Source organism: Capricornis sumatraensis, chromosome 18 (assembly GCF_032405125.1).
Source record: "Capricornis sumatraensis isolate serow.1 chromosome 18, serow.2, whole genome shotgun sequence".
NCBI classification, from domain to species: domain Eukaryota; kingdom Metazoa; phylum Chordata; class Mammalia; order Artiodactyla; family Bovidae; genus Capricornis; species Capricornis sumatraensis.
Window position 1 is genome coordinate 15,400,824 of NC_091086.1, and position 288,358 is coordinate 15,689,181.

General features: G+C 37.7%; 2 protein-coding genes across 2 annotated transcripts; both read right to left on the reverse strand.

Moving 5' to 3' along the window:
* Window positions 1-5,971: 5,971 nt before the first annotated feature.
* Window positions 5,972-125,423, reverse strand: FCHO2 (FCH and mu domain containing endocytic adaptor 2). The gene is made up of 26 exons (XM_068990613.1): window positions 125,311-125,423; window positions 105,510-105,601; window positions 92,993-93,067; window positions 87,590-87,731; window positions 87,347-87,499; window positions 82,030-82,134; window positions 74,737-74,835; window positions 74,057-74,153; window positions 59,691-59,735; window positions 57,364-57,436; window positions 54,206-54,230; window positions 46,381-46,438; window positions 45,935-46,110; window positions 43,925-43,936; window positions 43,549-43,573; window positions 41,682-41,724; window positions 39,167-39,261; window positions 34,442-34,545; window positions 32,545-32,674; window positions 28,153-28,264; window positions 24,620-24,775; window positions 24,131-24,263; window positions 12,534-12,733; window positions 11,741-11,805; window positions 8,631-8,795; window positions 5,972-8,313 (listed from the first exon to the last, which is right to left on the reverse strand). The coding sequence occupies exons 1-26, from the start codon at window positions 125,341-125,343 to the stop codon at window positions 8,291-8,293; spliced, it is 2,436 nt and encodes an 811-aa protein (XP_068846714.1). The 5' UTR covers window positions 125,344-125,423; the 3' UTR covers window positions 5,972-8,290.
* Window positions 125,424-177,462: 52,039 nt separating this feature from the next.
* TNPO1 (transportin 1) lies at window positions 177,463-260,295 on the reverse strand. Its single transcript, XM_068990376.1, has 25 exons — window positions 260,213-260,295; window positions 221,854-221,967; window positions 219,050-219,125; window positions 215,376-215,525; window positions 212,223-212,329; window positions 210,420-210,553; window positions 209,702-209,783; window positions 206,519-206,641; window positions 204,440-204,558; window positions 199,783-199,843; window positions 198,774-198,942; window positions 194,777-194,929; window positions 193,774-193,999; window positions 191,440-191,611; window positions 190,492-190,578; window positions 189,010-189,117; window positions 188,718-188,876; window positions 188,551-188,638; window positions 185,962-186,060; window positions 185,664-185,759; window positions 182,781-182,856; window positions 181,803-181,902; window positions 179,700-179,774; window positions 178,566-178,708; window positions 177,463-177,552 (listed from the first exon to the last, which is right to left on the reverse strand). The coding sequence occupies exons 1-24, from the start codon at window positions 260,225-260,227 to the stop codon at window positions 178,601-178,603; spliced, it is 2,697 nt and encodes an 898-aa protein (XP_068846477.1). The 5' UTR covers window positions 260,228-260,295; the 3' UTR covers window positions 177,463-177,552; window positions 178,566-178,600.
* Window positions 260,296-288,358: the final 28,063 nt, after the last annotated feature.

A 288,358-nucleotide genomic window follows, 5' to 3' on the forward strand; every position in this document is an offset into this window, starting at 1 on the left:
TTGGAGCCCCCCAAAATAAAGTATGACACTGTTTCCACATCTATTTCCCATGAAGTGATGGGACTGGATGCCATGATCTTAGTTTTCTGAATGTTGAGCTTTAAGCCAACTTTTTCACTCTCCTCTTTCACCCTCATCAAGAGGCTTTTTAGTTCCTCTTCACTTTCTGCCATAAGGGTGGTGTCATCCGCCTATCTGAGGTTATTGATATTTCTCCCGGCAATCTTGACTCCAGCTTGTGCTTCTTCAACCCCAGCGTTTCTCATGATGTACTCTGCATAGAAGTTAAATAAGCAGAGTGACAATATACAGCCTTGATGTACTCCTTTTCCTATTTGGAACCAGTCTGTTATTCCATGTCCAGTTCTAACTGTTGCTTCCTGACCTGCATACAGCTTTCTCAAGAGGCAGGTCAGGTGGTCTGGTATTCCCATCTCTTTCAGAATTTTCCAGTTTATTGTGATCCACACAGTCAAAGGCTTTGGCATAGTCAATAAAGCAGAAATAGATGTTTTTCTGGAACTCTCTTGCTTTTTCCATGATCCAGAGGATGTTGGCAATTTGATCTCTGGTTCCTCTGGCTTTTCTAAAACCAGCTTGAACATCTGGAAGTTCACAGTTTACATATTGCTGAAGCCTGGCTTGTAGAATTTTGAGCATTACTTTACGTAGCATGTGAGATGAGTGCAATTGTGTGGTAGTTTGAGCATCCTTTGGCATTGCCTTTCTTTGGGATTGGAATGAAAACTGACCTTTTCCAGTCCTGTGCTTCCCTGGTGGCTCAGAGGTTAAAGCATCTGCCTGCAATGTGGGAGACCTGGGTTCAATCCCTGGGTCAGGAAGATCCCCCGGAGAAGGAAATGGCAACCCACTCCAGTATTCTTGCCTGGAGAATCCCATGGACAGAGGAGCCTGGTGGGCTATACAGTCCACTGGGTCACAGAGTCGGACACGACTGAGCAACTTCACTGTCACTGTCACTGTGGCCACTGCTGAGTTTTCCAAATTTGCTGGCATATTGAGTGCAGCACTTTCTAGCATCATCCTTCAGGATTTGAAATAGCTCAACTGGAATTCCATCACCTCCACTAGCTTTGTTCGTAGTGATGCTTTCTAAGGCCCACTTGACTTCACATTCCAGGATGTCTGGCTCTAGGTGAATGATCACACCATCGTGATTATCTTGGTCGTGAAGATCTTTTTTGTACAGTTCTTCTGTGTATTCTTGCCACCTCTTCTTAATATCTTCTGCTTCTGTTAGGTCCATACCATTTCTGTCCTTTATCGAGCCCATCTTTGCATGACATATTCGCTTGGTATCTCCAATTTTCTTGAAGAGATCTCTAGTCTTTCCCATTCTGTCATTTTCCTCTATTTCTTTGCATTGATCTCTGAGGAAGGCTTTCTTACCTCTCCTTGCTATTCTCTGGAACTCTGCATTCAGATGCTTATATCTTTCCTTTTCTCCTTTGCTTTTTGCTTCTCTTCTTTTCACAGCTATTTGTAAGGCCTCCTCAGACAGCCATTTTGCTTTTGTGCATTTCTTTTCCATGGGGATGGTCTTGATCCCTGTCTCCTGTACAATGTCATGAACCTCATTCCATACTTCATCAGGCTATCAAATCTCTTATGATTATACAGTGCTTGGTCAGTCTATGTATTTTGGTTGGTGCATTTAATCCATTTAAGTTAATTAATGATATTTATGATCCTATCAATAATGTGCTGAAGTCAATCCAGGGGGGCATGCTGCAGTCCATGGGGTTGCAAAGAGTTGGACACTACTAAGCAGCTGAACTGATCAATAATGTATGATCCTGTTATCATTTTCTTAATTACTTTGGGTTTATTTTTTGTAGGTAGTCTTTTCCTTCTGTTTCCTGCCTAGAGATGTTCCTTTAGCATTTGTTGTAAAGCTGCTTTGGTAGTGCTGAGTTCAACTTTTGCTTGTCTGGAAAGCTTTTGATTTCTCCATTAAGTCTGAAGGAGTCATGCTGGAGAGAGTCTTCTTGGTTGTAGGTTCTTCCCTTTCATCACTTTAAATATACCATGCCATTCCCTTCTGGCTTGTAGAGTTTTTGTCAAGAAATCAGCTGATAGCCTGATGGAAGTTCCCTTGTGTATTATTTGTCGTTTTTCCCTTGTTGCTTTTAATGTCTTATCTTGGTCTTTAATTTTTACAGTTTGATTATTATGTGTCTCCTTGTGTTCCTCCTTAGGTTTATCCTGCCTGGGACTCTGTGCTTCCTGGACTTGGTTAACTGTTTCCTTTCCCATGTTAGGGAAATTCTGAGCTATTCTCTCTTCAAATATTTTCTCAGGTCCTCTCTCTCTCTCTTCTCCTTCTGGGACCCCTATATGCGAATGTTGATGCACTTAGTGTCATCCCAGAGGTCTCTTAGGCTGTCTTCATGCTTTCCATTCTTTTTCCTATGTTGTTTTGCAGCAGCGATTTCCACCATTCGGTCCTCCAGGTCATTTATCCGTTCTTCTGCCTCACTTATTCTGCTACTGATTCCTTCTAATGCATTACTCATCTGTTTGTTCTTTAACTCTTCGGTAAACATTTTTTGCATCTTCTCAATCTTTGCCTCCATTCTTTCTCTGAGATCCTGAATCATCTTCACTATCATTACCCCTTTTCCTGAAAGGTGGCCTATCTCCACTTCATTTAGTTGTTTCTCTGCTGTTTTTACCTTGTCCTTTCCTCTGGCACATAACTGTCTGCTTTTTCATGATTAACTTTCTATAATGTGCCTTTTTTAGTCACTGTGGGACTGTGGTTCTTCTTGCTTCTTGCATCTGCCCTCTGATAGAGGAAGTTAAGAGGCTTTTGTAAGCTTCCTGATGGGAAAGGCTGGTGGTGGGGAAACTGGGTCTTGCTCTGTTAGGCAGGGCCTTGCTCAGTAAAGCTTCAGTTATCTGCTGATGGGTGGGGCTACACTCCCTCCCTGGTAGTTTCTTGGCCTGAGGTGACCCAGCCCTCAGGTCTACAGGTTCTATTTTGGGCTCTATGGTCAGGTTAATGGCGACCTCCAAGAGGGTTTATGCCAAGGGGGACCTTCCCAGACTGCTGCTGCCAGTGTTCCCATTCCTGTGATGAGCTCCTGCCAACCCACGCCTCAAGGAGACCCTCCTACACTAGCAGGTAGTTTTGGTTGTCTCCTATGGGTTCACTGCTCTTTCCTGAGTCTTGGTGCAGGCAAGGTTTTGTTTGTGGCCTCCAAGACTGGAGTCTCTGTTTTCTCCAGTCCTGTGGAAGTCTTGTATCAAATTTCGCTGGCTTTCAAGGTCAGATTCTCTGCGGATTCCTAGTTTCTTTGTTGGATCCTCAGGCTAGGAATGGAGAAGGCAATGGCACCCCACTCCAGTACTCTTGCCTGGAAACCCCATGGACGGAGGAGCCTGGTGGGCTGCAGTCCATGGGGTCGCAGAGTCAGACACAACTGAAGTGACTTAGCAGCAGCAGGCTAGGAAGCCTGAAATGGGGTTCAGAACCTTCACAACAGTGGGGGAACTTCTTTGGATTTTGAGTATTACCTTGCTATCATGTGAAATGAGTGCAATTGTGCGGTAGTTTGAACATTCCTTGGCATCACCCTTTGGGATTGGAATAAAAACTGACCTTTTCATTATCAATGACTATAGACCTTCGTGATTGTTTTAATTTATTGAAGTAGATTTATAATGTGTTTCTGGTGTATGGCAAAGAGACTGTTATACATATATACACATGCTTTGTCATATTTTTTTCCATTATGGTTTATTATAGGTATTTGCTGTGCTATTCAGTAGAACCTTGTTCATGATTATTTTAAATACCTATATAGTATTTCACTAAATGGCTGTTATCAACTCACTTAACCAATCCTTCCAAGCTTTTCATAGTATAAACTTATCTTTGCTTACTTGTCTCATTTTCTTAGGACAAATTCCCAACAGTGATGAAATACTAGTCTAAATGATAAATAAGGTTTTTAAAGGTTTTGGAAAACTACTCTTAAAGGAAATTTTACTGATTCACTCTTCTGAAGATAAAAAAAGATTTAGAGCACTTTCAAGTTCACCCTGCTCCTTGAGTTAAAATTTAAAATTGTCAAGTAAGTTGGGCTAAGTGCAGAGATTTAACTGGAAGTAGGCTGTAAAGAAACACCCTCACGTGCACTGGTGTGCTAAGTCACTTCAGTCATGTCCAACCCTTTGAACCTATGGACTGTAGCCCTCCAGGCTGCTCTGTCCATGGGATTCCCCAGGCAAGAATTCTGGAGTGGGTTGCCGTGTCCTCCTCCAGGGGGTCTTCCCGACCCAGGGACTGAACGTGTGTCTCTTCTGTCTCCTGCGTTGGCAGGCGGGTTCTTTATTACTAGTGCCACCAGTCAGAAACTCTGTGCTTGATCTGCTGGCCAGCTCATGTTCAAGCCATTCCCAGCCCCTTCTCCTTTATCATTAAAAAAAAAAAGGCTACTTTAAACAATTCTGCCCCTTACACAATTCTGGCCAGTAGGAAGCAGAAATGTGCTGGAAAAGCTTTAATTCTCCTGACAAAAAAGGACAGACATACCTGAAACTGCCCCTCTCCTAGCTTTGGATGAAAACATATAATCTGAAGCTGTGGCAGCCACATTGCAACCATAGAAAAATGCCAAGAGAATCACTTGTTCTGTCCAATAACAGCAACAGACAAACTCGCAGACTCTGTGATGTGAAAAACACTTTGTTTAAAACATTTTTAGTTTTATTTTGTGTTATTTGCAGTTAAAAAATAATTGACAGATGAAATGCTGCATACTAAAGCACTGGTTTCTGAGTTACAAATAATCATAAATATCATATATAATTAGAAGAAATATGGAAATAATCAGATATAATTTAAAATAGGGGTAAAATATGTATATATAGCAAGAGATGATGGAACAGACCCTTTGTAGTGAAAGCCACAGACACCATTAAATACACATTTAGGAGAAAGGAATAAAGTTAAGTTAACGAAATAGAGAAAGGGTAGGATACATGCCAGAGGATTACTGGGTTATCAAAACATGTTCTTTTCCTCCTAGGCACACAGCCACACTATATTTCCCATCTTTCCTTGTAGTTAGTTGGGAGCACAGGTCAAGTTGTTGCTAAAGGAATGTGAACGGAAATAATGCCAATTCTGGGCCTGGCCCATAAATGCCCATTTTCTCTCTTTCCCCGTCCACTGGCCAAATGGAGAAGACTTTGAGCAGAGTCACAATAACAGAGGGAGCCTGCCCTGAATTACCGTGACGAGCAGAGCTCTTCCTCCAACCTCCTAGAACTGTGATGTGAGCAATACTATTTTGCAGTGTTAAGTTGCTGAGACCTCACTTACTATAGCAGCTGCATCATTCACTATAACAGGTGGGAGCAGGGGAAGGGGAAAAAAGGAGACTAATGAAGAAATAAGATGAGTGAAGTGTATGACATGAATGGTAAGACTGCTACCTGTTTGTTACACAGGTTCCCCAACACAACCTGTCCTTTTTATGACATAGAGTCAGCAAAATTTTTAATATTTATGAGGAAATCTTTTTTAGTTTTATTTTTTTAACTCCTTTCTAAATCCACTGGTTTCTGAAAGCCTTGGTTTTCCTTGGAAGAATATAATTTTGAAACTGTAACACTGTGTTCCTAAAAAACTGGTCAGGGGGAAAGTATTTGCTAAAGCTTAACATCAATTTAAGTATATTTAGAAACAAAAATAATCCCTTGTTAAACAATTTCTACATTTTTGGGTTATACGCTAAATGAAGTTTTCCTATATAACCAATTAAAACTTAGTAACAGACCAATCTATATGCCTGTCTAAATGGTGATACAAAGTTCAAAACCAATTATTCATTACTTACCAAGCCTGCCTTGTCATAATGTCTATGACACAGCTATTATTACTATCAACAAAAGTACAGCACAGAAGCCAACTGATAAATTATATATTACATGTTTATTAAGGGTACAACTTTTATGTAAAATTTACATTTTTATGAAAAATCAAAAATATTTACAAAATATTGTAAGATTTGCATTGTTCTAATTACAACTCAGAGTAGTAAATAACAAATCTTAAAAACTCACATTTGTTAAGAGTTCTGTGTTTATAAATTCTTGGTTAAAGAGGCAGCTACAAAGTTTATCACTATACATAAGCAAGAACCAGCTTGCTAAAATACATTTCCCATTGAAAATCTATTGGTCTTTTTTACACCATTAGTGGATTTTTAAATGAAAAAATCAATATAAACTCATATGGCTTCAAAATTGTAACCTGCACCCGATACAAATTTATGTACCAACACTTGGTATGAAGACTGGTAATTAAGAAAGTGCAGAAGTATAACCATTTCACTAGTTTGTATATTTTAAGGTAATACTTCATCAAAAACAAACATGGTGAGTATAATGGTGTCTATCCAATAATAAAATATTAACTGCCCAATAAAAGCAGTTTGACTGCAAAGCAATTACAGTTAAGATTTCAGTAAGGGACTGTAATTGGCATTTAAAAGGGTACAATATGTTAGAAATTCTATTTCTGTCCACTATCTAGTAAGGATGAAAATTTTAGCAAATTGTCTTATGTATTGTTTTAGTCAAATCTAAATTTAGAATGGGGCTAACACTGAATATATTAAAAAAGCACATAGTGTGTTATATATATATTGCTAATGAATAGATTTTCTGCTGTATTTAATATAGCAAGGTGTTACATAAATGTATAGAGGGAGGGATTTTACTTTCTGTAGAGCTTAGGAGAACAATTAGTGATTTTATATATTTACTATATATAACACAATTTATTACTTCTATGCAAAATGCAGGACACTGGTACTTATCCTTATAAATAAAATTCCCATTTGTAAATTATGAAACTGTGTCCAAAATATTTACTTCCTTCAGTTAATCAGGATTTGTTATAAAGTTAGGTTTTTTACTATTTAATATTAGTAGTTTATTTTAAGAAACGCTTAACCCAATCCATCATTTCAAACAGTTTCCTCATTTTTAGCAGGACGTGCTAAGAACATAAAAACTGCCAATTTTTCCAAGTGTTGAAAATGCCCAAACTGATCTTTTCTAAAGTGTGTTCCTCACAAACTACTACAAACTCATGCTCACATCACATTCAGTAAATAAATATATAAATTTCCAATAATAAGAGTGAGAGGAAATGCTAACTTGAGTGAAAATGCCAGTTACCGATTTACCATTACGGTTTTGCAGAATTTTTTGATAAGGTTAAGATGGAACATCTGAAGGTAATCTTTTTCCCTGTAAACATACGCCGTTAGCTGTATTTCCCTAGTGGCTACAGTGTAACACTAAAGAAGGGAGCCAGGGTTCTTACATATAAGTTGTCCTCTAGTTATTCTGAATTCCCATTGCAATTGCAACCAAAGATTTTTATAAAAAATCTCAATTATCTTATAAAAATTCTTGACTAAGATTCTGAATACAAAATCTGGACTGTGAGGAAAAAAGTGAGGCACATTAATGAACACAAACTGGATAGGCACATTTCTGGGTTTTGTTATTGTTTTAAAGGCACACATTATGCAATCCATATAAAAATAAATTAAATCTACAGCATTAATTCATCAAAACAATCACAACTTCTATAAAGTTAACTGCAGAAGCAAATTTCTCTGCTGTCTTTTGCAAGCTTATTTTAAAACACATTGCACTTGAGGATTAAAAAAAATCATATAAAACACCATTTACACTTTATTAATATGTTTATATGAGAATCAAATTATAGATTTTGCATACACCTTGGACTCTGGTCTGATTACTTTATGGCACATAACTCAATTTGATTGAGTGTTATCAACATTATCCCAAACTTAGAATTCACGTTCTGTTTGTATCCATTCAGTATCAAACTTAAACGTTTTTAAAAGCTATCTCTGACTCTAAAAACTTATAGAAAGCTAAATTATTTTGTGCTTCCTCTCCTGAAATTTCAGGCCTCATATACACTATAAGCCCCTTTTTCAACATAGACACTGAAGATAAAATTTCCAGCCTATAAAAACTTCATTTTACTGAGAATCTGAATACATGTGCTTCCTGAATATTGCAGTTGATCATTTACAGCGTTGAAAATCATTTCAGTGCTATTTTCTTCGGTGACTCACTTCAAAAGTGCAATTTAATGTTTGTAGTCAGCTCTTAAAGATATAATACAAGTCAGAATAGTGTTTGGAAAGAAAAATAATGCAGAACGGCAGGTCTGTACTACTCCCTTGAGCCAACCACTTTCCCAGGTCCATCAACAATCCGCCAGGTATCGTCCTGGAAAACACCAAGGAGACCTTTGCCATTATAATTTCACATGAACTCAAAGGAAGACATTTCCACTGTGGTTACAGATACAAACCCCAGTTCCCATCTGCTGTTTACAGTACATTAGAATCAGATCACAGGTGTTCAGCTATACTGACCATGAGTACTCTCTCTCCCAGGTGTGTCTCTATCTGGCACTTTGTACCAAAGGTCAAAGGAAACATTTCCATGCCTTCAGACTATAAACTACTTGAGAGTCATTTAGTAACTGTTAGAATATAAATGTTTCTCATGTACATGAAAAAGCTTGAAATCTCCCAACTTACCAGTGGCAAACCGCTTCTTTACTAAGGAAAGCCTGTAGCCAGTGCCTACGAGTTCAGTATCTACTCCTGAGAGGGTACTTCCCTCGCTGAGGAATTGCACTGCAAGTGTTGTGGGTTTACTGGGTCCTTCTGAAAGATCAAATTTTGCTCTGAGGGACCCAGAACCTACAAGGAAAAGAACAAAGAACTTACACAGGATACTATATTTCACACCAAAAAAGGCAAGTGAGCAAGTAAAAGCTAAAAAAAAAAAAGTCAACCCTATCCCAAATTCTTTAAACGTATACGTGAATCATCGTCCTGTTTTCAAATCAGATTTTAGTCAGTGAATCTGGATTTTCATTAAGTAATCTTAATCCATGCTTCTCTTTGACTTAATAACAGTCTTCAGAGGGATTTACTATTGATATTCCTACACTGTGTGTTGTGTTGAAGTGAGTTAAAAGACAAGTAAGGCTGAGGACAGGAAGGAAGGAAGGAAGCCCTGGAAGCGATGAATGGGCATTAAAGCCAAAGGGAAATGACTGCTGAGTGCCATGGGGCGGGAGAGGTAAAGAAGCTAAGATAGCTAAGGTTGGGAAGAGCTGTATCAGTATTACCTCTGTATTCATCTTTCTTTCTAAAATCATGCCAAATATGTCTGAGGGGCTTTCTTTTCAATATAACCATTTATTCCACATTCCTCAGTCTAACAGTCTGGCAGAAATAGTATAAATTATGACTATTATAAATTTATATTATTATAAATTTATTATACAAAACAAAAACTATCAAAAGCTATGGACACAAAGCACGTAAAATGTTGTGGGGATGATGGGGCCTATTTCAGGAAAAGGTAACTACAGGTGCAGAGACGGGAGAGCTGACAGCATGTTGCATTTAAGGTAACTTCATCTATACCAGAAGATCTGGAGGACAGATGTAAGTGGAGCAACGTGGCAGAAGATGATGGACTGGTAGCTGAGAAAAGCTCTAAGTATCTTTACAGACCATGATAAGAAATACACATAGGGAGCCAGCAAAGACAAGGAAGACAGAACATTCCAGGTAGGAATCTTAGAAGGGCAGCAAGGTACAAGATGCAAGGTAGGGACACCACCTGAAAGTCAATAAAATGGTCTAGGACTCTAGGTGACAGGAAAAGTGTATTTGAACTGCACCGAGGGAAAGGAAAGAGGAGAATGAATTTGGAAAACATTCAGGAGTTGAAATCAAAGGGTGAACAGGAGGAGAGGCCTAGGAGGGAGGGTTCCCAGGTTTCTGGTTTGAGGAAAATAGACAGAATTGCTGGGTAGAAACAGTGACATTCTGTGATTCCCTGTACAGAAACTGAACACCACAGAGAAACCTGAACGAAAATGTAACAAAGACCCTACCCTATACTATTGTACCTGGTGGCACACAGATCAGTTGGGAAAATGAATTGCTGTCTAACTCTTAGCCCGTGCCCAAGTCCTCCTTAAACTTTTAGTTTGTGATATGCAACTCAATTCTGTGAAAGTGCGACCACGGGCCAAGAGCAGTCACCAGGGCAACCCTAAAACTTTAGAATATTTCCTGCTCCTCTCTAAGCATAAAGCCAAAATAGAAACAGTCTTCTACTTTATTGTATTCTAATTTGGAGATCTCTTTTTAAAAGTTGACTAACCAAATCAGAACCACATTTGTAAGATGTTTCCATTTCCTCAGTCACTCTGATACCTGAACAGCAGAGGGAAACTATAATTACAATACCCAGTTAGAAAATTTGTATCCTGTTTTTCAGAGAACAAATTCAGTTCTTGGCAAATATCTACAATAATATTGTTTCATTAAATATGGGGAAAATATACCCTTTCTTCCTTGCTAACTGGCTGTACTTCCAGTTTCAACTAGGAATTTCAGGTTTATCTCCTAGTCACACAGCTAGAGTAAAAATCAGTACACTTGCCACTTGAACATAGGCAAACTTTAAGTACCAAATACGAACAAAGGAACCAGAGATTAGCTGGGTCAGGAGTGTGGTTCTCTAGTAGTAAAAGCCTAGCTCAGCATAGGAGGTATACAATACAAGCATGTACCTGGTCTTTTATGCAAAAATACCTTTAAGAAAAACTGACGATATAGTTTACATTTTAATCACATGATGCTTAAAATGTTCAAAAGGAAAAAAGTGAGTAAAACTTGAAAAGCCAAAAAACCTACTTAATAGGAAAAGTTATTGGAGATTAATTAGGTATTCAAAGGAAGTAAGAGAAGTCTCCTTCGATTAAGAGAAACTGCCATTAAAATGTTAAAGACTGTCCTGGGAATTATATTCTAAACTGAGTTAGAGGATATACTAGGAGCGATCAACTAACTAGTAGAGACTTCTCCTTTGCACTGTGAACACAAACAAATGCAGACATGGAGGGAGGAGGCAATTAACTTGCTTCTTCTTGAAATAATGATCACAGAATTAAAGGCTGTTAATAATTTTAATAAGGGTAAATGACCAAGGAAAGGTTCTCTTGAGAAAGAGTAGGCAAGATAGGCAAGGGGAGTTTTTAAAGCCTGCAAGTTTCTGTACTATTTCCGGGAGGCCAGGCAGACCTCATTAACAGAATGAACTAAACAGCATGTTAATTACTTTAATTAGTTATCAGTTTCAATTATCAAGTTTCCCAGATGTCTATAGGCAGAGGTCTGCCTGAAATGTGGGAGACCTGGGTTCGATCCCTGGGTCGGGAAGATTCCCTGGAGAAGGAAATGGCAACCCACTCCAGTATTCTTGCCTGGAGAATCCCATGGACGGAGGAGCTTGGTGGGCTACAGTCCACGGGTCGCAAAGAGTCGGACACGACTGAGCGACTTCACTTCTCTTAATGTTAGCACATGAACATAAGGAACATTTACATAATATTTATAAAGTTATAGCAAAACATTTTCTTACAGAGAAAGCACATTCAATCTAGAAGAAAAAAATGTGTTCTGAATCTCAATTGGTCCACTCTTCTTTGTATTAACTTCCACCTAGTGGTCAGTTCTAGAACTGAAGGCATGAAATTCCAGAAAATTTTCCATAAACATGCCTAAAAGATCCATTTTCAGTGCCATTACATTATAAACAAAAAAAACATGCACACACTTACCTCCATTGTCTGATTTTTCTGAAATACCAGACAGTTTCCAAAAGGCTTTCATCTGTTCTGCATTCCTGTAAGAACAAATATCTTCACAGCTAATGTGTCTAGCATAATGCCTGTACATGGATGAGCACTCCAATAAATACATTTTAAATATTTCGCAAGAACTAGTGCTAAATTTTCTTTAGAATAGTATCACTGGTGAAAATTTGTTTATGAATAATATAAACTAAGTACTATTATTTTTCTTAATAGATAGATATCTACCAAATTATATAATTCTATTTCTGTTGATAAGAAAAAGGAAAACAATGTATAGGTGATCGAGTACCTTCATTACTCAAGGAAAATAGTTTCATTATTAAATCGTGAAGCAGATATAAACAAACAGTATATACTAACATTAATGGAGGAAGCAAGAGAGGCAGTTAAGAGATGGGACTAAATACTAAACACTAACTAGGTAGGTTCTCCTATAGATATGCTAGATGCTATATTTAACTATGTAAAATAATTATCTTTATTTTTAAATGAAAAAAATAGTTTAGAGAAGTAACGTACTTTGAGGGTAACGTTGTACTGAATCATTCAAGTCTGGGTGGGAACAGCATACTAGTTTGTTTATTCTGGGTTTGTTTATACTGTAGCTTGAGTAGTGAAATGTACATTTTATAACATGATTTCCATGTGAAAATACACTAAAAATTTTCAAACTTGTAAGACAACTTTCAGAAATGAGGTCCTATACTGGAGGACTGCAGACAGAATTTAGCAGGAATTCAGAAATCTACTTCTTTACCATATTGCAGGGGGAAGGGACTGCATGTTTGTGACTCCTCCGTCCACGGGCACCACCACCTGTATGTTGGAAAGCACACTGGGTGCCACCATAGCTTCCGGGTTGTACTTATAATCCACTCTAAGATCTGTGGTGCCAGCACTACATTTCCAATATGTTGCAAGATTCAGAGGAGTGGACTGGATACCATTTGATGATACCTTTAAAGAGAAAAAAACAAACAACTGCCTTTGACCTACAAAGTAAACAAGTCATACTGACATAGACATGAACACAAGAGATCACACATTCAAAAACAATAATGAGGGAGTTGTCTGTTGCTAGGTAGAGTGAAGCAGGCTCATCTCAAAGGTATAAGCATGACTCTCAAAGTGTAGACCTGGGACTGTTTACATCAACATTTCTGTGGTGCTTGTGGACAATGCATAGTCCGCTGGCTCCAAATGCAGAAAATGTAGAGGCACTGGTGGGTGATATTAGTGGTTACCATTGCTGCTGCTGCGTCGCTTCAGTCGTGTCCGACTCTGTGCGACCCCACAGACGGCAGCCCACCAGGCTCCCCCGTCCCTGGGATTCTCCAGACAAGAACACTAAAGTGGGTTGCCATTTCCTTCTCCAGTGCATGAAAGTGAAAAGTGAAAGTGAAGTTGCTCAGTTGTGTCTGACCCTTAGTGACCCCCATGGACTGCAGCCGACCAGGCTCCTCTGTCCATGGGAGTTTCCAGGCAAGAGTACTGGAGTGGGTTGCCATTTCCTTCTCCGACCATTGCTGCCTTCCAAATGCAGAAAATTTGATTCAACAGGTACAGAGCACAGAAATCAGGGTGTTACCACGTGATTCTTATTTATGCAGGTTAACATTTGAGAATGTCAACATTCAACAGAAAATTCTAAGATTCTTCATAAGAATTTAGATTTAAAACAGAAAAACTGGGTCATCATGCAGTTCTGCCAGCCTGGAGTTAGAATACTCTAAACTTCAAATGAAATTTTAATCACAATGACTTACTCCTTTTCAATGAGACCTACTCTGATCATCCTGTTTAAATTTACAATGAAAACTCCATCTTCACTCTTCCATATCTTATTCTATAGACTCTTCTTTCTCCATAGCACAATATACATTATTTACTTATTATGTTTACTATATCCCTATGCTAGTCACAGCAATTAGCAAGCACTGAATAATACATACTTGCTGAATGAATGATAAAATGAATACTTGGAATAAACTTTAAGCCAACTTAAGTGGCAGTACTTTTTTATTGTTTTATTTCCTAGAAACGTAAGTCATTTTTAAAACAGTTACCCTATTAAAAATTCAAACAAGACATAAGAATATGAAAATAGGAAACTTATCCCTTGGCACTTACTCCCCACTGTTAACCTCATGGTACATACACTTCCAGACTTTCTAGGGATGCAAACAAGATCTGTCTCATTCTTTGAAATGGCCATAATAATTAATTTAATCAATCTCTTCCTCTGTGGACATGTACTTGAGTGGGTTCCAAACAATGCTGAAATGAATATCCTTTGTACCTTCCAACCCCATCTGTGTGATTTCCAAAGAACTGATTTCTGGAACTACTGAATTAAAGGTTACACCTATTCAACAATCTAACAGAGTTACCTTCTAAGAGCTTTTCTTAATTTGTACTTCTATTAACAAGTGGTAATTTCATGGATAGAGGAGCCTGGTGGGCTATAGTTCATAGGGTCGCAGAGTCAGACCTGAATGAGCATGCACGCACCCACACACCTTTCCTAACAGAGCAATCTTTCTCATTTTGGTCAATCTAATGAGAACTAAAACTAGTATCTCATTGTTGTCTTAACAGTAATTGCTCTGATTGATTACTACTGACATGAAGCATGTTTCTAAACGTTATCTATTGAGTTATTCATCTTTTACTTCTAATTTATAAGGATTCTTTGAAGTAAACCTTTTGATATGTTTTACATAATACTTTTCCCTCATTAAATACTGATTCTGTTTAAACAAATATAAAAACACAGATTCACTTCTTTCTGTCTCAAGTATCTGATTCGCTTATTGCACGTCTTCTGGGCTTGTAGTATACTTAGGTCTTCCACACTTTAAGATTAAAATATGTAACAAACGCACAGCACACATGCATATATACCCATGGATACACAGATATTCACCCATGCTTTATTTTGGTATTTTTTAATGTCTTTATTTGGGCTTCCCTGGTAGCCCAGCTGGTAAAGAATCTGCCTGCAATGTGGAGACCTGGGTTTGATCCCTGGGTTGGGATGATCCCCTGGAGAAGGGAACGGCTAACCACTCCAGTATTCTGGCCTGGAGAATTCCATGGACTGTATAATCCATGGGGTCACAAAGAGTCAGGCATAACTGAGCAACTTTCACTTTACTTCACTTCATGGCTTGATTTATTATTATTAAACATTTGATACACGCAGATTTTATTTTGGTTTAAGGTATGAACTGGGGATTTAGCCAAATTTCCCCCTCAAATCTCTAGTCTGTTGCCCCAATTTCACTTATTGAAAAATTCATCATTTCCACATTGTCTTGAAATGCTACTATGTCATATAAGCAGTTTTCCGTTTATTCTTAGATCTATTTCTGGATACTCTAATCTGTTCCATTCATCTGGCCATCTATTGTTCTGCCAGTTCCAAACTATTTTAAATACTGTTGGCTTATAATGTTTTCCCATTAAAACTAAACAGTACTTTAGGTTACTTTTTAAAAAATTTCTCAATTTTCCAAGCTTTATGCTTCTGAGAACTTAAAAATGATTGTCAGGTCTCCAGAATTCACTAAGTTTCTGATCAGGATCACATTAAATTTATAAGCTAATTTAGAAACAGCTTTTTACAACATAAGTCTTCCTTTTTAAAGTATACCTTTCTAACAATATTCAAGGCAGAAGAGATGATATTATGTTTCTTCTTAATTAGTCTGAAAAAAAATTTTGTGTTCACTGTAGCCACAGGAAAGGGATGCTATAATCTTTTTAAAAACAATTTTTAAGTATAACTGATTTATTAGCTTCAGGTGTACAATGCGGTGATTTGATATTTATATACATTGTGCAGTGACCACAATGATCATCACAGTAAGTCTAGTTACTGGGTGTCACCATACATACTACAATTTTTTTTCCTGTCCTGAGAACTTTTAAAATATACTCTTAGCAACTTGGAAACATGTAACCCAGAATTAACTTTGGTCACCACGCTGTGCATTACATCCCCATGACTTATTTATACGTCTGTAACTTTTGACTCCTCCCACTTCACGCATTTCACCCATGCCCAGCCCTCTGTGCCCCAGCAGTCACCAATCTGTTCCCTGTGCCTATGAGCTTGGTCTGGTTGTTTGGCTTGACAGAATCCACATATAAGAACAGATCCTGCAACTTCTGTCTTCCTTTGCTTGGTTCATTTCACTATTTTTTGCCAATACCGTTTCAATTACTATACCTACGCCATATGGTTGAAATCATGGAGCATAATGCCTGTAGCATTTTGTCCTTTCTCAAGACTGCTTTGGCTACTTGGCTAAACCCACACAAATTTTGTGAATCCATGCAAATTTCAGGATAGTTTATTCTATTTGTGGGGCTTTCCTGGTGGCTCAGTAGGTAAAGAATCTGCCTGCGATGCGGGAGATCTGGGTTGGGAAGATCCCCTGGAGGAGGGGATGGAAACCCACTCTAGTATTCTTGCCTGAAGAACCCCCAAGGACAGGTGGGCTACAGTCCATGGGGTCGCAAAGAGGAGGACATGACTGAGCGACTAAGCACATTCTATTTCTGTGAAAAAATGCCATTGAAATTTTAATAGGTATTACATTACATCTGTTTGGGTAGTGTAGGTATTTTTAACAACTTTAATTCTTCCATCAATGAGCATGGATTAGCTTTTCATTTTGTCTTTTATCACTGTCTTCCAGTTCTCAGTGTACAGGTATTTCATCTCCTTGGTTAAATTTATCTCTAAGTATTTTATTCTTTTGATTATTTTCTTAAATTCCTCTTCTAGTTTATTATTAGTGTACAGAAACACAACAGATATATTTTGGATTCTGCAACATCACTGAATCCATTTATTATTCAGTATTTATTCTAAGTTTTGTTTTGAAGAAGTCTAAAGGCTTTCTACATATACTATGTGATTAGCGAAGAGTGATAAAACTGGATGCCTTTTCTTTTCTTCCCTAATTGATGTGGCTGGAACTTTTATTACTGAATAAAAGAATTAAGAGTGGGCCTCCTTGTCTTAAACCCGCTCTTAGAGGAAAAGCTTTCAGATTTCCACCACTGAGCCTGATGCTAGCTGTAGGCTTGTCATATATAGCATTTATTATGTTGAGGCACGCTGTCTCTATACCCACTGCATTGGGAGTTTTTAATCATAAATAGATGTTAAATCTTGTCAAGTTCTTTTTCTGTAATCCACTGAGATGATCATATGATTTTCATCTTCCTTTTCTTAATGTTGTATATTATGCTGATTGATTTCTGCATGTGAAACCATCCTCGCATCCCTAGAATATATCCCACTTGATCATGGTGTATGACCTTTTTAATGTATTACTGAGTTGGTATGCTATTATTTTGTTGAGGATTTTTGCATCTATATTCATCAGGGATATCAGCCTGTAATTTTTTTCTTGTTCTGTCCTTATCTCGTTTTGGTATCAGGGTAATGCTGGTCTCATAAAATGAGTTTGGAAGTCTTTCCTCTTTTTCTGTTTTTTTTTTTTTTCGAAGTTTGAGAAGTTCACTTCATCACTCAGTCGTGTCCATGGACTGCAGGACACTAGGCCTCCCTGTCTATCACCAACTCCCGGAGCTTGCTCAAACTCACGTCCATCAAGTCAGTGATGCCATCCAACCATCTCATACTCTGTTGTCCCCTTCTCCTCCTGCCTTCAATCTTTTCCAGCATCAGGGTTTTTTTCCCAATGAGTCAGTTCTTCACATCAGGTGGCCAAAGTACTGGAGCTTCAGCATCAGTCCTTCCAATGAATATTCAGTACTGATCTCCTTTAGGATTGATTGGTTTGATCTCCTTGCAGTCCGAGGAACTCTCAAGAGTCTTCTCCAGCACCACAGTTCAAAAGCATCAATTCTTCGGCGCTCAGCTTTCTTTATGGTCCATCTCTCACATCCACGTATGACTACTGGAAAAACCACAGCTTTGACCAGAGGAACCTTTGTTGGCAAAGTAATAGCTCTGCTTTTTAATATGCTGTCTAGGTTGGTCACAACTTTTCTTCCAAGGAGCAAGTGTCTTTTAATTTCATGGCTGCAGTCACCATCTGCAGTGGTTTTGGAGCCCCCAAAAATAGTCTGTTTCCATTGTTTCCCACCTATTTGCCAGGAAGTGATGCGACCGGATGCCATGATCTTAGTTTTCTGAATGTTGAGTTTTAAGCCAACTTTTTCACTCTCCTTTCACTTTCATCAAGAAGCTCTTTAGTTCTTCTTCGCTTTCTGCCATAACGGTGGTGTCATCTGCATATCTGAGGTTTTCGGTATTTCTCCCAGCAATCTTGATTCCAGCTTGTGCTTCATCCAGCCCAGCATTTTGCATATGTGCTCTGCATATAAATTAAATAAGCAGGGTGACAATATACAGCCTTGACGTACTCCTTTTCCTATTTGGAACCAGTCTGTTGTTCCATGTCCAGTTCTAATTATTGCTTCTTGACCCACACACAGATTTCTCAGGAGGCAGGTCAGGTGGCCTGATATTCCCATCTCTTGAAGAATTTTCCACAGTTTATTGTGATCAACACAGTCAAAGCTTTGGTGTTGTCAATAAAGCAGAAGTACATGTTTTTTTTGGAACTCTCTTGCTTTTTTGATGATCCAATGGATGGTGGCAATTTGATCTGGTTCCTCTACTTTTTCTAAATCCAGCTTGAACATCTGAAAGTTCACAGTTTATGAACTTTGAAGCCTGGCTTGGAGAATTTTGAGCATTACTTTACTAGCGTGTGAGATGAGTGCAATTGTGTGGTAGTTTGAGCATTCTTTGGCATTGCCTTTCTTTGGGATTGGAATGAAAACTGACCTTTTCCAGTCCTGTGGCCACTGCTGAGTTTTCCAAATTTGTTGGCATACTGAGTGCAGTATTTTCACAGCATCATCTTTCAGGATTTGAAATAACTCATCTGGAATTCTATCATCTCCACTACCTTTGTAGTCATGCTTCCTAAGGCCCACCTGACTTTGCACTCCAGGATGTCTGGCTCTAGGTTGGTGATCACACCATCGTGATTATCTGGGTCATGAAGATATTTTTTGTATAGTTCTTCTGTGTATTCTTGCCACCTCTTAACATCTTCTGCTTCTGTTAGGTCCATACCATTTCTGTCCTTTATGGTGCCCATCTTTGCATGAAATGTTCCCTTGGTATCTCTAATTTTCTTGAAGAGACCTCTAGTCTTTCCCATTCTATTGTTCTTGGCATTGATCACTGAAGAAGGCTTTCTTATCTCTCCTTGCTATTCTTTGGAACTCTGCATTCAGATGGGTATATCTTTCCTTTTCTCCTTTGTCTTCAGCTTCTCTTCTTTTCTCAGCTGTCTGTCTCCTCAGACAACCATTTTGCCATTTTGTATTTCTTTTTCTTGGGGATGGTCTTGATCATGCCTCCTGTACAATGTCATGCCTGCGTCTATAGTTCTTCAGGCACTCCTGTCTATCAGATCTGATCCCTGGCATCTATTTGGAATCAGTTTGAGAAGAATTGGTATTAATTCTCTTAATGCTTGGCAGAATCTGGCAATGAACTATATGGTCCTGGACTTCTGTTTGTTGGGAGGGTTCCAATTATGGATTCATATCTCCTTACTAGGAACTGATCTATTCATATTTCTACTTTATGATTCAGTATTGGAAAGCTGGTTGGATGTTCCTATCAATTTATCTTTGTCTTTTAGGTTGTCCAATTTGTGCATATAATTGTTCATAGTAGTCTCTTGTGATTCTCTGTATTTTAGTGGTATTGGTGGTAACAACTCCTCCTTTGTTTCTAATTTTATTTGAGCCCTCCTTTTTTCTTGGTGAGTTTAGATAAAAGTTTGTCAATTTTGTCTATCTTTTCAAAGAACCAACTCTTAGTTTCACTGACCGTTTTTCTTAGTATCTACTTCTGCTCTGAACTTTGTTATTACCTTCCTTCTACCAACTTTGGGCTCTGTTTGCTTTTCTTTTTCTATTTGCTTCAGGTGTAAAGTTAAGCTGTCTGAGATTATTCTTTCTTCTTAAGGTAGGCCTGTATCACTCTGAACTTCACTCTAAGAGATGCTTCTGCTGCATCCCATTAATTTTGGTATACTGTATTTTGTTTCAAGGTATTTTTTTACTTCTCCTATGATTTCTTTGTTGACCTACTGGTTACTCAGTAGCATACTGTTTAATCCATACATATATGTGAATTTTTCAGTCTTCTTGTAACCAACTTCTAGTTTCATACTGCTGTGATCCAAAAACAGATGCCTGACATGACTCCAATATTAAATTTACTATGACTTTGTAACCTAATGGATGATCCTGGAGAAAGTTCCATATGCAGTTGAGAAGAATATGTATTCTGCTGCTTTTGGATGGAATGTTTCTAATTATCTATTAAGTTTATCTAGTCTAATGTGCCAGAGGGGCCTGCCAGGCTACAGGCCATGCGGCTGCAGGGTCAGACACGACTAAGTGACCAACATTAACATTTGACATATAACAACCTACCTAACAGTCCGTTTTTAAGTTGCAAACACCTTAAGTTTGAATACTTTCCAAAGCTCTACATTTTTACTTCTCCAAATTTTTTCACATCGCATTTTACATCTTTTTATCTTGTGTATCCCTTCACTAATTATTGTAGTTATTATTTTTACTATTTTTGTCTATCTTTCATATTACCTATATAGGATTAATCCACCTCTACTTTATATTTACCTTTACCAGTGAGGTTTATACTTTCATACTTTTGTTACCAATTAGTACCCTTTGCAGCTTAAGAAGTCCCTTTAACATTTCTTGTAAGGCCGGTTGATTAGTGATGAACTCCTTTAAATTTTGCTTGTCTAGGAAACTCTTATCTTTCCTTCAATTCTGAGCAATAACTTTCCCAGGTAGAGAATTCTTGGTTAATAACTTCCTTTGAATATATCCCTCTGGCCTGCAAAGTTTCTGCTGATGGTCTTAAAAGAGTTCCCTTGTTTTTTTCCATTGCTGCTTTTAAAATTCTTTTTTTTTTTAACTTTCAACGTTTTAATTACGTGTCTTAGTGAGTCTCTCTGGGCTTCCTGGATCTAATGTCCGTTTCCTTCCCCAGGCTCTGAGGGAAGGTCTCAGCTATTATTTCTTCAGTAAGTTTTCAGCCCCTTTATTCTCCTTCTGGAATTCCCAAAATGTGAATGTTAGTTTGCTTGATGTTGTCCAATAAGCTGTGTCCACTTTTTAAAGTTCTTTTTTTGTTTCTGCTGTTCTGATTAAGGTGAGTTTCACTCTTTGCATTCACTTGTCTTTTCTTTGCTTCATGTAGTGTGTGGCTGAACCCCTCCAGTACGTATTTCAAATCAGTTACTGTATTCTTCAGTTCAGTGACTTCTATTTGTTACTTTCTTTTGTTTTCTTTTTTTTTTGTTGTTGAAATTCTCACTGTGCTTACCCATTCTTCTCCCAAGTGAGGTGAGCATTTTATTACCACTACTTAGAACTCTTTATCAGGTAAATTACTTACCTCTGTCTCATCAAGGTTTTTTCACTAAGGTTTTATCTTATTCTTTTGTTTCAAATATATTCCTGTTTCCTCATTTTACTTGATTTTCTGTGCTGCTTTGTATTAGGTGAAATAGCCATCCCTTCCAGTCTTGAATGACTAATCTCTTGTAGGAGATGAACCTTATTGTTCAACCCTGCCTTAGCTCTTGGTTGCCTCTCAAACCTTGGTGATTGTCCAAGCAGCATATTTTATATTAACTAGCTCCTGGTGATCAAGGGTGTGCCAAGACCTGTTGTGGTGTTCCAAAACAGGAAATCTGCCAGCATGTAGATTCAGACTGATTAGGAAGCTAGACCCCCAGGCAGCAGCTTTGAAAGCAGGCAAATAGATATAGTCCTGTGGGACTGAAGACAAATGTAAGCCCTGCTGGCCACCCAATCAGGTGATCTAGAGATGTCCCTGGGTTGACAGTCATAAAAATCAGGGCTCTGACGAGTATATAAGTTCCCTTCTGGGAGAAATGGTGAGCTGGGGCGAGGCTGAGGGAATGAACTGACTGCACCCTCAAGCCTATGTTCTCTGAGAACATACCTGCAGACTCCTAGATGTGTGCCAAATCTGAAGCCCATCCCTTGGGCTACTGTTCCAGGCCAAGCAAACGAAGTCTTTTAGAGAAAGACTACTGGAGTTTTTCAGTCTGCTTTCTGTGCATTACCCTGGTGGCAGTATCCTGCCAAGAACTGTCTCACTAACTGTTATAGTCCTGTGGGACTCAGAATTATAAGCTACCCTGGCCTCCAGAGGCAGGAGAACAAGTAGTGTCCCCTGGTCTACAGCTGCAAAACCTGGGGCACTAGACATCTATAAAAATTCCTCTAGTAGATACCAGTGTTGCAGAAGACAGCACAAAAATGACACCCACCAAGGAAAGTGGGGGGAAAGTCTTAAATAAAAAAGAGAGCACCTGCCAGCCTTAGCACGAGAGAGAGTGTCCACTGGTTGGAGGATAAAGCAGTACCCACCAAGAGAAAAAGTCTATGGTAAAAATAATCATAAAGTGGTACCTGTTTGCTTTAGCAAAGTAGAGGGGGAGCGCAAAAGAGGTGCCCTTCAGCACCTCATTCCCTGGAGAGTGTTCACCTCACGCCCTGGCCCCTCAAGCTGACACTTTAAGATCAGCAAATGAATCTCCTTCACATGGCCACTTGTATACCTAGAGTGCTTGAGTCTGCATGCAAGCCCTTTAAAGCTGTTTCTCAGATCCCTGCAGCCCTTGGTTCCTGTGGATGTGAGCTCCACTGGTTTTCAAAGCCAGATGTTTCAGGGACTTGTCTATCAAGTGCAGGTCTCAGAAGCTGGAGTGTCTGTGCTGGTTACAACTGTTTTTCCTCAGAAAGAAGCTCCAGGAACAGGCTGCCTTGCTGGGGTTGAGGCCTGTGGTGAAGCTGGATCTCAGCCTCTCCTACTTGCCTCAAGATGGTTCTTTTCTTATGTGCTGATGTGAAGGAGCTATTTAGCTATCTTTCAGTCTCTTTAAGAGGGAACATTCCATATGCAGCTACAGATGTGGTGTGTCCCTGGGAGAAAGTGAATTCAGGATCTTCCTGTGTTACCACCTTGGACAACGTCTCCAGCTCTAATTAGGTTTCTTTTTTTTTTGATGTGAATGTTTTTCTCCATTAGTTTTTCTAAATGGTTGTTTTGAAAGCTATTAATTTTTAAATGACCACTTTGCTAAATTCTCCTACATCAGTTTTTAAGTCGATTCTCTTGAGATATATTGATATCAATATATCTCTTGATATATTGGTTCTTTCCCAATTTACCACCAATTACTTAATTCTCTAGTTTAACTATCACTTCATGGGAAATAGATGGGGAAACAGTGGAAACAGTGTCAGACTTTATTTTTTGGGGCTCCAAAATCACTGCAGATGGTGACTGCAGCCATGAAATTAAAAGACGCTTACTCCTTGAAAGGAAAGTTACGACCAACCTAGACAGCATAATCAAAAGCAGAGACATTACTTTGCCCACAAAGGTCCGTCTAGTCAAGGCTATGGTTTTTCCTGTGGTCATGTATGGATGTGAGAGTTGGACTGTGAAGAAAGTTGAGCACCGAAGAATTGATGCTTTTGAACTGTGGTATTGGAGAAGACTCTTGAGAGTTCCTTGGACTGCAAGGAGATCCAACCAGTCCATTCTAAAGGAGATCAGTCCTGGGTGTTCTTTGGAAGGACTGACGCTAAAGTTGAAACTCCAATACTCTGGCCACCTGATGTGAAGAGTTGACTCATTGGAAAAGACTCTGATGCTGGGAGGGACTGGGGACAAAGAGAAGGGGACGACAGAGGATGAGATGGCTGGATGGCATCACCGACTCGATGGACGTGAGTTTGGGTGAACTCCGGAAGTTGGTGATGGACAGGGAGGCCTGGCGTGCTGTGATTCATGGGGTCGCAAAGAGTTGGACACGACTGAGTGACTGAACTGAACTGAACTATACTAACACATCCAGAAAAATCTTACATACTAAAAGGAATAATAGGTATCTTTGCCACTTCTTTCAATGCTTTAGGTATTTCATTATTAAGATTGATATGCTAGTATTTTAAGGTGAAGGACATATTCATATATTTATATTTACTCAGTATTTTAATTGGTAATAGGTGGTGAATTTGATCAAATTGGTCAAAATCTCCATAAGCTTATTAAAAGATTTTTAAATTTTGAAATATCTTTGCATTGCTCAAATGAACTTCATTTTGGCCATGACATGTTATTTGATGATATGCAATATTCTATTTGCTAATATTTTAATTGAATATTAAAATATTTTAATATTTTATTAATGATATGATACTTACCTGATACTTTAATACATCTACATTATAGTAAGAAGCAGCCGGATTTTGCTCTGATAGCTTCTTGAGGTAGACAGTAACAGCTTGCATGTTCATCCAAAAATCTTTTGTGTTAGAATCACACTGTGATGGATCACTGTACATATAAGAAATTTCTCATTATTTATCTTTATGATCTGCCTCTCTGTAGTAATTTGGTGACTTGGGAAAGACTAGTAGAAATGAACCAAAAGACAGGATAGAAACAGTTAAAGTTAGGGGATAAAGAATGGTACACAGCAGAAGGCTGCCTAAAAGATGAGAAGATGTACAGCAGAGAAGGATTTAACAATAACTATTACCACCACCAGCAGGCATAAAACAAAGATAGCAGAAGCCTAATTAATCATAGTAATTTTGGTACTGTCTTCAAATTGAACTATTATTGCTTCAAAGAAGAAATAAAAAATTTCTTAAAAAGGAATGTCACCTTCAAAACAGAAGTACACAAACCTGAACACAAGTTGTGCATTTGGAAGAATCTGTTCTAGTCTGCTGATATTTTTCACCCTGAAGCAGAGCACAGGTGGAGATGGATTACTGGTAAAGACTTTAATAACTCCACTTGGAAATGATATTGTCATGTCACCAGTGATCTTCACAATACACCTGAAAGTGGAGATTGTGAAAAATTTAAACAGTTTATAAATAAGGCATTTAAATCTCCATTTGAAGCATATTTAGTTTAAAAAGGGCTTTATTTATATATATAGCATTTTATAAGTATGGATGAATTATTTCTTAATAAAAAATGATTAATTGTGAAATCACTTATTCATCTAACACCAGTCTTTCCTAGAATTAAATGCCAAACACAAATGGAAGCACATGGATAATGTTTGCTCAAACCATCCCCTGGCGGTCTCATAAGGCCACTGCTTCCCTGGTAAGACTATCTCCAGCTGTAGCTATTTTCCCCTCCAAACCCTACAAAGTGCTGGGCCTGATGGTGGCAGTGGTAGGTGCCTTCTCACTGCTTCTTACCAACTATATATTCTTTCTTCCTTCTGAAAAACATTCTTTTGAAAGAAGAACCACCTTCTTTTGAAAAAACATTATTCTATTCTCTATCACAACCCTTCAAATCACTTTCAACATTTCATTTCCTGAAAATTTCAGCTCCTGACTCATTGTCAATCGATTTCTGTACCACTACTCCTATCATAAATTTTTAATGATTTCAATATCCACACAGATAAATCCTCTCAATACTTTGGTCACCTAGTTCTTCAGCCCCTTACCTTCTAGATCCTGCCTTCCAGGCTACCTCAGCCACACTTCAGACCCTCTATCATCTCAGTCTGACTCCCCACTGATCAGACTGTCACTTCCTACGTTTCTAAATCATTCCATCTAGTACTGCATCCCCAGCTTCATCAAAACCCTCCATGGTCCATGTTCCTCCTAGCTTTTCCACGAATCTTCACTCTTCCTTCCCTTCATGTCCTCAGTTCCCCAGCCTGAGACGTCACGGTCCGTCATGATGCACACTCCTTTGCATAACCCACCCGTTGGTTCTCTCTCACTTGACTACGCTTGCTTGGCTAAAGTCTTAACCAAATCCAGCTCCTCACCCCCTTCTATATGGCTGAATGTGACTAGAAAAATCATATAACTATACAGCCAGAACTCTCAATTGGACCTCCTTAGTATTGGTATAGGATATTCGACTACATTCCCTAGCTCTTTTCATCCTTTCTTTCTTCTTTAACCTGTAAAATATCACCCCCTCCACCTGCAGTCAATGACTTTCCTTTAAATTTTATGAAGGAAATAAAATGAGAAGAGAACTTCCTCACAGTCTCACTGCTAAAATCCTAAATGTCCCTTAGGCTGAAGGCATCTATACCTTCTGCCTTCCCTCCAATTTCAACAGATAATAAGTCTATGCACCTAAGGTTAATCCTGTCACTTCTGTCCTGAAGCACATCTCATACTGAAGAATTTCACTCATGCAATTGTCCCCTTTCCTGCAGATTCAGTTTTTTTCCATAAATATTAGATTTTTCCCACATGCATACTGAAATGCCTATTATCTTTAAAAAACACAAAAACTAAAGTTAATAAAAGCCTCCTCTGATTCTTCTCCTGCTACCGCCCACTTCCTCTCCTCCTACTTAGAGCAAACTATCCTAAAAGAACTGCCTAACATTCGCTCTCTCTGAATACAGCTGTCTGTATTTGCATCATCTCCTGCTCCTGAGCTCCCCTGAAGCAGGCTTTCATCTCCACCAGTCTACTACAGCTGCTCTTGTGAAGGTCATTAATGACCTCTATAATGTCAATGGATCGATTTTTCTTGGCCTGACGCCTGCTTTCGTGAGAGAGTTCATTCACAGTTTCTGGGACACTGCTCTACTGGTTCTCTCCTCGCCTCTCATATTGCTTGCTGTCCCAAACTCCACTGCTGATCATTCTCAGCTTAGTGATCATTCTTAGTGTTTTTAAACACTGGAGGGGGCCAGGACTTAGTTCTCATCAGATCTCTTCTTTACACCCTAATGCCCTCAGTTTAAAGTGTCATGTACAAACTAATAACTTCCAAATATTTTCTCTCTAATCTGAACCTATCTCCCTAACTCCAGAATCACGTATTCAACTATCATCAACATCTCCACTAAGGTGTCTTAATAAGTACTTCAAATTTAGCAATCTACACCCTCAACAAACTTGACAGCTCTCTTTTCAAAATATATTCAAAACTCCCATTAGCACTCACCATCTCCTCTGCTAATACCCTTATACAAATAACCATCATTTCCCACCTGGACTTCAGTGGTTAACCCTTTCTCACTGCATCTACTCTGGCTCCTTCTAGTTTATTCTCCATATAGCAGGCAGAGTGCTACTTCAAAAACATAGGGTAGCAGCCTCATCACTTCTCTGCTCAAAAGTCTCGACTTGCTTCCCACCTCACGGAGAATGAATTCCAACCTCGTTACCATGGTCTACAATATCCAACTTGATCTGTTCCGTCTGTGGACTTAGCATGACTACCTTCCTCCTTGTTTACTTCTACTCAGTGACATGGTTCTTTCCGCTGTTTCTTGAGTATCTCAAGTGTGCTTCTACCTCAGTCCCTTCTATCTCCTGGAATGCTCTTCACCCAAGTTTTGTGCATGGCCTGCTCTTCCCTCAACGTCTCTCACACATCTACTTAAATCAGCCAAAAAAAGTTTCCTCTGATCATTTTACCTAAAATAGTAGCAGACTGTTGTTAACTGTTTATCCCCTTAACCTGGTTTATTTTTCTTCATAGCATATTATCAATACCTCTACTTTTCATAAGTAACATTATTCATTCAACACACATTAATTCATAAAATATTTGCACGCTTACCATATGTAAGATTCTAAGTGCTGAGGATACTTTACTAAACAAAAATTCTTCTCTACAGAGCTTACATTATCTCAAGAGAAAACTAATAAACTTTCTTTCACAACAATGCAAACTTATAATAGTCTTAGACATATTATGCACTAGAATATTTAATGAATGAATGTTATACATGAAAAATAAATAAGAGTGATCATTTACCCAAAGATCATTTTCTTAAAAGTAAGAGGTTAAACTAATCCTTCAAGAGTCTGCTATAAACAGATATACACTGTAAGTCGTTCTTGCAAAAATCACACTTTCACCAAAGATGTACATTAGGCAAAGATTCAGAGTTCTATCCCCATCTAGGTCAGCCGCCATAATCCTGTTCTACAGATGTGTTAAACAACAGATATATCACACTGGTCATAAAGCCTGGCCAAAAAGGTACATAAACTAGAAAATAGCCAACACTACTGATTATAATGGTTTCTTACATCTGAAGGACAATCTCTAAATGACTATATTTGGTAGCAAAAAGCAAGTAAACAAGTAATAGAAAACCCTAGCCTATAGAGAATCAGAAGATAACTCTCAAAATTTACCACCACGTCCCCTGTTCCCTGCAACACACACACATGTACACAAACATCTTTGAAAAACTAACTTGGTGGGATCTGCCCCTTTAAAGTAGGCATTAACAGATTCTGTGAGGGCAATTGCCACAGGCAGGGTGTCTTGATTTCCAAGGCTGACAGGACTGGGACCTCGTGACACACCTAGAATAAACACAAGTCTTTTGTTAATCCTATAGAAAGGTATTTATTGAATACCAAGACAGAGTAGAGTCAAAATGTTAGCTTGTCACAATTAACTCTATTACTGGTTTCAAAGATGCCCCAAGTATAAATCTGGTTAAAAGACAGAGCATAAAACAAATTGGACAAATAAAAAGTCAGGAAAACATGTCACACTGACTTTTAATGGAATGACACAGAAGGGTTGGGTTAAGGAATGTCAGAGGGGAGAAAGCTCTTCACATGAAGAGCTGAAGTTACTAAAATATGGCTTCAAAACCATTCAGATATTAAATTCTCTCAGGTTCTACCCTGAGATTTTTCTACTTAAGGTATCTCTATCCATTGGGTACTTCTAAATGAGCAATGTAATGTGATCATGTACTCCTTACCATTGTGTATGTATGTGTGTGTATGTGTGTGTGCGCACACGCACAGATGGTCAGTCACGTCTGATTCTTTGTGAGCCTACGGATTATAGCCCGCCAGGGTTCTCTGTCCATGGGATTTTCCAGGCAGGAACACGAGTGGGTTGCTGTAATTCTCTTTTACCTCTTCTTTGTCTAATGCTTGTACTGTATTCCCATATTATCTTTCCTTGAAATATGACTAATAACGTCATTTGGGTGTAACATTCCTGACATAAAGTTCACTTAGTAAGATACCTTTAGAGACAAATCATACATGTTTTAAAAGCATAACAAAATGTAAACAAATTCAATGCATGTGTATTTTAAAAACCTAAACAACATATCTGGTTTATTTCATGCCAGAAAAATCCCTTCAAATAGTGCACTGCCTTTTTTTTTTGTCTTTACAAATGTACTCTTCTCATTTATGCCTTACCATTATTGTTACTGATTGGAAAGTGGAACATTTCTTTTAACATATGATTTATGATGCAATTTTGTAAAAATAAGTCAATAGAGTAATTATTCATTCTTAAAGTAAAAAATAACCTAGATCAATACATATCTCTGAAATTTGAATGTATGTTTTTGTTATGTAAACATTATACAATGTTCACAGCCACCAGATAGCTTTATTTCAATGTGAGTTACTTCATGATACCTAGAATATTAATTCTGACAAAAAATCAGTTTTGTTTGCCTTGCAACTAAACTTAGTATGCTACAAACAATGAGATAGAGCTTTTGTTACCTTTAGAGGACAGGAAGATTTTGTAATGTTAAAGATTTTGATGAATTCTGATTTAGAAGGTTCTTCATAATTTAAAAAAAGGGCTCAGTGATTAAAAATACACAGAAACAGGAACCGCTATTTCTAGGTCACTGGGAAAGCAAATCCTCCCTAACAAGACAACTTAAAATTTCATATGAAAATAAACACAGTATTAAAAGGTATTCACGAAATCACAACAGCTACTATTTACTAAGCACTAATATATGCCAGACACTTTGCCAAAGAGGCATGGAAGAAATGGTGCCTTTTTGAACCACAAGTAGGTTTTTTTTGCAAATCAGAAACATACTTTGTGGGTGATAGGCTGAGTGATGAAAGGACATGAAAATGTGTCTGAAGAAGTGTTTATGACCCAGACAGGACATGGAGGACCTTTAATTTTATTCTTCTGGCACTAAAAGCCACTGAAAATGTTTTAAAAAAACATGATTATGTTTTTCATTCTGCAAGATCACTGATCACAGTGAATCCTGGATTGAAGATACAAATGACTTGACAGGAATTCAAGATGAGGCAAGAGATAATTAAATAAAGGGCTTGATCAAGAGGCAGTAGTTTCTAGGATATGTGATTACAACTATGCAAACACATGTTCATGCAGTGGCAAAATTACACTGTAAATTTAAATTAGTTCAATTTTTAAATAAATATATTGTTCTAAACTAGAGAGTCACTAGAAATTCAGGAAAGCATATTTTCAGAGAAAGAGGAAGGCTATAGTAATCTTTTATTAGAGAAAATTATATTTTCCTAAATATGAAATTAATCTTTTCCCTTAAATAATCTACACAAGTGAGTATTTACACACAGTCAGGGGTAACATTAATGTCTGCTACTGGTCTGACACTAAAAATCAAAAGAACCTCCAAAGTTATTCTTTTCAATTACCCAATCTGGGCATATAAAATGAGAGTTCTTGAAATAGTTTCCCCATTAATTGTAAAGCCTGTTATTGAAATACTGGTGAGGAGGAAAAAGTATTGGAGAGTTAGGGGAAAAACTCAAAATCTACTTAACATTTTTGCATATCCTCTTTTGTATTTTCCATTTTTGTTCCCAAGACCATATTGTATACTTAAAATGTTTGACATAGGAAATATGTACTTAAGTCCCTAAAAAGTCTAAATGTGTACTGTATTATTCAGAATAACTCCCTGTACAGAAATAATTCCTTGGATATTCTTTTTAAGGATAATACGCATTCTAATTCTGACTTAACTGTTGCATATTTAAACACTGTATGTGTTTTGAAAGTGCAGACAGAGAAAGCTGAAATAAAGAGTATCTACCTTTGTAACATTCAATGAATCGATTTTTGTGGAATTCCTTTCAGCTCAGAAGTGAAAAACAGGTGCTTAATCCCAACTACTTCCTGCCTCTGTGCCGCTGACTTCAGCTCACTGTATGAGTGGTTTATGTATGTTAGCGTTTGCTTTGGATGTCTTTATATTATAGTTTTCTTTATACTGATATAATCTTTCTGGTTCTTTCCTAATCAGTTTTTCTCTGCTTCTGATAGCCCCAGAGTAATGTTTATTGTTAAATCTTAATAGAGAGGAAAGAAGAGTGAGGGGATGGAAGATAATGCAAAAATACTGTTTATTTCTATAATTTATCCAGTATCAATAGATCCTGTATAGAAACTGGACATAATTAGTACAAAATTGAGACACTTAAACCTTAGAGTTATTCTTGATTTCTTAAACACTATACATTGGTGGAAAAGGAAAAATTGGGTAACAGTATTTTAGATATACTTTAGGATCATTAGTTAACACATACATCTGCTTTCGATACGATACCTTGTGAAGTTTCACAGTGCTTTTCAATTTCACAGAGTGTCCCAATCAAATTATCATCTTCTATCATATTTAAATAAAACAAAATATTGCAGGAAAAGAAAATACTTTCAAGAACAAGAAGAATCAAAAACTTAAATCTGAACAGAGAGCTGAATAAATATCATAATAGAGAGAGAAAACAATTTATAGACAGATTTAAAGAAACTCTTGCACAAAGTCCACATTACATCCTGCATGCCTGTACCATCAATGCCACCTACTTTGATTCTCCTATTGCCAGCACTGGCTAAAACTATAAACAAATATTTTCCAACTTAATCAAAATTAAAGTTTCCTTTACAAACAGAAAACCTTATGAATTATCTAGGTAATGGGAAACAACTAAAGCAATTTTGGTAATTCAGACCTGCTTGATTTCTAACAGGACCCATCTATGTTCTTTATGACTAAAACACAGATTCTATGGAAATAAAAAGTAAGAAAACCACATATGCAAACAAAATATAAAAAGAAAGTGCCCGTTACAGCAAACAGAAATACTTATTGAATATATTATTTACATAAAGTTAGAACATGGGAAAAACAGTATGCTCACAAAGGTATATAAAATAAAAATAGTAACACCATGTTCAGAAATTCAGAAATCAAATCATTTCTCTCAGCCTGTACCACTCATGCAATTTTTATACTGGAAATACACAGAAGCTGCATTTCTCCTGAGTTTTGACAAATCAAATTGGGTATAATTAAATCAGCTTAATTACAGTTGGGATTCTGAAGCTTAACATGCATCAGAGTTGCCTGGAAGGCCTATTTAAGGACTGCTAGCCCCACTCCACAGTTTCTAACTTAAAAGGACTGCATTTCTATTAAGTTTCCAGGTGATACAGACAGATGCTGTAGGTCCAAGGATCACACTGCAAGCACAAAGCCCCTTTCTTTCAGAGTCAACTGCTTTTTAAAACAAATTTTTTTAGGAATGCAAGTAGAAAGTACTGCATCATATTCTGCCTTCAATTATATTTATATTGGTCAAAAATTTGTAAGTTTGATGCATTCTTAACAGTGCTAATCATAATTAAAATTCTCTATTCAGATAATATAAAATGTGAAAAAGGAACTATCATTATTAGTTTGATAATGCCAGGTGTGTTTCCCAAAAACCAAAATGTCCAATGTTAAAACTTTACTACCATCAGTCAACCTGATCATATTTTGGACGTTAACTCTTGCATGCAATCTGTGATACTTACTTACCTACAGTTGGAGTATTGGCAGCACTTAGGGAAGCAGAAGATGAGATAGAGGAAGAACTTTCTGCCCGCGCTAATGGAGCAGCAGGAGGTAGGCTGGTATTAGAAGTTACAGGTGGGCTGAATGGCCTGGGCTTAAAAACAAAATGTCATTTACCAAAATGCTCAAGCAATCCCCCAGTTACCAGAAAATATTTTTAGGTATCAAGTAAGATTAGTTTTAACATACTATTAATAAACCAAATTTATTGTGTCTCTTAAAACTCACAATTAGATACCATAGAGCTGAAAAGACTATTTTAAAATAATCCTGTAAAGAGAATCTTTGTATATAAAACTTTTTCTGTAATGTATATAAAACTTTTTCTGTATTTTAAAAAGCGTACTTAAGATAGATTCTCAGAAGCTAAATTATTAAACAGTATGAAAGTTTTTCATACATAATGCCAAACTGCTTACTATTTGTGTAACTCAATTTACCCTATTGCCTATAATAATATAAGAGAATATTTTTTGCACTCTTGCCAGCAATGAATAGATGAACCTTAGAAGAAGGAAAAATAATAAATTTTAAAAAATTTTAGCTAATTCTATAGATAAAAACAAAACTGGCATTTCTGTCTTACGAGCTGTCTATATTAGCTCTGCCTGATTTAGTTTGAGGAAATCTTAGTATTATCTGAGCTTTCACTGACTCTTTTTTTCATTTGAAGCAAGTATTTTCTTCCTAAATATTGCTTCACTTTTGGCATTTATAAACCTGTCTCCATTTTCCTTATAATTCATTGTAATTAATGCCTCCTTACTGAGAAAAGTTTACCCCATTCAGAGGAGAAAATCTGAATTCTATTGTCTTTCCAGTTTTCTAGTTAAAAACAAATACAAAAAATATGATTCTAATTCATTTATCTTTTACTTGGTGAATGGATTTTTTCCTTCCAAATTCCTAACTGTTCCAATAATACATTACCAACACTTCCTCAGGTGTTTTATCTTTAAAATATGGAATACTGAGCTTAATTAAAAAGAACCCTTTCCTGTTTATAAAGTTATGTGAATTAAGTATTTACTTAGTGTCTGCTGCTGCTGCTAAGTTGCTTCAGTCATGTCCAACTCTGTGCAACCCCAGGGATGGCAGCCCACCAGGCTCCTCTGTCCCTGGGATTCTCCAGGCAAGAACACTGGAGTGGGTTGCCATTTCTTCCTCCAATGCATGAAAATGAAAAGAGAAAGTGAAATCGCTCAGTCGTGTCTGACTCCTAGCTACCCCATGGACTACAGCCCACCAGGCTCCTCTGCCCATGGGATTCTCCAGGCCAGAGTGCTGGAGTGGGTTGCTATTTTCTCTTCCAATGCATGAAAGTGAAAAGAGAAAGTGAAGTCATTCAGTCGTGCCTGACTCCTAGCAACCCCATGGACTGCACCCACCAGGCTTCTCCGTCCATGGAAGTTTCCAGGCAAGAGCACTGGAGTGGGGTGCCATCGCCTTCTCCCTACCTAGTGCCTAATACATGTCAAGTCATGGGTACTAGATACAAAGCAGAGAAAGACACTCTTCTGTCCCCAGTTATTTGGGTTCTATTCAGAGTCAGATTCTCCCAAACTAGTCTTCTTTCCTTCAATCTGTTCTGTTTTACTTCAGCTAAAACATTCAATAAATGGATTATGGGGTAACACTGCAGATGTGTATCAGGGGAAAAGATCAAGCTTGACACTCAGAAATTTAATTCTGGCAATTAAACTGGCAAGTAAAAGATGAAGTAAAGCACGGAAAATTTTTCTGTACTGTGAAGACTTGAGTAGAAAATGCCAAGGATTTAGCAGTAAAGGAACATATAGAAAAATATCATTTGCATATTAAATCAAAACAGTTATAATGAAACAGAAAAGTGAGTACATACTATTTCATTAATCCCACAGAGTTTGCCTGAAGTAAGCTTTGGTCTGGAAGCAGGCCTTGGTGGCGGGACAATAGTGCCCACAGAAAGAGGAGTTGTGGGCCTGGCTGGTGGGCAGAAAAAGAGGATTTGAAGAAAATCATGAATACATAGCAATCCTTAGATGAAAACATTCCATTACAGAGGAATTGTGAGGGTTCAAAGCTCACTTTTCAGAAGTTCTTTCTCTTTAAAATGTAATTATGGCTATTTGTGAAATGCTGGGAATCTATCAAATATAATTTTCTCAGAGTTACCAATAATATTCCTGAAAAAATTAAGTTTCCAATAAAACTGACAATTATAAATTATATTAGCTTCAATTATTTATACATATAAAAATTAAATCTAATAAGAAGGTAAAAGTAAACTAATTCAAGGCCTAAGGTCTTTAGTTTCTTGCCAATACTTGTACTTTACACTTATGTAAGAACAAGCTTTTGAAGCAACATCTTCAAAGTAATAACATAAACTCTAAATAAAATATCTACCTTAATTAAACTTGTAATCTCACTTTTAAGTTGAACCACACTGTAACAGTTTTTGGTGACAATCAAAATATCTTATTAGTTTACAAAAACCCTCCCCAAATCACTATAACTAATTTTTAGCAAACATAGAAAATTATACATTAACTTCCTAAATCCTATATAAATTTAGTGTTCAATGTTTTTCAACACTATTTGCAAATGTTAGTTTTAAAAATCAGAAATACAGATCTCAGTAGTCCTAATTAAAAATAACTCTCAGCATGACAGAAGTTAATGAATAAAGTTCAAGTGTATATTATCAAAAGTTACACATGTATTAGCATAATCAAAGCAAGAATGTAGAATGGAAGCAAATACATCTAAATAATTCTTAATTAAAAGGACCTTCGAATTCCTTTGGTCTACTCTAAGAAGTGGGTCTGTAATTCAGATTGAAGAATATATCTCAGTAACTTCTGTATGTTTACAACGTGCCAAGCTAAAAACATAACAAAGTGCCTGAGTACACACAGAACAACAAACAGCAGAGCTGAGAACTCTTAGTCAGCAATGGGGGAGTAAAAGGGAGCGTGGAGGTGGTGGGAAGAGACCCAAAGAAAAAGGCAGTCACACAGGAGTGAAAGCAAACACATGGGATACAGAATTATCCAGAAAGCAGGTCACATGAAGAGATAAAAGATGCAAGCACAGTTCAGGCTGCTTGAAGAAAACAGTAGAACCCTGATAAGAAATCAACTCTAGAAGCTGCCATCTTTCCGTCAGCACCAGTTCTTTCATGCTGCCCCCTGACTGTAAGCTGAACCCTGGAAGAAATGTGAACTAACGTGAGGGGTGGAATGATGACACCTTTACTTTAAAGATGTGTTCATTATCAACGAAACCAGCAGTGACCAACACTCAAGCTACTTCATGCTTGTCAGAGGGCTTAACATAGCAGAGGTATTAACACTTGAAACTTCACTAGGGAACAAGTGGCATTTAGACTGATTCAATCCAAGCCTGTTAGGGGTGTCAAGTTCCACTTCTTCAAATAATCAGAATTTGCTTTTTGAGAAAAACTAACAGCAATATTCATTGACTTCACTGTTATAAATTAATCTATTAGTTGTAAGTTATAATTAATAAATTATAAACAAATCTATCCAAAGCACCAGAGAACCTGAAAGTATTTTCATTCAGCTTTACAATGCAATCTCTGGAGTACCTTCTGGGCTCCACTAGTAATTTTAACAAGTTCCTCAGTAAAGGAAATCCACCAACTTTGCAACCATGAAGCAAAAGAAAATTTTTATGCTTCCTGGTGGTGTCATCACAGCAGGAGAGCAGAGAGGGTTGGTGGAATAGTCGGTGATGGGTTTTCTAGATCCAAAATCTGACCTGGTTTCAAGTTAACATTTAATTATCACATGCCCAGACAAATCAATCTGGGAGAGAAAAGCGGAGTTCCTATTTTGTTCATTAAGAACAACGGCAACAGAAGAAAGCAACTGAAAAACCAGAAACAACAGGAAAATTCTAAAATTAAAATATAAATCTATATAAGCAAATAGTTCTTATTTCAGGTAGTATTATTTTTATTCCTCAAAACCAGAAAATTTTAATAATACATGGAACAAGACAAGGAGCTCAAACTTTATATTAATTGGGGAAAATAATTACGAGAATAAGAAACTAAATTTATGGCCCCAAAATATATAAAGCCAGAATTACTTTTTTTCCCAGAGGAGCAAAAGGTAATGCTGAGAGTCAGTAAAAGTCTAATAAAAGATTTGACAAGGTGTCAAAGTGACGGTGCTGGGTACATGTGTTCCTCAGCAAGTGGTAAAACTTAAAACGGTCACAGGAAGTAAGACAGGCGAAACCAGTGTTAGAGTTGAGATGGTCTATACTGCTATCACTTCAGTCATGTCTGACTCTGTGCCACCCCATAGACGGCAGCCCACCAGGTTCCCCCGTCCCTGGGATTCTCCAGGCAAGAGTACTGGAGTGGGTTGCCATTTCCTTCTCCAATGCATGAAAGTAAAAAGGGAAAGTGAAGTTGCTCAGTCGTGTCCGACCCTCAGCGACCCCATGAACTGCAGCCTACCAGGCTCCTCTGTCCATGGGATTTTCCAGGCAAGAGTACTGGAGTGGGGTGCCACTGCCTTCTCCATGGTCTATAACAGCACTTATCAAAGGGGAGGCAGGTATGAGATGTTTATATTAAATTTTATATACATGTTTTTATTATATATAAATTTGTATGTAAGTTATACATCTATAACAACTATATGGTAGAAAAAGCAACTGAAAACACTTCTGTACCAAGCTCTAAGCATGTTTTTTAAATACAAAACACTGAAAGGTTTAATGTATCAGTTACTAACTGACAGGAATTATTTTCTTAGACTAGTTTAGTTGAGATGGAGTCATTAATGAATTAACGTTCTGCAGGGGACAAGAGAGGAGGGAATAATCTGACAACCTGGCCCATTCTAACGTGAAAATGGGTTACTGGTGTAGACAATGTTAAAATAAGGGAGACATGTACTGCAAAAAGAGGTGGAAGGAAATTTAAGACAAAATGCCTATTTAATAATTTCACTTACAGCCAGTCTTACGAAATAGAATCATCATAATGTATTCATCAGTTTTATTAATAATTATATCCTGTCCAGGTAAAGACCTAATAATAATTATTGCACAGCAGAGTAACTCTTTCCAACATCACTAAGAGTCTTTGAAGGGAAAATAATATAGTATTTTTTAGACTTAATAGGAAGGTTTTAAAAGGCATATCGAAGTAAATTTTAAAATAAGCAAAAAAAAAGTTTTATCACTCCCAAGTAAACATCAAATGACAGCTAAAGTATCATTTTTTTGTTTTACCCAAAGTTGAAAGTAATACGGGCAAAACATTCTTCAGATGGTAGCAAGAGGAAAAGAGCAATTTTTTGAAAAGAAAGAGATTGTGCTAAAGAAAATAGAAACAATGGTGGAGTTAGGAAGAAATTTCTGTATGATGGAAACCTCTGTGAGAATAGACAATGTGAAAATTTTGATTAAAACCTTAATACAACTTCAGTTTTTCCTATACAATTATTTCACTTATAAGATCCATTAGTAAGGTTTCCTAAAACTGAACAGTAAACAAAAGCCAAATGAGAAAGGCTATAATGCCACTTCAGAATATGTTCAATTATCTAATGACTGGTTCTTGCTCTTCAAAATTCTCAATTGTTTCAGCTAAGGTTGCCTAAAATCCACTTAATTTCTAAAACAAAAAAGCATTAGTTTCTAAACAATCCAACTGTAAATACTAGTGTTTATTTTAGTATTTATAGCAAAGTGTTTCAATGTAGCTTACTGTTTTGTTAATCTGCCAGAGTATGATGAATTGGACGGATTTTGGAATTAGTAAAAATCCAGGTTTGAATCTGTGCCTCATTTCCTAGTTATACGGTGTTAGAGAAGTTCCTGATCATCTCTGAACTTTAATTTTTTCATATATAAAATACTGATAAAAAGGGCTTCCTTAACTCTAAATACTATACGGCATTTCTGAAATCCCAAAGAAGTTTGAAGATCAACTTAAAGTGATTTTATTTTCTGTTTTTGAACAAGCAGTTTTATTAAACATGCTTTGATTGTTGACTAATGGGATTTTATATTTTGAAGAAAAGAGGAATTTAACATATTTTTTCCAGAAGAATAACTAAAATGCATTCATTAAGTTCTTTCATGAACTTCTTGGGAAGTGCCAAAGCCTTTCTGGAAAGCAGTTTGGCAGTAAACATCAATGGGCATATCTTGTGACTCCTAAATCTTGTATTGATAAATTATTATAAGGATATGAGATATGTGGACAAAATCTGTTATATCTATTAATGCCCATAACACTAAAAATTAGATGCAGTTTGAATGTACAGCAAGAATGGACTAGTTATATTAACACACATCTATGCAGTTGAATACTAAAAATTATTATTTGTGCAGTGATATACAAAGGGAAAAAAGTTGGTTTTTGATTAATTTTTACTTTAAAGACATATGGTCTTTAACATAAATTAACAAATCAATATAAAATTACTTTTATATGGTGACATGATCAGAGGACAAGTTAAATTTTTGATAGTTAAGTACAACACAGAAGTAATGGACAAATGAGAAAAAATAACTGCTGCATTCCCTTACAGTTAAAAAATATATATCTATTTACCTGATGATGATGATGAAGTTAATGAAGCTGAGGAAGATGAATCAAGAGATGGTCCAAACAGGGGGTCCCAAGCAAGTAAATCACTGGTCCCTTTCCTATCAGAACATTTTAAAAAGAAGCACTTTAGCAAATGAGCAATTTATTAGTATAAAATCTAGGAATACATTTCATAGAAAGAACTACAACAGCAATATATGTGATCAAAGAACTGGATATTCTACCAGTTGAATATATGAAGAACTTAATTAGCAAGTAAATAAGTTTAATAAATTGTATTTATTAACTGCTATAAACAGAACCCTACAATAACATTATATAAAGTTCTTAAGTGAGAATAGTTTAATCCCTACTAATTAAATCTTGTTATATTCTAATAATCATAGGAGCTGCCAGAATGGAAATTAATTTCAGTTTTACCAATGAAAAGCAGCATGGGGAGTCTAAAAGAGCTGCCTAAACTCACGTAGCTAACTCTATGGCCGTGTCAGATCTGTGAATTCACATCTAGAACCCAGTCCTAGGCAGAAATATCTTAAGTGACATGAAATCAGATGGAAGTTTTATAAGGCCATATTTATTATCGAAGATGAAGAAAGAGGGGAAAGGACTTTTTAAGAAGTATCTTTTAAGTACAGGGTGGTGGCTTAAGCCCTATGCATATAAATGTCGCCACAAACCTCAATGGTCTGGCCACTGCAGTAGCTCACGCGCAGGCAGGATTTCTCCCTAGGTAATCCCTGCCTGGGCCACTAGATGTATGGGTCACACATGCCTTTTCATGAGAGGTTACCACGACTGACTACAAAATCAAGAGCACGAACATTCTCGTTTCAGAAACCTCAATGTGCTATGTAACCAAAGATTTTCCTCCACTAACCTTTCGGAATCCTCCAAACTAGTTACCCTCAGGATTTCAATCTTGGCTCTTCACTTTAATACAAACTTTTATATAAATGTTTCTCTTTTTCATTTTAGTCATAGCCCTTTTAAGATGCTTAATCTCTATTCTGAACACCTGACCTTTGTACCCATTCTTTTTAAACTAATTTTCCCAACTTTACTGAGGTATTCTTGACAAATAAAAATTGTATATATTTATGCATAAAAATAAAATTAATCCCCACTTTAAAATAATTTAATGTATCAAACTACCATTATTTAAAATATTTTTTAGAAATCTGAGAAAACAGGCCCACGATAATAAAATATTACAATCACTTATAAGTAGAGATCTAATATCTCAACATGTACCCATATGGAAACACACTTATGATAAAGTACAGAATCATAATTGCATAAATGATTCCTGAAAACAGTCTTAAAACACTTAACAACTTTTCTTTAAAAATGAAAAATCAAATGAATACCACTGGTGTGCTCAGTTAGTGCTTAGCTTTGAAAGTTTCCATTTCAAACTATCCATTTAATTAAGTCTACTTTTACTCAAGCAATAAATTTAAAGTATTCTTACTAATATAGAAGTGAGGGAAAAAAGCCATGCAACACTGGCTTAAAATATTTTTTCTTCTTAAGAACTGGCAACACGTCTTCTCTCCTTTATCAACTTAATTGAAACACTTCATTTTGAGGTTCATAAAGTACACAGTCTACTTTACAAAGTCACAGACAAAATTGAAGGAAAAGTGAGAGAATTTCCATGAGAATAACTAGTTGAAATATAGACATGTACGCTGCTGTATTTAAAGTGATTAACCAATGTCCTACTGTGCAGCACAGGGAACTCTGCTCAGGGTTATGTGGCAGCTGGATAGGAGGGGAGTCTGGGGGAGAAAGGATACATGTATATGTATAGCTGAGTCCCGTGCTTTCCACCTGAAACTGTCACAACACTGTTAATCAGCTATACTCCAATGTAAACTTGAGTTAAAAAAAAAACAGACATGTATGACTTTGGGATACTATCATTTACTTAGCAGCAGCAGTGAGGACCCCAAAGCCAAATACAGTCGAATGAATGTTTTTTTAATTATCATAGAAATAAATACTGTCAAATGAGAAATAATTTAAAACATCTAAAAACTGACATTTCACAGCTTAGGAAATGGGATGACTATAAACAGTCTTCTAGAATTAAAACTACAGAGAAAGCAAAACTCTCTAGAAAGAACAAAAGGATACTTAAAATTTAAATGTAGTGGGGAGGAAAGGGTTAATAGGTACAGGACACAGGGCAGTGAAATTATTCTGTATGATACTATAATGGTGGACACGTGTCATTATCCATTTGTCAAAACTCCCAGGATACATACAACACCAAGAGTGAATCCTAATGTAAACCATGGAGTTTGGGTGGTAACAATTTGTCAATAGAGGCTCATCAATTGTAACTATACTCCTCTGGCGGTGGAATCTGATGGTGCGGGAGGTTTGGCATATGTGGAGGGCAAAGCGTATATGCAAAAACCTCTGTACTTTCCACTCAATTTTGCTGTGAACCTAAAATTTCTCTAAAAAATACAGTCTATTTACAAAAGATTTTGAACGTAAAACTTACTCATTGGATGCAGCAGATGGCTTTGATTTTGTTAACTCTTCACCTAGTTAAAAAAGTCGAAATATTATGAAAAAATTAATCCCTTAAAATATTTTAATATAGAGAACTACTACACATAGATCAACTTTTAAATTCTGATATTAATAACATATACACACACACGAAGAAAAGGAAAACAAGCCTTTAACAAATTTTCTACCATGCTTAAGAATATTAAAATAAGAGCTGAATTTCTGCTAAACCTTTATCTCTAATACTTTTGATAAGAAATAACTTGAGTCAACTAAACCATCATATTCATTAAACTGCTGTTCACAAAAAACTATGGGATGCAACTCTAAAAATCGGAACACATGTTTAAAAGCTTATGTACTACTCAACAACTTTAACTGATGAATCATGAAAGCATTTTTCAAGCTCTAAGATATTATTAGTGATTATTTTATTGACCAAAAGTAGATACTAACTCTTGAAGAACACCTTTATTTTGAAAAATAAAATTTTTGTACCAACTTAGAGCAACAGTCTTTTTATGAGATAGTCTATTTTTCTACCTTCTGCATTTGCAACATGAATCATTTCATAAGCAACTGGTACGTGGGGGAACAGCATCAGTAAAGCAAAAGCTCTGCTGGTTCATAAGCAGTTTTCACTGCACCTTAATGTTTTGCATCACCAAGAATAGCTGATGAATGCAAATACATCAGCATGGGTAATTACAGCGGCCTATGAGGAATAACAGGCTTCCCTGGTGACTCAATGGTAAAGAATCCACTTGCCAATGCAGGAGACACAGGTTCAATCCCTGGGTTGGGAAGATCCCCTGGAGAAGGAAATGGCAAACCCCTCTAGTATTCTTGCCTGGACAAGAATTCCATGGACAAAGGAATCTGGTGGGCCCATGGGGTTACAAAAAGAGTTGGATACTACTTAGCGACTAAACAATAACAAACGTGAAATAATACCATATTGTACATAATGCCCATTCATATCACATTCTCCCATTTGGCTTTTCTTAGCCATATGTTTTGCCTCAATGTGTTCACTGTGGTGTTCTTTATCTTTCTGCACTTTGCCCTCATCTTCAGTAACTCAGTTGCTGAAACTGAGTTTATACTCTTTCCTCATATCCCCTATCAACAAGCTACTTACCATTTATTTTTTAAAAGTATTAATGAAATCTTACTTTTAGTTTGGTATTTACCATGAATTTAATAGGTCTTTTCAACTGCGCTAGAATTTTTAATTACGACTGATGCCATGGTTTTTATTAGGCACTGTTCACAGAACTGCATAACTTTGGTGTGGGCTGCTCAACTCTGTTTTCCCCACAATGTGTGCTATGTTTGGGCTTCCCTGATAGCTCAGCTGGTAAAGAATCCGCCTGCAATGCAGGAGACCCTGGTTCGACTCTTGTTATGTTTAACACATGATTCTGCAAATGATGTTACCATCCCCAAATGATTATCAGTATAATTTAAGTTACTATACTAACAACTTTATAATAGAAACTACAAATGTGATATGACTTAAAGATCAAGCTAAAACTCAGAAGCGCCTTCTGCTTCATAAAGAGTTATGATAGTTTAACTGTTTTATAAGCTTAATCAGAAGCTGCTCTTTGGTTTTGCTGATTTATGAAAAATGTGGTAGCCACGTATTAACGCTTAAAGCACATCTTAAAACTAAAAGAAATAATACACATAAATTGTCTTCTGTTGCAAAACAGGTATACTTCTAGTCTGTTGTTATGGTAAATGATGAGCAAAGACCATTTCTACAACTACATATGTTAGACTACAAGCTTGGCAAATTCTCTGATAAATTTTAATAGACTTAAAATAACTAATTTAAATGTCAAACTTACTAGATGAATTCCGATTCATCTGCACCTAAAATAGAAATACAAAAACTAAGTGCCATCAAACAAATAATTTAATGTGGTAATAGAATTACTTGATAAAATGTTAACACTGGGAACATAATTTTAAGTTTTCTGTGTATCTGCTGAATTATAAACTGTATTTAGCTAAAATGATTACAGAAAAAACCTTTTATTTTATAGTCAAAATATAACATGTGTACCTTTAAATAATTCAATAAAATGAAATGTTTTAAAATACTAGTACCTACAGCAAGATACTATGACTTGATAATCTAAAAGCAAATATTCTGAAAATCAATGTTTACACATACAATGATTTTTTAAGTCAATAAATAAAAATATAAAATTTTGCACTTACTGGGCTGTGTCTCTAGTAGTACATGGAAAGAAAAAGAAAAACATAGTGTTAAAAAAAGGAAAAAGAAAACTACAGTATTCATTTCAGAGTTTGAAATATATTTCTCTGTTCTAACAATTTGTCTATTCCCTTCTTGACCGTATCTAAAATATATATATATATATATATATATATGTATACACACACACACACACACACACACACACATATATACATACCTTAAAAGACATACACTGTTGGAGGAAAAAACAACGTAAACTGGATAAGCAAACCAGGCAACAAAATATACTCTCAAGATCCTTTTTTCAAACCTGGTATTAACAATTAACTTTTCTGATTATTACTTATTTTCTGAGTATGAAATCAATACATTCCTTTTAAAAAAAAAAGAAAAGAGCACAAAGCAATCAATTATCTCCCTACCCAAAAGTGCTTAATATTTTATTTCCTCTAGGTTTTTTATTTATTTACATATATTTTAAATTAGTTGTGCTCTTACACAATAAAACTTTTTAATGGCTTTACAACTTCCTACTTCGTATATATATGCACCATGATTTAACCATGGCATTAATAACAATGGTAGAATAAAACCTCACTTCGGAAATATCTTTTTGGTGGAAAAAACAGTTCTGAAATTCTAAAAGTGTAAAGGAAATCAGTCCTGAATATTCATTGGAAGAACTGATTGCTGAAGCTGAAACTCCAATATTTTGAACACCTGATGCGAAGAAATGAATCACTGGAAAAGACCCTGATGCTGGGAATGACTGAAGGTGGGAGAAGGAGACGACAGAGGATGAGATGGTTGGATGGCATCACTGACTCAATGGACATGAGTTAGAGCAAGCTCCAAGAGCTGGTGATGGACAGGGAAGCCTGGCGTACTGCAGTCCATGGGGTCGCAAAGAGTCGGACATGACTGAATGACTAAACTGAGCTGAATTGATGACACTGGGAGAAAAACACTTTTTCCAGTAAATACATATAAACTACTTAAAATCTGCAATTAAATAATACAAAATGATGAGAATTTTTATTATCCACTATCAAGAACAATAGGTTTAATATCAACTACAATATAAGTATGTACAGATAAACTAACTTGACATTCTAAGACATGCTTTTATTCCCCACAGTTAAACATTTCTGAATTTGAAAGTATGACATCATTAGAAAAATCCATTATGTTGATTGGTTTTCTGCCTCAAAAGCTATCAAGTTTAGTATCTCAGAATTGAGGAATTAATCACTATCAACTAAGAATTCTTATCTGTGCCTTTTCCAGTATGAAAATTATGGAAAACAACCATTAATTACAGGAAAAAAAGTAACAGGGAAAAAAAGAAGATACAATTTAATCATAATTTCATTTTAATAGAATTCCCTTTTACAATAAAGCTTACAAAAATAAATGGATGAAAGACTTTAACATCAGATGAGGAAAAGGTTAAAACTGTAGTTTACAAAATTCTGCCTGAGACATATAGCAGTATTTATAAAATACATCAATGGCAAAAACAGTAGGTTTTCCATGCTTTCACTTAAAACACATTCAAAAGGAAGCAAAGCTAAGCCAAACTCACAAACTCATTTGCCTGTATAAAGATTATAAACTGTATACTCAATAAAGCTGAAAAAATCATAAATTATTTCCTCATCCAACATGCTTAAATTAACTATTACTAAGTGATTTTGAGGGTAAAGCGGCTGCCTGCAATGCAGAAGACCCGGGTTCGATCCCTGCGTTGGGAAGATCCCCTGGAGAAGGAAATGGCAACCCACTCTGATACTCTTGCCTGGAAAATCCCATGGAAGGAGAAGCCTGGTAGGCTACAGTCCATGAGGTCGCAAAGAGTTGGACACGACTGAGCGACTTCACTTTCTTTCACTAAGTGATTTTTAATTTTTGTTAGTCCTAAAACTATCCAGATGCAGGTAGATGAGCTACTAAACAAAAACCAAAGGCTTCTATATAGTGAGTGGAAACTTGCTTATTTTCTTACTTACAGATACTGCTGGGGAGAGTGTTATATTTCCTATAGATACTTTTAATTCATCCAAGGAAGCCATTGTGTGATGTGAGTTGTTTGGATGCACAGGTTTGATTTCTATCCGATACTTCTTTGGTTCTTCATCTTCAGAATCAGAATCACTAGATGAGTAGAAATGGTTCTCTTTGGTATGTGAGTACTGGTTAAAGAATCGAGTTTTTACATTATCTTAGTGCACAACCAGTTTTTCACACATTGATAAAAAAACTTTAAAAGATGGATTTTACCAGAACTTTAACTACTAACTTATTCATAACATATCAAATAAAGAACACAGAGACACATTTTATTACAATTAATTAAAAATTAAAGTCTCTATTAAACAATAGGTTATTTTGTTATAACTGTCTACTTATATATGCCAACACAATCCACAAGAATACCCAGATGGTAAAAGGATATCATTCTGATTTGCTTCTGGTTTTATACTATAGCCTTCTTCATCCACATCAGGAATGTTCTATGCGGAAAAGAAAAAAGCTTTAACAATGGCTCTAACTGCAAAAACATTAAAAGTTATCAAAACAGCCTTAAGCTAACTATTACTGAGGGATTTTACTATAATTTATCAAATATCAATAGATTAACAAAATTATTAACACTATGGGACATTATGTCTTTTTAGCTAGCTTCAAATGATACTCCATACTGAAGATGTCTCAAAGAGAAAAGCACTGCAAAACAAACAGGATAAACACTGAAAGGAGGAGAACAGGTGTTCCACTAGGCAGGCCAGCAGTTTTCACCCAACCAAATTTTCACCCAAATCTTCAAAATGAAGAAAGAAAAGCATGGGGCTGTGTGTATCACGGAAGGGAGGAGGTAAAATCAGAGGACTGACAGGTTGAGTACATGGAAATACATATCAAAATTACAAAACAAACAAATAAAAGACTACCAAGAAAATTTAAACTATACTAAAATACCATCTTTTACCCATGAGACTGGATAAAAATTCAAGTTTGAAAATATATTCTGTTGGCAAAGCTGTGAAGAAATGTACACTTATACTGTGCTGGTATAAATACAAAATAGTACAATTCATACAGAGAGAGAAACAGCAGTATCCAACAAAAATATTTACATGCTTATTCTTCTACCCAAGAGTTCCTTTTCTAGGAATTTATTTGAAGATATGCCCCCCAAGAATTTAAAAATACATATGCAATAAGGTTATTTGTAACTCAAAATTTTGGAAAGCACAACATGTCCAAGTATAGGTAAATAAATTACAGGTGTATACACAAAATGAAGTACTATGCAGGTATTTAAAAACAAAAAAGATTTGAAAAGTTTTTATGAACTGATATGTAGAGACCTCCAGGAAATACTGCTAACTGAAAAAAAACAAGTACAAGAGAACATATATAGTATACTACCTTTTAAGTAAGAAAGATGGGGAAATTTAATATTTAACATATAGATAACTGTTTATCTTTATTAAAAAAAAATACTGAAAAGACAAATAAAGCTGGTTCCTAAGAAGGAAGGGCAATGAAGCAGAAGGGATACAGAAGGGTCATTTCTCTAAAAATGCTTTTGCAGTTAGGCAAAAGAATATAAAATGTATGCTCAAATGGATCTGAAAAAATATTATAAACACATGCACGTATGTAAATGTAGTAAAAAGTTAAAGGTATACAAGTGTTCTTTGTACTAGTTTATTCTTGTTTTTTTTTTTTTTTTTGAGGTTAGACTGTATTTCCAAATAAAAAGTTTTTTAAAATAGCGAGGAAAAAAGGACTGCCAAGAAAACCTAGGGTTTACTAGTTGTATGTAACTAGACAGCCAATGGGCTTCCCAGGTGGTGTAGTGATAAAGAATCTGCCTGCTAATGCAGGAGATGAAAGTCCAATCCCTGGGTCGGGAAGATCCCCTGGAGTAGGAAATGGCAACCCACATGAGTATTCTTGCTTGGAAAATTCCATGGACAGAGGAGCCTGATGGGCTACAGTCCATGGGGTCACACAGTCAGATACGACTGAGCACGCACGCAGAGGACAGCCTGTATCATTTTTACTGGTAAAGTTTCTCATTCTTCCTCCAATCACTTGTTGAAGCTCAGCAAGAGAAACATGAAGGACTGCTAATCTAAGAGGCACAGCACAAGGTTTACCCAGTTACAACTTCCAAGTTATAACTGTATAAACCCTGTGCTGTGCCTGTTAGATTCTAATGTAGCTAGCAGTGAGTTAACAGACTGGATTAAAGTTTAGAAGTGAAATATCTAACATAAGGTAAAGAGCAGATTCCATAGACAAAAAGATGACAAGTGATGTAGTTATGACCCCAGAAGTAGAGCACTTTATTTGAGTTCTGTATGTTGCTTGCTAATGTGCAAATAATATTTAAAATGCAAATAATACTTTAAATACTTTAAAGAAACCTTGCCAAATGTGGATTCATTAAAATTCAGAATAAAAAAGTTTTTCTCAAAATACTTTATTTGTATTCTTTATACCCTAGAAATATAGCAGATATTTAATCTCCTAGAGGTTCTATGAGGGATCTGCTACTATTTTAAAATTTGTTTATAATACACTGTACTATACAATGTACTAACTTAAAATAATACAGAGCTGTGTTCTGTAAGACCAAATAAACTGCTTTGAATCAACCTCCTGCAGATTACATCAATAAACTCTGGTCAAAATAAACAAAAACCACCATCTGAAGGCACTGGAGAGTGGCCCACAGTAACCATCTAAAATGATATACAAAGTGATATGCTTAAAAAAAAAACACCAAACTATAAATCCAAGTGAAATTCTAAAAACAAAAGGTTCAAATAACCCACAGAAAAGTAGGAAAAAGAAAAAAAAATTCAGACAGAGAAGAACAAAAACAAAAAATTAAATGGCAGACAAATCCCAACATGTCAACAATTACATTAAATATTTAACATAATATACACATATATATCAAAAGACAGACTGACAGAATGAATTAAAAAAACATGACCTATATGCTACCCATAAGAAACTCACTTCAAACAAACAAAAATAGGTAGGCTGAAAGGAAAATGAAAATATATATATACCAGGAAATATTAGTTTAAAAAATAAAAATGACAGTGACTATTTCACTTATAGACTAATAAAACAGACTTCAGAAAGAAAATTACCAGTGTCAAAAGAGAACATTATGTACACAAAGACCTGTATACAATTGTTCAAAGTAGCATATCTAATAGTCAAAAATTGGAAACAACTAAATATCCCACAGTAAGTGAACAGACTTTGGTACACCTACATCATGGAATACTATTCAGCAATGAAAAGGAATGAACTATTTATACATGCAGCAATCTGAAATAATCTCCAGAAAAGGGTACTGAGTGAAAAAAAAGTCAATCTGAAAAGGTTACATACAATACAATTCCACTTAAATAACATTACTGAAATGACAAGTTTATAGAAATAGAGAAAAGATTAGTAGTTGCCAGAGGTGGTTGGGGGAGAGGGTAGCATCAGAACAAAAGTGACAGAAAAAGGGCAATTAAAATGAAAGATCCTCCCAGAAATCCAGCAATCACACTCCTGGGTATTTACCCACTTGATATTAAAACTATTTTCCCACAAAAACTTGCACACAAATGTGATTAAGCTGCTTTATTCATAAACACCTAAAAGAAGCAGCAAGCAAAATATCCTTCAATAGGTAAATAAGTAAACTGTGGGACATCTACACAATGATACACTCTTCAGTGCCAAAAAAAGGAATGAAATATGGAGTCATGAAACACTATGAATAAATCTTAAATGCATATCTAATATTCCTGGGGCAAAAGAATCCAGTCTGAAAAAGTTATATCTTATAGGATCCCATTTATATGACATTCTGGAAAAGGTAAAAATAGAGAGGTGATAAACACATCAGTAAATTCCAGGGATCTGGGCATTGGGACAGGGTTAAATAGGTGAGGGGGAAAAAAAAGATCCTTGTTTAATGGTAATGTTCTGTTTTGACTGTATTAGTATCAATATTCTAGTTATATATGTTACTGTACCAAAGTTTTGCAAGATGTTACCATCAGGGGAGGCAAGATGAAAGGCACATGAGACTGCTCTGTATTATCTTTGTAATGATCTGTAAACTGACAATTATTCCAAAACAAAATGTTTTCTTGGTATGTGTTTTTTTAAAAAATAGCAGTAATTTTTACTCTATCAGGTTTTCAATGCTAGAACTATACATGATATTGATAAAAACTTACACATTACCTTTTTACACCTTTGTCCATTCAATCCATGGTTTCTATATTAGGGCCCCATACTGCTAGAGGAAAGTATTAAGTCAAAAGCAGCACAAGAAAAAAAAATGAGCAGGTAACTCTAGTCAACAACCTTAAAGGAAGTGGGCGGATAGTGGTGGTAGTAATTTTTTTTTAAATATTACAAGTCAATGGTATATTTCTCAATCTCTCTGGAGAGGGGAAATTGGCTAAAACTAAAAGACGACAGCAATTTACATTTCAATTTGTCAACTTTCAAAAGATCTGTATCTCAAAATAATTTTTTTTAATTATATACATAGATCTTTTAAAAAAGGAACAGAAAATGATGGATATTTCCCTACCAAGGTAGCCTACTGACATTTAAGTTATGGTAAGATTAGCTATAAACAAAAAGGTGACAAATAGACCATAATTGCCTCTTGAGAAATCTGTATGCAGGTCAGGAAGCAACAGTTGGAACTAGACATGGGACAACAGACTGGTTCCAAATAGGAAAAGGAGTATGTCAAGGCTGTATACTGTCAACCTGCTTATTTAACTTATATGCAGAGTACATCATAAGAAACACTGGGCTGGATGAAGCACAAGCTGGAATCAAGACTGCTGGGAAAAATATCATAACTTCAGATATGCAGATGACACCACCCTTATGGCAGAAAGTGAAGAAGAACTAAGGAGCCTCTTGATGAAAGTGAAAGAGGAGAGTGAAAAAGTTGGCTTAAAGCTCAACATTCAGAAAACGAAGATCATGGCATCTGGTCCCATCACTTCATGGCAAATAGATGGAGAAACGGTGGAAACAGTGGCAGACTATATTTGGGGGGGCTCCAAAACCACTGCAGATGGTGACTGCAGCCATGAAATTAAAAGATGCTTACTCCTTGGAAGGAAAGTTATGACCAACCTAGACAGCATATTCAAAAGCAGAAACATTACTTTGCCAATAAAGGTCTGTCTAGTCAAGGCTCTGGAAATTCCAGTAGTCACATATGGATGTGAGAGTTGGACTATAAAGAAACCTGAGTGCTGAAGAATTGATACTTCAGAACTGTGGTGTTGGAGAAGACTCTTGAGAATCCCCTGGACTGCAAGGAGATCCAACCTGTCAATCCTAAAAGGAAATCAGTCCTGAATATTCCCTGGAAGGACTGATGTTAAAGCTGAAACTCCAATACTTTGGCCATCTGATCCGAAGAACTGACTCATTGGAAAAGACCCTGATGTGGGGAAAGACTGAAGGCAGGAGGAGAAAGGGACAAGAGAGGATGAGATGGTTGGATGGCATCACTGACTCAATGGACATGAGTTTGGGTAAACTATGGGAGTTGGTGATGGACAGGGAGGCCTGGTATGCTGTAGCCCATGGGGTCACAAAGAATCGGACATGACTGAGTGATTGAACTGAACTGAGGCCATAAATAAATCATGGTGGTTTAGTCACTAAGTCGTATTCGACTCTTGCAACTTCATGGACTGTAGCCCGCCAGGCTCCTCTGTCCATGGAATTTTCCAAGCAAGAATAGTGGAGTGGGTTGTCATTTCCTTCTCCAGGGGATCTTCCTGACCCATGGATTAAACCCGGGTCTCCTGCACTGCAGGCAGACTCTTCACTGACTGAGCCACCAGGGAAGCCCTAAATTAATCACAGGCCATAAATAAAAGGAAACAACAGAAAATGAAAGCCTCCTCTCTCTGCTCATCACCACTGCAATCCTGCTCTTCAAAGGTAACCAAAACTCGACGTCTTGTAACTCATTCTTTTTAAAAAAGAGAATACATATCATGTACACATGTATATATTTTAAAAAGCAATTATTTTAAAGACCACATAGTTCTTCCCATATAAACAGACATAGAGCCACCTAGCTCTGTAACTATTTCTTCAAGTGAATGTTTAATAATTTATTTAACCAATCCCCATTTTAATTGATGCTTTCTTTAGTGCTTCCAATTTTTTGCTAATATCAACAATGTTGAAATAAACACGTCTCTATCTACCTTTTCTCCCTCTCTATCTATATAAGCATATGTCTTGATGAAGAATGTATACACACATGTGCATATATCAGCACACACATGCACACACACACAGTGCCTGGGACTATAGCAATAACAGTGAAGCCCTAGCAGCAGGACTGCACAGTCAAAAGGAACACACATTTTCTATTTGGAGAGATACTGCCAAACTATGCACAAGCCAGATGACACCAGTTTACAGTCCTAACAACAGTGCACGTGTATCAAAACTTTTGCCAGTATGACTGGTGAATACAGAAATTTCATTTTAATTTGTATCAGAAGAAGACTACTATTTTGAATAACATTACTTATGGGAGAAGGAAATGGCAACCCACTCCAGTATTCTTGCCTAGAGAAAGATGGGGGATGGGGGAGCCTGGTGTGCTGCCGTCTATGGGGTCGCACAGTCGGACACGACTGAAGCGACTTAGCAGCAGTAGCAGCAGCAGGATTATTCACCACAACCTTTTATTTATTCTTATGAAAATTGCCTGTTTTTATCCTAATGCCCTTTTCCTACTGGGATACTTGCTTATCTTTTATTAAACTTACTTGTATAAAAATTTTGCAAAGGAAAATAATTAGCCCCTTGTTAAACATCTTGCAAATATACTCTGCCCAACTATATCTTTAGTGATTCAAATCCTTCTATGGCGTATTTTTTCTAATTTTATGATTTTCATTTCTGTATCATCAAATTGATCAATCATTTCTTACATAGCGTAGAATTTCGTGTCTTCTTTTAAAGCCCCTTTCTAATTCCAGATAAGTACTGGCTAAAGTTCAAAGCTATTAAATATTGATCATTACAGAAAAGTATCAATGAACTAAGAAAATTTTAAATATTTATAGGAGTATGTATATAAAATAAAACAAAGTATTAAAAATTTTATTCAATGTTGCAGTCATCAAATAAATGCTATAAATCATTCAGAAATAAAATGCATGATGAGCACTACAGTAAATGCCAAACACATCTGTTGACTTTTTCATTAATTAGTAAACTAAGGGTATCAAAACAGGCAAGTGGAAACTAAATGTTGCAACTCCACACACATCAATAATTTTGGGCCTAGAGCTCATCAGAAGTCAATTTATTTTCACTATAATTGTATTAACAAACAATAGTTTTCTTATCTTAAACCTGAAACATGCAACAAAAATACTAGTTTTACCTTAATTAAAATAAACCACAATGTTTTACAAAATATATAGTTCTTTATGTTGGTACACCAGTATGCTGAAAAAGACCATAATGTTTTGGAGTCAAAAGAAACAAGTTATGCAAGCAAGAACAATAAAGGAGAAAGCTTAACTCTACTACACTTAGCAACATGACCAGTGTCTAACGACCAATCCTAATGACAGACCTGACCACATCTGTCTACCCATTACTTAACATCATTTGGTAAATCTATTCTCTCACTGTAACCACAGGGAGCTCCATTTGATGTCTTCTTTAATTATACATGAAGAAATATACTTAAATAAGAAATACATACAAATTTTCTTTAAAACACAAAATCAAGAGCACACGAAAGTACTAACCATGGTTGTTGCTACTTTTTCTAAAGTGACAGTCTCCTAAACAAACCTCAAATACATGAACAGATATAGCAGTATTTTAACAGATGTAAGAATCAATTAGTAACAGCACATTTTAAAATAAAACAGGCAGATTTGATATCTGACATATTTCCCAAGAAAAAGCAATATATTATGGCTCTACTCCAATTTTAAAAGTAAATGTCCACTTTTCAAAAGTGGTTAGAAATACCTTCTATTTATTAAAGGAAAGCATCTGGCAATGTAAAACCAAAAATACATCTGTAAAATAATTTCAATGGTGAATCTCTAATAATATGGCTAGTATTTTTCTTGGAAAGATCTGCAAACAAACTCAACCCAAATATGCTCGGTATTCCTAATTAAAATAGCTAAATTGTTTGTATGAAAGTAAAATCTACTTACAAGTGAATCTGCATCAGGGCATTCCCTATTAAAACAAACAAAACATTATAAATATGCAACAATTAGATGTGGTAAATATACTGTTTGAAAGTGTTTGCTTTGGTATTTAAACATAACTTTCATTTAAACCCCATTAAAGTATTTAGAGAAATCAAACCATGAATATTAAAATATACCAAATGATTTTAAAATTCAGACATTCTCCTTTACTTATACAAGACAAAATAAAACAAACAGCTTACAAATATTTTTAAAACTTTTAAAATGACTTCTTTTCCATGAATTGGCACATGAATCATATTAACGAAGCGGTCAAGGATTTCTAGTGGCTTTTAATTCTTCAGGTAGAAAAACATAAAAAAACCAAAAGCAAACAAACAAAATCTCCCTTAAAGAAGAAAGTCTGGCTTTTAAAAAGCCTGTATTTACATTTATTGGTAAATAACAGTAACATTTTTAAATAAAAAAATTTTTAACTTACTCCCTTTGAAGTACTTCCATAAGGCAGATTATATAGAAGTGAAACCACTTTTCTCCAAATATGTTAAATGAGCAGCTAGACTTCCAGTTGGAATAGTTTCTAGTCTAATGTAATATGCAATTGAGCATTGATATTTTATCATTTAAATGATAAGCAAATATAAATCTGGATATAACCTAGTGAAAACTATTATTTTAAATCTAAAACAAAAGACACCAACCTTCTCAACTAAACAAATAAAGCCTTAAATATATAAAATTAAAGGCACTGAAGTCATTAGAATAAGGTTAGAAGAATTTATACATATACATTCTAAAATTCACAAACAGAAGTTAGAGTGTCTACTTAAAAGGCAGTGGATTAGGTATAGTCTTTGGCTTGATAGACTTAATTGAATATCATATCAGATTCTGCCACTTTAATAACAGTCTGAAAATGCAGACATTAGGTACACCTTAAGAGCTAAATGAACAAAATTAAAAAAAATTTAAAATATAAGATAAACAGGTAATCTGTATCAATTCGAAGACCAAGCACAAACCAGAAAAATCCATAAGAACTTTCTTAAATAAAGATGGAGTAGACTAAAAGAATGATAAAAAGAGGGAGATGACTATCCTGCTCTGAATTCAAAAGGGAGCACCGAGGGCAAATGCAAATCCCACAGGCCTTTATATTTACTTAAAATCGTAAATGCTGAAAAAGGGCTTCCTTATTACTGGTAGATTATAAGGAATATTGTTATCAAACAAACCTATGTATACTCTGAGGAAATGACCAGAAAAGCTACTATAACGATCAATTCAATCCCGGTACAGAATCAAATCACTTAAGATGTTAAAACATTTCTACTTCTTTTTTTAAAAGATAAAGTTGAAATATAAATGTAAGTGTAAAAGTTCCAAACCATTTATTCTCTGGCTTTAGGCCAGAATTCTCTCGTCTTTGTGGTAAAGCACTTATCTGTCTGCCTTCACAGCACGCGTGTGAGACCTGAAGATGAAGCCCCAGGAAGACCAAGCTCTGAGCACGAGCCCTCGTACACAATTGCTGGCATTTCAAAAGCCTTCAGGCTATCAGAAGAAGCACGCCAAGAGCCTCGGGCATTTCAAGCAAAGTGAACTCTTAACATTTTTCCTGCCAAGCAGTGTTGACAGATGGCGATAGTGACGCAATGATTTAAGTGTTAGTTTTCTGACTTAGTATTATGATTGATTAAAATATTCCAATATCCAAGTGGCCTAATGATCATATTGGAAAATTACTGATTATGAAAAACTATTTTAAAAACATGAAATACACAAAAATATTAGAAGCTCCCTAAATGAACAGCTGTGAAAACTGTCAATTATATAAACATATTAACTATTTATAATACAGTCACTAACAGATAAACTGGCTACATTTTAAAAATTTACTTACAAATCAACTGTTAAGACTTCAATTCCAATGTTATAAAAGAGATTAGGTTCCATCCCTTAGCAAAATACCCCCTTCACAAAGTTCAAAAGACATCTGCAGAAGAGACAGTAACTATGGGCATAAATCACTTTGCAAATAGTCTTAATTTGTTAAACCAAAATACCACTAGGGAGGAGGACACAGACATTTGGAATGTTAGAAACTCAGATAAGCATATAACCAGGGAGGAGACAAGAATACCCAAAGCACAAACTGTTCTCTTATATAGAAAGTATGACTGTCCATCAAAATATTAACTCTTGGGAGAGTTTTGCTGATTATGCTAGAATAGTAGTAGGGATTTTAAACAAATTTTCATTCAGTGTTACTGGATCAACAAATCACTTGAGATTTTACATTAGTCTCTCTGCAGTCTAAATCAGTTGAATAATCAAGCAAAGAAAAGTTCCTTTAATTCCAATTTGTCTCTGGTTAATCATAGTTTAATGACTCTCAACCCCCACTGTATATTAAGACAACACAAAAACTTTTGGGGCCTCACACCCAAAGAATCTCATTTAGTTGGTCTGAAGCAGAGGCTGGCATAGATACATTTAATTTCTCAGGTAGTTCTACTGTGTAGCCAAGGTACAAAATTTGAGTTAGTTAATAATAGTTTTATTTCTCATAATAACTGTATTTCTCTGTATACCAATTTATTTTTTAAAAAAGGTAAAAGAAGTTTATACTCCATCTTCTATCTAAAACATATGATTTAATATAAATGTTTAAAATGTGTTATGGCTTTTTTCTCCTTCATTTAACATTTTCCATTTATGTATACGTATATCACTAAGTTCCTATATGCTTAGAGTTGTCTTGAAAGATTTTCATCAAATTGTTGACCATGGAGCTGCTTTTAGGTTATTAAGACTTAGAACAATTTTTAGTTTTCACTGTACTTTTCACTTTTTTAATATGCATGTATCATTTTATAAAATAAAGGCATCTTTGAAGTTTCAATTTGAAAATACTAAAGCTTTCATCTTGAAATTTTAAAATAATATAAAAGGTTAGCATTTTTAATTAAAACTAGAGGGGTTGGCAAATGTTCTTAGAAAAGTCTGTATTTTTCACACCTTAGCCATATATACTTTTGAGTTATTTCCAAAATAATTTTTTCTTTTCAAATTCATAATAGTTCTATTGTTATAAGACTATTTATAAAATATTATTTCTAAAAATGGAAAGAATTTTGACAATACAATATACTTACACAGACTCTGCATCCTTTTCCTTTTTAATTATTCCTGGTAAACCAAAAGTCTTTCTTTTCCTTGGTTTTATACCTTAAAATAAACATATATTGTTATAGAACATGACTCTTCCTGATAAACATATTAAATTTATGAATGCATCTTGTATCCTGACACATGATTTGCTCATAAATGTTGATATTAAATTTGGATGAAAGAAATACAAGCATCAATTACTAAGCCCTAAAATTTAAATCAGGGTCATAATCTGTTTAAATTTTTCTTATGTTAATATAGCCTGTTATTCACCAAAAGGTTATACATAGAACAATCACTTGAGCGATGACATTCTCTCCTCCTCTAAATTCTCAGGCAAATAAGCATCTGCAGATATCTTAAGACTTCAAAGAAAGTACATCATTCATTATAAGAGATTTGGTTATAAATGCAGGTCAGATCACGTTCTCTGTATAAAAGGTCACAAAATATAAATGTGTTTTAAATAAATAGATGACAACAGGTCCATTAACAGTATGACAGATATTTATAATATGGCATCTTTTGTACATGTGTTATCTCTAATAAAAACAAGGTTGTAAGTGGATCCAACAATAAATGAGGAAAAATATCATTTGTTTTGCCAAATAAGGCAGTTCCTCGTCTTCCTGCATGACAGATTATTTTTTAAAAAGGTCAGTAATGCTATCAATTGTTAACAGAATTTAGCACTTAAAGCTTAGCTGCTGTTGTTCAGTTCCTAAGTCATATTCGACTCTTTGCGACCCCATGGACTGCAGCACACCAGGCTTCCTTCCCTGTCCTCCACTATTTCCTGGAGTTTGCTCAAATTCATGTCTACTGAGTCAGTCATGCTATCTAACCATCTCATCCTCTGCTGTCCTTTCACCTTCAATCTTTCTCGGCATCAGGCTCTTTTCCAATGAGTTAACTCTTTGGATCAGATGGCCAAAGTATTGAGCTTCAATTTCTTCATCAGTTCTTCCGATGAATATTCATGGTTGATTTCCTTTAGGACTGACTGGTTTGAGTACACCCAAGCTAACTTCCAGTTCTCTGGTAGCTTGGACGGTAAAGCGTCTGCCTACAATGCAGGAGACCCGGGTTCGATCCCTGGGTTGGAAAGATCCCCTGGAGAAGGAAATGGCAACCCACTCCAGTATTTATGCCTAGAAAATCCCATGGACCTAGGAGCCTGGTGGGCTACAGTCCATGGGGTCACAAAGAGTCGGACACGACTGAGCGACTTCTCTTCACTTCAAGCTAACTTCACACCTTGTAGATGAGGAAACTCAAAAGCATTAGGTAACTAAGTTTTTGTAACTGTTATACAGCTAGTTATCACTACAATCAGGATAATAATCCAAATGTCTTAGAATAATGTACTTGCTTTCATGTAAAACTAATTCCCTGAACCATATATTTGTATAGCATATTACAATATTCTTAAAATAATTTTTTTCCTCAGAGTAGGTATTATTTATTATAAACATTTTAAACAACTCTTTAAATTCTTTTCAGCTTTTGAGGAATCTTTAAAGATTACAGAGAACTTAAAATAATTACTGCTCTTAATCAAATAGCTGCTGCTGCTGCTGCTGCTAAGTCGTGTCAGTCGCGTCCGACTCTCTGCGACCCCATAGATAGCAGCTATAAAAAGTCTAGTCCCTGGAGCTCCTTGACTGCTGAAGTAATAACCTTACACACAATAGCAAACCGTTTCTCTAAACTCTTACACAGGTCTTGGAAAAAAATCAAAGACTGCTTTCAAGTTATTTCTAGCAGCTCACAAAGTGAGATATATAAAACACAACACACACACACACAAACCCACAACAAAAACTGCAGGTATCTCTTGGGCTTCATACTATAAAAAACATAAATTTAAATAGGAAGTGTTGTGGACCCTTTCTCCAATTCAAATCATCACCTATTTTGAATGACAGTCACATTAGCATTAATGCACAACCTTATTAATTACTGAAATGCTGCCCATTGTAGAATAAGCAGTATACATCAATATGCAGTGATGTTTCTTATTTTAATTTTAGAGTGTTTAAAGAAGGAATCAATGGAGAAAACATTCTCAATGTACATCTAAAAACAAATACATGTTATATTTATCTTTTAAAAAATACACATTCTAACACATTAGTATCCTTTGGGCAAACTTATTTGTAAAGCAAACATTAATACAGCAAGCCTTTAAACCACATTCAGATTTTTTACATCACTCCCTAGACATGCTAACACCAATGGGCAGCAGCCTCTCTCTTCAGTAAACAGAAGCTACCAGCTAGCTGCCACACATTACAACTAGTCAACTTACCTTCAACCGCACTAGCAGGGTCACATTCTTCAAACTCAATAAGGCCTAAAAAGAAAAATGCTATTACATGGACAAGTACTGGTTAAAAAAAAAAAAAGTGACAGAAAACAATCAGATGGGATCCCATGACATCTTTTTAATGATTCTGAAATGTTTCAGAGTGACCTGATGTTAATTAAAATATCAGCAATAATTTAAAAAGCAAATAGCAAGCATGTTCAATGTTACTGTGACTGGCCCATTATTATGACCACAGTTTACTGCAAACCCTTTATATATGATGCCACACAACTTGGAGCACAGAGATCTAACATGTAGTTGGGAGCCTCTTGTATGTATAGTTGAGAGAAAACAACAGTAAGAGGCAGTTGCTGAATCCTTGGTTGCACTGGTGGTAAGACCAAGGGGCCAAGACAGCAAACACTCCTAGAATGGAAGCCTGGGACCTTGCTTGTTCAGTTCACCACTGCACCCTAGCAAATAATGTTTTCCATGAATATCTGCTAAATAAGTAAGCGAATTAATTACATACTAACTAAGAGGTGATGCTGAAGTGAAAACCCAGATCTATCCATACAGCAGGTCAAAGAATTTAAACTCTAGTTTGCAGGCAATGGGAAGAGCTTTCATGTGAGAAAGTGATACACATACACCTTCCTGAAAGTGGTCTTATATACAAATTAATTCAGCACTGGTACGAGAGACAGACTGCAGAGAAGGGGACAAAAATAAAATGGAAACCAGCTGAAAAACAATTAAAATAGCCCTGAAATGACAGGTGTGCTGAGACTAACCTTAAGTGCTATAAAATGTGGTATCTTTCATATATGTAAAATACAAAATTATTTAGACAGTAAATAAAGCAGTGAACAGCAGGAATTATTTTTCTATTGAAATATACATAAAATGAATTATCAAACTAAAATTTCACGTTCCACTAAATTGTCTCTTTAGCCCTCTTCTGTAATATACAATTTTATGCAAGTCCAGTTTTTTTGTGAAACCATTTTTAATTTAATAATGGTAATTGGTACAATCTGCTACATCAAGAGATTTTTAAATAGAGCTTGAAGTAAAGAGTACATAAGAGATTTCACTACTCATCCTTCTGATATGTTAAGCTTAACTGTAACTATGTCCAAATTCATGATCAGAGTTCTTATAGGTCATTCCATTATAAAAGAAAACCACTAACCAACAAGGAAAATTTCTCTACAAGTAGGAGCATCTAAAACTATTGGCTAAAATGTCCTTCTTTTTACCTCTAAGTCAAAGATTTACTTCCTCAGTTCCAGCTTCTATTCAAATAAAGTAGATTAACATTTAGTGATAAGCAGAATAAAAGTTGCAAATGTGCCGATAAACAAGGTCTTAACTAATTAATTAGCAATACCTTCCCTACTGGGGCATTCTTATGGTAAACATCATTTGGCTAAAATGAAAAAAATACATTCACTACTTCCATCCAAAAAGTTCTTAAGAGTCAGAAAATGGCCCAATTAAAATTTCAAGGACTTCAGGTCCACTCTGTAAATCTGGAAGCTTATAAATTCATTAAATGAAAGGGTAATGAGCTTGGCCTTAGAATCCCTTAAAGGCCTACACTAATAGTTTACAAAGAGATGAGAACTGAAAGACTAATAAAGGTAAGGAATTTCAGTAGTATGTGCATCTGATAAACAGCCATCTTTTGCTGTTTAAGAATTATGAAGAATGAAAAACCTCTGCCTAAATCACCAGCAGTTTATTACATATTATTAATTTTATCACTTCATAATAAAGCTTGGGAGACTATAACCACCCATAAAAAAAAAAAAAAGACAACCAGAAACATAGTTAATCCAAAATTTTCCGATTATAAGCACATCATTTGTGCCCAGTAACTATTTACGGAATCTCTAACACTCAAGCTATAGGCTTTTTCTAGGGAACAAAACAAAACAGCAATACCAAATTGCATTATTTACAATTTTAAAAAGCAGTATCTAGAAAATCTTTTAAAACATCACCTGAGCAAATACAGGATATATTCTTTTAAGATCTTTGGATGTCTTCAAATATGTGAAAATAGTAAAGACATCCCTTATCCCTATTAACATCAATCCTTTCAAACAAAACTCTGCATTTTTTCTCACATTTTTACCCAGACATATCTTGATTATTTTTCCCTTTATCTTTTTTAAACATCTTCTTAAAATCCATCTGGAACAGAAAAAATATTCAATAAAAATAAGCTATTCAAATGACATTTCTGCAATGTCAGATGTGAAATCCTTTCAAATTATAAACTATATATTAAAAAAATTAATTGACTTCCATCCACACATAATCTTTTTTATTAAAACAGAAATACTAACAGTTTCTGGAACAATAAAACTAAATATATGCCCTTAAAAAAACCATTAAATCATGCATGAAGAAGATTTTCCCTTTCAAATGGCATACGCTCCACATGCTGCTTCACATGGCAAAGCTTTGCGTGCCTGGCTCAGTGCCAGTTGACAGCTCAGCTGGATATCAATGCACATTCTGACCCCCCTTGTAGCATGTCACTTCTGAACTGTTTCACAAGCAGAAAGTTTATTCAGCATCTCTCCCAAATGCAGTCCACTGCCCATCATTCTGCTATTTAATCATAAGACAAGTTACTTTTTTTGACAGTACCAAAGCCAGAGTGAGAGTCAAAGAATAGTTTGCTACAACTGGAATTTCAATTGTTTTAGGCTCAATTAATTCTGTTGTCAAAATAAATAACTGCTCTTAGTACTTAGATTTTATGCTGGGCCACAAGGGCAATTTAGTTTATATAAAAGCAAATAAGACCATTTTGGTTCTGCCTCTTGATGCTCTTTTACACATTATCTAAAAATGCCATCAAGAGTTCAATTAAATGCAGAAGAAATTAAAGGCAGACCTCAAAGAGGGCCAGTGATTCTTATATATGATGCTTTAATCATCAGGTAGGAATAAATTGTTGCTAGCAAGAGAAAAAGTCAATAACCCAAACAATTCATCCAAATCTAATCTGGAGCAAAACTTTAGGAAATGTTACAGGAGGAAAGAATTTATTTAACACTAATCTTTAATCACTACATGTATTTTGTGGAATGAGGTAGCGTATTAAAAAAATGTGAAACATTTAATAGTTTCCATTGTTTTGGAATCAATTCTAAATCTCAAGCCATCAACAAAATTAGCAACTTTGTCTAGTTATAAACTGGCCCCAAAACTCAAATAGGTTTGGGCTACCTAAATCAAGTAATTTACTACATATACTCAACTAAAACCACAGATCACTGGTTTTATTTAGAAGCCAAATTAAAACATAGAAATATGCCCAGACCTCCAAGTTTAACAAAAAGTGATGATAAAGAGGGAGGGATGAGGAAGAGAGGAGGGAGAGGTGGGGAGAGAGGAGGAAGAGAGAGAGACAAAGGGAAAGAGGGGGCGGCTCGTAAACAATGGGAATCAGTGACGTTTTCAAGCTTGCTTCTGGGCTTGTGGACCGCAACAGAGCCACATTCCTACGTGTCTCAGATGCTGAACCAGGAAAGCTAACAGGAAAAAGAGCACCAAACTCTAGCTTGCGGTGGTATGCAAAGGACATGGAGGTTCAGGTCCTGGTTTTGCTACTTGCTTGTTGGCTGGCTACCCTGGACTAGTTACTTATCTTTCTAAACCTAGGTCTTCTCACTTTTATGAATGATATGGAGGGGTGATAGTATCTTTTGCCATATTTCCTTCCTCTTTCTCTATCTACACATATGGCAGACTAGAAGGACATGCACTCATTTTCTCCTACGAGAACTCCAAAATTGCAACTCACTGCTGACCATCGACAGGAGAAATGCTGGATCCCACCCAAAAAAGATACCCCACGTCCCAGGGCAAAGGAGAAACCACAGCAAGATGTGAGGAGGAGCGAAATTCCGTTTAAAATCAAAAGCCATACCCACTAGAGATGCTTGGAGGGCTCAAATAAAACCTTGTGTGCACCAGGACCCAGAAACCCCACAGAGAGTGAGACAGACCTGCCTTTGAATGTCCGGGTGTCTCCTGAGGAGACACTGAACCAGAGTCACCAGGGAAGCACCACAAACTGCCCACCGATCTTACTAAAATATAGTTTCTAATTCAGTAAGCCTGGGGTAGGGGTTGAGCATCTGCGTTTATGACAAGCATCCACTGATGTAATGCTGCAATTTCTCAACAATGGCTGCATGTTGGAATTGGACAAGTTTTAAAATATAGTGATACCAAGGACCCACCCTTCACCAATGACATCAAATTCTGGGATAGTACAATGTCTGTACATTTTTTTAAAAGAGAGAGAAAGAAATAAAAAGGAAAAAGGAAAATATTTTCAACAAATGATTCTCACAGGTAGCCAAGGCTTGAGAAGCAGTGATGAAGCTAATTTAGGAACCTTGGTCTCAAATAAAAAGAACAGGTTTTTAACCACAGAATTTCAGCCACTTGTAAAATCTAAATTTTCACCGAGTTCTCCAACACAGCATCTTGGCACTGAAATATAATCTCCGCCTATATCCAAAATCTGACACTGCTTCCATTCCCTCGACTGAGTCATGTTTTCACTTTCTGGGATAATAATAAAACCTTTAGGAATTAACACTCTGCTTGCTGTAATCTCTCTTCTCTGGGAATTTCCCCTTGTTCACAAGTGGAACAGCAGCCACTAGTGAGACCTAGTGAGAACTGACTGAACTAGAAAGAAGATCACCCCAACCCAAGATTACCTAGACCAGGTTGTTTCTGGTCAAGAAAAAGGACAAAAACCTGGGTTAATTCTGAGCGACGGATACAATTAAGGGACAAGCGAAAATATCTAGAATTTACTAAGAGATCACTTTACATAAGGTACCTGGAGAAGCAAAGAAAGCCATTCTGCAAAGAAAAAAAAAAAGCAGTAGAAATGCAGAGACTTAGTAAAGGAAAAATAATACCTAGTATTTCTACTGGTTTGGGTTTCCTTCTGTAGCCTGGCTATATTCCTGATTTTGAATCCTTGGAGTACCTCAGTCTCTTTTCCATAAACTTCCTTTTAAGGTCAAGTTGATTAACTTCTTTTACACACTGCAAAAGGAACTAAAACCCTGTCTTTATTCGGATGCACATGTAAAAACTGTAATGAGCTTCCTTTAGTTTTGTTTTTACTTCTTTTTTTTTTTTTTCTTTGATCAGTGTTTATACATTGAATAGGCTTCCCTGGTAGCTCAGACAGTAAAGAACCTCCCTGCAATGCAGGAGACCTGGGTTCAGTCCCTGTGTTGGGAAGACCCCCTGGAAAAGGGAATGGCTACCCACTCCAGTGTTCTTGCCTGAAGAATTCCATGGACAGAAGAGCCTGTCAGGCTACATACAGTCCATGGGGTCGTGAAGAGCTGGACACAACTGAGCAACTGAACATGCACATACATTGAATACTTTTAATGGTTACTTCAAATTAATGAACTAAGTTTTCCTTAAAGTCTGCTCAAAACAGTTTAATCTTTACTTTACAATTTAGGATTATTATGATGATGATCAGTTACTGTGCTGTGATATGACCACAGATGTAGTTGGTGCAGGGTATCAGATTAACTGATTTCTGAATCCAAGAACAGCAGAACCAACTTTTGGGAAAAAAAAATAGTATTGTTATAAGTTACACAGTTCTAATGTATTATCAAGCTTGCTACCATCTACATTAAAAAGTACATTCTCCAAAGTTAGGCGAAGATTTTCTATAAAAAGTCAAGCTATTAAGTATTTTAGACATTGTGGGTCATAAAGTCTGTCCCAACTAGTGACCTTGGCTACCACAGTGTGAGAGCAGACAAGACATGGGTCACAGCAGACAAGTGTGACTGGTTTCAAAGAACTTTCATGGACACCAACACCTGAATTTTATAATTTTACGTATCACAAAATACATGTTCTCCCCACCCCACATTCATTCTTTGAAGGCCTCAAAGTAAGAGGCAAAGCTAAATCTAGCTCAGGAGACAATCGTTATCAGGAGGCACACGCATCCCACAGGGCAGACTTCTATGCCTCTGTCCTGGGTAGTTAGGACACCTAGGGAGAGGTGTACTCCTGCACAAAGCAAAGCTTTTCTGTATTATCTGCTCTGGAAGTTTTCTTCTTTCAGTCTCCGATTTGTGCAAATCTTATTATCCTCTTCACTAATCATTATCCATTTTTTTCTCTTTCTCGGATCATTCCCATTTACTATCAATTAGAAAAATGAAGTAATCACAGCAAATCTGGTGTGGTTTGTGGGTCTTTGGTTTTATCAGCTAATTTTAATTTTGCTCTCTACAAAAGGGTTTCAATGCTTCTCAAAAAAAAAAAAAAAAACTTTGTGGAAGAAGGTTCAATTTATAGGTTTGGCATTACTCCAAATCACTGAAGAGCCTGGAAAGATGATCACTAGATTTTTTTTCAACTATATTTAAAATAGTACTCTATTATCTGTACCCTATATATAAAATAATATACCTAAAATTGGAAGCTGAAAAATTCTAAAAATCTAAACTAATCAATTTCACATTTAGGTGGTCTGACTACAAGAATCTCATTACAAGAATCTCATTTTTCCTTTTTTCTTGGTGGCTGATTTTATGTCTACCTTTCTGAAGCTTTTTCTATTTGTAACTGTAAACACAATATATAGTCTCTGCTGCTAAGTCACTTCAGTCGTGTCCAACTCTGTGTGACCCCACAGAGGGCAGCCCACCAGGCTCCTCTGTCCCTGGGATTCTCCAGGCAAGAATACTGGAGTGGGTTGCCATTTCCTTCTCCCTGGAAGTCCTCAGATGGAAGCCATAAATCTATATTATCATATAATGAAAATATAGATAAGCTTTGCAATAAAATCTTTTATTTAAACATATTAGACACTGGTTTACCAACTTTTTATTTATCTATCCTTTTGTTTCTTATAAATGGAAACTTGCTTAGATTTTATGAATTATAAACAGCACAGAGTGAAATTAGCAGAATGACTGTAAAATAGGAAATTAAAAAAAAAACAGGTTTTAATCTTAATTTTAGCTGCAACTAAAATATATGAGAATGAGGATAATGTCATTAGAACATAATAAGCCATTCACAATTAGAAAACACCTGTTTATTCATGATTCTTTCAGACCACAGTGCTTTGATATCCAAAGCATCCACTTAGAGTAACTCAAATTCCAGAAAAGCCAAGCAGTACAACATTTAAAAAGTAATGACAAAAACAGTACGGAAGTTCCTCAAAAAATTAAAAATAGAACTACCATATGATCTAGCAATTCCACTTCTCCATATTTATCAGAAGAAAATTAAATCACTACTGAGAAAAAAAAATCTTCACTCTCATGTTCAGTGTATGTATGTGCTTAGTTGCTCAATCGTGTCCGAGTCTTTGCGACCCCATGGATTGCAGCCCACCAGGCTCCTCTGTTCATGGGGATTCTCCAGGCAAGAGTACTGGAGTGGGTTGCCATGCCCTTTTCTGGGGGATCTTTCCAACCCAGGGATCGAACCCAGGTCTTCCGCATTACAGGCGGTTTCTTTGCCATCTGAGCTACCAGCGAAGCCCCATGGCTCAGTGTGGCACTATTTATAAGAGCAAAGACATGAAAACAAACCTAAGTCTCTACTGACAGATAAAGGATCAATAAAATATATATATATATATATCTACACACACACATATATATATCTCTCTACACACACAAAATAGCCACACAAAAAAAAAAAAAAAAAGAAAATCCTGTCTTTGTGACAACATAGATGGAACCTGAGGGCATTATGCTAAGTTAAATAAGTCAGAGAAAGACAAATACTCTATGATCTCACTTACACGTGGAATCTAAAAAAATAAAACTGAACTGACAGATACAGAGTGGGTGAGGGGGAAAGCCACTGGGTAAAATGGGTAAAGGTGGTCAAAACATACAAACTTCCAGTTATAGGACAAAATAAGCCCACAGACATGGTGACTTTACTTAACAATATCCTATTATGTATTTGAAAGCCGCTAAGAGAGTACAGTCATCCCGCAGTATCTGAAGGCGGCTGGTTCTAGGATCCCTGCAGATACCAAATTCTGAAGATGCTCAAGTCCCTTATATGGCCTAACGCAGTCAGCCCTCCGTGTCCATGGTTGTGGAATCCTCAGATAGAGAGGGCCAACTGTAGTCCTTAAAAGTTCTTATCACAAGAAAAACAATCTAACTATGTGTGGGAATAGACATTAACTAAACTTACTCTGGCAATCATTTGCAATATATACATTTATCATTATGTTGCATACCTTAAAGCTAATACAATGGTATTTGTCAATTATAATTCAAAAAAAAAGTAATGACAAAAATGACACTACATATTATAAAATATATTTTTTATATGTGTATATTTATATTTAATCTTAATATACATGTTTGTTGTGATCCACAGTCAAAGGCTTTGGCATAGTCAATAAACAGAAATAGATGTTTTTCTGAAACTCTCTTGCTTTTTCAATAATCCAACCAGTGTTGGCAATTTGATCTCTGGTTCCTCTGCCTTTTCTAAATCCACTTTGAACATCTGGAAGCTCACGGTTCATGTACTGTTGAAGCTTGGCTTGGAGAATTTTGAGCATTACTTTACTAGCGTGTAAGATGAGTGCAATTGAGCAGTAGTTTCAGTATTTTGGCATTGCCTTTCTTTGGGATTGGAATGAAAACTGACCTTTTCCAGTCCTGTGGCCACTGCTGAGTTCTCCAAATTTGCTGGCATATTGAGTGCAGCACTTTCAAAGCATCATCTTTTAGAATTTGAAATAGCTCAACTGGAATTCCATCACCTCCACTAGCTTTGTTCGTAGTGATGCTTTCTAAGGCCCCCTTGACTTCACATTCCAGGATGTCAAGCTCTAGGTGAGTGATCACACCATCGTGATTATCTGGGTTGTGAAGATCTTTTTTGAATGGTTCTTTTGTGTATTCTTGCCACCTCTTCTTAATATCTTCTGCTTCTGTTAGGTCCATACCGTTTCTATCCTTTATTGAGCCCATCTTTGCATGAAATGTTCCCTTAGTATCTCCAGTTTTCTTGAAGAGATCTCTAGTCTTTCCCATTCTGTTGTTTTCCTTTATTTCTTTGCAATGATCCCTGAGGAAGGCTTTCTTATCTCTCCTTGCTATTTTTGGAATTCTCCATTTAAATGGGTATATCTTTCCTTTTCTCCTTTCCTTTCATCCTAAAGGAGATCAGTCCTGAACATTCATTAGAAGGACTGATGTTGAAGCTGAAACTCCAATACTTTAGCCACCTGATGTGAAGAACTGACTCACTGGAAAAGACCGTGATGCTGAGAAAGATTGAAGGTGGGAGGAGAAGGGGATGACAGAGGATGAGATGGTTGGATGACATCACCGACTCAATGGACATGAGTCTGAGTAAACTCCAGGAGTTGGTAATGGACAGGGAGGCCTGGGGTGCTGCAGTCCATGGGGTAGCAAAGAGTTGGACACAACTGAGTGACTGAACTGAACTGAATATATATTTATTAAATGTACATTATTATATATATATTTATGTTTTTAAAATAGTCTCAATAATAGTGAGAAAATTTAATACTTTCTCAAAGTGTGATTTACACAGGAAAATTGGAGACACAGAGCTAGAGGTTACATCTTTCAACAGATAACTGGCTACAGAAAAAAAATACTCATTTTTCAGTGTAAGACAAATGGGTTAACTTTCAGTTTATGCAGAGTTTCTAAAGAAGTGGGCCTCTTGTTTTCTTTTAAAATTGTGCCCTATAGGACTAAAACCAGTTTACAGAAGAACTCATCCACCAGAGGGAGCCCTTACAAAAGAGAAAAAGTGTTACCAGCAGCGTGCGTCTGTGAGTGTGTGTGTGTGTGAGAGAGAGACGTGTGTGAAAGAGAGAACGTGTGTGAGAGAGAAAGAGAGAGAACGTGTGTGAGAGAGAAAGAGAGAGAACGTGTGTGAGAGAGAGAGAAAGAGCGAGAACGTGTGTGAGAGAGAGAGAACGTGTGTGAGAGAGAGAGAAAGAGAGAGAGAGAACGTGTGTGAGAGAGAGAGAAAGAGAGAGACAGAGAGTGGCTGTGTGTGTGTGTTTTGACTCTGCAACCCCCTGGACTACAGTTAGCCAGGCTCCTCTGTCCATGGGATTTCCCAAGCAAGAATACTAGAGTGGGCTGCCATTTTCTACCTGAGGGGATCTTCCCGACCCAGCAATCAAACCCTCCTCTCCTGCACTGGAGGCAGATTCCTTACTGCTGAGCTACCAGGGAAGCCCTAGTACACACAATTGAAGCAAGTGTATTTCTTACAAAACAAAATTCTTTAAATCCAGCGATTTCTTACAATCACATGTATTATTTTCTGAGAAATACAAAGTTTCCATCACTGATATGAGCTCCCTCTAGTGCCCACAGATAGAACAAATCTGTATGAATGAGCCTGTCGCCCACAGCAAGTCAACTAGAGAAGTAGCATTTACCTTTTCCATTCCACCCCCGCTCACGCCTTTTCTTTCCCCTAAGTTCTAGGGCCATTTATCTTGAAAATCAGTCACCTATATACATGATGTCAGCAGTCATCTAAAACTGTCACCTAATTCTGGGCTAAGTAATTCTAGGAAAGCCCATGTCATCACCAATCTTGGCCTCCCTCTTACCAGTTAGTCACAGAAATTTTCTACATGTCTGTCTATCTTGAGGCAAATATATTTAAATTTATAAATAAACACTACCCCATAGTACCTATCTATTAATCGAGTATGTATTAATTTGGGGAAAATAACACTAAGTACTCAATAAATATTACATTATCTCAGGTAAACCTCCCAAATCCCCATGAGGTAGGAACTATTATTATCCTCACTTTATAGATGAAGACTTTGAGGCTTACATCTCACTAGTATAGTAAAGTATAGATCACAAACTATAGGGTAAGTACTGTGCTATACCACAGATAAGAAAGTAACTGGACTTAATGAGGTAACTGTAGATTTACAGTTTTTTAAAAAAGGAAAAAGGAAAGAAATACAACAAGGTTCCTTGTACACTTGGTCCAGTTTCCTGAAATAACATTCTGCAAAACTACAAAATAATGTCACAAAAAGGATACTGACAATGATACAATCTACCAACCTCACTCAGTTCTAAGGCATTTTCAGTTAGCCAATACACACTTGCTTTTATTCTATCAATATTTCTAAATGCTCCATATAAAAATTCTTTGCTTTTACCTCTCATAACTTGTCTTCAGTTCAGTTCAGTTACTCAGTCGTGTCTAACTCTTTGTGACCCCATGGACTGCAGCAGGCCAGGCTTCCCTGTCCATCACCAACTCCTGGAGCTTACTCAAACTCCTGTCCATCCAGTCGGTGATGCCATCCAATCTTTACCATAAATTTTAGGGTTTCACACTACTCTATAGTTATGTATCTCAGCATTCTCGTTCTTTCTACATTTGTAAACTTATGCAGTTCAATTTTCATTCCTTCAAAGCATGGGCCTTGAGGTCAAGGATTCTGAAATTTAATCCCAGTATTCTGCCATGTACTTAGTTTGGGCAAACAATTTAACCTCTCAATATTTCCATCATCTGTAAAATGGGAATAAAAGTACCTACATCAAAGAGTTCCTGAAGATCAAGCTTTGCCTGCAAAGCAGTTGACACAGTACATGCTACAGATAAGTACTTACTAAACTTTAGCCATAATTATTTACTATTTCTTTACCAAGACTTTTCTAACAGCATTCCATCCATTCCAGTATCTTCAACCATTCCAACCTCTTTAACATCCTAACCTTACCATATATGTCCATCTGTTCATTCACTGAGCAAAAATGTACTGTTTATACATAATGAAGATAAACAGATGAATCAAATACAGAACCTTTCTTCACAAAAGCACAATTCCTAAAATCTGAGTTAGACAACAACGATGGTGCAAGTTAACACATGACCTGGCTTCTTTAAGAGCTTAATTTGGCAAATGAGTGGGATACAGCATTTTCTAGAGGAGACATTAGCATAACTAAGGTACCAAGGGCACAAAGAGAGTATGAATAGGAAACAGCAAGCAGTTCAGGTTGGCTGCAATGAAGGATGACAGAAAAGAAATAATGGAAAGTAACACTAAAGACTGGGCAAGGGCAGATCCTGAAAGGCTTTGAATCTAAGTCCAGAATCTAAATTTCATTCTGTCTATAAAGAAGAAATCCAGAGTGCATCATGAGAAAAGCTAGGCTGGAATCAAGACTGCCAGGAAAAATATCAATAACTCCATATGCAGATGACACCACCCTTATGGCAGAAAGTGAAGAACTAAAGAGCCTCTTGATGAAAGTGAAAGAGGAGAGTGAAAGAGTTGGCTTAAAACTCAACATTCAGAAAACGAAGATCATGGCATCCAGTCCCATCACTTCATGGCAAATAGACGGGCAAACAGTGGAAACAGTGGCAGACTTTATTTTGGGGGGCTCCAAAATCACTGCAGATGGTGACTGCAGCCATGAAATTAAAAGACGCTTACTCCTTGGAAGGAAATATGACCAACCTAAATAGCATATTAAAAAGCAGAGACATTACTTTGCCAACAAAGATCCGTCTAGCCAAGGCTATGGTTTTTCCAGTAGTCATGTATGGATGTGAGAGTTGGACAGTAAAGAAAGCTAAGCGCTGAAGAATTGATGCTTTAGAACTGCGGTGTTGGAGAAGACTCTTGAGAGTCCCTTGGACTGCAAGGAGATCCAACCAGTCCATCCTAAAGATCAGTCCTGAGTGTTCACTGGAAGGACTGATGCTGAAGCTGAAACTCCAATACTATGGCCACCTGATGCAAAGAACTGACTCATTGGAAAAGACCCTGATGCTGGGAAAGATTGAAGGCGGGAGGAAAAGGGGATGACAGAGGATGAGATGGTTGGAAGGTATCACCAACTCAATGGACATGAGTTTGGGTAAACTCCAGGAGTTGGTGATGGACAGGGAGGCCTGGCGTGCTGCAGTCCATGGGGTCGTAAAGAGACGGACACGACTGAGCGACTGAACTGATAATGTAAAGTCAGCAATTTATGAGTAATTCAGTTATTAAGTTCATAATTATATAGCCAAAGCATTAATATGCTATACAATGTAAGATAGACTAGAGAAATTGTTACTGCGCCTGTATTTAGAAACCTCCTGCTGCATTCAATGATGGAGGTAAGGAGGAAAGCCTAAAGGGAAAAATACTGAAGAAACTGAATCAATACAGTTTAAAACTTAACAAAATGTGGGAAAAAGGAAGTGAAGATGATTTAGGCTTTAAACTTAGTATTGTGAACTATACTAAAGAAAAATGGCTCACAGACTAATCAAATCACTTATTCATTTTCCTGAATTCTAAACTAGATTTTAGCTTCAGTCCACTGAGAACTGAATACTTTTTACCTGTAGAGTGAAAACAAGTATCTTGAAAGAATATGGAATAAATGATTTTAAAAATCTAGAAGACTATAATAAACAGATTCAAGGAATCTATTAAATAGAAGACTGTAAGCATGCTGAGTAGGTAAGAGAATGCTGCTTATGATATCTGATATAAAATGTATATTAAAAGTGAGATTAAGGAAACCTATAATCATCTCTTCATAAAATAGGAAAGGGGATTTCTATACTCACTGGTATGTCCCCAGGGTCTAGAACAGTACCTAGAATCCTGTGAGCACTCGATAAAAACATTGAATACATATATGAATGAGGAAAGAAAATTTAAATTCTTACTAAATTTTAAGAAAGGTTCTCCACTGTCTTCAATGCTCTGAGGGCTCAATATTCTCTCCCACTCTTTGTCTTATTATAAGATGGCCTTCTGTTGCTAACTATACTTATGAAAATATAAACTTTAATATACTCATTTAGTAAAGTATGATAACCACTTTAGTAAGTAAGTGTTAGTTGCTCAATTGTGTCCGACTCTTTGCGACCCCATGGATTATAGCCTGCCAGACTCCTCTGTCCATGGAATTCTCCAGGCAAGAATAATGCAGTGGGTTGCCATTCCCTTCTCCAGGGCATCTTCCTGACCCAGGGATCAAACCCATGTCTGTTGCATTGCAGACAGATTCTTTACTGTGTGAGCCACCATTTAGGTACTACCATTTTAGGTAGTACTAAATTATTAATACGGAAGGTCAAAACAAAAACCTAACGTACCATCTGACACAAAGTAAACGATATGTGAGGTTTCGCACAGATTTTTAGGTATCTCCCAAGCTCCATTTTGCAATTTTGGAATTTAAAGGCAAACACACTTGTTACTGAATGGGAAATATGAATATGTCTCCTTGTAGAGTCTGTCATCTTACCAGGTCTTTCCTTCCCAGTGCCTTTTGACTCAGCAAATTTTTGTATCAAGCTTTCAACTGTAGTATTGGCCATGTTATTTATAAATTCTTCATGGACCTGTTAAAATGAAATAAAGATAAGTTTTTTGCATTTTCCATAAATATTGTATTTCAGACAGAATTTCCACAAAACAATTAAAATAGAAGTCAGTGCAGTGACACGTTCATATCTGAGTGTTTTAGAGACATCAGTCTTACAAGAAATAAAACTCATGAAGCAATGAAAATAGTATTAGAATTTTAGTAAAAAGATAACAGACTTCATCTTTCTCTGCTATATTTCAATGCACCCTAAATATCATCATTAAACCACTTTCATATTTTTGGAAAATTTCTAAGTATAAATTCTATAATTTACTAAACTTGCTATTCTAAATTTTAAAATAACAAAACTTTAAAAAAGAAATATTCAAAAATTGTTAACAGCAGACTTTTAATATAAAGAGTGAGCAAAATTAATTTTAAAAATTAAATTATCATCCTTGATAGGATGACAAACTCCAGGTTATTTCATATTTAATACATGTAAATATATAGTCTTTATCTGAAATAATTCAGTACCATGTAATGAGTTTGGATTTTTAAAGTCATAAGAGAACATAAAATTCTCATGAATCGGTTTACTAAAAGCAAAAACTTACCTGGCCTATTTGCAAATGAATTTCCTTAATAGCATTTGACAAGGATCCTATAATTTCTTTTATGTGAATGAGATGAGTTTGTTCAATATCCTGAAATTTCTGGGTAGCAAATATAAAAAAAAAATATTACACACACACAGATATATTCTGAAATTAAAACAAATTTTTTGAAGTCATCTTAATACAGCTAACCAAACTTAACAAGTTACCATTATTATACAAAATTTAACAGTGCTTTAAAAAGCAGAGGCGTTGCTTTGCCAATGAAGTCCATCTAGTCCAAGCTTTGGTTTTTCCAGTAGTCATAAATGGATGTGAGAGTTGGACAGTAAAGAAAGCTGAGCGCCAAAGAACTGATGCTTCTGAACTATGGTGTTGGAGAAGATTCTTGAGAGTCCTTTGGACTGCAAGGATCCAACCAGTCCATCCTAAAGGGTATCAGTCCTGAATATTCGTCGGAAGGACCGATGCTGAAGCTGAAACTCCAATACTTTGGCCACCTGATGCGAAGAACTGACTCATTTGAAAAGACCCTGATACTGGGAATGACTGAAGGCAGGAGAAGGGGACGACAGAGGATGAGATGGCTGGATGGGATCACTGACTCAATGGACGTGAGCTTGAGTGAGCTCCAGGAGTTTGTGTTGGACAGGGAGGCCTGGCGTGTGGCAGTCTATGGGGTCGCAAAGAGCTGGACATGACTCAGTGACTGAACTGAACTATGCTTCTAGACAAATGAGTCTAGTTAACATAATGAAATATAACATCAGAAAAAGTTAACTTTTTATGCCATTTCACAGGCAAATATGAATTTTTTAAGTATTAGAAGATACCACAAATTAAAATCTATAATCAGGGTCAGAAAATTAGGAGGAGACCCAGATGAGAATAGTGTCAAAAAACCAAAGGATAAGTATTTATTTTTTTTTTAGGAGAAGTATTTTAAAAAACTGGAAAACAACCAGCTGGCAGAGCTAAAACTACAGTTTACTTCTTAAGACTTTACAATCTAGCCCAGAGGCTTCCAAAATGTCTAATTCTTAAAATGTTAATATACACTCTCCAAAAGAGGTAGTCTATGGTTTAAGAAATCTGTGAAAACGTGTGTGTATACTCTATCTCAGCAGTTCTCAACTGAAGGCAGGGCTGATTCAGATGACTTGGGGAATGTTTTCAAATTACAAAACACACAGATCCTCCAGGACTATTCAGGAAATGGGCTAGAAAGAAGTAAGAATATTGCTGGGAAAAAAATTCCATGTTATTGTGGTCTTTACTTCCCGGGAAGAAAACCAGTGCTATACTTCGCTTCACAAGAAATATATTAAAAACTGAAGTAACTAAGAAATACTAAAGTAACAAAGCCTGTTTTACTCTGCTTAACCCTGTGTCTTCCAAATTTTTTTAACCATACAACCCTTCTTTTCCTCTCTGAGTATCTATTAATATCTCACAAAACAATTATATTCTTCAAAACAGGATTTGGGAAATGCTGAACTAGTCATTTTCAAATAAAAAGAGAAAAAATACATCTGTCATTTCCACTGCCAAACCTGATTACCCTCTTTCTTGGCAAATTATAACAGGTCTAAGGAGCAGCCTAGATGTTTGCTATTTTTCCCTAGTTTATCAAATTAAATTCCCTCACCCCATATTAAATGTTCAATTTCCTTCAGCATGCATCAGAAATCTCTAAGGCAAATAATCATATCCATATTTGTGTAAAGGGTATGAACTTCAAAAAAAATCAATAATGGTGAAATTATAGTTTTGGCAGTAATGCAACAACAGTCCAAAAACTTAGCAGTTTTATTCGTGAGGAATGATAAAGTTAAAATACAGAACTTGTTTGGCTAATTCTGACCAAGTCCAATGAGAATACTGCAAGATCCTAAATTATTCTCAAGAACTGAGGAACAGTCAGCCAGAACATGATTCTACTTTATGTTTCTCTTGTAAGAATTCACCCTTAGCTTAAAATTAGGCACTTCGATGAACAAGATATTTTTTCACAGAAAGGTAGTCTCAAATCCAGGAAAGACTGGCCAAATGGCCACTAATTTCATATGGATGATTCCTAATACCAAGAAAACTGTGTGCCTTCTTTCTCTTTTGAAACACCAAATCTAAGTCAGATCCTTAATAATTGAGCAATATCTTGAAGCGTGAAGCCAAGCAGAACCTAAAAGCATGATTTAGCTGCAATTTTGAAATTATGCTTTATTTCCGGTGGGAAGATATTGCTAAATATCACAATTCCTCAAAATTAGTGACTACTAAATAAATTCAGTTATTTAGCAAAGGAATATAGTATCAAGTGTTTGAATATAAATGAATAAACTTTTTCTTGAACAAAAGACTTTTCTTCCTTGCATTCAAATTCACTGGGTTCATATTATTGTTACATTAGCTTTTTTTAAAAGTACAATTTTGTCAGCCACTACAGACGAACAAAAATTGGGTTCAAAATTGGGAAAGGAGTATGACAAGGCTATATATTGTCACCCTGCCTGTGTACATCATGTAAAATGGATGGATCACAAGCTGGAATCAAGACTGCCAGGAGAAACATCAAAAACCTCAGATATGCAGATGGATGATATCACTCTAATGGCAGAAAGTGAAGAACTAAAGAGCCCTTGATGAGGGAGAAAGAGGAGAGTTAAAAAGCTGGCTTTGAACTCAACATTCAAAAACCTAGGATCATGGCATCCAGTCCCATCACTTCATGGCAAACACATGAGGAGAAAGTGGAAACAGTGACAGATTTTCTTTTCTTGGGCTCCAAAATCACTGTAGATGGTGACTGCAGCCATGACATTTAAAGACGCTTGCTCCTTGGAAGAAAAGCTGTAACAAATCTAGAGAGCATATTAAAAAGCAGAGATATTACTTTCCCAACAAAGGTCTGTATAGTCAAAGCTATGGTTTCTCCAGTAGTCATGCATGCATGTGAGAGTTGGATCATAAAGAAGGCTGAGCACCAAAGAATTGGTGCTTTTGAACTGTGGTGCTGGAGAAGACTAGAGAGTCCCTTGGATAGCAAGGAGATCCAACCAGTCAATCCTAAAGGAAATCAACCCTGACCATTCACTGGAAGGACTGATGCTGAAGCTGAAGCTCCAATATTTTGGCTGATGCTGATCTGAAGAGCCAACTCACAGGAAAAGACCCTGATGCTGAGAATATTGAAGGCAGCAGGAGAAGAGGACAATAAATGATGAGATGGTTGGATGGCATCACCGACTCAATGGACATGAGTTTGAGCAAACCCCAGGAGATAGTGAAGGACAGGGAAGCCTGGCATGCTGCAGTCCATGGGGTCACAAAGGGTCAGATATGACTTAGCGACTGAACACCACCACCACAGATATATATATATATATAAAAGCACTCTAATACTAAACTTAATCTGAGGGTGTTACTTAAACAATTCTCAAATTTCTTTGTACTAGCCAAGTTACTGTTCAAAGTAAACAAAATCTCCATATTGTTTCAAGTTAAACTGATAGTGGTGAAAAGCATAAGCATAGAGTCACAATTTTAGTCATGCTTATTCTTAACTCAGGGTTTCCCAGGTGGCTCAGTGGTAAAAAAAAAAAAAAAAAAAAAAAATCCACCTGCTAGTGCAGGAGCCACAGAAGATGCAGTTTCAATCCCTGGATGGGGAAGATCCCCTGGAGGAGGAAATGGCAACCCATCCCAGTATTCCTGCCTGGAAAATCTCACGAACAGAGAAACCTGGCTGACGACAGTCCAAGGGGTTGCAAGAGGCAGACATGACTGAGTGACTGAGCACACAGTCTCAAGAGTCTCAAGTGACAGAATTCACATCACAAGTGCTCCAAGTAAAGTCTAAGTTCCTTCACCCAAGGACTCAATTTCTTCTCACTCTGGTGTGGTCCTACCACCAAAATCTCATTACTGCTAGACTGACAGACCCCCCTCCCATTAGGGTTAGGTCAACCTGCTTGGCCTGGAACAAAAACCAAAGAAGCAAAAGAATTCTTTTCCCTTCTAAGTAACCCAAAATAAAGCCTACTACCTATTAAGAAACAAAAGTTAACCTGTTCTACAGTTGTGTGTACACGCTAGAGAGGGGGAGAGACAAAGAGTGAGCACAAGAGAGAAAACATACACGTGTTAGCACCGTATACCACCACCTTTATTTAAAAGCAGTGTGGCTAAACTTCTGCTCCAACAAATTAATTATTCCATCTTGGGACTGGCAAGATAAACAATTAAAATGCCAATCTGAAAAAAAATGTAATGAGGAAGCAGAAAGAGGGAAGGGAAAAATAAGTGCTGAAATTCTATAAAAGGTAGTACATACAAACGAAAACACTGACTTGAACAAATTCTAACTTCTCTTTTTTCAAATTAAATAACTGAAGGCAAGATTTTCAATGATAGAAACTAATCATTCTGATAGAAAATAAATCAATAACTGCCTTATAATTTAAAAGATAAAAGAGAACTTGCTGGAGTCCACAAGGACCACAGTTGCTACAGAAACTGAAACTTTCTACCTCACTGGAGTCGGAGCCTCATTTAAACTAAACCCTTCCTGAAACATTATCACTTCTGAGCTGCCACGACATTACACTTTCCAGTTTTTTTCCTTCTCTGGCTTCTCCTACTTGAGTTTCAGCATCTCTTCCTCTTCCAAACTAACAACGATGAACCTCAGAGTTTGGCTTTAATTCCCCACTCTCTATCCATAGATGATGTCATTATGGTTTTGTGTACTGCCAAGCCCCTATATTATAAAGGCCCAATTCTTTATTCAAAATTTTTGGGACCAAGTGTTTGGGAATTTAAATATTTTGGATTTTTTTGAAATAAAGGTAACGTGTTTTCATATATGTCATTATACTACCAGTAGGATCTGCAGTGGCATCTGTTTATCAAACACTAAAGGAAAACATTTATATTCAGCCTAAGTAGGATAAAGAGACTATATATAGCCTTACATCAGATCAAATCAAGTTCTGCTGCCAAATGAATTCTAGAAAAAAAAAGGGGGGGGGGAGGTTCAGAGAATTCAGAATTGTCAATAAGGGATTGTGAACATTATGTCCAGTCCAGATTACTTAGAGCCTCCAAAACTGCCATTTGCTTTCTCCACTTAAGTATAAAAGGATTAATCCCCGATGGTTCAGTGGGTAAAGAATCTGCCTACAATGCAGGAGACCCCCTTCCAACCCCTCAAACTAACAGGCCTTCATCTAGACTTTGCTATTCATCTCTGTCAAATCTGAAGAGACCTGGAACTCCTTTAGAATTCTCCCATCCACTCTAACCCTGCCATCTCCAAATGTATTCACTTCTCTCCTTCTCCAAGGCAACCACACTGACTCTTATCCTTCTCAATGGACTACAATACTACCTTCCAAATTGGACTCATGATTTTCCTTTGGCCTCACTATAATCCATTCTTCATGAAACTGTCAAAATTAGCTTTAAAAATGCAGATCATATCATGTCTTATCCCTGCATACAGCTCTTCAGTGTCTTCCAATTGCTCTTAGAAGAAAACCTAAGCCCTCACTAGAGCCTGGTCCTTTTAACCTCATTTCTAACCACCATCTCTCCTGTTTTAGTAAGCATTTTTACCTTCTAGAATCTGGAGCTCTTTCATACACCTAGGTCTTCACAGCCATGGTCCCCAATGCCTGGAACACGCATACCCTAGACTGTCTGTACTGATTCTTCAAAGCTCAATTTTAAATGTTAGTTCTCCAAAAAGGCCTTTCCTAACTCCTTAATCCAAATTAAGTGAAAGCCACTCAGTCATGTCCGACTCTTTCGACCTCATGGGCTATACAGTCCATGAAATTCTCCAGGCCAGAATACTGGAACGGGAAGCCTATCCCTTCTCCAGCGGATCTTCCTGACCCAGGAATCAAACCAGGGTCTCCTGCATTGCAGGTATTTTCTTTACCAACTGAGCTACCCGGGAAGTCTCTAGTCCAAATTAGGCCATCTCTATAATTCTATCTCATGATCTCACGGAAGCCTGTTCTTTTCCTTTGTAACAATTATAATAATCTGTAACTTTCTAATTAAGCATATATTTAATGTCTGTCTCCCTCCTCTATACTGTATATACTCCACGTAAAGCACAGAGAATTTATTTACGTATATACTGTACACATCTAGCAGTGCCTACAACATGGTAAGACGAGTGCATTATGCCTACACACAAGCATGCAAACCCTTTGTTTCTGGGACGTGACTCATTCAGCACTCCAAGCAAGATGACGCCCTAGAATCCAAAGAGGCAGATTCATAAAGTCCTTCTTCACATCTACAGAGTGTCTACCATGAGCTAGGAACTGTTTCAAATGCAGAGGAGACAGCAGCAAACAAATCACTCTCTGCTCTCACAGAACTTACTCAATGGTGGGAGACAGACAATAAAACACACAGGCAGCAAAGCTAGTGTGCTTCACCACGTTTCTAGTCCTCTCAGACACGATGACTAAGAATGCTCTAAAAAGAGGTTTCTCTACCAGTCTCGGTGCCAGAGTGAAGAGCTGACTCATCACAGACAAGCAGCGTGCACTTGCTATTGTAATCCATTGAGATCTGCGGGGATTCTCTGTCACCCCAGCATCCCCATCCTATCCTGTCTGAAATAGTAAATAGAATTCATGGTGTTAGGTGATGACAGCTGTTAAGGAGAAAAACAAAACAAGAGGACAAGACATCAGGGTAGAAGTTTTGGGTACGATTCATAAAAGGCACCCATCTTAAATCTAGCCCTGTAATTAAGGCCTTAAGAATATCAAATTGAATATAATTTATCCCAAGTCAATGGGAGACAGACTTTTTTAAACTGTCTATTTTCCTTTACTAACACGGAAGTTCTATGAGAGCACGGATTCCTGATTGCTTTATTTATTAACCACTACATCCTCAGCACTGAGTGATTTCCAGTTTTCTACTTATAGTCAATTTTAAAACCCATACATAATCTTCATCATCTACCAATGTCCTCATTTTCTCCAATACTCTTTAAACATTCTCTTCTAGTTGATCTGAATAATCCCTTATGATATTATAACTACTGACTGACCATAATTTTTAATCTCCAAAACAAGAGGTGTATTTTTAAAACAGCATTATTAAAATATTGAGACTGTGCATTTTAAGAGTTTCTAATATAAAAAAATCTTATGACAGAAAAAAATTATTTGTATCAGAAATATATTTAATATAACTTACTGTAATTTATAAACAATAAATACAAATATCCTATTTTAGATTTAAAGCCTTAAAAATACCAACCTGAGTTGTTTCTGTCATTTTCTGTTCAAAATCTGCTTTTGCTAATGCATATTTTTCCACATAGAGTTTGTAAGTATCTGTAGCTTTCTTAGATTTAACAGCTGCCTGTAACAAAACAAAAACATTTAGAATTACACAAAATCACTTTACTTTCCTTAAAAAAAAAAAAAGTGCATTTTAAGAGGTGAGGCCTATGCTGAGTTCAAGATGACATAAACTAACTTTAATACCTTTTTTCAAGTCTTTCTTATTAGTGTTTTTTGTTATGGTCACCCAATGATGTAGAAATTAAATCCTAATTCTCTTGTCCAATGGAATGTGCTTTTAAAAGTTAAAATACTTTCATTTATAACCCAGAGGAAGATCACACAACCACATTTAACAGTACAATGTTACTAAAAATTCAGCAATCAAGAATGTGACAATATCAGCAGAATATGAGTCTTCTTCCTTCCTCCTACAACAAACAGATACTCCATTTAAGGTCTGATCAGTGACTATAAAGCTAGCATGAAAACTGAAAAAATAAAATCAATTTTCCTTGATGTTGTTCAATTTTTTTTACACTTCAGAAAGTCAATAATTTGTTTTAATCATTGTCTATTTTTCAAGATTTCTATTTTTTAATTGCTACTGTATTATAATAGTTTTTATTTTATCAAAGTTACTTATTCAACACAAATTTAACAATATATTAAATATTAGGTACTAAGGAACAGGAAGACAAAAGACAACTCTTTTCCTCAGGGAGTTAATAAAAGAAGCACAACTCATACAAAAAAGGCTAGAAATAGGTGGAAAGTAACCAGTAGATTGGGGCAGACATGTGGCTATCAAGAAATTTGATTATTCTCAAAAGACTGCTCAATTTGAATACAGGAAATTTGAAGGAAAGGGGTGTTGAAGTAAATAAGAGTTTAAAGAAGATCAAAAAACAAAAGAGAGAAGCTATAGCATTTCAAGATAAAAGATCTCCACTTTCTTGGTGTGATAAAAGGTGGTCTGCTGTGAGTGAAGAGAAGGCTGTGGTTGGAAACTTCAGAATAAAGTTTCAAACCATGGTGATGGAGGATGCAACTGGTAATAATTACAGCAGTAAAAGTATTACAAAGAGCCACTGAGGGCTAAGCTGCAAAACCTGGAATTTGTACAGAGACAATCAGAACCATAGGTAATTATTTCCAGCTATGTTCAGGAGTCTAACAGTAAGTATTAGAAACCAATCTAATAAGCATTAGAAACACAAAGTTGGGTTTACCTGGAGGATGGGAATGCCAAGAGATGTATACACTTCTAGACCCTAAAAAAGTAACTTTGCACTGTCTTTGAAAATTTTACTGCATATATTATATTAAACATATATGCTTTATCCTTGCTGGCCTTTATAAACAAAGAATATAGGACATCACTTTATCTTACAGTGTATCAAAACTATATCTTGTATCAAAACTGAATGCGGTTTCCATTCATGGTCTGGCAACAAAGATCCCACGTGCCAGGGAACAACCAAGTCCGATGCTCTAGGGCCCGTGCACAACTACTGAGCCTGCGGGCTGCAACTACAGAGCCCACGCGCTAAAATGAAAGTCCCCGCGTGACGCAATGAAGAGCCTGCGTGCCACAACTAAGACTCGATGCAGCCAAATACATTAAAATAAAAAACAAACGGGAAACTGGGGCAGAAGAAACTAGCTTTTAAAGCAACAGCTACATTTCCTCTCATAATTAAAGACTGGTTCTAATAGAGTACCAAGTGATAATGAAAGAAATCCAGTATTTTATCATTTCCTTAGCATTATAAATAAATTTATCGATATACTACTGGAAATAGCTCTGTTTAAGGGTCTATATAATTTTTCCAGTAACATCTTATGAATCAAATGTATACATAAAAAATAAGTACTTTGTCATAGTCCACAAATACGAGTAACTTCTAAATGGCGCTTTATAAAAGGGTTTGTAAATGAAGATGAGAAGCATACTATGTCATAATATCCAATAAGTATGCTTTCAAGTTCACACACACACAAAATAGTTCAAAGATCTGTTTTTAAAAAAATCTACATTCATGGTAATAAAGAGCTTATTAATAAAGAGCTTATTACAGGCCAAAATATTTACTTAAGCTTGGATTTAACTATATATAAAGCAGAGACACACTAACACCTCTAGTATCACAAGCAATGATAATTGCTTCTTGAGCAGAACAATTAGAAAAAAGCACTGTTTTCTCTTATTTTTGCTGATTCAGAAGATTTAAATTATACTTTTTTCAGTAGTTATGCTTAATGTTATACTTGACTACTACTAATTCTAATATACCATTAATTGTAAAACACACCATTATTTTGTGTACCACTCAAACAGAGAAACACTGTCAATTAAACCATGAAATAATGCTTTCTTATCACTTAAAAACATTTTTATTTTAGACTTATTATAAGAGCTCTTTTAGACTTACTTGGAGGTAGATTTTTATTCTTGTGTGATAAAAATAAAAACGAAAGCAAAATGAACTGTTTGAGATACTCCTCAATCTTTCTTCACATTCAGATTCTGACTCTTCTCAATTACTTCCAAGTCAGGGGCTGCTGCTAAGGTCTGTTTTTCCCCCACATATTATCATCTTCAAAGTCACCAAGAATATTATTGACAGAGAATATCTTAAAAGTGCCCCACCACCATCTTCAGATTTTCTTCCAAGCAGTGGTGTTCACATTTTCTTGATTTTACCAGGTCTCAACAAAAGGTTTTCAAACAATAATCAGAACCATTCCTTCCTCAATGGTCTGTTACCTGAAACAACAGTGTTGCGGCTGTCCATCTAGCCACCAGATATACCAAGCTCACAGAGGCAGTGACGCCACACGACAGAGGCCACCTGCCCACAGTGATGATGATACCACCATTTGAAGATGCATTCTAACTTCAGAGATGTGAGGAAAAAGATATACCCGGCAGCTTTTCATATTCTCTTTTTTTCTGGTGTCTCAGTCTGAATTATCTTTATTTAACCTGCTTAATACCGAGAACATATTTGTGATCTAATTCTTGAATTTCTTTAATTCTGAAAAAATTCTGATCTGTTAACTCTTCAAATATTACCTATCTACCATCCTCTCCAATTTTTTTCTTCTAAAATCCACAGCAGACCACAGTGACCTTTACTCTCTGCATATGTCACTGGTAAGTTCCCAAATTCAGTCTTTCACTATATCAACTCTAAAGTTTATCTTCTCTAATGCTTTTTAAAAATTTCAATAACTATATATTTCATTGCCAAGTTTTCTAGTTAGCTGTTTTCCCATCTACCAGTTCTTGTTTCATCTGTCTCTCTTAACTTCTTTAATGTAAGTGTATGTTCATTTGCAACTCTGAACATCCTTAATGTATATGTTTCTGATCGTGTTTAATAAACCTAAATTTTATTTGAATTGAATTCCTCTTCTAGTTGTTAAATTTGCTGCCATCTGTCTTAACAAAGATCCCTTGCTTTTCCAAAGTTTGTCTTATGCCACTTTGCTTTTACTAATGAATTACATTAGTACCTGTCTGCACAAACTGGAAAAAAATCCAGAGAGGATTTTCACTTTTACAAAAACAAAGGTGAAAAGAAAAATAGTTCTCACTGTTTGCTTTGCAGGAGCCAGTATGAAGGGAGCACAGAGCCTGAGACCAGTGAGAGCGATCCAAGCTCCTCTCCACGACCTACACTTAGCGTCTCAGCATTGGTCTCCACAGATCTGAACTGCTTCTGTGAGCATCTGCGCTTTAACTCAGCTTCCTTCATACGTTCATTAGCAAGATGTGTTCTAAGGCAACTGCTTCTCTGCCATTTTGGTTCACGTAAGTTTTCATGTGAAAAACACACTGTTGTATAGCAGGGGAAAGCTATATGAAATTTCTTAAGATGTACTCTAAAAGTGTGGTTGTTTGCTCATTTCAAGCGTGAGGTTTCTTTTTTCCCCTCTCTTCTCCCTGTCCCTCCATCAGTGATACTGGACAACTCTATAGAATACAAGGTAAACATCACCTCCTAGAATTGTGCTGTACTTAATCATTTACGCTCACCCGTCCCCATCTAGCAGTTTCACGTTATCTCCTGCCAGCCCTCCAAGGTTCCAATTTACCATCAGTCACACAAAGGCAGCTTTTAATTACTTCCCTGGAAGAATACTGAGGATATGACCAAAATAGTCATAATCAGGGCAAATCCATGGCCTGATTGCCACTTAGAACTGTGTCCATTAAGCCCCAGCTTCCAATAATGCTTTAGCCCTTCAGCAGCACAAACCTCTTTTTTTTTTTTTGCTATTTATAGCCCCACCTCAAGTGGGGAGTATTTAGTCCCCCATACCATACAAGAGCTAAACTCCACTGCCTAACTTAGGACTTCGGGTCCAATCTTGACACATGCCTTTGAGTTTCTGTTCCATTTCTAGTTCATTAATAATAATAATAATATTCTTCTTCTGGGACCATGTTATTTTGCTTTACTTTCTCTTTTTATATTTTATTCTTAACTGCTGTGTCTGAAATGCTGTTTGAAAATCATGAATTTGCTGTGCCTCATTTTTTACTCCTTTCCAATTTTTATTTATTGTACAACACTAAAGGAAACATAATATCCCAAATTCCACTGACTGTTCTGATTTTTCCAGATTTCTAATTCTTGCCCATGTATACACAATTTTATAATTATTATAATTGCAAGATACTTTTTTTTTTTACTGGATATTTCAAATATTCTACAAAGCTTTCAAAATTATCACTCCCTATGACTGATTCCTAAATGATAATATACCACATCAAACAAGTGGATGGTTAAACTGTTTTGAAAGGCGAAAAAAAATCTACTTTCAATCAAGATGAGAGTAAGGGAAAGCGTTGTGGTTTACCACAATGCTAGATACATGGGCTCAAAGTCAGCAATAAATCACCCACAACATATATTTATAGCTTACCCTCAAGTATCTACTGCCTTGCTAAATATACCAAAGTCTAGCTTTAAATTCTTTTTTACCTTAATATTAAATCTTATACCAAGAACTATCTCATCAATTATCTTATACAAATATCCTGCAAATGTGTCACTGATATAAAGCAATCATCCCTTTTCATGTATTTGCTAAACTACTTACCATACACAACATATTTTGCAAACCTACTTTTGTTTCACTTGGGAAAATCATCAACACTCATGCACAGTGACTTTCATCTTTAACATGAGCTCATTCTTGAGTGTTTAAAGATTAAGTGCACTCTTGTATTTGAAAACACCTTGAAAACACAGAGGTATTGTTTTTATTATGATCACCTTTTCCATTTCTCTCTGTGTAGCTCCTTCCTTTTTCAAGCGTTCCTGTTCTACACACTTGGCGTTGTAATTCTCCTTGGACTTCTGGAGGGCCTGAGTTATGCTCTGAATGGCTTGAACAGCTTCCAGAGTTCCTGCAACTTCTTCTTTAGTCTGTTAGGTATGAAATGATTCATCAAAATAATGGAACTACAAAGTATTCAATATCTGACCAACCAATCCAATGAGTAACATAACTGATACCTTTTTATGCGATTTCACTTGTTCTTCTCCATACTTCTGAACTTCCTTTATTAATTCTTGTAATTTTCTAACAAGATCCAAGTGACAATTTGCTAATTTCTCTGTAGATGTTTTGAATACATCCCACACTGGTGCAAATGTTCTAAAGTGAAGAAAACATGGGAATACTTTACTAAAAGGAAAAAAAAGTTTAAAGCTCCAAAATAGCACCACTGGAACTAATGGACAGAAGATGAGATTAAATTAAATCACAAATGAAATGAAAGACGGATCTTGATTTTTTTAGGCCTTGGTTAATTATTTAAAATATTTTTATTTTAATTGGAGGTTAATTACAATATTGTATTGGTTTTGCCATACAGCAACATGAATCCGCCACAGGTATACACGTGTTCCCCATCCTGAACCTCCCTCCCTCTTCCCTCCCCGTACCATCCCTCTGGGTCGTCTCATTGCACCAGCCCCAAGCATCCAGTATCATGCATCGACCTGGACTGGCGATTCGTTCCATATATGATATTATACATGTTTCAATGCCATTCTCCCAAATCATCCCACCCTCTCCCTCTCCGACGGAGTCCAAAAGGCTGTTCTATACATCTGTGTCTCTTTTGCTGTCTCGCATACAGGGTTATCATTACCCATCTTTCTAAATTCCATATATATGCGTTATTATAAAGTAATTAACCTCCAATTAAAATAAATAACTTTATATTTTAAAAATAAATAAATAAAATATTTTTATAACCTCAGATACACAGAAATGACTTAATTCATATCACAGGTCTGGCCATGACCCTCTCTTAATTATGTCATTTTCTGAGTTGATTTGGTTACTTAAGATTTTTATCAGAAGACTTTCTAATCAGTCTGTTTAAAATTAATCTATTATCAAATCTCAATTTTAGACCCTGTAGTGCTCCATTTAAAAAGCTTCATTGAAAATAAAAGCTCCTGGAAATTCCCTGGAAATCCAGTGGTTAGGACTCCACACTTCCAATGCAGAGGGCACAGGTTGAACCCCTGGTCAAGGAACTAAGATCCCATAAGCCATACCATGCAATGTGGCCAATTAAACAAATACAATTAAAAAATAAAAACTCTTCTGAATTTAAACATGCAAAAGTTAAATCTGCACATGACTTAGCTGGTTTTAGAAAAGGCAGAGGAACCAAAGATCAAATTGCCAACATTCGTTGGATCATCAAAAAAGCAAGAGAGTTCCAGAAAAACATCAATTTCTGGTTTATTGACTATGCCAAAGCCTTTGACTGTGTGGATCACAATAAACTGTGGAAAATTCTGAAAGAGATGGGAATACCAGACCACCTGACCTGCCTCTTGAGAAGCCTATACGCAAGTTAGGAAGCAACAGTTAGAACTGGACATGGAACAATAGACTGGTTCCAAACAGGAAAAGGAGTACGTCAAGGCTGGATATTGTCACCCTGCTTATTTAACTACGTCATGAGAAACGCTGGACTGGAAGAAACACAAGCTGGAATCGAGATTGCTGGGAGAAATATCAATAACATCAGATATGCAGATGACACCACCCTTATGGCAGAAAGTGAAGAGGAACTAAAAAGCCTCTTGATGACAGTGAAAGAGGAGAGTGAAAAAGTTGGCTTAAAGCTCAACATTCAGAAAACGAAGATCATGGCATCCGGTCCCATCACTTCATGGGAAATAGATGGGGAAACAGTGGAAACAGTGTCAGACTTTATTTTGGGGGGCTCCAAAATCACTGCAGATGTTGACTGCAGCCATGAAATTAAAAGACGCTTACTCCTTGGAAGAAAAGTTGTGGCCAACCTAGACAGCATATTCAAAAGCAGAGACATTACTTTGCCGACTAAGATCTGTCTAGTCAAGGCTATGGTTTTTCCAGTGGTCATGTATGGATGTGAGAGTTGGACTGTGAAGAAGGCTGAGCACCGAAGAATTGATGCTTTAGAACTGTGGTGTTGGAGAAGACTCTTGAGAGTCCCTTGGACTGCAAGGAGATCCAACCAGTCCATTCTGAAGGAGATCAGCCCTGGGATTTCTGTAGCAGGACTGATGCTAAAGCTGAAACTCCAGTACTTTGGCCACCTCAAGTGAAGAGTTGACTCATTGGAAAAGACTCTGATGCTGGGAGGGATTAGGGGCAGGAGGAGAAGGGGACAACAGAGGATGAGATGGCTAGATGGCATCACTGACTCGATGGACACAAGTCTGAGTGAACTCCGGGAGTTGGTGATGGACAGGGAGGCCTGGCGTGCTGCGGTTCATGGGGTCGCAAAGAGTCGGACACTACTGAGCGACTGAATTGAACTGAAGAATTATTTTAGAATTGTTCTCTGAAACTTTGTTTCAGATTTTACCCACCAGACAGTCCCCTTTCTACTACACTTGGTACAGAATGTATCACATTTTCCTATCACTTTTTCTCAACATTGAGAATTTAATATTTTTAGCAGGTTCAAGTACTTTCAAGAATTACTACACTGTAATATCGTAGATAATACTTAGGATGCCAAAGGTCAGTTTAAACTAATTTGGTCAGTAGAGAATGATATAAGAATAATTTTATCCTATGCTTTCCTCAGGTACTTCATCAGATATTTTCAACAGCATTTGCCTTGCTCTATGATAAAACAAAGAGTAGCAATGATCACTAAGGCAAGAAGGTAGAGAAAGAAATTACTCATCCTAATATGTACTCTTTACCAGTTGCTGTGTTTCTTAGCCAGCAAGAAAGCTAACTGACACAATCATTTTAAGCAGTAACAATAATGTTCAAGGAGGATAAATACTTAAATAGGACTGTTCTGATTAGAGCTTACCTCCCACTTTAGAATCTAATCAGCACTAAAACTGGCAAGTAATTAGATGGAAAATTTCAAGAGAAAAAAGGACACCTGAAAAGTATCCACTCACAACAGCACCAAAATACATGTGTATCACTTCAAGTAAACCTGATACCTCATAGTCTAGATTTCACGAAACAGATCAGAGTGTCCCTTTACTTTAACAAAGGAGGTTCAGCATAAGATTTCTTTAAATAAGGTTTCTTTAAGGAATTACAACTATTGCATTTTATAAAGGTTGATACACACAACTTTTTTCTGGCCAGGTAATACACAATAACATACAATAAGCACTAAGAAATGAAACTAATGTATCCAAAATATGTTTAAATGCAATTAAATTCAAAAGATAAAATTCAATTTCAGTAATATTTAAAATCTTTATAATCTTAAGTAACAACACTAACAGAAAAAATGAAATAACATCTATTATTCATGAAAGGCATACATTTCAAAGACAGAAATGTTGTCAGTAACTTTATTAGGAAACATCTTTTTTTCTACCTCTCACCTGGTAACTAAAAATAAGGTAGAATTTCCTAGATTAAAACTATGGCCTCATGTTCAGTGAACATGTTCAGTAAGACAAATATCATACAATATTACCCATGTGTGGACGGCATAAATGAACTTATTTACAAAACAGAAGTAGTCGCAGATGTGGAAAACAAACATGGTGACCAGGAAAACGGGGAGGAGGGATAAACTGTGAGACAGGAACTGACAGATACACACCACTGTATATAAAATATAACTAACAATAACCTATTGTATATCACAGGGAACTCTACTCAATACTCTGTTAATGGCCTACGTGGGCAAAGAATCTTAAAAAAAAAAAACAAAAAACAAAAAACAGAAGTAGAGTCACAGATGTAGAAAACAAACAAACTTACGGTTACCGAGGGGTGGGGAAGGATAAACTGGGAGACTGGGATGGGCATATACATACCACTATATATAAAACAGATAACTGATAAGCACCTCCGCTATATGCAGAGCACAGGAACTCTACTCAATACACTATCATGGCCTATATGGGAAAAGAAATTCTAAAAAGACTGGGCATATATATACATACATATACATATACACACACATACACACATATAAATATATGGATAACTGATTCACTTTGCTGTACAACTGAAACTAACACAACACTGTAAATCAACTATACTCCAATAAAAATTGTTCTAAAATATTATTTCTAAAATATCAATCATACTGGAAACCTAAAAGAGTGAGTGTATGAAAGAAAATAATTTGCTACATATATGTAAAAAAAAAAACTATTGGTTAAAGCTAGTTTCTGTTATTCCAGTTATTCTGTGGCCCTTCTACTCTGGTCAATGAAGAAGAAATTACGTTTAGAAGAGGCAAAGTCTACATGGAGGAGTTAAAAAGAGGAGGATGTGAAAAAAGTGAGGAGAGAGTGGGAAAAAGAAGGAAGAATGAAGTTGCATGGAAGAAAGCAATAGCTGCAGGACAACTGGGAGGAAAGCAAACAGCCCTCAGCTACCAGTCTCCACTCTCCTCCAGGTGAAAACAGAGCTGCAGAAGGTCCTCTTGGCTGTGGCTGTTAGCACTTACATAATGGACAGTGTCACCACCCTGAGGATGAACCAAGAGGCCTACTCCCCTTTATCTGGGCTACAAACTAGCAAGACTTCTGCTAAACTCGTCCAATTACACTAGAGAATACTTTCATAAAACAGTCATTCTTAACCAGCTTTTCAGATCATAAGAACCATATGTGAATCTGATAACCGGTATACACCCCTTCAGAGGTATGGATTAACACCTACACAAAATCTTATATAAAATTTCAGGGGAATCATAGATTCATCAGAATCCCAGATGAAGAGGAATCTTTTACTGAGTATCACTGTAAAAATCTTTATACTAAGTAAATATAAGACTATTTTAACATCTTAGTTAAAATATAATCTCTCTCCCAATTTTAGATAAGTCAGTCAGATTAAGTATTCCTTCCAGACTTGTTATTATTCAAATTACACAATTACTCTTTCCAGAGTTGTTATGGCTATAAGTATACCTCATTGAAAACATATTCTTATTAATAATATTCATTTTTCAAAGAAAACATTTCCTGAGCACATATTTTTAAAGGGAAAATTTAAAGGTAGTCTATAAAATCCTAACTGACATTTCTAATGCATTTTAATCATTTCAATAAAATTTATATTAAGTGAGTTTTTAAAGACCACTGTTCAAGAGAATGTAAATGAACTTACAGAAAACCAGAATAATGTGCATAACACATAACATTTATAATCCCAAAATTATACTACTGAAAGACTATGTAGTTTTAAAGGGGGAAAAGTAAGTTTCATTTTGCATTAACTGATTCAACAAATTCGGCTGTATTTTCTATGAAGTCAAGAATATATATTCATATAGGCATATTTCAAACAAATAATTATATGTTTTATATTTATGAACTATTACATCTTTAATGGAAACCTATTATTCTCAAAAACTTTGGCTAAATCAACACTGAAAGAGCTGTTCAAAGAAATTAACTCACCCAAGTTGTGAATAATTGCTTGCAGATTTTGCTAGTTTTGTCATTGACCTGGAGTACGCCTCTTCTATTGTAGCTCTGTTAAATCAAATATCAATATTGTAAGGGCTCTTGTTTAATGACCAAACACAGAAAATACAAAATAATCACAACTGCAGAAATAAACAGATAACTCTAAGTATATGTTAAAAATAAGTAGGTATGTGGTCATGAATTTCTGATCTATCTTTAAATGCCCTTCGCGCACATCTATTTAAAGAACTTGTCTGGTATAGAACTAGAATAATGTTTGTCACCAAGAAACTTCGGTATAAAGTCACCCTTTTTTTTTTGGTAACAATGGTTATTCGAACAGGAAGAACAAAAGTACCACTTCCTATATTCTCTCTATACATACAAACTGATTCAGTATGAAAATCTTTTGTGTTTAACATAGTTTTATTATTAACACTGTGATTTCATGATTATGCACACTTAATAGAATATGAGATTGATGACAGTCATCTGCACAAGACTATTAGCAAGTATGAGATCCTGAACTTCAAGTTCTTAATCTAGTCTGTGATTAGATCTAAAACACTAACAAATAAATATTTCACACTATAATATTGTGTTTTACTTACTATTATTCAGCATACAGAATTTTATGCTAAAAAAACTGAACTAAAGCCATTAAATATAGAATAGAAAAAAATGTTCCCATAGGCACATAACTTACAAATAAAAAATATGATACTGTCTTGGCCTGTCCAACTCTACAAAAGTTAAGTTCTATCTTACCTCTCCCATAATTACCCTATCCCTTCTCAATCTGTGCTACCCTTCACAGAGGAAGTCTACAACCACCACTGCCTTCCATTTATTTACTTTGATAGGTTCAACTGACATTGTCTTTAATGTGCAAATTCAGATCGACACCCTGTTCTTGAATCAAATCATCTGTTTAATATTTAAATGCCTCAAGCATAACTCTACCTAGATATTTTAATCACCTCAAACTCAGAATATCCAAAATAAGCTTACCTCCAAACTCTTCCCCAAACCCAACCCCACAAAAACTTTTTTAAAAAAAGGAACTATTAATAGCAACTGACTCTCACTGACAGCCCTGTGATTTTTTCCCTGCTTCTTTAAACTTATATGTGTCTTTTTAATATACTATATTACAAGAGTAGTACTTTGATAATTTTTTAAAAGTTAATACAGAAATAATATATCAGTGAATAAGTTAAACAACAAGGAAAAAATAGTTCAATTTCCTGTAATAACAAATTGATCTAAAGACCTTCCAATGAGAAAGGAGAAAAGTAGGAGAGGTGGGGGGTATGCCTAAAGGGCATCAGAGAACTAAAGACCAGTTAAGAATCAGTAAGCCAAGATCCAAGAGGAGGCTATCCAGAGAGAGACAGATAAGTAGGGCAGCTTTTCCCTGGGGGCATCTAGAAGAGGCAGCTGAGACTGAGAAATGGAGCAAAGCCTCATAAGGTAAGGGATATAAAACTAGCTTCAGACTTGCCACAGGTGGGAAGCATGAGAAAATCCATATCCTTTAAGTTGAGACCCAAAGAGTAAGCATAAGGAGTTAAGGATGAACCATAAGTAGGCAAGCTCTCAAAGTGACTACAAACTTATCTTTTCAAACTCTGATACTGGACCCTGCATGGTTGTCTTAAACACATTCCACCACCAGGCACACAAAGAAAGAAGATAAGATGAACAATCAGCAGAAACAAATTTAACAATGTTCCAAATGTTAATATGATAAAGCTCAGACTTTTTGAGTTTATGCATTATAAAAATATAAATTCTATATCTGAAAAATACAATAACCAAAATTAATACCTCAACAGATGCAGTTAGACTGTAGATTTAATACACTGTAGTGTGTGTTAGTCACTCAGTCGTGTCTGACTCTTTGTGACCCCATGGACTAAAGTCCATCAGGCTCCTTTGTCCATGGGATTCTCCAGGCAAGAATATTGGAGTGGGTTCCTGTTTCCAATCTCCAATAGTCTGTAGTGAGAACTGGTAAACTAGAGAGAGGTGAGAAGAATCTATTCTGTTTTAAAGCTCAGTGAAACATAAACTAAAATATAATATTGTAAAATCAACTACAATCCAACAAAAATTAATTTTAATAAAAAAGCTCAATGAAACAAAAGACTGGGAAACAGGAAAGAAAAATAAAAGACAAAGGACAATGCAAAAATGTCTGACATGTAAAGAAAGTAAGAACAGGTCAGAAGAAATATCTACAAGAGATAATGCTGAAGAATTTTCCAAAACTGATAAAAGCTATCAAACCACAGGTTCAAGTTAGCCCAACAAATCCTAAGAGGACAAATAAAAAGATACGTACACATTAATAAAAATAAAAAAAAGGTAAGTCACATCATAGTAAAACTGGGGAAGGTCAAAGACAAAAAGAAAATCTAAAAGCAGCTAAACCCTTCCCACCATCAAATGTTACCTTCAAAGGAACAATTAATTAGACTGACAGCTAACATCTAAACAGTACAATGCAATAATCTTTGAAGAATTTTTTTTAATCTAGTAAAATGCAAAACCATAAAACTCATGGAAAATAACATAGGAGAAAACTAAGATGACGTTGGCTATGGTGATGTCTTTTTAGATAAATCACTAAAGACACAATCTAGGAAAGAATTCACTGGTAAGTTGGACTTCATTAAAATAAAAACCAGCTCTGTGAAAGATGTCAAGAAAATAAGAGGACAAGCCACAGACTGGGATAAATTATTTCCAAAAGAATGAGAAAAAAAAGAAAAAAACGTTATCGCAAATATATTGTTGACTCCTAAAGCTCAACAGTAAGAAAACAACCTGATTAAAAAATGTGCCCAAAACTTTAAGAGACTCTTCACCAAAGATAACATACAGACGACAGACAAGCATATGAAAAGATGCTCTACATCACATGTCATCAGGGAAACGTAAATTAAAACAAGATACCACTATGCATCTATTAGAATGGCCAGTCTAGAACACTGACAACAGCCAGGATGTGGAGCAACAGAAATTCTCTTTTATTGCTGGTGAGAACGCAAAATAGTACAGCCACTTCACAAGACTCTTACCTTACAATCTAGCAATTGCATTCTTTGCTATGTACTCAGAGGAGTTGAAAACTTATGTTCACGCACAAGAATGGTTACAGTAGGTTTATTCATAACTGAAAAGCAACCAAGATGTCTGTCCTTTAGTAGAACAGATAGAATTGATAAATAATGGATAAATAATTCACATCCAGACAGTGGAACATTATTCAGCATATTACTAAGTGAAAAAAGGCCAACCTAAGAATGCTATTATCACATACCGTCTGATTCCGACTACAGCTGACCTTTGAGGACCATAGGTGTGAACTATGTGGGACCACTTACACACAGATTACTAAATGATCCACAGCTGTTTGAATCCATGGATACAAAATTGCAGATATGAAGTGTCCACTGTAAAAATATACATGATATTCAACTACACAGAGGGTTGGCACCCCTAAACCCTGTGTTAAAGAGTCAACTACACATATGACATTCTCGAAAAGGCAAAACCATGGAAACATTAAAACAGAACACAAAGGGTTCTAGACAAGTGAAAATATTCCGCAGAACTTTATAATGATGGGTATATGTCATCATACGTTGACCAACCCATAGAATGTGTAACACCAAGACTGAACCCCAAGGTAAACTACGGATTTTGGATGATTGTGATGTATCAATGTGGATTCATTCGTGGTTAAAAAAAAGTCTCATTCTGATGAATAATGTTGATGATGGAAAGGCTACGTGTCTGGGGACGGGGACACACACAAAACCTCCTTTCAATTTCAGCTTCCCTGGTGGCTCAGTCAGTAAAAAATCTGCCTGCAGTGCAGGGGACCCAAGTTCGATTCCTGAGTCAGGAAGATCCCCTGGAGAAGGAATTGGAAACACACTCCAGTATTCTTGCCTGGAGAATTCCATGGACAGAGGAGCCTGGCTATCAATTTTGTTGCAAATCTAAAACTGTTCCTAAAAAATAACCAAAAAAATCTTCCAACTAGAATACTATACCCAGCAAAAATACAAATGAAAGTAAACCCTTAATAAAACAATGGATCTAGGTGATGACCATCAATGGCTACTAACATCATGAAAGAGATAAAACCAAACAAAATATTATATGTCTCTGATGGAAGTATACATATTGCCGATGAAGTAGTCTCATCAAAATATTGAACTGAATTTTATCTAGTTGCTACATTTTATTCTATTACATTTTTTTCTTCTCTCACCTTAGAAGTGATAGCCTCATTTTTTAAGTGGTTATCCTAGAGATTTTAACATACTTCCTTGATGTATTAATTTTTAGTAATAATTGGTACTTTTATCATCTTCCTAAAAACGCAGGAACCTGAGAATACTACCACCTCCTGACTTAGATGCTTTGTATTCCATTATGAGAATGTGTGTTTAATTTTTTACTCTGGAAATTAGAAGTTTTCTATTTTTAAAACACTTTTTATTGTGGAAATGTACACTTATCTGCCATTTTTGTGTGTGTTTCTTTAGCTTTTTATTATAAACCACTAAGTAATGAATTGTAATATAGTTTCAACAGTTTTTAGTATTTTCACAGTCTTGTTTAAAACCGTTCTCTGACATCAAATTATTACCTGTCCATAGACACTTAGTATGTATCTCTAACAGCTAATGATTTAGAGGACAATAATACTGCCTAGCTAACAAAATTAATGATAATTAAATATTTTTAATGTCTAGTTTATTTGTTCAAGCCAGGTGGTTATTTTTTTTATGTTTTGTATAGTCATTTTTTAGACTTATTAAAATTATTTTACTTTTCCTCTGGTGCTTTTGTCCTGGATCGCTTTTCTTCTTTTTAAAAAACATCTTTTAATACCTCTTAATGTGGATTTTCTGGTGATAAATTCTCAGTTTTTGTTAGTTGGTCTTATCTTTAATTTACCTTCATTTAAGAAACTTTTTATTATGAACACTTTCAAACATGTATGAAGCTTACTCAGAAGCTAGGATCTTAATATAGTGAACTTCCATGTGCAATCTCTGTGCTTCAGCATGGTTAAACCATAGCCAGGTTTGTTCTATCTATTCCATACCGCTACTACTGAACTGTTATAAAGCAGATCTCAGACTCAAAGACGCTGCATTTCATCCATTAGCATTTCAGATGTGTCTGTGAAAGATAAGGGCAATTTCAAAAACAGAACCACAGTATGTTACTTATCTAAAAGCATAGTATTAGTCCTCCAATGTCACCGGATCGCCAGTCAGTGCTCAGTTTTCCTCAACTGCCATATACACACACAGTACATGTAACTGAACTTCTCCAGTCAGGACCACAGCAAGATTCATACATTATGTTTAACTGATGTGATTTCTGAGTCTCTTTATCTGTAGCTTTCCTCACCCTTTCCTTACTGTTTTTTTGATGTTGAAGGAACCAAATTATTTGTTCTGTAGAGGGTCCCACATCCTAGAACATGCTAATTGCATATTCATAGTTTTAACGTTTTCCTTTGCCCTAATATTTCATGTTTGAAAGTGTCCATAACAAAAAGTTTCTTAAATGAAGATAAATTAAAGATATGACCAACAAAAACTGAGAATTTATCACCAGAAAATCCACATTAAGGGGTATTAAAAGATGTTTTTTGAAAAGAAGAAAAGCGATCCAGGACAAAAGCACCAGAGGAAAAGTAAAATAACAAATCTAAAAAACGACTATACAAAACATATAAAAAAACATAACCACCTGACTTGAACAAGTGAACTAGATATTTAAAATATTTAATTATCATTAATTTTGTTACCTGGGTAATATTATTGTCCTCTAAATCATTAGCTGTTAGAGATACATACATAAGTATCTATGGACACTTACACATAAGTGTCTATGGACAGGTAGTAATTTGAGGTCAGAGAACTGTTTTAAACAGGACTGTAAAAATACTAAAAACTGTTGAAACTAGTTCATTACTTAGTGGTTTATAATAAAAAGCTAAAGAAATACACACAAAAATGGCATATAAGTATACATTTCCATAATAAAAAGTGTTTTAACAATAGAAAACTTTTAATTTCCAGAGTAAAAAATTAAACACACGTACTCACTAATGGAATATGAAGCATCTAAGTCAGGAGGTGGTCGTGTTCTTCAGGTTCCTGCATTTCAGGAAGATCATAAAAGTAGCAATTATTACTAGAAATTAATACATCAAGGAAGTATGTTACTATCTCTAGGTTAACTACTAAAAAACGAGGCTATTAATTCTAAGGTGAGAGAAGAAAAAAATGTAATAGAATAAAAAATATTTAAGGCCAAAAGATAAGAAAGAGAAGGACAAAATATGAAACAAGTAAGATAAACAGAAAAAAATATTAAAATAGTAAAGATGTTGGCAAACTGCAGCACCATCAGCAAATCTGGCCAATTGTTTGTTTTCATAACTAAAGTTTATTAGAACACATCCGTACTCATTTATTTACATGTTGGTCATAGCTGCTTTTGTATTAAAGAACAGAGGGACTTCCCAGGTGGTCCAGTGGCTAAGACTCTTGAGCTCCCAATGCAGGGGGCCTGGACTGGATCCCTGGTGACCAAACTAGATCCCACATGCCACAACTAAAACCCAGTGCAGCCAAACAAATACATACATTACAACAACAACAACAACAACAAACACTACAGCTGAATAGCTGCAACAGACACCAAATCAAACAAAAAGCCTTTACACAGAAAGTCTGACAGCCTCTGACACAACAAATTTGAGCCTAAATATATCTGGAAATACACTGATGAAAAGGACTAAATGATCCAATTAAAGAATAAAGATTGTGAAAATGGCTTTAAAAACAAACGAGAAACACATCTACACCACAACAATACAGGTAAGGAAAAAAATACAAATATCATGCAAATACTAACTAAATGCAAAAACATGAAACTCTAAATAAAGAAGACTTCAACACAAAAAAACACTGCTAGAGATATAATAGGACACTTTAGAATGAAATTTTTTTTTAAGTTCAATTTACCTGAAGATGTACTAGTTCTAAATTTCTATCCATACGGCCCCAAATATACAAAGTAAAAAGTGGCAGAACTACATAGATGAACATTCATAATCTACATATAAGATTTTCAAAACAGCTCTTTCAGAAACTGATAAAATGAGCAGGATTAAAAAAACAAAAAACAATGAGAATATATTAGAATTGGAAGAGCAGAATTCACAAATTTACCATAATATATAGAGAACTTGATATCCAGCAAATGCAAAATACTTTCAGGTAGGTAAAAATATTTACTAAAATTGACTCTATCCTGGTCCATAAATCAAGTGTCAACAAATTTCAAAACACTGAAATCATAGAGTATGTTCTCTAACCACAATGCAATTAAGCTTGAAAAAGAAAAAATTTACCTTTAAAAATGAATACATATTTGGAAATTAAGAAATACACTTCTGAATAACCCACAGAGGTAAGAAAGAAAACAATGAAACTTTAAATATATATTTAAACAAAGTACAACGAAAATCCTATTTCTCAAAAATAATAGAGTACAACAAAAGCAAGGCTTGAGGGAAATACACAGAGTTAAATGAATATATCAGGAAAGAAAAAAGTTGAAAATTATTAAGTTAAGCATCCATTCCCCAAAATTTAGCAATAGAACAGCAAATTGAACACAAAGTTTAAGGAAATAAAGAATAGAAGTTAACAAAACAGAAAATATATAAAAAGAGATCAGCAAAGTTAATAACTGGTTCTTCATAAAAACTATTAAAACCAACAAACATCCAATGAGACTGATCATGAAAAAAGGGAGAAGATAAATATAACCAGTATTGGGAATAAAAAGTAAGACATCAGTATGGATCCTGTAGACAATTTTAAAAGTTCTCTAAAGAACATAAGAAAAACTTTTTGCCAATATATTTGAAAATTTACACAAGGGAAAACTCCTTAAAGTACAACTTACCAAACTCAATATCTGAATAGTCCTGTAACTATTTTAAAAATTATATACATGATTTAAAACTTTCCTACAAAGACAATTTCAAGCCCAGGTGGTTTTACCAGCAAATTCTATAAAACACATAAGGAAGAAACTATAATCTTCCACAAATTTTTTCCAGAGAATACAAAAACAAGGAATATACCCCAACTCATTTTATGATGCCAACACATCTTGATTAGCAAAACCTAAGAAGGACATTTAGAGAAAGGAAATTTCCAGGTCAATCTCACTCATAAATATAGATGCAAAAATACAAAATAAAATAGCAGCAAACAGCTCTACTAATGTATAAAAATGATTAATACATCTCCACTAAATCTGGCTTACATCAGGACTAGAAAGTTCAAAATTCAATGTAATTCAGATTAACAAAAGAAATAAAAACAAAGAAAACATCCATTCACGATTTTCTTGAAAAGGAAAACAAAAGCCTTACAAAACAATAAGTAGAATTTCCACAATCTGACGGACAGTAGGGAGCAGCACTGGAATAAGAATCTGAGTGTGATGCAGGACTGGAGACAAGGCTAGGGCGCCTCTCATCCCCATCTCTGCTCAGCACTGCACTGGAGGTGTACGCCAGCGCAATAAGAGACCGAAGAAAACGTGCACAGATTGAAAAGGGAGAGGCAGACTGTCATTTTCACAAGGCGACGGAACACACAGAAAATCCCAAAGAATCTACAGATAAATAAAACTGCCAGAATAAGAAAGAACTCCCAGGCTGCTGGACATAAAAATCAAAATAAAAAACTCAAGCATGTTTATGCAAACCTGCAACAAATAACTGACAAATTGCTTTTATCTAGAATATATAAGAATTTTTTTCAATGTATTTTTTAAAAGGAAAGAAAAACCAGAAAAACAGGCAAAAGATGAACAGGTACTTCATTAAAGAAAACATGCCAATTATATATGAAAGGATGTTCAATTTCATTATTCATCAGGGACATACAAGTTAAAACCACAATGAGTACTACTTATCAGTATGGCTCAAATAAAAGGATAGATAAAACCAAGTGTTGCTGAGGACACAGAGCAGCTGGAACTCTCCAACAAGGCTGCTGCTGCTGTAAATGGGTTCAACCACCTTGGAAAATTATTTGGCATTATCCACTAGAGTTGAACATACATATACTCTGAGACTTGGCAATTCTACTCCAGGGTAAATGAAAGTAAAACTGAAAGCATTAGTCGCTCGGGCATGTCCCACTCTTTGTGACCCCATGGGGTGTAGCCCACCAGGCTCCTCTGCCCATGGAATCCTGTTAAATTCTACACCAGGGTTAATTAACTAATATAAATATATGTACACTGAGACACATGTTCAAGAATATTCAAAGCAGTATTACTTGTAAAAGCAAAAACCTGGAAACATCCCAAATGTCTGTCAAGAGTAATGATAAATACATTCAGTATATTTACATAATTTGAAATTAAACAGCATTATAAGTAAACTCAACACAAATGAATCTCACAACAGTGCTGAATAACAGAAGTCAGAAAAAATACCTTCTACAGAATTAATTGAAAGTTCAAAAAATAGGCATAACTTACTTCCTTTGACAGATAAAATTACCATATATCCATAAATGGAACACTACTCAATAGCAAAGAATAAATTAGTGATGCATGCAACAACATGGACCAATCTCAAAATAATTATACTGAGTGAAAGCACTGGACAACTAAGTATATCCTGCATGATTTCATTCAGATAAAATACTAGAAAATGCAAACTAACCTAAGTATCAAAAGCAAACTAGTATTAGCTTATGTATGGCAGGGTGGGGAGAGAAGGAAGGAATTACCAAGGAAAGATAAATATGTTTACTCTCTTGTTTGTGGTGATGGTCATGAGTATATGCATGTGTCAAAATGTATTGAACTCTACGCTTTAAATATATGCAATATATTGTGCGTCAATTATACCTCAATAAAGCTGTAGGGAGGGAGGGAGGGAGAGAAGGAAAAGAAAGAAGGAGCAAAGGAGAAGGGAAAGAGAAAGGAAGGAAGCATGGAAGAGGGGAGGAAAGAATTACAAGGGCATGAGAGAAAGAAAGTCTGAATGATTAGCTTAAGAAGTTATTCAACCTTTCTGGGCCCCCAGTTGTCTTATCTATAAAATGAGATTTAGAGTTTCGACAGTTAAATGAGATAGTGTATGCAAACCCTTGGGCTTCCCAGGTGGCACTAGTGGTAAAGAACTCGCCTGCCAGTGCAGGAGATGTAAAAAAGGCAGGTTCAATCCCTGGGTTGGGAAGATCTCTGGAGGAGGGCAGTTACACACTCTAGTATTCTTGCTGGGAGAACCCCATGGACAGAGGAACCGGGCAGGCTGACAAAGACCCTATTAAGTACATAGGGTTGCAAAGAGTTGGACCCGACTGAAGTGACTTAGGACACACACACACAAATTCTTAGTGGATAGCATATGTCTGTGTGCACATCGTTTCTTCTTTTCCTTCTCATTCACTCCTTCAAGAAATATGAGTATCCAGTTGTTTCAGGCTCTCTGCTAGGCACTGGGATACAACAGAACATTGTATACTGTTTCCCTTATAGGAGAACATAGAAACAAGTAAGAAAAGTAAGAAATTACAAAATTTTTTGAATACTATAAAGAGATATGTGATCTTGAGAGAGATTATAAAAGGTGATTTTGACCTAGTCAAAGAGATTAGGAAAGGCAATCCTGGAAAGGTGAGTATTAATACACTGCTGACCTCTAAGGTCAGTACGTATAAATAAGGACTAAGCATATATAAAACTTCGATTGATAAAAGCCTGTCAATAAAATAGCCAATGTTTCCAGAGAGGAAAAAGGAGTCTAAATAAACATAAGTCTGGTGTGAGCTAAGTTTGAAAGGCAATTTGGGGTCATACCATGTAGGCCTCCTAAGAGCAATGGGAAGCCTCTGAAGTGGTTTCCACAGAAGTAACAAACTGAACTTTGAAAGACTTCACTTTGAACTTTCAAACTGTAGTCTGAAAAAGAAACCTCCAATTGCAGTACAGAGAATAAATTGCAGGAGAATAATAATGAATGTAGATAGGACAGTTAGGCACTATTGCTACAGTCCAGGCAACAATAATGATAGCTTGGATCAGGACAGTGCTGTTAGAAACTCATTCTATCAAAAAATGTTTCCTGAGGGCCTACCAAGGCCAAGCTCTATCCTAAGTGCAGGACAATGAATAAGCAAAAAAGAAAAAAAACAAAACCCTGTTCTTGTGGGATTTATATTCTAGTAGGGAGAGACAGGCTAAATAAGTAAAATATCACTCATATCAGGTGGCTATTAAGTGCTATGGAGAAAAATAAAGCAGCAGCGGTCAGGTGGAAGGAGGTGTTTTCTCAATACCCACAGAAACATTCATGGGTCAGATTCTGAACAAAGAAGGATGACCCAGGAGTCCTGGACTTCTTATAGTAACTGACACAAACAGGACTAAAAGGCATAATTACAACTGCCCTGTTGGTAGCAAGGTAGATAATTATAGTAGCGATGTAAGTGCTGGCCGAGATGGAGGCTAGAGGATGGGCCAGGAGATGCAGACTTCCACTGTCTCTCCTTTCACTCTCTCTAGTGATGGAAAGTGTGTCAGTAAGGGACAGCTTTATCCACAGCACTTAGGGCTTATGGTTCCCCTTTCAACTGCAGCAGAAAGGTGGAAGTCAAAGAGGATTTGCCTAATGTTACCTAGTTCCTCAATTGCTACAAGTTGATAAACTCCAAGAAGGCAGAAGCTGAATCCTTATCGCCACATTCCCTGACACACAGCAGATGTGGGATATATATGGAAAGAATAAATGAATGGCATATTGTATCTAAAGGCAACATATCCCTATATTAGCAAGGAAAACATTTTAAATGTGTTCACATAAAAATTACCAAGTAGGACCAGCCACAAAATAGCCTTAATCAAATTAAATTATGCTGATACTAACAGTTTTTAATTGACTATTATATTCTAAGAGTATTAAAGAAAACTATATTTTATAAATTTGCACAGTCTAAAAACACATAATTAAGGATTTTTAAAAATAAAAGTCATAAAACTATATATAGCTAAATGACAAATTCAGAAAACTTAAGTCTTCTCAAGTTATTTTAGTATGTTTAATGACATACTTGTTTAAAGAAACAGTAATTCTCACCCTACAAAATTCCTGTTTTATCACCTTGCTAGCATATTTAATAAGAAATATATAGATAATATTCTCAAGCAGTGATCTGCAAACCAGATCAATGCCACTGAGAGCCACTACTTAGTCCGCAGTGTATAGATGACAGAGAACCACTACTTTAAAGTGTAAAGAGTATACTTTTTTAAAAGAGTAGTTGATTACTTTTGTTCAAATCCAACTAAAAATTTTCTCCATTATTCATATTCTGAAATGTTTCTCAATGATCAATTACTAAATAACTTATTAAAAAATACATACCTTTCTCTTACAAAATCTGCTAGTTCTTTTGTCGATATCTGTCCATGTTTCATATTATGGTAAAGGACGTCAAAGCCACTATTCTTTTCCCCCTACAATTTAAAGAGATTTTTAGTTTAACAAAAGAGATCAAAATTACTTAAGCAAAACTACTATGCAATTCCAATGTTCAAATGAACTGTTTTCCTTAAGTTAAGCATTGCTCCTCGCTGTATAATTTTAAACTGTATCAAAGGAATACTATAGGCTTTGATAAACTGTACATTACATACACATATATACACAACATACATATACACACTCTATAATCACTATTAAGCACATATTAATGAAACACATTTGAAAGTAAAAAAAATGCAGTGTGATTTAGGACTTTATTTTCTTGGGGTCCAAAATCACTGCAGATGGTGACTGCAGCCATGAAATTAAAAGAGGCTTGCTCCTTGGAAGAAAAGCTATGACCAACCTAGATAGCATATTAAAAAGTAGAGACATTACTTTGCCGACAGAGGTCCGCATAGTCAAAACAACAGTTTTTCCAGTAGTCATGTATGGATGTGAGAGTTGGACCATAAAAAAACCTGAGCACCAAAGAACTGATGCTTTTGAACTGTGGTGTTGAAGAAGACTCTTGAGAGTCCCTTGGACTCAAACCAGTCAATCCTAAAGGAAATCAATACTGAATATTCATTGGAAGGACAGATGATAAAGCTGAAACTCCAATACTTTTGCCACCTGATGCTGACTCATTAGAAAAGACCCAGATGCTGGGAAAGATTGAAGTCAGGATGAGAAGGGGATGATAGAGGATGAGATGGTTGGATGGCATCACCGACTCAATGGGCATGAGTTTGAGCAAGCTCCGGGAGTTGGTGATGGACAGGGAAGCCTGGCGTGCTTTAGTGCATGGGGTCGCAAAGAGGCGGACACAACTGAGCAACTGAACTGACTTTAGGAAAGATAAACATGGACCATTACTAAATCCCATGTCAATCCCTTTACCTATATTGAGGGATTCCTGATTATTTAACTCAGAGTCTACACTATAAAATAACTAAATCTTGATTTTTGAGTCAAAACAGCATTTACTAATCACATAAGCACTAAACACCACAAAGCATTTTATAATCGCTAATATAAGTCTTTCAGTAAACTTAACTTGAGATATGAGAAAGGAGGTAAAATTCTAATAAAAGAGCAGTAACAGACTACTGGCTGTGTTAGTCGCTCAGCTGTGTCTCTTTGCAACCCCATGACCTCAACTAATGGAAAATTAACAGAACCAGACTATTATAGAACCCTAGAAAATCTTAGAGCCATTTAATCCAATACAAACTTAAATTAGCAAGCAATAACAAAGAAAACATTAGAAATAGAAATTTTATGGGTGAAATGAAAGCGTATAAACTAAGTTCAACAACTCTTTTTACAATCAGCAGTTTTAGTTTTTCTTTAGTGATCAAGTCCCTGGGTCGGGAAGATCTCCTGGAGAAGGAAATGGCAACCCACTCCAGTACTCTTGCCTGGAAAATCCCATGGACGGAGGAGCCTGGTAGGCTACAGTCCATGTGCTTGCAAAGAATCGGACACGAATGAGCGACTTCACTTCACTTCACTTAGTGATAATAAGAAGTGAACATATTTGTTGGAAATAGAAAGCAATGCCAAAAGCAAGTATTATGCAATCTGAGACTTAGTTTTCCACAGTTCAACAAAAACAGGAAACACATTATGGAAACTTCCGGCTATTTTGAAGTGATTCCTAATAAACCTGTCAGCTAGCATAGCAAGTAATCAGACTGTTACATATACAAAAAATTAAAATATATGTAATGAGGTAATACAAACAATATCCCGAGCATTCTGAACATCCATTTCCATTTTATCAAGGATATACAACTACAGTCTCCTATAAATTTGCTGCTGCTGCTGCTAAGTCGCTTCAGTCGTGTCCAACTCTGTGACCCCACGGACTGCAGCCTACCAGGCTCCTCCATCCATGGGATTTTCCAGGCAAGAGTACTGGAGTGGGGTGCCATTTCCTTCTCCAGTTCTCCTATAAATCTAAACACATCCATTTTTGCTTCTATAATTTTTCACATTTAAAATAAATTATGATCTAACTTTAGTTCTTTACTTTCTCTGGGTTTTTCATGCAAATTTATTCCAACCAAAATAACATTCTCTGAGGTAACCATTATCTCTAGTCTATAGCAAGCAAGAAAAACAACATGAAGATTAGTAAATAAAATTACAGACAAAATAATCAAGGGCCTGAAATCTCCAAGATTGGAGATTTACTTGAATATACTACAGAAACTACAAATAATTAAACTATCCACCAACTCCCATAATATAGTCATGAACCCTGAAAGAAAAACAAATCTGAAATCTAAAATCATGAAATCCAGTCTGGAGCTCTCAGTCCCCAAAAATCTTCCCTGACAACTGCCAGTTCTCACTGGCACATAATTCTAAGTTAGGTTCCCAATGTGTGTCATGCATATTCATTGCTGCTGCTAAGTCACGTCAGTCGTGTCCGACTCTGTGTGACCCCAGAGATGGCAGCCCACCAGGCTCCCCCATCCCTGGGATTCTCCAGGCAAGAACACTGGAGTGGGTTGCCATTTCCTTCTCCAATGCAGGAAAGTGAAAAGTGAAAGTGAAGTCGCTCAGTGGTTATGCATATTCAAATTAGAAATAAGCTGGTGCTATGCTGTGTTCAGTCATGTCTAACTCTTTGCAACCTATGGACTACAGACTGCCAGGCTCCTCTGTCCACAGGACTCTCCAAGCAAGAATACTGGAGTGGGTTGCCTTGCTCTCCTTCAGGGGATCTTCCCCACCCAGGAATCAAACCCGTATCTCTGGTGTCTCTTGCACTGCAGGCAGGTTCTTTACCCACTGAGCCACCTGGGAAGCCCACTCACTCATTTGATGCTCTAAAAAGTGTAAAAACGCCCAATTCTAGGCACTGTTTTCTTAATTTCACAAACCTGTTACACAAATATTTAATGGATCATTAACTTTTCTTTGGTAAAACTAAGCAAAAATTTTAATACTTCAAGTGGCTCTATCTCCACACACACACACAAATATACATGTATCTTAAAGTGAAGTGTTCAAAGGTAAGTACCAAAAAAGAACCCAAGCCTACTATTACCTTATCAAAACTTGCTTTATAGCTTTTGATAAGAGATGACAGTGTATTACATACACACACATCTATACACAGGTGAAATACAGCAGGAGACGGAGCACTAGAGCTCAGGGCTAGACACGTGTGGCTGCAGTATCTTCCCCTGAAAAAAACTGGAAATTCTGGGGAGATGGGGAAGACCACTCTTGAAACTAGCAATCCTAACTCATAATTCTGTCACCATTTGAGATTAACCAGTTTTCTTAAAACTACAAGTACTTCCATGCAAGTTCTAATTAATCTTTTAATAGCTGCCAACAGTCCATTCTGAAGGAGATCAGCCCTGGGTGTTCTTTGGAAGGAATGATGCTCAAGCTGAAACTCCAGTACTCTGGCCACCTCATGCGAAGACTTGACTCATTAGAAATGACTCTGATGCTGGGAGGGATTGGGGGCAGGAGGAGGAGGGGATGACAGAGGATGAGATGGCTAGATGGCATCACCGACTCGATGGACACGAGTCTGAGTGGACTCCGAGAGCTGGTGATGGACAGGGAGGCCTGGCGTGCTGCGATTCATGGGGTCACAAAGAGTCGGACACGACTGAGCGACTGAACTGAACTGAATGTTTTTATTCTAATTCAAAGACAAGTAAAATAACAAGAAATATTTCTGAATTACATATCCATTTTATCATCTTAGACCTTGAAGTGGATATGTTCCTATAATTTCCTTTAAATTTTCTTTTATATTGGGATATAATTGATTTACAATGCTGTGTTAGTTTCAGGTGTATAGCAAAGTGATTCAGTTATACATACACATATACACATTCTGTTTCAGATTACTTTCCCATATAGGTTATTACAGAATACTGAATAAAGTTCCCAGTGCTATACAGTAGGTCCCTGCTGATTATTTTATATGCAGTAGTATGTACATGCTAATCCCAAATCCAATTTATCCCCATCGAGGACCATTTCCCTTTGGTAGTATGTTTTTTTTCCAACACACAAAAAAATTTATCTTAACATATTCTGTTAACTCAAGCAAGCAGAGCTTGCTTTTTCTTAGCTAACTACAAATACACAAATGTACAAGCAAATAGACAACAGTTTTATCATCAAGTAGAAGTATAACTAAAGGTGTTTTCTGGTCTTCAGTATTTCACTAAAACTGTAAATTTTCATGCCCTTTGCCCAGCAATTCCACAGTTATAAATCTATACCACAAAAACACACATACAAAGATAAACGTGGAAAAATATTCACTGCAGTACTGTTTATAATTGTGAAAAAACAGAACTCAAAAACATCCATTAACATTACTGCTTAAACAAATGATAGCATATCCGACAATGAAATATAGTGTTTTTTAATTGCATTAAAAACTTGCACTCGAATATTAAGTATTAATCTCTTAAATCTGCCCAGATATACATAACGTAAGTGAGAAAAAAAAAAGCATGATGCAATTATTCATAAAAGCCAAAAATAATCTAATGTTGGGAACAACCTAAATGTCTCAAATTGATGAATGGAGAGACAAAATGAGGTAGAGTCACACAATGGAATACATATCAGCAATAAGAATTAACAAACACTGACACATAGGACCTTATGGATTAACCTCATAAGCACTTTACTAAGTGAAAGCCAGACACAAGAGACTATATATTGTATGATTCCATTTATACAAAATGTAAGACCAGGCAAATCTACAGAGTTGAGGGTAGAAAAGAGTATTAACTGTTAAGCGGGCATAATCTAATCACTGGGAGGATAAACATGTTCTAAAATTGATAATGGCTGCACCATTCAGTAAAGTTACTAAAAATCAATGAATTGCACGCTTATATTGGGTAGATTTTATGATATATAAAATATGCTCCAATAAAACCTTTTTTAAAAAAGCAAGCTGTAAAACAGTACATGCAGAATTTGATTTTGATTTTCATTGAGAAAATTAACAGGTTGCACACATGCACGGTCACTCTCTAAATCATGTGTGACTCTGCAACCCTCTGGACTGTAGCCTGCCAGACTCCTCTGTGCTTGGATTTCCCAGGCATGCATACTGCAGCAAATTGCCATTTACTCCTCCAGGGAATCTTCCTGACCCATGGATTGAACCCAGATCTCCTGCACTGGCAGGCGACTCTTTACTACTGAGCCATCCAGGAAGCCCAACAGGTTGCATATATGCATACAAAAAGAATCTAAACTATTAACAGCAAATTATTTCTGGAAACTGGAATAATGAGCATAGATTAACTTTGTAATAAACAAGTCAAGTCTTTAATACAGAAGCAGTAGGGTTAAAAGCTATGGTGATACGCAGTTTTAAATGCAATTTTCTGCCAAGTATGTTACAATTGTTGATATAAAATCTTGATTATCAACAGCCAGTTTTTTCCTTCTTCTCCTCAAAGTTTTATTCTTTTTTAGTAACAATTTTATTGTGATATAATTCACACATGACAGAAAATTTTTAAAGTATACAATGCAAACAATGTTAGTATATTTACAGAGTTATAACACCACTACTGCACCACTACTGCAATCAATTTTAGAACCCCAGAATTCAAATCCAAACAGCCAAGTTTTTAAGAGAAGGTATTCACTCATCAGTGATGAGCTTTATTTTCAATTTTTTTAAAATTTATTTATAATTGGAGGATATTTGCTTTACAGTATTTTGTCGGTTTCCACCATATCATCAACATGAATCAGCCATAGATATACATATGTCCCCTCCCTCTTGACCCTCCCGCCCCCTCCCACCCCATCCCACTCCTCTAGGCTGTCACAGAGCAGGTCTGAGCTCCATCACACAGCAAATTCCCTCTGGCTGCCTGTTTTACATATGGTGAAGTGAAGTCGCTCAGTCATGTCCGACTCTTTGCAACCCCATGGACTGTAACTTATCAGGCTCATCTGTCCATGGGATTTTCCAGGCAATAGTACTGGAGTGGATTGCCGTTTCCATCTCCAGCAGATCTTCCCGACCCACGGATCGAACCCGGGTCTCCCGCATTGTAGACAGATGCTTTACCATCTGAGCCACCAGGGAAGTTGGTAATGGATATGTTTCCATACTACCTGTCAATCCATCCCACCTTCTCCTTCCCTCACTGTATCTTTGTCGTTAGTTCAATCAACACATAAGAAAATACCTATGTCCACAAAAACAAATCAGTACACTAATGTATATAAAATGCTTATAATGTTTGTAATGTTTAGAGTAGCATTATTCATAATAATCAAAAGATGGAAACAACCCAAACGTCCATCAACTAACAAATGGATAAGCAATGTGATATTCCCATGCACTGGAATATGATTCAGCCACAAAAGAAATGAAATACTGATACGTGCTATAGCATTGATGAACCTTGAAAACATTATGCTAAGAGAAAGAAGCTAGTCACAAAAGACTATATGATTCCACTCTTATTTAAGGCCAGAAGAGAGAAACAGAAAGTAGATTAGTGCGTTTCTTGAGGCAGGGTGAGGATGAGACGGAGTTGATAGAAGGTACAGGATTTCTTTTTGAGGTAATTTAAATTTGACTGTGATGATGGTTTACAAATATCTGTGAACACTACCAAAACAATGAAACTGTATATTTCAAATGAAAAACTGTATGGTACACAAAATATACTTCAATAAAGTTGTCTAAAAAACTAAGCAACGAAGGGAAGTGAAAGCAGCTCAGTCGTGTCAGACTCTTTGTGACCCCATCGACTGCAGCCAGCCAGGCTCCTCTGTCCATGCAGTTCTCCAGGCAAGAATACTAGAGTGGGTAGCCATTCCTTTCTCCAGATCTTCCCAATCCAGGAATCAAACCCCAGTCTCCCACATTGCAGGCGGATTATTTACGACCTGAACCACCAGTGAAGCCCAACTAAATAATAGTTTATCAATATTATTGATAATCCATTCTAGCAGAGAAATTTTCAGTATTAACTGGCAAGAACAGCTACTAACACCATTGCTGATCCAAGGACAACTACAATGAAGGCTCAGACTGAGAGAGGATCTTTTCTCTGCCAATCTCAATGCATGCTGCAAAGAGGTAACATTTTCATAGAAAGTCCCCCTGAATGTGCCCAGGGTAAATAAAATTTTGTCATAATCCAATAAAAACAGGTGTAAAAATCTTTTTAATAATTCCTAATATGAAGTGGGAAAAAGTTTCCTCATCCTTTAAAGATGGAAGTCTAGAATCATACAGATCCTTTCAGTTCAGTTCAGTCACTCAGTCATGTCCAACTCTTTGCAATCCCATGGACTGCAGCATCCCAGGAGGCCTCCCTGTCCATTACCAACTCCCAGAGTTTACCCAAACTCATGTCCATTGAGTCGGTGATGCCATCCAACCATCTCATCCTCTATCGTCCCCTTCTCCTCCTGCCTTCAATCTTTCCCAGCATCAGGGTTTTTTCAAATGAGTCAGCTCTTCACATCAGGTGGTCAAAGTATTGGAGTTTCAGCTTCAGCATCTGTCCTTCCAGTGAATATTCAGGACTGGTTGGATCTCCTTGCAGTCCAAGGGACTCTCAAGAGTCTTCTCTAACACCACAGTTCAAAAGCATCAATTCTTCAGCACTCAGCTTTCTTTACTGTCCAACTCTCACATCTATACATGACCACCAGAAAAACCATAGCTTTGACTAGATGGACCTTTGTTAGCAAAGTAATATCTCTGCTTTTTTTATGCTGTCTAGGTTGGTCATAACTTTCCTTCCAAGAAGTAAGAGTCTTTCCATTTCATGGCTGCAGTCACCATCTGCAGTGATTCTGGAGCCCCCCTAAATAAAATCTGCCACTGTTTCCACTGTTTCCCCATCTATTTTCCATGAAATGATGGGAGCAGATGCCATGATCTTAGTTTTCTGAATGTTGAGCTTTAAGCCAACTTTTTCACTCTCCTCTTTCACTTTCATCAAGAGGCTCTTTAGTTCTTCACTTTCTGCCATGAGGGTGGTGTCATCTGCATATCTGAGGTTATTGATATTTCTCCTGGCAATCTTGATCCCCGCTTGTGCTTCTTCCAGCCCAGCATTTTGCATGATGTACTCTGCATATGTAAGTTAAATAAGCATGGTGACAATACACAGCCTTGACGTACTCCTTTTCATATTTGGAACCAGTCTGTTGTTCCATGTCCAGTTCTAACTGTTGCTTCTTGACCTGCATACAGATTTCTCAAGAGGCAGATCAGGTGGTTTGATATTCCCATCTCTTTCAGAATTTTCCACAGTTTATCGTGATCCACACAGTCAAAGGCTTTGGCATAGTCAATAAAGCAGAAACAGATGTTTTTCTGGAACTTGCTTTTTTTTTTTTTTAACAGATCCATTAAGAGAAAACCAACTTAGTACCTATCATTTCTTCTAAAGACGCTAATTGAAGTAAGATTCTTGAAATTAACAGTTTGATTTGTATCAGTGCAGATTCCTCCTTTGCATACATATAAAAGCATGCTTATTTTTAATATAAAAATGAGATCATTTATCCATATTGTTTTATATCTAAATCATCAATTTAAGTGAAATTTAGCCGAAAAGATAACTAAGTTATAAAAAGGCCACCAAGTCACTAAAAATGTTCAGATTTTTTTCTGGTCTAATATAGAGTCTTACGGCTTCCCAGGTGGCTCAGATGGTAAAGAATACGCCTGGAATGCAGGAGACCTGGGTTTGATCCCTGGGTCAACAAGACCGCCTGGAGAAGGGAATGTTAACCCACTCCAGTATTCTTGACTGGAAAACCCATGGACAGAGGAGCCTGGTGGGCTATAGTCCACAGGGTTGCAAAGCGTCGGACACGACTGAGTGACTAAGCATATAACATACAGTATACAAGTGAGGCAGCCTTGAAATTCCAAGTTAAAATGTTAAAGTCATCAAAGCTAGTTTGGCAACTCAAAACATTAACTTTTCTGGCTGATCTCATAACTATAACGCTTTTATTTTTTAATAGTTATAAAATACAATCAAAATACAAAGTATTTCCACCTGAAGAAAACTATGCACTGTATTAATAATGCTATGAAACTCCTATCTGAATGAAAATGGAACTGTCAACATATCTGGGTTTTAGAGGGCCATGGAAAGTAATAATGAAAAAGCACAAAACTGTAAATCCTATAGATTTTAATTGGGCTCTGATACTTCTCCTTCAAAGAACTTTTAAGGGCAACCGTATATTAAACACTAAAATTAAAAACCTAGGTATTCTTCACTTTTGGTAAGTCAAAGAACTAGAAAATAGGCAAAAGATTAAGAGTGCATGCTACATAATCAGGCTATTCATTAAAAAGTTGATTTTTACCTAGTTTCCTTTTTAATCAAAAATTTTTTCTGGAAGGAGAAAAGGATCAGGAGGCACTGTCATGTGAACAGCAATTTCATGCCTAAGTTTCCTCTCCACTAAACTGCTTCAAAAACGAATGAACATCACCATTTCCAACCTTCCTACCCTCTCCCTTTACTCCAGCTCTTACTGACATCTAACAGGTACCCTAGGACAAGTCACTGCAAAACGTCACATTAACTTGTGTTTGATAGCATCTCATTTTATTCTGCCTTCTCTGAAAAACATGATGAAACATTAAACTAATTCTGAAGTTTTTTTTTTTTTTTTCTCTGAAGAATGGCCCCTCTAGTGAGGAATTTTCTAGATATTTTTTATAGGAATTCAACAAATATGCCCAACAAATGGCCCTCCAGGGCCATTTCTTTTTTGCCTTGAAAACCACTATGGAAAAAAGAATACATGCACACAGTTTTTCTACAGGTAAACAGGACTTCAACCACAAGTTATAACCTCTACGTATTAAAATTTTCACACAAGATCACTAAAACTATTATGTAGAGCTCTTGGCAAGATATTGTTAAAGCAGAAAACAGTGATTAAAATGTAGAGTACTGCTTAGCATTCAGAATAGTAGTCACTCAAACACATCTGTTGATTGGTTGAAAGAAACAAATCTTATTACTTAAAAAAAAAATCATTTTCTCACCCCTCAAATACTCCTCCCATATCTTTTAAATTACAACTCAGCTCTTCCAGTTAGTTAAATCCTTAGGCCATATAAAAAAATATTTTACAGATACAACAAAAACAGCAGAAGCAAATAGTTTTGAGCTAATTCTCTACTGTTTTATATTTCAAATTTTCTGTAGTATTCTGTATATGTTTTCATTACTTTCAAAATGAAAAATAAAATAATTTCAGCTTTTTCAAAAACTTCTCAATCTATGACTGGAAAGACACACGAGGCTACCTTCTTAATCTTACATTTCATTCACATTAATTGGTGGTTTAAATCACCAATCCTCATAATTCATGAACAGAGAAAAACAAAAACTGAAAATAACCTAAATGTCCAAAAGGAGAATGCTAAAAATGATATCTTATCTATTCCATGAAACCTATCCTGAAAATATTTTCAAAGAATACTTAATCACGAGAAAAATGCTTTGATGTTAGTATCATTTGAAGCTATCAAGATACAGAAGTATATAGTAAAACTCACTAAGAATTTTGTATTTCCAAAGAAAATCTTGGAACAAAAGGCTATAGGTAATTTTTACTTTGTTATGTCTTTTAACTATCACATAATAAGCTATAAATAAAAAGGAACACACACACACCACCCAAAAAAAGGAAAAGCATCTTCACTATCTGTTGTTATTCAGTCACTCATCGTGTCCTGCTCTTTGCAACCCCATAGACTGCAGCACACCAGGCTTCCCTGTCCTTCACTCTCTCCCAGAGCTTGCTCAAACTCATGTCCATTGAGTTGGTGATGCCATCCAACCATCTCATCCTCTGTTGTCCCCTTTTCCTCCTGCTTTCAATCCTTCCCAGCATCAGGGTCTTTTTCCAATGAGTCAGCTCTTTGCATCAGGGGGCCCAAGTATTAGAGCTTTAGCTTCAGTATCAGTCCTTCCAGCGAATATTTAGGGTTGATTACCTTTAGGACTGGTTTGATCTCCTTGCAGTCCAAGGGACTCTCAAGAGTCTTTTCCAACACCACAGTTCGAAGGCATCAATTTTCCGGCGCTCAGACTTTTTTATTGCCCAGCTTTCATATCTGTACATGACTACCAGAAAAAACATAGCTTTGACTATATGGACATATGTAGGCAACGTAATGTGTCTGCTTTTTAATATGCTGTCTAGGTTTGTCATAGCTTTCCTTCCAAGGAGCAAGTGTCTTTTAATTTCATGGCTGCAGTCACCATGCACAGTGATTTTGAAGCCCAGGAAAATAAATGTCTGTCACTGTTTCCATTGTTTCCCTATCTATTTGCCATAAAGTGATGGGACCAGATGCCACAATTTTAGTTTTTTGAATGTTGAGTTTTAAGCCAGCTTTTTCACTCTCCTCTTTCACCTTCATCAAGAGGCTCTTTATTCCTCTTCACTTTTTGCCATGAGGGTGGTGTCATTTGCATACCTGAGGCTACTGATATTTCTCCCAGTAATCCTGACTCCTACTTGTGCTTCATCTAGCCCAGCATTTTGCATGATGTACTCTGCATATAAGTTAAATAAGCAAGGTGACAATATACAGCCTTGATGTAATCCTTTCTCAATTTGGAACCAGTCTGTTGTTCCATGTCTGGTTCTAACTACTGCTTCTTGACCTGCATACAAGTTTCACAGGAGGTATTGGTGGTCTGGTATTCTCTTCAGGAATTTTCCACAGTTTGGTGTGATCCACACAAGCAAAGGCTTTAAGAGCAATCAATGAAGCAGATGTTTTTCTGGAATTCTCTTGCTTTTCTATGATCCAAAGGATGTTGGCAACTTGATCTCTAGTTCCTCTGGCTTTTCTAAATCCAGCTTGAACATCTGGAATTTCTTGGTTAACATACTGCTGAAGCCTAGCTTAAAGGATTTTGAGCATTACTTAGCTAGTATGTGAAATGAGTGCAATTGTGCATTAATCTGAACATTCTTTGGCATTGTCCCTCTTTGGGACTGGCATGAAAACTGACCTTTTCCAGTCCTGTGGCCACTGCTGAGTTTTCCAAATTTGCTGGCGTATTGAGTGCAGCACTTTCACAGCATCATTTTTTAAGATCTGAAATAGCTTAGCTGGAATTTCATCACCTCCACTAGCTTTGTTTTATAGCAACGTTTCCCAAGGCCCACTTGACTTCACACTCCAGGATGTCTGGCTCTAGGCAAGTGATCACACCATTGTGGTTATCTGCGTGGATCATTAAGATTCAGTGTATTCTTGCCACCTCTTCTAAATGTCTTCTGCTTTTGTTAGGTTCATAACCTTTCTGTACTTTACTGCGCCTATCTTTGCATGAAATGTTCCCTTGGTATCTCTAATTTTCTTGAAGAGATCTTTAGTCTTTCCCATTCTACTGTTTTCCTCTATTTCTTTGCACAGTCCACTTAAAAGGGCTTTTTTCTCTCTCTTTGCTATTTTCTGGAACTCTGCATTCACATGGACGTATCTTTCCCTTTTCATCTTTGCCTTTCGCTTCTCTTCTTTTCTCAGCTATTTTTAAGACCTCCTCAGACAACCATTTTGCCTTTTGGCATTTCTTTTTCTTGGGATGATTTTGATCACTGCCTCCTGTACGACGTCACAAACCTCTGTCCACAGTTCTTCAGGCACTCTGTCTATCAGATCTAATATCGTGAATCTATTTGTTACCTCTCCTGTATACTCATAAGGGATCTGACTTAGGTCATACCTGAATGGCCTAGTAGTTTTTTCCCTACATTCGTCAATTTAAGTCTGAATTTTGCAATACGGAGTTCATGATATGAGCCAGTCACTGGCTATTAAGCCACTAGTAACTAACCCTTCTTATCTAAGGTCCCAGCAGCCACTAATTTGCATTACTTGTATTGTACCTTCCTATCCTTTCCCTCAAGTCAAGCAAACATGCTTGTCATATCTTCCATACATTTTACTCCTGCTATTCCATCACGGAGCATGTGTGATGGAAATGATGGAATCCTGTGCCTCAACTTCATCACACCGTTCACTAATCACTTCCCAATGTAATCCTCTCTGCCTCTGGCCACTGCAGCAATGTTCTCTAGCCTCCTTCCCAGCAGATGCACAGAGGAACCCTGAACAACTTTGAACTGTGCAGGACCACTTACATGTTTCAATAGCAACTCCTTCAGTACTACTACATGATCAGGGGCTTGGTAAATCCAAGGATGCAGAGTCCCACTACAGACAACTATGGATAGGAAGCATCAGCTACGCAGAGGTCAGCACTCCTAAACCTCATAGTGCTCAAGCTGCTGCTGCTAAGTCACTTCAGTCGTGTCCAACTCTGTGTGACCCCAAAGACGGCAGCTCACCAGGCTCCACCGTCCCTGAGATTCTCCAGGCAAGAACACTGGAGTGGGTTGCCATTTCCTTCTCCAAGGCGTGAAAGTGAAAAGTGAAAGGGAAGTCGCTCAGTCGTGTCTGACTCTTCGCGACCCCATGGAGCCTGCAGCCGACCAGGCTCCTCTGTCCATGGGATTTTCCAGGCAAGAGTACTGGAATGGGATGCCATCGCCTTCTCCGATAGTGCTCACGGGTCAGCCATAATTATAGCTCTCCATTACTGCCTGGCTTTTGTTCTTCCTCACATCTAACCAATTTCTGCTTATCCCTATGGGCCAGATTTCTACTAAAATTCTCCCAATTCAATATCTTAATTTTTCCACACTAGATAAATTTAAAGACAAGCCCTATTCTCCTTTCTGCACAACTTTCCTTGCACTGTATTTCTAGAAAGACTTCCCAGTGCGCTTCTGTTAAATTGTTCCACAATTATAAAATCAGGATGGATAATCTGAGAAGACACCCTATGACTCAAAAAATTACTTGCTCTCCTCCCAAAACATACGTGTATTTCCCGGGGAGCTCAGTGGTAAAGAATCCGCCTGCCAATGCAGGAGATGAGGAGATGGGGGTTCCATCCCCAGGTTGGGACGATCCCCTGGGGAAGGAGATGGCAACCCACTCCAGTATTCTTGCCTGGGACATCCCATGGACAGAGGACCCTGGTGGGCTACAAGCCCATGGGGCCACAAAAGAATTGGACAAACGACTTAGGGACTAAACAACAATGTATTTCCAAAGGGCTTATGCTAATCAAACCTGCAGGACGACACAAAGCATACTGTTCTCCCATGCCTTTGTCTAAATGATTTAAGTAGTTCTGAAAGGATTCGAACAATTAAGATTCAGTCTGTAGGGCAGGAAAAGAACCGCGGCAAATTTTTATCACTCTGTATCAATTCTCTAAAATCCTTCCCCTAAACTGAACTAAATCAGTAACAATTTGTTAGTAAATGCAGACTATATTTCTTGGCAAATGTAGTAAAAGGAGACTAAATCAGTAACAATTTCTCAATTTCAACAATAAAGGCAAAAACAAAAAATAAACCAGCCTTCCACTCCACCTCCCCCCCAGAAAAAAACCTAAGGGACTGACAAATTCAGTTTCATCTGAAATAATGTAATTATATAATATCTACCTGACAGGTCTACTTGAACCAAGATAGATGAACCTGTAGTTTGAGTTTTCATAGCATGTTGCAGTTGAAAAAAGTTTGGGCATAGATAACTGGCTAACATATAATAACACATTTTAACATACATGCTATTTGCTTGTACATACATAGGTTACCTCTGGAAAGCTACATAAGAAATTGGTAACAGTGAATTGCCTTTTGGGAGATTTTGGTGGGTGGATAAAAGGAGGGAGATCTTATACTACATTCCTTTTTGCACCTGTTAAATACTAAAACATGTAACTATGTTAATTAACATACATATGCAAATATACAAACGTACATCCTTTAAAAATTTTTGTATATCATCTGATGGGATCAGCTCTAACTACAGTATTTGTAAATTTCAAGTAACACTATATTCTGGGTTTCTATGGTCACCTCAACTAATTTTCTAAAAATGTATATTTTAAATTTTTCATATGGATAAATAACCCCAAAGAATGTGTATATATGTATGTGGGGGGCGGGGTGCCATTAGTCTCTCATGTAGGATACTAAATTTAGATTAAATAACCAAGCAAAAACACAATAATGGTTTGCATTCCATAGTCCTTATTAATAGCAACTCCAGATTTTTTTTTAATTTTAACCCTCCCAGTTTATCCACGTAATGACAGGTCAAATTTTGGCTATACAGCATCATATGCCTTTCACACAGGGGACTGGGCATCCTGTAGATATTGGTATTGGTCCCGGAAACAATGCCCCAAGGATACAGAGAGAGCAGTATAACCAGGTGCTCTCAATTCATTTAAAAGCAAAGCACTGCAATACCAGTGAAACCAACAGATAAATGACATCAGACTTCTTAACTAGTTAAGCACTAAAAGAAAAGAAAACAAAAGGAAGAAAAACTTCAGAACAGAGACTTCCCTGGTGGTCTAGTGGCTAAGACTTCGAGTTCCCAGTGCAGCAACCTGGGGTTCGATCCCTGGTCAAGGAACCAGAGCCCACATGCCACAAGTAAAGACCCTACGTGCCACAAGTAAAGACCCCACGTGCCACAAGTCAAGACCCCACATCCCACAAGACCCCACGTGCCACAACTAACACCTGTTGCAGCCAAAAAAAAAAAAAAAGATTCAGAACAAAAATATCTAAGATAATTGTTATTCATTCATTCTTGATATGCTGAATGGAGATCTTTGAAAAAAGTTACCTAAGTAAAAATGTCATTTTATTACAATGTAATGCATGCTAAAAAATACTTGGTGTCTTTGGGAGAATGCTTTATATCTTATATAGATTGGGATCACTATGTAAAATGAGGCCTATTTAAATCATGTTATGTTGTACTTGTTTTTTCCCCTTATTACTATGAAATCTACTTCTTAAAAATAAAAAAATCTTTTAACTCCTGAATTAAAATAATTTGGGCTTTGTAAAAAACATAAATCACCATTTGAATCATTATAATTTAAAGTGGACATCTATAATCTCAAGAGTACTGAAAACTAGTACTGGACTCTGAGCAAGAAGCAGCATTTGGAGACACTTCTTCACTGTAATATTTGTCAGTAACTTTTTAAAAAAAGTTAAATAATCTTTTGAAGGGCTAACAACTGTTTTTATATACTAAAGGTAACTGTGGATATGTTATCAAAATTATTCTTGCCATCTAATTTTAATAGAAAGAAAAACATTTTCTACTTGATTATCTTTGCAGCACTATACTCTGTGGCAAAAACTGACTTATCAGCAACAAAACACCTGTTGTGTAGGAAGTTTTGTATATATTTTCCTCTTCAAAGGTTAGTATTAAATAAAGGAATTTGTAACATAGCATATAGTTTTAGTTAAGAAAAAACTATAAAGAAAAAGGCAGGATGTGTTGCTTTCAAATGAACTCGAAGAGAGTTTGAATGATTCAAATTTTCCTCTAACAAAACGCCACAACAAAAAGATCTGTCTTTTTATATGAAAGGAAAAAAACAATTAATAGCCTGTTTGGTTAGAAACCTAAGGCTTTAAAGGTTCCCATTACCCCACTTTGACAAGTTTTATTTTGTTTTGACAGTGCCACTTTAAACATTAGGGGAGAAACGTGAAATTGAATAGAGAAATAAACTCTCTGTAATAAGAAATTATTTTATAATGATTCAGAAATATGCAAATTTTTAAGTTGTCTAAATAGACAGCTAAGAATTTTCAGAAGTTATTTAGTTCTCAGGGTTTTCCAGTTCATTTATCATTCTTTGGAGCTTTTTAAGAGCCAATTTAGCACGTTCAGCCACAACCAGGCTTGGAGATAAAATGCAGTCTATTTTAAGAATACACAATATTGGAAGTGAAAGCAAACACTATACACTAAAACATAAACGAGACTGGGGATTCCCTCTACATTTCAGATATCCAAATTTATTCCCATGCCTCTACTAAGAAGGAAAACAAGGGGCACACAAAAATGTTCATAAAATATTATTCATAAAATAGCCAAACACATCCCCAAAAGGCTATGTTCAAAATCATGGACAGAAAACAAAACGTAACTTTTAAATGTTAACGTGCAGTTATCAAACTTCAAAAACACAATCATGCATCAAAAAAAAAAAATACAGAAAACTCTAAGAATGCCAAATTATAAACAATCCTTATAGAAGTTTCAGAAAATGCCTATGTAAAAACTAAAGTCTAAAATCAATAGGCTATATAGAAAATCAAGGGACCCAGAAGAGCCAAACTAATGTTGAAAAAGAAAAATGAAGTTGGAGCACTCGCACTTCCACATTTCAAAGTTACTAGAAAGCTACAGTAATCAAAACAGTGTGGTACTAACATGAGGATAGAGATACCAATGAAAATCCAGAAATAAAACTCATATATCTATTGTTAACTGATTTTCGACAAGAGTGCCAAAACTATCCAATGGAAAAAGAATAGCCTTTTAAATAATGCTGGGACAACTAAACCCACATGCAAAGAATAAAAGTGTACCTCTTCCCAGGGCTGTACACAAAAACTAACTTCAAATGGATCATAGGCCTATATGTAAGAACTAAAATGTCATATAAAACCCACAGAAATAACACAGTAAACCTCTGTGATCCTGGGTTAGGAAAGACTTCTCAGATATCACAACCAAAGCGTAACAGGTAACAGAAAAATTAGACAAATTCGACTTCATCAAAATTAAAAACTTACATCCTTCAAAGGGCACTATCGAGAGAGTGAAAAAGACAACCCAAACAATGGGAGATAACACTTACAAAATTATGTTATGTGCAAACCAAAACTACAATGAGATATTACTTCACACCCATCCACTACAATAAAAGACAAACAACAACAAGCGTAGTCCATCCAGCATGTGAAAAAACCGGAACCCTCAGACATTGTTAGTGGGATTGTAAAATGGTGCAACTATTTTGGAAAATGTTTGGCTGTTCCTCAAAATGTTCAACACAGAGTTACTGTATGACCCAGGAATTCGACTCCCAAATGAAATGAAGACATGTGCCCACATAAAAGCTTGTGCAAAAACGTTCACAGCAGCATTACTGGTAACAGCCCCAAAGCACAACCAAACAAATCTCTACCACTGATGAATGGCTAAATAAAATATGATACACATACACACCCACAAACATTACTTGACCATAAAACAGAATTAACTACTGTTGCATGCCACAGCCTGGGTGAACCCTGGAAACATGTTAATGAAAGAAGTTAGTCATAAAGGACCACGTGTATGAACCCACTTATATGATTATGCCCAGCGTAGACAAATCTACATGGTAAGGAAAGATGACTACAGATCTACATGGTTAAGTTAAGATGACTGCTAATAAACACCGGGATCCTTCCTTAGATGAAGAAATTATTCTAAAAGCATGGTTGACGTCTGCACAACTCTATGAACATACGAAAAACCTTGAACTGTTCATTTAAATGGGTTGTATGGCAGGTGAATTATACCTCAGTAAAGCGTCCTTGGCGTCTGCACAGCTCTATGAATATACGAAAATTCCTTCAATTGTTAAATGAGTTGTATGGCGAGTGAACTGTACCTCAATAAAGCTCTTTAAAAAAAACAAAGCTGACGTCTAGTATTTGTGTCCCTTGTGGAAAACAAGGAACATTCAAGACAAATAACTATGAACTGATTTGATTACTAAGCAAACCTGTGGGTGAATTAGAAACTAAGAATTTAAGACATTCCTTATTCACTTTATGCGTACCACTTTAAATATTTCTACATCTTAACTAAAATGGAATTGTACCTCTTGCAAGTGTCAAGCCATAAAATGGGATTCCTGAGACACTCCTGTACACGGCTGAACTCTACTCCCCAACACAACAAACAGCAACTGCAGAAAAACACTCCACTGGGAAACTGGGAAGTCATTCTCAGAGAACCACCTAAAACCAATACTGAATTTAGAGGAGAGGTGTGGAAAGAATGAGGAAGGCGAAGGAGCCCAACAAGGGGAAGTATGGGTGCATTCAAGCCCAAGGAATCCAGTTACACTAAATTCAACTTTTGTACGCTTTGTGAACAGGCCCAGAGGCAAAGTCCTGGGCGCAGACCAACGAGTCGAGCTGCGAGGCCGAGAGGAAATGCTGATCCAGCCCAAGTCCGCCCGGGAATTCGTGGGGAAATGGTGGGGGGCCGAAGGGCTAAGATGGGGGCCTGCGGGGCGGGAAGGAGGCGAGCCTGCCCGCCCGGCTCCGGGCCGCACTCGCCGGCAGCGCGCAGCTAGGGTGGCCGCGCCGCGGGCCCGTCGTCCGCGTCCGAACCGCGGAGCGCGCCCGGCGCCGGGAGTCTCCCGCGGGGCCGGCTCCCGTCTCCCGCCCCATCCGGCGCTTTGTCCCCGCGCGGGCGGCGGGCGGCCCCTCGGCGTCCCCGCCGCGGGCTGAGGGGCTGCGCTGACAGCCCCCGCCCCCCGCCGGGGCGGCGAGCCCGCGAGTCGGCGCGGCCGGCGACCCGTCGTCACTCGACGGGCTTCGTCCAGGCGGGACGCAGCAGGCGGAGGTCCGAGGACGCCGGCCCTGCCCGCGGAGCCGCCGCCACCGCCCGAAGCGCACGCAGGCCGAGGTCAGGCGGAGAAACTCTCGGCCTCCGAAACCCACACCATGTCCAACATCCTTCTCTTACCCAAAAATTCTCAACGAAATGCGCCATGACCATCGTGCCGCTGCCGACGCCGCGCCGGGTTCCGCGTCCGCGCCCTCCCGCCGCTCCGTAAACACGGGCCCGGCCCCCACGGCGCCCCCGCCTTTCGCTGCAGCCGCCGCCTTCTTCCCGGAGACCTGCCCGCACCCTCCAGGGCGCATGCGCCACCTAGCGGCTGCCGCCGCGGGGCGAACCTTCAAACGCCCAGGCTGGGTTGCGCATGCGTCCTAGGCCCCATTCCCGGGCTTTTCGTCTTCTTCGTCTCTGCCTATCGCTGGCGCGTCGGAGAATGAGTATTCTTTTCGGAATGGTGGAGAACCCGGCCCCGGAGGATCACCCGGTAGACTGCCCGCACCCTTCGCTGTGCGTTGGGTACCGGCATAGGGACGGAGCGAAGAGAAGGGCCGGCCAGAAACAGTGGCCAGGCTGCCTTCTCTCTCCCTCCTCAGAAGACTCGCTTCCTGAGCTTTCGAGGATCTCGGAGAGGGACCCAAGTTGGGGCCAACTGGGATGGGGGAAACTTGGCCTCTAGCCAACCGGAGGAGACTCTGAGAAATGGTCAACAGGGTGCCTTTCCTTGATAGGGAATTAAGGACCAAAACAAAACTTTCCGAGGCCGGAAAAGGAGGAAACGCCCTGGAGCCAGAGAGCTGCCCGAGACCCAGGCACCAAGTCCGAGCGAGGCCGGTGACCTCCAGCACGCCCGGAGCAAACCGGCCGGGACTGCCAACTGCAAGAACGTGACCCGAAGCCGACGATTTTTCCTAACTCAGCCAGTTTTGTCTCTCTCTATTTTTTTCTTGCAGCACTTGTTCACGTAAGTCCATGGTTCGCTCAGCCACTTGTACATTTTGGAAAAAGAAACAAGTTCAAACACGCCTCCGCATTTTAACACAGACACCAAATCTCCTTCCCACGCCTTGCTTTCCAGAGGTTAAGGGGAAAAAAAAATTAAACCAGGTCAGTTAGGTCCAAAATATGCAGTTCTTGAAGCCAAGCCAGACAAACAGATTTAGTGTAGCTTTAACTGTACATGGATGGCACACCTCTTCAGATCTTGTGACTTCAAACACGCGGAACACTACACCACTATTTCTTCATGGCAAACAATTTACATCCTCAAAGGAAAGAACCACACAGTGCTTTTCACAAGGATGAAGCTGTGAAGGGCAGTTAAGTAGGAATCATTGGATAATGGTATTGTGATTATATCTTTTAGAAATAAATAGGATGTTAGAAAACATCTACGCTTCCCTGGTAGCTCAGCTGGTAAAGAATCCGCCTGCAATGTGGGAGACCTGGGTTCATTCCCTGGGTTGGGAAGATCCCCTGGAGAAGGGAACGGTTACCCATCCAGTATTCTGGCCTGGAAAATTTCATGGACTGTATAGTCGGTGGGGTCGCACAAAGTCAGACATGGCCGAGCGATTTTCACTTATAAAACACCTAGGATTTGCTTTAAAATGAGTCTTTGAGGGAGGAGGAATGGGTTAGGGGTATAGATGAAGACTGACCATCAGTGGATAATTCTTGGGAAATGGGGTTCACTTTACTATCCTCTTTTTGGTATATGCCTTTTCCTTTCTTTAAAAAGTCTTCATAGCACTATCAGTTATACCTAGTTTTGGGGAAAGTCAAACTTAGAGGTTTGCTATAATTTTCTAAGCCAGTATTCTAGCACTGTCTTTCTTGATGCTGAAGAAATTCTAAGAAAAATACAGCCACCTAGCGCGCACATACTAAGTCACTTAAGTCTAACTGGACTCTGCAACCCCAGAGGGCCTCCTCTGTCCATGGGATTCTCTGGGCAAGAATACTGGAATGTGTTGCCATGCCCTTCTCCAGGGGATCTTCCCCAACCCTGGGACTGAACCCTGGGTCGCTTATGTCTCCTGAGTTGGCAGGTGGGTTCTTTACCACTAGCACCACCTGGAAAGCCCACAGCCATCTAGATCACCCTGCAGATGAACGTGGCATTAAATTCCCAGTTTCACTAACCACTACGGCACTTAGACCTAGACAGGAGTGGCCCTTATCCTGGACCCCATGCTTTAAAGGACCTTACCTATCACAAATGTATTAAAAAACATGAGTGCCTCTCCTACAGATGCTGAACTCTGGCCCATAACTATCAGTACCCTCTCCCTTGACCAGTACTATTCAGGCTCCTAGGAAACATTTTGGATCTCTTGCCCTTTATCTTCAAAACAAAAGGTAGAACTCCAAATGCAGTGAAAATTTGTGGGTGCTATAGCTGCCCGTATCAGAGATAGAACTGCTTTAGAGTTAGGCAGAATCTGAGCAGCAGAAGCAGTTAGGTAAATCAGAAGACAAATTAACTTGTGAAGGCTTCCTCTCAGCTGAATGCATTAAATACTTGCATTACAAAGTTGTTTTTTCTGGTGGGTTTTTTTTTTGCATAACAAAGTGGTGTCTAGTACAGATTTTCCTTGTTTTAGTGTTCCAATTTATGATTCTAACACCAACAATTTTGCACAGTATTCAAAGAGTTGCACAAGGTACACTGACTTCCATTTCATACTCTTCACACTGTTCCCATGTATATCAGAGGCCATGAAGAGAAATCTTCTGTATATTTTGGGTATTTATTGATACAAGATTCATCAGGCTCAAAAACCCATATGCTATAATCGCCTGGTATTTAAATTGTGGGACTTTACAGGAAATACTGATTAAGTTCACTAATCTTCAGACAAGATGGTGTAGTAGAAGAATGTGGATAGCATTAACCCCATTCTGACATCAAGTGAAGTTTCCAAGGATGCAGAGTGTAGATAAGACCCTGAGCCAGTAGCCTCACTCATGCCTTAAAGTATTTGTGCCCCACACACTTAAGCCTCACTTATCCAAACACATTCTGAAATTATTAAATATGCAGATAACAACAGTGTTTCACTCACTCCTGCCTATAATACCCAGCACTTAATAGTCACTCAGTAACTGTTCAGTGCAAGAATAGATGAATGATAGAACATATTAGAATGTCAGGGTGGATGGGCTTTGGCTTTTCAGTAATTCCATTCTGATTTTAATAACTCATACTTTTAATTGTGCTAGATCTTAGAGCTTATAAAAATGTCGTTATTTAAGTTCCACTTGACTTAATTTCCTCGCATTACTTTAACTGTTTTGAAAAGAATTTGGAGGGGCTTGAGTATACTTATTAAAGTATAATCTACTTTTGTAATAAAGATAAAACTGAAATGATAATATTCAAGATTGGCTCTGGCAATCTTGGGAAGGGGCTGCTAAACAATTTAGCCTTCAGTTTTGAGGTGTCCCTCACCTCCAGAATCTTCTCCCTCTTAGGAGCTCGCTCTCATTATACCTGCTCTCCATATGTTGGCTTCCAGGGGATGCTCCTGTTCACCATTAAATCTCTGGCTCAAGCAATTATGTTATAGCCCTGCTAAAAAACCCAAAATGGAGTCATGGTGCATTTCATAGAGAATTTTGGGGTGACAGAAGGATTTTGGAAATTATGTGAGTTTTGGAATCCAAGGATTTCTGCCCTTGACCTCAGCCTGTGGGGGCCTTGGGCAGTAGTAACCGCAGTACTTGCAGGCTCACAGCCCTTGTAGAGGGCTGGAGGATCTCAGTGTGGGACTCCTTTACTAGTTTAATCCATTTCCCCAGCCCAAAGAGCCATGAGAATTGGTGGTGGTTTCCAACTGGGATCATACTGGGTTGATTTAAAAACTGGACTAGGTCCAGTAAAAGCTACTGCTAATGGGGATTTTGGAAGCCAGAAAACCTAAAAAATTGGTGGCTATGGATTGAACATTTAAACATTTTACAGTGCTGGCCACCTCAAGAAAACTTCGATGATAAGTTGATTATGGAAAAGGTTGGTTGGATGCTAAGTTTCCCACCAGACTCAAGAAAATTTCTGTGCAACAAGTTACGCTGTAAAACACCCCACAGTTTCCAGCACCACATGTATCTCTCTTAGGTGTTAGTTCAGCTCCACAAAACCCAAAGTCCTAGTTAAAGAAATGGCAGCCTTTATATCCAGACTTTGTTACCAAACCAGGCTTACTTGCCTGACTTGTAGCAAGCCATATGCTGAGATGCCAAGGTTTGTAGCAGAGAAAGAGTTTATTCACAAGACAGCCAAGAGAGGAGACAGAACAAGTCTCAGTCTACCTCCCTGAAGGAAGGGCCTTGAGATATCAATGGCATAAAGAAGCAAGGTGGTCTTAGGTGTAGGGAAAAGTGATTGGAGGTAGGGAAAAGGTGAGGTAGTAAGCCTCCTAGGCAGGTATATTTGGGTTACATGCTTCTTTGTGGGATGCATATTCAAAATTGGAGGTGATTACCTTGATTCAAGGGTGGACTTTTCAGCCCTCTGACGTCAAAAGGTCATTTCATCCAATACCTGCACAGGCCCAGTTTTAGGGTCAGTGATCCCAAACAACTTTAGCCAACCTAAGCTGGACAGGCTGACTCTTGAGTTCCTAGGAAACAACTTAAGCCCCATTGTAGTGACCTCATGGGTTAGAGGTGTTAGCTAAGTGGTTAAAAAGTCTTGTAATATATTATCTAACCTATGTGAAGCTTGGAGTGTATACAATTAAAGAAAGAAGAATAAGAAAAAGGAATACATAAAGCAAGCTTCATCACTAAAGCCATGTTAGAAGAAGAGTTTTTAAAGAAACCGTTCGTTTATCTGCTGTTCTGTAAGACATACTTGGGGATTTCTGTTACAACATCAGCTTCTGTTAACCCTATGGGGCATGGTTTCAAGTTGAATGTGCTATCTTCTGGCAATCTACTTATTTTATATCTGAAAACTATGGTCCCAAAGCTATAAATACCTACAAAGTTGACAAGATCTTACTAAAGACAATCTAGAATTTTGTTTCCTGGGAACCTGACTTGGTAACTAACCATCAGGTTGTGGTTCAGTTCAGTTCAGTTCAGTCGCTCAGTCATGTCCGACTCTTTGCGACCCCATGAATCGCAGCACGCCAGGCCTCCCTGTCCATCACCAACTCCCGGAGTTCACTCAGACTCACGTCCATTGAGTCAGTGATGCCATCCAGCCATCTCATCCTCAGTAGTCCCCTTCTCCTCCTGCCCCCAATCCCTCCCAGCATCAGAGTCTTTTCCAATGAGTCAACTCTTCGCATGAGGTGGCCAAAATACTGGAGTTTCAGCTTTAGCATCGTTCCTTCCAAAGAAACCCCAGGGCTGATCTCCTTCAGAATGGACTGGTTGGATCTCCTTGCAGTCCAAGGGTGTGTGTCGGGGCGGGGGGGGTCCCAAAATATGGCTGGACAGAGATGTGGATTGCACCCCATTGGCAGCCAGATATGGCTGGACAAAAATGCAGGTTAAATTCTGTCTATGCCTAAGATCCTGCCAAACTGCTGCAAGCTCTCAGGTAATTTACAGTCTAAAATTATAATGGCCATTGTGAGCACTGTCCCACTTGGATAAGATTATTCAAAAAGTGCACTTAAAAGTAAGAATTCCCACATCAAACAGTAGAATAATTATTTTAATTTGCATATGGAAGCCTCCAAAAGGCCTTATAATTCCAAAAAAATAGCTTCATTGAAAGATTCACTGTTAGAGACTAATGAAAGATTAAAGATATTTGAGGTACCGCAAAGACTGTAAGACTGACATAACTCCCACTCTCCCCGCTATACTCCTTTGAGTGCTCATTCTAGTCATCCTCTGTCTGAATTGTTTTTCCACTCTGAAAAGACTACATGACCACACACAAAACTCTGCCAAGTTAATGACCTGACAAGCACCCCTATATCTACCTTCAAAGGAGGGAGCCCATTTGGGCACTTCCCAAAGTTGTCCGGGACTCCAAGGGATTTTTCTGGTAAATTGCTGTTATTTCCACAATCATTAAAGGGAAAACTAAATATAAAATTAATGGAAAACTTTGCCAAATTCTGGTAAATACCGAAGCCCGCAGATGAAGTCCTGGGAAAGCCAGCAAAAGTTGGCTGAGTGTGAGAATTCTTACCAGAGACAGCTCTCCTTAGATCTTAGTCTGTAAGTCCCAATTGAGAAAGGAAGAGATAATGTCACGTTATCCCCTCCTTTCCAAAACCAGACCCAGTGGTTATTGATCCTTTCTCTCCCAGGGACAGCTGTTACCTTCTTTTTGGTCATTATCTAAGTCTTTCTTTTGGCCATCTTTGAGAGTAGCTCTAAGATCTTGGCAGGGTAATGTCTTTTGCACCTTCTTTGGAAATGCCTCCTAAAACAAAGGGATTGTTCAGTACTGCCAGAAATATTCACTGTTGTCCCAGCTGAAACCTGAGAAGATATCTGAAAAAAAAAGCTGAACTCTTGTAGTTTCCTCAAATATCTGATGACAACTCTCCAAACGAACATTTCCAGTTTTCTTCCACCCTTCTAATTTTGAATCCCTAAGAGCAAAGACTGCCCTCAAATTTCCCTGGAAAGGACTATACCAGGCCTTCTTCAATACCCAGATGACAACCAAACATCAAGAATTTGAACTCTGGATATACATCTCCTAGCTGAATACTCTTCCTGCCATCTGCTCCTGTGTAAATGCTGTACACCTTCAAATCAAATTGACTGAGAAAAGAAACAGCTGACATCAAAGTAGACCGCTTCCACGCAAGTTGCAAGATAAAGATTTCATATTTTAACTAAACATGAAACCTTCTCTTCTTCCCTTTACAAAGGATGTCAATGGCCTGAAAAATAATGATGTCACCCATATCTCCCAGGACATTGCTAAGAGGGGGTGATCTCTGGAATTTAGAACAATTTTTAATTTCGGGCCAGGAAAAGAACCTGACTCTTGGCTTGAACAGGAAAATGCAGCACTCCCTGCAAATGAGTCCAGTAACAGTACCTTAGTGAAAGTGGTTTGTACCCCCACAGGATTTATCTTTGCCTGTGATGATTATCATTCTCCTTGAGCCTATGAATACCTAGAAGGCTGGCACATAACCAGGCAATGCCTTGTAGGTTATCTAACTGTGCCCTTAACTGTCTAAAAACAAATTGAGACCTCACTGGTCAACTTCCTAGAATTTAAATTATCAAGTTTGAAAGGGCTGACCAACAGGCATTCTTATTTCAGGATTTACTTCTTTTGGTAGGGCTCAACTTCCCTAGTTACGAGTGAATACAAATTAGACTATAATCAGGAAGCTCTCCTTGACTCTTAAAAATATTGTAGCATCTGCTGCAAGAGCAATAGCTGTGCAATAGCGTGTGTGTGTGTTCAGTCACTAAGTTGTGTCAGACTCTTTGCAACCCCCATGGGCTGTAGCCACCAGACTTCCCCATCCGTGGGGTTTTCCAGGCAAGAATGCTGGAGTGGGTGGACATTTCCTTCTCCAGGGGATTGTCCTGACCCAGGAATTGAACCCACATCTCCTGCCGTCTCCTGCATTGGCAGGTGGATTCTTTACCACTGGACCACCTGGGAAGCCCACGCAACACAGACCCTTAGACATTCTGGCCGAAGTTGTTCTTGATAACAGGACAGCCCTTGATTATCTTTTAGCTGAAAAAGGTCTGTGGTGGTCTGTGCCACCACCACCTGCTGCAACCTTCTGAGGAAGCTGAAACTCAGTTACATAATATCACTGAACAAGCCATTTGGCTTTAAAAGGTGACTTCATCAAGGTGTCTTTTTTTGACTTACTTAATTTTGATTTGTTTGGGTCTTGGGGGCCATGGCTCCAAAATATACTCTAGATATGGAAATGATCCTGCTTAAAATAATCATAACACTCTCTCTTGTGCATTGTATTCTAGCAAGAGCTTGTCAAATGTGTGTTCATAGCTGCTAACTACCAAGCAAAATGATCTCCAAGCAAATAATCTCCCTAAGTTTGGAACATGGAAAAAGAAAGAAAGGAGTGACCGACTTAAAAAATCCAAGCCTGAAATGCAACCTGTGAATACCATGTAAGATTCGGCAAGAAACAGGTATCAAGGAGAGCTGTGAGGACTACAGAGTGGTGGCTGAGAGAGGCGTTCAAGCTTTACGTGTTGGCCCCATCTTTCAGTTAGGCTGAGAGTTTGATCAAAAGGGGGGAATTGTTAAAAAGGAGCAACAGACCCCAAAGCAGGGTCACTTACACTAAGCCTCACTAAGATTTAATACCTAACTTAGTTCCAATTTTAGCCTCTCCCAGCAGTGGAATTTTAAACCAGTGTCTGAAATTCCCTGGTTAGCGCTAGTGAGTTACCTGGTGGCTCAGCAGTAAAGAATCTGCCTGCTAATGCAGGAGACATGGGTTTGATCCTCAAATCAGGAAGATCCTCCGGAGGAGGAAATGGCAACCCACTCCAGTACCCTTGCCAGGAAAATTCCATGGACAGAAGAGCTTGGGAGACCACAGTCCATGGGGTTGCAGAGTCAGATACAACTGAGGGACTAAATAATGACGTTGCAGTTTCATCCTCTCCCAGGAGTAGAATTTTCAACTGATATCTGGAATTTCCTGGTCAGCACTAGTGAGGTAATCTACCTAAGACCCCCAACTTTCCCCTAAAGGAAGGTGACCTTGCTTGAAATAATATAGTCTTTTAATGTCTCTGTCCCAACCTCCTTCTGCTTATAAAAGCCTTCGATTTGCTGTAGCTCCTGAGAGCCTCTTTTATGTGTTAGCTGGGATGCTGAATTTGTGAATCTTCTAATAAAGTCAATTAGATCTTTAAATTTACTCAGCTGAGTTTTTTTTTAACAGCTCAAAGCATATTTCGAGTGTTAAAACAAACCTTGATAAGTATAAGGGGAGAAATTAACACGAAATCACTTATATCCTCAATTCTCTGGATATTTTACAAAATATTGAATATCTCTAAGATTTGAGAGCAAGTCACCCAGAGAGCTTCCTCCTTTCATTCCTTAGTTGGATCTCCTATTTCCAATCCTGGCTTCACAGCTCACAGAATACTAATCAACATTGAATTACAAGAGCCATTTCTTCATTATATAATTTAAAACTAGTTCTATTCCAGAAGAGTTGCCTATAAAGTAAAATACATTTTTTTCTCATTTATTTTCAATATAATTTTGCAAATGAACTTCTGCTTGTTCCCAAGCTGAGAGTGGCAGAGGGGAGGCACTTATTTAAAAAGAAAAAAAAAAAAAAAAAAGTCTCTCATATCCTGACAGTTTCTTCAAGGAGCAGCATCCTGTGTACTCATTCTCTGTACTCATTCTATACTTGACAATAACAAGTGGCAAAAGAAAAAAAAAAAAGCTCACCTCCATTAAAAGGCAGAGGAGAAACACGCAGGCCCCTGAAATCTGGTGTTCTCTCACTTTCCCTTACTCAATAGCAGCATAGTGAAAGCAAAAACTTTATGCAAAACAGAAAGAAAAGCACAGACCTGGCAGATGGTATCCAAACAGGCTGCTCTCCAAGGGCCAGGAGGTAGGAACATTCATCAGAATGCAAGAGGGAGCTAAACATTACCCTCCACACACTCTTCTCTGTTCAAGCAGCTTGATTAGGCACACCTTTTCTCTCTCCTGAGTGCATCTGGGATTGACTGCTTCTTGACGTGGCAGCACCTCTTCCTTCACAGTGAGATGAACTTTCCCAGGGACTCTCTTACCTTGCCATCTGTGAAAAAATTACAAGATACCTGATACATTGTTCGGGGGGTTATAGTGCTAGTAACCACAGGGAATCCAACAGGGATTTCAAAAATAAGGGAAGCGAGGACTTCTCTGGTGGTCCAGCGGTTAAGAATTTGCCTGCCAATGAAGGGGTTGCAGGTTCGATCCCTGGTCCAGGAAGATCACACATGCCACAGGGCAACTAAGCCTATGTGCCACAGCTGAAGCCCATGTGCCTACAGCCTGTGCCCTCAACACGAGAAGCCACTAGAAGGAGAATCTGCACACGGCAACTGGAGAGTAGCCCCCACTTGCCACAGCTATAGAAAGCCCAGGCACCACGATCAAGACCAAGCATAACCAAAAATAAATAAACTAAATTTTCAAAATATAATAAATAAAGAGAAATTACTAAAATACAGACAGGTGATATATGACAAGTTAAAAACATGCGAAAATGTCTGTCATCAGTATTAAGGAGAAATGCAAAAGATAACACAGAAAATGAAGTTAGAAACATGTGAAAATGTCTGTGTAAATGGACAAAAACCAAAAGGAAACATGGAAAATGGTTACGTTTTATGGTTGTCAGATTATGACAATTATTAAACATTTAAAACTTGTTTTACTGCAATAACAATATGATTTAGAGAGCAATCATTATTCTTTGTTTTCATTTAATTATGACTATAACTGGGTCAAATCTTCCTTAAGTCTTTCATTAACTATCTCCTCTCTTTCATTTATTCAAGCAATTGACAATTATTGAGTATTTAATACAATGAAAAGAGTATTACTGCTCTTAAGAAATTCACAATGCAATCTGGACTTATGTGTAAGACAGTAGAGATGATTACAGTGATATATCAATTGCCCAGAAGAATGCCTGGTATATGGCTGGCAACCAATAAACATTTATTAAATGACTAAATCAGTGAATCACTTTGTTCAGAGGAATAACCTCAAAAAAATTCAATTTGTGCTTTTTCTTTTCTTTTTCTTTTTTTCTTTCTTTCCTTTTCCCCTCTCGTTCTTTCTTTTACAAGGAAGGTGACAAGAGATTGTCTGGATTCAGAGAGGCTCTTTTCCATTAGCTGGTTTGAGGTTCATGTGGGTAGTGGAGTCCAGAGCACATTCTGAAACTCTGTTTCTGGGAGCAGCTAGCCTCCTCTGAGGTGACTGTGTATGGCAACTGGAAGAATAGAGAGTAGAATAGGAATTGTAACCAGCGGAACCCAAGAAAAGAGATACTTTTGGCTGAGCTAAGAATGGAGGAGTGGGCTTGGTCTCCCTTTAAGACTCACTGAAGCCTGAGATCTCAGTCACCACCGGACCAGCACCTTCTGCACACTGAGGAGCACCGGATTTCAGTAACAGTGTGGTATTCCAGTAAGAAGCAGAGTCCCCAAGCTTCTTGGTCAAATGAGGAGATGGAATGAATGGTCAAATAAATGGAGCCTTGTCCATTCATTTAAGTAACAAACGTGTTTTGAACACCTATAGTAAGACAGGCCCTCTTCTAAATACTGGGGATGTTACAGTGAACAAAACAAATGCCTTTGCTGCTCTTGTGGCACGTAGTGTGAGAAGAGAGGCCCAAGGATATAAACGAGATCCTTGAGGGGAGTGATACATGCTATGAAGTATAACTGGGATAGAGAGTGGTGAGGATTGGGTTTCCCAGATGGTGCCAGTGATAAAGAACCCGCCTGCCAAAGCAGGAGACAAGAGAGACACAGGTTTGATCCCTGGGTTGGGAAGATCCCCTGAAGGAGAGTGTGGCAACCTACTTCAGTATTCTTGCCTGCAGAATCCCATAGACAGAGGAGTCTGGCGGGCTACAACATCTCAAAGTGTTGGACATGATTAAAGTGACTTAGCGTGCATGCATGTGGTGAGGAGAAGGGACCTCTTTCCAGAGAGTGGCCTCTCTGAGGAAGGTGACATTTGAACACAGACCTGAATGAACCAAAGAATCAGCCAGGCAAACACCTGCACATTTCTACATTGAAGTATCAGACAGTGCAAAGGCTCAGAGTTAGCAACGAGCTTGATCTGTTAAAATAAATGTAAAGGAGGGCAGCACAGTTGAAGATCAGTGATAAATGAGAGAGGATCCAAGATGAGGTCAGAGAGGGAGGCAGAGGCTGGTAGTGTTCTAAGGAAGGTGGTGTTCTAAGCTGCAGTCCAAGGAAGCCAATGCAGGGTTTTAAAGCAACAGAGATATGATCTGATTTATGTTTAAAAAAGTCACGTTGACTGCTCTGGGTAAAGGGGTTTGGGGGGCAGTAATTGGAAGGCCACTTAATGAATAGATATTATAGCCCTGGGAAGAGAAGGTGGTGGCAGGGACCAGGTGACAGCAGCGGGGGTGGTAAGAAGTGGTCAGGCGCAAGATTTGTTTTTAATGTAGAGCTGACAGAATTTGCTAATGGATTAGAAGTGGAGTGTGAAAGCAAGAAATAAATCAACGATGGTCCTAGGAGTTATGCTTGGTGTATGATGGTGTATAATGGTGTATAATGGTGTCACAGAGATGAAAAAGATATGGAGAGCAGCTGGTTTGAAGAAAGGGAGGAGGACTCAAGGGTTTTGGACATATTAGGTTTAAGATGCCTATTAACAATCCAAGTGGAAATGGCTATCAGACTTTTGGACACAAGACTTGGGAGTTGAACACAGATGTCAGTTTCAAAGACATAAATTTGAGAGTCATCACCACATATAGATGATATAAACAGATCGCACATAGAGGGGGAGGGAAATTAAGTTGAACCAAAAATTCTGGGGCACTTCTACGCTTACATGTCAGGAGAAAGAGATGAGCCAGCGTCAGAGATTTAAAAAGAGTAGCAAAATAGAAGAAACATAAGGAGAAAAGAATGACATTGAAGCTAAGAGAGTATTTTAAGAACTGATCGATGGCCAAATACGAAAAAATAGCACTGCATTTAGCAGGATGGAGGAGAATCCCAGCTGCCGTCTATGGGTTCCCACATAGTTGGACACGACTGAAGCGACTTAGCAGCAGCAGCAGCAGCAGGTAGTCTTAGCAAGTGTTGATTCTTTGAAGTGGTTGGAGTGAGTTGAAAGAAAAGGGGAAGTAATGACAGCAAGTACAGGCAACTTATTCAACCAGCTTTGCTGTGAAAGGGTAGAGTGAAACAGGCAGTTATTGAAGGGATCAAGGGAGGAAAGGGAAGAAGCCTTAAATGTCATGCTTGGGGGTCAGGGGGATGTGCCAAAAAGAAGGGAAAGGGGAGATATAAATGTGGTCCCTGAGTAGAGGAAAGGACCTGGGATCCAGAGCAAAATAAAAACATCAAGAGAATGTTTCTGGGGACTTTATTGGTTGTCCAGTGGCTGAGACTCCATGCTGCCGACACAGGGGGCCCAGGTTCGATTTCTTGTCAGGGAACTAGATCCCACATGCCTCAACTGAGTTCACATGCTGCCCACATGCCACAACTAAAGATCCCACAAGATCAAAGATCCTGTGTGCCACGACTTAGACCCAGGGCAGCCAAATAAATAAATATTTTTTAAGGAGAGAGTGTTTCTGAATTCCCAGCTAATAATTCTGATAGAATCTTGATCAATTCTTTGGAAAAATAATTATAACGGTGTGTGCAATTTTAGTTCACGTATTGGGCTTCCCTGGTGGTGCTAGTGGTAAAGAGCCCACCTCCTAGTGCAGGAGACATAAGAGACACAGGGCACCATCCCTGGGTGAAGAAGATCCCCTGGAGGAGGGCGCCGCAATCCACTCCAGCATTCTCGCCTGGAGAATCCCCATGGATAGAGGAGTTTGGCAGGATGCAGTCCACAGGGTAGCAAAAAGTTGGACACGAATGAAATGACTGAGCATGCATGTTCATGTATTACCTTACTGAATCCTCGCATCAGACTTATGAGGTCACTGCTACTGTGCTGTGCTGTGTTTAGATGCTCAGTCGTGTCCGACTCTTGGTGACCCCATGGACTGTAGCCCACCAGCCTGCTTTGTCCATGGGGATTCTCCAAGCAAAATACTGGAGTGTGTTACCATGCCCTCCTTCCCAACCCAGGGATTGAACTCAGGTCTCCCACCTTGCAGGCAGATTCTTTACCATCTGAGCCACCAGTGAAAGTGAAAGTGAAGTTGCTCAGTCGTGTCCTACTCTTTGCAACTCCATGGACTGTAGCCTACCAGGTTCCACCATCCATGGGATTTTCCATACTGGAGTGGGTTGCCATTTCCTTCTCCAGGAGATCTTCCCTACCCAGGGATTGAACCCGGGTCTCCCGCATTGTAGGCAGACGCTTTACTGTCCGAGCCACCAGGGAAGTTCAGTTCAGTTCAGTTCAGTCGATCAGTCGTGTCCGACTCTTTGCAACCCTATGAATCGCAGCACGCCAGGCCTCCCTGTCCATCACCAACTCCCGGAGTTCATTCAGACTCACGTCCATCGAGTCAGTGATGCCATCCAGCCATCTCATCCTCTGTCATCCCCTTCTCCTCCTGCCCCCAATCCCTCCCAGCGTCAGAGTCTTTTCCAGTGAGTCAACTCTTCTCATGAGGTGGCCAAAGTACTGGAGTTTCAGCTTTAGCATCATTCCTGCCACAGAAATCCCAGGGTTGATCTCCTTCAGAATGGACTGGTTGGATCTCCTTGCAGTGCAAGGGACTCTCAAGAGTCTTCTCCAACACCACCGTTCAAAAGCATCAATTCTTCGGCGCTCAGCCTTCTTCACAGTCCAACTCTCACATCCATACATGACCACAGGAAAAACCATAGCCTTGACTAGACGGACCTTAGTCGGCAAAGTAATGTCTTTGCTTTTAGCTTGTGGTAAATTTCTTAACAGTGGTAAGCTACAGGACTGCTAACAGAGGCATGAGCAGAGTGTTATGAAGGATGGTGAATGAGACCACAAGCAATAGAAGAAGTCAAAAGAAGATGAGTGGTCAAGGGTAAAATTTAAACTCATTCACCCAGGGCTCTTATTAACTTATTTTTAAAATCATACTCTGATGTTCATCAGTTGCTACATTCTTTCCATATGGAAGTCCCTTCTTTGCTTATTATCACTCTAACCCAGGTTCTCTAAATGGATATGAACGATAACTAATAAGGATCACATAAAAGTTTCGAGTTAATTTATTTACATATATATTATTTTTAAAAGTCTCTGGGCTTCCCTTGTGGCTTAGCAGTGAAGAATTCACCTGCAATGCAGGAGAGCAGAAGAAGCGGATTCGATCCCTGAATTGGGAAGATCCCCTGGAGGAGGAAATGGCAACCCACTCCAGGATTCTTGCCTGGGAAATCCCACGGACAGAGGAGCTTGGCACACGGACTTGTGTGGGGTCTCAAAGAGTTGGACACGACTGAGCCGCTGAGCAAAAAGTCTTTTCTCTCCTCACCATCAGTTCTGAAACATGCAAGAAATGTAATTGTCCAAAAGCTCATATTCTAATCAAAATCTAGATATGTCCCACCCTAAACAGGACATCTGGTCATTGTACTAGTTTTTTTTTAAAGTCCCTTTTTACAGGCAGAAGGAAACAGACAGCCAAATCACCTTGTGAACTTGACTACGATGTTCTCTATCAACTAATTAAGAAAGACCACTACTTAATGATGAACTGTTTTCAGGGAGGCAACCAGGACTAGGCCAAATTGACCAGATCCAAACATGATAAAATTTTGTTTCTAATCTTGAAATTCCGCTGGATGATATCTGCCTTAATATATTTTTTTAATAGTGTTTTAAGAACAAACTGTCATCAATTCGAATTTTTTTTTAAATTTAGGTCTAAAAAATGTTATTTTTTTCTTCTCACTTCCCACCTGCCAGCTAAAACCACTTCTCTTCTTCATTCAAAGCCATCTTCAAATATACTTTCCCCAGAAAAAGAAAGTTGCTAAACCATTGCCTTCTGTATAACTCTTATATTTCTTTTTTTAAAATGCATATTCACTGATACATGCTTTAGATGAAGTAGTTTATATCTTGTCACAAAAAGCTATAAACTTCTTTGTAGCATCTTTCTTGTTTGCAGCCGTATGTGTTGGTGTCAGTGTTTGGGGTAGGGGTATTCACCCTTCTTTCCTCACTCTCAAAAACATATCCTCTCCTACTTTTCAGTTTATCTGTAGGTTTCTATATACACACATGCGTGTGTGTGTGTGTGTGTTAGTTGCTCAGTCATGTATGATTATTTGCGACCCCATGGACTATATGGCCTGCCAGGCCCTTCTGTCCATGGAATTGTCCAGCCAAGAATACTGGAGTGGGTAGCTATTCCCTTCTGCAGGGGATTTTCCAAACCCAAGGACTGAACCTGGGTCTCCTGCCTTGCAGGCAGATCGCTTACTATCTGAGCCACCAGGGAATATATATATATATATAATATATATTAAATAATATAATATAAATTATATATATCTAATATATTTTAAAATATAATATATATATATTCCCTGGTGGCCCCACTTACTCACTGAATAATTGTGTATTATGTATTGTGTGTTGATACTGTTTTAGATATGTGATATGTGATAGTGAAGAAAATAAGTAAAGTTTGCCTTCAGAAATCTTACAACCCAGTAGGACTAATAGGCAAAAATAATATATAATAAAAATGTAGACATATAGTATAATATCTGATATATGTCAGATATATAATATAGTGATAAATGCTATGTTAAAAAATAAATCTGGGCAAGGGCAGTATAATATTATATTTTTTGAAAAAGCACATGAGGGACTATATAGAATACGACTCTGAAATTCAACTGGGTTTTAAACCTGGCCCTGACACTTACAAGTAATCTTAGGAAAGTTACTTAATCGTTTGTATGACTCCATTTGTACATCTGTAAAGAGGGAAGTATAATATCATCTACCTTCAAGGGTTGTTGGAAGGATTAAATGACTTAAAATATAGAAAACAGAGAGTTCCTGGAATATAGTTAATTCAATAACTGTAAGTTACTAGTTTTATCAAGAGGAATAGGAATTAATGGACTGATGCTGAAACTGAAGCTCCAATAACTTTGGCCACCTGATGTGAAGACCCAACTCATTGGAAAAGACCCTGATGCTGGGAAAGATTGAGGGCAGAAGAAGAATGGGGTGACAGAGGATGAGCTGTTTGGATGGCATCCTCGACTCAATGGATATGAGTTGGAGCAAGCTCTGGGAGATAGTGAAGGACAGGGAAGCCTGGCATGCTGCAGTCCATGAAGTCGCATGCAACTGAGTGACTGAACAACAAAGGGAGTGATGAGGGGTGCGATTTCAGAAAGAATGTTCGCAATAGAAGACCTATGTGAGGAGGTACAAGGAGTGGAGGAGAGTCTCCTGTGATGTCTGGCGGAAGAACCTACTAGGCAGAAGGGAAAGCAAGGGCAAAATATAAACAGGTGGTTGATACACCTTGGGTGGAGCAAGTGGGTGGTAGGAAGTGAGGTGGGAGCTGGGGGTCAGATCAGCTAGCGCCTTGAAAGTGAAAGTGAAGTCACTCAGTCGTGTCTGACTTTGTGACCCCATGGACTATATATAGCCTGCCAGGCTCCTCCATCCATGGGATTTTCCAGGCACGAATACTGGAGTGGGTTGCCATTTCCTTCTCTAGGGCAATCTTTATGACCCAGGGATCAAACCCAAGTTTCCTGCATTGCAGGCAGACTCTTTACAGCTGAGCCACCAGAGAATCCCCAGATAGGGCCTTGTAGGCATAGAAAAACTGCAGATGTGTTCTAAAGGTGGTGAGAAGGCATCAGGGGCTTCCAGCAGAGGAGGGCTGTGACCAAATGTTTAGAAGGACCATCCTAGCTGCTCCATGGAGATTAAGCTATAGAGGGGCAAGAGAGCTGTTTGTGAAATATTTCAGCACATCACTGCACAGTATTCAAGATAAAGTAATATGCAGAAAAAAGGAAGATATAGGACAGAGTGCCTGGTGTATTCCTGTTTGCATAAAGGAAGAAAACTATATGTGTGTGTTTGTCTATATGTACAAACACATGTATATATACACAAGCATTTTACACATATGCAAAAACTTTTTATACATATAACATGTATACAATGTATAGTAACGTGTTTTTTTTTTTAATGTGTACTTACCGACTCTTGTTTTCTATGATTGTGGTTTTCATTCTGTTGGCCCTCTGATGGAAAGGATAAGAGGCATATGGAAGCTTCCCAGTGGCAGAGACTGACTGAGGGGGAAACTGGGTCTTGTTCTGATGGATGGGGCCATGCTCAGTAAATCTTCAATCCAACTTTCGGTTGATGGGTGGGGCTGTGTTCCTCCCTATTGGTTGAGCTGAGGCCAAACTATAGGGGAGGTAATGAGAATAACGGTAAACTCCTCCAAAAGGCCCCATGCATGCATTGCTGCACTGAGTGCCCCTGACCCTGCAGCAGGCCAAAACCACTAGACCACTCAGGTTAGACCTAAATCAAGTGCCTTATGACTATGCAGTGGAAGTGACAAATAGATTCAAGGGACTAGATCCGATAGACAGAGTGCCTGAAGAACTATGGACAGAGGTTCGTGACATTGTACAGGAGGTAGTGATCAAGACCATCCCCAAGACAAAGAAATGCAAAAAGGCAAAATGGTTGTCTGAGGAGGCCTTACAAATAGCTGAGAAAAGAAGAGAAGCTAAAGGCAAAGGAGAAAAAGAAAGATAAACCCATTTGAATGCAGAGTTCCAAAGAATAGTAAGGAGAGATGAGAGAATCTTCCTCAGTGATCAATGCAAAGAAATAGAGGAAAATTGTAGAATGGGAAAGATTAGAGATCTCTTCAAGAAAATTAGAGATATCAAGGGAAAATTTCATGCAAAGATAGGCTCGATAAAGGACAGAAATTGTATGGACCTAACAGAAGCAGAAGATATTAAGAAGAGGTGGCAAGAATACATAGAACTGTACAAAAAAGATCTTCATGACCCGGATAATCACCATGGTGTGATCACTCACCTAGGGCCAGATATCCTGGAATGTGAAGTCAAGTGGGCCTTAGAAACAAAACTACGAACAAAGCTAGTGGAGGTGATGGAATTCCAGTTGAGCTGTTTCAAATCTGAAAGATGATGCTGTGAAAGTGCTACACTCAATATGCCAGCAAATTTGGAAAACTCAGCAGTAGCCACAGGACTGGAAAGGTCAGTTTTCATTCCGATCCCAAAGAAAGGCAATGCCAAAGAATGTTCAAACTACCACACAATTGCATTCATCTCACACACTAGCAAAGTAATGCTCAAAATTCTCCAAGCCAGGCTTCAACAGTACATGAACCATGAACTTTCAGATGTTCAAGCTGGATTTAGAAAAGGCAGAAGAACCAGAGATCAAATTGCCAACATCTGTTGGGTCATAGAAAAAGCACAAGAGTTCCAGAAAAACATCTGCTTTACTGACCACACCAAAGCCTTTGACTGTGTGGATCACAACAAACTATAGAAAATTATTAAAGAGATGGGAATACTAGACCACCTGACCTGCCTCCTGAGAAATCTGCATGCAGGTCAAGATGCAACAGTTAGAACTGGACATGGAACAACAGACTGGCTCCAAATCGGGAAAGGAGTACATCAAGGCTGTATATTGTCACCCTGCTTATTTAACTTATATGCAGAGTACATCATGCAAAATGCTGGGCTGGATGAAGCACAAGCTGGAATCAAGATTGTTGGGAGAAATATCAATGACCTCAGATATGCAGATGATACCACCCTCATGGCAGAAAGTGAAGAACTAAAGAGCCTCTTGATGGAAGTGAAAGAGGAGAGCGAAAAAGTTGGCTTAAAGCTCAACATTCAGAAAATTAAGATCATGGCATCAGGTCCCATCACTTTCATGGCTAATCGATGGGGAAAGAATGGAAACAGTGACAGATTTTTGGGGTGGGGGGGCTCCAAAATCACTGTAGATGGTGATTACAGCCATGAAATTAAAAGACGCTTGCTCCTTGGAAGAAAAAGCAACCTAGACAGCCTAGACAGCATGACCAACCTAGACAGCATATTAAAAAGCAGAGACATTACTTTGCCAACAAAGTCTGGCTAGTCAAAGCTATGTTTTTTCCAGTAATCATGTATGGATGTGAGAGTTGGACAGTAAAGAAAGCTGAGCGCCAAAAAATTGATGCTTTAGAACTGTGGTGTTGGAGAAGACTCTTGAGAGTCCCTTGGATTGCAAGGAGATCCAATCAGTCCTCCTAAAAATAATCAGTCCTACATATTCATTGGAAGGACAGATGTTGAAGCTGAAACTCCAATCCTTTGGCCACCTGATGTGAAGAACTGACTCATTTGAAAAGATCCTGATGTTGGGAATGATTGAAGGTGGGAGGAGAAGAGGACGACAGAAGATGAGATGGTTGGATGGCATCACCAACTCGATGGACATGAGTTTGAGTAAGCTCTGGAAGTTGGTAGTGGACAGGGAAGCCTGGCACGCTGCAGTTCATGGGGTTGCAAAGAGTCAGACGTGACTGAGACATTGAACTGAACTATACCCTCTCTTGGGAAGAATATGTAAGAAACTGGTAACTGTGATTGCCTTTAAACATAATCTTAGCTGAAAGGCCAAGAATCAATCATGACTGCTATTAAAGAGGGAAACTAGGTAAGATGAATAAAAAGGAGACTGACTTTTGAATCTTTTGAATTTTGTTCCATCCATGTGAATGCACCATTTAAAAATAAACTTAAACACTAAAGGGGAACAAAAGAATCAGAATCAGTTTACCAAGATGTTTAAAAATGGAGGGATAAGGCAGCAAACAAAGGTACTGAAATGTATTGGACGTCACCACCAAAGATACAAGTGTATACTTGAAACAAAACAAAAATGAAATGTCTTCCTGTTGCCTTTTTTACTTCAGAGACTATTTGACAAGTCTGTTGCATGACACTTTATTCCCTTGATTTTATAGAACTGTTCTACTGGCTCTTAGCAATAATATTCCATGGAGAAGTCTGAATATTATATTAGAATATAGTCTGAAGCTGGACGAAATTGTTTTTCCCTTTTTACATTATTTTTTCAACCTGTCTGTCCAAAGGATTTTCTTTGAAGGCAAATAAATTTATCACAACATAACTTGTTATAGATGTTCCACATTCATTTTTTCTATGACCCTGTTAGGATACGCTAAACTATTATGATAGATCACAAATGAAACGATCCTAACAAAATAGAAGTTCATTTCTTCCTAAGGTAACAGAACACAACAAGTATTCCAGGTTTCAGGACAATTTTTTCCCAGTAGTCATGTATGGATGTGAGAGTTGGACTATGAAGAAAGCTGAGCACCGAAGAACTGATGCTTTTGAACTGTGGTGTTGGAGAAGACTCTTGAGAGTCCCTTGGACTGCAAGGAGATCCAACCAGTCCATCCTAAAGGAGATCAGTCCTGAGTGTTCATTGAAGGACTGATGTTGAAGCTGAAACTTCCATACTTTGGCCACCTGATGCGAAGAGCTGACTCATTTAAAAAGACCCTGATGCTGGGAAAGGTTAAGGGCAGGAGGAGAAGGGGACAACAGAGGATGAGATGGTTGGATGGCATCACCGACTTGATGGATGTGAGTTTGAATAAGCTCTGGGAGTTGGTGATGGACAGGGAAGCCTGGCATGCTGCAGTTCACGGAGTCGCAAAGAGTTGGACACGACTAAGCAACTGAACTGAACTTCTTCACACGGTGATTCAGAGACTTGAGCCATATGCCCAGCTCTTTAGAAAAGTAGGAGAACTGATTTTGCCAATGATATGACTTATTTCTTCAGTCAGTTGGTATATGTCTTTTATTTCTGGAATATTCTTTAGAATTACATCTTAAATATTTCTTAATGTTTACTTGAATGATATCTATATATCTTATTTAGTGTTTAGACTGAAAGACACTAGTCATGCATAAATATAGTTTTCTTTCTTTGTCTTTGTCTGATCCTGTTAAAACATATTTTTTTCATTTTGTTCTGTTTTTTTTTCAATCCTGTCCTCTGTGTACCTACCTCACTGTGTTTCCAGAAATGCTTATTTTCCTTTGTGCTGCTTCCGGTGTCATGCTTACACCTGAAATTTTGAAGTGGTTATTTTAAAATATTGCTTATATACTCCATATTGTACAATATATCCTTGTAGTGACAACTGAAATTTTTGTTTTCCTTTCATTTCTCCTAGGGCCCTACTGTCTCGTGTTTCATCAATGTGGAGAAAAATATATCTTCATGTTTTTATCTTATCTTCCCTGAATGCTCGTATTTCTGCTTTGTGCTCTTATTTTATCCCAGTGAATTTTATTGAGATAAAATTTTAAAACTTATTTCATGGCAGTTTGCTTGGTCTCAAATTTTTCCTGCTCCGTGGTAAAGATTCTTCATCTGCCATTTGTTTTGCCTGGTTTTTTCCACCTCATTCTTTCTCATATCTTTTCATAGTTCCTGGAGTAGCTTTTTTAAAAAAATTCATTTATTAAATTTTAAATAAGATAAGTATTCCCCAGTCTATCTATTTACTGGAGTTTTGTGTGAAAGAGGCCAGACTCATTCAAGATCAGTAGAAACTGTCCTCATAATACAGGGTATGCATGTGAGTCAGTTCCTTTAGGTTTTGCTTCTCCACAGCCTACTTGAGGTCAGTAACAAAGGGATGTCACAATACATCTTTCTCCTTTACTCTCCTCCCTCAGCAACAGACTGCTTCCTGAAAAATATGATTAGTCCTGAAAAATATGATTAGCAAGAAATCAGCTATTTCTAGCTCAAATCTACTTCCTCAGCTTTTTCTTGGTACCAAACTGAGTCTGAAGAGGTTCTCCCCGCCAGAACCTCATTTCGTTGTTGCAAATGAGTGCTTATTGATTTTCAGCTTAAGCTATGCACATTAGAGTGATGGATTCTGCTGCCTTTTTCCGCATCTTCAGCTCTGGGTTCCATGCTTCTCTGTATCTCTGTTTGACCCTTGCCACTTTCGGCAATCCTTCGTCCTATTTTATTTTCAGACACCGTCTCATTTCATTAGCTATGGGGTGGGCATTACTGTTTCTCACTTTCCTGTTATAATTTTCCTGTTATTTATAGGAGTTTTCTAAAAGAAGAGGCAGAAAAACCCAACTTTTTTCATATTAATACTCAGACACCTTTAGAAAATAATTTTGCATTAATTCTGCTTGGTATTTAATAAGCCCGTTCAGCGCAAGCCCCTCTTGAGTTCTGGGATCCGTTCTTTTCTTATTCCTTTGATACTTTCCTCTCGCTTATTCTCACAGTTCTATACCTACAATTTTAGTTGTATCTACCCTCCATGTCTGTTAATGTTACTTTTCTTTCTTTCTTCTTCCTTTCTTTTTTCCTCCCTATTTCTTCATCTCTTTCTGTCTTTTGGGACATATCATATTCAAAGAATCTTTCAACTCAATTTTCTAACTCTTCAATTGCATACTCAAACCAACTTTTAGGTTTAGCAATTATATTTTAAAATTTCCATAAATTCTGATTGTGTTTCCTGGGAAGTATCTCTTTTTTTTTTAATGTAATACACTTTCAAGTAACTCTGAAGATATTAACTATTTCTAGTCTATTTCCATTAACTCTGTGTTTTTAGCATGAGCTAGTTCTGCATGTTGAATTTGGTGCTCTCTTTCATGTTGTTGATTCCTCTCAAATGTTTACTGGTCTTAGTTGCTTGTTCCTATTTGTAGGTGCAAGTCTAGACTAAATTTTATCCGTAGTTGGAATGCATCTCACTTCAAATGAAAACTCCTGTTTACCTGGCAGTGAATGCAAGTTTTCATTAGAGAAATCTGCCTCATGGGGTTGTGGAAGGACAGGGTGACTATGAAGGTAAACTTCTCTTTTAAGTTTTGGTTCCCTGACCCTCTGGGCAATGTCCTTTTCCTCCAATCTTAGCTTACTCTGGAGCAGTGGTATGCCAGTAAATATTTAACAACTAGCTCTAGGGTGGAGGGAAGGAAGCCTTGATTTGCAGCGTTTGCTGATTTTCATGGTATAAATCCTCCTACTCTGGCCAGTTTCAAGCTGGCAACATAACAGTACTGAATGGGAACTGGGAAGAGATGAGCACAGACTCCCAAGAGCCTGTCTTCAGAACACCACTACTCTGCTGTGATAAATAACTACTTCAGAAAACTGTACCGGTGACTCTCATCTGAGCCCATACAATTAGAGCCAGCTGCTGTGGGAGCAACTCCAGGAGCTGATGAGTTGGTAGAGTTTTGGGGAATGGGCTTTCCAGGCAGTGCATTGGTAAAGAATCCATCAGCCAGGGCATGAGACACAAGAGACACGGGTTTAATCCTCGGGTTGGGAAGATTCCCTGGGGTAGGAAAGGCAACCCACTCCAGTCGTCTTGCCTGGAAAATTCCACAGACAGAGGGGCATTAAGGACTACAGGCCATGGGACCACAGAGAACTGGACGTGACCGAGCAACTGAGCAGAAGCAGAAGCAGAGCCAGGGTATGGCTCGGTTGTTTTTCGCTTTTGTTAACTGCTCGAGTGCCCTGGTCCATGTAAGGGCTCTAGTTTCTTCTGCTCTGCCAGATTTTTCTGTCAATCAGTCTCATTTCTTTTTGGAAATCTCTTACTGTATTGGTCTGCTGGAAGCACCCTTTCTGGTTTTCCTGGACTGCTGTGAATTTATTTTTCTATTTCTTGGCCATATGAATGAGAACAAAGGAGAGGCAAAGCAGAAGTCCTTCTATCTGATGCCTTAACTTTTCATTAGAAGTCACTCCCATGTATATCTCGGAGGCTGATGCTATGACCAGTGGTTTTCCTGCAAGCTCACTCTCCCGAAAGATGGCTGACTAACCAGGCCATCTAAACTAAACAGACGTTTCTGGGGCAATTTGGCTTACTGATTGAAGCTGTCTGCCTTTCCACTGGGCTCCAATTGGGGAAAACTCTGCTCTGTTCATGGAGACCACCCTTAATGGCCAGAGAGGAGTGACCCAGGGGGTGCTCTGTCTCTGAGGTGGAGAATAGCTAGTGGCCTGGGGTCAAAGGTGTCTTCCACCCTCAGGTGGCCAGAAGCAGAAGGATGCAGGTCAAATGACCAGGCTGCCCAGATTTGTGCAGAGGTGCTCAGCTCTAGATCCCTCTTTTTATTTATTCATTGGCTGTGCTGAGTCTTTGTTGTGATGGGCGGCTCAGTAGTTAAAGCGTGAAGACTTAGTTGCCCTGTGGTATGTGGGATCTTAGTTCCCTGAGCAGTGATCGAACCCACATCCCCTGCATTGGAAGGTAAATTCTTAACCACTGGACTACCAGTGAAACCCCAGCCCTAGATCTCTTTCATGTGACTCCTTGGGTGATGGCACTTGGACCCCAACACTTGGAAAGCCTTCTCTGGCCAGAAGCAACTTTTACTTCACCTTGGAAATATGGGAAGGTGGGCACAGAGCTGAGTCCCTGGGGTGGAATCCTCTATAGGCTAGCTATGTGTCAAGTACTATATGAGGCCTCTACATGAGTTAATTCCTTTAACCTTAATGACAGTCTTCTAAAATATGTATTATTATTATCCTCAGTTTACAGATGAAGAAACCAAGACGCAGAGAGGTCACATGGTCAGTAAGTGATGGAGGAAAGATTTAAATCCAAGAAGTCTTATGACAGTTGTCATGAGTCAGCAGAGGCGGTGGCTGCCAGGTAGGTGTGTAGATAGGTATGCAGTGGCTTCCTCTCTAATGGAAAATTCCCAAAGCTTTGTGAAACAGTCAGGTCCTTCCCAGGCGGGCAGGGTCATCTGTAGGTTCAATAAACTATGTCACAAGTCACGTCAAAGAGTCAAGTTTACAGCAAACTTATGTCCTTGTGATTGAATGCATTTCTCAAAAATGGGCAAAATAATACTTTTCACCCCACATGTTCTTCTAATAATGTGACTCTGACACCCTTCTCTGTGAGAGGTGGTGTCTATTTCCTCCACTTGAATCTATGAAAGATTGTGACTACAATGAAAATAATATATGACTTTTGAGGCAAGGTCGTAAAAAGCTGTACCATGTCTATCTGGTTCTCTTGGGACACTTGATCTTGGCCCCCAAGCACCATGCTGTGAAGAAGCCTGTGGGCCACTCGAGAGATCCAGATAGCCAGGAATGAGGCCCAAAGAATACATTCCCATCTGGCTTCCAGCCACCAGCTAGAACCAACTCCCCAACCATCTTGGAGGACACATCTTGGAGGTGGGTCCTCCCATTTCCAGGAAGCCACCCCAGCCAATGAAATGCAGAGGAGAGATGGCAGTTCCCTTCTAAGCCCTGCCCTAATTGCAGAGTCACGTGCAAAGCATTGTTATTGTTTTAAGCCAATGAGTGTTGAAGAGGTTGGTTGGTTATGCAGTAATAGATATTACTACATGTCTGAATAGTACTTGCTTGTCTCCATAAAATCCAAAGCTTCAGTCTCATAGATGGGACTTACCCTGAAGGCTCTCTGGTGATCACATTTCCCCCACAACTTCTGCCACACTGTTGAGTTGTTTCAGGGGAGGGAGAATACATAGAGTATGTTTATAACCTTCCCCAAATTTCATTTTTTACTTTAACATTTTTAATCTCTTTAGAATATATTTTAGTTTAAGGCATGATACAGGGATCTAACAATTTTTTTAAGTTATAACACAACTGTTTATTATATTTTCCATCATTTCATTATTGATCTGAAACAGCACTTTTAATCATGATTTGGGACCCTAAAGTCAATATTATCAAGGCAAAGGTGGGCAAGAAATAAACCTGCTGGAAAGAAGGGGATAGCAAGGAACCTTGTGGATTTTGACCTATACACTTAATGCAGAGGCCAAATGTCTGCTAAAAATTCATAACCACAAGCTAGCACCTACATGACTTCGTAGCCTGAATTCACACTATCTTAAAAAAAAAAAACAACAAAACTGAAGCAGAGAACTTACTTCAGTGTCCCTGGGTTATTTATACATCAAATAAGTAGTGCAGGCAAACTAAACTCCTCTCTGGAGGACAATAATTTCAGTCCATGTCAACCCATGCCTCAAGAATTTCTACAAATGAAACTCCAAGGAATCTGAAAGCTAATTTAAAAATCACAAAATACAAGGGAACCAGGTACCACAAGTGAAAGAGATACCAGAGGTATCAGAATCAGACGCACAACAAATTCAATAATGAAATCACCAGACACAGAGTATGAATAACTAGAGAGATTGAATAAATCTCTCTAAATAAATAAAGAATAAAAAGAGAGATGGAAAATAATGAGCAAGGAATTAGAGACTATAAAAATGAACAAATCTGAAAAACAGCATCTAGTTTATTTTAGTAAAATAATTAAAACTTAAAACAGTGGAGAAATTAATGGCAGATTAGTCAGAACTAAAGAAGAGTTAGTGACTTGAAAGGTAGTGAGAAAGAAAAGAGTCTCTGAGGACAGTTAGGAAGAAATAAAACAAAAATAGCTAAAGGACAAAAGATAAAAGTGAATTCTAACAAACATTTATGGTTCCAGAAGTAGATAAGAGATTAGATTAGTAGGTAAGAAAAGAGAAGATTTACAAAAACATTGATTGTTTGAAAAGAGAATCATAAACATTACTATTTTTTAAAAAATGCTTTTATTTATTTATTATTTTGGGGGGTGCTGCGTCTTTGCTGCTGTGTCTGCTTTCCTCTAGTTGTGGAGAGCGGGGGCTACTCTTCGCTGTGAGGCATGCACTTCTCCTGGTGGTGGCTTCTTTTGCTGTGGAGCAGGGGCCCTTGGGCACATGGGCTTCAGTAAAGTAATTTCATGGGCACATGGGCTCAGTAGTTGGGACTCCCTGGTTCTAGGGGCTTCCCAGGTGGCGCTAGTAGTAAAGAACCTGCCTGTCAGTGCAGGAGACATAGGAGACCTGGGTTTGATCCTTGGATTGGGAAGATCCCCTGGAGGAGGTAACGGCAACCCACTCCAGTATTCTTGCCTGGAGAATTCCATGGACAGAGGAGCCTGGTGGGCTACGGTCCATGGGGCTGCAAAGAGTCGGACACGACTGAAGTGACTTAACGCACATACCCAGGTTCTAGAGCACGGGCTTCACAGTTGGGGCACATGGGCTCCATGGCAAGTGGGATCTTCATGGACCAAGGATCAAAGCCACGGTTCCTGCATCGGCAAGAAGATTTTTTTACCACTGAGCCACCAGAGAACCCCCTAAAAAGTATCAATAGGCATAAATCTTAAAACTTAGCAAGTCCATGGTATCTCAAGTAAGATAAAAATATTTCCGCATCCAGATGCATCATGGTGAAATACATACCAAAGACTTAAAAAAAAATTTTTTTTAAACAAACATACAAACAAAAAAAAGCAGCCAAGATGTACACTGAGTTTCCAATAGCAACAATATAAGGCTCAAGAGAGGGATATAATATTGTCCATGTGCTGAGTGAAAATAAATGTCAACCTAGAATTATCTACTCAGCCAAAATGCTCTCAAGAAAGGAAGCAAAATTAGGGAAATTTTTTTCAGACAAGTAAAAATATATTTTACTTCAATAGACCCTTTCCAAAGGAAATTCTAAAGTCTATACTCATATACTGGAGAAGGAAATGGCAATCCACTCCAGTGTTCTTGCCTGGAAAATCCCAGGAACAGGGGAGCCTGGTGGGCTGCCGTCCATGGGGTCGCACAGAGTCGGACACGACTGAAGTGACTTAGCATACTCATATAAAGCAGAAATAGATGTTTTTCTGGAACTCTCTTGCTTTTTTGATGATCCAGCGGATGTTGGCAATTTGGTCTTTCGTTCCTCTGCCTTTTTTGAAACCAGCTTGAATACCTGGACGTTCACGGTTCACATATTGCTGAAGCCTGGCTTGGAGAATTTTGAGCATTACTTTACTAGTGTGTGAGATGAGTGCAATTGTGTGGTAGTTGGAGCATTCTTTGGCATTGCCTTTCTTTGGAATTGGAATGAAAACTGACCTTTTCCAGTCCTGTGGCCACTGCTGAGTTCTCCAAACTTGCTGGCATATTGAGTGCAGCACTTTCACAGCATCATCTTTTAGGATTTGAAATAGCTCAACTGGAATTCCATCACGTCCACTAGCTTTGTTTGCAGTGATGCCTCCTAAGGCCCACTTGACTTTGCACTCCATGATGTCTGGCTCTAGGTGAGTGATCACATCATTGTGATTATCTGGGTCATGAAGATCTATTTTGTACAGTTCTTCTGTGTATTCTTGCCACCTCTTCTTAATATCTTCTGCTTCTGTTAGGTCCATACAATTTCTGTCCTTTATTGAGCCCATCTTTGCATTAAATTTTCCCTTGGTATCTCTAATTTTCTTGAAGAGCTCTCTAGTCTTTCCCATTCTATTGTTTTCCTCTATTTCTTTGCATTTATCACTGAGGAAGGCTTTCTTATCTCTCCTTGTTATTCTTTGGAACTCTGCATTCAAATGAATATATCTTTCCTTTTGTCCCTTGCTTTTCACTTCTCTTCTTTTCACAGCTATTTGTAAGGCCTCCTCAGACAGCCATTTTGCTTTTTTGCATTTCTTTTTCTTGGAGATGGTCTTACTCCCTGTCTCCTGTACAATGTCATGAACCTCTGTCCATAGTTCCTCAGGCACTCTGTCTATCAGATATAATCTATTTCTCACTTCTACTGTATAGTCATAAGGGATTTGATTTAGGTCATACCTGAATGGTCTAGTGGTTTTCCCCACTTTCTTCAATTTAAGTCTGAATTTGGCAATAAGGAGTACATGATCTGAGCCACAGTCTGCTCCTGATCTTGTTTTAGCTGACTGTATAGAGCTTCTCCATCTTTGGCTGCAAAGGATATACAGGTCAGGAAGCAACATTTAGAATTGGACATGGAACAACAGACTGGTCCCAAATAGGAAAAGGAGTACGTCAAGGCTATATATTGTCACCTGATTATTTAACTTTTATGCAGAGTACATCATGAGAAACACTGGGCTGCATGAAGCACAAACTGGAATCAAAATTGCTGGGAGAAATATCAATAACCTCAGATATGCAGATGATACCACCCTTATGGCAGAAAGTGAGGTGAGGTGAAGTCGCTCACCTCAAAGAGTCGTCGTGTCTGACTCTTTGCGACCCCATGGACTGTAGCCTACCAGCCTTCTCCGTCCATGGGATTCTCCAGGCAAGAATACTGGAGTGGGTTACCATTTCCTTCTCCAGGGAATCTTCCCGAGCCAGGGATCGATCCTGCGTCTCCCGCATTGGAGGCAGACGCTTTAACCTCTGAGCCAAGTGAAGAAGAAGTAAAGAGCCTCTTGATGAAAGTGAAAGAAGAGAGTGAAAAAGTTGGTTTAAAGCTCAACATTCAGAAAACTAAGATCATGGCATCTGGTCCCATCACTTCATGGCAAATAGATGGGGAAACAGTGGAAACAGTGGCTGACTTTATTTTTCTGGGCTCCAAAATCACTGCAGATGGTGAGTACAGCCATGAAATTAAAAGACGCTTGCTCCTTGGAAGGGAAGTTATGACCAACCTAGGAAATGGCAACCCACTCCAGTACTCTTGCCTAGAAAATTCCATGGATGGAGGAGCCTGGTGGGCTACAGTCCATGGGGTCACAAAGAATTGGACACTACTGAGCGACTTCATGACTTCACGAGACAGCATATTAAAAAGCAGAGATATTACTTTGCCAACAAAGTCAAGGCTATGGTTTTTCCAGTGGTCATGTATGGATGTGAGAGTTGGACAGTAAAGAAAGCTGAGCCCCGAAGAATTGATGCTTTTGAACTGTGGTGTTGAAGAAGACTCTTGAGAGTCCCTTGGACTGCAAGGAGATCCAACCAGTCTATCTTAAAGATTAGTCCTGGGTGTTCATTGGAAGGACTGATATTGAAGCTGAAACTCCAGTACTTTGGCCACCTGATGCAGAGAGCTGACTCATTTGAAAAGACCCTTATGCTCAGAAAAATAGAGGGCAGGAAGAGAAAGGGACGACAGAGGATGAGATGGTTGGATGGCATCACCAGCACAATGGACATTGGTTTGGATGGGCTCTGGGGGTTGGTGATGGACAGGGAGGCCTGGCATGCTGTGGTTCATGGGGTTGCAAAGAGTCGGACACAGCTGAGCGACTGAACTGAACTGATACTCATATAATGAATTTAGACAAAAATATGACATACAAATTGAAATGATAAAGGAAGATTACAAAAGGATAATATAATATATAGACAAATCTTAAAAAAGTCAAATATATAAAATAAATATAATGTATACTTTATGGAGAAAAAAGAAGAGAACTAAAATACTATTCAATAATGGCACATAAGTGGGAGAGGGTAGTAATCAGAGTTAAAGCATTCTAGGGTCTAGGGAATGTTCCAAATGGAGGGAAAGGATACTGATTAACTTAAATATCATTGAATGATATGTTAGGTATGCGGGTAAAATAGGTGAAGTTACCATAAAATACTAAAATTAAAGGATTGTTGTTATTGTTTAGTTGCCAAGTTCTTTCTGACCCTTTCTGATCCCGTGGACTGTAGCCCTCCAGGTTCCTCCATCCATGGGATTTCCCAGGCAAGAATACTAGAGTGGGTTGCCATTTCCTTCTCCAGGGGGTCTTTCTGACCCAGGGATTGAACCCACATCTCCTTCATTGGCAGGCAGTTTCTTTACCACTGAGCCACCTGGAAAGCCAAAATTGAAGGATATAACTTTCAGATAACAGAGAAAAATGGATTAAAGAAAGAGGAAAAAGTTAAAAAAAAAAAAAAAGAGGTCAAGGAAAAAGAAAAGAAAGAGAACCCTGTGGGACAGATAGAAAGTAGAGATGAACCCATACATAACTCTTCTGAGTCAGACTGGATTTTAAAGGCAAATTGCACTAGGGGGACTTCTCGGGCGGTCCAGTGGTGTAGAATCTGCCTTCCAGTGCAGGGAACACAAGATCAGTCCCTGTCCTGGGAACTAAGATCCCGCACGCTTCAGGGGCAGCTAAGCCCACACACGGCAATGAAGAACCCGAGTGTCTCAACTAAGACCCAGCACAGTAAAAAATTTAAAAAGTTAAAAAAACAAAAGGAAATCCAATTATACTTTCCAATAGTAATTTTTACATGATGCACATAAAAATAAGGAAAGCCAGGAAAAAAATTATAGGAAATACACATCAGGCAATATAAACCAAAAGAAAGCTATTATAATTAATAGATTTATTTCAAATTACTTAATAACTTATTGCAGTGATAAAAATCCAATTCCCCTGAGATGCAATCACCACTCATACTTTATATATCTAACAACTCATCTTCAAAGTATATAAATCAAATTTTGACAGAGCTACAAAGGGAAATAGGAAAATTCACAGTCCATAATAAGAGGTTTTAATATACTTCTCTGAGAAATTTTAGGTCAAGTAGTAGGCTCCGTGGATCCATGAACTCACCTGGAGTTACTTTCCAACCCTCTGCGTTGGATTAAACATACTTGAGAGGAGCTAAAGAAGATCCAGTTGGCTTCCCAGCTGGCACAGCGGTATAGAGCCCACCTGCAACGCGGGAGACACAAGTGTCTCTGGTTCCGTCCCTGGGTTGGGAAGATCCCCCGGAGAAGGAAATGGCAGCCCATTCCAGTGTTCTTGCATGGGAAATTCCATGCACAGAGGAACCTGGCAGGTTACAGTCCACAGGATCGCAAAGAGCGGGGCATCACTGAGCATACACATACAAGAGAAGAATGCAAAGAAGATCCAGCCGCTTGTCTGAGTGCCAAGATTGCTGCTTCCTGCTCTACTTTGCAACAGTTCCACCCCCTGATGATTATCAGGGCCAATCACCCCTACCAGTAAAATAAGTCTTTTTTTAACCTGCGGGCTTACTGGCATAAAAAGCCTAACATGACTCGGTAGCAATAGGAGCTTTGAAGTTTAGTGAGATTGCTCCCGTGGACCCTGTAGAAGCATCTCCCTCTGGGAAACAAGGTCTCTTGATCGTAGTCAAGAGCCTCAGACTGTGGGAGCAGGAAGCACAATTCCCAAGTGTGTCGCTGGGCATGACAGTGTGGGGGGCTGCCTCCCTGGGTTGTGTTGTGGCACCCATTTTAGCAAATGCTGAATGGGGCATCGCCCATCAGCCAAGGGCAATGGTCAGGAGAAGAAGGCACCTGTGGGTTTTTCTCAGCCTACCTTTCATCAGCTGGGGCTTCGCTAACTGGCTTTGCAAAGAGCATCCTGGTGGGCACCAACAGAGGCTGCTATATTCACCTACTGCTCAGGAGAGCTTTAGGAAAGAAGGTTTAATTCACCTCACCCACATAAGTACTCCAACATGCTGGCTGGCTAAGAGTAAGAGGACATGAAATGAATAGTGGAGGAAGGATGTTATACATATCAACTAGTGCTCTAACTAGTTGAAGAAGAAGAAAAAAGGACGATAGCCCCCATCTCCGGTCTCTTGCTTGACCTCTTATGATCATATTGTGCATAGTTACAAATCTTCCTTCCCTCCATTCCCTTTCTGCTGCTAATTAATACAAATCAGTTGTAGATAATTTAAAATTTTAGTTCCTAAGATAGTGGGTTGACCAAAACGTTTGTTTGGGTTTTTCTATACAATCTTATTGGCCAAGCCAATATAAGCTATCAAAAGTTCAGGTGATAGCAGAAAGTTTAAAAAAATTTGTTTGGAAATTCAATTAGGTGTTTTGTTTGCTCTAATTCTTTGAGCTCATCTCTGAAGCAAGTAAATGCTTTCTGAGGATCTAAAGCCTATGGTTGGGGAAGGTTAGGAGGTGAGGAAGAGAGAAGAAAAGAAATGGCAAGCCACTCCAGTATTCCTGCCTGGGAAATCCCGGACTGGCAGGCTATAGTCTACAGGGTGGCAAAGAGTCAGACACCACTGAGCAGCTAAACCAAAAAGCTTAATATTATCAAATTTTCAACTGACACATAAAGTCAAAATTTATTAAAATGCATTGATTCATATTGATATAAAAGAATAAATAAACAATGGAAAAGAAAAACCTCTTCCTTAGAATGTCAACTAAAATAGCATAATAGAAATATGGCATAATAGAAAAATGGCATAATAAGAATGAAAAATCAATATAATAATAATTGATTCTGGCAAGAATAATCAATAAATGCTAAAACTAGTGGGTGAAAGTTTAATGAGAAACAGGATTTGCATAATCTCGAAGTATAAGCCCACAATATACTTTTAATTGCCAATGGGGAAAATAGTAACTTTAGATTTGAGAAATGTGGTAGACAGGACCGTAAGAGATCAAGGTTGATATCTCTCATAACAGTACAGATTGGCATAATATGTCTCTTAACATTACAGTGCTTTTGCCCCAAATTCATATTTCTGAATCTAACAGAAAGAAAATAATATGAACCTAAATGGAGGGACATGACATGGAAAATTTGGTTTATCATCTTCAAAAATGTCAGCGTTATGAAAGACAGTGGCTGGGGGGAATCTTACCAGGATGAAAAAGCTAAAGCAATGCCACCTGAATATGATGAATAATAAGGGAATGTTATTTTGTTATTAGTGATGTTATCAGGATAAACTAGTAAAATTTGAATAATGCAAATTAGATCCAAATTTTGATCATTTTTCTGCGGTCATATAAGGGAATATTTTAGGACAACACACTAAAGAGGCATCTTCAGCTTATATTCAAATAGTGTAGGGGGAAAAAAAGAGCATTGGTTATCTATTTCTTTGAACGAATTACCCTGAAACTTAGAGACTTGAAAAAACAATAATATTTACTCATTAATGCTTATCCAAGAGAATACCCTATGTTCACACAAAAATCTGTATGTGAAGAGGTACAGTAGCTTTAGTCATAATTTCCAGAAACTTGAGACAACCAAGATGTTCTTCAACAAATGAAGGAATAAATATCCTGCAGTGTCCCCATACAGTGGAATATTACTCCGTGAAAATGAACAAGCCATTGATCTGTGCAGTATGAATGAATCTTAAAAGAATTTTGCTAAGTGAAAGAGGTCAGACGCGAAAGGTTATATGCTCTATGATTCAATTCCTATGATCCTATTGAAAAGGCAAAGCTGTAGGGATGGAAAACAGATCAGTGGCTGCCAGAGCCTGGAGGAAGGGAAAGTGGCTGACCGCAATGCAGCTGCATGGGGAAATTTGTTAGGGCGATGGAGCCGTTCTGTGTGCTTTCAGGACAGTGGAGAAATGATTCGTTACATTTGTCAGAATCCATAGAGCATTCACAGCATCCTGCCCCACAGGATGCTCGGGCAGAGGAGAGTCAAAGTCTGAAATGCAGGTTGAGACAAGTGACTCTAATTGTATCATGAGAGGATGACACAACCTCACTGAAGGGATTGCAGAAAAAGGAGCTGACCTAAGTAACTTTGGAAAATGATTTTATGACTGAATACTACATGTCAACACTGGACTCTAGTAAGCTGTTTCTCTCAGTGGTTCCAAAACTACTGTACATGTTTTCTAGGGTTGAACAAATAAGTAAAGATGTTGAAGATAGCTGGAGCCAGGCTTCTTACTTTCAGAGAAAGAACTTATAATAAAGCAAAGCCAGAGTAGCAGGACTAGACTGGACTCGCGCTGGAGACACTATCAGGATATCCTGACATTACTTTGATGTCAAATTATCATGAGGATATCTCCAGTTCCATGATCTTTATATACTGATGTAGAAGTAAATGGGGCTTCCCAGGTGGCTCAGTGGTAAAGAATCCACTTGCCAGACAAGAGATGTGGGTTTTACCCCTGTGTTGGGAATATCCCCTGGAGAAGGAAGTGGCAACCACTCTAGTATTCTTGCCTAGAGAATCCCATGGCAGGCTACAGTCCATGGGGTCGCAAAAGAGTTGGACATTGCTTAGCGACTAAACAACAACATAGTAATAAATGCAGATACGTGGTGACAGATGGGTTAGTATACGTACATTTCCTGGCTCTGTTCACTGAGAAGATGTAGGAACAGTGATACACCAGTAGCAGTTAGCATAACCAGCACTCAGATATTAGTTTTTAAGTGCCATTCTCTAGAAAAAGGAACCAAGACTCCTTAGAAAAATAGCTGATTTTAGGGCTGGGGCAGGAAATACAGAGGATGAGTTTGGAGCATCACTTATCACCAGAAAGTAAAAGCTAAAAATTAGAATAGAAAATAATCAGGACATGTTAAAATTACACAGAACCTAAAAGGGAAGGAAACCCCAAAAAGAGGGGATATGTATATGCATGCTGCTGCTGCTGCTACGTCGCTTCAGTCGCGTCCGACTCTGTGTGACCCCATAGACGGCAGCCTACCAGGCTCCCCCATCCCTGGGATTCTCCAGGCAAGAACACTGGAGTGGGTTGCCATTTCCTTCTCCAATGCATGAAAGTGAAAAGTGAAAGTGAAGTCGCTCAGTCGTGTCCGACTCTTCGCGACCCCATGGACTGCAGCCTACCAGGCTCCCTCCATCCATATTTATATATATATTCACTTTGTTGTATAGCAGAAGCCAACACAATGTTGTACAGCAACTATACTCCAATAAAAATTTTAAAAAATGTTTTTTTACTCCAATAAAATTTTTTTTGAAAAGTACTCAGAAACCAACCTACAAGTGTTCCCAATGTTTAAAGCGGAAAGAATTTGAGCAACAAAGTAGTAACAGTATTAGACTATTATCCAAAGGATTAAAAAAAAAAATCCATGAGTTTGTACTGATACAAATAATTAGATATACATACATCCCTTAAGGAGAAGGGTCGCATCGTCTTTAGAGAGGAATTCCAAATAACACATGTAGGTACGTACCCTTCTGGAGGTGAGGTTTAATTCCTTTCCTCTTTAGTGTAGGCTAGACTCAATGACTCACTTCCAAAGAATGGAGTCTAGAAAGAGGAAATTAGTAATTTGACTACAGAGAAACTGGCTGATAGCACTTTATCAGGGTGATCAAAGTTAATGTCATCAGTGATAAGTCACATTGACATCCAGCACCTGCTTATATGATGCAGTGAGAAGGATGCTTTGTCTTTGTAGAAGTCTTAAAAAAAACATTCACAACTCTAGTTCAGTAATGAGGAAACATCGGACAATTCAAAATTGAGAAGCATCAACTTCCTTTTCACTAGGTTCACAAATGGGATCAAACGGTTGCTGTGGAAGATTAGGAAAAATAAACAACATAAAGTCACATTTTCTTCTCATAATATGATGATCTAACTGGAATAGCCATTCGCATGGACAAGCCAGTGCTGACCCAGCGCAGAAGCCTGGCGCAGCAAAAGGCCTGCGAGGCAGACGTTAATTTTTTCGTTGGGTGCGCAGGGGCACTTTAGGCGCTCCTATCTTTATTGATCTTCTGCAATCTGGGATCATGAGAATCATTCTTTTGACTGAGGAAACTATAAGACTTAACCCAATTAGACGATCGGGTAAGGACTGGTGGCGTCTTGCTCCCTCGTGGGCCCTGAGCGATGTGCTGGCTGTCCCTCCTTGGTTCCCCACCTCCGCTCTATAGGCCAGGTTAGGAGAGAGGAGATGCTCTGCCCGCTGACAGTGTGTAATTGTGACTCCTGTCCCTGGGACTCTCTGTTGTGGCATAGCAAACCCTACAGTGTGTTAGGAACAAGGACCACAGAAAGATAAATGACAACAGACCTTGGGACAATAAGTTTCTGAATCAGTCTTGGGACTATCTCTTTGTTAGTGACAGGGTCCCTAAAAATAAAGGGCAGTATAGTATTTTTGTTAAAAGCGTGGGCTCTGGAGTCAGAGGGACAAGTTCAAGTGTTTGAGTTTAAATCCTGGTTCCACTATGTATAATGTCAGTATTCTTCTCTGTGAACAGGAATAGCAAATCAGCTGACTTTATAGACTGTCAAAGAAATGAAATAAGTTAATATACATAAAGCACTTAAACACTGTCTTCATTCACTCAAATATTATTGAGCACCTAACTTTTATTTCAGGAATTGCTCAGGGCATTGAAGTCATTTGAGCAAACAAAATATGCACACAGAAGCCCCAGCTGTCTTGTGAAGCTTCAGTCAGTTCAGTTCAGTCGCTCAGTCATGTCTGACTCTGTGACCTCATGAATCGCAGCACGCCAGGCCTCCCTATCCATCACCAACTCCTGGAGTTCACTCAAACTCATGTCCATCAAGTCGGTGATGCCATCCAGCCATCTCATCCTTTGACATCCCCTTCTCCTCCTGCCCCCAGTCCCTCCCAGCATCAGTCTTTTCCAATGAGTCAACTCTTTGCATGAGGTGGCCAAAGTAACTATTTCGTTCTTGATGTCATAAGGGAACTTCAGGTTCCAAAGAATTCTCTAGGTCCTTTCTGACTCAAAGATGCCTAAACAAGCTGCAAGTTATCACTAGGAAATCTGTGAAAAATGCACAAACTTAGGCCTCATCTAAACTTACTGAATCAGGGTCTTCATTTTAAAAGACTTGTCAGGTGGTATGTATGCACTTCCAAGTTTAAGATGCCTTTCTTAGATTGCAATCTCTGTATTTGAACTTAGGAAAAGATTTTTTTAAAGATTTTTTTTAATATAAAAGGAAGGATGGCATTAACAGTTTTCAAGATTATTTTCATGTAAAAATGTCATGTTAAAGGAGGTGAGCTTAAGGGCTGTAAATCTCATTTATACACACATGTTTTCTGTTCTTGGAAAATATTGTACTAATAGGTGAGTGTGTGAGTGCTCAGTCGTGTCCCTGGAATTTTCCAGGCAAGAATACTGGAGTGGATTGTCATTTCCTACTCCAGTGGCTCTTCCCCACCCAGGGATCGAACCTGTGTCTCTTGCGTCTGCTGCACCGGCAGGCGGGCTCAGCCGGTAAAGAATCCGCCTGCAATGCAGGAGACTTCCTGCAGCACAGGAAACCCAGGTTCGATCCCTGAGTTGGGACCAAACCTGGAGAAGGAGATGGCAATCCACTCCAGTATTCTTGCCTGGGAAATTCCAGGGACAGAGAAGCCCGGTGGTCTACAGTCCATGGGGTTCCAGAGTCAAGACCGGACTGAACAACTAAACCACCATACCTGGGAAGCCAGGTTAATATAGGTCAAGGGCTCCACCTAGTGGTGGTTGTTTGAATTTATACATTGTTGGATATTGTTTAAGGGCAATGGCAACCCACTCCAGTACTCTTGCCTTGTACTCCAGTACAAATCCCATGGACAGAGGAGCCTGGAAGGCTGCAGTCCATGGGGTCACCAAGAGTCGGATACGACTGAGTGTCTTCACTTTCACTTTTCACTTTCATGCATTGGAGAAGGAAATGGCAACCCACTCCATTGTTCTTGCCTGGAGAATTCCAGGGACGGGGGGGGGGGGGGGCCCTGGTGGGCTGCCATCTCTGGGGTCGCACAGAGTCGGACACGACTGAAGCGACTTAGCAGCAAAAAGATTTCAGGGACTAAAATTAAGAAGCTTCAAGAAAATGTGCATGCTTACAGTTGAAAAAAAGGATGAGGCTTAACACAACAGCAATGATCGTAAAATCCTAGCAGACATGGAAGAAAAACCTGTGTGTGTACTAAGTCGCTTCAGTTGTGTTCAACTCTTTGCAGCCCTGCGGACTGTAACCTGCCAGGCTCCTCTGTCCATGGGATTCTCCAGGCAAGAATACTGGAGGGGTAGCCATGCCCTCCTCCAGGGGATCTTCCCACGCAGAGATCAAACTTGAGTCTCTTATTCGCCTGCACTGGCAGGCGGGTTCTTTACGACTAGCTCAACCTAAGTATCAATTCCTTCCTCTCTGCCTATAAAGAGAGGGCCTTTGGGGAATTCCCTGGCTGTCCAAGGGGTTAGGACTCTGCACTTTCACTGCTAAGGGCCCAGTTTCAGTCCTTGATCAGGGAACTAAGATTCTGCAAGCCACACAGCATGGCCAAGGAAAAAGAGTGCGTCTTTGAACACAAGTTAAATATTTCAAAGTCTAAGTTGTGATAAAGAAATACGTATTAATCAGACATCTTATATAAACTTTTCTGTTTGAGAAAATGTAATGTCAAAGTGAAAATATATAGGCAAAGTATGTAGAGAAATTTATCAATGAAGATTCCAGAAAGTAAATCTAGGTATGTATAGACTTGGCCTTGTAGGAAGCATTGGATATCTTAGACGTTTAACAGCAAAAGCTCTCAGGGAAATTTAGTCCCCAGGTATGTTGGACTGAAATGAACTTGAGCTAACACATCTATACCCTTACCATAAACTTGTCTGGTTTTATTATAAAATATGAATTTGCAGGAGTATGTTGGTACTAGGTAAGTCTTCTCTAGTACTATATAAAGTTATGTATTAAATATACATGCGTATACATTCATGTACCATTGAAAGGATAAAATGTACCCACCGCCCAAACTCCTCATGATTGCACCCTCAGCTCTTTTTTCAAGATGTAGTCATCTTTATTTACACGCTTAATTGCATCTCTATGCAGTTTTTAGTTTTGCCTGTTTCTGAATTTTATATTAATATAAATGGTTTTCTATAGGTATTTTACTGAAACTGGCTTCTTTTGCTCAGAATTCTTTTAAGAATTCATCCATCCTGTGGGACATTTGGATTGTTCCTGTTTATTCTGTTATTACAATGCCAGTACAAAGAGTCTTGTGTGTTTTCTGGCACACATATGAAGTTGTTTCAAGGTATATAGCTGGTAGTATAATTGCTTAGTCAAAATATACAAGTGCTCTTTACTGAGAACTTTACTGAGTTAATGGTCAACTAGTTTCCAAAGTAGTTATAGTAAATCAGTGTTGTGAAAGTTCCTGTTCCTCTATCATGCATCTTTATTAACAATTCATATTTTTAATTTTTGTGAATTTAGTGGCTATTAAAGGATAGGTAGTATCTTCATTAGTTTATGAGCTATCATATTGGTTAAGTATTTAGGGGATAATTTGTAGGTCAAAGAATGTATATATTTATAATTTTGATGTTTTTAAATTGTCCTTCATATTATACTGATTTACATTCCTGCTAGCAGAGTACATCATGCTAAGTGCAGGGCTGGATGAAGCACACGCTGGAATCAAGATTGTTGGGAGAAACATCGATAACCTCAGATATGCAGATGACACCAGCCTCATGGCAGAAAATGAAGAACTAAAGAGGCTCTTGTTGAAAGTGAAAGAGGAGAGTGAAAAAGTTGGCTTAAAACTCAACATTCAGAAAACTAAGATCGTGGCATCCGGTCCCGTCACTTCATGGCAAATAGATGGGGAAAGAATGGAAACAGTGACAGACTTTACTTTTTTGGGCTCCAAAATCACTGCAGATGGTGACTGCAGCCATGAAATTAAAAGACACTTGCTCCTTGGGAGAAAAGCTATGACCAACCTAGACAGCATATTGAAAGGCAGAGACATTACTTTGCCAACAAAGGTCCTTCTAGTCAAAGCTGTGGTTTTTCCAGTAGTCATGTATGTATGTGAAACGTGGACTCTAAAGAAAGCTGAGTGCCGAAGAATTGATGCTTTTGAACTGTAGTGTTGGAGAAGACTCTTGAGAGTCCCTTGGAGTGCAAGGAGATCCAACCAGTCCATGCTAAAGGAAATCAGTCCTGAATATTCATTGGAAGGACTGATGCTGAAGCTGAAGCTCCAATAATTTGGCCACCTGATGCGAAGAGCTGACTCATCAGAAAAGACTCTGATGCTGGGAAAGATTGAAGAGGTCGACAGAGGATGAGATGGTTGGATGGCATCATCGACTCAATGGACATGAGTTTGAGCAAGCTCTGGGAGTTGGTGATGGACAGGGAGGCCTGGTGTGCTGCAGTCCATGGGGTCGCAAAGAGTCAGACATGACTGAGCGACTGAACTGAACTGAGCAATGTATGAATTCCTGTTACCATGCTCCATAGGTGTGTTGTGAAGCCTTTCTGACTCTAGCCAATGTGAAAGCAATCTAAGGTTAAATTTTCTATGAACTCAATATTCTTTGGATATTTTCTATTATGTTTTCTGACTGACTTGTAGGAACTCTTTATAATTTAAGGAAATTAATCATTTTTTGTAAAAGGAGCTGCATTTGATGGCTTCCCTGGGGTGGCTCAGAGGTAAAGAATCCACATGCCAGTGCAGGAGACATGGGTTCCATCCCCGGGTCGGGAAGATCCCCTGGAGAAGGAAATGGCAAGCCACTCCCTGCCTGGGAAATCCCATGGACAGACAGGCTGGAGGGCTACAGTCCATGGGGTCGCAAAGAGTCAGACACAACTCAGCGACTAAAGAACAAGAATTTTTAGTATGAGGTTGAAGTAGGAATCTTTTTTTTTTTTTTAACGAATGCCAACCTGGTTTTCCAGCACTTGTCAAATAACCCATTTTTCCCCCCCACTTACATGCCATATCCTAATTTCATGTGAAGCATTTAGGTATTTCTGGTCTTAGTTCTTTTAAGCTGCCTATACATGAATTGGAGAAGACAATGTCAACCCCTCCAGTACTCTTGCCTAGAAAATCCCATGGATGGAGGAGCCTGGTGGGCTGCAGTCCATGGGGTCGCTTAGAGTCGGGCATGACTTGAGCGACTTCACTTTCACTTTTCACTTTCATGCATTGGAGAAGGAAATGGCAACCCACTCCAGTATTTTTGCCTGGAGCATCCCAGAGACGGGGGATCCTGGTGGGCTGCCGTCTATGGGGTCACACAGAGTCGGACACGACTGAAGTGACTTACCAGAGTACATGAATCAGTTTAATTCCTGTAGCCATAATTAAAACAAACAAACACACAACTGTTTGAGACTGTCCTACCCTCATTACCTGCTTTTCACAATTTTTCTGGCTTCTCTGATTCTAAAATAACCTTGTCTAGTAACATAAACTGTTGTTAGTCTTTGGGGATGTTTTAAATTTCAAATTTAAACACTACATGCTGGTAATCATTTAGGGGAGTTATCTATCAACTCTTGCCTGTTCACGCTTCCAAAGCTTCCACATTTCTTAACCGATCCAGTTTTTAGAAAACAACAAAGCTACTTCACATGGCCTTGAGGAAAAAGGAAGCCTATGGTCTCTCAAGCCTTCTGGAGGAAGGGAAGATAGCCCTCATTCTGACTCTTCTACAGCCATAAAAAAAAAAATCTGCCAAAACAAATGACCTCTATGTTGCTAAGTGTAAATTCTGTCTCGTTCTACACACCAGAACATCAGGCTTCCATTGTTTTCTTTACTGAAGCCTCTAGACTTCATTGTTGGGAGTTTCACGTTTAGTCCTTGCATCTTTCCTTTTTCCTGTTCTCAGATGATGTTAATTCAACCTCATGGTTTAAAGCACATTTACACACTTTCAATTTTCTGTCTATAGCCACGTTATCTCCCCTGAACTCCAACTACCTACTCCACGTCTCTTTATAGATGGCTCAAACCAAACGTTAAGATATTTCATATTTCAGTTAACATTTCATCCCTCTAGCTGCTCAGGTCAAACCAAACACCGTAAGAGCCATCCTTGGTTTCTTTCCTCAAACCCATTTCTAGGATGTTTGCAAATCGTGAATCCTTAGCCTGAAATGTTAGTCACTCAGCTGTGTTCGACTCTTTTTCTAGGCTCCTCTGTCCATGGAATTCTCACAGCAAGAATACTAGTGTGGGTTGCCATTTCCTTCTCCAGGGGATCTTCCCCACCCAGGCATCAAACCTGGGTCTCCTGCATTGCAGGCAGATTCTTCGCCATCTGAGCCAGCAGCAAAGCTCGTCCTTACCCTGCAATGCCCCTTTAATTTTACTCAAAGGCCAAACCAGCACACCAAACGTTTTACTGTCTCATGACATTCGTCCTTATTGTTTCTTTTGTTAGGGGAAACACTTGACTGAAACCGCCCACCCTGACCAGGCATCATAGTAACCATTTGCGTGAGTTATTTTACAACAGGAGGTCCTGGTAAGGAACACTTTGCTGACTAAGGTCCGTCTAGTCAAGGCTATGGTTTTTCCTGTGGTCATGTATGGATGTGAGAGTTGGACTGTGAAGAAGGGCTGAGCACCGAAGAATTGATGCTTTTGAACTGTGGTGTTGGAGAAGACTCTTGAGAGTCCCTTGGACTGCAAGGAGATCCAACCAGTCGGTTCTGAAGATCAGCCCTGGGATTTCTGTGGAAGGACTGATGCTAAAGCTGAAACTCCAATACTTTGGCCACCTCACGCAGAGTTGACTCATTGGAAAAGACTCTTGACGCTGGGAAGGATTGGGGGCAGGAGAAGGGGACAACAGAGGATGAGATGGCTGGATGGCATCACTGACTCGATGGACGTGAGTCTGAGTGAACTCCGGGAGTTGGTGATGGACAGGGAGGCCTGGTGTGCTGTGATTCATGGGGTCGCAAAGAGTCGGACACGACTGAGCGACTGAACTGAACTGGAAGAATTCAGGAAAGGTCAAAGGAAGATGCCACGTTCTTACCAACGTCCCAGAATCCTTCTCGCCAGAATCCTTCTTGGCTGGCTGATACGCACGCCACTAGTTAGGACCCTGAGTCAGTGTGATTGGCCAGGCAAATCTGGAAACTAATCTCACCACCATAAAACTCAAGACTGTGAGCCACATGGCAGAGCAGTCCTGGGTTCCCTTACCCTTCTGCTCTCTGCCCAAGTACCCCTTCCCAATAAAGTCTGTCATCATGTGTCTCCAAGGACAATTCATTTCTGTTGGATGTCTAAAAGCCCCCCTTTGGGCCCTGGAAGTGGTCCCACATCCTTCAAACTAAACCTGAGAGTTGCCCCCAGACATCCATACATTTACTCCCAAGTTTTTGCTCAAACAACACCCCCTTCAGATCTTCCTTTGTTCACTCACCCCACTGAAAACATCTCCTCCACCATCACTTTCCATTTCATTGGCACCTGCCACCAGGTAACACTGACTCATTTGAAAAGACCCTGTTGCTGGGAAAGATTGAAGGTGGGAGAAGGGGACGACTGATGAGATGGTTGGACGGCATCACCGACTCAATGGACAGGAGTTTGAGAAGCTCCGGGAGTTGGTGATGGGCAGGGAGGCCTGGCGTGCTGCAGGCCGCAGTCGGACACGACCAAGTGACTGAACAGTTCCTTATCCACCTTGCTGTAACAGAACGTAAGCTCTCGAAGACTGCCTGTGACATAAGGCTCAGGTATTTACGTATGTAATGTGAAGATGATCTTATATGTAGGATTTCCTAAAAACAAAACTATAAAATCATGCTACTTAAATCAGAATTTACAGCAGATGGTAACTCACTGAAGTTGCTGAGTGTGAGAACTAGTGTAAGTTTCTATGAAGAGACTTCCTGTGACATGGTGATTCCAGAAAAATTGCTGCAGAGGTAGGCATGAAGTATAGAGGCGTTCATCTCCAGGAGTGAAAAATGAGAAATAACTTCTGAAATGTCCAACAAGAAGAAGGTTGTATAAATTATTTATAGAAGATGGTATAGCTATCATTCGTATTAACAGGCAAGTTTTATTATTCATATGTGCACAGAAAGATCAAGTCATTGTTATCATTGGGTAGTTGTATGAAATTCATTCATTCACTGTTCAGTTGTTTTCTTAAAACTGTTTAATGAAGTTCCTCAAAAGGTCACATAAACTTGAAAAGGAATTACTTAGTATAAAATTTCAATTATAATAAAATGGCTGTAATATGCATAGAAATGAATTACACTAATAACACAAAATCTTAAAGGTTCTTCATGTAAGAATTTTCTGGTATTACTCTTCCCAATGATTTAGAAATTGGGTTGAATTTCTAAACTGTAATTTGTAAATTGTGTTCAACACTGGAGACCTATGAGGATGATTCAGCAGGTTCTTTTACATCAGGTCAGCACAAGACTCTGAGGTTAAGGACAAGACGGCAGCTTCCGCGTTCACCAGAGCAGTAAGGGAGTCCAACCTCAGAGCTGTGAGGGCCACCTGCTGCTTTTCCAATCATTCCTAAAGAACCACATGTCACGCAAATGACCGCAGTCAGGGTGATAACGAACTCACTGAAAGATAACAAACACCCATCTGCAACAGTGAGTATAAAGCGAAAGCATCTTAAAAGTTGTACTTTAGTTTCATCACAATGTTAAAGACTTAACAAAAGATTTTTAGATTCAGGCACATTTTAAGACCGTAGCAGCAAATCAGAATGATGAAAAACTTAAGGATTAGGCTGGTTTTATCTTCTTCCCCAACCTAAATCCTGGAATCTTTCTTGATGTTTTAGAACAGCATGATAGCCAGATGTCATTCCCTCCCCCTCTTCTCCAACACAAGTATCTCAATGTTTCCATGCACAGGTAACGAAAGGAAAAAAAAAAAAAAATCCCAAGTCCCATTTCTCTTAAAATTTCTGGGTTGCACTAATCTAACCTCAGGCACTTTGCCTGTTCCAAATCAAAAAAAAAAAAAAGCACTTGACAGTTATGTACACATTTCCTCTGAAATAATATTTTTAATTAATAACATGCAACTATAATAAACAGTCACAACCTTAAGAGGAAACTACTGCTTTTCTAAATATTAATTTCCAAAATATGTCTTTTATTTTTTCTGGATGACCAGAAAGCCTAAATAGGCCACACATTCATACACATTCATGCAATCTATCCTTTTCAACGTTTTATTCATGACTTCACTTAGTTTTTTTTTTTTTTTTTTTGCAGAGTATCATCTTTTCTTCCTCCCTCACTGGAAGTTGAACCTAGAATCAACTCTGTAGAAATACATCAATAATAGAAGTTAAATGTGGGGAATATAGGTTTTTTACTACACTATACAACTAATACTCAATTTTAAAAAATAGATGGTGTCAAACAAGAGTGTACTAAAGTGTAAGCTAAAAAAAAGGACCCTCAAAACAAAAAACAAGGAACACAAGACCTATCTGGACCCAAAATGGGGGGAGGAGTGGGGGAAGAAAGCTCGTTTCCTGTCATTAAAAATCAGAGTGAAACATCTATAGTTAAACAACTTTATTAACATAGTCAAGCAGTGATTAACATTCACATCTATTATGTCACATCATACAAATGTAAATACAAAATTACTACAGTACAATATATATTCTCTGCATGATCCAAAATATTTGGTGGCCCCAAAAAACTCTCTTTAAAATTCAGCAGCTTATCAAAAATTAAAACCGTATTCTATTTAAAATGAAGATCTGTTAGCACAGAGTTTGACTTCAAGAAATATCAATTTAGTACAGTTTGAGAAGTTGCAGGAGGATATGTTTGAAGGACACATTCTAACATAGTGTGGCAGGTACAAGAAACATCAGATTTAAAGCTTTTAAGCATAACTCATACAACCTAAGTTGTCAGCAGAAAGATCCAGTTATTTATAACTAAAGCTATAACTACTAAATTATTGCACCCAATATTAACATGAATATTAAGTGTAAAACTGTTTTATAATATGAAGTCATTAACCACGTTTAAACATCTTCTCACAGATGATAATCTATTAAGTAAAATTACTTATACAGTATTGTCTTATTATTATCTCCATAAAACTCATCCAATCTTAATTTGGTTATATATCCACAGAGGAACAATGAGGCAATATGGGGAAAGTACAGCAGAACCCCTTTATGAGGCTGGTATTGGGAAGGACATCACCACTGCCTTATAGGCTAACCATATTATAGTATAAGCTTTTAGGAAGATAATTGGACTTGCAAAATAGCTAACTGTGAAAAATACCAAGCCATCTTCAAGGGGATTCTATGGTAGATGAACAAAAATAGTAATAAAAGGGAAAAATCCTATTTTCCTAGTTAGTGATATAATGCTTGGCAAATAGATTTGGTTTGATTTTAAAATGTACAAGAGGTGAAAAAAACAATCACCACTTTAACTTCCCTCAAAATCATGCACACATTAAAAAAAAACACAATACATTCTGGGATACAAATCACAATAAACATGTGTATCTTAAAATTAATAAGCATAATAATTAGGCATAAAGAATCCCTCACATATAATACCAATGGGGGGAAGATCTATGTAAGACAGGAAAAAATTAGTCACAAGTCACCTGCAAAGTGTACAAGTGAAAGAAAATTTTAAATAAAACTGAATTTTTAAGAGACATTAGAAACATCTCTGTATTTAATGCAGTATGACTAAGTACTAACATAATGCATTTGCATGGTACTACTAGATAATATTGTTAAGCAGCTCTTTATTGATGACTTTTATTCTAGATTATTTTAGGCCCTTAACCTGAAGACCATAGTTTGAGTCAAGATTTCAATGCCTACATTGCAGTAACAGTACTAGTAGTGACAGTTAAGTGTTTTCCCCCTTGTATTATTTGAAAAAATAATTCAATAAGCGAAGCTGTGTATAGTTTAAAGGGCTACTAAAGAAAGGATTTAAATTGCAGTTATGCATGACACACTCTTCTCTTGGGAAGAATGTTTTTGCACCGTTATCTGTTAATACATTCAATATGAATAATATAGATGAACTATATGGAGCAAAAAAACCTACTTTTTTCTTTATGGCAAAGGATTTAAGTTAAATTTAGACTAAAAGATTTAAGACATAATTAGTTTAGTTCTGGCATTTCAGCTATATGCAGGGTAATTGAATACATGACAGAAAATGTTCCACTCTACTATCTTAAAAAGTTTGGAGAAAAGGAGAACCAAACTGAATTCACTTTCAAGGTAAACCTGCATGCCAAAGGGCTCGCCAGGAAGGACTTATACCGCCATGGTCTGCTAGACTAAGAATTACAAAATCAGACTAAATGGAAAGATTCTTCATGAAATACACTAAAAAACAAAACCAAAGAGTTTAAGTATGACGACCCTTTATAAGCATATGTCACCAAACAAAGAACGATACAAGAGTATTCACCTGAGATAAAACTTGTATCTGAATATTTTATAACTGAGTAGACAAAGCATTTCAATAGAGGAAAGTCAGTTGAGATTATTTTAAAATATACATCTGACCCTATTTTACAATATATGCAATTTAAGCAATTCAGATCAATGAAAAAGTCTTAACAAAAAAAATCACAGTGTTTATCAATATGTTAATTACAAAATGTATGCTACTTATTTTGTTTTTAAGATGTAATGGCTTGGTTAAGTGTTTTAAAATCTATTCTTCTGAAATCTAACTTGCGTCACAAAATCAAGTAGCAATAATGTAAAGCATCAGAACTGGCTCTTAAAGATTATTTACATGTTGATTATTTGGAAAATAACCAACCAAAAAATATAAAAAAGTGATTTTTTTACACAGTATGAAGTTATTAAAGAGATTAGACAATACAAAAAGCAAAATTCTTTCCTGAATAAATGAATATCTGTGGCACTAAGTTCACTTACTAATGGACTGTAACATGGAACTGCCCAACATGCATTTAAACTATATTAAATACACTTTCTGTTTCCAACTTAGGTTGATCAGCAGCTTTTGTTCTGTTAGAATCCTTCAGAGAGAGAAGCTCAAACAGGAAAAAGAAGGCATATATAAAACAGTAAACACTGACCTCCTGAGGTTCCTACAACATAAAAATATTCAAGTAGAAAATCTACATCACTTAGCAGCGGCTATTTCTGTAGTTGAGCACACTAACAGCACTTTAGTGTGTAAGGAGCAGATGAAGTAAGCCGTGCTTTAAGCATGCCAAGAGGCAGAAACACTGGAATGTAACAAAGACAAACTCACAACTTCATAGACATTCAGTCAACATTCAAAACTATTAAGACTACACCACAAGAATTAACTTGCTTTATATATATATATATATATATATCCCATGATGTATTAAGTTTTATCAGAATAAATGCTAAATCAGAGCTTACCTCAAAAGATAACTTAAACTTAAATGGCTTCTGCAAATTCCTATGTTATACTATGTATCTGAAATACAATTATGAAGAAACTATAACCTCAAGGGGGGGGGACCCCAAAACCCAACCTCATCTCAGGTTGCAGTCTATTTATTTATATGTTGTATTTTTAAATTAAATTTCCTTTTAATTTAAAAACACACTGACTACAAAAAGGGGCACAACTGGTTACATATCTAATTAGAAATTAATTTTTCCACTCAATAGGTAACAATAATGCTTTTCAGTCAATACAGAATTGTCAATCACAGGTTTATTGAAGACCGTTTCTGTATGTTTTAAAAGAGTTCTTGAGAATTTTGTCTCTTCTCTCAATTTAAAATCTTTACTACTTATTCCAGAATATTAAAATATCTCCCATATTGAAAAGTTTTGGAGAACTACATATCACTAGAAGTTGAGGATAAAACAGCTACCCTAATCAGGTTTTAAACACTAACTAGGAAGCACATTTTGAGCTCCCAATGAGGCAATGGTACTAGAAAGCAAAATGCTACATACCCTTTGGATCCAACTTACGATTAAAAACAAGTGGATACTAAAAATATGATTTAATTTCAGGCTCTACAGACTGAAATTTGCAAAGCCAAAGTAGAGAAAAGAAGGTGAAAGAACATGTTAAAAAAAATACACACACACACACACACACACACAACAAAAACCTTTCTGCATGCTACCATGCATTTGAATTTTTTTGAAACGGTATTTATAAATTCACACGCACACAGCTCAGACTTCAGTGCAATGGCTGTGTCATTCAACACCTTTAGAGGAATAGAACCATGCAAAGAGGAGCAACTGCTTACAAAAATGGTTATTCAGTATTTATTCTGCAATGCAAAGGTGACAAACTAAAATATAAAAAGGTTGTTATGGCTTAACATTTCTGTTGCAGATTAAATATGCAGCATTGAAAAATGGAAAGGTGTGGCTTCATCTCTGACCAGCAGAGTTAAAAAGAAAAATCTCTCCATTTTCCTTCATCATCATGGGATACACTGTTCAGGCAATCCAAATTAATAAAGACTTGCACTTCCATATGGACACAAGATCAAGTGTACCAGTTAGGTTTTCACATTCACAGTATATAAGAAAATACACATGGAAGGAAAAGTAAAGGGTTAACTTAACAAGGATTTATTCACAGGAATACATGTAAGTAGAGAAAAATAACAGAAAAGCTAAACAAATGAAATGAAGAGGATCCAAACCCACTTTCACTCTGTAGCTTTTTACTTGCACCCCGTGTGCAGGTATCTAGGGCACAGAGGGCCACCAACATGCGCCAATACAGTGTAGGAACCCTGCATCACATCCAGTAACTTAAACATATCTTTAAGATCATGCTTTGAACAAAAAAAGAAAGCTCAGAAGGCAATATGTTGAGTGGGAATAAACATTGAAATATAGCAATCATGTCTTCAACTTCTACAATTGTCTTTATGTGCCAACTAACATTTATGCGCCTCTTACAGATCTTTACCATGTAATTTAAGTTTTAGAGAAGTTTTGATAAAATCACTAGTAGCATATAACCATGCAGAAAGCACACCACACTGACAGCACAGAGGCAAAGATTTTGCACAGGTATATCAGCTTTCCACATTGTGCAGGTTACACACGATACAATACCAATCTTATTCCTAACAGATCCTAAAAAGATTATTTCAAGGCCTAGCTGTAAACTACAGTACTTTATATCTATATTCTTAATAAAAATAAAATTCACAAATCTTAAAAAGGAATTTTAAATGCAGGGCTATATTGAATCGGTAAACTGCAACACAAACTGGCGCCACAGAGGTAACTGAATACCAATCTCACTCTATGTGATGCAAGCATGCTACTTCCCCACTAATTTTAAGTACTTTCAATCACTATGAGCCAGAACGCATGCCTGAACCTTAAACTGCACTTTAAAAAGAACAATATCTTGGCCTAGAAATTAAATCTAATGATGTACAACCATCAAATTATATCCACTACGTTAATGTCTTAATGAAAAACCAAGATGTCAATCTTCAGTTCGATATGTCCAGCCCCATTTATTCCTCCCTCCCTGCCCACCCCACAAAGGTAAAAGGAGTGACTCATTTGGCATCTCACAGGGTGCTTCATTGTTTAAATTTGTTTTGTTTTATTTCCAACTTTTCGGGGTACCTTAAATTGTAACTTCCAAGAACCTGCTTCTACTATGGGCAGGCAAGCTGATTTAACTCGATTAGCTTTCATCGGTGTAGTTCCTCATCAGCATGCAAAAAACAAGGCCCCATCATGTGGGAAATTTTATAAAACCTTTTAAATTAAAAAAAAAAAGAAAAGAAAAGAAAAAAAAACCCTTTACTGTCTCTAATCCCCACTCTTAGGTTTCCTTTATTGTGCGCTATAGAATTTCTCTTCTTTCTTATCCCTACGCAGCGTTTATATGGTTCTTGTTTTGGTACAATTCCCCATAATATTCCAGAATGTACTGTTTTGTGAGTAGATAGGTTTTTTTTTGCTTCTTCACATCCAGTGCAGAGTTGTAATTGGAGACAGATTTCCACCCACAAAGGCTCCAGATGTTAAAACGTTTCCCAACATCGACTTAATACAGTGACGGCAACACCTCCCTCCCGCCCCTCCCAGTAGGGTTGGGATTGTACTGTATTCCCTACTGGTTTACCCTTCCCCCCTGTAAAGGGTAACATTTTCCCTGGGTGCAGAGGCTCCCTCATAGTCTCGAAGACTGAAGAACCTGTAAGAAAACAAAACAATTTTATACTTAAACAAAATTGTTTCTTTTTTAAGACCAGTGGAACATAAAATGAATCAAGTAACAATACAATCTCTAAAGAACATAAAAAACTGGACCAACTGCCCAGGATCACACTAGTCAGTGAAGCCATGTGGCCTCTTTCTCCTATGGCTCTCAGCTGCCTCTTGCATCAGACACAGAAAGTGACGTCAGGCAGAGAGAGGCGCAGCACTGCAAACAGACGAAATATGGCTTGTAGGATGATGAGTCTAATTCTTTATCCCTATTTGTACAATGGATCTCAATGGCAGCCGTTATTTCTTGAATTAAAACATTATCACCCATATTTCTAATATTTATAAAAGAGCCAACTTAGTGTGTCAGGCAATATACCTAGTCCTGGCACAGTATTTAATCCTTAAAATAACCTAATGAGGGAACTAAGGCTAAAATACGAGAATTGTTAGTTTGACTTAGGTCAGAAAAACTCAAAGAACAAGAGTCCAGGTGGACTTACCTCTTTACCACCCCAAATCAAAAATGAACCTTTCAAAAAACAAACAAACAAACAAAAAACAGTGCTGGGCACAAGGTAGGGACTCAATAAAATATAAAGAATAAATATTGAATAATTATTTTTACTGAGACCAAATTGAGCTCCAGTTCTACTTGGGTTTTCCCTAAAGCTCACAACACAGAAAGCTTTTGATATATAAAAGGCTATACTTAAAAAATTAAGAAAAGGACAGGTTGAAATTTAGCGTACCAACTTGGATTTCCTTCTAAGAGGCTTCAAAGTGGAACCATGCATTTTATCTTGCTTTGCTGGTTCATAAATAAATAAAGCAATCTTTAGACTTCACATAAGTCAATTTTAAGTCAAATGTAATATAAGACTCTTCTACTCAACCTCTGTGGAAAACAAACAGCTTTTATTCTATTCACGGTAGTTCTAGATTGAAGTCCTAACAAGTTTTTCCATCCTGAAAAATTCCAAATTTCTTACAACTTACCCCTAATTTTGGGACTGCAGCTTAAGTATATGAGATTAAACACCATAAAAAGCTGCAAGACGCTCTTTTAAGGGAAGCGGAAACTGGTCAGAGAAACGCCTCCAATTTTCATCTCCAACTTGATTTTTAAATCCATGAAGGATCTGCAAAAAGTAAATAATCATTAAATAATCAGTAACAAAAGAGGAACTCGTATCTGCATAGCTTCTGAAATCAAACACTATTGATTATGCTAAAATTTTACCCATTTTAAAGTATTCTCAAACTTTTGTTGAAATCTGTATCATTCCATGTCTTGCCCAAAAGCACCTCACAGGATACGCTGCACACTTCGCTTTGAGAAGGTCAGAATTCAGTTAAGTGTCTTAGCAAAACAAGTACTCTAAGCAACTCTGCCTAAATAGTAATGAGAAGCAAGCATAAAGGTATAGAATCCACCCAAGGGATGAAAATTTTTATGCCATATTTTCAAATGGAAAATATACAAAGCTTTGCGTTCATTGTTGCAACTATATAGTTCACTATTGAGGGGTGACTAGAATTAATCCAAGGGGGGCATTACTGAAACAGACAGGTTTAATCCTTGTTGTGACTACTAGACTGACTTTGTTCAACAGATTATATTATATTCCAATCTTAGTCATTTTTGAAAATATATCCTACTTTGCATGGGCCTCCCTGATGGCTAGGATGCTAAAGAATCTGCCTGCAATGCAAGAGACCAAGGTTTGATCCCTGGGTAGGGAAGAGCCCCTGGAGAAGAGAATGGCAACCCACTCCAGTATTCCTGAAGAATTCCATGGACAGAGGAGCCTGGCAATGGGACAGGTTGCAAAGGGTCGGACACAACTGGGCAGCTAACAAACTACTTACTTAGTATAGCTGGGATAATGGGCCTACATGAATCAGTGGTACTGCTTGAGAAAACATTTTAAAAGTATGTGCTCTATTGATACAAGGTCACGACTGTATATCAAGAAAAGAAAGTCAACTTCTTTACCAAAACAAAGGTTACATAGTCTACCAACACTGACTCAAGAGAGTCTAAGTCCCATATGAAATAAAAAGATAATTTATTTCCCAACTAGGACTGCAACAGTTACAAGATATGTATCATAAAGACTTTTTAGTTACCTTACAGAACATGTCTCTCAGATCATCTTTTGGATTAATCCATGATGCGACAGCATCACAAAAAAATATAAAATCCTGTAACGAGCAAAAAATACACCTTATATTGATACTATACTTGTCAAACACAAGAAGAGACATGTAAACCTCAGAATATATACCAAGAGAATTCTAGGTGAAAAAAAAAAAAATTTAATAGCTATGATAAGGAATTGTAAGTGATTTCTTAATGATTGTCCTTAAGACTCCACCTTATCAAGGAATCTCTAATTCATACAGTTTATATTAGAATTTAGTGCCTTCTTGTATTTCATTTTACATTACAGAACAAAACCCCAGTCTAATGTATACATCAGCAAAGACTGAAAGCATCAAATAAGCACCAGTTCAAAACAACCTTCATTTACAGAATTAAAGAATTCTATAAATTCAGTAATTTTACAGTTTTGATTGGCTGAGAAATAATTTTAAGCTAGTTAAATATATATCAAATCAATTTTATTTAAAGTATATGAAAATTAATAGGCCTAAGTTTCAAGATCCGTCTTCAGGCAGAAATGTAAATGAAATGACCATTAAGTTAGAACAAAAATTATGCAGTTACCAACAGCACCTAATCCAACTCAACTCAGACAAACAAAAAAACTCCCAATGCTCAGACTGTTATTTAAAAGACAATCAGGTTATTCTGACTAAAAGAACAAGATAATAGGTATATACTTGAAATACATCACTTAAGTATTTTTTAGTCTCAACTATCTTACTGAAATAGTTCAACATACAAAATATTGCTGATGGTGTGAGATGTCGACTATTTTAAATTTTACTATTAAATTCAGAGAACCTCATTAACTCCAAAATTCACTAATACCAATATGTACATAAAACACATATTTACGTAAATAAAATGCATGTGCCTAAAATCTATTGTGTACGTGGTTCAGTGCCTATTTTCTACACATCAATTAAAAAATGTTCAAAGCACCCATCTCTTAAAAGTGAAAGGTTTTCTTGAAAACCCTTCTGACACTTTCTTTTCCTTACAATTTGTATCTGTTGAGGAATGTGGGGCATTTAACCCAAAGCCCACAGCCTGTATTTTGCTGATTTCATACATTTGGTGTCAATCAACACGTTCCTTTACATTTTACGTGTAAGCTGGATCCAGAGGTTTGATCAGATTCACGTTTGGTATTGTTGCCAAATAATTCTTTAAATGCTAAAGATGTCTAAATATAATCTAAACTAGTATAGGAAACAAAATAAGGATAATAAATCAAAGTTAAAGCAGTTATAATGGTTGACTCAGTACTCTATTTTATTTACTGTATGGATGTGAGAGTTGGACTGTGAAGAAGGCTGAGCGCCGAAGAATTGATGCTTTTGAACCGTGGTGTTGGAGAAGACTCTTGAGAGTCCCTTGCACTGCAAGGAGATCCAACCAGTCCATTCTGAAGATCAGCCCTGGGATTTCTTTGGAAGGAATGATGCTAAAGCTGAAACTCCAATACTTTGGCCACCTCACGTGAAGAGTTGACTCATCGGAAAAGACTCTGATGCTGGGAGGAATTGGGGGCAGGAGAAGGGACAACAGAGGATGAGATGGCTGGGTGGCATCACTGACTCGATGGACCTGAGTCTGAGTGAACTCGGGAGTTGGTGATGGACAGGGAGGCCTGGTGTGCTGCGATTCATGGGGTTGCAAAGAGTCGGACACGACTGAGCGACTGAACTGAACTGAAGAGAGAGTATCCTATTTAATCATTCTCTTAAGTATAGAGAGCCTCAAACTCAGGAAATTTGCATTCACTGTTTTAGGGAGCGTTTACAAAGTAAATAAATGAGATCTAAAAGGATGAAAGAGCCTTTGGCTTCATTCAACTCAAGAATATAACTTTTATTCTTTCAATCTGTTATTATTATAAGCCACAACAGAAAAAAAGATTTAAAAAATAAAAATAGGTATTATCAATGCAAGGTATTAGGAAATATACATGGAAAACACGTTTCAGTATCTTCGTAATTATAGTTTAAAGGATACCTCTCCCCTCCTTTAAAGTTTAATAATTCAGAACATTAAAAATTAAAACCTTATGAACATCTTACTTGGATTACTCCACTGGGATTCACACTGATCATGGTACAAATCCCACGAAATGCTGAATCCTTTTCCTCATTGTCCCTTATGTTTCTCAGAGAGGTGCACCTATTAAATTATAGAATTGAATTTAGCATTTAAGTAAAAAGAAGGTTCAACTACAATTCTAATGGACAGTATTTAATGGAATAAGCACCAGAGTAGAGATAATGTTTATATTCAAAGAATTTTCATAAAGCTTAAGCTTCTCATACTATATTATGTTAGGCCCATCTAGTCTTAATACAGTGAAAACCTTCAAATTCACAATTCTTACCAATAGATTGCATCTAAGTAATAACAACTGATTTTAATCTCCCATTTACACTATTAATTAGCTTGAGCTAAGGTAAATTATCAATTTTTAAAACTGTATTATGACTTGTATTCCATTAAACACTACTAAAAATGACTTGAATTGAAAGACTGTCAGTTGAAAGCAGCAGAACATAGGATATACTGCCACAATAGAAACTATTACTATACAACGTATGGTGTAGATGTTCAATTTTTACATTAACAAGCAAATAAGATTTTTATACATAACAAATTTAAACATGTATTTCTTAATGCAATCCAAACTTTCAAATTAATTTTAAAAAGGAAACAATGCAGAAACCTAAAATTTATAGAATTTGCATGCATCTTTATTTTACTGGTGGATATTTAAATGCTTTTTATGTATAATCAGGCTTTTTAACACAGCAAGCATGTGACAATCTTATCCCATGCATCAATTAGTCGTTAGCCACAACATAAAATAAATATACATGACGATGCTACTGAAAACCTCACAAACCCGATAGGACAAGATTAGTCACATGGTTGGCAATGATTAAGGATTGTGATTTTTGTAACCAACTGAAAATATATCTAAAAGTGAGATAGAAAGAGAAAGAAAGAGTGAAGAAAAATGAATTAAAAAAAAAAGATTGAATAATACACACCAGGGTCTTATAAACTGCTGTAGCATGGGGGCCACCTCTTGAGGACAAACGTAACCAAGACGACCAATTGTTATTGCTAAGGTAACGCAATCACGGTTATACACCACCAAACGCCAACCAAGACATGAGCAAATGAGGGGGAAGGAGAAAAAATAAAGAAAAAACAACAAATAACTCAGAAACAGAAACCAACAGAATTTGTGTATGATAATAAACATAAGATTTCACCAGTGCTGTTTATTACCACCCCCTATAATAAGGGGCAGCAACATATATGGCATACTCTTGGAAAAAGAAAAACAAAAGGAATTAAAAAAACTTTAAAGATTGAGAGAACACCAAAAACCATGATGAACTGCTTTTCTCGCTCAATCAAGTGTTATTCTGTTAATAAAAACAATGAGCGGATTAAATAGATATAGATTCTTCCTTCACAGTCAGTTAAAATTCCAGAGTTTAATAATGAAATCTAGTCCCCCCTCCAAGAAACAGTAGTAACTGTAAATGATTACATTTCTGAATTGTCTATTCAAACGTACTTCTCAGAAGTTAAAATCTTTCTCACTTCTTCATACTGCTTTTTAAAAGTGACTTTTATTCTTTGCAATTATCTAGGAATTTAATCAAAATTTTGGTATATTTTTGGTTTGTTTACCAACATTTCCAAAATAAGCTAGTGGACCATTTCTTGCCTAACATCAAAATCAACTATCAAATTTTAGGTGTTACGGTACATACTGAATAAATGGATTGGAAAATTGCTGTGCTATGTCAAAATCCCATTCCAAAAAACCCTCTCTCTGATGGTAACAATTCTAATTTCAAGTCCTATTTGACAAAAAGAAAATTAAGTCCACTGTAATGGCATGTGATATGTGGACCAAAGGAACAAATATTTTGTCCTTGCTATGAAATGCACAGCACAAAATGATAGATAATAAAACACATGATTACAACATGCTACTATTTTATTTTTAAAAATCTGAAGTGGGAATCAATCAAATATAAATTTACCATCAAAATTCAGTTAAGTTCTTGAACTTATAAAGAGCTAAAACAAGTGCAACTCAGAACTGCATTCTGCAGTTCATAGGTACGTACATATAAATACATTTATACACAATGGGAAAAAAAATACAAACAGAAAACAAACCATGAGGTGCTTTAATGGTGTTCTCTCAAAAATTTACAGGTTAACCTTTCATAAAAAAAGGGTGGGGGAGGGGGTAAAGAAAAATGTTTAAGGATTACTTGAAGCAAACTACACAGATAATACTAAAATCCAGCAGATTCATATGAAGCAAGAGAAAGAAAACCTATGTTCAAAAGACACAAACTATGCAACATTCTCATTAAACAGGCAAGTATGAACAATCCAATGAAACATGCGATAAAGCAGATGATGGTCCATCGAAAAAGTTCAGTGTAGGATATACTAATTAGAAAAAAATCAAGTAACTGCAAACACTAAGGAATTGACTTTATGAAATATTAAGACAATGGTATTAATAATTAAGTTGCTAAAATCTACAGATATTACCCACAGACAATTTTATTTTAATAATTAATCTCTCCTCCTTTGGGTAAGGAATAAGAGAAGCATTTTCTGCAGTCACTTGTGATAAGAATAATCCAGTGAATCCCAAATGTATTTCTTAAGGGCACAAATTCAATCCATCAACTTGAAAGGCATTATCAACTACCTCTTGATTTACTTAGGGTAGATTCATACTTAGAATATAATCTTATAAATAAAGCCAATTTGTTCAAGGAACTATATAGCAAATTCACCAGCTGATATCCCACAGGAAACTTTAATATACATTACACTCAACATTTATTTGCAGTTATGCATTCACATTTAAAAATAAATAAGAAGATTTTTAATGTTCAACAGTAATTTTATAATGGCAAGTGTTTCAGATCTGAATGTCATGTATAGGTACTGCATTCTAAAGAGATAAACACCTGACAAGATTTCATAACCATCCTACACATAGGTTTTTGAGCTTTTTAGCAGGAAAATCTAATTCACTTTAAGATACAAACAGTACCCATACAGCCAAACAGCCATATAACTGTTTTATAATTAAAAGACTTCCTTCCATACCAATAATCACATTAGGATATAAAAAACTTTCTACAATTAAAAACCATAAAATTAAAATACCTTTGAAGATAAATTTATTTAGAAAAACTTATTTAAATCTTTGTCCAGTATTTTGGTAAGGCATTCATCGGCTATGACTATACTGCTGCAACTGTCTTAGTATACGAAGAAAAAGACATGCCTGATTGAAAACAAAATTCATACTTTAAAAAATTATTAGCAAAAAGGCAGAGCAAGAAGAAATCACCCTGCAATGTGTTCTATAGTATGGAAGGTATTCTTTAATATAAACATGCTCTCTATAAATGCAAGAGAAACAAGCCTTCTGAATAAAAATCCCACAAGATACTGCTCAAGCTCCCAATTTGAGGAAAAGTATACAACAAAATACAAAATACGTATGCCATTATTAACAGACTAACTACCACAATACAGTCTATTTGGGGTTACATTTTTACATATTAAAAAATTCTCCCCAGCTAGCAGTTACTCTGAATTAATGAAAAATTCATATAGTTATCTGAGCTGGGGTCCACTTTAGGGAGTATTAGAACACTGTAGCAGAGGAAAAAGTGTTTTTTGGAAAGTTTCTAGAAACTGGCTATGGAATGAAGCTCAAACAGTTCATTTCATGACTGAGAATCCCAAACACCCATTAATTAATAAGCTGGGTTTCTAAAGCTAGCTTTGCTTTGGTTTCTCTACGCATCTTAACTTAAAATGACAAGGCAGATCGTTTTCTCTTCACCGTTAACAGTTCAGTCGTATGGTACCTGTATTCTCTAACAACGTCTTTGGTGTGTTGGGTCTGTTAATGATTTCTACAAGCTGGTGCAACACCATAGGAATGTAAGGCTGCATCTCTATACCTAGATCATCCCCGAGAGAGAAAACAAAAAAAGAAACATTTCATTGTTAAAATATCAATGGAAAATATGCTGCCCCCTTTACTGTGATGTTATATATTTACATAGGTAAAGCTCATTAGAAAAAGGCAACTACAAAAATATTAAGTTATCTAAAAATTGTTATGCGGGGGGGGGGGGGGGGGGGGCGGTTTGGAAATCTTACCCATTTGAATGGAGATCTCTCCAATTGCCCATGTGGCATTATTGCAGACTGAAATGAATTCTGGATTAAGGTTGGTTCCCAATATTGGCATGAAATCAGCTAGGTAAAAAAAAAAAAAAAGCTTTAGTTTTGTGCTTTAAAGGAAATCTACCAGATGGAAACTGAAACCTAGGCAAAACATAACCTTTAAAAAAACAAAGTGTTGGCAATAATTATCTTAAGAGGAGGAAATATCTAGCCACTGAACTTTCATGTGAAGTAGCTCCAGTTTGGTTTCATTTTAAGTATCATTAAAAAGAGTTGGTCAGAGTAATTTCTCTTGGCATCAGACAGAAAATTTAACTTTAAATATTTCACTTTAAAAGTGAAAATATGATACAACAGGACCTTCTTCAAAGCTGGTTTTTCACACACAAAGAATTTTTTATATCGATGATTTTGGTTTTTATTGTAACGTTTACTCTAATGTCAGATTGTGGTCTCTGAATATCATCTTCCGTTTAAAAGGAAAAATGGAATGTTAGGAGTTCATGCTGACACTCAAATAACTAACACAAACAAAAACTAAACTCTTGAAATATAATACAGGACTTGTGCAAGATGCTGGAAATCAATTCGTTCCTTTCAAAACTGGTAAATAAAGATAAAGAAACAAGCAATAATCCTGCCTGTTCTATATGAACAAAGGCAGGCACTCAGTCATGTTTAAATCTTTGTGACCCTATGGACTATAGCCTGCCAGACTCCTCTGTCCATAGGATTTTTCAGACAAGAATGCTGGAGTAGGTTGCCATTCCCTTCTCCAGAGGATCTTCCCCACACGAGGACTGAAGCTGGGTCTCCTGCATTACTGGTAGATTCTTTACCGTTTGAGCCACCTATGGGCAATAATTTATTGATATGGGAATATCTCTACATAAGTATTCTCTCTACTGCATGAAGAATTAGAATATCACTTTTTAATCCCTAATAAACCAGTTGATTTCACAATTTCTCAGTCTTGGCAATACTGATAATCTGGGTCAGATTATTCTATTGTAGGGGGCTGTCTCATGTATTATAGGATATTTAGAAACATCCTTTGCCCCTACCCATCAGACACCAGTAACACCTCCCCTGTGTAACAGTGTCTCCAGATACTGCCAAATTACTCTTGAGAAAACTAACCTAGAAAATAATCCACAGTTTGTAACATTAAAAACAGAAAACAATCAGACATTGTGTATCTCTTGAAGAAGGTACTTGACCTATAAAGTCTCAAAAAAAAAAAAAAAATCTTTTTGTACAAATTTAAACTCAAAAACTTCAATCAGGGGGAAAGTATCTGCAGAACAAGGTTTTTCCTAAAGCAATAATTCACCACAATTTCATTTAGAGTAGGCAGGCTTAAACTTGATGCCTTACTTTAATACATCATAATTAATGTTATTATTCAAGTTCAGAAACACATTACTGAAAAATAAAACTGGCAATTTAGTGAAGGTCAAAAGATAAAACCTTTTGGTTCTAAAATAAGTTCGGTTCTGGGGGATGTAGTCTACCACAGTATGACTACAGTTGAGAGAGAGAGAGAGAGAGAGAGAGAGACTCTGTGTGTGTGTGTGTGTGTGTGTGTGTGTGTGTGTGTGTGCGTGCGCGCGCACGCGTGCAGTCACTCAGTCATGTCCAGCTCTTCATGACCCCATGGACTGTATGGACACCAGGCTCCTCTGTCTATGAGATTTTCCTGGGAAGAATACTGGAGTGGGTTGCCATTTCCTTCTCCATGGAATCTTCCCAATCCAGGGATAGAACCTGTGTTTCCTACCTACAGCCTCTGCACTGGCAAGTAAATTCTTTACCACTGAGCCACCTGGGAAGTTCACAGTTAACAATACTGTATTGTTTATTTGAAAGTTGCTAAGATAGTAGATCTTAAAAGTTCTCAATCCACACACAAGTCTTGATATATGTCAATTACATCCTTAAAAAAAAACACTTGAGGGGGGCCTCCCAAAGCACACAGTATCAAACGAAAAAAAAAATTAAAATGAATATTTTAAACCAAGATTAAATGATGGGATACGGAAATGAAGAAAATTAACCAAAATTTGATTTAATCTATGGGTCTGACAGTAATTCAGGTTACATTATTCAAGCAATTGCTTCTTATCTTCACAAAAGGCTAAGACAAACACTATGCCACTAAAACAGGAAAAAAAAATTCATTTACTTTTAAGAAAACTAAAATTTCCTATAGTTTATGCTGATTTGTCATGAGAAAACCTGATTATATTATTATTTCTGGGTACCTCTACCAGTAAGAAAGAGGCCATTTAAGAAGTATCTATGAACTATCTCTAAAGCAATACTTTTCCAACTTTTCTTCAACAACATGAACACCTAATAAGCCACTGAAAGGATGGTGAATTCAAGGAAACAAGAGAATAGGGGTTTCCAAACCACCTGCTTCAATCAGAGTAGATTTAACCAATAAAATGTACATTAATACATGTCAGGATTTCATTAGACTTCAGTTTAATAATAAAAACCACAGCTGATGAAAAATAATGTTAAAAACCACATCACAGCAATAGAAAATATTCATACCTATACAAGGTTTAACATGCTGAAAGCAAGCTTTTGTCAGGTCACCTAGTAGGGCGAAGGAACTCTGTCGAACCTCTGGCATTTTATCCTGCAAGAAAGTGGCAGAAATTAATCCCAATGTGACACAGAGAACCAAAAATTTCTCGTTTTAATTCAGTAAATCTCACCTGCATGCACTGATACATTAGTGTTAGAATGTTACTTCGTGCTACCAGCTGTTCAATGTTGCCTCCAAGTCCTTCAGCCAGGCCACTGAGTAAATCAAGGGCCACTATCATAAAATCTTTATCTGGCGCCTCATATTGATCCGGTTGAGCATTGTTCAGCTGAAATTACACACAATTTTTTGAAAACTTACTTTAAAGCAATTACTGAAAAAGTTTTTATGCATTATGCCTATCCTTAGAAAAATGTTTCTGATGCCAAGAAGGGAGAGATATAAAAAACTTCTTTAAATACCATGGCTTGTGCAAGAGTCTTCTGTACTAGGTTTACGCAACGCTGATACACAGGTTCACAGTATGGAAGGAAGCCAGACTGCAGAGCTGTGGCAACTGAAGATAGGCACTGGAAAGGATAAAGTAGATGCATGTAACATTTCCAGGTATAATTAAGATTATGATAAATGCTTGAAAGCATACTCAATAAAATCCTGGTCATTTCTACTCTTCTGTAGTATAGCAATTTTATCTTTTCAAACCTCTATTTTGGATGCGGTTGTTGTTGCTAAGTTTACTAGCTGGTCAAGGGAGGTTTCCTCAGAAAAAATAGTTAAGGTTTCTATAATGAACATTATCTTTCAGGAACAAATTTCAGTATTAAGTATTCCTAGTTTTTTTCCTCAAATATGAGAGATTTATTTAGCTTCCCATCTTGGTCAATAATGTGGGTAGATCTCAGAATGTGGGCACATTCTGAGCCTTGCCTGGAAATAAATATATTTAGCTATAATTATTCTTTTTATTCTGTTGGGCCCAGAATTAGCCATTGTTCTTTGTCACAGAGGTTTTTACTTTGTTGGGTAGGGACCATTCAAGGCAGAAGTGATGACCCCTGAAATAATAGGGGAGACTAGAATGACTGATATGGCTCTATCAAAGTCAATTCATCCAGATTTAAGTTGCCACGTCTGAGTGTGTGTTCAGTTATTTGAATAGCATATAAACTTGGCAGGGGGAGGTGTTTAAAAAAAAGCATTTAAATACATGAAAAAACTTCAAACTATACAAAAAAGGTGTCGATGCTACTTCACATGTATATGAGTATATATATGCATAAACGATAAAAGAATCTAAGCTATATCAATTATGACATGGCTGTATATATAAAGAAATACAGTTAAGTAGAAATATATATATACACACTCATATGGAAAGATCTCCAAGGATAATTTACTATCAAGTACAACAGGTTAGAAAACATAAATTCAATAGTTTGTCCCTGGTGGCGCAGCGGTAAAGAATCCGCCTGCAATGCAGAGACAAGGTTCAATGCCTGGATCGGGAAGATCCCCTGGAGGAGGACATGGCCACCGACTCCAGCATTCTTGCCAGGAAAATCCCACACAGAGGTAAGAGGTACCTGGTGGGCTACCCTATATGTGGCGGCAGAGTTGGACACGATGGAAGAGATGGAGCACACAGGTCAAGTTATATGGAGCTGCACGTTTATTCAGCATTTTAACAGAAATGGTTCAGAATGTAAATTAAGACTTATTACATATAGTCATTATAGGTCTGAATATGTGTTTTTTGGATGAAAAACAGGTTAACTAACTGTTGCCAGCTTAGCATACCTCTGGAGAAGGGAATGGATACCCACTCTAGTATCCTTGCCTGGGGAATTTCATGGACAGAGGAGCCTGGAAGGCTACTGTCCATGGGGCTACAGAGTCTGATGCAGCTGAGTGACTAACACACATACGCATGGTCAACAGCATACCTCAAGTAAAGGGAAGAGGTCTTTATCTTCATCCTTTAACATGTTCCATTTCTGGATCAGTGGAGGCATTAGCATCTGGATATATTCCTAAATTACAATGATGAAAAACACAGAAAGCTCCACTATCATATGTAAACAAGTCCACACCGAGTCTATGAAAACTAAAATCCATTTAGAATAATTGTATAAAATTTTTACAGAAAGAATTTTAAGACTTATTCTTTGAATTTTTTTAGTTCCATGACCTGTGATACGTAATGACTTGCTGTTCAGTAGGTTATAAATGACAGATAAATTTATTAAAGACATTGTAGAAAAAGATTCATAATCATTTAAATGTTCTTACTAAGAAAGAATCCCTGCAATCAAATCAATAAACAGTCATCATGTAAACTGGAGCATAGATTCCAAGTAGTCTAATCTAAGATATTAGGAAACCCCCTACCAAACAAAACCAAAACAACCATCAAAGCAAACCCACAAACAAGTGTCCTGCACCAAGTGTTAAGCATAACCTATAAACACAGACTATTTCTTAAGATGTTTTACAGGGTAATCATAAACAAGAAGTCTATTCTTCAGCAGGGGATTTCAAGCTATATTAAAATTCAAATATTAAATCCCATTTAAACAAATCAGATTCACCCATCTCTTCTATTCTTAACTCTGAAATCCAGAGTATAAAACGTTTATCCCCTTTCCTTTTGTCACTCTAAAATGTGTTGGTATATTCATGTGATAAGCTGCCCTAATTTTCACACCCTGCACGTATTTCTCTTTTTTAATATTATTTAAAAGTAAGTACACTTGCTATCTTTTTCAGCCCTATATTCTTAAAGCCGCAGACACTAAGTGTTCACACCTCCCTAAACATTTTTCAAATATATGACATATTGAGTATAACTATGCTTTATATTTTTCTCATAATGGTTCATCACAGATACTTACAGGTTTGTTTAAGTGATGTCCTACTGAGTCTGCTAAAGTTCCTATGGCATCATAAAGAATGAGCAAGTTCTTATGCTGGTATTTACTAAATGCGAAGACCAAGGTATCAAGTATATAAGCAAGGTAAGGAACAAGTTCTGTACAAGCCTCCTCTTCAAGGGTAGCAAAGGCACTATAATTTAAAAAGGGAGAGATATTACTATTGTAGAAAAGAAACAGTTCCCAACAGAGACAAGAAATTAAGTATAGAGTTTAAAGAATACTTATTTACACGCACATCTCCCTACCTCACCACACCAGATACTTATTTTTATCATTTCCCTCCCATTCCTTACCACTTACTTCAAAGAGATTGACACTTATGGGTATCTGCTTAACTACAATGGTAAAGTCGAAAACTGCTGGTTCAATCAACAGTTTATTTGGTGTTTACTATTTTAGTGACTGAGGGCTGGGGACAAAGCAACGAACAAAACAATGTTCCCTTTCTCAGGGAGTTTACATTTTACTGATGTTCCAGACTAATGACACCAGAATTAAAACTATTAAAACTTACATTAGCATATGTAACATAGATAGCTAACAGGAATTTGCTGTTTGTTTCAGGAAACTCAAATAGGGGTTCTGCATCAACCTAGACAGATGGGATGGGGCAGAAGATGGGAGGGAGGTTCAAAAGGGAGGGGATGTATATTCCTATGGCTGACTCATGTTGAGGTTTGACAGAAAACAACAAAATTTTGTAAAGCAATTATCCTTCAATAAAAAATAAATTAAAAAAAAAACCAAAAAAACTCAACCTTCATTTGCATACCAAGCGCCACAAAAAGATAGAAGCAGCTTTAACAGTGTGTTTGAGATGTCTGAGAACACAGCAGTATCATGGTCTCTCAAATGCTTTTCTTAGTGGGAGAGGGAATGAGGTGCTGGCAGCCACAACTTTTCAACTGCAAGAATAAATTCCAAAGTATCTAATACACGGCATGGTGATGACAGTTAATACAGCACTGAGTACTCAGAAGCTGCTGAGTTACCTATGTTAATCGTGGTGAGTGTTCTACCATATTTATGTGTATCAAATCAACATGTTGTATACTTTAAGTATTGCAATTATGTTTGTCAATTTTTCCTCAGTAAAGTTTAAAATTTTTTCTCTAAGCCCTATACTATACATGAGAATGCACGAAGCATTTGTTATTAGAAATTTGTTTACTTGTAGCTTATTTGTTAGGACAAATACACAAGAAAGGAACAAACTCTAGGGTCTCAGGGCAATTACTTCAACTTATACCTAAATTCTTCTTGACTTTAAGGTGTATCTGGCCCTTCATTTGTGAAATTAAGGTTATAGTAATCTCTCCTAGCCAGACAGGAATTTCCTAAAATGATAGGCTTAAGCCATTTGTTAATTAAAGTCTTGTTCATTAACACTGAACTGTATTTCTTTCATGGCACTTTCCATAATTATATACTTACTAGCCTATAAATTTTAAGATGTCAGAGACTGTACGCACAATATTTTATATATGTCTAACAATTAGTAAAAAACCTTGCTGAATGAAACATCTACCAGAAATCAAGTATAATGTATACCCTCCCTTCCCTTGAAAAAAAAATTGGTGCTATTAATCACCAAAGCTCCCTTGTTTAACTTTCTTTCATATCATTATGAATTTGAACTCTTTCAAATCTGGTAGAGTCTAACTACACTTAAACTTACTTTACTCTCTTTCAGCAGCTATTCTTCCTTATTAACAAAGAAAACAGTAGGAACAATTCTACTTGAAAAATTAAGAACTAAAAACATAAATGGCAAGCGTTTTTAGAACATGAAGATTTCTTCCAGAAAACTGAAGTATTCATAGTAATGAAACCGCTGATCTGATGAACAGACAACCCCAAATGCAACTGAAGTGGTTACTGGAGTTGAACCACTGTGGCAGATGGGTGGTCACCGCGGGACTTCCTGAGGAGTTATGGAGCTGACTGTAGACTAAAAAAGTCAATCCTGCTCAAACTTTTCTATTTCTCCAAAAATAGGACGCTTGTCACAACCACTCCAAATATCTGTGGGAATGAGGGTGAAAGATAACGCTAATGTTATAGGCAGTGAGGAAAAAAAAAAAAAAATTGAAGAAAATAGCAAATACAAATCTCTAGTTAAGAGTCTCACTTGGATTTGCAAAACCATCAGCTGGAAGATACGGATAACAAAAAAAATCCCATTAATAGTTTAATATCAACATTTCATCACAGGCTTGAAAATTAGTTTCTCCCTGAAATCCGCACACTCCCTTCTCCCACCATGAACAATTTGTTATGAATCTGTCCTACCTGCAGGCAGCTTCTTGTACTCTCTTGTTGCTATCCAGGATACGTTTTAGCAGTTCTGTCATTAATGGCTTCAGGTACGTGTCTGGGGGCTGGCTGACTACCCAGTGTGCATAGCGGCTAAGAGTCCAGCACGTTATGGAACGCACAAGAGCCTTTTTATCAGAGAGGCACTGAATAAGGTGAGGAATGAGCTCAGGTAGGTATGGAATCATGCCTTGCATGCAACCTAGGAAAAAAACCCCAAATACTTCAGGAAGTGCTCAAACTTGGTTAAAATTATTTAAGTTAAATATTAAACTGATAGATGCAGCAATGAAAAATATTTAATCATTTCTATTCTAGTAAGTATATTTAATAATGTTTCAAAACTTTTAAATAACTGAAATGAGAGCTAACTGCTCTTAAGTATCTTCTAGTAGGGTTCATTGTTCAGTCACTCCCTCGTGTCTGACTCTGTGACCCCATGGACTGCAGCACACCAGGCTTCCCTATCTTCCTAGTAGGGATAGGAAAGCTCATTTTACTTCTGCTACAGAAATTATGCAAAATGCTTCAATTTCTTATAGATAGATATTCATAGCTAGGAAAGAATAGTAGTTCTTTCTAGGGTCAGTGACACTTGACTTACATTCCTTACACCTACATATGAAGTTATTTTTCTAGCAACAGGGATGTTTCCAAGATCAGGACCCTCTCATTCTGTTCTCTTCATGACAACAAAACCATTTGCAAAATATCTGGCTGGGGCTGTAAGTCACTCTATGGTTGTTTAATAACAATTAACTAGCCCAAAAGTACAAATTCATTCTAAGATGGCTTTTAGACCTCAAATATCTTTTTTAAGGTTAATATGGATCACAGTCTTATCTACCTCAACAGTCCTATCTTCCTAGGAACACAAATCAGTAAACAAAGTATGTGAATCGTTTCTGCTTAATTAAAGTAGCCATGTCACATTAGCACCTACTGAGGACTTGACAGTTTAAGTCTGACTCAGACTTACCTTCAGCAATTGCTCCTAAAACCAAGATGCCTGATTCTTTAACAACCCATTCATGATGAAAAAGTAATTCTTTCAAAAGGGGCAAAATATGTGGCAAAAGTTCATCACGATATACATTTGCAAGAACATCTAGGGCGGCTGCAGAACATTTTCCTAAGGAAATATTTAATTCAAAAATGTTATATTAACTTCTACTATCATTCAGTTATATAACTATAAATCTATCAATATGTAGATAAAATTTGTACATTTTTACCTCTACGAAGTTTTAAAGAATTCAATTAAATAGGAGGTAATCACAAGAAAAAATTCTATTGACCAAGACACTTTATGACCAAGAATCAGTAAACTAATCATGAAAATCTTTTGTATATGACTACCATTTTTTTTTTAAAAATAAAGCTGTTACAACTGGGCAGAAATAACACTTTACTCATCAATAAGGATCTTAGTTAAACTGTATGGTAGTTTCACTCATATAAATATTACACTGCCATGAAACAAAATGAAATCTTTAAGTACTAATACAGAATGAGTTGTATGATGTGCAGAAAAGAATTAGCAAAGTATACACAATCTGATTTCACTTCTGGAAAATCAGCTTCTCCTCCAGAAAAGAACATGCAGGCATACCTCAAATACTGCAGGTTCAATTCTAGACCACTGCAATGAAGTGAGTAAAATCAAACTTTTCGTTTCCAAGTACGTATAAAAGTTATGCTCAAGTTATAGTGTTATTTATATTAAGTGTGCAATAGTCTTATGTCTAAAAAAACCAGGTATACACCTTCACCGATACACACTTTATACCTAAAAAAATGCTAACCATTATCTGCAGTTTTAACATTGCTTCCTTGCTAAGCATAATCATTTCTAACTTTTTACTTCAAGTAAGAGATATGCAACTCTTCCCTTCACTTGAACATTCAATTGGACCGTGAAAGGTTATTAACTGGTCTAATTTCAAGTGTTGTGTCTCAGAGAACAGGGAGGCCCAAGTAGAGGGGGAGAGATGGGGAATCGCCTGTGGACAGAGCAGTCAGAACACATAAAACATACATACAGTCCTCTTGTCTTATGAGCACAGTCCATGGAGTCCCAAAACAATTATAACAGTTAACATCAAACACCACAGATGACACACTGTCATAACAAATATAATAACAAATCTTATTCCAAGAATTACCAAAATGTGACAGAGATACAAAGGCGAGTAAATGCTACTGGAAAAATGGCACCAACAGACTTGATCAATGCAGGGTTGCTACAAACTTCACTTTATAAAAAAAATGTATTATCTATGAAGTGTAAGAAAAAACTGTAGCAGACTGGTTCCAAATCGGGAAAGGAGAACGTTAAGGCTGTATATTGTCACCCTGCTTATTTAACTTATATGCAGAGCACATCATGCAAAATGCTGGACTGGACAAAGCACAAGCTGGAATCAAGATTGCTGGGTTCGAAATATCAATAACCTCAGATATGCAGACTACACCACCTTAATGGCAGAAAGCAAAGAACTAAAGAGCCTCTTGACGAAAGTGAAAGAGGAGAGTGAAGAAGTTGGCTTAAAACTCAACAATCAGAAAACGAAGATCATGGGATCTGGTCCCATCAATTCATGGCAAATAGATGGGGAAACAGTGGAAACAGCGACAAACTTTATTTTGGGGGGCTCCAAAATCACTGCAGATGGTGACCGCAGCCATGAAATTCAAAGATGCTTGCTCCTAGGAAGAAAAGTTATGACCAATCAAGATAGCATATTAAAAAGTAGAGACATTACTTAGCCAACGAAGTCCATCTAGTCAAAGCTATGGTTTTTCCAGTGGTCATGTATGGATGTGAGAGTTGGACTATAAAGAAAGCTGAGTGCTGAAGAATTGATGCTTTTGAACTGTGGTGTTGGAGAAGACTCTTGAGAGTGCCTTGGACTGCAAGAAGATCCAACCAGTCCATCCTAAAGGAGATCAGGCCTGAATATTCATTCACTCTAATCCTTTGGCCACCTGATGCCAAGAACTGACTCATTTGAAAAGACCCTGATGCTGGGAAAGATTGAAGGTGGGAGAAGGGGACGACAGGGGATGAGATGGTTGGATGGCATCACCAACTCGATGGACTGAGTTAGTAAATTCTCGGAGTTGGTGATGGACAGGGAGGCCTGGCGTGCTGCAGTCCATGGGGTTTCAAAGAGTCGGACACCACTGAGTAACTGAGCTGATGAAGAGTAAGAAAGCAAAGCGTGACAGACTAAGGTAAGCCTTAGTACAGATGAGTAAACATACAGATGAGTGAAAAGAAGTCCCTCCCCAATGCAACATACATTATTACTTTTGCAGTTATCTACATTAAATCTTAACTCATCCTCCCCCTAACCTTACAGTTGGTATAAAACGGAAGTAATTTGTGATAGTAATGAAGACCTTGGGTTTTCCTGTTCTGTAACATATGGGTTCCAGAACTACTTGTGCCACCAGAACTAGCTATGCTAACCTTGGGCAAGTTTCTCTTTTTGCAGTATCTTTGCCTGCCTAAGGCTGTTGAAAAGATTACACGTGATATGCATACAAAGCCCTTGGCTTAGGGCTGGGCACATTGGTCACTCTAAGGAATTGTTAGTTACAGGGAACTAAATGGGAGTAACCAGCATTATTCCAAATGAATGACACAGTTGATGACGATCATTTACGTCCTTAACCATGCCATCAGTTATTAGAAATCTCAGTCTTCTGAATCACAGAGTGGTTCTTAACTGGTGGTGACTTTGTGTCCCAGGGACCGTCTGGGAATATCTCAAGACACTGCTGCTTGTCGCAATTGTGTGTATTCTCCCTCTAATCTCCTGCGCTACTGCCATCTACTGGAGAGAGATCAGGGATGCTGCTCAGAATCCTGTAGTGGGCAGAACAAGCCCACAACAAAGAATTAGTGGCCCAAAACATCCAATGTGCTGTGAACTACAGAAGTAAAGATTTAAAAACCAGCAACCAAGCAAAACCGAAACACAGGTGTCGAGGTTCTCCACAGAGTTATCTGATTAGTGTGTGGCCCACAACACAGGCTGAACAGATGATATGGATTTGTAGCTAATACTGAAAACAGAAATTTTAAAAAGCCTATTTGGAAGTCTGGATGAGAAAGGGATTTACATTATCTTAGAAATATGCATGATAATCAACCAATCCTCATGCAAATTATGACATACAAAAAAATAAGTTACGAAAACAGGAAAAGCCACGGCCAATGTTCCTATTTTGTATGTATTTTGCATCAAACATACATTTTGCATCCAACAAAACACATTTCCTATATATTTTGTATCCAACAAAACACTTTGAGAAGGAATATCATGACAAGCAAATGAAGAACAGACCCATCAGGAAGAAACAAAACAAAGCCACAGTAAGATCATTACTTCACACCCAGAAGAAGACACTCAAAAATTATTGGCAAACATGTGAAGAACCTGTAGCCTTTAAGACACTGCTGGAGGAAAGCAAACGGCAAAGTAAGGGTGAAAAACAGTCTGGCAGTACCTCAAAATATTGAACATAAAAGTTTCCATGAGATCCAGTAATCCTATTCCTGGGTATATACCCAAGAGAACTGAAAACTTAGGACCACATACACCTTACGTTAACTGTTCACAGCACGACTACTGACAGCGGCCAAAGAGGGGAAAGAAAACGTCCATCTGCTAACGAACAGATGAATCAGTCACAAAGACCACTTTTGTATGATTCCACTTATAGAAAATGTCCAGAGGAGCTCAGAATATGGGAGTGACTACTAAGTATGTATTTTCTCTTAGGGTGACAAAAATGTTTCAAAATTTACTGAGATGATGGTTGCACAACTCTGTGAATACACGGAAAACCACTAAATTGTATTCTTTTGTATGGTTAAGTGAACTGTGTATGAGGGCACTGTAGGATGTGAGTTATTTCTCAACTAAACTGTTATCCAAGCAGGCGACTGTGCTGCTCTGACTTACTTAGATTCCAGTCAGAAATCGTGTCATCGTCATCAATTTCATCATCGTCGTCCTCCTCCTCTTCAATCCCATCTTCATCATGCTGCTGAGCCACTGTCCTTGATCGATGAAACCGTGGCCTGATATCTTGCTCACTATCAGGAATTGTTTCATCTTCTTCAACATCACCCTGTGTATTTTTTAAAAGGAAAATTCTGGTTATATTCATATAAGCTAATAGTATGTATATGGGTAAAAGAATGAGAATATTCACAGAGAGCATGACATATGATTCTGAAATACGGCTGATGCTTGAACAGTATGGGTTTGACCTGCAGGCCGACAGATAGCGTGACATGATTCTGAAATACAGTTGATGCTTGAACAATATGGGCGTGAACTGCATGTCCAGTTCAAACAGGATGCAGATTTCTCTCCAGTAAATGAAGTATTAGATGACTACATAATCTGTGGTTGAATTTGCAGATATGGAACCATGGACAGGGCCAACTGTGAAGTTATATAGGGATTTTTGATTGCACTGGAGGTCAGTGCCCCTAATATCCCATTGTTCAAGGGTCAGCTGTATACATCTTCTGCTTGCCCCTGTGTAGAAAATAGCTCTTTGTGAAGGGAAAGAATAGGCTATCACATAACCCATGATAGATTATCAGGGATTCTGAACCACATAAGATGGTTTCCCAACATCTGGTATAATCTAGAGTATCTGAATTAAATTCAGAACATATTTTTAAGATTATTTTAAAATGAACCCCAGTCAGTCAGAATTAACAGGAAATTCACGCTAACTCTACTAGTGTCACCATCTAGTTAGTTTCAATTAAGCTAGAATCTACTGCCAGTCAAATTCATTATGTTTGCTTCTATCTTTAACTCCATTGCATATTACATAACAGAAAGCCTATTTAAATAGAGCCTACTCTATAATAAATGTCCTATTAGTCAAATTCAAAGATCTGTAAGTCAGTGAAAATAAACATCCTTATTCATCAGGGAATAGTTTCCTTACCTTAAGTAGGATAATGTCTATATCTGAATACTTCATGCCATTCACTAACACAGGGATCAACCTATAAAGACAGAAATTCATGAAACAAAGATCTAAAGATCTCAAAGTCTCAACAACCTCATGAATACTAATAATACCACCACTACTGTTAACACTGCCTTATAGCATATTCTATGTCTGCCCTTCTCCAATGATGAGTACTCCCAATATGCATCTTAGGCCTCTTACATACTCATGCACAGAATCTACTGGATGGAACTTTAGAGTGGACAAGATAGCTTGTCAAGAGTGCTTAATACATGAACGAACATTCCCAATTCTTAAAGACTGATGTTCCGTGATGCAAGACTAAGAACAACGGAAACAATCTAAATGTTCATCAGTAAGGGCCTGGTTAAAAATAAGCTATAACTGGGGATTTCCCAGCAGTCTAGTGGTTAGAACTCTGTACTTTCACTGTAGGGGCCAGGTTTTAATTCCTGGTTGGGGAACTAAGATCCTGTAAGGACTTTATTTTTGGATGCACACAGTCATAAAGAAACACATGACAGTGAAATTGGAAAAACAAAAAACCACCGGTGCAAAATACATAAAAAGCTCATATCCATTTGTATTAAAAACAATGAGATTCCTAGCCACAGCAATCAGGTAAAAAAGGATGCATTCCTATATACTAACAACAAAAGATCAGAAAGAGAAATTAAGGAAATAATCCCATTTACCATTACATCAAAAAGAATAATACCTAAGAATAAACCTACTCAAGGATGCAAAAGACCAGTATTCAGAAAACTATAAGATACTGATGAAAGAAATAAAAAAATGACACAGACGGAGAGTTATCCCATGTTCTTTGATTAGAAGAATCATTACTGTCAAAATGACTATACCACTAAAGCCATCTACAGATTCATTGCAATCCCTATCAAATTACCAATAATATTTTCCACAGAACTAGAACAAATAATCTCATTATTTGTATGAAAACGCAAAAGACCCTCAATAGCCAGAGCAATCTTGAGAAAGAAGACAAAGTTGGAGGAATCAGGCTCCCTGACTTCAGACTATACTACAATACTACAGTAATCAAAATAGTATGGTACTGGCACATAAATAGAAATATATTTCAGTCAGACAGGATAGTAAGTCCAGAGCTAAACCCATGTATCTATGGTCACCTAATCCATGACAAAGAAGACAAGAATATACAATGCAGAAAAGTGTCTTCACTAAGTGGTGCCAGGAAAAGTGGACAGCTATACACATAAAAGAATGAAATTAAACACTCCCTAACACTATACACAAAAATAAACTTAAAATGGATTAAAGACCTAAATTTAAGGCCAGACACTATAAAACTCATAGAGGAAAGCATAGGTAGAACACTGACATAAATTGCAGCATGATCTTTTATGATCCACCGCCTAGAATAATGAAAAAAACAAAAACAAACAATTGGGACCTAATTAAACTTTAAAATGCTTCTGTACAGCAAAGGAAACCATAAATAAGATGAAAAGACAACCCTCAGAACGGGAGAAAATATTTGCAAACAAAGCACACAACAAGGACTTAATCTCTAAAACACACAAATAGCTCATGCAGCTCAAAAAAAAAAAAAAAAGACAAAAACAACCCAATCAAAACGTGGAAGATCTAAATAGACATTTCTCCAAAGACACACAAGTGGCAAAAAGGAGCAAATGAAAAGAAGCTCACCATAAAAAACAACAAAAATAATGCCATTTGCAGCAACATGGACAGTCCTAGAGATTGTCATACTGAGTGAAGTTAAGCCAGAGAGAGAGAAAGACAAATATATCGCTTGTATGTGGAAAGAAAAAAAAAAAGGTACAAATGAACTTACAAAACAGAAATAAAGTCACAGATGCAGAAAACAAACTTATGGTCAAGGACAGGGGGTGGCGGGGGGGGTCGGGGGGTGTTGGGCAGGATAAATTGGGAGATTGAGATTGATTAAATAAATACAGTTTATATAAAGTGGGTTTCCCATGTGGCACAGTGGTAAAGAATCCACCTGCTAATTCAGGAGATACAAGAGATATAGGTTTGATCGCTAGGTCAGAAAGATCCCCTGGAGAAGGAAATGGCAACCTACTCTAGTATTCTTGCCTGGGATATCCCATGGACAGAGGAGCCTGGTGGGCTACAGTCCACGGGGTCACAAAAGAATTGGATGTGACTGAGTATGACGACCATATATAAAACAGGTGACTAAGCAGAGCACAGGGAACTCTAGTTAAAATTCTGTAATGGCCTGTATGGGAAAAGAACCTAAAAATGAGTGGATATATGTACACGTGTGCCTGATTCACTTTGCTGCACATCTGAAGCTAACAGAACACCTTCTACTTTATTTCTAAATGGCTGATATTTTTACAATGAGCCTAGAGTCAGTATTTCTATTCCTTTTAATAAAAGAGATGATAGTGTTTAAAACATAAAAACAGAAAATTTGAAGGATTTTATTCAAAAGAAATAAGGCAAGAAGGAAGAAAGAGTTCTATGGACAAGGTTATCATAGTCTGATAAAAGTTCAGAAATTTTGTTTTTAATTTCTTAAGAGAACCATGATGTCTGTAAACATGGAATTTCAGGTATACTGAAATATTTATAACTAGCTAAAAAAAAAAATGTATCAAAACATGTTAGGTAAAGGTCAGAACACTAACTTTAGTTCTGCTTGCAGCTATGATGGTTTTCATCCTTGACAGGTTTCTTACACTTTGTTTTCTCACTGTTCATACTCTTGCCTGGAGAATCTCATGGATGGAGGAGCCTGGTGGGCTACAGTCCATGGGGTCGCGGAGTTGGACACGACTGAGCGACCTCACTTCACCAAATATACCAGCCACTGGGTTGTTTTCTACGGATCAATTAGTTAATAAGCCCCAGGAGATATTAATGTATTATGTGTAAGAATAAAGGTGGGAAAAAAGCAAAATAATCCTGATGAAAAAAGACCTGTTCTACCAGATGACAAATGCTGAATAACCAAAAGAACATACTACTGGCTAAAAACAACAACAAAAACCACACAACACAGCCCAGAAACTGAGAAAGAATTTAATCCTGTTCTTTGTTACATTAATGCTTTCTATGTGAAATAAGAGATCTCATTTTGATCTTATCTCATCAAAAGATCAGCTAAAATTGCTGATCTTTTAGCCTGCTACCAAGTTACTGGTTGCTTAAAAAAATCTGGATTTTATTAGGGTAATGAAAGACACCACCAATCTATAACTGCTCTTATCATCTCCTAATGTTAGAGCTTAGGTTTGCATTAATAAAATCTCTTCAGCTTTGTAAGAATTAATGTCTGTTTTTTATAAGACGGAGGTGTAAGCACACTTTACTCCCCAATAAATTCTAGATTGACTAGAATTAAATATAGGTGTAATAAAATATAGGTGGAATTGTTTTCTTGCTAAGAACTGACTACATGAAAATGAGAACATCCGAGTATACTAACTTCTGAAAAAAGTGTGACTCCACTAATACAACATATTAAAACAAATGGTTATTTTTTGTGTGTATTAGATAGCTAAGATTAGAAAAACTGTAACTAATGATGGCAAAAGTTGTGGCAAGATGAGACACTGCTAGTGCATTATAAACTGGTGTAACTTCACTAGGGAATACCATGATGGAACAGCACTTCAAAGTTTAGACTACTGACATGGAGGAAAGGGCACAACTTACAGTGACTGACAGGGGCCAACCACAAAACAGTAAAGATAGATGCCTTATTCATACTATCAAACTTCTTTCTTTCTAAAACACTGATATATGACATCTGGTATACAGTACTGGGCTCAGGTGGCTCAGGGATAAAGGATCCACCTGCCAATGTAGGAGATGTGGGTACAATCCTTGGGTTGGGAAGATCCCCTGGAGGAGGAAATGGCAACCCACTCCAGAACTCTTGCCTGGGAAATCCCAAGGACAGGGGAGACTGGTGGGCTACAGTCCATTTAGTCAACTGAACATGCACACATGCATACAGTATTAACACAGGAAAAAACACATTAAAAGACAGCACACCAAAAATAACAACTGATTACTTAAGGGGGTGGAAATCCAATGGAGTTTAAGTTTACATGTAGAAAATTAAGTTTATGGGTCCGTATTTTAATTTCAAAAGAATGTGAGCACTACTTTTAAAAGTAACTGACTTTAATTGATTTCATCTATGTTTCATAAATCACTGCTTTTTACCTAAAAATAATAGTTTTACATCAATTATCTCAATACTGGAAAAATGTATTTAAAAAACTGACTTAACAGCATTCATTGGGTTAAAAATAGACTGAACAATATGTTAACCAAAAACTCTTACCACAACTAGTAAGGTCTTTGGAGGGGGGAAAAGAGTCCATAGTCAAAATTACAAGATTATAAAAAACTGCCATGGATTATCCAAAGTAAGTTATGATTCACAGCATAAACCACCCTCATGTAGTTTAGGAAACAAAAGGAATTGCTTCTTAAATAAATGTCTTTACTTATACCATCAGTAAAATTAAGCTCAACTTCTTCAGAACTTAACTACCCGATGGCCTAAGTATGCAACCTAAAAACATGAAAGTAAGGAGTCACTGTTAACAAAACAGCACCGCTAAGAAGAAATACTTACTTGGGAAGATGCCGTATGAGGACATCTTTGCATATTGGCTGCTCAGCCAAAGTGAGCCAAAATTCGCAGGCTTCTAAAGCCACATTTTCATCTTGATCTTGGGTCCTCTGTAGCATGTACTGTAAACAAAAGATCTTTAGTATTAATCAGTTTAAAGCATACAATTAAACCTAATCCAATTTCAGCAAGTTAAGAGTCCTTTGCTACGGGCCTTACCCTTTACAGCAGTTCTCAATTTAGGGTTTGGATTTTTTTTTAAAAAGCCTCCTAATCAATTCTAAAAAGCAGCCAAACTTAAGAGCTACTGTTTTAGAATGTTGCCTAATATAAAGTGTCCAATTCATGTCTGTGTGCTTCTCAGAATAAACTCCACTAAACCTTTCATAAAATGGACAATCTTTTTATAACTACCCAAGCTGTCTCTTATAATTACAACTATCCCTTGAACCAACCAAGGGTAGGGGTGCCAACCCTTCAAGCAGTCAAATAATCCACATAAATAGCCAATCTCCATATATACAGCTCCTCATCTGCAGTTTCAGCCAATCTTGGATTATGTAGCACTGTAGTACATATTTAGTATACAAAAAAAATCTGTCTATGAGTGGACCCATGCAGTTATAACCTGTGTTGTTCAAGGATCACCTATATATATTTTAATACTCCCAATATTTAAGAAGATATAAACATATTATACAAGATTTTTTTTAAGAAAGTAGAGACATTTGTCCACTGCAATTTTCAGTTGCCAACAAAATAGGTTTATCATGTCCTTTGAACATACCAAGCCAAATTCACTTAGTTGGAAGGACATCTATCTGATCTCCAAATCTATCCAAACCTACCCTCCTTTAAAACAACATCCCCAAACCAGGAAATCCCCCGGAGACCCAGCGGCTATGATGCAGTGCTCTCTCTGCTGGGGCCCTGGGTTTGAACTAAGATCCTGCAAGCCGTGCAGCTCGGCAAACCCACCCCTCCATAAAAACCTTATACTCAAAAACAAAAGAATCAAAGGCACGAATTCCCAGTGTACCTGGGGCTGAAACTGGGGTCAAGTGATGAATTCCTGAATGAAACATTTCATATTACAAAATACAGCAACACAACCACTGTGATAGGTCACCCCCTCCCTACTACAATGCTGAACATTGCTGAAGAAAGAATTGCAGCCTCACAAATTAGGTTCCCCAGGTGTGCCATGACAAATGATAAAACATTTTTCTTTATTTTCTGGTTAACTCCAAACTCTTAACGAAATTTTCAACCAACGCCACCTGATTCTTCCAAACACTTCAGAGAGAACAGATTTATCAGCAAAAATGTCATTTATTCCCATTTTGCTGCTACATATCCTTCTCACTACATCTATTTTTCCTCATGTTTTAGAAAAGGAATTGCTTAACATCATGAATGCTATCCTTTCTCTAACAGGTCTTAGAAATGCCATCCTTCAAGTACAACTATGTCCAGTAATATGAAAATTAGGCATGACTCTTTTAGCAATAATGAGTCTTACCCAATAAATTACACTGTCCTAATAATAAGCTATTATGTATTCCTTACTTTAATTATGGCTGATCGGTGATCAATGTACTTACATAAAATTATTTTAATCACATAAAAACGGAAAGAGAACCTTTTAAAATCTAAATGGTCTACTAGAACTCACTATAAAGATCATAAATTTTCAACTTAGAAATCTCACTGTTATCATAAATCAAAAGTTGATCAGATCAACTTACCAGTAACGTGTAGAAAACAAATTTTTATCTACTACAATTTTATTGGCCTAAGTTGTATCTAGTAAATACAAATAATCTAAATATTTCCTAGCTATATTACAGTTAAAAGCTATCTACTCCTGTAAATTACTTTCCTCTCTCTATAACATCTGAAATCTCATCAAAGAAAAATCGCCACAATGGTTAACTTATAATTTCAAGGCAATCATAATTAATTTTTATAAACCCCCCCAAATGTGACAGACACAAACCAGTGATCTCACACTGCATGTCTTGTGCCCAAGAATTTCCTCGAGGGGACGAGGAGGAGAGAGTTTTAAGTTGCTTGTATTACCTCAACTATATTATGCATGTGAGGGAGCAGGCGATCCATCCGAACTTCAAGCAGCATCACAAGCGCCCGGCACACATTTTTCCGTACCTCTGGTTCTTCATCACCGGCCAAGGCGAACAGATTCTATCGCACGAGAAAAAGTTTCTTCTAGTTAAATATTCCAATATACTAGAAAGGTTTATACATAATATTATCTTCCAGGTGGTAATATTTAAAGAAACTAAGAAGATATAGCACAAATAAAGGCTTATGAATTAACTGGCCCACAGTATTAGATTATAAAGACAAACACAGGAAGCTAACTGCCCAAAATTATGATTTCAGTAAATGATCTATAGCCGTTCTTTTAAACAGAGTATGAGTGGCTGTGTTCTGAAGTAATTTTTAGTTTTCGAGAATAAAACCATGTCATCAGGACAGAGGAGCATTCATCCAGTTCACCCAGAAGTAAAGTTAATTATTAAAATACAATCTGATTTACCCTTCAAAATTACTGTCAAGAGAGTATTCCTACCAACACTGATTCTTAACAGGCACATGTTCTATAAAAAAAAATCAACAATTGGGACATATATACAGAGAGTTTCTAACAACCTAACCCTCAATTGTTGTTCACTAAGTCAAACTATTAAAAAATAATAAAGGTAGCAATCAATCTGATGCTGTTCTCAGCAAGTTTCTCTAAAAGTGAAAAAAAAATCTGAATGGTTCTCAACTCCAAGATGTTGTTACTCAACTTTATAGACTGAGAGAGAAATGCAGGTTAGACATCATGTAACCTGCATACAAGTGGGGGACCTGAATTTGGAAAATTATGGGTAAGTCCACAGTCAGTTCACTATACCAACAAGCCTTCACTAGAAGTTGTCTCTTGAAAGGTTCAAGTGGAGATTCGAGAAGAAAAAACAGTAAGCCTTCCCCATCTCACTCCTGAGGTTTTACGTTACACACAAACACACACAAATTAAAAGCAGCAAAAAAAGAGCTAAAATAATTAAGTAAAATCCAGTGTGCCCCACTATCTCTTCCCAGGACCACAGAAACGTCTCTAAACAGATGAATCTGAAATCTTATTACAAAGAAAGGATAAGACAATAGAATAATTTAAATATCAAATGTGACAGTATGTTGCATTTTGAGAACTAATTTCTCCAAATCCTGCCTCTATTTCTGAGGCTTTCAAAACTCTGCAGTTGCACTTTTAATTTTACACAGTCAGAAATAGTACTGTTTTTCCAGCAGGTGCTGCTTATATACAATCTTTCATTAAATTTGATGCTGTCTTACCCATGAATACCCAGCTTTATCAAGGTATGTTATAGCCATTATTAGTGACCAATACACTTTTCATCAATCAACCTTGAGTATTCATTGGAAGGACTAATGCTGAAGCTCCAATACTTTGGCTACCTGATGTGAAAAAACTCACTGGAAAAACCCTAATGCTGGGCAAGACTGAGGGCATGAGAAGCAGGGGTGACAGAGAATTGGGACGGTTGGATGGCATCACTGACTCAGTGAACATGAGTTTGAGGAAACTCCAGGAGACAGTGAAGGACAGAAAACCCTGGTGTGCTACCGTCCATGGAGTCACAGAGCTGGACACAGTTTGGCGGCTGAACACCGCTCTTCATCAGTGCCACCAGACTCAGAGGCGTGACTTCAGCCCCTGATAAAACCACTGGCAACTGAAGAAAAGGATGAAGAACCGGGTGAGCTTCACTGTATTATCAAGCAGCAAAGAAGTGTTAATAATGGTATTTAACACTAACGGAAAATAATTTTAAATGTCAGGAAATGTTTTTGTTCCACTTGCTAAGTATGGTACTGTGGAATTTTTATTTTCAGAAAATTTTATTCTATATTACATCTCTGTATAAGATGCTGGTGTATCCATCACTGTTCTCTTTAAAGAGCTATGCAAGAACACTACTGAGTGGAAATACTATTGTAATTACAACAAAAACTACTGCTGCTTCTAAAAATGATAGCAGTAGCTATCATGTGGAGTGCTTACTTTCCATCAGACACTGTTCCATTTTTAGCAAATACCTTTATAACAAAGCAGGTCTATTATTAGGTTTATTAAAAACTGAAAATACCCATTAAAGGAGGTGTGCAAGCTGTGGAGCTGGGATCTGAACACAGGCAGTCTGACTCTCCAGACTTCTACTACTACCTGCATTAGAAGTAGTCCACTACCCTCTATCCTGAACTGGACTGAAACTCCTTGAAGAATAAAATTTATGTTCTGTCAGTACTAAGCACAGTAGGTACTCAGCAAAATGCATTGAAGACGCATAATTTTGTTTCAGTTTTCAAATGGCTCGAGGACTCTAATGGCTACTACTTGTAGTTCATTGGTTCAGTTCAGTCGCTCAGTCGTTTAAGAAAGAAGTTTGTCAATTTAAGTGATAAGGAAAAACGACAATTTCTCCTTAGCTCTTTCTGGTAATTTCCCAACAGGACTACCAGCAGTATGGTCTCTGGAGGATCTTTTTTTTTTTTTTTTTAAAGAACAGCTGGAAAAGAATAGACTATTTAATTAAGTTTCATATGATGAAAATAAAAGTGAAATACTTAAGGAACTTTAATAACCCTTTCAAAATCGCTGTTACTGAGCAGAAATTCTGAAAAGAAACTCCACTGCTTAGAGCCGAATGGCCAAAAAACTACATCTGTCATCTTTCCGCTTTTATTAAAAAGTAACTTCAGAAATACTCACTAAGATGCATCCATTTTTCTCCCAAACCTCTCTTTTTACATTGAAAACCAATGGAAAAAATAGAAGTACTATCCTTCCAGTCTAAACCTTTAGATTCTTTATCAAAGTAAGTTTATTCAACCTCTTCATGTTCCTATCACAAATGAGCTTGGAGGCTTAATTTCCATATGCAATTTGAACAGTACACTGAAGCAGAAATTTTTATAATCAAGGTATCAAACAAACATATATCACAATGTTTATACAAGTGAAAAACTCAGTATGAGAGGAAAAGTAGTTTTTTTCCCCAGTTAACGAGAATTATAAAGTTTAACTGTATCCAATTTTAATACTATCACAAGCAATTTAAATACTGCCAGTTCATAATTACAACTTACTATATTTATAAAACCATAAGCAGTTAACACTTTTCAACCTTCTCAAAAGTAAGGTGGGGGTGGGGGGGAGGAAACTCTTACCTCAATAAAGGAGTCAATGTGCAACATCAGAGCTTGAGTTCTGCTGATGATAAACTGATTGACACAGGCAACAGCATGAGACCTAGAAACAGAATTTAAAGTACGTTCATTGAAGCTATTTTCCATTTACAGAAGACTGGCAAGAATTTAAGAATTCCTCCATAAAAATATTATGGTGTACATACAGCCACATGCACACACGCACCATTAAGAAGACCGAGTCAAAATTCTCTATGTATTAACATATCCCTCACATTCTGTGTCAAGTGAAAAATGCAGGTTGTGGAATAATAACTTGTAAGAAAGTGTAAAAGTATCTGAAAGGACATGTTCACTCTCAAAAGTGGGAGGTTGGCTGGGAACGTAATGAGAATTATTTTAGATTTAAAAACAATGGGCATGCATTCCTTTCAAAAGGGCTTCCCAGGTGGCTCACTGGTAAAGAATCCACCTGCAACGCAGGAGACGTAGGTTCAGTCCCTGGGTTGGGAAGATCCCCTGGAGGAGGGCATGGCAACCCACTCCAGTATTCTTGCCTGGAGAATCCCATGGACAGAGGAGCCTGGTGGGCTACAGTCCTCGGGGTCGCAAAGAGGTGGCCATGACTTAGCAACGGAGCACACAGGCAATCACAGAAGTACTAGGTAATGCAAAATGAGGGAGTGGTCAGGTTTGTATCAGGGTTTATAAATGAATTTAATACTGGCTATACAGATACCTTATTTTTGGACTACTGTGCTTGAAGAACTGTAAAAATTTGGGAATCATGATGTTGAGCGGACGATCTAAAACATCACTATCTAAAATCTCAGCAGAATCTTCACAAATTTTCTGAAGGGCGCCAAATGCTCCCTGTAAAAGACATTTCAATTATTAGAATTAAAAATGAAGCTATTTTAAAAGCAAATTGAGGAATATTAACTAATTTGTATGGATTAATGTTCTCAGCCGACATAAAATCTGCATCATGAAATCCATATACTTAATCATCAATTTAAAGAAAAAGTATACCACTGATTTAAAACCGTAATAATGGCACATTTTAATTTTAGCATTAAATGACTCAGAATTAGAATTCTGGTTGGCAGGGACTGTAAGTAATGTCATCTAATTAAAAAACAACTTTTGAAGTATTCTTGTCAATTTTAAATCAACCCTAATTTTTCTATTAAATATTGGTTTGTTAAAACAATGTAAAACTCTACGTTTATGTATGAGTCTATTTAACCACTGTATCACTTCTTTCTGAAATACCAAAAGAAATCTTAATTATCATAATTATTTACATATAAATCATTCACTGATAAAAATTGTATTCAACTGGCAATTTCCCTACAACCATTTTACAACCAAGCGGCTTATCTGGAGAGCTCCTGTATACAACATCTAGCCTGCTAGTTACCTCAACCACCTCATTTACTCTTTTTATAATTACATCAGCAGTACGTTGGTGCTTATTTGCTACAGTACAGTTAACTCAGTACTGTATGACAGTGGCTCCACGATTTCATGATCATCAGTTTAAACTTTTTATTCTTGCAAAGTGCTTGCTTAAGATTTTGGTCTTTTATGTTGTGGTCTTTATACCAAAGCGCTATTTAAATTTTCATCAACTGTTACCCTACAGCTAAGTATTATTTTTATTTTCCTATAATCTTAGTGTATTTCCAAGGCATTACTAGAAAACATATATGAGAATGCAAGCCTTTTTCCTTTTGTTTTAAGAAGGGAGAAGAGTGACTTTTTAAGACTCCTTTTCGCTAGCTTCTCCTCTCCCTGGTCCTCTCTTCCCCAAGTCAACCCGGCAATAAAAGGTAAGTCAGAAAGACCACTCGATTCCTTTACATTAGGTTATTTTTATACCTGCCCTGCCTCCAAGCCTTGCTCTTTTTTGAGGAGATTGAGTCACTGCCTTAAGAGGGAAAACATCTAAAATGATTTCCATTTAAGACATCGTTTTCACCTGCTAATGAAAGAGATGGTTAAGATCCTCATTAGGTGAGAAATTACAGGAAAACAAATCCATACAGACTCCCTCTTATCCCCCCAAATGGAAAGGTTGCTACTGACCTGATCAGTGACAAACAACAAGAGACTATAATTTATAATTAAAACAATACTAGATGTACCTCAGATGTATCATACAAGAGGCACCAAAAAACTTAGAGACACTGAAAATGTACCCATGGTTTGGGAATTCAGTAAATTTAATTAAGTCCATCTTCAAAAAATACCACAACTGATTAAGCTTGACAACAGCTTTGCTGATGATACATATACACACCCAAGAATAGCTCTAAAATACAAAAACAGAAGATTTTTCTCTGTAGGAAGTATACTAAAGAGGTTTCATAACTTAATGGTCTTTATGGAAAACAGTAAGGTAAATGATCACTCACTTAAAAAGGTAACTTTAGGTCTCTAAGTTTTGATGTTTTTTGTTTCAGAGGAATTCTTTTTTCTCAAGATTAGTAATACACAACATGACAAGAAAAACTATATATGAAGCAAAAATCCTTACCTCACAAGTGTTGTAATCTTCAGAATCCAACAGGCTGCAGAGTTTTGGTAAGAGGTCAGGCCAATTCTGCAATTCTCCCTTGGAGGCTATAGTTGTGATCAAAATACCTTGAAAGAAAACATGTCTGTTTAGGAAATGTGACTGCATTATGGCCTCGTGGGCAACCACAAGCCAATGCCAAGGGCTTACATCATGTGCTTGCAAGTGGGTTCATGTGCACACACACACATTTAAATGTTCCAAATCATGGTAAGACTTGCAAATCATGTCCATAGTAATATTTATCAAAGATCCCTGCATCACCACAGTGTATCTGTGGAAAATCCCAGCAGAAATCAGAGCCGTTTTTAATCTTGTTTTCCAACACTTCACCCTCTTTTTAACAAGTATCTGTACAAAAGACAACTTGCTCTTCTCCAATGCCAAGAATACTTTTACTAATTAAAATTACTCCTATTTTATAAAAAATACATACAAAAGAGCAGAAAGAAAATACACCAAAACGTTATCAGCAACACTTAGTACTGGGTGATGAATATGACTATTAGATTCAAATAAAAACACATCAAAGAACTAAGAACAGCTCTCTGACTTAACCTAGTATCAAAGCCATGACCCATGGTAGAGAAAGTCGAAGAGCCATCAGTCAAGAACATTTCTACATGCCCACTCTTTTGGCAACAATCCCTCTCCTGGAGACAGGCCATACATCCCTACAACAGTTCCCACTTGTGGGGATCAAGGATGAATCACTGGCAAGGTGATGGTGGATTGTGGAGGCTTGAGTGACATAGGCTTAGTGATCATGTCACTCTGACTGACTGGATTATTTCAACTGTGTTGTGTAACTTAGCTCTGTTAAGGATTATGCAAATACAGAAATATATAACAAAAAAGTTTTGTGTGTTTTTCTCTGCCTTAGAAAATTTAATATTAGTTAACATAATATGCTTAGTGTTTACAGATCTTTCAGCACCATAATTAAAGAGTATAAACTGACAGTAGGCAAATTATATGTACTTCAAATTATTAACCTGTAAAAGAAAATTTTTAGAAGATAAAAAGTTCTCTCTTCATATTTTGAGAATTCAGTGATATGTACACAAAATGCAGAGCATAAACTAGTAATTATAACTGAACAACAAATTTTACTGTTTGTGTGCATAAATTCTCTTTGAGTCTTCCATTGTTAGTTTTGAGAAAGTTGCCCCTAATGGTAAAGAGCTAAAAAATGTTAAGAGCAAAGTTGTTGGCCAGGATTTACTCCCCACTGGAAAAATTAAACTGTACGGTGAGGATCATTGTATTGACAGCATTTTAAAGATCAAGTTACATTCTGGTAAGATCAAAAAGTAGCAAGAGTAATAGTAAATCTGTTCTTTCTTGCCATGTATTCTTTCCCAAAGTCAAAATATAAAGAGTTGAGGGAACAAGAAAGTTCTGGATCTGCCTAAAGGAAACCAAGCTATGTTTTAAAACAAGCAATAATAAAAATTAAACACAAGATAAAATTTGGTACAGTATGACTGCTAAGACAGTATTAAAGAATGTTTGCAGACTGACAAATTCCAATTAATCTGGTCTCATATAATTGCATCCACTCACAAAAAAAATTCTAATGCCTCCATAGTTACAAAAAGTGAAAAACTGTAATTCTCAGTCATTTTACCAAAGATGGGTGTGAAAACTGAGTACTCAGCAATACCCATTACAAACCAACCATACACTCTTTAACAACAGAAACAATTCTACGTCTATCTAATGGATTACCACATAGTCACTGAAATGTGGTCCTTCCAAATACACTTCCTCGGCAAGATTTCCAAAACACAGTTAAGATTAAAAAAAAAATTTAAGACTGGTATACATTCACCATCTTTTTTTTTAACCAGTGTCAAGAGTCTGGTAGAAAATCAGGCATACATGAGGGTCCATAAGAATAACCTAGGGAGGGAGACCCTTTACTCAATTCTCAAATTATAAATGCCCTCTACATATCCTATTTAAAATGAGTGTTAATAATGGCAATGTTTAATATCTGGAGGGAAATTACAAAGAGCTTCTGTTTTATAAGTAAGAGATAAATCAGGTACTTTTCAAACCCTGCTGCTGCTGCTAAGTCGCTTCAGTCGTGTCCGACTCTGTGCGATCCCATAGACGGCAGCCCACCAGGCTCCCCCGTCCCTGGAATGCTCCAGGCGAAAACACTGGAGTGGGTTGCCATTTCCTTCTCCAATACATGAAAGTGAAGTCACTCAGTCGCAACCCCATGGACTGCAGCCCACCAGGCTCCTCCGTCCATGGGATTTTCCAGGCAAGAGTACTGGAGTGGCTTTTCAAACCCACCAGGAGACAAAATATACAAAAACAGAGAACTTTTAATGAAAATGACTGATTCATTATGGAAGTTCTTAACCGAATCCCATTTAACCAACCTGATTAACAGCAGCTTTCCAAGTCCCTGTGAAATATGGCTGCAGAAACGCTATGGCATATGAAATCTATCCACTGGCGGGCTATTCATAGTACATGTCTGTTTCTGCTTCTACCAGAGGATGTGTGTGCTTACCAACAGGCAGTTGTGTTGGTTCCTAAAACTACTTATTTCAGTTACTGTAATTAAGCATTTTAATATAGTATTTCATAAAATGATAGAAATTTGTTCTTCCACTAAAAACAAGCTGAAACACTCTAAAAAGACTCAACAATTGATGTTAATTAGGTGTATACAAGGCAAATATTAAAAACAAGGGGGGATATAGTAAAATCCTAAAGTCCTACACATAAATTGTCTTACAAAAAAGTTTCTCTTTATATGTAAAAGAAAGTGAAACTGGAAATTATACCCCATGTATGACACAAGAAAGACAGTTAAAGAACTCAAAGAAAAAACAGTAGTCCTACACTAGTATCACTTTTTAACGCCCCATTTTAACCAACTTTGATAAAGCAACTACTAGTGAACCTGGTCTCATAGGATTAATAGGACTTTTACTGTAACCATTAACATTATATCAAAAGAAGCAATGAGAAATTTTCCCCATCACAATTCAACATGAACTGGATGGCAAAAATTCCTATGGAAATGATCAGTCATGTCAGAAACCAACCCAGTCACAAACAAGATGAGCAAAATTGTAACAGATTACTTACCTACAGTAGCTCTAATCAGAGGAGAGGAGTCACCAATATTGTTTAAACATTCACTCTTAATAAAGTCTGTTACACCATTTGGGAAGTTCTGAAAGTGCGCTTTCACATTATTCTTCAAAATGAGACCACTCAATGATCTTGTGGGTTCATCTGTAATAAAATAACAATACTACTGAGTTTTAAAGTAGTTTTCATTTCAAAATATATCAAGAATGTAACTTTTAAAATATATTAAATATTGATTGTAATATTTCATTAATCTGCTATAACCAGGGGAGAAAATACTGTAAATGATTACAAAGGATTAGCTCCATGATTTACAGGTCAGGGTTTCTCAACCTTGGCATTATCGACATTCTGGGCTAGGTAATTCTTTCTTTAGGAGTGCCGTCCTGTGCACTGTATCACTGACCATAGGTGCCAGCATTACCTCTCCAAATTGTGACAACCAAAAATGTTTCCAGATAATGTCAAATGTCTCCGTGGGCAGTGAGAAGGGGATGGGTGGGGGGGACACAACAAAGCTGCACCTGGTTGAGAACCACTGATTTAATTTAAGTTTATATATGGCCAATGTACTCAAGCTTTATTGGAACCTGATACAAACATCAAATTACAGATATGAAAGTATTAGTCACCAAAGATATCCTATTAAAAATTAAGTGGACAAAGAACATATGGGATCACCTTCACATACAAATAATTGCCGTTCATTTATATCATGTTTTTCACTTGCCTCTGAGCTAAAAAGAAAAGGGGGGAGAGGGTAAAACAATTTTTAAATTTCCAGAAGATTAAATAAAAAAGAATCTACGTAAAAGAAGTTAAATCCGTAGATGATATTAACAAATTCTGAAGAACCAATTTAATATTAGTAGAATATAACTGATGCTTTAAGAATCTGTATTATCAACAACAATATTAGCAATAGTCAACATGTTCTCAATGCTCATTACATACCAAACACTGCTAAGTGCTTTCCAAGTAGTTTGCATTTATTTATTTTTTTTTAGTAGTAGTTTGCATTTAATCCTCACAACCTCATGAGACAAGGATTAATTTATCTCCACTGCACAAACAAGGAAACTGAGGCCTTTGCCTAACTCATACAGAATAGACTACGAGCTGCGGAAGCCTAAGTATCAACCTGAGGAGTTCGTCTCCAGAGCCTCTACTCGATGATGGTATAGTATCACCCTTCTTAAAGGGCTGGAAGACCTGTAGAGCTGGTATACTGAACACAGTATGCTATTTCAGCACTATTGTTTTACATACTTTATTAAAAAATAAAATAACCCAACATGTTCTCGTTAGTCCAGTATGCTCCCAAAGTCTGACTGGTATTGAACTCTTCAAGGGTACAGCATGGGGGGACAAAAAGACTGCGTTTCTTTGCAAAAAAACCATTAGAGCCACCACCACAACATAGCCTATGAGCCTTTTATGTCACCCTCTAAAACTTTCTTCCTGGTTTCAATTACCACCATTCAATCAGTAACTTAGAAACAAAAGCAATTCTAAATTCTCTTCAAAGTTTAAAACTTCCATAAAATAAAAGAATAGCCAGCTATTTAACTTCCTCAAGCAATTCATGTTTTTGTCTTGTTAGCCATCAATAATCAGTTTTGTAATTTTATTTTAAATGGCATGTGTATTTACTTACAACGAACACACTATGCCATTTTTACAACTATAATTAAAAGATGGAGAGTTTTAAAAAAATCACAAGGTGAAAGGAGTTAAAACTAACTATGTCCTCTTTCTTAAAGACCCCTTTACTAGGTCTCAATTCTCATCTGCAGAGTGAGGGAAGTAGATGAGCTGACCTCTGAGGTCTCTCCATATCTAAAATTTTACCGCAGGAAAGGCAAAAAGGTTCCTAAATAAATAAGTATATTGATTTAAAGACTACTTATGCTCCTTCTCTAATATGGATGGTCACAATGCTAATTTTTTAAAACAGAAAACTAGATATAGCAATCTTGTGTCCCAAATAAATGAATAAACACAGGAAGAAATAGCAAATGTTACATAAAACCTTTTCCAACATTTCATGGTTTTATAATTCATAGGTCTTCTGGGAGACAGTTACACACCAGCCTCTCTTGCTGCTATCTGAATTGTTAAGTGTCATCTGTCTGCTTTTAAAAATACTTCTGATGTATCCTCATATCCCAAGAAAGTTTGAAGAACGAGTATAACATTATAAAAATCTTAACATTCGGGATTTAAGAGGACAGGACAGAGAATAGATGGCTTGGTGAAAATAAAATTTTCAAGTAAGACAGTATGTTTAGAAAAATCCTTTTACTAAATATAAAGTTCTTAGAGCATTATCTGATACAACTTCTATGTGGGAAAAATAAAACTTCTGTATTAAGAAATAACACATCACATTAATATGTATTTATTAAACTAGGAATATTAACTGCTAAATTTAAAGATATGCCAAAGGACTTTTTAGTTTTTTGCAATTTAAATTTTGAAATTTCTAAAGTTTCTCTTACATGCTTCAATCACAAATTAAAATTCCTAAAATGAACTAGAAAATTTTAAAATAATTTTAAATAAATCACTATACACTGGCATGAAATATTAAAATCTGAATAAACACAAGATTAGTGAGATTTTAAGGTCATTAACCCGCTCACTAGTGCTTAGAGTTGAAACCTTACATATGGTCTGGTAGTCCAACACAGGCATTTTGTAGATGAAAAAGAGATGAAATGAGTGTCAGAGTTTAAGACTTATTTCCCAACTCCCAGTGTAGTGCTTTTACTAACTACAGAAGCACTAATGAAGCACCATGACTTCTGAAAGGCTAAGTATAGTGCTTTCATTTAGAGGCCAATAGTCGCTCAAAAATTACCCGAGTGCATTCTGAGTGTCTGACAACATCCCAGGAAGGGAATACTCAACTCTGAGAACACCTCTCACTACAGTGTAAGCTCCATGAGGACAGAGATTCTTATTATTCTGTTCACTTTTATTGCTCTTGAGCCAGCAAACTTCCTGGCAAGGAGTGGTGCTCCATAAATATTCGTGTAATAAATAAAGTCGAGAGAGACACATTACATGTATAGGAAACAATCAAATGACCATGTCATTTAAAAATCAAATTAGTTTTCAAGCTTTGTTATAGAAGTAATTTAAAATGGTTGCAGAATAATGAAAAGGTTTCATGTATACTGTTAGAAGGTTTAGAAAAGTTACAAGAGTCTATGAATAGAATGAGTCTACTTTTTGTTAATTAAAATAGTACATGGCCATATAATCGAAGTACAGAATTAAGGGATTAACAATGACCTGGATATCGGATTCTACATGACTTCATTTTGGTTGAAGCAACTTTCTAACACACAAATATGATCACACATATAGTAAGTTTTTAGTAAATCCTACATTCAATTTGTGTATAAAAGAAATCAATCTCTTTCTGACATTCATGTTCAAGGACTGTAGCAAAATGCTTTTTCATTTGCAAACACCCAACTAACAACTGACTGCTCATCAAAGCATCCAAATGCTTTAGTAACACTTTCGTTCCACATCTTTAAAGCAAGTGATTCCTACAAAATGAAATTGTTTAAAATGAGTAATTCTTCATGTATTTTAGTACATCTCAAAGACTTATTAAAAAAATGTAAAAAGCTTTCAACACAAACCCTACTTACCTTCAGATTTTAATTTTGTAAGAACAAAAATCAGGTAGTTGTTAAAGTCTGGATATTGATTGAGTTGTTCCAGTTTCTAGAACAAACAGTAGTTAAGGAAACTTCTAAGGAAGGAATTCAGGATTTTTATTCTAAAATCAAGAATCTCTTTTGTGATTTTTAGGCCTGCATTTTTTTTTCAGTAAGAATAAAGTTATCTTATTAAAACCATCAATACACTATTCCAAGAACACACCAATGGCTGTGTTAAACCTCTTATGAGCTTTATGGCTAAAATCTTAAACTATTTTACACCAATTATTTTCAATACAAATAAGTCAACTTTCCACCTTCAGTACAGGTGCACACTGTATGAAAAAAAATTTCAAAACAATTTGACTTATTTGAACTTAAAAAAAACCCCAAACCGTAATCAGAAAGGTGTTAAAGTATAAAATAATGACAAAAATGAAAAGCATTCTAAATGAACACAAACAAGTCTTTCAGAGATCATTTACGGAAACTGACCTTATAAAAATAGCCTTTTAACTTAGACACTTTCATTAGAATCTTTTTTCTTCAGAATTCAAGAAATTTAGATAAAATGCTATTTATGTACAAGTCTACATATCAAATCTTCACTATTATGAAATTACTGCAATAGTTCTACAATTATCCCCTCTCCCCCTACTCCCCCCAGCCAAGATCTGCCCTCACCAGCGACACACATGTACAGGTTTCCATCGTGCTGGCAGGCAACAATGACATAATGCTCTACTAAGTCTTTCTTCATGCCCTTTTAAACCCTAATACGCTTTTTAATAACACCTCTAATTGGGTTTCATTAGAATTTTCTCAGTAGACCTAAATCTTTAAACTAAATCCACTATACAAACTCCAGGCACACCTATCAAGCTATTTATCATACACTAGAATACTCTCAGTGTTCAGTGGCCAGACATGAATTAACTGTCAACATTCATTTCTCTAGGTGTACTTTCTTTCACCAAAAAACCCTAGTGATTTCTTTAGTGAACAGCCACGATTAACAGTATGCTGATACACTATTAATTTTTCATAAATACTTCCTAATAAGGTTTACTTCCTTAGAACTTAAGCTATCTATCCATATTATTATAACAGTCTTTCTAAAAGTGCTCAAGTCTATACAAAAACAGTAATTACATTCTCTCCTAAGGAAACAAAGAACAAGGTCATCATTAGGCACTTTGAAAATATAGAGCACTGTGTATTTTAAAAATACTATTAACCTTTATCTACTGAAATTTAAATTGTTCCTTATGCAGACAGTATACTATGCTCCAAGCATACAGAATTAACTGTAAATTTGATTCTTAGCCTACACACAGTACTGACCATACAAAGAGTACTTAATAACGCACTAAAACAAGAAATTATGATATACAATGCTACAGAATAAATTACAATGTGGTTTGGGACTTGGCTAACTTAACTGTCATACTAACACCTATAATTCATCAAAAATCAACTTCTATCATTTCTAAAGCTATGATAATACAAATTAAGACTGAGCAACAGCAACGTTTCAAATACAAGCTCCAATACACCCCAAACCAACTACTATTCCCTCAGTACTGCAGTATTTAGCAGAATGGCTTAAGAAAGAAAAGAAAAACAAACCAAACCAAGCAGACCTAAATATTAACACCTCCATTTTAAAATAAGCAGTATTAATTAACCAAAAGGCTACTTACTCGCCTATTCGAGGTTTTAAGTTACAGCAATGCAGTACTTTGAGAAACTTTATTTACCAGAGCTTCTCAAGTAATTCGATTTAACCCCAAGTTTATCGTATTTTAAATTTAAGTCCAAACTACACCAAAAGAGCTTACCAAATTCCATACTAATCAATTTTCCCTCTTTATTAACAATAAAAATCAAGAGACATTTTTTGCAAACCTGAAGTTTTTAAACAATTAACTTCATCTTAAAATAAGTTATTTTATAATTGGGTGAATGTTTCCTTTATTAGATGCAGGACGAGCTCTCCATTTGACCGCAGTTTAGGGCACTGCAGACAGCACACACAGCAGAGGTTCTGGTTCTTCTGTTAAGCCTTTCTGCCAGTAAAGCCTTAGCAACAGGACCGCTACACCAGCAAACTCGGTCAAGACTTGGGTAACTGAGCAGACCGTCTCCAGCCAGATTTCCCACTTGGGAGGCAGGGAGCTCGCAACAGGTGTTAGCCTGAACAGCCCCGAGGTGAGTCCTGGGAGCCCTCATTCCTAGGTCGGCTCTTCAAGACCAGGGCCTGGAAGAAACCCCGGGCCCCACACCCAGGAGTTCAAACCCCGCGCCGGCTCCACCCCACTCAGGCCGGCGAGCGCCGCCGCGCACGCAGCAAGCCCGCCCGGCCCCTCGCTTCGCCCGCCGCCCCCTCCGCGCCCGGCGCATTGTGTGGGCCGGCTCGCCGGGGGTCCGCGCCGGCACCCAGCCGCTCCGCCTTCTCGAGCGGCCCGCCGAGAGCGAGGACGTGGCGCCCGACCGGCGCACATGTAGCGATTGCGGGCAGCGGCCAGACGCCCCCGGCCTCTCGTAGCCGGAAGCCGCCAGGCCAGGCGGCGGCCCGGACTCGGGGCACGAGGGCCGCGTGCGCGAGGCGCCGGGCAGGGGCGGCGGCGGCGGCGGCGGCGGCGGGCGGGCCTTGCTCGCGGGCGGGCGCGCGGAGGGCGGAGGGATCCGGGAGCGGGGAGGGGGAGGGGCGGCGGGAGCCTCCCGGCCGCCTAGAGCGGGCCCGGCGCGGCAGAGCGGCGCGGGCGGCGGCGAGGCCTCGCAAAGGATACTTGTTGCACGGTTCTCTGGATGGTGGTGTCGGGGGACTGGGACTCCTTCAGCAGCTGCAGGATTTGCTGAAGCCCTTGCTCGTCAGGTTTCCACTCATACTCCATCTTGGTTTGCTGCAAATAAAGCCAGACACAGGAAGAGACGGAGCAAATGTTACTCCCCGTGCACAGGCCCGAGGGCTTCCCGCGCCGAGCACCCCCCGTTCCTCCCCGCCACAACGACCCTTTGCGCTCCCCGGACGCCTCGGACCTGCCTGGGGCGCCCCGAAGGAAGTCTCAGACGGTGAAACCCGGGGGAACTGATCCTAGCAGCTCGGCCGCCAACGTCTGCTGCTGCCGCCGCGGCCGCTGAGCGCAAGGAGCCGACCAGACTGAGTCACCGCGAATTTGCAATCTGGCCCCTAGATCCGCTCACGGGAGCCCCCTGGGTCCTAGTGCCACGCAGTTTTCTCCAACCGAACCCAACTCTAGTTTCCACCCAGATTATTACTGATTTAAGGGCTAATCTAAAAAAAGCAACCCCCCTGCGAGACACCTGGAGATCTGATTTGGGATTTTAATCATTCTCAATTAACATGGTTAATAATTAAGAATGACTGTTAATAGGGCAAAAAGCCTGCTAATTCCCCTGACGGCTCAACAATACTTAGAAGAAAAAACAAATGTTTATAGTTAAATTTGGTATATAAAGTACTAAATACTAATATTTAGTCTAAAATATTAAAAATGGATTGCATCACAATTCACACTTGAATAAACACTACATGTGGCATTTACATTTGCAAAACGACTGAAAAAAATGCATTCTTTCATAAACTTCAACTTTTGAACTTAAGTTAAACTCCACCTGAAATAACGACATTCACAACTAATGACTTTGGGCTGAAGAAAAAACAAGAAAAAGAATGTAACTTTACAACTGGATAGTGTTTAATTCTATTAATGTGTTTTCACAAACATTTTCTTATTTTATTATCACTCTGGCTGGAGGGGATATTATTTGTCCCCTGAGTGGTAACTGTAGAGCAAAAAGATCACAGGAAATTACAATAGTTAGTTAAAACTGGGAGGAGTACTATGAGCTGCATCTACTATAATCAATAGAAACTAGCCTATCAATGACAGTTTCTTTAAATGCTTAAACAGAAACAAAACTTAAGTATCCAGCATGAATTATTTGTAATTCAGTATGAATTTGCTGAAGGAGAGGCTTTTTCATAACTATCTACTATTATACTTGATAGTTTGAAATCTGAAATTAGTCCCTTCCTAGTAGGAGTCTCTTCCTAGCTGGGGTTAAAAAAAAGTTACCTGACCTTACAGTTAGTTTAAAAAAACATACTAACTAACAATAGTTAGTATTGTTTTTCTTTCTTATATTTGTAAAAAAAACTGTTCCCTCTCTCCTTCACTTTTATTTTCTGCTTAATATCCTGTAATATGGTTTTCTTTACCAAACTTTACCAACTTCCTCAATGACTCAAACCCCTAACCCCCAAACAGAAAATTGGTATCTGGACATAATATCTATTAATAATATTGTCATGTTTTTTATTGGAGTCTTCATTCTGTGTGTTTATATATTTTATAATGATAAGACTTGTTTCTGGGTCAATTCCATATATCATTAAATATTTAAAGTATTTTTAAAAACAGTATTCCATTGTATTTCTGTGCCATAATTTTAAGAAACGTTTAATTGATACGTACAATAACCTGTACAAATCATAAGCGTACAAACTAGATGGATATTTATAAAGTGAATACACCTGGTGTAACCAACATCTGCATCAAGATAAAGACCACTACTAGTACCAAGGTTTCTCTTGTACCATTCTTGGTCAGCAACTCATACTGTGATCCCTATTATAATTTCTATCGTTAAAAACAACTCCCCCTTCTCTCCTGGCCTTTTTACTTCAGAAATTTCAAAAACAATTACAAAAACAATATTACAACATATCAAACAACACGGTTGTACAAAAAGTTAATTTAAGTCCATCACTAAACTTATAGCCCTAACAGAATCAGTTTTACTAGTCTGATATGAATCCATCTACACCTTTCTCTATTCTCAAACATATATATTGTTCTGGTTTGTATTTTAGGATCATGCCACATACTATACTCTATTATTAAATAACTCTACAACTTTTAAACACACAACATTGAATGGCCATCATTCCAGGCCACTACATATAGATTTAACTTTTCATTTTTTAATAGATGCACATTGGGGGAGAGTTCTGACAAAACATGGTCCACTGGAGAAGGGAATGGCAAACCACTCCAGTATTCTTGCCTTAAGAACTCCATGAACAATATGAAAAGGCAAAAAAGATATGACACCAGATAAGTCCCCCAGGCCAGTAGGTGGTCCAATATGCTACTGGGAAAGAGTGAAGAAATAGCTTCAGAAAGAATGAAGAGGCTGGGCCAAAGTGGAAACGATGCTCAGTTGTAGGTGTGTCTGGTGGTGAAAGTAAAGTCTGATGCTGTAAAGTCTGATGAAAGTCTGATGCTGTAAAGAATAATACTGCGTAGGAACCTGGAATGTTGGGTCCATGAATCAAGGTAAACTGGATGTGGTCAAGCAGGAGATAGCAAGAGTGAACATCAATATTTTACAAATCAGTGAACTAAAATGGACCAGAATGGGTGAATTTAGTTCAGATGACCATTATATCTAATACTGTGGGCAAGAATCCCTTAGAAGAAATGGTGTAGTCCTCACAGTCAACAAAGGAGTGTGAAATGCAGTACTTGGGTGCAATCTCAAAAGCGACAGAATGATCTATTTGTTTCCAAGGCAAACCATTCAATATCACAGAAATCCAAGTCCATGCCCCAACCACTAATGCTGAAGAAGATGAAGTTGAATGGTTCTGTGAAGACCTACAAGACCTTCTAGAACTAACACCAAACAAAGAGATCCTTTTCATTATAGGGGATTGGAGTGCAAAAGTAGGAAGTCAAGAGATACCTGAAGAAACAGGCAAGTTTGGCCTTGGAGTACAATATGAAGCAAGGCAAAGGCTAACAGAGTTTTGCCAAGAGGACACACTTGGTCATTGTAAACACCCTCTTCCAACAACATGAGACAACACTACATGTGGACATCATCAGATGGTCAATACTGAAATCAGATTGATTATATTCTTTGCAGCTGAAGATGGAGAAACTCCACACAGTCAGCAAAAACAAGACCAGGAGCTGACTGTGGCTCAGATTATGAGCTCCTTATTGCAAAATTCAGGCTTAAACTGAAGAAAGTAGGGAAACCATGAGTCCATTCAGGTATGACCTAAACATATCCCTTATGAGAATACAGTGGAGATGATGAATAGATTCAAGGGATGAGATCTGGTAGACAGAGTGTCTGAAGAACTATGGATGCAGGTTCCTAACACTGTGCAGGAGGTGGTGGTCAAAATCATCTCAAAGAAAGAGAAATGCAAGAACAAAGTGGTTGTCTGAGGAAGCCTTACAAATAGTTGAAAAAAGAAGACAAGAGAAAAGCAAAGAAGAAAGGGAAAGGTATACCCAACTGAATGTAGAGTTCCAGAGTATGGCAAGGAGAGTTAAGAAAGCCTTCTTAAGTAAACAATGCAAAGAAATAGCGGAAAACAACAGAATGGGGAAGACAGAGATCTTTTCAAGAAACTTGGGAGATACCAAGGGAATATTTCATGCAAAGATGGACACAATAAAGGACAGAAACAGAAGAACCTAACAGAAGCAGAAGAGATTAAGAAAAGGTAGGTAAGAATACACAAAAGAACTATATAAAAATACACAAAAGAACTATATCCATGGTTATATCAATAACCATGTGGTGTGGTCACTCACCTAGAGCCAGACATCCTGGAGTGTTGAAGTCAAGTGTGCCTTAGAAAGCATTACTAAGAACAAAGCTAATGGAGGTAGTAGAATGTCTACTGGGCTATTTCAAATCCTAAAATATGATGCTGTTAAAGTGCTGCACTCAGTATGTCAGCAAATTTGAAAACTCAGTAGTGGCCACAGGACTGGAAAAGGTCAGTTTTCAAAGAAGGGCCATGCCAAAGAATGTCCAAACTCCTGCACAATTGCGTTCAAGTCAGATGCTAACAAGGTAAAGTTTAAAATCATTTAAGCTAGGTTTCAACATTATGTGAACTGAAAACTTCCAGATGTACAACCTGGATTTAGAAAAGTCAGAGGAACCAGAGATCAAATTGCCAACGTCTGTTGGATCATGGAAAAAGCAAAGGAATTTCAGAAAAACACTGACTTTTCATTAACTAAAGGCTTTGACTGTATGGATCACAACAAACTGTGGGAAATTCTTAAAGAGACAGGAATACCAGCCCACCTTACCTGCCTCCTGTGAAACCTGTATGCAAGTCAAGAAGCAATAATTAGAACTGGACATGGAACAATGGACTGATTCAAAATTGGGAAAGGAGTACATCAAGGTTATATGCTGTCACTCTGCTTATTTAACTTCTACGCAGAGTACATCATGAGAAATGCCAGGCTGGATGAAGCACAAGCTGGAATCAAGATTGCCAGAAAAAATATCAATAACCTCAGATATGTAGACAACACCACCATTATGGCAGGAAGTGAAGAGAACCTAGAGAGTCTCTTGAAAAAACGTGAAAGAGGAGAGTGAAAAATCTGGCTTAAAACTCAACATTCAAAAAACAAAGATCATGGCATCCTGTCCCATCACTCATGGCAAACAGATGGGGAAAAAAATGGAACCAGTGACAGACTTTATTTTGGGGGCTCCAAAATCACTGCAGATGGTGACTGCAGCCATGAAATTAAGACTCTTGCTCTTTGGAAGAAAAGCTATGACCAACCTAGATAGCATATTAAAAAGCAGAGACATCACTCTGCTGACAAAGGTCCATAGAGTGAAAACTATCTTCCCATGTGGTGCTAGTGGTAAAGAATCCACTTGTCAATGCAGGAGACATTAAGAGACGTGGGTTCAATCCCTGGGTCGGGAAGATCCCCTGGAGAAGGGAATAGCAACCCATTTCAGTATTTCTGTCCGGCAAATCCCAAGGACAGAGGAGCCTGGCTGGCTACAGTCCACAAGGTTGCAAAGAGTCACGACTCTTTCCCGTAGTCATGTACAGATGTGAGAGGTGAACCATAAAGAAGGCTGAGGACTGAAGAATTGTTGCTTTTGAATTGTGGTACTGGAGAAGATTCCTGAGAGTCCCTTGGACTACAAGGAGATCAAACCAGTCAATCCTAATGGAGATCAATCCTGAATATTCAGTGGAAGGACTGATGCTGAAGCCAATACTTTGGCTACCTGATCCTAAGAGCCGACTCACTGGAGAAGACCCTGATGCTGGGAAAGATTGAAGGCAGGAGGAGAAGAGGGTGACAGAATAAGTTGGTTGGATGGCATCATCAACTCAATGGACATGAGTTTGAGCAAACCCTGGGAGACAGTGAGGACAGGGAATCTTGGCATGTTGCAGTCCATTGGGTAGCAAAGAGTCAAACACGAGTGAGTGACTCAACAGCAACAATAACAAAATATACATAATACAAAATTTAGCATTTTAACCATTCATCGTGTACAGTTTAGTGGCACTGAGTACATTTTCACTGTTGTGCAACCACTGCCATCTCTATCTCCAGGACTTACTACAGTAACAGTCGTTAAAATTAGGAGAATAATACCTTAAGGTAGCCAGAGATATCTCAGGGTTATTTGGATAACATCTGAAGTATTTCAAGCTAAATGTGTACACCAGGATTATGAGGTAGAAATCATTTACTTAAGCAGTGAACTACATCTATATAAATTAAATAGAATATCAAGATTAATATTAAATTTTCTTAAAATTACTATTCTTTTTACATATTGAAGATTCAGAAATGTTTCCAAAATGGAATTAGTACTTCAAATTTTTCTCTTTTCAGTTCAGTTGTGTCAGACTCTTTGCGACCCCATGAATCACAGCACGCCAGGCCTCCCTGTCCATCACCAACTCCTGGAGTTCACTCAAACTCATGTCCACTGAGTCCATGATGCCATCCAGCCCTCTCACCCTCTGTCATCCCCTTTTCCTCCTGCCCCCAATCCCTCCCAGAGTCAGGGTCTTTTCTAATGAGTCAACACTTTGCATGAGGTGGCCAAAGTATTGGAGTTTCAGCTTCAGCATCAGTCCTTCCAATGAACACCCAGGACTGATCTCCTTTAGAATGGACTGGCTGGATCTCCTTGCAGTCCAAGGGACTCACAAGAGTCTTCTCCAGCACCACAGTTCAAAAGCATCAATTCTTCGGCACTCAGCTTTCTTGACAGTCCAACTCTCACATCCATACATGACCACTGGAAAAACCATAGCCTTGACTAGATGGACCTTTGTTGGCAAAGTAATATCTCTGCTTTTTACTATGCTATCTAGGTTGGTCATAACTTTCCTTCCAAGGAGTGAGTGTCTTTTAATTTCATGGCTGCAGTCACCATCTGCAGTGATTTTGGAGCCCCTCAAAATAAAGTCTGACATTGTTTCCACTGTTTCCCCATCTATTTCCCATGAAGTGATGGGACCAGATGCCATCATGCTGACTGGTCCATGACATTCAATGGTGAGTGCCCCCTCCCCCACAAATGGCATTTCAATAAAAACCAAGACAGTTATTTGAATTATCTATATAGAAGATGGCACCAGAATAAAAAGTTTACAAGAGGTAAATAACTGTAAAATAACTGTAGTCTTCAGAAGACTAAAACTTACTTGAGTCCTAAACTGTTAAGAACTTGAATTTACATTAAAAACTTGAATTTACTAGAGTTGATGGGAGGTAAAGAAGTCACACTAGTTTAAAAGTAAAAATATCTATTTTTTCCCCTGCTACAGGGGTTATAAAATATAGTTTAAAAAGCAGACAGGAGGTCTGGACTCAACCAACCTAAATTTAAGCCCTAGTTCTTTCACTTAGTAGCTGTGAAAACCTGGGCAAGATAATTAACCTCTCTGAGCCTCAGTGTCCCAACTATAAAATGAGAATATACTGACTCTGTAACAGGATTATAGGTACTTGCCTGGCATACAGTATGGTTTGAAATTTAGCAGTTTTGTTTGTTACATCAATGATTTTCTGCTGCCTGCAACATAATCTAACTTCTTCTTTTTCATGGACGAGGCCCTTCATGATCTGGCCCATCACCTCCAAGGACAGCTTTATTTCTTACAATTCAATGTCCAACTTTCATGCTCCAGCAATACCACCTGCACCTCTGATACCTCTAAGTCTCTGCATGGGGACTGCCTCTCTGGAGCGCCCTATTTATTCATAATAATCTTATTTTTGGCCAGGCTGGGTCTTCGTGGCTCCACGGGCTTTTCTCTAGCCGTGGGGAGCGGGGGCTGCTCTCTGGTCGCGGCCCGTGGGCTTCTCATTGTGGTGGCTTCTTTTGCTGTGGGGGAGTGCATGGGCTCAGCAGCTGCAGTTTCTGGGCTCTAGAGCGCAGGCTCGAGTTATGGCGCACGGGCTTTGTTGCTCCACAGCATGTGAGATCTTCCTGGACCAGGGATCAATCCTGTGTTTCCTGCATTGGCCAGCAGATTTTTGTTTTTACCACTGAGCTACCAGGGAAGCCCTCGAATGCCCGCTTTACATCTGACCATTTGGCAAACTCCATCTCACTCATCAGAGATATGCTCATTTACTCAGTTTCCAAGTATTTACTGAGTGTCTTCCTTGGCACTATGATTGATACTGGATACTATTTCTTTTCTGTAACATTATTGTAGGACCTCTCCACAAGACTTAAGTACTGATTTTTTTTTTTCATCACATATCTATAGTTTGTGGCTATTTCCATTTCACCAACAGCCATATTATAATTATTTCCAGGTCTGTCTTAGCAACACATCATGTGTTCCTTGACAGCAGTGACTATCTTTTTGCCCTTTTTGAATCACTATGGTAATTTATTAAGTATTTGCTAAATAAATACTCTTGCTGTTAATTATTAAAATAGAACTCTTGTCCATTAATTCAATTAATCTGAGCAATGACCATGTACTCAGTGAGCATTAGAGACTCAAAGTAAGTAAAATACTGTCCTTGCCCTAAGTTCTCATTCAGTGGCAGAGTCAGATGTACTGTCTACGAATGAAGTATATGAATTCTGAACAACAGGAAAAGAGAGGAAAGAAAATACATTTTGCTAGGAAGATATAAGTACTTTTCTCCCATATTTTTCTCTCCTAATTTCAATTAAATTCAAACAAATATTTACTGAGCAGTCAGATGTTTCTACCTAATATGGAGAATCACTATGAATGTGATAAATGTTGCCATCAGTGACAGGATTTCCCAGAATGGTGACCAATTCTTTGGTAGAGTTTCAATTCTCGGTGTAATCTTCCTTCAAATAATACTAGTTTTATTCCTGGAAAACTCAACATTTAATTAAAATCCTGCAAAAAAATTCCATATGCAAATGTGAAACTAAGTTAGGTTTTAGGCTCTGACAGCTATAACAGATTTTTTTCGCCTATGTGATTCCCTAATGGAACATTCAGAAGTCATTCAAGGCTCTAGACAATTCTTAAAGATGAACATAAGTACTCCTCAGCTCCACCTGCTAAGTGATGGAGCCCTTTAGTTACTAGCCCGTTCCCCCCAGAGAGCAGCACTGCCTCAGTGGAGAATGAACACAGTAAGGGATAGTACAAAGGGCTGTGGGGACATTATGCCAAGAGGTCAGTTAGAGGTCAGGAAAGGAATTCCTTGAGGAAGTGACTTTTTACCTGAGATCTAAGGCAATGGCTACCCACTCTAGTACTCTTGCCTGGAAAATCCCATGGGCAGGGGAGCCTGGTAGGCTTCAGTCCATGGGGTCAAGAAGAGTCAGACACGACTGAACGACTTCACTTTCACTTTTCAGTTTCATGCATTGGAGAAGGAAATGGCAACCCACTCCAGTGTTCTTGCCTGGAGAATCCCAGGGATGGGGGAGCCTGGTGGGCTGCCATCTATGGGGTCACACAGAGTCGGACACGACTGAAGCGACTTAGCAGCAGCAGCAATAGGAATTAACAAAAGACTGTGAGAAAGCGAGATGAAGGCAGGGCTAGGAAGGCTTCACAGACTACTATGTAAGCAAGTTTGGACTTTATCCTAAGGCTAATAGAAAACTTGTGAAGATGGTTATAAACTCATAACCACTAGTTATAAAAGACATGATCAAATAAAAATATGGAAAAGGACTACTCCTCCTAGGAAGTAGAAATAGGGAAGGACAGGGTCTTCTGCTGTGCAGTATTATGCTAATTTCTACAATAAGCATAATATTTTCATAATAAAAATTAGTTTTTAAAAAACCCATCAGGCTGCAGTGTAGGAAAATCACTTGAGGGGCAGGAGTCGTCACAGGAATATCTAACTGTCCAATTTACATTTAAAATGGAGTTGTTTGCTAGAGGAAGGGCTGTCATGTTTCAGAAGGAGCCAAAATTAACCATATCTTATTATTTTGTCTATTATAGTAATAGCTAATATTTTCTTTGACTGCCAGGCAATGCCCTAAGAACTATGTAACTTAGTTATTCCTCAGAAGTCTGTAAGATATTAACTACATTTTATAGATCAGTAAACTGAGGCACAGAGAAGTAACTTGCCCAAGGTTACTCAGCAAATGACAAGCCATGACTCAAACCCAACTAAACCTGGTTCCAGAGTTCAGTCTCTAGGCACCTGATAAGACTGCCTTTTAAACAGAAACATCAATTTCTGTAACCTGGAAACTAATAATAAAGAAAACCATTTGTATACTAAAGAACCATTTGATATCTTTGGGCTTCCCTAGTGGCTCAGTGGGTTAAGAATTCACCTGCAATGTAGGAGACCTGGGTTCAATCCCTGAGTTGTGAAGATCTCCTGGAGAAGGGAACAGCTACCCACTCCAGTATTCTGGCTTGGAGAATTCCATGGACAGAGGAGCCTGGCAGGCTACAATCCATGGAGACTAAAGAACCATTTGATATCTTAGTAGTGAGGTGAAAGAGAAAAGTAAAAATCATATTTCACTATTATAAAAATAGATCTAAAAAAGCAGTATGTATATAGTGTGAAAATAAAAATGAGATATTTTAATAGTACTTGAGTAAATGAGTTCAGAACATTCTAAGTCTAATCTTCACAACATCCCTTTCTTGTAAGTAGGTGGCAAGTATTATCTTCATTTGACAAGCAGATAAATCAAAATACAGCTTAAGTAATTTGCTGAATCATTTACTGAATGTGAATCAGATCTTTCAAAATAAAATGTCTCTCATACTGGTTTTTTACAAAAAAATACTATGATGAACACAGAAGAAAAAAAATCAGAGATGCCTACAGAGCTAAAAAGATCATATTATTTTTTAAGAAGTTATTTAATAAAAACTTTTAGAAGAAATTGAACCAAATTTCAGGTATGAAGGGGACAAAGGAAAAATCTAAAGGTAGCTGATTATTAAAACTTTTTAAAAATGAGGTTTTTTTTTTAATGTCAGAGAATGAAATATCAATAGGCTTGGTAAATAAAAGATATCAGTAGAACTAGAAGGTTCTTTAAGAGATTCTATAAAGTAATCAGAGATTAAGGATCAAAAAAGAAGAGAGGAAAAAGTAAAAGCAACCACTGAGGCCAAGCTACTTGAGGAAATGAGCTCAACCAGGTTAAAGGGCAGGGATCACAGCATATGGACCCTCTGATGTTACATGGTGCTAGATACATAGTAGGTTTAAACAGTTCCTGACTTACTGACTAGGATCTTGTTCACCACTTGGAAGAATTATGCTAAGAGGTTAAAATTACAATCCTCTGACTTCACAATATATTGTCATCTAAGAGCTGAAAGATTAACAGAAAAGAAAAAGGAAATGGAAGATAAGTATTATGGAAGATTTAAATAAATGTATTCTTAGGGTGCCCTTTCAGGAAGACCTCTGAAGATGACTAGACATGCAACTAAAGTTTACAAACAAACATTTTTTTAAAAAGACTAGTATCAAAATGAGCAGGTGACAAGAAGGAAAACTTGATCTCAAAACTCACTGTAATCTACAATCAGTTACTTCTTATATATAGTTCAGTTTACTTAATATTCACAGCAGCACTATGAGGTAGACATTAACTCCACTTTATGTTAACTGAAGTTCAAAGAGGTTAAGTAGCTTGCCCAGCCAGTATGTGGCAAACCAAAGTATGGACTGTGTCTAGTAATAAGCAACCCTGTTATCATTTATGGAGCACTTCTGTGTGCCACTAAATATACTAAATGATATATATGCATGATCTCATTTAATTCCATGAGTAGGGATTACTATTTCACCCCCACTTTGTAGAAGAGTAACAGACTTCAGACAAGTTGAGTAATGTGTCCAAGGTCATAAAGATAGCAAAGAACAAAGGCAAGACTCAAGCTCAGATCCACTGAACTCCAGAGCCTGTGCACTGAACCATGCTGCCATATTATTCTAATTCTGCCACCTCAGGAACATGTGACTAACCCTTAACGGAACTCTTGGGTCTAGAGTTCATAGGAAGGCTTATCTTCTTCTTTCTATTTCATGAATTCTCAAGAACTCAAAAGCTCTGTTACTTAAGGGTCTCCTTTCTTTAAGTTCAGGTATGATAACTACACTTTGCTTTTCAATACAAACTTTTTATTACACAACAAAATAAAAGGCTGATAGGAGTAATACTTCCCATATATTTAACTTTCAGTTACATAATTTTCATCATTAAAACACCAATTCCCTGTTGATTTTTAAAACAAGATTTAACTATATCACAATTGGTCTCTCTCTCCATGTATGTTAAGTTATTTAAACCAGTGGTTCTCAGTCCTAAGTGCACATTATACTCATTGGGAGCTTAATAAAATATGATGCCTGTTCCCTATGATTCTACATGGGAGTGGGACCTAAGACCCAGGCATGGGTATGTCTGAATAACTCCCAGGTGGTTCCAATATAGAGCCAGTTGAGAATCATTATATTAACTTAATAAATCTGCTCTTGGCAATTTTTATGAATTTCTTATCCTAATGAGCGGCAGTGTCCTAGCTGTACCATAAATGACAGGAAACAGAAGAAAGAGTGAGCCTGCAGGCTGTACTGATTAATATGAAAATATTCCAACCACTAGAAACATGTCTTTGATGAAAACCAAAACATAAGAACATACTGTTTAAAGTCACATGACAGTTTCCACTACGTGCTAAGGACTGTATGTGTTAGAAGCTATGAAGTACAATGGTCATTTACTTCATAATTTATTCAAGGAGTTTAGTAAGGAGTTGCATTTAGGTTTTTAGAAATGGAAACTTTTCAGTCAAGATACAGGGAGACAAATAAGTTGTCATTATATAAATTAAATACATTAAGTAAACTACTAAGTAAAACATACTGGACAATTATGGTTCTTGACTGGCCAAATATGATTTAAATTCATATATCAAATCAACTTATCTGGCAAATAATAATCACAATATTCTTCAGATGGCAATATTAAGACATTTATAAAAGTGAAAGAAAATCTTTCTAAATAATAAGCCCACACATGAAAATACAAATATACAAAATAAGTAAATTAGGTCCTTGATTCTTTTCGCATTGTATATTAATTAATGAGCTTTACTAGGGATATTCCCATTGCTACATTCAACTGACTATGCTCAATGAACATGTTAACTGTACTCTAGCATGGTTTTTTGGAGAGGGCAATGGGAACCCACTCTAGTACTCTTGCATGGAAAATCCCATGGATGGAGGAGCCTGGTGGGCTGCAGTCCATGGGGTCGCTACGAGTCGGATGCGACTGAACGACTGCACCTTCACTTTTGACTTGCACGCATTGGAGAAGGAAATGGCAACCCACTCCAGTGCTCTTGCCTGGAGAATCCCAGGGATTAGGGAGCCTGGTGTGCTGCTGTCTATGGGGTCACACCGAGTCAGACATAACTGAAGTGACTTAGCAGCAGCAGCAGCATGGTTTTTATTTCCATGACATAAATTTAAGAAAAACATTCTTTTAACAACATAATTGTAAATTCTACTTCAGAATGCTGACTGATCATTGCCAACTGGTTTCAGGTAAACAGACTGCTTAATAATTTTCAAAGTACTGTCATATTATCTCTGTTTTTCAAAACTAAACTGAGTTTACTGAGTTAAGGAAAGCTTCAGTTATGTTAAGCAACTTGCCACAAGTCAGCTGGTTAGTAAAGGCTAAAACTTGGGTTAGACGCCTGAAAACTTCCCAAGCTTGGGGAGAGAAATGAACATTCAAATCTCATATAGGTTAAATGAAAAAAGGGCTACATCAAGAATTTATAATTAAACTGTCAGAAGTCAAAAATAAATGGAGAATTCTGAAAGCAGCAAGAGAAAAGCAACTCTTAACATACAAGGAGCCCCCACAAGACAGCGAACAGATTTCTCAATGGAAACTTTGCAGGCTCAGAAAGAGTGGAATGACATATTCACAATATTGAGGGAGAAAAACACTTGTCAACCAAAATATTATACCCAGAAAGCTCTCCTTCAGAAACAAAGGATAAAGACATATGCAAACAAAAAAGCTGAGGGATTTTATTGCCACCAGAACAAGAAACGATAAAACAACATTCTTCAAGTTGTAAAGAATGCTTATTAAAGAAAAGTATATTAATTAATATCCTAAAAACATAAATGTACAAAACTCATTCAGTTCAGTTCACTTCAGTTGCTCAGTTGTGTCTGACTCTTTGCAACCCCATGAATCACAGCATACCAGACCTCCCTGTCTATCACCAACTCCCAGAGTTCACCCAAACTCACGTCCATCGAGTCAGTGATGCCATCCAGCCATCTCATCCTCTGTCGTCCCCTTCTCCTCCTGCCTCCAATCCCTCCCAGCATCAGGGTCTTTTCCAATGAGTGAACTCTTCACATGAGGTGGCCAAAGTACTGGAGTTTCAGCTTTAGGATCATTCTTTCCCAAGAACACCCAGGACTGATCTCCTTTAGAATGGACTGGTGGGATCTCGTTGCAGTCCAGGGGACTCTCAAGAGTCTTCTCCAACACCACAGTTCAAAAGCATCAAGTCTTCGGCACTCAGCTTTCTTCACAGTCCAACTCTCACATCCATACATGACTACTGGAAAAACCATAGCCTTGACTAGACGGACCTTTGTTGACAAAGTAATGTCTCTGCTTTTCAATATGCTATCTAGGTTGGTCATAACTTTCCTTCGAAGGAGTAAGCTACTTTTAATTTCATGGCTGCAATCACCATCTGATTTTGGACCCCAAAAACATAAAGTCTGACACTGTTTCCCCATCTATTTCCCATGAAGTGATGGGACCAGATGCCATGATCCTTGTTTTCTGAATGCTGAGCTTTAAGCCAACTTTTTCACTCTCTTTCACTTTCATCAAGAGACTTTTTAGTTCCTCTTCACTTTCTGCCATAAGGGTGATGTCATCTGCATATCTGAGGTTATTGATATTTCTCCCAGCAATCTTGATTCCAGCTTGTGCTTCTTCCAGCCCAGCGTTTCTCATGATGTACTCTGCATAGAAGTTAAATAAGCAGGGTAACAATATACAGCCTTGACATACTCCTTTTCCTATTTGGAACCAGTCTGTTGTTCCATGTCCAGTTCTAACTGTTGCTTCCTCACCTGCATATACGTTTCTCAAGAGGCAGGTCAGGTGGTCTGGTATTCCCATCTCTTTCAGAATTTTCCACAGTTTCTTGTGATCCACACACTCAAAGGCTTTGGCATAGTCAACAAAGCAGAAATTGATGTTTCTCTGGAACTCTCTTGCTTTTTCCATGATCCAGCGGATGTTGGCAATTTGATCTCTGGTTCCTCTGTCTTTTCTAAAACCAGCTTGAACATCTGGAAGTTCACGGTTCACATATTGCTGAAGCCTGACTTGGAGAATCTTGAGCATTACTTTACTAGCATTGTGAGTTGAGTGCAACTGTGTGGTAGTTTGAACATTCTTTGGTATTGCCTTTCTTTGGGATTAGAATGAAAACTGACCTTTTCCAGTCCTGTGGCCACTGCTGAGTTTTCCAAATTTGCTGGCATATTGAGTGTAGCACTTTCTCAGCATCATCTTTCAGGATTTGAAATAGCTCCACTGGAATTTTATCACCTCCACTAGCTTCATAATATATTATGAAACACAGATTCACTGATATTTTAATGGTGGTATTTATTTACAACTCTAGTTTAAATGTGTTTTTCAAAGTATTAAAAATAATCACAGCTACAATAGTTTGATATTGCAGCCATGAAATTAAAAGAAGCTTACTCTTTGGAAGGAAAGTTATGACCAACCTAGATAGCATACTGAAAAGCAGAGACATTAGTTTGCCAACAAAGGTCCGTCTAGTCAAGGCTATGGTTTTTCCAGTGGTCATGTATGGATGTGAGAGTTGGACTGTCAAGAAAGCTGAGCGCCGAAGAATTGCTTTTGAACTGTGGTGCTGGAGAAGACTCTTGTGAGTCCCTTGGACTGCAAGGAGATCCAACCAGTCCATCCTAAAGGAGATCAGTCCTGGGTGTTCACTGGAAGGAATGATGCTAAAGCTGAAACTCCAATACTTTGGCCACCTCATGCGAAGAGTTGACTCATTGGAAAAGACCCTGATGCTGGCAGGGATTGGGGGGAGGAGAAGCGGACGACAGAGGATGAGATGGCTAGATGGTATCACCGACTTGATGGACATGAGTCTGAGTAAACTCCAGGAGTTGGTGATGGGATAGGGAGGCCTGGCGTGCTGCAATTCATGGGGTCGCAATGAGTCTGACAAGACTGAGGGACTGAATTGAACATAAAAATATGGAAACTGTAACATCAGTAGTCTAAAATGTGATAGGGAGATATGTGGAAGTGTAAAGTTTCTGTATGCTTCTGAAGTTGTTATCAGTTTAAAATAGGATGTTATATTTATGTAAGCTTTATGGTTACCACAAAGGAAAAATCTATAGTAAATACACAAAAGATTATGATAAAGGATTCAAAGTATAACACTACAAAAAGTCATCAAACCACCAAGACAGCAAGAAAGGAACAATTTACAAAACAGCTAGAAAACAATTCTCAAAATGGCAACAGTAAGTCCTTACATATCAATAATTACCTTAAACATAAATAGGTTAATTATCCAATCAAAAGTCAGAATGGTGGAGAAAAATTTCTAAAAAAATTTTTAAATGTACAAGATCCACAATATACTGTCTAAAAGAGACTTAGTTTATCTTTAAGGACACAAGTAGATTGAGAATGAGGATGAAAAAAGATCCCTCAAGCAAACGGTAACCAAAAGAAAGTAGAAATAGCTATACTTATAATAGACAAATAAGACTTGAAATTAAAAATGGTCTAAAGAGACAAAAAAATGTTCATCATATTATCATAAAGGAATCAATCCATCAAAAAGATATAACAACTGTAAATATATAGTACCCAGCATCAGAGCACCTAAACATATACAGCATATAACCACAGAACTAAAAGAAGAAATAATACAGTAATAGTTGGAGACTTTAATACTCCACTCTTAACAAAGGCTAGATCATCCACACAGATAAATCAGATAAATTTACTATAGAGTAAATGGCCATGTGCTTAGTCACTCAGTTATGTCCGACTCTTTGAGACCTCATGGACTATAGCTCACCAGGATCCTTTGTCCATGGGGCTTCTCCAGGCAGGAATACTAGAGTTGGTTGCCAAGCCCTCCTCCAGGAGATCTTCCCAACTCAGGGATCAAACCCAGGTCTCCAGCATTGCAGGAAGATTCTTTACCATTTGAGCCACCATAGAGGCCCAAATGGCCATAATAAACACATACAGAACATTCCACCCAAAATGGAACGGAACACACATTCTTCTCAAGTGCACCTGAAACACTCTCCAGGTTAGATCACATGCAGGCAACTAAGCCAGTCTCAACAAACTCAAGACAGAAGTTATATCGAACATCTTTTCTGATAACAACGGTATGGAACTACAAATCAACAATAGGGAGAAAGCTGGAAAATTCACAAATACATAGAAATGAACACATTCCTGAACAACTAATGGATCAAAAAATAAATTTAAAAATGAATAAAAATATATCTTCAGACAAAATGAAGTAAAAACACAACACACCAAATCTTATGAGATGCAGCAAAAGCAGCTGTAAGAGGTAAGTTTACAGACAAAACCACATACATCAAGAAATAATTAAAGATATCAAATAAAAAACCTTACCCTATGCCTCAAGATACTAGAAAAAGAACAAACTAACTCCCAGTTTAGCAGAAGGGAATTTAAAAAATTAAAGCAGAAATAAAGAAAGCAGTGAAAAACAAAATAATAAAAAAATTACCAAAATCAAGAGTTGGTTCTTTGAAAAGATAAACAAAATTGACAAAAAGCTTTAACTAGCCTAAACAAAGGAGAACTTAAAATTATAAATGGAAGAGGAGACATTATAACTGATACCGCAGAAATACAAAGGTCCCAAGAGACTATCCTCTGTTGCTCAATCGCTTAGTTGTGTCGGACTCTTTGCAACCCCATGGACTGCAGCATGCCAGGCCTCCCTGTCCTTCACCGTTTCCCAGAGCTTGCTCAAACTCAGGTCCATTGAGTCGGTGACACCACCCAACCATCTTGCCCTCTGTCGACCCCTTCTCCTCCTGCCTTCGTTCTTTCCCAACATAAGGGTCGTTTTTAATGAGTCACTTTTTCCCATCCAATAGCCAAATTATTGCAGCTTCAGCACCAGTCCTTCCAATGAATATTCAGGATGATTTCTTTAGGATGGACTGGTTGGATCTCCTGGCAGTCCAAGGGACTCTCAAGAGTCTTCTCTAACACTACAGTTCAAAAGCATCAATTCTTCAGCTCTCTCAGCCTTCTTTACTGTCCAACTATCACATCCATACATGACTACTCGAAAAAAACACAGCTTTGACAAGATGGACCGATGTTGGCAAAGTAATGTCTCTGTTTTTTAATAAGCAGAGATTTGTCATAGCTTTTCTTCCAAGGAACAAGTGTCTTAGTTTCAAGGCTGCAGTCACCAACTGCAGTGATTTTGGAGCCCAAGACAATAAAGTCTCTCACTGTTTTCATTATTTCCCCATCTATTTGCCATGAATGGATGGGACCGGATGCCATGATCTTCATTTTTCACATGCTGAATTTTAAGCTAGCTTTTTTACACTCCTCTTTCACCTTCATCAAGAGTTTTAGTTCATCTTTGCTTTCTGCCATAAGGGTGGTGTCATCTGCATATCTGAGGTTATTGCTATTTCTCCTGGCAATCTTGATTCCAGCTTGTGCTTCATCCAACCCAGCATTTCACACAATATACTCTGCATATAAGTTAAATAAGCAGGCAATATAAGCTGACAATAGACAGCCTTGACATACTCATTTCCCAATTTGGAACCAGTCTGTTGTTCCATGACCATTTCTGACTGTTGCTTCTTGACCTGCATACAGGTTTCACAGGAGGCAGATAAGGTGGTCTGGTATACCAATCTCTTTAAGAATTTTCCAGTTTGTTGTGATGCACATAGTCAAAGGCTTTAGCATAGTCAATGAAGCAGAAACAGATGTTTTTCTGGAATTCTCTTGATTTTTCTATGATCCAACGGATGTTGGCATTCTGTTTCTTCTATTTAAAAAGATGGTAAAAGGGGTATGAGGCAGTCTCTGGTTCCCCTGCCTTTTCTAACTCCAACTTGAACATCTGAAGTTCTCGGTTCACATAATGTTGAAGCCTGACTTGGAGAATTTTGAGCATTACTTTACTAGCGTGTGAGATGAGTGCAATTGTGCAGTAGTTTGAATGCAATTGTGCGGTAGTTTGAACATTTTTTCATTGCCTTTCTTTGGGATTAGAATGAAAAATGACCTTTTCCAGTCCTGTGGCCACTGCTGAGTTTTCCAAATTTGCTGGCATATTGAGTACAGCATTTTCACAGCATCTTCTTTCAGGATTTGAAATAGCTCAACTGGAATTCCATCACTTCCACTAGCTTTGTTCGCAGTGATGCTTCCTAAGGCTCACTTGACTTTGCACTCCAGGATGTCTGGCTCTAGGTGAGTGATCACACCATCGCAGTTATCTGGGTCATGAAGATCTTTTTTGTACAGTTCTTCTGTGTAATCTTGTCACCTCTTCTTAACATCTTCTGCTTCTGTTAGGTTCATGTTTCTGTCCTATATCGAGCCCATCTTTGCGTGAAATGTTCCGTTGGTATCTCTAATTTTCTTGAAGAGATCTCTAGTCTTTCCCATTCTGTTGTTTTCCTCTATTTCTTTGCATTATTCACTTAGGAAGGCCTTCTTATCTCTCTCTGCTATTTTCTGGAACTCTGCATTCAGATGGGTTTATCTTTCCTTTTCTTCTTTGCCTTTCACTTCTCTTCCTTTCTCAGCTATACATTTGTAAGGCCTGCTCACACAACCACTTTGCCTTCTTGCGTTTATTTTTCTTGAGGATGGTTTTGATCACTGCCTCCTGTACAATGTTACGAACCTCCATCCATAGTTCTTCACGCACTCTATCAGATCTAATCCCTTGAGTCTATTTGTCACTTCCACTGTATAATCATAAGGGATTTGATTTAGGTCATACCTGAATGACTAGTGGTTTGCCTACTTACTTCAATTTAAGTCTGAATTTGGCAATAAGGAGTTCACGATCTAAGCCACAGTCAGCTCCCGGTTTTGTTTTGCTGCCTGTATAGAGCTTCTCCATCTTTGTTTGCAATGAATATAGTCAACCTGACTTCAGTACTGACCATCTGGTGATGTCCATGTGTAGAGTCTTCTCTTGTGTTGTTGGAAGAGGGTGCTTGCAATGACCAGAGACTACCATTATACAAAATAAATTGGACAAACTAGAAAAAAATACATTATCAGAAACATATATGATGTACCAAACTGAATCATGAAGAAACAGAAAATCTGAACAGACCAATAATGAGTAAGCTGACTGAATCAGACAGAATCCTAACAAAGACCAGATCAAGATCAGATGGTTTCACTGGGGAATTCTACCAAACACTAAAAGAAGAATTAGTATTAATTCTCTCTTACCAAAAATGAAGAGGAAAGAACACTTCCAAATACAATTTATAAGGTCAGCATTTCCTTGATAGGAAAACCAGATAAGAACACTAGAAGAAAATTACAAGCCAACATCTCTGATGGATACAGGAAAAAAAATTTCAACAAATTACTAACAAACCAAATTCAACAGCACTTTCAAAGGATCATATGTCATAATCAAGTGAGATTAATCCCTGGGATGAAAGGATGATTCAACACACACAAATCAACTGATTTATCACATTAACAAAATGAAAGATATGAATAATGATGTCAACAGAGGCAGAAAAAACATACAGAATTCAGTATCCAGTATCTATTAATGATAAAAACTTTCAACACACTTGATATAGAAGAAACATATCTCAACATAAAAAAAGGCCATATATAACAAACTCACAGGTAGCATTATACTCAATAATGAAAGACTGAAAACTTTTTCTGTAAGATCAGGAATAAGATAAGAATGCCCATTCCCAAAACTCCAATTCAACGGAATACTAGAGGAATCACGCAAGAAAAAAAGTAGTAAAAGGCATCCAAATTAGAACAGAAGAAGTATATTTGTCTGTTTGCTGATGACATGATATTACACATAGAAAATTATAAAGATTCTATCAAAAAACCAATAAATGAATTCTGTAAAGTTACAGGATAAAAAAATTCAACATGCAAAAACCAATGCACTTCTATACACTAATAAGAAACTGTCTGAAAAAAAAATCCAGTTCCATTTACAATACCATCAAAGAGGATAATAAAATACTTAGGAATAAATTTAATGAAGGAGACCAAAGTCTGTACACTGAAAACTATAACATACTGAGGAAAGAAACTGAAGAAGAAACAAACAGAAAGATATACCATGTTCATGGACTGGAGGACTATTATTAAAGTGTCCATAATACCCAAAGCCATCCAGAGATAATGCAATCTCTTTCAAGATTCCAATGTCTTTTTTCTTTACAGAAATAGAAAAAAAAAAACCCTAAAATTCATATGGAACCACAGAAGACCCTAATTAGCCAAGGCAATCCTACAAAAAAATAATGAAGCTAGAGGCATCACACTTCTTGGTTTCAAACTGTACTACAAAGCAAAAGACATCAAAACAGTACTGGCATAGAAACAGACATACAGACCAATGGAACAGAATTGAGAGCCCTGAAATAAACCCATGCATATACAGTCAATAATACTTGACAAAGGAGCCAAGACTCCTCAGTGGGGAAAAGATAGTCTCTTCAATAAATGGTGCTGGGAAAACTAGATGTTAGTCTCCCAGTTGTGTCCAGCTCTGCGACCCCATGAACTGTAGCCCACCAGGCTCCTCTATCCATGGAGTTCTCCAGGCAAGAATACTGGAGCAGGCAGCCATTCCCTTCTCCAGAGGATCTTCCCGACCCAGAGATCGAACCTGGGTCTCCTGCACTGCAGGCAGATTCTTTGCCATATAAGCCACCAGGGAAGACCTAGGGAGAGAACTGGATATTCACACGTGAAAGAACGAAACAGGACCGCAAAAATAAACTCAAAATGGATTAAAGTAACATTACTCTACACTGCTAGATTATTTGCTTGATGGTTTATGTGTGGACATATATGCAAGATGGAGATAAATCTGTACATGCCCTAGCAAGACTATGGTGGCTCTTGGTAAAATTCTGGCATTGAATGATTAAAATATATCAGCACCAGGCAAGCTATTGATTACAGCTATACTTACTGTATTTAAAAACATGGTAAAAAAAGGGTATAATGCAAATAACCACATATTTTCCTACATAACACATCTGAAATTATAAAGTAAAATATATATGATTCAATATTTCAGAATTTAGTTTATAAAGGGAGACACATCTATATAGTTGATTGGGAGCTAAGCTGATAGTTCTTTGAAAAACAAGATAGCACACGGGACATCCACTACAGATCATTTCAGTGATTACAGGTATATTGTTTTGTTACAGTTAAGATTCCTCCTAAAGTTCTCAAGTGAGAGGGCCCTGTGAGTTTCTCATTCATGCCCCAAACTATCTTTGATTGTTAAGGGTAATGGGTTGATTCAGTATTTCACATTTTTAAGCATAAACAGAAAAAGGAACATAGCACAGTGTTCCCTGGCCAAGGCTGAACTGGTAGAAGGGTCAGAGCAGTTTAGACAGTACAACAGAAAGGTAACAAATGGTAATAAGCAGCCTGTAGGTTGGTTCTCATCTCACTCATAATAGGGGCATATGTTATTCAGATTTCAGCTGTGGGAAGACACAGCAGAAAAAACTTATGAAAGGAAGTCAATTTTTATAATTTTAGTGCCTGAGCTGAACATTGTTCTACACTATTTTTGTTGCTAAGCAAGAGGATAGAGGCAAAGCATGGGATCCAGAATCATACATACAATCTTAGTTCTACCAACTGTCTTTTTTAGGAAAGTAGCTTAACTTTGAGTCACAGTTTAGTCATCTGTGAAATGGGGTTGAAGAGAAGATTAATTGAGAATGTAAAAAATGATGCAATCGTAAGCACTTAATGTTCATTCCCGTCACACTTAACTCCCCATTAAAATTATCATTTAAAAAACAGATTTAATGAGGATAGTTTATATCATCAGGTAGAATTAAGATGACGATTACTTAAACTATATTTGTATGAGCAGAGAATATATAAGAAAATGGGCTCTTTGACTCATCATTTAAATGAGGTGATATTCTAAAGAAATAGAAAAATCAAAAGAAAAATATTGGAGGAATACAGGAACAAAAAAAAGAAACAGAAATCAAGTGGTGAGTATTAAATCAGATATAAATGTATTATAACCAGTTTGTAAAAATTTCACAAGAATGAAAACTAAGTAGGTGATCACAGGCAGTCTTTGTGGTATATAAGGAGACAGGAAAAGAGTATCACAAAGTAAATTCTACAGATAATCCACAATGGAAAAATGCTGTGTAATCCAGGCAATAATGCTGTATAACGCATGGTATGTACAAGTAATTGTTTAGTATGACAAACAACAGCACATACTCTGTGTTTGTTTTATTACCATGACAAAGAAACAACAAGCCTCAATCAAGATTGAAACCTTAAAAAATTAACGAATACAAAACCTAGAACAAAACGTGTGATGGCAAGGAAATCTGAGATTATATTAGACATATAAAAGATAACGTTCATCTCTTATACATACTAAGAAAGTGTTTAGTTTTAAGAATATACCCTTAAAACTGAACCCTGGGTTAAAAAGCTTATTAGTGTCTCATAAACATCAGCCAAATAAGTATCATGTCACCATTCATCCCCCTCATCTCATGAAATGGAAATTTATCACTTTAAACTGTAACTGTAATTAGAAAATAGATCTTCCAACATCTTATCATCAAAATGAAAACAGCAATAAACAGTATCTAACTTTTTTTTTTTAATGGAGAAATCAAGACCCAGAAATCAACATTACAAATTAATTAAGGAAAATAATTTGATGTCTATTTTTTAAAACAGTAACATTCAGGGCAGAAATGGAGAAATAGACACAAAGAACAGACCTATGGACATGGGAGGAGGGGAGGAGGGGAGAAGGGGGAAGGTGAGATGTATGGAGAGTAACATGGAAATTTACAATACCATATATAAAATAGACAGCCATTGGGAATTTGCTGTGTGACTCAGGGAATGCAAGCAGGGGCTCTGTGACAGGCTGAAGGGTGGGATGGGGAGGGGGATGGGAGGGAGGGGACATGGGTATACCTATGGCTGATTCTTGTTGATGTGTGACAGAAAACCACAAAGTTTGAAGCAATTATCCTTCAATTAAAAAATTAAAAAAAAATCATAGTAACAACATCTGGTTCTATATTATGAGGCTCTTTTCTCTCTCTGTTTTTGCACAGTGCACTGATTTTCTGATAATTATAGTAAACTCAAAGGTCTTTCCTAAAGAAATAGAGAAGCCTATAGCCCATGTCTAACCAATGATTCTAATGGCAAGGCTGACACTTTGTGATTGCATTTCCTAAATGCAACTGATTAAACCAGGATTGGGCACTCAACTGTCAATATGATGAATCCCAGCACAAAAAGATAAAGCAAGTCAATCGGATTTCTCAGAAATACAAACAGGAAGTATATGTGTACTCAGTCATGCTCGACTCTTTGCGACCCCACTGACTGAGTCTGCCAGACTTCTATGTCCATGGAATTTTCCAGGCATGAAATACTGGAGTATTCTAAGTATCACTAAGCCAACATTGTAAATCAACTATACTCCAATTTAAAAGAACAGAAAAAATTTTAAATATTTTAAACAAAATTAAGACCTTTTGAAAAACAGTAAATGAAAATTGTTCATTTAAGATAAAAAAGATGTTATACTCATCAACAGATTCTTAATATATTTTTCTCCTTAAGGAAGCTAATGTAGTAAGATGGGGGTGGAAAAAATGCTTACAAATTATAACTTGACACTAATGGTATAGCTCTGTGTCTAGTCTATGAGGTAGATAACATCTATGATCAGACACTTAAAATTGATAGACACAGGAATCTAATGAACTGCCTTAAGAGTACACACTATTTCTACTACACTAAACTGATCCTTAGAAAGAGAAATTCATTTATTATAAAACAAATTTTTCCTGAATCATTTCCCTGGAGTAGGACTGGGGACACAGAAAGCAAAATCTTTAAGTCATATTTTAATTTTAAGAAAAAATTGTCATTAAGTCACTAATCCATATTATTTACAGTTAATGAAATAAACAGTCTTCATTCACTTCTTCATTATACATTCTTACAGGAGTAACACGCATGTTCTAGAAAGAAGAAACTCCAGAAATCAAATCAATAAGCAAACATGTATTCAGCACTTATATATGCTGGATATTTTATCTGGAAACTACAAATACAATAAAAGCCTAGAAAGAGAGATGAACTAGGAAATTCCTAAGATTTCTTTATGTTACTCAATTCAACAACTCAATATGTGGCTACACAGTTGATGAACTTGATCCCATAGCATTTGAGATGGACAGGAGTTTTTATTTCTCAAATAAATAATAATTCCCAAATAATAATTTGATCTGAAATCACAGTTTTGTCTGAGTTGCTGAGCAATTTAAACTCTACTAGAATCTCACCGGAGTGTGAAGGTGTAGATTCTGTTTAACAAATAAAAATGCCTGCTGTGTACCTGATCAGCAAGTAACAACACCAACACAAAAGCCTCTAGCCCACTGGAATGTAAGGGTAAAACAAAGCTAAGCTTTTTATTAGAGATTTTTCCTTTCTAATGACTCAATTTTTATTTTTTTTTATTGGCTTTTAAGCTTCCCCAACAAATTCCTACATTAAATCTGAAACTACTGTATCACTCTCTTGTTTCTGAGCTTACTATCTATGCTAAAACAAGACTCCAGAAAAGCCTCCTTCCTTTACAGTCTCTCCAGTTTCATCCTTGATGTATGGTGGGGGTGGTGTCAGACTAAGGGAAGGATGACATTTGGGGAAGCAAAAAGGACACTTCAGCTCCCAGACAGTGTAATTTCACCAGGCATTAAGACAACCTGCTTGGGTCTTCACCTGCTTGGGTCTTCAAGTCCTCTGTGCCATGACAAGCCAAAATAACATCAGTGAAAAAGGCGTGTCTCAGTTCTTCTCTGCACAAAGAACTGGCCGGGCAATGCTGTACAGGTCATTTACACTTGTTTGGTTCACTTCCATACTTACAAAGCAATTAAAGACCATACTCCTTTTCAGCTTCTAGAAGTTAAAACATTTAGTAAATAATGAATCTGGTCATATTCTACATACCAAAGCCAGCCTTATTTTATACTTGCTACTGAAATCCTCCAAGTCTTCACAGAAATTTGTATTCAACTCAGTTGTAGTTCTGGGACTGCTAAATTACTTGAGTAAGAATTTCATGTCATGTGATTCTTTCAGCAAATACCTGGGCTCCTGTGAACTGACTGCATCAGGCTTAGGTCAGTTCTTATTGAATTCATTCTTTAGTTGAAAACATTATGTGCAAAAATTTTCATCATAACTTGGATTTCTACCCAATGGAAGTCTTTGCCTATTATATCCTCAAAACTGTGTACCAAAAACTGTATAAAACATCATTGAGCTAAAAATCCAATGTAGTGTTCTAATTCCTGCTCACTGGATCACCTGTGGTTTTAATGATTCACGGTTTAAAGCTCTTTTCCTAAATTAATTCTCCTAATATTTTCCAGAAAAGGTCTGATAAGCAGTATTTTATGAGCCAAAACTTATGTCAGGGTTCTCCAGTTCATACCCATATATACTGCAAATTAAAACTTTACCATGAAAGAATGAACTCAAGTACTTTATTCTACCTTTCTAAACAACCAGCAATAGCCCAACAAGGTGTCTGGTAAAATTTGGGCTTCCCAGGTGACTCAGTGGTAAATAATCTGCCTGCCAATGCAGGAGACGTGGGTTTGATCCCTGGGTCAGGAAGATCCCCTGGAGGGAGAAATGGCAACCCGCTCCTGTATTCTTGCCTGGAAAATTCCATTAATAGAGGAGCCTGGCGGCTACAGTCCATGGGGCTGCAAAGAGTTGTACATGACAGAGCATGCATGCACACACTGGTAAAATTTACATATCAAGTTTAAATATCTTCACTTTTCTTTCCTTGTTTCCTTCTGTCCTGATGCTCATCAAGGTGACATTACACTCTGATCCACCACTGCCAAGAGTTATAACCTAGATCTAGAAATTTAAAATCACTTTTTTGATATAAGAATCTTTGTCTCTGATTTCTATATTTGACTTATTTGCCCACGTCAAATGAGGAATTCCAGACTTTTCCATGCACTACATGGGAGGCACTGTTGTATACAGCTTAAGAGTCCAAACCCTGTTGTTCCTTAGCTTGACTTTGCATTCTTGCTTTGCCACTTATTAGTCATGGAAAGAATAATTAACCTATGATCTACAAAATGAGATAATTAATAGTACTTCTACCTCATGGGGCTATTATGAGGAAAAATGGCTACATTCAATTAAAAAAACTCATTGTCTAAAAAGATGACAACAAACAGTAATATAAAACCCTAGACCAGATCCTGCACTGCAGGAAAAAAATGTTATAAAGGATGTTACCAGAACAAGTGACAAGAGTTGTAATACAGACTTTAAAACACTAAATTTTCTGAAGTTGATGACTATATGTGGTTTCAGAAGAGAATATCCTGTGGCTCTTAAGAAGTACATATTAAGGTATTAAAGGGTAGAGGAGCAAGATGTATGCAATCTACTCAAAAAAATAATCTCATGTGGCAGTGGCTGGAAGAATGTGGCAAAATGTTACAAATGGGTTGATGCAGGTAAAGGGTATATGAGAGTTCTCCCAATTACTCCCCCCATAACTTTTCTCTAAGTTTAAAATTATCTAAAAATATCTTTAAAAACAAGCTTTGACTCCATTTACCCACTCTTTCCAATTAATGCTCGATTATCCCCTTCCATTCACAGAAACATCTTGAAAGTTGGGTACAATCACCCTGTTCCCCGCCCATCACCCCCCCGCCCCTCAACTATATTCCATGAGACTGAGATTTCCTTGTTGCCAAACCAAATGGTTTCTTCTTGGCCTCATCTTAATTTCTCCACAGTGCTGAAAACAGGCTACAATTCTTTCACCTCTTAGCCTGTGGCAATATATCTCCTTTGGTTTTCATTTTACCTTGCTGACCCCCCACCCCTAAATATCCCAGGCATCTTTCTCCTGTCTACATAATCTATCCAGTTTGGGCCAGTGGCTAGCCCTTTGAATTGCAGACTCAAGTATCTAACATCTTGTAAGACATATATTTACCTGTTTATTAAATGGATATCTCAAACTTTGCTGGCTAAAACAGAACTTGATTTCCTTCTTCATCTCACTCAGATTTGTTCCTCCTCCAGTTGCCTATTATTAGTAAATGCTCCTAGTGCTCATCCAGTTGTTCACGCCAAAATACCAAGGTGTCATCCTTGATTTTCCTTATATTCTACACTTAAACCATCAGTCAGTTCTGTCGAAGTATACTCTTAAAATATACCTTTAAAATATTCTCTGAATCTGACCACTTTTCTCCTATACTGTCTACCACAGTCCAGATACCATTTTCTACAAACGTAGTACCCGGCCTTCCCTCTTGTTCACTTCCAGCCCCATTTTTTGAGATGAAGCAGCAAAAATGATCAAGTTAAAGTTGCAATTATATCTTCTCTCTATCAAAACTGTCCAATGGTTTCTCTTCACAATTAAAAATAGAACCTCATATTCTTAGCATGGGCTTCCCTGGTGGCTCAGCTGCTAAAGAATTCTCCTGCAATGTGGGAGACCTGGGTTTGACCCCTGGGTTAGGAAGATCCCCTGGAGAAGGGAAAGGCTGCCCACTCCAGTATTCTGGCCTGGAGAATACCATGGACTGTACAGTCCATGGGGTCGCAAAGAGTTGCACATGACTGAGCAACTTTCACCTTACTCTTACCATAGCCTACAAAATTGTTCCTAATGTGGGATTCTGTCTCTCTCTGAACTAATCTCCTAGCAGACTCTGTCCCCTTTTCCCACTATGCTCCCCACCAGTTTTCTTATAGTTCCCTGATGTTATGTTTTTTCCTCCTTAAGAGTCTTACTTTTGCTTGCTCTATCTTCAAATATTGATACTGCCCACTTCTCAGACTGCCTTTTTAAAATGTCATATTTGGCCAGCAATGTTTTCTTCCCTCTCTACCTGCTTACTCTCTAATTCTTCTCACTGCTTTAATCAATACCTATTTTTCCCCCTTTCTCTTCATTAGAAGAATCTTTAAATGAAAAATTGGTATCTGCTGCTTCTCACTGTATTAAAGTAAACAATACAGATGAAATTCAAGTTCCCTTCAAGTACCTCTCCTAATCCTGGTCTCTTCCAGGTACTCTAATATTCATTTGATGCTGTATCCTTACAGAGCTGTTTTGGGGGCACTTAAATACATATCTTTATGTCAAAATAAAATGAATTTTACTTCGGTTCTATAAGAACGCATTTAAAATATGCCTTCACTTTCCTACTCATTATATTTAGCTCTGGTTTGGTGGTGGTTTAATGGCTAAGTCATGTTCAACTCTTGCAACCCCATGGACTGTAGCCTGCCAGGCTCTTCTGTCTATGGGAATTTTCCAGGCAAGAATACTGGAGTGGGTTGCCATTTCATTTTAATTTTATACCATTACAAGCAATTCATTCTTTTAACAAATACTTACTGACTGTCTATATTCTAGGCACTGTTCTTATTGCAAATAGAGCAATAAAGAAAACAAAGGTCTTTGCCCTCCTGGAGCTTACATTCATGTAAGAAGAGAAAGACAATAAACAGAGTATTTAGTGCTAACTTTTCTGTAATGGCCTAGAAAGCAAATTTTCTGCACTTTGCAGACCATGTTCAGGCCAAATACTAAGAATGTGTCTGTTATATAGTCTTTCTGTTTTACAATCCTTAAAAATTAAAAAAAACCAAACCCATTCTTAGCTCATAGGCTGTACAAAAACAGGCCACAGGGCAATGGAGATCTAGCCTGTTGACTCCTAATTGTGTGTTAGAAGGTGGTATGTAGTATGCACAAAGTAAAAAAGAATCCAGGATAAGGGGGATAGGAGGTTAGGATGCAGTCTTAAGCAGTGTTTAGAGAATGTGAGAGCTGAGCAAAGGCCAGTGGGTAAGGAGGGAAACTGGTAGTGGGAAATGAGGTCAGGGAGGTAAGAAGAAAAGGAAGCGGGTTGGGTAGATTATGTAGAGCCTTGTAAGTTATCCTAAGGACTAGATTTTCTGAGTCAAACGGGGAACCTCAGGGCTTTGAATGGAGAAGTGACCGAGACTGTATTAACCGTAAAAGGTTTGCTCTGGCTGCTATACTGAAGGAAGACTGCGGGCAGGAGGGTAGGACAGAACAAGGAGATCAGATAGACTCCTAGGAAGTAATCCAAAAAGATATGATGGCTGTGGATGGGACCAGGATAAGGGGAGTGAAGAGGGTGAAGCATGGGAAAATTCTGGATATAGTTTGATGATCTAGGAAAAGAAAAAAAGTTGTCTTGATGGAATGGATGTGTCAAAGAAACAGCACAGTCAAGAACAACTCCAGTATTTTAGTGTGAGGTACTGGGAGGATGGAGTTGCCATTGACAAACCAAAATGGTGAAGTCTGTGGGTAGAGCCAGTACTGGGAGGAAGTTTAGGCGGTAAGTTACGGACAAGCTGAGCCTGAGGCCTATTATTAGACAGTTAGGTAGAAATGTCGAATAGGAGTTGACTATGTAAAGAATTAGAGAGAGAGGAAAAAGATCTAAACTTGGGCACTACTCACACTTAGATGGAAACTTCCCTGGTGGCTCAGTTGGTAAGGAATCTTCCCGCAATGCAGAAGATCTAGGTTTGATCCCTGGGTGGAGAAGATCCCCTGGAGAAGCAAACAGCAACCCACTCCACTATTCCTGCCTGGAAAATTCCGAGGACAGAGGAGCCTGGTGGGCTACAGCCCATGGGGTTAAAAAGAGCCAGACACGACTGAGTGACTGAGCATATATTGCATTTAGACGGTATTTAAAGTCATGAGACTGAATGAGATTACCAATGGAATGAGTATGTGTGAAACACAAAAAACAAGGCCTGAGCTCTGGGGCTCTCCAACACTAAGTCTGTGTAAAGAAAGGCAAAGGAGAATTACAAGGAGCCAGCACTGAGGTAGGAGATAACCAGGGGTGTGAGTTATCCTGCAAAGCAAAGAAGAAAGAGTTTCAAGATTAAGAGAAATAGCTCTATCAAAGGTTGCTGACAGGTCAAGTAAGATGAACAGACTCAATAACATATGGCATCTGGCCACATGGAAGTTACTGGAGAAATGAAGGAATTGTCTCAGCTCAGAATGGTGCAAAGGCCTGACTGGAATGGGTTTGACAGAGTATGGGAGGAGAAAACAGCAACAGCAAATATAGACAACTCTTTCAGGGAATAATGCCACAAAAGGAAACCAAAAATATGGGGAAACAGGTGGTAAAGAGTGGATCAAATTTTTTTTTTTTTTACATAGTAGAAATAGTAGCTTGTCTCTTTGCTGACTGAAATACTCCAGGAAAGGAAAAATTTAATGTGGAAGGACAGAAGCTGAAGGAATTCCTTGAGCAGATGATAGAGAAGAAAGGATGGGATCTAATACAAAAGCAGACACAAGAACATAGAACAGCTCATCTAAGATAACAAGCAAGAAGACAACATGTATTGACACAGATGATCATAGTTCACGGGGCGGTGGAAGTGTGTGGAAGTTTGCCGACTGCTTCAGTTTTCTTAACAAAATAGGAAGCAAGGTAATGAACTGAAAATGAGGGTGGGAAAAGACATGTTGGAGGTGCGAAGAAAAGAAGATACAAAATAGTTATTGAGAAAAGTGGGAAAGTGAACAGACTAGGAAAATACAGTATAATCAACAGGCAGCATAACAATCCCCACGAGGCATGTGGTCATATGTGGCTGTGTTTTCTTCTAGCCATACTAAGACACCTCGGGGCAGGCGCAAAGAAAGCAGAGAGTTGGTTTTAACCAGTGTGTGGTTCTACTAAACAAGCGAAGAGCAAGGGAGTCATCCAAAGGAGTGATTAACCATGGAATTTAAACTGAGTAAGAAAGGAAGTAGAAACATCAAGAGGGTGAGTGGCAAGGACAGTAATAGGATCAACAAACTGGCGATTCCATTGGGGCAAAGAGAAAGTCAGGGCTGGAGTGAACTACTAGATAGGAAGTATGGGCAAAGAGTTCAGTTCAGTTCAGTTCAGTCGCGTCTGACTCTGCGACCCCATGAATCGCAGCACGCCAGGCCTCCCTGTCCATCACCATGGGGAAAGAGTAGACAACATGAAATAGCAACCACAGAGGGACTGCAGTTACTGACAGTGCAAGAGGGAACCACTTTGGGAATGAGCGACTGAGATAAGACAGTAGAAAGGAACACTGGAGGAAAAATCAGGTATGCTTATTCTAATTTCAATATCAAGACTGAGTGGTATTGAAGAGAGGGGCAAGAGCCTGGAGCAAAAATAAGAGAAATGAGGAGGAATGACCTTAATGTTAGCAGTTGATAGCAATCATAAAGGGAAGTAGTCACATAGTCTGAGGACATAATCCAAAACATAAGGATTTTTAGGCAGAAGGGAGGGAGAACAGTAGCTTTTTCAAGCTTTGGATTTTGCAGATGAACGCACAGAGAAGAATATGAAGAGCTGGGATGCGGGGCAAAAAAAAAAAAAAAAAGGAGCCAAATATAGACCTTTTAATGATTGAGAGTAGAGGAGATAAAAAAGGTGACCTGAAAGTCTGGACGTTCTGTGGCTACTGACAAAGACTTCCTTGAATATACATGATTCCTGATATACCCATGTGTTTCTCTTAGAAATAGAAACTGCTCAAGTCAAAAAAAGTTTTTACTTGAAACTTAAAATGGCTGTACTGATTTATTCAATGTTTGAGTTTCCCTACAATCTAACCAATACATTCTAGGAAAATACATTCTACATTCTTCTCACTTTTGCCAATCTGATGGGTAAAAAAATTTTTCACTGTTTTACTTTGCTCTCTCCTATTGGTGGGGTAGAGCATTAATTTCATGTTTATTGGCTAGCTGTATTTCCTTGTCTATGAATTTGCCCATTTAAAAAATGAATCCTCTTATTAGTTTAGAGCACCTAAAAATAACCTATTTTTCTGTTCTTAATGAATCACACAAATCAACACTACAAATTTCTTGTTTCAAATCTTTCAATGGCTCATGCTACGGCAATACAAGGTTCAGCAGGTATCTCCTCCTAAAATCCTTCTACTATATACTAGAGATTCTACTTCAGTTCAGTCACTCAGTCGTGTCCAGCTCTTTGTGACCCCATGGACTGTAGCACACCAGGCTTCCTTGTCCATCACCAACTCCTGGAGCTTGCTCAAATTCATGTCCATCAAGTAGGTGATGCCATCCAACCATTTCATCCTCTGTTGTCCCCTTCTTCTCCTTAAAGCCTACCAATCAAATCTAATAACACCCCTTGGTTTCCATATTGTCTATGGTTGCTTTTGCACTACAGTGGCTGAGTTTGGTTTGTCTACAAAGCAGAAACTATTTACAGGATCTCATCAGATTTATATCATAAAAGCTTTACCTGCACTTCACTGCACTTTTTTCATTTACAGCTCTCTCTCCACAGTAGGATCTAAATCTCTTGAGAAAAAGAGACAATCTTAGCACTAAAAATGCTCATTAAATGCATAAAGGGCCCATGAAGTTCTCCATAATTTGGCACCTTTCCATCATTTTCCTATGTGCCAGCTAAAATAAACTATATTTTTACTTAAGTATTTTTAAAAAACATTATTTCTAATGGCAGTATAATGATCCATGTTTGTATTCATTTACTTACAATTTTGATGGATACCACCTATCCCTAATTATTTATTTGCACCTTTTTTGTACACTCACAATCTGGTGAAGTATTTCTCTCCCCTAATTCCTTCCTTAGTAAAGACAAAAGCAATGGAATCTTGACCTTTCTGGGCTCAATCTTTTCACTGTAGTGGTTACTTTGGTATTCAGGGACTTCCTCAATAATTTCACTAATGGCTTCAGAGTGCTTCAAAGTCAACTACAAAATGCAACTAAAAAAAATTTTTTTTTGCTTCAGTTTTCAGTATAAAATTATTCTCACACACCTGTTGATACTCTTACTCTCAACATATATTTTTTTCTTTTCTATTAAGACTTCAGTTGACACTTTGCCAGGGATTTCACTAAACATGTTTTTCAATTTAGTTATTTAATGGGCCTTTGTCATTTCTCTTAACCCCCATATTTGATAGATTTGTTTTCTCCTCCTCTAAGAGGTCTTTACCAAGAGCATTTAACCCACAAATGCTTGCTGCAATCATTTTAGAAACCAGCTTTATATACTCCTTACCAATTATACCTCATTCTGGTAAGGAGTTCTTTTTTTTTTTCCTTTTTAAAATACACCAGAATAGTTAAACCTTCTCTGTTTTAAAACTTTGCAAGTCATTCATTCATTACTTCCAGCTCAGTTTACTATCTTCAGAACGTGGTCTATGGGGCTTCCTTGGTGGCTTAGCAGTAAAGAATCCGCTTGCCAATGCAGGAAACATGGGTTCTATCGCTGGTGCAGGAAGATCCCACATGCCAGAACAACTAAGCCCTGAGCTCCACAACTACTGAGTCTGTGCTCTAGAGCCCTGGAACCACAACCACTGAATTCTGCACGCCCTAGAGCCCGTGTTCTGCAACAAAAGAAGCCATTGCAATGAGCAGCCTGCACATCATCAAGTACAGAGCAGCCTCTGCTCCCCGCAACTAGAGAAAAGCCCGAGAAGCACTGAAGACTGAGAGCAGCCAAAAATAAACAAATAATTAATTTAAAAAAAATGTGGTCTATGATCTATAGTTAATAGATTCACTGTTAGAGTGAACTATAAAACACATTTTAAGATTCTGCATTCATTCAATCTATACACATGTTTATTATAAGATTCTGAATATGTGTGTCACATAAAATTTTATAAATAAAAGAATATGTGTTTCATAATCATGCAGATTTAGATTCAGATTCAGCCAAGAACACTCTTGAGTCTCTGGGCAAACTACTTACCTACTGATATTTCAGTTCTCCCATAAGTAAAATGGAAGTAACTATCATGTGTAAAGCAACAAGGGGCTAGGATAATGAGCATAATGTATGTAAAAGTAATAATGTATGCCAAATGCCTACAAATGATGAGTATCACATTACATCATCCTACAATATAAAAAAATGTTAATTCACTCTCTCTTCCCTTTCAACTCAAGCAAAAGGGCAATAAATGCTGTGCTCCTCAATTTAATTCCATTATTAAATTCCCTTAAGTAAAAGCAGTTTGGCAATATGAACTGAGTTTTTGGATGTTCATATATACTGACCCAATATTTTCACTTTGGGAAGTAATCTAAAACACAGAAATTTTTTTATGTATAAGGATGTTCATTGTAGTGTTTATTATAACTGCAAATATATAACAAAAAAAGAAACTTGCTAACTGTCCAAGAGCAAAATGTTTAATTATGAGAAACTCATAAAAACATCTTGTGGTCATTTAAAAAGATGCAGACAAAATAATTTCACAGCATGTCAGAATGCTTAGGTGCTAGGTGAAAAAAGCAAAATTATTAATATAAAGGTCTCAACTGTATAAAAATCAAATAAACTGAGAAAAAATATTGGAAGGAAATGTATCAAAGGGCTTAATTACCTCATGGTCCTGATATCTGTGATTATTATTTTATGGTTGCTTTCAATAGTTTTCTAAAATACCAATGACCATGTCAAAGATGATAATAACAGTTATTATTTATGAAGTGTTTACTACATGCCAGGCCCACTTCTAAGAACTTATTGTATTATACTGAAAAGACTTGCTTTGTTTTAAAATTTTTACCATTAAAAAGACATATGTTGATTCAAATCTTATAGTCTTTCAGATATCAGATTTCCTTCAGCTTTCCTTCAATTCTGATTTCAAATATTTGCTCAGCTATCAGGTGCCATTTTGGAATAAGATGTAGCCACCATTCCTGTATTGGTTTTATCTACTGCAGAAAATTCTAAGACAAATCTGCACCCTAATCTCCTATTCTAGTATCTCATTTAACCATTAAGATTCTGGAACTCTTAACATTATTACATAGTACCTCAAATAATTCTAGTATGGGAAGTCGTGAAATAAGCAAACATGGCTTCTGAAAACTCTTTCCCACCCCAACTCCCATCTGTGTGCTAAGTCGCTTCAGTCATGTCCTGACTCTTTGGGACCCTATGGATTTAGCCTGTCATGGTATGTTCCAGGCAATAATAGTGGAATAGCTTGCCATGCCCTCCTCCAGGGGATCTTCCTGACCCAGGGACTGAACCTGAGTCTCCTGAGGTTCCTGCATTGCAGGCAGATTCTTTACCACTGAGCCACCGAGGAAGCCCAACATCCATCTATAGAACTACAAATCTACAGTTACCACTTCTGCAAATCTCTGTCTTCCATTGTAAACTCCCCACCCTCTACAATCCAGGAGACCTCTCCTGCCGGCCAGCACTCACCAGAGAGCTATCATAGCACTGGCTGAATGGTACCAACTAGGAAAGATTTTCAACACCTGGGGAATTTAGCTGTCTCTTAGCTGTCTCTGATCCTACCTTTCTGAAGGTGGAATTACTCTACACTGTTTCTAAAAACTTTTCACTTTGATTTTCTCAGCTTTTTCACCCTTTTGTTTTTTAGGAACAACATCTCTTTGGCACCAATATGTATTCAAATATCAATTTTAGGAAAAAATTCATAATTTATATCTTGGGCAAAACAAATAACTCCCACTTATTGCTGTGTTCTTCTCTGCAGTTTATATTTGATAAATTTATTTCATTATATATGTCACTTGCTTTGGCTTCCTGTATAACCAAATTCCTTTTCTTAAAAACAGTGTCTGCAGTAATCCAACATGGTTAACTGCAAGCAATTCCTCTAAACATAATACATTTATATTCCAATGCAGTTCATTTATAGGATTTAGAAAAACAGAATTCATGAGATGGCTTTAACATTATATAAAAAAACTAGTCATAAAAACAATGGATATAAAAAGTTTTGATAACGGAAAGATTTACAACTGGAATCATATATATTTTTACCAAAATCTTATCCTGCTCACAATATACAATGATAATAAGCTATACATCTTTAAAATATTTTAAGATACTTCTGTGGGAGGAATTCAGTCATTCCCTGAATATCTAGGATGAAAATGTAACAACATCAAGGCTGATCTGGTAGGGGCCTCTTTCAGGTAAAAGAAAATGGATCACTAACAGTTCATTAGGCTCCTATTAAATTAGGTGAACTGCCAAACTGTTACGCATTTATGCATTGCATACAATGCAGAGTCAAAAAGAAATCTGCACCTTCAAGCTAGTATTTCTCTTTTGCAGTTGCAAGTTTTCAACTTGGCAGAGTCATTCTCTAAAAAGAATAGGTGCAGGAGAGGGTAAAAACGGAAAACAGAATTGATTTCAAAAAACGGAATCCTCCCCTGATTAAGTATAACTTATTTACCATTCTAATACGAAAGCTTTGACAAAATAGAGAAACTTAAAACCAAATGTAACTTTTGTTATCCTAAAAACGAGTATGTCAGGACAGCCATTTTACAGTCTTGCATTTTCAAATACCTACTACACGATACAACTTGTATTTTTTTAAAAAATCTTTCCTTTAGGTTAAAAAAAAAAGCACCATTTATACACTCATCATTCAAGCTACAAGCTTCAAGTCAGGATTGCTGCTAAGCTTCTTAACACAACTGTCAAAATCAATTTGTGGACAATCTCCAACTTAATTTTCTATATTTTTATCTGTGGAAGAATGGAACTGATTAGTGATGGTTAAGGTAACGTGCTTAAAACTATGCAATCCTTGTAAAATCCAGTTGATTCTTAAAATCTGAAAACAAGTTAACAAGCGATTGCTTTCAATAGGAAGAAAACCACTCCCCAAACAGGTTGCTTGTGGCGTGGGTCCGCTTCTCAGCAGCAGTTCCCTGGGGCGTGTTCGCGTGGGCGAAGTACAGAAGGGCAGAAGTGCAAAAAACACAGACCCACGCAAAACCCGTACAGTTACGTAAACATGTCGTGAAACCACGAATCCCCAAGGGGAAAAAAGCCGCCTGGAGACAGCGATCAGCCGTCGGAGTGTGGAGGCGGTGGTGGGTGCGGGCCCGGGACAAAGAGCGGGCATCCGGGGCAGCGCCCGACGGTGCCCAGAACCCGCGGGGAGCAGCTGTCCCGGGGCCCTCAAACGCCGCGGTTCAAACAGTCAGCTCCCTGAGGCGCAGACCTTCTTCCTGCCACCCCTTAGGGGCTACGGGCCCTAACCTCGGACACCTGAAGAGCCGCCGCCCGCCCCCTGTCCGGATCCCCAAGAACGCCTGGGCCAGCAGCTGTTGGGCTTAGAACCGCGCCGCCGCCGCCGCCGGGCTCCAAACGGCCAGGCTGGCACCGATGAGGCGGCGGCGCCTCTCCCCGCGGCCGTCAGGCAGCTTGCGAACAGCTTGCCCCAGTTCCCGCCCTCCAGTCAGGGGCCGCGCACCCTCACGCCACCTACCCGGTCCCACACCATCCCAGAGGCCTCCGGCGCTCGGGCCCTCTGCCGAAGCGGCGCTGCCTCCCGTCCGAGGCCTGAAATGGCTGCGGAACAAAGAGAATCTGGGCTCCGGCGAGCGCCGGTCCGATTGGACGGGGGGCGGGGCCCGCCGCGGGAACGTTCGGCGGCGGTCGCCTTGGCAACGGCGCCGGGGCTGGGGAAAACCGCGGCCGGGGGACTGCGGGGCCTAAGGACCTGAGCACGGCGGCGCGTGGCAGCGGTTTCTAAGCCCGCGCTGCAGGCTCGGGCCTCGGGCCTCGGGCCTCGGCCCGCTGCCGGGCTCCAGCTCGCGCCTCCTGCGGCCGGCTCGCGGGCCCGAGCCTGTGGCTCAAGGAGGAGCCGCTGTTGACGCTGCTCTGCTGCAAGGGTGGCTGTCTCCGAACACAACGGCCCTTCCCGGGGACCAACTCCAAAGTGACAGCCCTTCCCCGGGAGCCTATTTAATACCGAATGTGCCGCATATTCCACAATAATACAGTTCCTTCGCCGCTGGTAAAAAGCAGAAATGTCTTCAATGGATAGATAGGGTGGACGCTTGTCCGCGAATGTTACAGGATAGCTTTTGAGGTATGCTGTGTCTGACACACCGACTGCGATGTAGGTGAAATTAAATGCTTTCTGAAATTAGGTTTTACGTCTTCAGGCGTGTATTCATATAAAAGTGTCATTTCTTGCTGTTAGAAATAACAGGCTCTCTCCGTAACAGGCCATCATGAGAAATTAAAATGTTCTATTTTCTGAACAGAAAAATATTTATATTTTATATAAATGAGTCTATAAAGGTAGACGTTTTATATACTCATTTATTATAATGATAGTGAGTAGATAAATAGTTCCCTTCTCCACATTATTCTTAACATATAAATTTACTATATGTGAATATTTAAAATACTATTTCCTAAGGTGAGGATGCTGCTGATAATATTCTTCCTCACGTGGTCAATGTGTGTAAAAATACCAGCAGTTTTGACTATCCTGCTTGCAAATGCTGTATACATTATGTTTTGAAAATGTGTGGTGGTTGTTGCCTTCCAGGTATAGTCTAGATAAAAGTATAGTACTAGAAGTGTGTTTTTCGTACTGAGACATCTTATTTGTTAATAAACTTGTTAATTTTCATTTGCAACAACAGTCATTTTATGAAAAAATGTTTATTTAACTTAGACTTTGAGTATAAAAGGAGCTTTTCTATCATTAGGAAATTGAACATAGCAGAAAAAATATTTTAAATAACTAAAATATTTATAATTATAATTAACATTTTCTAATGGTAATTCAATAGCAGGTGCATGCAGTAGTGTGAAGCAAAAAGAGACCCCTGAAAGAGGAATAGATTACCAAGAAAAAAAATCTTAATGTCAACCTTCCTAGCTGGTAGTTCAGTATATCTGCAGGGATATTTATCCAAAATATGTATATTTATCCAAATAACAAAATTATATTTCTGCTTTTGAGAAGTCCTGTCATGGAATAGGGAGCCTTGTTCTCTACAAATCAGGGTGTATGTGGTACTTGTATGCTACTTTACTAAAGAAAAATAACAGGAATACTTTTAAAATGTGTAGGATTAGCAAATAATGACAGGTGTAAAGATTTATTGATTAAGCAATTACTGAGGAATTTGCCTAATAGTTTGGAAATAGTTGAATTGGAAAGAAGTAAAGTATTATTTAATGAATGTGAGAAGATTTATTGACCAAGATACTTTGAAGGGAAAAAATACTGATTATCAATGTTTTGAAATTGAGACTAGGCAAATTAAATATGCATTCTTTTATAAAATGTAAATGAAAATGAATTAAAATTTTAATATAAAATAGTTCTCTATTGGATACAGAGATATTTAGACATGTAGGCTTTTAATATTTGTCCTTTAGGTTAAATTAAAAATATGTGTTTTAAACAGTAAATCTTCTTATCATTAACAAGGATTTATTAACATAGCTTATTTTATTTTAAATTTCCTGTTATTTTTTCCTCTTGGCACAATTAGCCAAATGAAGTAGCATCCAATCCAGGAGTGTTTTCTCTTCACACCCAAATACAGTACAACAGTGCTCATGTGATAAACTTTTAAGAATTGTTGGTATTTTTAATGACATATTTGAAATTAAAAATAGTAAATAAACTTTGAGTTTAACTTCAGAATCATTACAGATATCATAGTTTAAATTTCTGTATTAAAATTTATTTCTTAGGTAAAAACATGACCAAGATAAAATCAAGGCATGACAGAAGTTACAAAATAATATTAAGGGAGAAAACATACCTATAAGCTTTCACCTTGGAAAGAAAAGATGCTTACTCTGTAGGTTGTAGCACTGTCAAAACAAGCCTGAATCTCAGAAACAGAGGCTCTGTATGCACTTACAGACACTTTCAGTGTGGTCCTTCTGAGCTTCACTTTGTCTTAAACAGGATTAAATAAGATAAAGTATATTAGGAGCTTATTAGCAGAGTGTCTGACAGATAGTTGGAGGGCAATAAAAGATAGTATTATTAGGTATTAACACATATAAAAGAACAGATGTTTGAGGAGGAATGGTTATTGAAAAGATAATAGGTCTGGAAATCCAGAAATTGTTAAATATTTTTAATAGTCAATTATTAGTGAGTATATAGAAACTCAGTAAGATAACTGAAACTAGCTATTAGATACAGGGAAGCTTCTAAAATAGAAAACTTCCGAGAAATGCTTCCGTTTTACACTTCTGGAAAGTTGAGGATTCTCACTAGATCCTTTAACACTAGGTAGTTTAAGGAATTGCCTTCCATTGCAATATGTTCAGATTGGCAATAAGATAAAAACATTTAAAAAGGAATTATATAGAGGAATTTAATTCAAGTGTTGGAAAAGGACAGTTGTATTCCATATTCAGATATTTGTAAATAATCTATAAGCATTTCTCACTTAAAGCAAACCCAATTTATAGTTTGTACAGAAGAGATATACAAGGGAATTATTATTAACTGGGAAAAGATTAACTTCAAAGTTCCTTTAACTATTAATATCTCCTAGTGATTAAAATATGATTCTATTTATAAAAATGTCTACTTAGACTTCTGCTTCTGAGAAGATGGAGCAGACCTACTTTTTGCCCTTCTCACGAAGTACAGCTGAAATCCTTGAACACTACACACAAACATACATTTTACACATAAAACGTTACACATATGTTACACACAAAACATCCATGAAGGAGCGAAAACAGACTAGCTAATGTCCTGGAAACCCAAGGAATATAAAAATTAGTTACCTGAGTTTTCTTTTTGCCTCATAGATCCCAGACTTGAGACTGAAGAAGCTGGCTACTTGGAAGCGTCCATGGTGCAGACCAAGAAAGACCCAAGAAAATATTCCTCTCTGTAGCTGAAGGACCAGTAAAGGGGCAGGACAGCAGACAGAAAACATTTAGACAGTAAATGTTCTACTCCAGACAAAAACTATGAAAAAAATATGACTCCTGTCCCCTAATTCATGCTAGCAAAGGTCTGGTGGAGAGCCTAGACTTTCACCTCAACTTCCCCTTGCCTCTTCTGGTATCAGAGAAAGTTAAGTAGGGAGTTAGGACATTGATCCCACTAACCAGTAATGGGAAGCCTCCTATCTTGGGTGTCAATGGAGGCCAAATAGGGAACTTGGGCTTCTTCCCCAACCTGGCAGTAATGAGGTGGTACCTGCTCTCCACCCCCACTTCCACTTGGAATGCTGTGTCAGAAAAAGCCAGCTAAAATAAAAGATTTAAATAAGATCTAAAATCTCATAGTACAACACCCTCAATATCTAGATTTCACCTGAAAATCAATGATCATTTAACAAACTAGAAAGATTTCAAACTATATAAAAAAGACAATAAATGATAAAACCAAGATGAGAGGGTTGTTAGAATATCTGACAAAGATTTTAAAGCAGACAGACAGATCTGAGAAATGCTTCTCTGAACAGCTACAAAAACACTTGAGACAGAGATATTAAAAAGAACCAATGAAAACTTTAGAACTAAAAATTTAATACTTAACTAAGATCATGACACCTGGTCCCATCATTTCATGGCAAATGGAAGAGGAAAGCGTGGAAACGGACAGATTTCTTCTTGCGCTCTAAAATCACTGTGGATGGTGACTGCAGTCATGAAATCAGAAGATGATTGCTTCTTGGAAAGCTATGACAAATATAGACAGTGTATTAAAGAGCAAAGAAATCACTTTGCCAACAAAGGTCTGTATAGTCAAGGCTATGGTCTTTCCAGTAGTCATGTATGGATGTGAGAGTTGGACTATAAAGAAGGCGGAGTGCTGAAGAATTAATGCTTTAAACTGTGGTGTTGAGAGTCCCTTGGACTTCAAGGAGATCAAACCAGTCAATGCTAAAGGAAATCAACCCTGAATACTCATTGGAAGGACTGATGCTGAAGCTGAAGCTCCAATACTTTGGCCACCTGATGTGAACAGCTGACTCATCGGAAAAGACCCCAATGCTGGGAAAGATTGAATGAAGGCAGAAGGAGAAGAGGGTATCAGAGAATGAGATGGTTGGATGGCATCCCAATTTAATGGACATGAACTTGGGGAAACTCTGGGAGGTGATGAGGAACAGGGAGGCCTGGCATACTGCAGTCTGTGGGGTCACAAAGAGTCAGATGTGACTTGGTGACTGAATAACATCAGCAGAAAACTAAGTGGATAGGTTTAACAACACAATGGAGGAGTACAAGGAAAGAATCAGTGAACCTGTAGATAGATAAATAGAAATTATCCAATCTAGCAGTAGAAAGAAAATAGATTAAAAAAAAAAATGAGCAGAGTTTCATGGAGTTAAGTGACTAATTAAAGATCTCACATTCATGTCATCAGAGTCCTGGAAAGAGAAAAGAAAGGTGGGCCTAAAAATACTCAAAGAAATAATGGCTGAAAACTTCTGGAATTTGACAAAAGACATACATCTACAGTGTATTTTCAATGGGGGTCCCCAGACAGCTAAATGAGGGAGAGTGTTTTCAACAAATAGTGCTGGGACAACTGAGTATCCATATGCAAAAGGGTAAAATTGGACCCCTACCTTGTACCATTTACAAAATTTAACTCAGAATGGATCATGAAACTAAATTTAAGAGCTAAAACTATAAAATTCTTGGAAGAAAACATGGAAGTAGATATTTGTACCTTGTATTAGGAAAAGACTTCTTAGATATGACACCAAAAGCGTAAGCAGCAAAAGAAAATACTGGATAAATTGGACTTCAATAAAATTTAAAATGTTTGTGCTTCAAAGGATACCATAAAGAAAGTGAAAAGGCTACCCATAGAATGGGAAAACGATATTTGCAAGTCACATATCTGATAGACCTTTTCTAGAATAAAGAACTCATATTTCAATAATATAAAGACAAATAATCGAGTTTAAAATAGGCAAAAGATCTGTATAGGCATCTCTTCAAATAAGACACATAGATTGCCAATAAGCATTTGAAAAGATACTCAGTCTCATTGTTCAGTTGCCCAGTTGTGGGCAACTGGGCAACCTAGACTGTTTGCGACGCCATGGACTATAGCATGCCAGACCTCCCTGTCCCTCACCATCTCCCAAAGTTTGCCCAAGTTCATGTCCATTGCTTTGGTGATACCATCCAGCAATCTCATCTCCTGACAGCCAACTCATTGGAAAAGACCGTGATGCTGGGAAAGATTGAAGACAGAAGGAGAAGAGGGCAACAGAGACCTCTGACGCCCTCTTCTGCCTTCAATTTTTCCCTGCTTTGGGACTTTCCAATGAGTCGTCTGTTTGCATCAGATGACTGAAATACTGGAGCTTCAGCATCAGCATCAGTCCTTCCAGTGAGTATTCAGGGTTGATTTCCCTTAAGATTGACTGGTTTGATCTCCTTGCTGTCTAAGGAGTCCTCCAGCACCACAGTTTGAAGGCATCAATCCTTTGGTGCTCTGCCTTCTTTACAGTCCAGCTCTCACAACCAGATGTGACCACTGGGGAGACCATAGCCTTCAGCATATGGACGTTTGTCGGCAGAGTAATGTCTCTGCTTTTCAATGCACTGTCTAGGTTTGTCATCTCTTTCCTGCCAAGAAGCAATTGTTTTCTGATTTCATGGCCACAGTCACCATCCTCAGTGATTTTAGAGCTCAAGAAGAGGAAATCTGACACTACTTCCACCTTTGCCCCTTCTAGCTGCCATGAAGTAATGGGGCCAGATACCATGATCTTAGTTTTTTTTTAATATTTAATTTTAAGCTGGCTCCTCCTTCACCCTCATCAAGAGGCTCTTTAGTTCCTTTTCACTTTCTGCCATTAGAGTGGTATCATCTACATATCCCTTATGGCAGAAAGTGAAGAAGAACTAGAGCCTCTTGATGAAAGTCAAAGAGGAGAGTGAAAAAGTTGGCTTAAAGCTCAACACTCAGAAAACTAAGATCATGGCATCCGGTCCCATCACTTCATGGCAAATAGATGGGGAAACAGTGGGTGACTTTATTTTTTGGGGTGCCAAAATCACTGCAGATGGTGATTGCAGCCATGAAATTAAAAGATGCTTACTCCTTGGAAGGAAAGTTATGACCAACCTAGATAGCATACTAAAAAGCAGAGACATTACTTTGCCAACAAAGGTCCATCTAGTCAAGGCTATGGTTTTTTCAGTGGCCATGTATGGATGTGAGTGTTGGACTATAAAAAAAGCTGAGCCCCGAAGAATTGATGCTTTTGAACTGTGGTGTTGGAGAAGACTCTTGAGAGTCCCTTGGACACCAAGAAGATCCAACCAGTCCATCCTAAAGGAGATCAGTCCTGGGTGTTCATTGGAAGGACTCATGTTGAAGCTGAAACTCATACTTTGGCCACCTGATGTGAAGAACTGACTCACTGGAAAAGACCCTGACGCTGGGAAAGATTGAGGGCAGGAGGAGAAAGGGACAACAGAGGATGAGATGGCTGGATGGCATCACCGACTCAATGGACATGGGTTTGGGTGAACTCTGGGAGTTGGTGATGGACAGGGAGGCCTGGCTTGCTGCGGTTCATGGGGTCACAAAGAGTCGGACGCGACTGAGTGACTGAACTGAACTGAACTGATCTGCATATCTGAAGTTGTTGATGTTTCTCCTGCCTATCTTATTTGCACCTTGTAATTCATCTACCTGGCATTTCTCATGATGTGCTCAGTGTATAGGTTAAATAAACAGAGTGACAGCAGACAGCCTTGTCGTAATCCTTTCTCAGTCCTGAATCAGTCAGTTGTTCCATACAGGGTTCTAACTGTTGCTTCTTGACCCACATGCAGGTTTCTCAGGAGACAGGTAAGATGGTCTGATATTCCTTTCTCTTTAAGAATTTTCCACAGTTTGTTATGATCCACACAGTCAAAGGCTTTAGCATAGTCGATGAAACAGGTGGATATTTTTCTGGGATTCCCTCGCTTTCTCTATGATCCAGCAAATGATGGCAATTTGATCTCTGGTTCCTCTGCCTTTTCTAAAACCAGTTTGGACATCTGGAAGTTCTTGGTTTGCATAATACTGAAGCCTAGCATGCAAGATTTTAAGCATGACCTTACTAGCATGGAGATGTGTGTAATTGTCCAATGGTTAGAACATTCTTTAGTACCTAACTTCTTGGGAATTGGGATGAGGATTGACCTTTTCCAGTCCTGTGGCCACTGCTCGGTCTTCCAGATTTGTTGACATATTGAGTGCAACACTTTGACAGCATCATCCTTTAGGGTTTTGACTAGCTCTATTGGAATTCCATCATATCCACTAGCTTTATTGACAGCAGTGCTTCCTAGGGTCCACTTGACTTCACACTCCAGAATGTCTGGTTCTGAGTAACTGACCATACCATCATAGTTATCCAGTTCATTAAGATCTTTTTTGTACAGTTCTTCTGTGTATTCTCTCCATCTCTTCTTGATTTCTTCTGCGTCTGCTAGGTCTCTACCATTTCTGTCCTTTATTGTGTCCATCTTTAGGTGAAATGTTCCCTTGATATTTCCAATTTTCTTGAAGAGAGCTCTAGTCTTAGCTATTAGGGAAATGCAAATCGAAACAAGATACCACTCCACATGTACTAAGATAGCCATAGTAAGAAGTATAGATAATAATAAGTACTGGCAAGGATGTGGGGAAGTGGGGGGGATGTAAAATGCTAATACTGCTGTAGGAAACAGTTTGGCATTTCTTCAAACAAAAAGAGTTACCATATCTTCCAGAAATTCCATTCCTAATGGAAATGAAAACATGTCTCCACAAAACGTGTGCACAAATATTCATAGTGGCATTATTTGTATTCAAATATCCATCGATTGATGAATAAACAAAATTAGTATATCCATACAATGGAATATTAATTGGTATTTTAAAATGAATAAAGTATTAATACATGCTGCAATTTGAGTGAACCTTGAAAACATTTTGCTAAATAAAAGAAAGCAGTACTGGGGACTGTGTATTGTATAATCAGATTTACATGAGATATCTAGAATAGGCAAATTTACAGAGACTGAGTAGATTAGGAGTTTCCAAAAATGGGAGGGGAAATCAAGAGTGACTACTGATAGGTATCAGGTTTCTTTAGAGAGGATGAAAGCAGTCTAAAATTAGATAGTAGAGGTTACACAACCTCATGAATATACTATAAAACACTTTATGGTAAACTTTAAGAGGGGAAATTTCATAATATATAAATTATGTCTCAGTAAGAGAGACATATTTTTATTTTTATGTTATTTATAAAAATAAAAATGAAATCCAAATAGGATTAATCAAGCAAAAAGAAAATCCATGTCAGGACACATAGTTCAACTTCTAAAAATGTAAAGGAAAAAACTGAAAGCTTAGGGAACAAGAAATGACACCTTACCTGAAAGATAATATGAATGACAGTGAATTTCACACCACAAACTATGGAGGCTGAAAGGAAATAATACTGTTTTTCAAGTGTTGAAAGAACTATCAACCCAGAATCCTATATTCAGCAACAATACCTCTTTAAAGAATGAAGGAAAAATCACAATATTATCAGATGAAGGAAAATTAAGAGATCTTGTCACTAATAGACTTTTTTTCTAAAAGAATGGTTAAGGGAAGACTCTAAACGGTGGAAAGTATAAAAGTAGGAATACAGGATCATTGGTAAGAAAGAAGAACAGGTTAAACAAAAATATAGGTAAATGTAATCGATTTCCTTTCTTCTTGAGTTTTCTAAATTTTATTTGGTGGCTGAAGCAACTATTAAACATTGTCTGATGTCATTCTGAATGTAGTTTGAGGAAATATTTAAGACAATTGTATTATTAATGGAAAGGTAAAGAAACATAAAGGGAAATACAGTTTCTATACTTCATATATGTTTCTGAGTATACTGGTGCTGTCATTTTACCGTTCAAGTGAAGTGTAGAAAACTTATATATAGAAACATATATATATATAAATTATATGTATACATTTCTAATTATACTCATATATACGTGCATATATGGGGCTTCCCTGATTGTTCAGATGGTAAAGAATCTGCCTGTGGTGCAGAAGACCTGTATTTGATTCCTGGATAGGGAAGATCCCCTGGAGAAGGCAATGGCAACTCACTTCAGTATTCTTGCCTGGGAAATCCAATGGACAGAGGAGCCTAGTGGGCTGCAGTCCCTGGGGTTGCAAAGAGTCAGACAGGATTGAGTGGCTGATACACTTTCTTTCATATATGTATGTAATTTAAATAAATATGTGTATATATAATGTAATACCTAAAGCAACCAGTAAATAAGCTATATAAAGAGATACATGAAGAAACATTACAGGCAAATCTATATGGAATTCAAAAAATGTGTGAGTAACCCACAGGAAAGCAGGAAAAGTAAATAATAATAAAAAAGAACAGACAGAAAACAAGAAGTAAAATGACAGCCCTAATATATCAATTACATTAAACATAAATGTATTTTGATTGGCAGGAGTGGATTAAAATAATGACCCAAGTATGTTTACAAGAAACTCACTTCAAATATGATACAAGCAGGTTTAAAATAAAAAGAAGTAATAAAGAGCAGAAATCACTGAAACTGAACATAGAAAAGCAATAAGGAAAATCAATGAGACAAAATGCATCTCGGGGAAAAAAATCAATACAATTGACAAACCTCTAGTAAGACTGAAAAAGAAAGAAGACACAAATTACTGAAAACTCAGGAACAAAACAGGGGATATCACTACAGACACTGCAGAAATCAAAAGGATGATAAAGGAATATTATGAACAACTTTGCACACATACATTTGAGAATGTAGATTAAATATACCAATCCCTTGAAAAATTCTAGTTACCATAACTTACCAACATAAAACAGATTATTTGAAATAACCTTGTAACTATTAAGGAAATTGAATTCATAATTTTAAAACTCCTCTGAAAGAAATCTCCAGGCCCCGATGGTTTTGCTGGAGAGTTCTACCAAGCATTTAAAGAATTAATACCAACTATGCACAGTCATGCGAAGAGTTGACTCATTGGAAAAGACTCTGATGCTGGAAGGAACTGGGGGCAGGAGGAGAAGGGTACGACCGAGGATGAGATGGCTGGATGGCATCACTGACTCGATGGACATGAGTCTGAGTGAACTCTGGGAGTTGGTGATGGACAGGGAGGCCTGGCATGCTGCAATTCATGGGGTTGCAAAGAGTCGGACACGACTGAGCGACTGAGCTGAACTGAATACACAGTTTGTCCTAGAAAAAGAGGTGAAAACACTTCTCAACTCATGTTGTATAGTTACCCTGACACCAAAACCAGACAAAAATAGCATAAAAAAGAAAACTACAAACCAGTATCTCTCATAGACTCAAACATAGACTCAACATAGACTCAAATATTCTTAACAAAATAGTAGAAATGAAATTCTACAAATATAAAAATAATTATAATATAAAAATAATTATATACCATGACCAAAGGGGTATTCCAGGGATTAAAGGCTAAATCAGTTTTCAGAAACCAATCAACATTAGTTATCACAGACATGCAAATTAAACCACAGGTGATAAGATATCCCTACATGCTCATCTAAATGGCTGAAACTGAAAAAAATATGACAATACCAAAATCTGATGAGAATTCAGAGAAGCTGAATCACTCTTACATTGCTATCGGGAATATAAAATGGTATGGTCCCTGTGGAAAACAGTTGCACTTTCTTAATAAACGAAACATGCGACTACTGTATGAGCATTTGTCTATATGAGCACTCTTGAACATTTATCCCAGAGAAATAAAAACTTACTTTCACACAAAACTTGTCCATGTACATTTATAGCAGCTTTATTTGTAATAGCCCCAAACTTGAAACACCTCAGATGTTCAATGAATGAATGGTTAATGAAACTGTGGTATATTCATACTACTACTCAGTATGTGGAATACTATTCAGCAATAAAGAGAAACAAATTATTGATATACACAGCAACTTGGATGAATCTCCAGAGAATGAAAAGTGGAAAAAATCCAATCCATGGTTTCTCCTAGCAAAGTTCCTTCTCTCTGCTTGCTTTTCCTCTTGCCTTCTCTAACCTGTATCTTCAATCTCTGCTTCTCCATTGGATCAAAAACCTTTCCAAAATTTAACTGGATATGACTTTAATGTTTATAAAAGTTGCGGGATTCTAAGTAAAGGAAGAATTCAAGATTCCATCAAGTTTGAAAGTCTTTTTGTGGTTGAAGGGAGAATTCATCTGTATATCTTAAGGGCTAAAGATACTCACCATCCAATGAAGTCATCAACCAGAATAAAAGTCGCAGACTTCAGTGAATAGACTAGAGCTGCTTATTAAGTGGAGTTTGGATGCCCAATGAGCAATCGTTCTGCCAAGTTATGAAGAACCTATTATAAACTATAAATAGGGACCAGTATGTTCCATCAGGGTTTCTGAGACAACTCGAGTCAGTGTCCTGGCTTGAAATTTCTAGTCATTATGCAATCTCAAACAGGCTAAGAATGACATATGTTAGGATTACTCAGCCACAAGTGACAGAAAACTTCCAACAAGATAGTAATTTATCTTTCATGTCAACAAAGGCAGTTCACAGCTTGTCTGGAAGATTTGTAATTATCAGATGTAGGCTTCTCCATCTTGCTACTTTTCCATCCTTTATAGGAAGCCCCTTTCTCATGGTCTAGTATGGAATACCAGATTTCAGGTTAGCCATTTACAACCACAATCCAGTCATTGGGAAAGAGAGAGAGAGAGAAAAAAGAGGAGAGATGTAAGAACCTCCCTTTCAAAAAGTTTCACACACCACTTTTATTTGTCATTAGCTAGAACTTTGTCTCTTGTTATATGACACATACCTAGCTTAATATTTGGGCTTAACTCCATTCCCAGAGAAAAGTCTAAGTTTTCCTCTTACTCCAGTCCAAAGCCTGACTCCCAGAAGTTGGGTTCTATCATTCTCAAAACCTTTGCAATGGCTTCCAATAACTCCTAGAATTAAATCCTTATCATAGCTCTAAAGCCCTACATGATCAGGCCCTTGCTGACCTCCTCTTTCTGACCTCCTCTTCTTTAGGTTTCCCTGAAGGCTCAGATGGTAAAGAATTTGCCTGCAATGCAGGAGACCCAGGCTCGATCCCTGAATTAGGAAGATCCCCTGGAGAAGGGAATGGCAACCCACTCCAGTATTCTTGCCTGGAGAATTCCATGGACAGAGGAGCTTGGCGGCCTACAGTCCACGGGGTTGCAAAAAATCAGATAGACTGAGCGACTAACACTTTCTACCCGTTGACTGGGTTCCAGCTATACCGTTCCTCAACCATAGTGAGCTCATCTCCACCTTAGAATCCCTACGCTTGCTGTTTTCTCTGCTGGATTGCTGATCCCCTCAGACATAGCACGATGATCCCTCTTATTTCTTCAGGTCTCAAAGATTCTGCTAGATACTACTCCTTGACCACCTTATTAAACTTCTATCTCTTACCATGCTTAATTTTATTCATTGCATGTATCAGTATCTAAAATCATATTCTCTGTTCATTTGAGGATCTCTTTCACTAAAACGTGGACTCCATTAGAGTGGGAACTTTGTCTTTCTTACAGCAATCATATTCTCAGTGTAAAGAAGAATGCCAGATACAAAGTAGGTACTCAGTAAGTAGAGAGTAGATAAATAAATGGATGAATGGATGACTAACTTGGTGAAACATTAAGCCAACTCCTTGGCTTTGTTTCCATGCTCACTGAGCAACCTTCTGATTATAACTTAACTTCCCAGAAAAATTTGATTATTGGAGAAACAACATTCTGATCATATTTGGACATTGGCTGATATTCTGGTTCTAATGCACGTTTCTCCCCACATTTTGTTAATGAGAGTTTGCTCCTAAAAGGGAGATGAACAGTTGTGTTTAGAGTCTTTCCAGGTGACCCTTTATCTTGTTTTGCTCCTTCTGCGGGAATAGCACTAAGGACCCCACCCTGGGACCGTGGTAACCCTATCAAAACCCTGTCTAGTTAAGGGTGCTATGTGAGGACCTGTTAAAGGACAGCCCTGCTCCACTTGTAATATTTCTAGGTTTATTTTTTTATCAACTTATAAAACTTTTGAGGAACCATTTATCAAGAGACACATGTTACCAATCTACCACTTACTTCCTCTCCTGTACTCTCACATTACAACTTTGATGTACTTTTAAAATTGTTTTGAGGAATAGTGATCACAGAGGTTAAAGGCGAAGCTTTAGTTCCAGGCATATCTAGATTCAGATGGCTTTGTCTTCTTGGAGATGTCAGTTGACCTTTGGGATCCTTGGTTTCCTTATCTGTGTGATGAAAATATTAGTTGTGCCCATCTAACTAGGGTTGTTGAGAGGATTAACCTTGTAAAGATTTTGTCAGCACCAAGCTGCCCTTACAAAGTAAGCATTCAGTAAATGCCCACTATTTGGAATGAGTAATAATTTTTCCAGGGGAGTTGAAAATACTTCTAATTATACTAGCATTGAGCCTCCCAGGTAGCTCAAACCGTAAAGAATCTGCTGCAATGTGGGAGATCTGGATTCAATCCCTGGATCAGGAAGATCCCCTGGAGAAAGGCATGGCGTCCCACTCTAGCATTCTTGCCTGGAGAATCCCATGGATAGAGGAGCCTGGTGGGCTACAGTCCATGGGGTTGCAAAGAGTTGTACACGACACACACTAACACACACATACTAACATTATTAACAGTGTAATAGAGGAATGTAAACTTTTTTCTTTAAAAATGTTTAATTTTTGATAAATGTTTTGAGTGTTTGTGTTATACTCTCCAAAAGAGGAGTTGGGCAGATTGTCTAACCCCAGCAAGGCAGAAATAATGGCAAATAGTGGCAAAACTTAACTAGAATGCTACCCAAAGTGATCTTATAGCCAGCTCTTTTATGGCAGGCATGGATAGGAAAGACAGGTTACTCCTCTCACCTCTTGGAGGATGTTAATCAGAGTCAAAAAAAAAAAAAAAAAAAAAACACAAAGTTTTCTTCTACTGCCTGCATCCCACTCCCTGCCCCACAGCAGGTTCTTTTTCTTCTGTTCATTTCTGTCTTTGCCTTTTATTTGGGAGCTTTCCTTAAGGGTCTGGTGAAACTGGCTCTTCATTCAGACATTTTCATTAATAAGAATAAGGCACAGAAAAGCAGATTGTAAGCGCTGTTGTGATGGAGGAATTTGTGGACAGGGGGCCTTCCTGGATGGCTCAGAGGGTAGAGGATCTGCCTGCAGTGCAGGAGCCACTGGAGACACGAGTTTGATCCCTGAGTCGGGAAGATCCCCTGGAGAAGGAGATGGCAACCCACTCCAGTATTCTTGCCTAGAGGAATACTAGGGCAGAGGAGCCTGGCGGGCTACGGTCTAGGGAGTCACAAAGAGTCAGACACGACTGAGCAACTAAGCATGGACCTCTCCTCAGTGATGAGGCATGGAGACGACTTTTGTGACCACAACTTCTCTGGTGCCTTGACTGGGAGAGGTAAGCATGGCTCCTGGTGTTCTAGGACCTGGAACAGGCTATAGGGGTGGAAGTAGGAGGTCTCATTGTTTACTGCGCCTGAATCTGGTTAGTCCTTTATTTTCATCCTGGTGCCTCATCCCTGTGCCCCACTGTGCCTGGATTCCTCTCGTCTGGGGCCTGTCTGGTTCAATTGCCGCAGAGAATAAACCTGCCATTTGCTTACCGTGAGACCAGGACGAGTTGTCATGTTGCTTCATGGGGTAGGACGGGGTTCCGGGGATTTTTTTCGGCCAGTTCTGTTGTCAGTGCGTCTCTGCCTCTTCCCACGCCTTCGGTTCCTCGGCCCTTCCTGAGCTCCGTGGAGAGACTCAGCTTGTTTCAGTTTGGTGTCAGGCATTTTAATTTCACATTTCTCTTCTCTTTTAAGCCAGTTTCCACTTCTTCATCTGCTTTCTGTCTCCACAAACTTGTTAACAAAGTTTAACCTTTCTTGTCTGCCGTAGCATCTTTCTACCTGTCCTTCTGCTTGTGAATCAGATCTTTGAAACATTTTCCTTTGCTGCCATTTTCAGGAGATTTCAGAAAAGAGAAAAATATGTCTAAAAGTTAAACTAGAATTTTTCATTCTACTTTTAAAAAGTAACTATTAGATGTTACACTGGGCATGGTTTCATTTTTAATTTTGAGTAAGAGAGAGACTATTTTAATGTACGTAATTTTGAGTCAGTAGATTAGCAATTGGGAATTAAATATTTTAAAAATTAAATGTAGGTTTAATTCCAGTGACATTTTAGGAGTCAGTGGTATGATTTTGCTATAGACCATGGGATAGTACATGAGACTGATGCCAATAAACTGCCATATAATTTTCCATGTTTTGTATGTCATGAAAATTCTTCATAAGATTAATTTACAAATGGATCAGCAGCTTTCAAAGAACACAGACATTCTGTTCAGAAAGATTTATATTTTTAAACACAGATTGCTATAGCAAAATTTATAGATTAAATATATATGCATATCTTTGAAAATGAATCATCCCTTGAGACAGAAAACGGGAAAGTCTTTTTCTAACTTTTAATTTGTGCACCAGAAATTTTGGGGTCAAAATATCCAAGCATCCAAAGAATTCCACAAAACCATGGGGACTTTCTGCTACAAAGTTATTCATAAATTTTAAAGCAATAAAACGTATCCTTATGCAGGTCTCTCTTGGGGCTCTGAAATTACATGTATGCTGGACTGGCTCCTTTCCCCCACCTTCTGCATTTTTAGTTCAGTTTTCAACTTCATCTCTCAGCTATTGCTTTTGTTTTTTCCTTTCCTTAGTGTTCACTGTTGTTCTTCCTTTAAGAGTCACTTGATTGGCAGTTTGTCAAAAGACCAATGTGTGATTCCGTGTGTTATGCTTTTCCTAGCACTTCTGTTGGGGCAGATTTAAAGAATTCTAAAAATGAGGGCTGTCTCTTCTGTAGCTAGCTTGAAGTAGAAGTGGTAATTTGGATTTGCTTTGCTTATGCTGGTAATGATTGTACAGTCAGAGAAATGAATTGTAAGGCATGAAAGCTCTGCCTGCATTTCACAAGACTTGTATTGCCTATGGGGGTAAACATATCTCATGGTCCCTAAGGACTGAACAGAAGGAAAGCTTTCTAATCTTGGAACTGGATTTTTCTGTGAGGATATGTATTCACATAAATCAGAAAGAAAAATCATTAGGGAATTTTATCATGAAGTACATATAAACTGATAAGACATCTAGAAAATCAAAACAAGGAATATTTCAATAATAGCTGTGGATATGCTATTAATTTGTGTCCCTTACCACCTTTCCCATTTTCTCATTAATGCTTTTTTTTCTATGCCAGTTAGCAATGTGTGTGCGTGAGTGTTAAGTCGCTTCAGCCGTGTCTGACTCTTTGGGACCCCATGGCTGTAGCCCGCCAGGCTCCTCTGTCCATGAGATTCTCCAGGCAAGAATACTGGAGTGGGTTTCCATGCCCTCCTCTAGGAGATCTTCCCGACCCAGGAATCAAATCCATATCTCTTACTTTTCCTCCATTGACAGGCAGGTTCTTCTAGCATCACCTGGGAAGACCCCAGTTAGCAATATTTTTGCTCAACTAATTTATGTTCCTTCCTCAGAAGGATTTTCCAATTCTATGTGAAGGGCATATTTACATTTTTACAAATGGAATTTGGGTTGCTGAGAAAAGAGGATGTCATCACATTGCTATTTTGATAATTTACCATGATTCTAGTATCTTATTAGGTTCAAAGGATTATTTCTTATAAAGTATCACATTTTTCCCCCTATCTACTCTCCTCAAGATCTGAGTAGATGGAAGTACCTATATACAACAGTATATATTATATACTGTAATATATATATTACTATTGTTATATACATATATATCATTGAATTATGTCTATAGAATTTTCTTTTACAGGAAACTGTAATACTCTGTGTAACAGAATCTGAAGGAGGAAGGCTCTATAACTAAAGAAATAAGGTGAAAATATCTCTTAAGTCATACAGGTCAGTTTTAGCTGGAGAATGTACTTCTTTTAGTAGTTGAGCTAATAGAAATCTTTCAATTTAAAAGAAAGGAGGATTGTGAGTAGAAGACTCAAGGCAGTATTACAGAAGTCATGGAGCTGGACAGGGCTATGAAAGAAGTGATCATCCCTGGCAGGGAGATTAGCTGAAGATGAGAGAGTTCAATTTATTTGTAGAGAAGTTGTGCCACTTTTGATCTGGGGGTTGGGGAGGAAGGCAAGCAAACCAGATTTTGATTGGCTTGGCAAAAAGAACTTATTGAAAGTGTACTGGAATAGTTCTCAAAAAAAAAAAAAAACCCAAAAAACTAAACTACCCATTCTAGTGATTGGAATACAGCTTGTCTATGGAACAAAAATGTCAGACACTCTGCTTGCCTCTTGTTTTATGGACCTCTCTTTTGTGAGGAACATGACTGCCTGATATAACCAAGGTTTACATTTTATCATTTCAAGTGTTTGGGACCAACTCTACATCTTTTTTTCTTTTTTTTTTTTTTTTTTGCTGTTTAAAACCTAACTTCTTGGGGATGAGACTTACTGGGCTTGACTGAGTGAGGAGCCCAACTTGGACCACGAATGATTAACTGTGGCTAGAATGAAGGGTCATTTTGCAATATGGCGTCCCTGCGCTGGCTGCGTAACAGTAGGAGGAGAAAAGAGAGAAGGAAGTGCAGTTTCTAGGATAAGCAGATGGGCCAAGGAAACTGTTTCTAATTTCTCCACTGGAAAAGTACATCTCCAAATCATTTGATTCATGAGATTTAGCTGGAAGAGATGATCTGATGCTCAGGCACAAAAATCCCACCAAGTTACCAACATATTCTGGTAAAATAGCAGTGCTTAAAGGTTTACCAAAGTTTATTTTAACCACTTAGATATAAAAAGAATAGTTAATTCATATTTATTTTATAATCTTCTCTAGTAAATTTTTCACTTGAAATTGCAGCTGGAAGGCATTGATAAATCTAATGCAGTCCTCTCATTTTATAAAGAGGAATATAAAAAAATAAATTACTTGACCAAAGTCACATGGTAAATAAGTAAAAACATCTAGGCTGAAATCCAAGTGTTACTTCTTACCTAGTGCTGATATTTTGATCTTATTTGCTTAGAAATAAACCCACTCCAGTACTCTTGCCTGGAAAATCCCATGGATGGAGGAGCCTGGCAGGCTGCAGTCCCTGGGGTCGCAAAGAGTCAGACATGACTGAGTGACTTCACTTTCACTTTTCACTTTTATGCATTGGAGAAGGAAATGGCAACCTACTTCAGTGTTCGTGCCTGGAGAATCCCAGGAACGGGGGAGCCTGGTGGGCTGCTGTCTATGGGGTCGCACAGAGCCGGACACAACTGAAGTGACTTAGCAGCAGTAGCAGCTTAGAAATAGCTTGTATTTTGCTAAAAAATTTTAAAGATGATGGGTTCTTATTTGAAAAATCTCTGAATAAAAGTATATATAAGTCCCTGGTCTCATTGTGTTCTGCGGCAGCAAGACTTAACAGTAGTTCAGAACTTTAGCTTGGAAATTGAGAAACATCAGTTCCACACAGTGTTTTCTCCTGAACTAAAGACAACTTCTACCCCGAGGTGATTTGCAAATAGATGCACAGGGAAAACCAGGATTTAGGGAGCAGATTTGGAGTCCATCAGCTCTAAGATAGTTCTGTAATGCTAGATCAGGTATAACACAATTTAATACGGCAATGATGATCTGATCAGTAAGGATTTCAAAGCAGAAATACTAGTAAGGGTCCCATGCATAAGGACAGTTGTAAACATGTAAACAAATAAACAAGAGAATTCCTGATAAGCATAACTGTCATGAAGAGAATAAAATAGGGGATGTGATAAAGAGTGATGGGAGACTACTGAAGATTAGGGAATCAGGGAAATTTTGAATTAATGAGTGATTCAATGAAAGGAAAATTATAAAGTAAAAACATATATCAATAACTTTAATAACAAAATAACAAAAATAAAACTGTAGTCATATCAATAAGAGCTCCAAGTGATGTTTGATAAAATTCAATATCCAGTGTTTTTTTTAAATTTATTTTTAATTGGAGGATAATCGCTTTACAATGTTGCGTTGGTTTCTGCCATAGAACAACATGAATCAGCCATAAGCATACATATGTCCCCCCGTTCTTGAACCTCCCTCCCACCCGCTCCTGCATCCTACCCCTGTATGCTGTCACAGAGCTCCTTGTATTATACAATTTCCCATTAGCTGTTTTACATATGGTAATACATATGTTTCAATGCTACTCTCTCAGTTTGTCTCATGCCCTCCTTCCCTCACTGTGTCTACAAGTCCGTTCTCTGTGTCTGAGTCTCTGTTCAGTTCAGTTGCTCAGTCATGTCCAGCTCTTTGCGACCCCACGGATTGCAGCACATCAGGCCTCCCTGACCATCACCAACTCATGGAGTTTACCCAAACTCGTGTCCATTGAGTCGGTGATGCCATCCAACCATCTCATCCTCTGTTGTCCCCTTCTCCTCCTATCTCCAATCCCTCCCAGCATCAGAGTCTTTTCAAATGAATCCATTCTCCAAATCAGGTGGCCAAGTACTGAAGTTTCAGCTTCAGCATCAGTCCTTTCAATGAATATTCAGAACTGATTTCCTTTAGGATGGACTGTTTGGATCTCCTTGCAGTTCAAGGGACTCTCAAGAATCTTTTCCAAATCACAGTTTGAAAGCATCAATTCTTTGGTGCTCAGCTTTCTTTATAGTCCAACATTCACATCCATACATGACCACTGGAAAAACCATAGCTTTGACTAGGCAGACCTTTCTTGGCAAAGTAATGTCTCTACTTTTTAATATGTTTTCTAGGTTGGTCATAACTTTTCTTCCAAGGAGCAAGCATCTTTTGATAGCATGGCTGCAGTCACCATCTGCAGTGATTTTAGGGCCCAAGAAAATAAAGTCTCTCACTGTTTCCATTGTTTCCCACCTATTTGCCAGGAAGTGATGGGAGCAGATATTATGATCTTAGTTTTGTGAATGTTGAGTTTTAAGCCAACTTTTTCACTCTTCTCTTTCACCTTCGTCAAGAGGCTCTTTATTTCTTCTTTGCTTTCTGCCATAAGGGTGGTGTCATCTGCATATCTGAGGTTATTGATGTTTCTCCCGGCAATCTTGATTCCAGCTTGTGTTTCTTCCAGTCCAGCATTTCTCATGATGAACTTTGCATATGAGTTAAATAAGCAGAGTGACAATATACAGCCTTGACATACTCCTTTCCTGATTTGGAACCAGTCTGTAGTTCCATGTCCAGTTCTAACTGTTGCTTCTTGACCTGCATGCATATTTCTCAGGAGGCAGGTCAGGTAGTCTGGTATTCCCATCTCTTTAAGAATTTTCCACAGTTTGTTGTGACCCACACAGTCAAGGGCTTTGATGTAGTCAATAAAGCAGAACTAGATATATTCTGGAACTCTCTTGCTTTTTTCATGATCCAACGGACGTTGGCAACTTGATCTCTGATTTCTCTGCTTTTTCTAAATCCACCTTGAACATCTGGAAGAGCCTCTATTACTGCCCTACAAATGGGTTCATCAGTATCATCTTTCTAGAGTCCATATAAATGCATTAACATACGATATTTTTCTCTGACTTATTTCACTCTGTATAAAAGGCTGTAGTTTCATCGACCTCACTAAAACTGACTCAAATGCTTTTTCTTTTTTATGGCTGAGTAATATTGTACACATGTGCCACAACTGCTTTCTCTATTCATCTGTTGATGGACATCTAGTTTATTTCCATGCCCTAGCTATTGTAAATAGTGCTGCAATGAACATTGGGGTACATGTGTCTTTTTCAATTATGATTTTCTCAGGGAATATGCCCCGCAGTGGGATTGCTGGGTCTTATAGTAGTTTGAAGTTTCTCCTAGTTTTTTAAGGCATCTCCATATTGTTCTCCTTAATGACTGTGTCAACTTACATTCCCACCAACAGTGCAAGAGGGTTCCTTTTCCTCCACACCCTCTCCACCTCTTCAGCATTTATTGTTTGTAGACTTGTTGATGATGGTCATTCTCACTGGTGTGAAATGATACCTCATTGTAATTTTGATGTGTATTTCTCTAATAACGAGCAATGTTGAGCATCTTTACTCGTATTTGTTGGCCATCTGTTTTCAACATCCAGTCTTAAAAGTGAGATCAAAGTTGCTCTTTCTTGATATAAAAAAAGGGAAAACTAAGAACTTAAAATTAAAAGTTGATTTTGTAAATGGTAGAGTAAATACTAGGAACCTTTTCCTTAAAAAAAGAAAATGAAGAAAACAAAGGTGCTTTTTTCACTATTATTTTCTGATATAATGCTAGAAATAGTTTTTATCACAGTAGCATCTCCAGAAGGAATGAAAACTAACTATTGGGGAGGGGAGGAAACAAAAACGCTATTTCAAGAAATAGAAGACCCTAATTAAGCCATTTCTACCCTCCACAAAACTATTTAAGACCTTAAAAGCATTCAGTGACATGGGAAAACACAAGATAAATGTGTAAATACGTATATCTTTCCTAAATATTATTAAAAACAACGGGGAAAGGTAACTTAAAAGAGATCTTATTCACAATGTCAGTGAATTACAAAATATGTGGACATTCATGTGGACTATTAAAGGAACATAAAATAAGCTATAAAAAACCTTAATGAAACAACTCAGAAAAACAAATGAAGGCAGACACACAGCATGACTGTAGATAGCAGAAATGATATTTCCTGAATAAATGTACCGATTTAACACATGCCATTAAAAACCAAAGGGAACTTTCTGCTGTTGTCCAGTTACTAAGTCTTATCTGAGTCTTTCGCAGCCCCATGGACTGTAGTCATGGAGTAAAAACCCCATGGGATTTCCCAGGCAAGAATACTGCACTGGGTTGCCATTTCCTTCTCCAGGGGATCTTCCTGACCCAAGGATAGGACTCATGTCTCCTGCTTGGCAGGCAAATTGTTTATCACTGAGCCACCAGGGAAGCAAAGTGTCCTTTATAGAGCTCAATAAAGTGATTCCAAAACTGTTTTGGAAAAACAAATCAGCAGAATTAGCAAATATTACACTGACTGTGGAGGGAAAAAGAACAATGAAGAGGAACTATCTTTGCTAGGTACTAGAATTTTTAAGGAAATGAATGGAAATGACATGGCATTAGTTCAAAAATGGAGGAAAGAGTAATGGAAAGGAATAGGAGCCCTCGTTTGCATATAATGTAATTTTAATACATGAACTCAGTCTACCCAAATGATGGAGAGAGGAGTCATGATTTAAGAACTAGTAGAAAAAACTACTACCCACTCCAATATTCTTGTCTGGAGAATTCCATGGACAGAGGAGCCTGGCAGGCTACAGTCCATGGGGTTGCAAAGAGTTGGATGCGACTGAGCAGCTAACACTTTCACCTTCAAGAAAACTACAAATTAATATAAAGAGAAGTCAATTTAGACCTTCACCTCACACTACATTTCTATCCCTTCTGCAAAAAAAGCTGCCTGTTATGACTTTACTGTTTTTGAAAGCTGGCATTAAATCACTTAAAAGTTTCCAGCTATTTGCTTCTTATAGGGGCACAGTTATCAATTCATCTTTGGGAAAGACTTCCTTTGTTTAGGGAAAGTCACTAAAATGGCTCTTTTTAATTACACAGATGTAGAACAAGTATTCACTTGTTACTTTTGGAGGAAATGGAAGTCTCCCATAAGCTGACAACTTTAGGTTTACTGGTGGGCATATGTCCTTTCAGAATCAGAGGGGAAAAATATATCTGTGTCTTCATCTGTTTGGGCTGCTGTCGCAAAATGCCAGACTGAGTAGCTTGTAAACAATAGAAACTTATTGCTTACAGTTCTAGAGGCTGGAAGTCTGAGACTGTGGGCCAACATGATCTGGGGAGGGCCTTCCTCTGTGTGGTGGACGTTTCACTGTATCTTCATATGGTAGAAAGGGCTGAGGCCATTGCTAGAACTTCTATAAGGTACTGATTCCATTCATGAGGGCTCCTTATTCATAATTTGAGCACTTTCCTAAGCCCCCTACCTCCTCATATCATCACATTGGGTATTAGGATTTCCACACACAAATTCTGGGGGGATTCAAATATTCAAACTATAGCACCCTGGAATCTGGATTTAGGCTGAACTGTCCTTGCAGAGTGGGACTTCCCAGGTGGTTCAGTGGCAACGAATCTGCCTGCCAATGAAGGAGACTCAGGAGACATGGGTTTGATCCCTGAGTGGGGAAGAGCCCCTGCAGAAGGAGATGGCAACCCACTCCAGTATTCTTGCCTGGAGAATTCCATGGACAGAGGAGCCTGGAAGGCTACAGTCCACAGGGTCGCAGAGTCGGACAAGACTGAAGCAATAGTACACACGTACGCAATGTCACTGAAGTGTGCCAAGAGGATTGTGTAGACCTGATCGCTTTATGCTGAATATTCAAAGTGTGAAGGGGAAATCAGTAGAACTGGGCTTGGCACACTAATATTAAGATTGGACCATTTTTTACTGCCTTTCACATAGTGTTATTTAAGACAAAATAACTCAGACCTGAGTAAAGCACTGCTGAGCTTTATCGTAGCCTTGTTTGAGCCATGGAGCCAAATTTTACTCTCTGGGTGGGTGTTCCTACTGTCAGCGTTTCAACTCAATCTTCATAACAGCCATATGAGACAGGACGTGGATTTGAAGAGGAAAGTCTCTATCTCTCTTTCTTCTATATGTGCACACACACACACACGATGTGTAAGTACACATATACAAGCACATATATATTCACAATCCCATTCATACTTCCACCACAGGGGTTCATAGGGCCACTGTTCCAGAGTGTGGGGATGCCTGAGATTTTCTCTTAGTGGGAATGAGTTGGCCATTGCTGTATTGAGTGTTCTAATAGTAACTCCTTCTAGCAGTGTTATTACTGTTTCATTCTTGAATCTGCAGTGTATTTAGTTAATTTTTAAATTATTTTCTTAGTGCCTTGGAGAATTAAGGAAGATATCTGTGTCCATGCTAGGAGAGAAACCAGTTGGACAGAGGGGTGTTCTGGAGAAACTGGTTATAGACAGTATGAGTGACCTGCTGGACTTCAACAGTGATGCTGCCTGATCAGGAGAGCTGATGTGTAATAGGGGGATGTGCGATAGGTCTGTGGGAGGGAAATCCCAAGGAAGAATGGGTTTCTTACAGCTTATGGAATGCAGCTTCATAGTTTTCTTAATTTGACTATTAAAGAAAACGTGATCTTATTATGTTTTGTGTGGTCTGTGGACTACTGAGGCCAATTCAGTTGTTCCTTTACTTATTCGTCCATTCCATAAATATTTATTGGTTGCCTACTACGTTCTGGGCTGGGGATATAGATCCAATGATGGCTAAGAGTCTCTGTTCTTTAGGAGAACACTTCTTGAAGTTAAGTATTAATAAATCAAAGTGTAAGAAAATAAGAAGGAAAATAAGAGCATCAAAAGAGAAATGAAAAAGATGGATATATATTACTATATAGACATTTTAAGTATCTATAAATTGAAAATTAATGAAGGAAGCTAAAAAAGAAAACAGACTTAGGGAATTACTTGTACTAAATATATGTGAGCTAATGGAATGTTAAATACATCAGTTTTCAGTGGAAGCTAAAGCCTAACACCAAATCCCTAAAGAACAAAAGGATACTAACAGCATTCGAATAAGAGGAAACTTTTAAAAATACTTTCACTAGCAATTAAATAAATTTGCATTAAAACAACAATAAGCTAAAATCTCACAGTTAATGAATTTAAAAGTATGCATAAGAAAAATCATAAAACTTTAAAAGAGGCTATGGAAAAATAAGCAACCAGACCTTGTCCTTGTTGCTATAAATTAATTCTTAAATCTTAAATTCTCAATTTAATTCTTAAAAAGATTCTTAGCATTAAACACTGAGAGCATAAAAATGTAAACACTCTTTTACAACCGAAGATTCAGCCTAAGGCAAAATTTCACCTTTAATAGAGATTGCCACCTAGAATGCTTACTCCATGCCAGGCACTTTTCTAAGTGCTTGACGTATTTAATTTTCGTTGCAGCCATATGAAGTAGGTACTTTTATTATCGCCATTTTACAGATGAGGAAACTGAGGGACATCCAGATTAAGTAAATGCTTAAGATCACTGATATTTGAAGCTCCTGGGACTGGACTCATAATCACTACATCATGAAAGAAAAGAAGTTTTGTATACAATGATACTTGCAGCATTATCATTTATAATGTAAAAAAAATTGGAAGAAAACATGTTCGACCAGGGGAATGGTTAAATGTAGTACATTCATTCAATAGATAATTATTCAACCAGAGGTGTTCAGGACTTTTCTTGGTACAGGACATCAATTTCACAAATTGGTGTGACAAATACTTGTCCTTTTACAAGCCTTCCCAGTGTCTCTATTTCTTTGAGCCATTCATAAATTTCAGGAGGTTCTACCCCAGTTGGACACTATTATTTTCTGTTGCAGCTGCCCGTGGATGCATCTATCATGTCACTAGATGGACCTGAATGTGGTGAGAGTGAAATTCCCTAGGAGTATAAATTGCCATCTCCCCCGGATACTTTAGCCACATTTAATGAACTCATACATTTCTTTGACTTCATGTTCCCACCCCTGTTACCTCACTCAAATAAAGCTTTTTTTTTTTAACCATAAATATATTGATGTAGTAACAACCCATTTCTTGCCTTAAGGGCTGTGAAGATCTAAGGATGGTTTTGTGTTGCAAATGTTAGTAAAAGAGTTTCAAAATATTTAATTTTATTAACACAGAGGCAAAAGAAGAAACAAGAGAAAGAAAAGAAGAAAAACAAATTATGTATTTTAACATCTCTTCATATTTTTCCTATTAATTACAAAAATAATACATCCCATTTATTAGAAACCTACCACATGCCAGAAGTTATGCTAACCTCTCTACATAATTTATTGCTTTTAATCCTCTCAATAGCCATAATGTGGGTTTAGTTAGTATTATCATGTCACAAATGAGAATCCAGAAGCTTGAAGAAGTTAAGTAACTTACCCCAGCTCACACAACTCATAAATGGAAGAGCCAGGACTTAAACTCAGGTTTGTCTGAGTCTAGAAATCAAGCAATGAATCATACTGATACTATCTTTACTTCTTCCAAATATAAATTTAGACTTACTTTCTGTAATGTTTAATTCCATGATAAAGTTCTAACTCTGTGGTTACAAATAACATTATAACCAGTTACCTTGGAAATGAAGAGGGTATCATAAGTTAAAACTAGAAGTGGCTTACAATATTGAATATGAAAAAAGGTGAGTTATGAAAATCTTTGAAAAGAACCTTGCTGTACGATGAAATAAAGAAGAAAAAACAAGGAATGTAAAGGTGGAATACTCTTTCAACAAATTTACATGGATTTTTTATACAGAAGTTTACTAAAAAGAAATATTGTGTACAATAAATGTTAATGGTAATAGGGAATGGAAATTTGAAATTAAATGTGTACTAATTTCAGCTGCAACTCTTCTTCCATAAGAATTCCTTTTTTCCCTTCATCTGCTGGCTCAACCATATAAAGTTCAGCTGTACACACAGAGATCTCACTTGTACCAAAGACTGTCATCTAACTCAAGGACTGGCACCTGTCTTCTTCAAAAAGTGGCACCTGCCCACTTCAGAGTGGGCAATTTTACCACTTGGGGCAGCTTCTAATAGCTCTACTTTATCTTATTTTTGAACTTGAGGATAAAAAGTCTGTTACAAATTGAAGAAAAGACTGATTATTCTGAAGCTGTAATGGGGGTGGAACGGGGGTACAGCTCTTAGTGCGAGATCTTTAGTGGAGACTGCAACCGTTAGAGCAGCCGTTCAGTTCAGTTCAGTTCAGTCGCTCAGTCCTGTCCGACTCTTTGCGACCCCATGAATCACAGCACACCAGGCCTCCCTGTCCATCACCAACTCCTGGAGTTCACTCAGACTCATGTCCATCGAGTCGGCGATGCCATCCAGCCATCTCATATATTGTCACCCTGCTTATTTAACTTATATGCAGAGTACATCATAAGAAATGCTGGGCTGGAAGAAGCACAAGCTGGAATTAAGATTGCTGGGAGAAATATCACTAACTTCAGATATGCAAATGACACCACCCTTATGGCAGAAAGTGAAGAGGAACTAAAAAGCCTCTTGATGAAAGTCAAAGAGGAGAGTAAAAAAGTTGGCTTAAAGCTCAACATTCAGAAAACTAAGATCATGGCATCTATTCCCATCACTCAGTGTCAGACTTTATTTTTTGGGGCTCCAAAATCACTGCAGATGGTGATTACAGCCATGAAATTAAAAGATGCTTACTCCTTGGAAGGAAAGTTATGACCAACCTAGATAGCATATTCAAAAGCAGAGACATTACTTTGCCAACAAAGGTCCGTCTAGTCAAGGCTATGGTTTTTCCAGTGGTCATGTATGGATGTGAGAGTTGGACTGTGAGGAAAGCTGAGTGCTGAAGAATTGATGCTTTTGAACTGTGGTGTTGGAGAAGACTCTTGAGAG

What these genes read in the sequence shown, in the direction of transcription:
- FCHO2 (XM_068990613.1), bottom strand. Translation starts at nt 125,343, where the DNA reads ATGGTCATGGCGCATTTCGTTGAGAATTTTTGG. An exon ending in GATGAATCGGAATTCATCTA is followed by an intron (nt 41,725 to 43,548) that starts GTAAGTTTGACA and finishes TTTTTTAACTAG; the next exon opens with GTGAAGAGTTAACAAAATCA. An exon ending in CCATCTGCTGCATCCAATGA is followed by an intron (nt 39,262 to 41,681) that starts GTAAGTTTTACG and finishes ATGTTCTGATAG; the next exon opens with GAAAGGGACCAGTGATTTAC.
- TNPO1 (XM_068990376.1), bottom strand. An exon ending in AGACTCTTGCACAAGCCATG is followed by an intron (nt 188,877 to 189,009) that starts GTATTTAAAGAA and finishes GTGTAATTTCAG; the next exon opens with CTGAACAATGCTCAACCGGA. An exon ending in GCATGTTAAACCTTGTATAG is followed by an intron (nt 186,061 to 188,550) that starts GTATGAATATTT and finishes TTTTTTACCTAG; the next exon opens with CTGATTTCATGCCAATATTG.